Source organism: Paroedura picta, chromosome 2, assembly GCF_049243985.1.
Source record: "Paroedura picta isolate Pp20150507F chromosome 2, Ppicta_v3.0, whole genome shotgun sequence".
Lineage (NCBI taxonomy): Eukaryota > Metazoa > Chordata > Lepidosauria > Squamata > Gekkonidae > Paroedura > Paroedura picta.
The window spans coordinates 10,628,096-10,906,385 of NC_135370.1; the positions used below are offsets into that span (position 1 = coordinate 10,628,096).

Sequence of the window (278,290 nt, forward strand, 5' to 3'; positions counted from 1 at the left end):
GATTCGCATGATGTGATTCGGCCGCCGAAGCGTCCGTTCCCGCCAATCGCAGCCAGCACTGGGCTACAGCAGGGCACTGGCTGCTACAGACGGGAACGGCTGCTTCGGTGGCCGAATCGCACAACCCTGGGTGTCTCCCTAACTGTGAATGGCTGCTTGTGGGCAGATTAACGGTCATGCCTTCAATCTGTTCTTCAGTATGTCATAGGCGCACTGGCCAAACTGATATTCCTTATTAATTATGAGAAATCTGTGCTCAGTACCCACCAATATGTTGAATTATAGGAGTCCATATATACTCCATCAGTGACCTCACAACTCTACCTAATGAATGGGCTACTAACATTGTCTCCCTGGTAAGCAGGTTCTGACATTACAGATTTTAAGTAGTTCCAAAGATTGCTGGAACATGTAGCCTCTGCCACACTTCTAACACCTTCTGCAAGTCTTTTTTTAATGCCATTACAAAATTGTTTGCTCAGGAAATTTGAACCCTTAAGGGATCGCCATTGGGTGACACTGATCATTCCCAAGCCGTTTGAGAGAACTCTGAGCTGGTAAACCATTGCATTTAATCTCTGAAAGGGGACACCTTTAAGGCTGGGAAATGCACTGTGCAAATAATGTTGCACAGGTAACCAGGGCAGAGTCTGCACTTACTTTATTCCGTTGTGGATTCTGCTGAATCCAGATCGATTTGAACTTGGGTCTTCCTCCCCACTGAAACAGAAAAGTGTTCTGCACATGGTTAGGGAAGCTCAGAAGGGGAGGGGGAGCCAAGCGCAGCAGGGGCCTCTTTCTTTTCTTGAACAAGGGGGGAGGAGGATTGGAGACAGCAGAGGAGGGAGAAAAAAACCAAGAGGCAAATCTCTACTGAGAGAAGTTTAGGCTTCTAGAGCTTCTGCTGAAAAAAAATTAGGGCTTTCCCTTTTAATCCTGAAAACCAGGAACTGATGCCCTGGCCAATCAGGGCTTCTCTACCACAGATGGATCTGCAGCCTCCAAGCTTCAAAGGGAAGTGGAAGGAGGAGGGAGTGGTCAGGGGTTGGGGGATGAAAGATGATTGGCTGGCTGCTGGACAGACAGGCAAGCCAGTTGGCAGAGAAGGCCCTCAGGGGCAGGACAGCCGCCCTAAGTGGGTGTTAAGCACTGAGTGGCACTTAAGCCATGAGACACACTCCAAGGCTTTACCAGAAATACTAAGTGGAACAGATTTGTGTGTGTGTGATTACATTTTAAAAATGTAATTAACTTGGGGATGAATCAGGAGCGCAGGGTGGCTTTCTGTCTGGTCTGCGACGGCCTTGTTGAATTCACTGCTGCCCTCTCCTCACTGGATCCTCCCATTTCCCTCCTCAGAATTTCTTCTCAGCTCCACTGGCAGAAAATGGCTGGAGGAGGGCTGCTGCAAGGGATTCAGATCTCCAAGGGGGAATGCCACAGAGGCTGCCCTCTAAAGCAGCCCTCTTATCCAGGGAGACTGATCTCGGGTTTCTGCAATGGGCTGTAGTTGCAGGGATCGCCAGGTTCCCTGGAGGCTGGTATCCCTAGCTGAGAGCGGCCATCCCTGGATCCAGTGCAAGGACTGTGTGCAGCCCGGATTCTTTTCTTCCCAGGTTTACCCTTGGCCTGGAAGTCTTTTTCAACCCTGGAAAATAGATTATCAGGTTTTTCTTGCTAGGGCTGCCTGCCTCTTGGTGGTGTGACAACCAAGAATAGAACCGGTATGCGGCTGTGCAATAAAAGTCAATTTCTTCATAAATTTCAAGGCCACCTGTGGTCTGGGCCCCTCATATCTGCGGGACCCCCTGTCTCCTTACGCCCCCCGCAGGGCTCTTTGCTCTGTGGGTATGAATCTGTTGGGGATTCTTGGCCCCAGGGAGGTTTGCCTGGCCTTGACCAGGGCCAGGGACTTCTCGGTCCTGGCCCCTGCCCAGTGGAATGAGCTCCGGGGAGAGCTGAGGCCCTGTTGGAACTTTCTTTGCTCTGCGGAGCCTGCAAAGTGGAGCTCTTCCGCCAGGTTTCTGGCTGAGGCCAGGGCAAGGAAGATCTGGGCCCCTCATTGATCTGTGAGATCACGGCTCCCCCTGAGACACTTGCAAGAGAAGGGGGGTGGGAGGGAGTGATCACCGCCAGGGGGTGGCTGCAATTGGGTTTTCTTGATGTTATGGGGATTTTATTGTGGGGAGATTTTTCTTTGTAAACCACCACGAGCCATTGGGTGTGGTGGTTTAGAAGTAGCAGTATAAATAAATATCTAAAATAAAGTTTATGAAGAAACGGACTTTTATTCTTCGTTCTATGGTTCTATTCTTTGTTGTCACGTGATCCTTGGGCCGACTGAAATTCATCTGGGAAGCCTCAGGGTGGATGACCCAAAGGTCCAGGTGACCTCCAAAGCACCCCGGTCTTTCCCCTGGTGAGAAGGGCTGCTTGGCAGGGTGGGCTTTCTGACAGCTTGCTGTGATCAGGCAAGGGGCAAGGGGCTGCAGGCCCCAAAATGAAGCGACCTTCTTATTTGGGGGCAGTTTTCTTGGATGAGTGATGGGGGGGGGGCGGCATGGCCGGCAGGGCTCCCTTCGCGGGTCCGGGAGCCCTGGCGCCCATCTCAGGGGTTCCTGCGGGGGGCGCTGGGAAGCTTCCACCCCGGAGCGGCTTCGGCTGGTCTGGAAGGGGCCCGCCCGCCCGCCGCGGAGCAGTGCAGGGGCGCCTCTGTCCGATGCCCGGAGCGGGCGCTGGCCGGGGCATCCCTCTGCCCGGGAGACATGACTGGGGTGGGGGCGGAGTTGCCATCTCCCGGCGGGGAGGGCCTCCGGAGGGCGCCCCCATCCCCCAGGGACCCCCGAAGCAGCGAGCGCCCTCCGCAGCCCCTCCCCCTTCCGGCGCTCCGCAAGAGAGTCAACCCCCTCCCACCCCCGGGCGCAGGGCGGGGCCAAAGGGGCGGGGCGGGGCTCCCTCTCTCTGGACCCCCCCTTCCCCCCCCCGGGCCGGGCTGCTCTGCCCTCCTGCTGTCCTGCGGCGGCGGCGTCCGGGGGCGTGGCGGGGGCCGGAGTGGGCGTGGCGTTGGGGAGGCGCTCCTCCCCCCCTCCCCCTCCCTTCCGCTCGTCTTTCTCCCGCAGAGGCGCCCTCGGGCCGGGCAGGCGGGCAGGCGGGCGGAGGATGGCCGTCCTCAAGCTGGCCGAGCAGGTAGGCGGGCGGAGGGCGCCGCTCTTCGGACTCCCCTCCCTCCCTCCCTCCCTTTGCCTGCAGACAGACGGGGGCGGCGAGGAGCGCGGTCGGGGCGGGGGTCCTGCCCGGGGGTCCTGCAGGCAGGAGGGACGTCGCCCCCTCCCCTCCCCTCCCCTCCCCTCGGGCTCGCCCTCCTTCCGGCCCCCTCCCTGCCAGCCCCTCCCCGACCATTTTTGCGGCCTTCCCCCCCCCAGCGGACCCCCCACTGGCTGCCGCCCACCCGCCGTGGGGACCGGAGGCTGCCCGGGCGGAGAGGCAGCCGCACCGCCCTCCTCCTCCTGGCCAGAGCCGGCTTTGGGGGCGGGGGGTTGGGATGGCTCAGCCTGCGCCCCCCCCGCCTTCCCTCCCTCCCTCCCTTGGGGGGTGGGGGGCGGGCCTTTCGCCTCCGCTTTGTCCCCGAGGCAGCCCCCCCCCCCTGCGCGGGCTCCCCCTTGACAGCTGCACACGGGGCGGGGGCGGCAGGAGGAAGGAGATTCCCGGAGCTGTCGGTCTGGCTCTTCTTCGGGGAGCGGGGCGGGGGGCGCTCCTGGAGCTCTGGCCCGGATGGGGAGGGGGGCTCCTGACGGCCCCTGGTGCTTGGCCACGGTGGGGCAGAGGGTTGGACTGGAGGGGCTTCTCCTAGGCCAGGGGGTAGTCAAACTGCGGCCCTCCAGATGTCCATGGACTACAATCTCATGAGCCCCTGCCAGCATTCGCTGGCAGGGGCTCATGGGAATTGTAGTCCATGGACATCTGGAGGGCCGCAGTTTGACTACCCCCTGACCTAGGTTCTCATGCCTGAGGCAGAGATGCTCAGCATCCTTGGTGCAAGGGGGGGGAGTGTCAGGGGTTCTGGAGCTGTGGCCCAGTGGAGGTTGTCATGGTGGCCTTTGGGTTTTGGCCTTGGGGGACACAGAGTGGTGGACGGGATGGGCCACTGGCCTGATCCAACATGGCTTCTCCTAGGTTCTTATGTCTGGGGCAGGGGGCTCTGTCTTTTATGTGCTTGTGAGGCCAAAGCGGGAGAGCTTCGGGAGCTGTGGCCCCACTGGGGGACCTCCTGAGGGCCCCTGGGTTTGGGCCATTGTGTGGGAAAGAGTGTTGGACTAGATGGGCCACTGGTCTGACCCAGCATGGCTTCTGTTCTTACACAGACCATTTGCAAGAGATTATGGCAGATGCATCGATCTGCCTCTCTGGAGGGGTCCCACTGAGCAGCTGTGGTCTCCGGCTAATCATGAATTCAGCCACAGAGCTGCCTTTTGGACACTTGTGGAACCTTCCCTGCCATTGTTTTGTGTGCTGAATTTAGTTGTGTTTTTCTCAGTATTTTCCTATGGCTTGTGAACTTCGGAGCACGCTGTAGGAGGGCAGAAACTGGGACTGACTTATACTCATCTGGCTAATGTGAGAAGAGGGCCCTCTCCATTTTTAAAGCATGAAGGGTGACCAAGGATGTCATTGGCCTTCCTCAGTGGGCAATTTCTGCCCATCCAGACTGAGGCGAGAAGCTGGTGGTGTGTGTGTGTCACAGAAGGGATGTTGATGTTAACGTCTCGCTTTCTCACCAATGGGGATCTGTATTTTATGTGGGGTTTTTACTGTATAACCTGCCACAAGATGGCTTGCTATGAATGGCAGCAGGGGTAGTCAACCTGTGGTCCTCCAGATGTCCATGGACTACAATTCCCATGAGCCCCTGCCAGCAAATGCTGGCTCATGGGAATTGTAGTTCATGGACATCTGGAGGACCACAGGTTGACTACCCCCTGAGTGGCAGGATATAAATCAAATAAATAAATGTCGCATCTGCTGACATCACATCTACGAGCCCATTTCCCAGTGTCACATCTACCCCTTGCCCAGTCTCTCTACACCCCTGGCACCACCAGCTGCTTCTGGTAAAGAATTGCTCCAGTTTACAGTCAGGTTTTTCAATGGAAAGGATTTGCGCAGAGAGAGGGACAACCCTCTGAATCCATAGATGGAACGGCCAACTACTGTTTTTAGCCAAATACCCAAAATACAGGTCTTGTGTGATGCAGTGAGCCTTTTTCCAACCGTCTTTTCGCTGGCCTTTATAAACCAATAAGGAAGTTTCTTGTTGTCTCCAACACAAGGTCTCATCCAGTCAAGGGGTGAGACTGAGCAGGGTGTGGGTCGAAGGGTGACCTTGTTGAGGAAGTGGCCCCAGGGTCTCAGCTGCCTTGCAGGCCCGTGCAGACAATGCAAACATTGTAGATAAAGTCAGTTTGGGGGCAGATAAAGATCTAGAGGTCTTGTTTGTAGGGGGTGAGCCTGTACATCTGTCGCTTTCCGCACATGCTCAGAAATTTGGCTGTGTCAGAGCGGAGGTGGAAGTGCAGAGCAATCCATTTTTAAAATTAACTAAAATCCAAGAGTACCTGCTTTCGAGTTATCATTCCCCCTCGATTAAAAAGGTAAAGGTATCCCCTGTGCAAGCACTGAGTCATGTCTGACCCTTGGGGTGACGCCCTCCAGCGTTTTCATGGCAGACTCAATACGGGGTGGTTTGCCAGTGCCTTCCCCAGTCCTTACCGTTTACCCCCCAGCAGCAAGCTGGGTACTCATTTTACCGACCTCGGAAGGATGGAAGGCTGAGTCAACCTTGAGCCGGCTGCTGGGATTGAACTCCCAGCCTCATGGGCAAAGCTTTCAGACGGCTGCCTTACCACTCTGCGCCACAAGAGGCTCATTCCCCCTCAATTACTGCCCCCCATTTTCACATTTGACATGTCTAGCTAATGATGAAATTGTTTCACACCGGGAGACTTTCTCGGCGCCCTGCAAAGTGTCTAATAAATCAGGAAATCCAGGTAGGCTTCATGCACTGAACCTCCAGGCTGCCACTAATATCAGCAGTATCTGGGCTCAGCTGATAAAAGTGCCACGTTTCCGCACTGAAGCTCTTAGCTTGAAATCGTGTCTTCAGCACAATCCCTCTGCAAATTACAACGTAAAAGGTTTGAAACCTTTGCTAAACCCCTGCCAGAAGAAATTAATTTTTGCTGCTGACAGGGAAGGGGATAAGGAATGAACTCTGAGAGCTTTGCTGCATTGGCATCTTGTGGGGCCTAACTTGGCAGATATCAAAACCGTGGGCAAGACAGGTGCCAATTCTTGCAAACCCCGAGGGATGTCTGCTTGAAGTGCAGGCTATCTGTTTGGGTGCTTCCGGTTTCCTTTTTATCTTGCCAGAAATAAGAACTTGGAGGCAGCCAGGAACAAGGGTTGGGTGGACTAAGAAGAGACTGGGAGCAGGACCTGCTAATTGAGGGTGAGCACAAGAGGACCAAACAGACATCTGATGTTTAGGGCAAGTTTCAAGAGGTTATCAACAAACAACAACAACAAAATCTGCAGAACTCTCCAACCAGCAGCAATGAGAATGTTTCCAGTCATTCTGACAAACAGTCATAGCCCTAGTAAGCGATTGTAGAATCATACAATAAAAAGAGGCCAAACAGGCCATCTAGTATGACCCCCTGCTCAATGCTGGATTAGCCTAAAGCCACCGTGAGAAGTATCTGTCCAGCTGCTGCTTAAAGACCGCCAGTGAGGGAGAGCTCACCACCTCCTTAGGCAGCCAATTTCACTGCTTGGACTGTGAATTTTTCCCTCCGATATGCAGTCATTACCATTCTTCACATAGTTTAAACCCTTTACTGCAGGTCCTATCCTCTACTGCCAACAGGAACCACTTCCTGCTGTCCTCCAAGTTACAGCCTTTCAGGTATTTAAAGGGAGCAAACATGTCCCCTCTCTACTTCCTCTTCTCCAGGCTGAACCTTCCGAAGTCCCTCAGTCTTTTCTCGTAGGGCTTGGTCCCTAGGCCCCCCAGGTCATCCTTGTCATGCTCTTCTACACTCTCTCCGTTTTGTCCCCATCCTTTTTGGAGTGAGGCCTCCAGAACTGCTCACAGTACTCCCAAGTGGGGTCTGCATTTGCCTTCTTTACTGCTGCATCACATTCTCTGCTCATATTTAGCTTACAGTCTGTTGTGGGGAGAGGAAAGTGAAGGCGACTGTAAGTTGCTTTGAGACTCCTTCAGGTAGAGAAAAGCAGCATATAAGAACCAACTCTTCTTTTTTTTTTTGCCTCTGTGTTTTCTCAGAAGAATATGGACACATCTAGGGAAAGTAGTAGGCAATGTATAGTGTCTGGGTGGCAGGGTGACATTGACAGAGAGGTTGTTGAGAGGCACCTGGCTGCAATGGATGAGTTCAAATCCCCTGGGCTGGGTACTGTGCACTTGAGAGTACTCAAAGAACTTTCTGGAGAACCTGCGGTACCCTTGTCCATCAACTTTGGAGGACTGGAGAGGTGCCAGAAGACTGGAGGAAAGCATATTAATTCAACAAACCTCCCCCTCCAATCTAATTCAAATTTGATTGCCCTCTTTAACCCAAAGTGACTACCCTTAATCAACTCCCACCCACATCGATTCCCCCCAATTAATTCAATTTGTTAATCAAAAATAACTCAGTGACCAAGACAACCTATGCATAAATCAATGCCATCAACTACATCTAATCAATCCAACTGAGATCCCTCTCCCAATGCACAATATGATCTAACACTTAAACAGACTCAACACGCAAGACATGCCTGGACTGGGCAACCCTGAGATGCCACAGCTGGCGATTGGAGCCACCCTCCAGAACCAAAAAACACACAACAGATCATACCCTACATATAACTAACAACCGGAATGGGTAGCTGTGAGATGCCGTAAGTAGAGATTGGGGCTATCCCTCCGGAGACACGCAACCCCACGAAAACAAATCAGAAACCAGTCTTCTCGCCAAACATAGAGGGTCAAGGGAAGCCCTAACAAAAGGTTAAAAAGGTAAAGGTATCCCCTGTGCAAGCACCGGGTCATGCCTGACCCTTGGGGTGACGGCCTCTGGCGTTTTCATGGCAGACTCAATACGGGGTGGTTTGCCAGTGCCTTCCCCAGTCATTACCGTTTACCCCTCAGCAAGCAAGCTGGGTACTCATTTTACCGACCTCGGAAGGATGGAAGGCTGAGTCAACCTTGAGCCGGCTGCTGGGATCGAACTCCCAGCCCCACGGGCAGAGCTTCAGACTGCATGTCTGCTGCCTTACCACTCTGCGCCACAAAAGGCTCTTCCTGGGTGAGCAGCAGGGGAAGTACGGGTGAGCCCCTTGGCACCCGCGGGCACCCCTTTCCCACATTGTCATGAATGGCCAATGAGTCTGAACCTTCTGAACCAGGGGTAGTCAAACTGCGGCCCTCCAGATGTCCATGGACTACAATTCCCAGGAGCCCCTGCCAGTGAATGCTGGCAGGGGCTCCTGGGAATTGTAGTCCATGGATATCTGGAGGGCCGCAGTTTGACTACCCCTGTTCTGAACCAACGGAATGTTTCTGACAGCTTTCCCAGGAAGAGGAAAGGCAGATGAAAGGGATTATTATCATGTGCCTCAGGATTTGAATGTCCAGCTATTGGCTGGATCTGTCCTGACCCCAGCTGTGATCCTGGTCCTATGGCAGTCAATTCAAAAACAGGGTGACTCTACTCCTTGGCTTGCTACATTAGGAATTAACAGCACTCCAGTTGACTGAATTGACCAGACTGTATGGTTCATGTCCATATATATCTTTGTCATAATTGTCTTGCCCACCTACCCGTTCTTGTTGCTGGATTTCTCTCAGTGGGCCTGTTGGGGATGGGCTGGCCTCTTTGAAATATGCTCTCTTAGGGCAATGTGCTTTAGGTTTCTATCAACCAGTATCTTAGGTAAGCTTGTTAGTTCCTAGAAGAAGTGGGGGATCATCTCCCCGCAGGTCTTGTTGCATGGAGAGAATTTAAAAGTAAAGAAAAAACAGCAACATCACATATGTTTTTACATGACTTCTGGGGAAAACCTGGATGTTACATAGAAATCCCCTGAAACTCTAGGAATCATAGGAATCACCTGCAACTCTATGGTTTTTATGGACAGAGGGAGGGGGTGTTAGCTCTAGGATTGGTTTATCCATGTTTCTAGTGATTCCTAGAACTAACCCCTTGTCACTTCCAAGTTTTCCCCAGAAGTGACGTAATGATGCACATGATGTCCCTCCTACTCCCTCCCAGCCCCTGACCTTCTGGTTGGTTGCCAAGCTCAGCTTCCTGGGTTCTCCTGGACAGGATCCTACCAACTTTTCCACTGGCACAAAAAGGGGGAAGGGCAAACTGTCTTGCTTCTCTCCCTCATTGCAGCCCATGTACTAAATGCCATGGATATCTTAGGCTAAAGAGAGAGACCTGTTTTCTTGTGTTGTTTTATTCTAAACTAGTAATAAAGCCTGCTGTTAAAAAAAATACAGCGGGTGCTAGCCGTTCCCAACCACCCTGGGCGGGTGGGAAGGGCTGGGCCCCCTGAACTCCCCCCCCCAGGGAAAAAGTCTCCCCAGGGACCAGGGGAAAAGTCTCTCCAGGGCTCGGGGAGGGCCATCCCAGGGGCCTGGGGAGTAATTTTCCTCCCCCACCCAGGGGAAAAGCCTCCCCGAGGCCTGGGGAGCATTTTTGCTTGGGGGGGAGGAAAAACGCTCCCCAGGCCCCGGGGAGGATGATCGGCGGCTCGTTGGGCCCTGGATTGGCCCTGGATTGACATTCGGAGGGCCCAATCAGGAGCTGCTTTGCAGCTCCTGATTGGGCCCTCCAAGTTTTTATCCCGGACAAAGCCCGCCCTTTCTCCTCCCCTTTAGCCCTTACTCTTTTATTTCTACCACTCCGCAGGAGCGGTTTACGGATGATGATGATGATACATTTTCAAACAATTTCAGCAATTGTTTGCAAGTGGATTTTGCCATTTCACACCACAAAATCTAGTTTGCATTGGAAGTGGATTGCGTGTGCTTTATTTAGTGTTTGTGGAAGTGCCCTTTATTTTTAACCCTTTAACCCCAGGAGTGCGGCAGACTGTGGGAAGAATGAGGAGGTGGAAAAGGATCCCTTCCATGAGCAAAGTTTTGTTGACAATGGTGTGCCATTGAATAGACTGACTAAAACCTCCATGATTAATGTATGACGGTTTCTGAAATCGGTTGTTTTCAGAGTTACTGTCACATGGAATAATGAAAGGACTACCTGTGGTAGTTCATCTGTTGTGGCTTGTCCACACACACCAAGGCATCACTTGACAACACATTTGATAAATCACATCCATGCATGTCTCAAATGGCCATCCTTTCTAGTGGCTTTAGTGATAGCTGGCATATTTTTGTGCGGTTGTTGCTCTTGATTTCATCTGGTGCGATGAGCTCGAGGCATCTGGGCTTGGCTTTCATGATGCTAAGGCAAGGCTTCCATCGAAGACACCTTGAGAACATGGAATCCAATGGAGAACCAACGTTAGGGAGAGTTAGTTGTTTGTGCAAGGCTTGCATTGACTAATCCCTGGGCACGGCGATTGAGGCTTCCGTGCAAAATAAGATGTTGCACCCTCTTTGCTCTCCAAATAAGTATCCTTTGTTTTCATTGGCTATATTTGGGTGACTGAGTCCATTCTTGGTGCCCTTTCCACCTGGATGCTGCATGCATATCGCTTCTTAATCTAAGGAAGAGTGTTCACTGTCGACAAACCATTTCCTTTGGCTCTGTGATGAAGCAAGCTTTCAACGGCGGTATGCTGTAATAAGTGACTTAGTTCTTTCCGTTGGCAAAAGAAGCAAACAAAATACTCAGCAAAAGCTGCCTTCCTTCCACATGTTCTGTGTTATACCAGCATAGGGCTGGAAACAAGTGTGACAGCTGGATTTTGAGGGATATGCTAGAGCAAGCCAGCAGCAATGTGCCAGTGCTGGAAATGCCCAGGATAAAGGCATTTAATGTTAATCCTGTCGCTGTATTTATTAGCCGATTTTAGTCCTCTGATTTTAGAATCTGACTTATTTTATCTTGTTTTTGTATACTCGGTCCATGTGACTGTATTGTGATTGCCTATGGCTAAAACAATAAAATCTGATCTCATTGACAAGATTGCTCCCGGTTTCACAGGGGTGTTGTGATGGGCAGACTAAAGGCATGCTGACAGGAGATTCTTAGAAGTAAAGGTGAGATGCAGAGGTAGGATAAGGTCTCATCTGTTTGCCTTTTGGAGCCCAATTGGTCTGTGCATGTTATGTGCCTCCACAGACATTCCTCTCCTCTCCTTCGGGGAGGGCGGTATATAAAATAAATAAATAAAACAATAAAACAGAAGAGCGTTCATTCTGGCTTGATGTTCTACGATGCCTTCGGCAGATACAAAAGAATCCGTCTTACAGAGAGACTCTGTTCCTTTCCTCTAAGGAAGTAGAGGTGACAGAACGTATTTTCTTTCGCTGCCCACTTTACAACCAAGGGCGTTCCTAACTTATCCACCCGCTAATAGGCATGATGCCACATCAAGCCAATGCAGAGCAGATTGGAGGACTCCACGATGAAAAGCCTCAGGTCTCTCTGCAGACGGCGAAATTCTGTGCCCTGGTGATTGGTCAGAAGGACAGGAAATGTTATTAAAGCTCTAGAATTCTGAGCCTTAATCTTTTAATCGGTTAATTTTTTTCTGTTAATTTTTATAATGGTATCTTTTTAGCGTTATCTTAATATATGTACAAACTGACCTTAAAATATTACAGGCGTTTTGTTTTTATCTCTTACGGTTTTGTACTCTGGTCTATGACTATACACTTAAATAGACCAGGGGTAGGCAAACTGCGGCCCTCCAGATGCCCATGGACTACAATTCCCACGAGCCCCTGCCAGCGAATGCTGGGGCTCATGGGAATTGTAGTCCATGGGCATTTGGAGGGCTGCAGTTTGACCACCCCTGCCCTAGGGTTTCCTGATGGCCTTGGAATGGTTTCCCATATAGGTAGGAGTTAATTAACTGTGTGTATATATTTTTTAAATTGTTAAAAATTCATTGGGTGATATGACCATATATGGACATGTCAACCTGCCTTCCCCCCCCCCCAAGTGGCCAATGCTGGGCCTGGAGGGGGTGGGAAGGGGAGGGGCCCCAGATGGGCATGTGCACAGCTATGCTTCCCAACCATATCCTGCATGATTGCACCACTTCTGCAGGTTTTTGCAGCCTGAAGAACATTTCAGGGGTTTCTCAATGGTTAAAAAAATTGAGAAAGGCTACACTGGAGAGTGAGATAAACAACAGAATACTGGGGACTAGTCATCATATAGACATATTTACTTGCCACTGATGCCCAAAATAATGCCACAGAAATGCACAGTGTTGCAAATTTGTGGGAGTGCTGTTTTGTGCATACGAGTGTCATAAACCCAGCCAAGGTAAGAAGGTCACCATGACCTTATTCAAAATTGCTGCACTGGGTTTCATAGGTAGCCCCCAAATGAAAAATGGTACACTGGTGCCTCTTGAACTACCTGGGCTACATGGAAGTCTACTGGTACTTCCAAGGGGTACTCTAGTCTATGACTATACACTTAAATAGACCAGGGGTGGGTAAACTGTGGCCCTCCAGATGCCCATGGACTACAATTCCCATGAGCCCCTGCCAGCATTTGCTGGCAGGGGCTCATGGGAATTGTAGTCCATGGGCATCTGGAGGGCCACAGTTTGCCCACCCCTGATGAGGAACTCCATGGGGGTACAAAGCCATACAGTCTTCTCCCTTCTTCCACTGAGGAACCACTCCCTGAATGACCGCCTAGCCTTGCTGCCGAATGCTCAGCATAGGCTATTCCTCCCATCAGCGCAGCCTGGTCCCTTGTCTCAACAGCTGCCCGAATGGCACACACCATTTATGGATATGCAGAGTTTCTCATATTGTCATTCCAGTCCTGTATTGAAAAACATAACACTAACAATTACAACAATTAGGGCAAGGACAAATGAAAACCACAAATGCTGCATTAGTTTAAAAACCACAGCCATGAAAATGGAATATAGTGACTGCTACTTGCAGAAGTAATGGGGCCGTCCCCTGAATAAAAAGAAATCTCTGGCAGTTAACTGGATGGGCTTCCAGTGTGTTGATGAATGGAGCAATTCAGAAGCAGCGTTTTTTGTTTTGCAGTCAGATCATAGCTGATTGATGGGCAGTCCTGTAGGTTGTCAAGGCAAGAGATGCTCAGAGGTGGTTTACCTCTGCATGGTGACCCTTGTCTTCCTTGGTGGTTTCCTGCCCAAGGACTAACCAGGGCTTGATCCAACTTACCTTCTCAGATCTGATGAGACTGGCCAAGCCTGAGCTATCCGGTTCAGGGCCAATGGCTTACAGAGGTGGTTTGCCATTTCCTACCTCTGCGTAGCGACCCTGGACTTCCTCTGGCTCTCCTAAGGCTGACCCTGCTTAGTTTCTGAAATCCGACAAGATCGAGCTAGCCAGCTTGTATATGCCTAAAAACAGTTGCTATGAAGCAAATTTTACAATTATATGTAGCCTGAAGGGATTTTTTTAATACCCACTTCCTCTTGGTGCAGCAGTGTTAAGAGGAAGCAAAGATTGTGAAACAACGTTCTGTTGAAATATGTTGCTTTGAAAACTAGGAAGAGTCTGCTAGTGCCTCCTGGGCTGGACCAGTTAGTGTGGCGCATGCATCTCTTGGGCTAGTGACTCCTCACTGGGTCATATATCTGTAGGATTTTCACCACAGCTCCTTTGTTCCCAGGGAGTTTATTTTGGATCAGCAAGTTTTAATATACACGGCTTAGATTTGCCTTCCCTTTCCTCTCCTAACAACAGACACCCTGTGAGGTGGGTGAGGCTGAGAGAGCCCTGAGATTACTGAAGAAGAAGAAGAGTTGGTTCTTATATGCCGCTTTTCTCTACCTGAAGGAGTCTCAAAGCAGCTTACATCCGCCTTCCCTTCCTCTCCCCACAGCAGACACCCTGTGAGGGAGGTGAGGCTGAGAGAGCCCTGATATTCCTGCTCAGTCAGAACAGCTTTATCAGTGCTGTGGGGAGCCCAAGGTCACGCAGCTGGCTGCACATGGAGGAGCGGGGAATCAGACCTGGTTTGCTAGATTAGAAGTCCGCACTCCTAACCACTACACCAAACAAAATGGATAATGATGTGTTCACACCACTGCATTAATCCCCTACCCACCAATAAAATATTTATGGCTGCAGTCCTGTCTCCCACCCCAAAAGTACCCAACTGTGCCTTTGAGATCCCCTCTTGTTTAGTCACCTTCAGAGCCCCAGAGTTTAGGCTTTGAGGCACTGTGCTTGGACCACCTGACTCCCACAATGCAATAGGAATCTGCCTGTTGTTCGCTTATGCCATGTATATTAAAACCTGCTGATCCGAAAGAAGCTCCCTGGGAACAAAGGAGCTGTGGTACGTTTTGTTTGAGACTGGCTGTTCCCCCATCTCCGAAGATGCCGGAGGATCGGAGTTGGAGCAATCTGCTTGCTGGATGCCGGCAATAACAATTTGCTAAAATGGGTCAGCCAGAAGGTATTTATTTTTGCCTCTATGCTTTGGCATGGAAACCTTCAACTCATGGCAGGAGCTTGGGCCCTGACATCTGTTTGCAGTTACCTGTACTCTTTGTGGCAGGCAGAGTTTAGATTTTGAGCCACAGATGCAACACAACTAGCAATTGAAAAACCTCACAGTTTTGGCACATGCGTGTTCCGTTGCTTGTCTCAAGACTCCATCGTTCATATTGATTTTTATATTCCCGCTGTTGTGTTGATTGTTTTGCTATTGCCCTTGCTGATCTCTGAATCACTCAGCTGCGAGAGGAGCAGGTAGGGTTGCCAACCTCCAGGTAGGGAGCTGGGGATCTCCTGGCATTACAGCTGATCACTGGACTACAGAAATTGATTATTTATTTATTTGTCTCTTTATTTAAAACATTCGTTCCTCTTTGCTTGGAGAAAATGGCTACTTGGGAAGGTGGATTGCAGGGCGTTATACCCTGCAGAGGTCCATCCTGAAACCACCACTTCTGAGTTCTAACCTCGAATCTGAACCTAGAGTTGGCAGCCCTAGATGTAGCTTCAGTGAAGAGCTGCAGTATGTGCCCATCAGTGGTTCCTCTTCATCTTGGAGGGAGGGACCAGCGGTGTCCTGCAGGGTTCTGTGCTGGGGCTGGTATTTGTTAGCATTTCCATTAATGATTTGGATGAGCTGATAGAGGGTACACTGAGCAAATTTGCAGGTGACACTAAATTGGGTGAGTGGCTAATAGCCCAGAGGAAAGGACTTCTATTCAAGGAGCTCTGGATAGATTGGAAAATTGGGCCATAGCCAACAAAATGAATTTTAATAGAAGTGTAAAATATTTGGGTTATATTAATGTGATGCACAGGTATAAGGTGGGGGATACCTGGCTTGATGGTTGTACATATGAAAGGGATTTAGGAATTCTGTTGGAGCATAAATTGAATATGAGCCAATAGTTGAATATGGCAGCTAAGAAGGCTAATGCTGCATTGCTAGGAGCATAGAATCTAGAGCAAGAGGAATTAGGCTAAACAGACCAGGGTCCCTCGGCCTTTCCTCATACGACATGGTCTCCAAATCCCTCACCCTCTTTGTAGCCCTCCTCTGGATATTCTCCAGTTTTTCTACATCCCTCTTCAGCTGGGGTGCCCTAAACTAAACACAGTACTCTAAATGAGGTCTTACCAGAGCGGAGTAAAGTGGTAACATCACCTTGCATGATCTAGACCAGGGGTAGTCAAACTGCGGCCCTCCAGATGTCCATGGACTACAATTCCCAGGAGCCCCTGCCAGCGAATGCTGGCAGGGGGCTCTTGGGAATTGTAGTCCATGGACATCTGGAGGGCCGCAGTTTGACTACCTCTGATCTAGACACTATACTTGTTTTAATACAGCCCAAAATCCCACGTGCCTTTTTAGCTACTAACTCACACTGTTGACTCATGTTCAATGTATGGTCTACTAAGACTCCTAGATCCTTTTCGCACATGCTACTGCCAAGACAAGTCTCCCCCATCTTATATTGGTGTATTTGGTTTTTCCTACCTAGATGCAGAACTTTACATTTGTCCCTATTGAACTTAATTTTATTCAGTTTAGCCCACTTTTCGATCCTGTCAAGATCATCCTGTATCCTGGTTCTGTCTGTGGTAGGTAGTCTGTGTGAGTGGAGGAAGGGGCACCAGAGTTTCCATATGGTACGAGGGTGGGAGAAGGATGCCAGCTGATTCTAGAAAAGATTGTCAATGCAGTTGAGTCTTGGGAAGCAGAGCAAGTAGTTGATTAAGGCTGTGCTTGTTCATACCTGTTTTGTGCTCATATCACTGGTGAAACTGCTTTTTTTGCTTAAAAAATTGCTTTGTTTGATGTGAGCACCGCAAGGAATCAATAAGCCTTGCTTATGGCTGTCAGGTTAGGACAGGAGGCCAGCTCTACTTACCCTGAGATTATGGATCAGACTTCTTCACACAGCTACTCTCTGTTTACCGATAGCAGGACAATCCATCATACCTTTGGAGAAATCAGTCATTTTTGGCAGAGCACCACTGCCTTTTGACACTAAGGGACGTCATGAATGATTTCAGCCCCGATATGATCATTGCAAGCATTATCTGAGCAAGAAACCTGCTGGAATTGTTGCTTTGGGTTGTGCTGTCTTTGTGCTGCTGTATCTTAGAAACTGGCTGTGCTTTTGACATCTGATCATGCTTGGAAGAGGCAGGCGTGGGGCTGAAGTTGTTGTGGCCTTAGAGGTGGTGTTGGCTGAGGCTTGTGGGACGCCTCCTCTGCGAAGCCAGGTGATTGAGGCTGGCTGGACACTGGAGCCTTTGTCCCCCTAGTTATTTGTTTTCTGCAAAACAAGCTTTTAAACTCATGGTTGGGTGCTGTCTGAGACAGGGTGCTGGGCTAGATGGACCACTGTTCAGATCTAGTAGAGAGCCATTTTGGTGTAGTGGTTAGGAGTGCGGACTTCTAATCTGGTACGCTGAGTTCAATTCTGCACTCCCCCACATGCAGCCAGCTGGGTGACCTTGGGCTTGCCATGGCACTGATAAAGCTGTTCTGACTGAGCAGTAAGATCAGGGCTCTCTCATCCTCACCCACCTCACGGGGTGTCTGTTGGGGGGAGAGGGAAGGGAAGGAGACTGTAAGCTGCTTTGAGACTCCTTCGAGTAGAAAAAAGCGGCATATAAGAACCAACTCTTCTTCTTCTTCAGTAATATCAGGGCTCTCTCAGCCCCACCTACCTCGCAGGGTGTCTGCTGTGGGGAGAGAGAGGCAGGGCAGTTGTGGGCCACTTTGAGACTCCTTTGGGTAGAGAAAAGTACGATATCAGCTCTTCTTCATCTTCAGTAATATCAGGGCTCTCTCAGCCTCACCTCCATCACAGGGTGTCTGTTGTGGGGAGAGGAAAGGGAAGAAGGTGAATGTAAGCTGCTTTGCGCCTCCTTCAGGTAGAGAAAAGGAGAATATAAGAACCAGAACTACTTCCTCTTCCTCTTCCTCTTCCTCTTCTTGTAGGGCTCTTCTGATGTTCTTATCAGTGGAAGGCCTCAGCCTCTCTGCCCTACTGTTGGCCCTCCAGAGGAACTGGTTGGCCACTGTGTGACACAGGATGCTGGACTAAATGGTCTACTGGTCTGATCCAGCTGGGCTTTTCTGAGGTTCTTATATTACCCTGGAAATCTTGTTGGTCTTTAAGGTCCTAGTGGTCTTGCTCTCTGGCTCTTAGAAGAGGACTTTGCCGTGCTTTGTTTACTTGGAACTTATTTATAAATTCACCAGCTGTTCCATTACTTTTGTCTTCCACTGTCTCATTAATAATGGAAGGGATATATAATAGCTGGAGCTAGCGGTCACATGTCAGAGTCCCAGGGACTGGCTCTGGTGTGCGGGGTGAGAGTGAATAAGCGTCATGCCATGCATTCTTTTGCTAAAAGTGTGACCAGGGGACACTAGGGTTGGGTGCTTCGGTGCCCGAAGCGGCCGTTCCAGCTCAAAGCAGCCAGCGCCACAGTGCTGGTTGCTTTGGGCTGGAACGGCCGCGTTGACCACCAAAGCACCCAACCCTAGGTGGCACCTGGAGAGCTCCTAGTATTATTCTGGCTCTCCGGACATCCATGACCAAGTCCCCCGAGGAGAAGGGCTGTGGCGAGCCCAAAGTCACCCAGCTGGCTGCAAGAGTGTCAATGTTTGTCAGATGTCTTAAACTCTTGGATGTTCATTCCCTGGAGGGCTTGTTGATCTTTAAAATGATGGACTGAAATCTTGGTCTTGTGATTTCAGGCCAATGTGACTCCCCTCTGGAACGGTGGAAGGTTAGAGATGGCAGCGAGGAAGATGACCCCTGTGCCATCCCTCCACCCTTCTCTATTTATTGACGGCCGTGGGCTTGGAAAAGTGTCACCCATCTTAGGATGGTCCTGCTAGTCTTTGGGCCAAATGGGATCATTTCATTTTATACCAGAATGGGGGGGGGGGAAAGTGCTGTGAACAAAGCAAGGCATACTTTTTAAATTCCAAAGCAACAATGTGAGGACTTTCCCACACACCGACAGCCTTTCTGCATGTATGCTGATCCTTTTGCTCAAACAGTCACTGGGTAATTTTTTAAAAGTCAGATCCTTTTAGCAAGAGTTTTGTGGGCTGTTTGGAACAGGCAGAGTGCTTGTCAGGCTTCATAAATAAATTGTGGTGACCTCTAAGTTCCTGATGGTTTTTCTGTAAGAAAGGATACTGATCTTTTGTGATCCTCCTGGTTCTCACTATGGTGTCAACGTATGAATCCTACATGGATTTAACAGATGCCCTGCAGCAGGGGTAATCAACTTGCAGTCCTCCAGATGTCCATGGACTACAGTTCCCACGAGCCCCTGCCAGCAAACGCTGGCAGGGGCTCATGGGAACTGTAGTCCATGGACATCTGGAGGACCGCAGGTTGACTACCCCCTGCCCTGCAGTACTTTCCTACAGGACTGGTGATCGTGACGGTGGTTGTCCATGGGATCTCCAAGAGTCGGAATCAACTAAATGGCTGACAACAACTTCCCTGTAAGCGTGTGGGCGTTTTTTGTGAATCTAGTTTTTAGTAAGGACTTTTAACTCGTAAGAAATACCTTCAGGAAAAATAGATGAGGTGCGTGGAAGACATTAAATGCATCTTTCCCAAGACAGCCTCCTGAAGAATATTTTTTCTCTTTTTCCACCCATTCATAATTCCTTTGCGCTCTCTATCTCGCTCTCTCTCCCTCTGGAGAAATCAAGGGGGAGCACACAACAGGAAATGGTACTAAAGAACTATACTCTCTCCGCCCCAGAGTTCACATTCTATTTTAGGATCCGGCCTGGACAAAAACAGAAGAGGCTGTTCTGTTTAGAGAGAACTTCTCTCCAACACAAAACGGACAAACAGACATTGTGAAGGCAAGGGGAAGAAATTGGACATGACAGAGTTCAAAAGAACGGCCGTCTCCTGTCCTGTGGGACCGCAACCCCTTCCTTGTTTTTGTTCAGTTTGAATTGTTTTTAATTGATTTTGATTTTTAATTGGTTTATGTGCATGAATGTTGCTCTTTATGGATTGACGCTGTCTTTTGGTACGAACCTTTGCTGTTCTTAGGACGGCCTTTCCCCAGAAACTGAATGAGGCTGAATGTGTCTCCATGCCCAGATCTAGCGTGCTGGAGATCTGTCCATCACTCTGCCTCTTGGGTCACGGTCTTGTTCTTCTGTAGGAGAGTGGTTGACTTGAATTCTACAGCTTCCCCTCGACGGAGGTTGACTGACTGCGTGGATTCTCTCCTTGGGGAAACCAGATAACAGATGCACAGGACGGGCATGTGGATTCTCCACAGGAGGGGAGGCAGAGGTGAAGACCACACCAGAAAGATTGCCTGGATCACAAAAGCTCCTTTGAACAATGTCCATTCCTCTCGTGGCTGCCACGCCACAGCTGATAGCTCATGTTTTAGGGCAGAGGCGAGAAATGATGCAGCACCTGCTGTCCAGCGTTCCTCTGCAGCCACTTCCCTCACCTGTAGTAACTGAGGTGTAAAATCTAGTTGAGTCACTGCCAGTTAATGGCAACCCTACAATGCATTGAAGGCAAGAGACACACAGAGGTGGTTGGCCATCGGCTGCCTCTGCGTAGCAACCCTGGACGTCCTGGGTGGTCTCCCCTCCAAGGACTAACTGGGGCTGCCCCTGCTTTGCTTGCAAGACCTGCTGGAGCTAGCAGGGCTTTAATTATGTCCCTCAGCGGGTTGGTGGAGAGGGCAGGGCCATCTGCAAGCCACGGGTGATTAAGGCCAGGGGTAGTCCACCTGTGGTCCTCCAGATGCAAATGCTGGCAGGGGCTCATGGGAATTGTAGTCCATGGACATCTGGAGGACCACAGGTTGACTACCCCTGGTTTAGGCGACTACCCAGAGCATCAGATTTCAAGGGGGATTGCTCCTCTCAGAAATGATGAGAAGTCAGATAATCCCATCCCACTGATAATCTCTGTGGTTTTTTGTCCTTCCCTTTGCTACACTCCCTTCTGTGATCTCCACCCCCTTCCGCTGCCCTACAAGCAGCCAGAGGTCATGTCAAAGTGGTCAGTTGAGATGCCTGCTATAGTAGCCAGAGCTGGCGGAACGGGAGTGGGAGGAACCGGCAGGAGGGTCTGTCAGCAGCCCAGTGTTGGAACCAGGGGTCCCCAACCTTTGCAAGCCTGAGGGCATCCTGAGAATTCTGACCCGGGTGCTGGGCACAGCCACAAAATGGCTGCCCTCTACAACAGGGGTAGTCAACCTGTGGTCCTCCAGATGTTCATGGACTATAATTCCCACGAGCCCCTGCCAGCGTTTGCTGGCAGGGGCTCATGGGAATTGTAGTCCATGAACATCTGGAGGACCACAGGTTGACTACCCCTGCTCTACAACATATCGGGGAGTGAGGCTATGCATAGCTCTAAGTAACTGTTCACATTTCAGGCAGAAAGTTGGTTTAACTGGTTGCCTTTTACAACTAACATATTTTTTAAAAATTATCTTGCATATACACTTAGTAACACAATGAAGATCCTTGTCCTATGGTGGAAGCTATGGCTAAAACAACTTTTAAAAACTCAAATCTCCTGTGGCCATGGTGTAGTTAAGAGTGATGGCTTCTAATCTGGAGAATTCTTCACTCCATATACTCAGCTTGGTGCTAGAACTGTTCTCACAGAGCAATTCTGTTTTAGCTTTTTCTGCCCCATTTACCTTACATGCTGCCTATTGTGGGGAGAGGAAGGAAAGGTGATTGTAAGCCACTTTGAGACTCCTTCAGGTAGTGAAAAGCAGAGTATAAAAACAACTCTTCTTCATACGGGCCCCACTCACTTTCTAAAAACACTTGGTGGGCACCAGGGAGGGGTGTCAATAGGTGCGGTGACACCCCTGGGCACCATGTTGGGGACCCCTGGTCAACAGTGCTTTGGAGTCCCAAAAGGACACATGGAACTCATTTGTCCAGAATAAATGTGCACGCGTAGGAAATTACATCCATGTAACTTTCTCTATGCGAGTCTACCCTTGACCTTGATCTGGAAATTACAGCTGGTACAAAATATGGCTGCCCAGGTCCTAACCAGGACCCCATGGAGAGCCCATATTTGACCTGCTCTCCAGCAGCTACAATGACTGCCAGTTGAGTTCTGGATCAGGTTCAAAGTGTTGGTGCTTATCTTCAAGGCCTTATGCCAGCCTTTCTCGTCTTTTTTACCATTGAGAAACCCTGAAATATTCTTCAGGCTTCAAGAAACCCCAGAAGTGGTGTGATCATACAGAATATGGTTGGGAAGCAGAGCTGTGGACATGCCCACCCAGGGTCTTTCCGCTTCCCACCACTTTCAGGCCCATCACTGGCCATTTTGGGAGGAGGTAGGTGGGATAACACTCACAACCAGAATAATAGGATTGAGAGGTCCCTCTTATTTAAAAGGCAGACAAAGAAAGGGGGAGGAGTAGCACTCTGTTAAGAATATAACATAGATATATGAGTTCAGTTGACAGTCTTTGGGTAAAAATAAAAGGACTGGAAATAATAGTGGTATTATGGTGGGGGTCTGCTATAGACCAAAACCAAAAAAGGAACACAACCTTTACAAGTGGGAACTAAGAAGTTGAGCTGTACAAAAATAATATAAAAACGGTAATTATTTATTGCTAACTGCACAGAAGACCAAATGCGTTTCGGCCCTGCTGGGTCTTCCTCAGTGGTCAGAATGATAACAATAATTCTGTGATCATTTGGGAGATCTCTGGGCCCCTCCTGGAAGTTGGCAACCTCAAGGTCCTCACATGGGAGTGGGCCTTGTGCTTTCAATCCTCAGCATTCATCATTTTCTCTCTGCCTTTTTTCCGCTCCATAACCTGTTCTGTGAGCCAGCTTGGTGCAGTGAGTGGCAGCCTCTATTCTGGCGAACTGGTTTGCTTCCCCAAGCAGGATGACCTTGGGCCAGTCACAGTCTGAGAATCATAGAATCATAGAGTTGGAAGAAGCTATTATTATAGAGTTGTTAGAGCTATCCTCACGGCAGTTCTGTCAGAGCTCTCTCAGCCTCACCTCCCTCACACGGTGTCTGTTTTGGAGAGAGGAAGGGAAGGCAATTGTAAGCTGCTTTGAGAATTATTTCGGGTAGTTAAAAGTGGGGTTTTAAAATACTTTACTGTCGCCAGGTTAACTTCAAGCAATGTAGCTTCAGTGGGAAAGGCGCTGGCTACCTTTGCGCATCAGGCGTTGCTCAATATGACAGCCCTTGGAGTCACTGTTCCAAAATGCCATAGAACCTGTTTTTGTACAGGAGTTGGCATTTTGAGAATCTGGTGCGCCCAGTTGGAATGCTGGGTGGCTCCATTTTGTGTCAACACAAGCCTGCTCATTCTTGACATGATCCTTGGGTCCCCAGGTCAGCGATACCATGGCTGGTTTCCCCTCCCCACTCATGGGAATCGTAGTCCATGGACGTCTGGAGGGCCGCAGTTTGACTACCCCTGCCTTAGAGTGTTTCTGAAGTGCCAAGTGAAGTCAGAGATGAGTCTGTTGCATGCATGGAAGTCTCTGGAGTGGAACACTGTGCATGGTGGCACCAGGCGATCGAAGCCTGTCAGCATTGTGAACTCCTTTATTATGGCTAAACAGCTATGCATGCCGTTCTCCATGAATTTGTCTATCTGTCTGTCCATCTCTCTGTCATCTATCTATTGTCACAGTCTTGGGGTGGTTTCCAGCACATAAAACCTGACATAAATGGTTAAAATTTGCTTAAAAATTACTTTCCAATTTAAGGTAAATAAGATTACAATGGTCCGATAAAATGTCAGTAGGGATTTAAACAGAACTTTTCACCACAAACCTGTCCCCAGGTTTAGGTCGGATGGCAGGGAGGCGGAGAGGAGAGCGGGGGAGGGCAGCCCAGATGTTCTTATGTGCTTAAATGGGCCTCAATGGTATGTCTAGTGGAAGAGCGCCATTCTGCAGGCCCTTTGGACCTTCGACAGCTCCAGTAGGGCTGGTAGCTCATCCCACCATGCTGAGCCAGGGCCGAAAAGGCCTTGGCTCTAATCGAGGCCAAACACATCTCTTTTAAAGCCCTCTCTCACCTCACACTGCTGCAGGGTGCAGTCTGTAAAGCAGAAAGAAGTAGAGCGTTGATAAAGTGGAGGGAAATGAGAAAATTTGCTTGAGAGTCATCTTTCAAAAACTTGTCCGTCACCATAACACCATTTTGGTCTGTGCCGCTTTTAACACATTGTAGGGGACTTGAGGGGTAGTCTTGTGGTTTCCAGTACTGGAAGAATGTCATTTCCATACATCCTTTAATCAGAAGGGCTGTTGGCCGAATTACTTTGCCGTATAGGAAACCTCTGTTGCATTCTCTGATCACATTTTTCTGGAGAGACCCTCCTTTCTGAAGGGTACCGTTCTACTGATCCGCTGGTTTTCACTTTACTAAAATGAGCTCTGAGCAGGAAGGTTGTAAGGGTGGTGGAAAGTACTGTCAGGTGACAGCGCATGGGAGGACTCCTGGAGTTCTAGGTCCACTGGTGGACCTCCTGATGCCCCCGGGGGTTTGGCCACTGTGTGACACAGAGCATTGGACTAGATGAGTTACTGGTCTGATACCAACATGGCTCCCCTCCCCCTCCCCTCCCCTCCCCTCCCCTCCCCTCCCCTCCCCTCCCCTCTCCTCTCCTCTCCTCTCCTCTCCTCTCCTCTCCTCTCCTCTCCTCTCCTCTCCTCTCCTCTCCTCTCCTCTCCTCTCCTCTCCTCTCCTCTCCTCTCCTTGTACAGTTTTCAAGGCAAGAAACAAACGGAGATGATCTGCATAGCAATGCTGCACTTTCTGAGTGGCTTCCCAGCCAAATGCTAACAAGGACTGACCCCTCTTAGTGTCCAGGGTCTGGCCAGATTGGGCTACCCTGCGCCATCCAGGTCAGGGTGAGCTGGAGAGTGGCAGCTAAAAAAGAAATTCAAAAAGAAAGTGGTGGTAAAGTTGCTGATGTAACCCACTTGGGCTGGATCAGTGCCAAGTTATGTGCTATGAGGAATGCTGCACTCCTTTTATGCGTGTGGGTATGATTAGATCCATGTACATTTCTTGTACGTGATCCATCAGATGCTCTGAAAGAAGAGCTTTCTTGATATTTATAATACAGTCAGCAGCTATTTCTGCACGGAACAGATTCAGCTGTGCTCATAAAACTTGATAGCTTTCTGGCTATATTACGGAGGAAACTGTATGGGGCTAAGAGTGTTAGGAAGTTCTTTGACACATTCCAGCAGAATTCTCCTCACACAGAACTAACTCAGCACCCCCGGGATGAAAACATCACCCTGCCAACAAAAGTGCGTTTAGTCAAGGCGATGGTATTCCCAGTTGCAATGTATGGCTGTGAAAGTTGGACCATAAGGAAGGCCGAGCGTCAAAGAATTGAGGCTTTTGAACTCTGGTGCTGGAGAAGACTCTTGCGAGTCCCTTGGACTGCAAGGCGAGCAAACCGGTCAGTCCTAGAGGAGATCAGCCCTGACTGCTCCTTAGAAGGCCAGATCCTGGAGATGAAACTCAAATACTTTGGCCACCTCATGAGAAGGAAGGACTCCCTGGAGAAGAGCCTAATGCTGGGAGCGATCGAGGGCAAAAGAAGAAGGAGACGACAGAGAATGAGGTGGCTGGATGGAGTCCCTGAAGCAGTCGGTGCAAACTTAAATGGACTCCGGGGAATGGTAGAGGACAGGAAGGCCTGGAGGATCATTGTCCATGGGGTCGCGATGGGTCAGACACGACTTTGCACCTAACAACAACAACTTCAAAAGAACATAATATGTTGGAGTATGCAGCTCATCATGCCTGGACTTTGGGTGTGTGTGTGTGTGCTACATCCATCTAAAGGTGATATCTCTTTGAATGGGATGCCTCTTTGCCTAAACCTGGGAGCTGCCCTCTGACCCGTCTGCTCTATTTGTTCTCACTAGCTTCACATGGCCTTCTTCCGTGGAGACACATGTCTCTGCAGAGCTCTTCCATAGAAACAATGCCCTCAAAATCCCACACACAAGATGCCAGATCAGCTGGCCATTTGTGAGAGGGAAAGTACTCGTCAGATTGGGCTTCTCTCTTATCTTTCAACTGTGGACTGGATCTGCTTGAATAGATGTAAGTTTGCCTTTTTTTGCAATGTACTTCTGGGGAGATTATTTACTACTAGACTGAAAGCCTGTTGCACCCAGGAATGCGGCGGGCACTAGCAGCGGGCCCCCCCATGACAGTGCCGCTGCCACCTTACCTGTTTCTCCTGTTGGCTGCGGGGCCAACCCTGGCCCTTTAGCAACAAGAATATCTACACTTTCAGACGGCTGTGTGTTTCTGGCATTCTTTTTCAAACAGAGATTATTCTATTCCTGGAACAAAATTAATGCAGCATCCAATAACCACTGATTATTTTAAGCAGCTTTCACAAGACTTTATCAAAGCATTAAACACCAGGGGGGGGGGGTTGAGGAGGTACAATTCTAGCAGAGGTCTTGTTGACACGGTGGATCTAAAACTGAACAGGTTCTCTATCTAAATTCCAATGCAGAGTTTTGTCATAGAGAGGTCAAGGGGCAGAACAATACCACTGTGCAGCCACACAATGAAGGGCCTGTGGCTCAGTGTCAGGGCCCCTGCTTGGAATGCAGAAGGCCCCAGGTTCAATCCCCGGCATCTCCAGTTAGGACTAGGCAGTAGGTGATGTGAAAGACCTCCACCTGAGACCCTGGACAGCCCTTGGCAGCCTGAAGAGCCAAGACTGAGGGCCATTCCGCACCAGGATCTATGTAGCAAATTGCAACGAAAAAACGCCATTTTAAATAGTGGAAGTCGTCATTATGCATACCTGCCTTTGTAGTGGAATCCAGTTGCGTTTCTATCTTTCCCACAGGTTTCCGGTCTCGGCAAAAATCGCTAGCCAGGAAACGATATTGCCGAGCTTTGTCCCGCCCCTGGACGTCAATCAAACAAGCAGCCAATGGGCGGCCGTTATCATGCTCCCAAAAAGCCCCTTTCCCTTTAAGGAAGGTTTAAAAAAAAACACGTTGCAACGAATCTGCGTTGATTCATTGAAACGGAGAGACCCATCTAGGTAGCAGGTGGTGTTTGAGCTGCCGTTTCATCGTTGCCACGCTCCCCCCGAGTGAAAAAAACATAACCCCCCCCCTGCATGGGCACGATTTTCGGCTGAAAATAGAGTGAAAAGTAAAGGGAAAATAAACCAGCAAACGGGGCTGTGTGTTGCTTGGTGCTTGGTGACTTTAAACAGCTCTGGGGAGGGACTGCAGCCGGAGAGGCCTCACTGGGTAAACGAAGGCTCACCGGTGCGTTGATCTCCGCTCGCTCTGAGAAAAAAAATGGCAATCGCTTTGCCGGAAGATCAGAGGAGAGAGCCAGGGGGAGGGACTTTGCAGAAACCGCAACAATGGTAATGCACAGAACTTTCCCGCTAGTGTTGCAGATTGGTTGCAAGAGTGTAGCACTTTCCAGAGGGTGAATCCACTTTTTGGGATTTCCCTGAAAGCGCTACAACGAAGCGCTTTTTGCGGATCGGTTTCAGGAGTGTTGCAGATTGTCAACGATGCTGTGCATAACAGCAAATCAGTAGCGATTTCAATTTGCAACATTGTGCAATTTTGAACGAGTGCGGAATGGCCCCGACTCTCATGGGGCAGTAGTCTCCTTCAGTATAGCGCAAATTCATGTGCCGACGCAGATTCCTGGCCCGTGGCAGGAGGCCCAAACTGTGAGCGTATGGCACTGGTCTTCTTCTGCAGTGTCCAGCACTGTCTTCTACCCGGCCAGGCAACTGGTTCATCCAGCTCTGCATTCTGTTCTCTAACTGGTCATGGCTCTCTGAGATCTCAGGCAGAGGTACAGGTGTTGGACAAAGTGTGCCTGCACACGAAAGCTTATACCTGGAATAAAACTTTGCTGATCTTGAAGGTGCCTGACTGGACTCAGGTGTTATTCTGCCGGTCCCCGATAATTCTCATCATCTTATGAATCCTCATTCTCGTCTTTTCGTTGGCATCAAATAAACAATTTGTTTGGAATATGGAGATTGACTTCAGAGCGGAATTTATTCTCCCTCACCAATGCATGATGGCTGAATCCAGAAATGTTCATTGAAAAGCAGACTATATTTCTTTTCAGAATCTTCCTGACAAGGCACTTCATTCATCATTCATTTTTTCTTCCAAGTAAGGAGAAGGCAAACATTTCTGGAAATAATTTAATTGGATCGCTAACGCACATTTTGGACACCTTGCCAAGAGCAGGAGAAAGCAGCGCAGATTATGTTTGTGCATGGCTTCATAAAAAGAACCTTCTTCAAAACAGGGTGGTGAAAGCAGCCAGGCAGAGCACGAGGCTTCGCCATTTGCTTTTTCCTTATTTGTATCAAAGTGAAAGTTGAAGTAACTTCCTGCCAGATCATTTGGTTCAGTAAAAAGATGCCATCTTTCTGAGCCATGTGGCTCATTTTCCTCCTCTAATCTAGACAGAATGTTCTCAAGGACTGTCTTTGTTTCTTTCCTCTTTTCTGACACAGTCCTGCCCGCCCCCAGGTAATTTCACCCCTCTAAGCTTGAAATTTTGTGTGTCGATAACGATCAGGAGTGAGATGTTTCTACAGTTTCCTGACGGTATTATAATTGTCACCACTCTTCATCATCATCATCATCATCATCATCATCATCTCTTGGAATTCTTCAATAATATGTGTTTGAGATTTAAATTTGTGCAATTTTCATGTCACTATCAACGTACACATATACACATATGTATAAAAAGAGAGCCAGTTTGGTGTCATGGTTAGGAGTGCGGACTTCTAATCTGGCATGCCAGGTTCGATTCTGCACTCCCCCACATGCAGCCAGCTGGGTGACCCTGGGCTTGCCACGGCACTGATAAAACTGTTCTGACACCCCAGGGTGTCTGTTGTGGGGAGAGGAAAGGGAAGGCGACTGTAAACAGCTTTGAGCCTTCTTCGGGTAGGGAAAAGCGGCATCTAAGAACCAACTCTTCTTCTTCTTCTATTCTGTGAGTATCGTTAAATACATTTTGCACTTTGTTACATTGTCTCAATATACGATTAGTGTATTGTACACACGTCTTGTTTTTGTTATTTGTGGTGTACAATTTTTGGCGTCAGCGGTCCCCAGGTGGTGGCTAGAGAACTCCTGGAACCTCAGTTTTCCAGACTGACTACTTCAATCGCGGCTCTCCTTTAAAGACCCCTCCTGTTGAAGTTGTGATCACGGCTACAACTAGGGTTGTGCGTTTCGGCCGCCGAAGCAACCATTCCAGTCCGAAGCAGCCAGCGCTGTGGCCCGGGGGGAGGGGCGGCACCAGTGCCGCCCCTCCCCCCGGGCCACAGCGCTGGCTGCTTCGGACTGGAATGGTTGCTTCGGCGGCCGAAACGCACAATCCTAGCTACTACCTAGGAATATCCTGAGCTTGAGGGCTGCCTTTTTAGAGGGCATGTTCTCTTTTATTTTGGCATTTGTCCTCCTTTGGTTACTTTTTGTAAAACTGACGAGAATGGTCCTCTCTTTGGAGTTGGAAGGTGAGGCAGGATTACCATATTTTCAAAAGTGAAAAAGTAGACATGTTTCCCAATGGACTGCTTCAAACAAGGGATCCCACATTTTAAAGACCCTGACCATTGAAGCTGTGAGAAATGCTATTAACCAGGAATATTCCTCACCGTTCCCCTCCCCATAAAAAGGACATTTTCATCAATTAAAAAAAAAAATCCCCAAAGAAGACGTATACCAAAAAAAGAAATGTCCTCTCAAAAGTAGCCGTTTGGTAATCCTAAATCAGCCTTTTACAACTTTTTTGCTTTTGAGAAATCCCTGAAACATTCTTTAGCTTTCAATATACCCTACAAGTAGCACGCTTGTGTAGAATATGGTTGGTACTTGCCCCCCCTCCCCGACTTGGCCCCCCCTCCAGGCCCATCAGTGGACATTTTGGGAGGGCTGGCAGGCCAACATGACTATATATGATCATATCACCTGATAATGTTAAACACGTTTTAAAAATATATAAAAAATTAATTAAGTCCTATTCAGGAAACCCTTCCAGGCCCATCAAGAAACCCCAGGGCTTCACGTGCTCAGCTGGGCAAAACCATTTCAGGTGATGAGGGGTGGGAGTTGTGGCCTAGGATCATGGTAGTGGTAGTCCATAAACACCTAGTTTTGTTAAATGAAATCAGATCCTCTGGGCCAGATGAATTTCATCCAAGAGTACTAATAAAAGAACTTGCAGATATAATTGTTGAGACTATGTCCATTACTTTTGACCATACTTGACAAACAGGTGATGTGACATAAGACTGGAAATTGGCAAATCTTGTCCCCATTGCAAGAAAGGGGAAAAGGAGGATCTGGGTAACTACTGACCTGTCAGCTTGTCTATAGCTGGCAAAATTTTAGAACAAATCATCAGTCGGTTCTTGAGCAGCTAGAGCGGATCGCTGTAATTACTAAGAGTCAGCATGGCTTTCTCAGAAACAAGTCATGTCAGACTAATCTTATCTCTTTTTTTGAGAAAGTTACTACCTTGCTAGATCAGGGGAATGCTGTGGATAAGGTTCCACATGATATTCTTATTGAAAGTTGGTAAAATGCAGTATGGATCTTATTAGTGTTAGGTGGATCGAATCCAGAATCCAGCCTGGCCTGGAGGAATTTCATCTACCATCCCACAGTGGCAATCAGCAATTCCCTGGGTATGCAAGGAAGGGCCACAAGAGACAAACACTGGGACATGCCTTCCTGCCTCCACCCACTCACAATCTGTCTATGTTTGTAAAATCAGCATTTCTGCCAGATGACTCTCTAGCCTCTGCTTTAAAATTTCCAAAGAAGGAGAACCCACCACCTCCTGAGGAAGCCTGTTTCCCTGAGGAACCGCTCTAACTGTCAGGAACTTCTTCCGGATGTTTAGCCGAACATTCTTTTGAATTAATTTCAACCCATTGGTTTTGGTTTGACCCTCTGGAGCAACAGAAAACAACTCTGCTCCATCTTCTCCTCCTTCTCTTTGTCAGTCCTTCAAGTACTTGAATATGGTTATCATATCACCTCTTAAGTTTCCTCTGGAGGTGGTGAGTTCTCCTTCTTTGGAGCCCCCGCATCAGAATTACATGTGAAGAGAGCCTGAGTACATGCACAGAGTCTACTTCAGGAGCTCTGATCGCCAGCTGCTGTGGTGAATTTCAGTGAGATTGATGCTTAAGATAAAGCTTCCCTCTTGCAAGAAGCGAAGAGGTGCGATTATGCGAGGAAGTGGTTTGAGGAACTTCCGGAGGTTTTTCTCAGAAATTCTGAGAATAGATTCCTGCAGTGGAACATTATTGGTGCTGCTCATTCAGGTGGAGCGGTGAAAGCTCTCACTCGCCGAGTGACAGCCTGGATAGAGTAGAAATGGGACCTTCATCTTTCTTACTGCATGTAATTTTAAAGTTTGGAATCCTGTAGCCACAAGGTCTTCCACGTTCCCTCACCCTACTTGCAAGGGATGCATGGGTGGTTTTTGGAAGCTGGGGATGCCAGCCTCCAGGTGGGACCTGGGGATCCCCTGGAATTACAACTCAAGGCTACATTTAGGACAGCAGGTGGTTTGGCCCTTAAAGACTTTTTTCTCCCAGGATGATTCACAATAACAGCAGGAAGCCAGCAGACCAGAACCTCTGAATTCCAGAACCAGGAGCCAAACTCAGGGAGGCCTTGGCCTCTCTGCCCTGTTGACAGAGAAGTGTTCTGACCCGTAAGGTTACATCTCTCTGCTCTGAAGTAGGATTTAGTAGAGATTCTCTTTTGCATTATCAGCTGGCCACAAAATGTGAGAGGCTAAACTAAAAGGTGAAAAGGTCAAATGGGTAGGGGCCGTGGCTACCCATGGCTACCCAAGGTAGAGCATCTCCTTGACATGTAGAAGGACCCAGGCTCGTTCTCTAGTGAAAAAGGACCAGGGCATCGGTGATGTGAAAGTCTGAGTCCTTAGAGAGCCATGCCTTAGTGCTAGAGCATCTGCTTAGTATGCAGAAGGCCCCAGGTTTGATCCCTGGCATCTCTAGTTAAAAAGAGCCAGTGATTGGTGATGAGAAAGACCTCAGCCTTGTTGCCAGGCTGAGTAGGCAATTCTGAACCTTGGGGGACCGGGGTCTGATTCAGTAGAAGGCAGCTTCATCTGAGTGCAATGTGAGAGGGCTGTAGGCTTTATGGGGAAGTGCTACAGTTCTCTTAGGTGGGGCATATGCATCAGAACGGCCTGTGTTTGAATTCTTAGTTAGCCCCTCTGTTTCATTGGCAAATGTGAGTTCCGCCGAGATAGACCTCATCCCTTCCAGATCCCCCCACTCTGGACCCTGCCGTCCCCAAGAGAGGGCTGAGCTTAGAGATCTGTTTCAATGTTAACACATGGCTTTGTTTCACCAACCTTACGAATTGACTTGTTATTGGTCAGTGACAGCGCACATGTACTGCCCTGTTGGGCTGCACCTACTTGGCTGGGGAGATCCTCTGCTTCTAGAGCACCCCCTGGTGGCGGAACGGAGGGTGTGGGCAGGCAGCACACGAATGCACCAGTGCTGAAAGGGGAAATAATTATATCTTTCCCCCCTCCACTGCGTTCATTCACTCCTCCCAAGGGAAGACATAATTAAGGAGAAATTATACTGGCCTTCCTTTCCTTGAAGGCGTTTTGCTCCCAGGGCTAACAATAATTGCGGCTTGCTAAATAATCTTGGCTTGCTAAAATAGATCCAGCTCAGCCTCTTGGTTCAAAACCTGTACAGCGGCACAATCAATCCAGATGTGTTTAGGTTGCCCTGGCTGGTGTTCACAGACCTTTGCATCCTTTACCTTGAGGTCTTTGCCATCCCATTTTGTAGTTCAGTATTACTTTTGAATGGTGACTGGACAAGCTGTAGGGTTACGTGTCCTGGGAATTATATGCTTGCATTTTTTTTAGAAGGCCCTTCCCCTGAATTCTGGACTAGCCAGGAAACAGGACCTGTTGAACTAGGAGAGTCAGGGCTAGGGATTTCATTCCAGATGAATTTGTCGGACGGATCCACTTAAACCAAGGAGCAAACTGCGTTCTGTGAGAGCCAGCACGGGGTAATGGTAAAGAGTGATGGATGCGTAATCTGGAGAACTGGGTTCGATTCCCCACCCCTCCTCCCCATGCAGCCAGCTGGGCAACCTTGGGCCAGTCACAGTCCTCGCAGAGCAGAGCTCCTTCAGCCCCACCTAGCCCACCTAGCCCACCTAGCCCACAGGGTGTGTTGTGAGTGGAGGAAGGGGAAGGTGGTTTTGTAAGCTGCCTCGGGACTCCTCTGGGTAGTGACAAGTGGGGTATAAAAATGTCAGCTCCTCCTCCTCTTCTACGGCCTGCAGTTCCTGTTTGTTGTGGCATTCATGGCGGCCCAGGTAAACCGCTTGCCTGCCACTGCCTGTTCCCCCTCTGCTTGCAAGGGAGGAAGGCAGCCCTGTTCCCCCTCTGCTTGCAAGGGAGGAAGGACGGAAGCATTTTGTGTAGGACTGTGCATTCCGGACCCCAAAGCGGCCATTCCAGCCCGAAGCAGCCAGCGCTGGAACGGCCGCTTTGGCGGCTGAACTGCAATTTCTGTGGTGGCTGGACTTCTTGGTTTCGTGTTCTGCTGGGTTACAACCCCAGGATGGCGACAGGAAGGGGAAGAAAAAGCAATGATTCATTTGACAATGAGTTGAAAGCTTTAAAAAGGGGGTTCTAATCTGAAGCACGCAAACAGACTTTCACTGCAGGATCGGCATTTATTTATTTTATTTATTGTATTTATATACCGCCTCAGTATTGTATTTATATACCGGCTCAGGGCAGTATTGTATTTATATACCGGCTCAGGGCGGTTTACATGAAACAACAAAATGGTTCAGGTAACATAATTCTGGTAACACTAAAGGGGTAACAACAGCATCCCCCTTTCTTTGCCTCACTGGAAGGGAGGGAGGGAGTTTTTCTCCAGTCAGGGTCCAACCCAAAGTACCCGCTGTGTTTCCGTATGCCTTCACTTCCCCTCAGTCAGATGCTGTGCCTCCTTGCTCTCATTTTTGTAGCTAAGTGTAGATTCCGGCGGGTGGCCACGCTGGTCTGAAGCAACAGGACAACGTTTGAGTCCAGTCAGGCACCTTGAAGACTACCAAGGTTTTATTTAATGTATCAGATAAGAGTGGGAGACCCCCCAAACATTCTCCAGGCATTGTGGAGTCTCAGAAGTGACACAATCATGCAAAATACGATTGGGAAGCATAGCTGGGCATATGCCTTCCTGGGAGCCCTCCCCTTCCCACCCCTTCCAAGAGGGACCTCTTTGAGGTCTGTGTGCTAGCATGCATTGAGCAGCAGGCCAGCTGCAACAGAGTAAATGAACCCAGTGCACAAAATTAGAAAGGCCCATGATTCCTGTCATAGATGCATGAAGTGCTGGAGGACATGGAAAGTGGGGAGGGGAGGGGAAGGCAAGGGACTGCATTGTAATGTCTCTCCTGTCACATCAGTCTTGCACTCAGAGTGTAAATTATTGTTGCTAGCTGAAGTGGATTGCATTACAGCTATTAGCAGAATCTGAGAATCTCTCTGGTTTGTCCCTCTCTTCAAATGCTGGGAGGTAAACATTCTGCTCTCTATTGGTCCACTAAAAGCCATCCAGAATAATTTTTTCCACTGGCTCTGCCAGACATAAGAGAGAGAGAGAGAGAGTCAGCAAAAGACATTCGAGTGCCCCGAATCCTCCTTGGTGAGGCAAGGCACTTATGCTGCGATCTCCCCGTGATCTGTTTTGATTTTGGCCTGCTGAATTAAAAGCATGCAGGCCGAAGAATCTTGAGAAATGCACAGCCCATGGCAGAAGTTTGACTTCCGTCGTCCCAGGGCTTCCTGCTGTGATAAAAATACATTGGTTGAACTCAAGCACATTTTCCTAGCAAACGCATGCAAATGTTGGCAAGGTTAGAGCTTGCTTAGACAATGCCAGGCATTCTTTCAGAGGTTGATTTAGTTCAACTAGTTATACCGAGGGAGGGAATCCCAGACTTTTTCAGCCACATAACCCTCCTACTCACAGTTGTTTGCCCCACGCAGTTGTTTTTTAATCTTTACTTATCATTTAACTCAGATCTTTGCTATACCTTTCACAGACTTTTCCTAGAGGGGTCATCTGTTAGCAACAATTGGCTGCAATAACTAAATGCATCTCCAGGTTCAGAGGAAACATGCCCCTGAATATCACATGCAGGAAGAGGCTCTGCAGCTATGGGAAACCAAATGTGAAACTAAGCAGATCCGTGGTCTGGTGCCTGATTCATGGGGGTGCCAGCCTCCAGACAGGTGAAGCCGAAAAAATAAGAATCACACCACCATCTGAAGATTGGATAGTTCCTTGCTAGAATAACAAAATCTGGGGGTTTTTTTTTTGTTTATTCTAGCACGGAAGTATCCAATCTTCAGGTGTTTACTAATTTACTACTAATTTACTCTCTCCTTATATCTGTACCCTTATGATTCCTGTTGCGTTGTCTGAATTGTGCATGCACACAAAAGCTCATGCTAATAAATAAATAAATAAATAAATAAATAAATAAATAAATAAATAAATAAATAAATAAATCTTTGCTGGTCTTAAAGGTGCTATTGGCCTCAAATTTTATTGTGCTTCTTCAGACCAACATGGCTACCTGCTTGAGTCTAATGAAATCCCGGTAAACAAACATCAGCTGAGTTTCCACGATCTAGTAAGCTTGTCACTTGGTCACAGAAAGAAACCAGGACCTGTTGGAGACAGATCTGTGCTTTCCTTGGATCAACAGATCCCCACCATCTCTGAATTCTTCACCACTGGGGAAATTGTGTCACCATCCGTGCTATTCCCCTCCATTTTTTCTTCCTCCCAAGTGTGAAGGGCAGGGGATTGAGACTAATGGGAGGGGTTTACCTGCCATGGGCGGTCAGGTGGCAAGCCTATTGCCAAAGCCAAGGGAGAGAGGAAAATAAGTAGCTTGGAAGGTCAGGAATGAGAGGGATTTATAACTTTCATTTCCAGGGGCTTAAAGTGTCTCTCAAGTGATGACAAAGCTTCACAACTCACAGGTGAGCCCCAGACTGTCCTTGTGGAAATATAAGACAGTTTAAGAGAACTACTTGTGTAAGAAATTAACCACAGAAATGGGAAATAATTATCCCATCATTATTTCCTTCAGCCACCTGGCATTTTTTGGACTGTGCCAATAATGATGTTTTTTTTTTAAGTCTATTTTAAAATGAAGCCTGAAAGAAATAACAAGGAGGGGATGGAATTCAAAACCCACTCATGGTGAATCGATTCCCCAGTGGACATTCCAGTCAAGTAACGCCGACTGAGGATCCCTGGCCCCAAGGAAATACATTTGACCTTAACCAAACCCAGGTGGAACAAACTCCCAAGAGAGATCAGGACCCTGACACAACTTGCTGAGTTCTGCAGGGCTGTCCACCAAGCTATTGGTTGAGGCCAGGTCCAAATGAGAGAAACAGACCTATCCAATGGCAATACAATAAATATATTCATAAAAGAAATAAAAGTGTCCTTTTTTTGTAGTTTTCCTTATTTCTTTATTCTGTAGGACTTCTGTCAAAACGGAATTCAGGTAATATCCGTTTTCAATGAGATTCTTTCATCAGTGACAAATCCTCTGAGTCTTCAGTATATTTATCAATTTGATAAGTGTTGAGAATTTAAACCTTATATAATAATAATATAATACTGGCCACAGGCTCACATAGGTATGGGGATACTGGTCTGTATTGACACAAATGTAATATAAGTTTAAAGTGTTGTTCACTGCCCAAAGATGGTAAATCTGAGAGGGGCAGTGTATAACCCGCCACAAGCTGGCTTCGGAAGAGGCAGGGAATAAATCAAATAATAATAAAACAACAACAACAACAAAAACAAACAACAAAATAAAATTTAAAGTCTCTTAACTTTTAAATTAAATTTGTTGTATGATGTTTCAATATGATGATGATATGATGATAACAATATGATGATATTGTTTCATTGTTCTAATATTGCGCACTTTCTGATGTTCACCGCCCTGAGACGGCCAGTCTGAGAGGGGCGGTATACAAATCAAATTATAAGTAAGCTCAGTCAGTCAGTCAATAAAGATTTTATGAGAAAGGGTAAAGGGCCTTGTTGGCCATTATTGATGGACCAAAAGGTTTATAAATTCCTTCTGTGTCTCCCCATTTACACTGTTAATAGTGAACTGTCACTTTCTTACAGAAAGTAAAATGTTTTCAAATGCAGCCCTGGACATTTCCTACTTACAGTGCTGGCAATTTGGGTCAGGGATTGATCTCCTTTCTCCTTGTACTCTGTAAATGGCTGTGTATTTAAGAAATTAAACCAGTGTAAGTCCCACTAAAGTCCCTGGGATTAAACTAAGGCCTCCTATTGTGTCTCACCCTTAATTGCCTCTTAGTGGCCATAAATTAACCTGCCATCCTGTGTTATAGCCTTACAAACAAACACTACATCTTGCTCGTGAGTCACAAGGAAAAGCATTTATTTGGGCCCAAAACACAATAAGTACGGTGTCCAATAAATCTTAATAGATGCTAAATGCCTTCCTTGGCACTAAAGGTTTCTAATTTCTCAGTAAGTTAAACAAAACAAGCCAGCTTGGTGTAAGAGCACAGACTTCTAATCTGGCAAGTTGGGTTTGATTCCCCATTTCTCCATGTGCAGCCAGTTGGGTGACTTTGGGCTTGCCACAGCCCTGATAAAGCTGTTCTGACCCAGCAGTAATATCGGGGCTCTCTCAGCCTCACCTCCCTTATAGGGTGTCTGTTGTGGGGAGAGGAAAGGGAAGGTGATTGTAAACCGCTTTGAGACTCCTTTGGGTAGAGAAAAGTGGCATATAAGAACCAACTCTTTTTCTTAAAGCATGCATAGAGGATTTGGTGGTCAAACTGCAGCCCTCCAGCGAATGCTGGCAGGGGCTCATGGGAATTGTAGTCCATGGACATCTGGAGGGTCACAGTTTGACTACCCCTGGTTTAGAACATAGACAATAAGGTAAACCAATACATCTCAAAAAGGATCATTCTCTTTATGCGGACAGCTTCCAGGTGGGATCTGGGGATCTCCTGGAATTACAGTTCATCTCCTGAGCCTAGGCAAGAACAAGCCTGTCAGATCTCAGAAGCTCAGCAGGGTCAGCCCTGGCTAGTTTTTGGACAGGAGGCATCCAAGGAGCGCTAGCACCGTGAAGCAGAGACAGGCAGTGGGAAACCACCTCCAAATGTCTCTTGGGCAGCTGCCAGACAATCCTAGGACCCCTTGGCTACACCACTCACATGCCGTATGAGAAATAAATCCTTCATCTGAAGGTTGCTTGTCACCTAAATGATCACTCTGGCAAGGTCTCTGATTTTGTAATACCAGCGGGTAATAGAGGGCCGCAGCTCTTGGGGAAGTTTTGTTTATGATTATGAATGGTGATAAATTATGTCAGAGGAATTCTGGCACCCTGCTGTTCTTTCTGGCTCGGAGAAGGAAAACCACCGTGTCTGATATTGGGAGGGAAGGGGGGGGGGGAAATTCTGCTTGAAGCACCATCCACTAAGGTTAAGCTGTCTAAAGAGCAGGGGGTTGTAGGTGTAGCAACAGAGTTTTGCCTGCGGAGCACAAAAGGCGTGGATGAGGTAACTCTACAATGTCTGTCTCTATGCTAATCTAATTTTGTATTTTGTGGCAGGTGTGAATTGTAGCCAGGAGATCTTAAGATTCAGTGGGGCTGCCTCCCAGAGTTGGCAATCTAGAAAGACCTATGGCAGCCTTTCTCAACTTTTTTACCCTTGAGAAATTCCTGAAACATTCTTCAGGCTTTGAGAAAGCCCAGAAGTGGCATGATTGTACAGAATATGGTTGGGAAGCATATCTGTTGCCCTAGAGCAGGGGTAGTCAAACTGCGGCCCTCCAGATGTCCATGGACTACAATTCCCAGGAGCCCCCTGCCAGCGAATGCTGGCAGGGGGCTCCTGGGAATTGTAGTCCATGGACATCTGGAGGGCCGCAGTTTGACTACCCCTTCCCTAGAGGGTACATGCTCACCTGGGGTCCTCCACTTCTCACCCCCTCTAGGCCCATCATTGGCCATTTTGGGGGGTCGACATGATGATATATAGTCATATAACCTGATAAATGTTTAACGAAAGAGACAGCTCGGGAGCTACTGGTGAGTGTTGGTTTCTTTCTTACAGTGTGTGAGGGTATGTAGGTTGCAGGAGAGTGGGGGCTGTTTGATTATTGTTTTTTTGTCTGTTCCTTGCCTGGGCGTTGGGGGACTGCACCTAATAGCCCTATTTGATTTGCGTTAAGTTGGCAGTTTCGCCTGGGGCTGACTGCTAACTCTACCCTCTGCTGGGTGGGCCTTTGAGCGATAAATGGCTCTTGCTCGCCTAAAGGTCTCCTGGCTTGTGGATCAATCTGGGGGACTCCGTAAGCGCTCCAGAGTATTCAGAAGGGGTCTGGTTCTTCCTGCAATTGATCAAAGCAGCGTAGCTGCCAAAGGCCCTGAGGCTGTGACATGCGCTGTCTGTGGCATGTTTGTATTTTTACCTCAGGGTAACTATAAATACACATGCACCTAGTGCAAGTCAGTCCTGCTCCTAGAAGCTAGAAGAATGCCTGTCTGCACTTTGTGCGGGTGAAGAGTTCTTAGAAAGAACATATGGAGCATTTTGTGGGGGCCAAGTGGGAGAATTGGGAAAGGCATCTCACCAATTAGAAGAGAACCCAATACAAGATGGAATAAGGTTACCCAGAGGTGTTGAAAAATAAGGCAATGTTTTGCTCCTCGGATTCTCAGAAATCAATTCTGGATCTGACTATAGATAGCGACCCTGGTCATGGGGGTGGCAGGTTACAGCGGGCGAGCGATAAGGCTTTGAGTGTCCTGCATAGTGCGGGGGGGTTGGACTAGATGACCTAGGAGATCCCGTCCAACTCTGATTCTATGGTTCTATGATTCTATTAATGATATGGATGTCTATAGTCATTTTGGTAGGAAGAATCAGGTACATCACTATAGGCTGAATGAGACTTGGCAGTAGTTCGTGTGAAAAGGATCTGGGGATCTTAGTAGACAGACACTGAATACAAGTCAGCAGTGTGACTTGTTTGCTAAAAAGGCAAATGGGATTTTGGGCTGTATTACAAGAAGTATATTATCCAGATCACATAAGGTAATGTTAACACTTTACTCTGGTAGCACCTCACTTGGAGCACTGTTTTGGGCACCACAACTGAAGAAAGGTGTAGAGAAACTGGAGCGTGTCCAGAGGAGGACTATGAAGATGGGGGTTTGGAGACCAAGACATATGAGGAAAGGTTGAGGGAGCTTGGTCTGTTTAGCCTGGATTGAAAACGACTCAGAGGTTTTCTTCAAGTACTTGAAGGGCTGTCATATCGATGGTGGAGCAAAGTTGTTTTCTGTTGCCCTAGAGGGTCGAACCAGAACCAGTGGGCTAAAATTAATTCAAAACAAGTTTTTGTCTAAACATCCGGAAGAAGTTCCTGACAGTTAGAGGGTTCCTCAGTGGAACAGGCTTCCTCAGGAGGTGGTGGGTTTTCCTTCCTTGGAAGTTTTAAAGCAGAGGCTAGATAGATGTGCAAGTGTTTGTCTCTCATGGCCCTTCCTTGCATACCCAGGGAATTGCTGATCGTCACTGTGGGATGGGAGGTGGTTTTCCTTCAGGCCAGTCTGGATTCTGGAGATATCTGGTATCAAGTCAGATTTTATTGCATGTAGCCATAGGCCATTACAATACAAAAGGAAAATATAAAAGGATTTAAAACATTTCAAATCAGTAATAAAAAGAATGTGCAATCTCAGACAACAATCACTTAACATCATAAAAACATTTCCAGACTACATATGTCCACCTATCCTAAAGCTCCTCTAGGTACTTGCTCTCTGCAGCACCACTCTGGCCCTTATTTTCTTTGCTGCAAGGGCAAATAATGACATTTTGTTAGAAACAAATGAATTAGTATCTGCTAACAAAAACACAAGTTTTTCCTCGTCGGATTTATCATTTAGCCCATCTAGTAGGCCAGCTAGAAATTTGGCCCTAGGATCTGTATACAATGGGCAAGTGAGAATGTAATGTGGGAGATCCTTCAGGACTAAAGCTCCACAAATACAGAAGCATTGATCTTTTGGTGTTTTATGGTATCGCCCACTCAGTACAGCTGTTGGCATTGTTTGAAATCACATGGAGGTAAAAGCTACTCTGAGACTATGAGTTGAAAGATAGACTAGATAGGAAGATCTCAAATGGTTTGTTTTGAATAATTTGTACCAGGGTGAACTTTTAGATTGCAGGATTAATGATCTATCAATCAAGGCATCTGAGATAAATACCCAGTCTCTGAGTTGGTTATTATCTCCTGAAGAGTTTAACAGATCATCTGGGATGGAATAACGTGACAAAATGTTATTTAAAAGTCTGGAGCGAGAAGGATCTTTGGCCAACAAAAGCTTAAAAGATTGTTCACTAAGATATCTGGTAGGTGGGATCAGTTGGGCATGAAATTGTGGTCACTTTGTGTAGGCTGGTAGTTGTGAGTCTCTGCATTGTGCAGGGCTTTAGACTAGATGACCCTAGAGGCACCTTCCAACTCTATGAGTCAATGATTCTATGAATTTTAAAAATATATTAACAATTAACTCCCACCAATTTGGGAAACCCTTCTTGGGCTATCAAGAAACTCCAGATCAGGCAGTGGTGGATGCCAAAGGTCCTTTCCTGAGACCCTGGAGAGCCATTGCTACTCTGAGGAGACAAGACTGATTCAATACAAGGCAGTGTCCTGGCATGTCAGTGGATACTTATATCGGCGAGGCTGTGAGTCGGTGGTAGAACCTCTGTTTGGCTTGCAGAAGGTCCCAGATTCAATCCCTGGCAGCATCTCTGGTTAGAAAGGACCAGTCAGTGGGTGATGGGAAAGACCTCTGCCTAAGATAGGAATGTACACTTTGGCACAGCACAACCACCTTGGCGATCACCGAAGCCCGAGGCGGCGCGTAGGAGGCCAGCACCATGGCGCGGAGAGGAGGGGCAGCGCCCCTCCTCTCCACACCATGGTGATGGCCTCCTACGCGCCGCCTCGGGCTTCGGTGATCGCCGAGGCAGCTGAGCCGCGCCAAAGTGTGCATCCCTAGCTTGAGACCTTGGAGAGCTGCAGCCCGCCCAGGATCTGATGCAGTATGAGGCAGCTTCATGTGCCCAGATGTGTGAAACAGTTAAAAAGCAGCTTCTGGGTAGAGGGGGGGGGAAGGGTCAGTGTGAGGATAATGATTACCAAGGCCAACAGACTAGCTGTCCCTGGCGTGAGTCAGGCTTGGTCTTGTTTACTTGCAGAGTTTGGATGAAATCATGTTTGTTGATATTACCCTGCTAGGGAAAACCTTCCCTGCTAGAGAAAGAGGAAATAAAGCTCCCCCTCCACCAGTAGCTTGACCTACAACTGTTCTCGCTTTCCTTATCCAGCGGCCAGAAGAGCCAAACGGTCACGGTCTACTGTGGGCCTGCAAGCTCTCCCCCACTTTGCCGCTGCCGGCAGCTGCAGCAGAGAAGAAAAACTGTCTTTGTGTCCCGATCTGAGAGTGTATGCGACTGTAGACGTCAATTAAAGGGTGCTGTTCCAGTCAGCAAGGGTAACATAGGTTACCCAGGGGACGGGAAATAGACAACAAAATGGCTGAACAGGGTTTGTCACAAGATCCTGAGGTGCTGACAAAACTGCTGGGGCTTGTCTTGCTCCGCGTACATCTGGCTAAGGACAGCCCCCATCTCTCCCTCCCAGGACACTAATCTCTTTGTAGGTTTTTTTACTTTCTGTGCCTGCCAAAATGGTGGTCAGCCCATGAACTGGCCAGTTGATGGCACATGAACTGGTCAGTCACCACTCCAAAACGTTTACGTTCTGCAATATCTATGTAGATTGCCTATATACTAAGGTAAAGGTAAAGGTATCCCCTGAGCAAGCACCGAGTCATGTCTGACCCTTGGGGTGACGCCCTCTAGCGTTTTCATGGCAGACTCAATACGGGGTGGTTTGCCAGTGCCTTCCCCAGTCATGACTGTTTACCCCCAAGCAGCAAGCTGGGTACTCATTTTACCGACCTCGGAAGGATGGAAGGCTGAGTCAACCTTGAGCCAGATGCTGGGATCGAACTCCCAGCCTCATGGGCAAAGCTTTCAGGTGGCTGCCTTACCACTCTGCACCACAAGAGGCTCTATGCCTATATACTAGGAATCTCTTAATTTAAGATAATAATCAAGAATCCAAGTTTTCTTCCTAATGCAGTATGATGCCTCAAATTGTGAGAAGTGGCTTGCCAGATACCCACCCACAAGAGGAAGCTGCCTGCTGTGTCTCTGAGTGATTCCCTGGTCTCGCTTTGCCTCCTTCCAGACAAAAATAGGGTCCAATGGCACCTTTAAGACCAACAAAGATGATTCAAGGTGTGAGCTTTCGAGTGCATGCACTCGAAAGCTCACACCTTGAATCAATCTTTGTTGGTCTTAAAGGTGCTATTGGACCCTATTTTTATTGTGCTACTTCAACACTTGAATAATTCCTTCCAGACATTATCCATAGGTGGTGTACGATTATGTCTGTATGTCTCTTTGTCTGTACGGACTGCTTACTCCATAGTCCCAGACACAGCAGAACTGTGCCTGTAGAGGAGGCTGCATATTGCATCTTTTCTTGAGTCATGGATCTGGGCCCAGCTCCTTCTATTCAGGACGGACATGCAGAACTATGAGTCACACAGGCCCACAGCTGGTTGGGTCTTCTGAGATTCTCTCTTTCTAAAAATAAACCTCTCTGACTGTAAAAGTGGCACATGTCCAATTCTGCGTTGGGAGAGCGCACAGCTGTGTACAGCAAATTCCTGTTTGAGGGATGCTTTTTGTGGTCTGGGAGGCGTTGGGGGTTTTAGCAGAGGGAATCAAGCAGGGAGAAGCTCTGCAGAGAGAATCAAGCATCTTTCTGTTCTTCCTTTCCAAGCCCGGATAAAGGACTTGTGCATACTTGAACTGGTAATAAAACTTCTGTCCCAACTCTCTGGGGTGTGCCTTATATGTTGTTGCCACTGTGGCAGATTTCAGGAATAACGACACTGGCTTCTCTCCTGGGTCTCAACAGTGGTGTGTGTCTGTGTGTATAGAAATCTTTGCTATGTGCAGAGTTGGGAAATATCGAGATTTTGAGGGTGGAGCCCCAGGATGGTAGGGTATGGGGAGGGAAGGGATGTCAGTGGGGCATAATACCATCAAGTCACTCCTCTAAAAGGCAGGTGAACAGATCTCTCTTGTCTGCTGTGAGCCTGGATCAGTGTGGAGCGCTGTGGATGAGACCTTGGTGTCTTGACCATTGTTTCCCAACCAATGGGCCCCCCTTCCAAATTGGGTCATGTAGCCTTTCTGAGTGGGTCCCAAACTTCTGCAGTTTTATTGGTTTGTGCACGCTCTGGTGTGTGTGTTTGCATTATCACCAAATTTGGACTTGTGCGCTACCATACCAAAAACTTTGGGGCCCACAGCTTTATACCACTACCATTCCCCCCACCGCATAGAGAGTGGAGGTTCTTCAGCATTGACATTGCGTGTTGGATGGGAGAATCTCTTGTGCCCAAAGAGAAGTCCAGCTCTCCCATGGGGAGCTTGGCAACATTACTCAGTTAGCGGTGTTTGAGTCTTGAGCAGGGGTACTTCTGAAGACCGACAAAGTTTTATTCAAGGTACCAGAGGCAAAGCTTGTTGCGCCCAGGAATACAGTGGGTGCTAGCGCATATACCTGCACTGTGACCTTCCTGGATTTTGGCCCTCTTCCCTCCCCCCACCCCCGCTCAATCTTCAGCTGGGTTCCCAACATAGATGGGGGCAGGGAGACCTTCAGGAAGATGAAAGCGAGAAAGACAGGATAAAAGAGAGAAAGCAAGAGAGAGGAGGGAAAGAAGGCATCAGTTATCCTGGAGAAAACAGCTGCTTTGGAGGGGCACTGGCTGCCTACCCCCACCTCCATACAATAGTGTCTACACAGGTCCCCACCTGCCCATCAAGCCCTGCATCTTCAAAAGGCCAAGCCAGGCATGTCATGGAAGGGTAGGCTACCATCTTCCCACCCCCCATATTTTCCAAATGTGAGGCCAGGAAGGCACAGGCAGGACAGACTGCCATCTTCCCCCCCACACCACATTCATAGAATCCTAGAGTTAGAAGGGGCCATACAGGCCATCTAGTCCAACCCCCTGCTCTACACCGGATCAGCCCTAAGCATCCTAAAGCATCCAAGAAAAGTATGTATCCAACCTTTGCTTGAAGACTGCCAGTGAGGGGGAGCTCACCACCTCCTTAGGCAGCCCATTCCACTGCTGAACTACTCTGACTCCTGATATCTAGCCTATATCGTTGTACTTGTAGTTTAAACCCATTCCCAAGAGTGGGCCAGGCAGGGGAGGGTACATGGAGCTGCCTCCTTCCCACCCCTTCCTCCACGTGTCCCAAAGGCCAGGCTATGTGGGGATGGCCATGGGGGAGCTGCCTCTTTCCCATCCACTCCCACATCTCCCAAAGGATAAGCCAGGCAGGGAAGGCCATTGGAGGCAACTTACCAGCCGCAAGGCCTTTCAAAGAGGCCAGGACCTCTTTCACCCAACAAGCAAGAGGAAGAGGAAGAAGAGGATAGATAAGCCCCATGATTGGCCCTAATTAGAAGAATACTCTCTCCATATTGGTAGCAGAACCCCAAAGATGTCCAATCAGGCAGGAAGCGAGTTGTCTGCATGCAGTTTGAATTTATTGGTCCTCATTGGAAGAGTTCTGTCTCCGTATTGGTGGCACGTCCCCAGGGAGGACCAATCAGGTAGGAAGTGAGTTGTCCGCACACAACTTCAACTTTGTATTGTTTAGTGATAAGCTTTGGTGTGCATGCACACTTATTCAGATACTATAGGTTTATAGCAAAGAGCCTCTAGTGGCGCAGAGTGGTAAGGCAGCAGACATGCAGTCTGAAAGATCTGCCCATGAGGCTGGGAGTTTGATCCCAGCAGCCAGCTCAAGGTTGACTCAGCCTTCCATCCTTCCGAGGTCGGTAAAATGAGTACCCAGCTTGCTGGGGGGTAAATGGTAATGACTGGGGAAGGCACTGGCAAACCACCCTGTATTGAGTCTGCCATGAGAACGCTGGAGGGCGTCACCCCAAGGGTCAGACATGACTCGGTGCTTGCACAGGGGATACCTTTACAGGTTTATAGCATAGTCCATAGGGTAAGTGGATTGTAGAATCATAGAATCATGGAGTTGGAAGGGATCTCCAGGGTCATCTAGTCCAATCCTCTGCACAATACAGGAAATTGTTCTGCTACTTCAGACCATGGCAATCCATTTGAAAAATTCCCCCAGTGGCCTTTTTGGCTTAATGAACAGCAGAAACTTTTGATTGGTTCTATAACCGGCTGTCAAGAGAGGTCATTTCAGAATTTTGCCTGGCTGTGACATTGGCATTAAAACTTTCTTGTTTTGTGGGAAAGTTAATGAAAAACAGGTTTTGAAACAGCAAGGAATGGCTGAGAATATTGACCCCTGCTTGTTTTCTTTTCAGCCTCCGCTGGTGCAAGCAATTTTCAACGGGGATCCAGATGAGATCCGCATGCTAATCTACAAAACAGAAGATGTTAACGCTCTGGTAAGTGGCTTGTGAAATTCTTTCCCCAGCCTCATCTTCTGAGATGTGATTAATGTGCAGGAGGAGAAGAATTTGGGTTGGGGGAGAAATTCTCTAACAATTACAGTGGTATGGAATACATACAGTTCTGGCTGGGGTTAATAAATGCAGATTACCTTTTCAGTAATTCTGGAGCTTGGTGTAGTGGTTAAGGGCATCACCTTCTAATCTGGCACAGCAAATTTGATTCCCCACTCCTCCATGTGCAGCCAGCTAGGTGACCTTGGGCTCGCCACAGCACTGATAAAGCTGTTCTGACCAAGTTGGAATATCAGGGCTCTCTCAGCCTCACCTACCTCACAGGGTGTCTATTGTGGGGATGGCATATAAGAACCATCTTCTTCTTCTTCTTCTTCTTCTTGCCATTTTTGCTAATTTTGTTTGTTTGTTTATTGTTTCATTTATTACCCACCACTCCAGGAGTACCCTGCTCATGGCAGGTTACAATAAAAGTCCCCACAGTAAAACATAAAAGCCCCAATCCTTAAAATTAACAACAATGGCAGCCATCCAGTCCTGGAACCCCCACCTACCACCAGACTCACCAGGCCTCAGCCAGGGGCAGGGAGCAGGAGGGCCGGATCCACCTCTCTTTCTTGATGTAAGGCCCTTGGAGGTTGGGAAAACAGGACAGAAAGTGTTAATCTGGTGTGTATAGATGGCCATAATTGCCGCTTCTCTCTACAAGCCTGCCAGCTGTTGATGCATATGTTCTAGCTTTGATTAGCAGAGTGTAATTTGCTGACTATCTAGTTAGCTAATTGACATGTAGAAGCATCTTTTTCGGTTGGATTCAAAAAGGTACCCAAAAATCCTCATTTTGAAGATCTTAATTGCTTTGATTGATTGATTGATTGATTGATTTTCGTATTTGTATACCGCCGCACTCCATTCGGACTTGCGCCGGTTTACAATCAAACAATAAAAACCAGTCCAATCCCCTAAAACCCCTTAATATATAACTATTAAAAATTGACATTAACATTAAAAGTATGGAGTACAGTGTTCTAACCCCCCCCCAACCTCTCCCACCGTCCGACTAGGGACAAGAACTCTCTTTTGAACGTTTTATTTAAAATTGGGGTGAGAGGCATAGTGGCTTCGATCGCATATGCCAGGGGTAGTCAAACTGCGGCCCTCCAGATGTCCATGGACTACAATTCCCATGAGCCCCTGCCAGCATTCGCTGGCAGGGGCTCATGGGATTTGTAGTCCATGGACATCTGGAGGGCCGCAGTTTGACTACCCCTGGCACATGCACATATTTCCCCAAGCAAATGAATCCCAAGCAGTTTGCATCTGCTTCTGAAGATATGTCCTGTTGTCACTGGGTTCCTTCCTTGTTTTTGCAAGAAAAATCTCCTACATCAGTTCTTGCCTTCTCTTGTGTATTCTCAGAACAATGCAAAAGATAAATCAGCTGAAGGAAGAGAGACAAATTAATCTTGGCTCTTCCTTCCAAAACCTTATCTTTGGGCCTGAACATGGCTTGTTGGGCAGGACTTTTTTGTCCAGCATCTTCGGGGGGCAGCTGTCCTTCCCCCGTTCTCCCTGGCTGTAGCTGTTTTGGCTTGGGATGTCTATATGAAGTGAGTCCCGCGTCCACGTTTTCTCCCAGCCACTTAATCTGCCTGTAGTTCAGTAGCGATCTTTGCGTCACTCACCATTTCCGCCAACTGGTCTCCGGCTGTGGCTTCCTTGCTGTTGATGCTGCTAAGATGAGGTTAAGCGTCATTTAAAGTTGCACCCAGAGCTGGCATCATAGTCTTTGTCGAGGCACTGTGAAGTCTTTGCGATGGAATAATGTGATGGGTACATTTGGTTTATTTATTTGCATTGCTGAGAGTCTGCCCTTTTCACTTGGGCTCAAGGCGGAGTAGGCCATGGGAAACAATACAGTCAACAGGAGGGGACAGTCAGTGAACCAAGAGGAATGGCAGGAGCGCTGTGCAAAACGAATGCGAACCTTCACCCCGAGAAGAGGCCGATTCTGTGAAGGTTCAAGGGGGTGGCAGGTTAGAGTGGATGAGCGATAGGGTTGTGGGTATCCTGCATAGTGCAGGGGGTTGGACTAGATGACCCAGGAGGTCCCTTCCAACTCCATGATTCTATGATTCTATGTTTTGTACCCTGCTTTTTATGATCCAAAGGAGTCTCAAAACAGTTTACTATCACCTTCCTCTCCTCACAAGGGAACCCTGGGAGGTAGGTGAGGCTGCGAGAGCTCTGAGAGAAAATCCCTCCTCAGGAGAGATACTGTTTACACGGGTGTAGTGTCCCTGACATGTTGTACCACATACTTTTGGTGTGTCCCAAGTTTAATGTATATCGTCGCCCTTTAGCTATCTGAAGAAACTGAAATTCAGCTGTGTTGATGGGAAATATTGGATTAAAATGATACTGAAGGTGAAGAGACTCAGCAACTATTATAAAAGCAGCTAAGTTTTTGCTGGCAATTTTAAATGAAAATCTTTTTACGATGGATTTTTACATCAGGAATTGTTTGAAATTTTCGTTTTATGCTTTGCAATTTTGTGCCAATAAAGGTACTCTGAATCTGAATCAGCTCTTTCTTTTCTGCAGTTGGCCATTTTCTTCCAAATCAAACATGCCCTATTGAAATTCAGCCTAGGCTGAACACAGGTGGAGAATGAGAAGTGGATAACTGCAGAGACAGTTTTGGCAAGCGCTTGAAAATTTTGCATCCCTGCCAAGAGATGAATGCAAAGCAGTCTTTCTTTTGAATGTCATAGTTGAAATGCCATATAAATCACAATGGATAGTTGGATGCTGGGTGGGGCGGGAGTATATGCCTGTGTGAGTAGTATTTCCCATCTCCATGGGGACCCACATACTTGAGGGACCGCCTGAAGCCCTATGCCCCCCACAGGGCCTTACGCTCTGTGGGGACAAACTTGTTGTTGATTCCCGGCCCCCAGGAGGTGCATCTGGCCTCAACTAGGGCCAGGGCCTTTTCGGTCCTGGCCCCTACCTGGTGGACTGAGCTCCCGGAGGAGCTGTGGGCCCTGTGGGATTTATCAGCTTTCCACAGGGCCTGCAAAACGGAGCTCTTCCACCAGGCCTACGGCTGAGGCTGACGCCTTCTGGTAAGATCGGGCCTCTCCTCTCCTCTCCTCTCCTCTCCTCTCCTCTCCTCTCCTCTCCTCTCCTCTCCTCTCCTCTCCTCTCCTCTCCTCTCCTCTCCTCTCCCCTCCCCTCCCCTCCCCTCCCCTCCCCTCCCCTCCCCTCCCCTCCCCTCTCCTCTCCTCTCCTCTCCTCTCCTCTCCTCTCTGGGTTACACATGCAGGATCCCTGGTCTCCTCCTTGGGTAATGTCGCTGTTGTTGGGTTGGATGATATGATTGTTTGTTTTTATGTATTTGGGGTTTTATGGGGTTTTATATGCTGTTACCCGCCACGAGCCTTAGGGGAGTGGTGGGCTATAAATCCAAATAATAACAACAACAACAACAATAATAACAATAATCAGTTGCTTTGGAAAAAAGGTCGCCATGGATTTGTCACCTTGTTGATTTCTGGTATGTTTTGTCCATGTCCTGTTTCACTATCAATAGTGTTATTTCTACCATCCTTATCCATTTTTGTTCCTCTATATATTTATGAAACAGCCTAGGGGCTGGGACATGTCCGGCTGTCCAAGTTGGAATAGGGCCAATCAGGGTGCAGCCAGCTTTGCCCTGATTGGCCCTGCCCCTGCAGCTCCCGCCCTCCGTCCCTGAACTCTAGCCTCTTTGCTCTCAGACATGCCTCAGTGCCTGGACCCAGCAGCAGGTAAGGGGAAAGGCCCTGGGCAAAGGATCATGGTGGAGGGCCTCCTAACGAGGGCCTCTTGGCCTGCTAGGCTGGGCCTGCTGATGAGGGCCTCCCGGCCTGCTGATGGCTCATTAAGGACTGCTAAGGAGCTGACTAGCTGACTGCTAAGGAGCTCTGTTGGCCCTGCTAATGAGCTGCCCAGCCCCCACCCAACCCACTTCATCTGGCTGCAAGCTGCCACCCAAGGCCACCTTGAGCTGCCTGGCCAGGGGCCAGGGGAGGGGATCCTTTCAAGGCCCCTTCTTAGGAATGGGCTTTGAATCTAGTATTATCATAACTGCTTTGAGCCAAGAGGAAAGGTGGGATGTAAAAGTTTTAATAAATAATAAATAGAATTAAAAATATGGATTGTTGGCTTTTTGAGCTTTGTCAAGCCTCCAGGAAGATTAAAAAGTAGTCTTCCAACCCAACTAAAACAGAGACTCTCAGCTGAACTCTCGTGCTCGGACACATGTTTTTACTCACAAGTATATATATATTCTTAACACAGAGTGCTGCTCTCCCCCCTTCTTTATTTGTCTGCCCATTTTAAATAAGTTGTACCCCTCAGTCCTATTATTCGAGTTGTGAGTGTTATCCCACGAGGCTTCTGTAATGCATATTAGATCATAGTCCCCTTTTTTTATGAGGTCTTCTAGTTCCTCCTGCTTGTTTCCCATACTTTGTGCATTAGAGACATCATATTCCTTCATACGAGTACTCCAGGGTTTTAGTTTTTGAACTTCCTTGTGTTAAGAGTTCCTTGCATTTGTGCCATTCCCTTTAAATCTGCAGTGTCCCCATCTACAGTTATCGTCATCTAACTAAGCTTTGAATGTATGTCTCGCTCCCCCATTGGACTCAGTTTAAAGCCCTCCTTACAAGGTCCGCAAGGTTCTTTGCAAATAGATGTTTTCCTTGTTCCTGTGGAATAAGGGTTAGGGTTAGGACAACAAGTCCGGTCAACACACTTTGGCTTCTACTGCTCTCAATAGGGAATCCCTAATTACCAGCACATGTCTCCTAGTCCTAATACTTGGGGAGTGGAAGAACTAGTCCTCTTATCTGCAGAGGCCTTCTTTATATAGTCGTAGCCATGCATCTAGGCATATTTGTAATACTTTTAGTTATAAGGTAGAAGATACTGCATTCCATCAGATGGTTTCCATGGGGATGGCAAGGCCTGCTCTCTTGTCAAGGTCTGTGTTTGAGTTAGACACATTGGGAACCTGATAAGGCCTAGGCTCAGCCTGGGAACCAGAGCGTGGTCTCCACCATGGTAAATCCCCATGAAGCCTGCCCAGGGACCACCTAGTTTGTGATGTGTCACTGACGTTTACACCTGTCATCTGATGTCACCAATGGGCTGGTGTAGTAAATTTATTTAGTATATGATTTGTTTAGAAAAGTTGTCTTTGTCAGTTTTATTTTCTTTTTCAAGCCAGGAATCACTGCTGTAACCATGTTCACTCAATAAACATTCATTTAAGGAGTTCGAGATGGCCTAGTAGTTGTTCCTGACAGAGATCCTCTACCTCCGGAGAACCCCTGGTGCCAGAATGGAGGGTGCGGGCCATGACATGCTCATTGACAGTCATACTGTTGACAGTCATAGCTTCCCTGTGCCTGGATTTGTGCATGCAGTTGATACCACAGATGCAGGCGATAGACAGAAACAGAGGCAGTCCTTGCCATGGGCCATCTAGGACAGTTCCCCCAGATCTGTGTTGCCGGATATGATGGGACCCTTCACCATTCTCCATTGTGGACTGCCTATACTGCCTGAGAATCATGGGGGAGGGTCAGCTACGGATTAGTGACGGTGGGGACTCCTTAGAGGAGGAGGGGCCCTGTGTAGCCAGCCAGAGTCAAAAGAAGCCAACCAGCGGGAAAAGAAGGTGCAGGCATGATGGGACTTAGTGTCAAGTGTTGGTACAGAGTCACCTCCATCTCCAGCTCTAATCCAGCAGATGAAAGTCAGTTGGCCTGAAAGAAGTTGCCAGGAGCAAAAATTACCATGGTGGTAATCTTCGGTCTTTGCTCAGTCTGCAAGAGCTTCTGGGATAATCACATTCTAAACTCCACTCTGTCTTTTTGCAGGATACTGAGAAGCGGACCCCTCTCCACGTTGCCGCTTTCCTGGGGGATGCAGAGATCATTGAGCTTCTCATATTGTCAGGTATGTAGCACCTGTATTGTTGTTGAGCTCATGAGGCAGACAAAAAAGGCTAGAACTTTCACTGATGGACAAATACAGTAATTCGAACTTTGTGATCCTCAGGGACAATCAACTTTTCACCGCATGTTAATCTGACAGCTTTGTGTTGACTTTCAGGAGATGAATCAAAGCTGCCTTGACTTGGATGTTTTCTGCATTCACAGTTTAATTCTGATTCTTATTGAATGACATAGTATCTCTTTAATCCACATCCTCTTCATATCTGTTCCTGCACTCTGCACTTACCTTCTTTCTTGGATTTTCTCCTCCAGATCACAGAGTTTAACTCTGCACGCTAATAAGAAAAGCAGGATTATTGAGATTTATTCCCCCCACCCTTTTTTTGAGCTGTTGATTGGTCTCTGTTGATTGGTTTCCATCAGAAGCAGGGCTTCACTTCCAGGATTCACATTTGAGCTCATTTTAGTGCTGCCTTCATTTTGTCTCAGCTTCTGTGCTATGAAAGCTTTTCTCCTGCGTTACAAGCCCCCTTAAGTAATCTGATAAGCATTAATATCAGAATCGGAAGAAGTAAAGACAAGCCATCCTTGCCTCAAGCTGCTTCCTCCTCTCTTCTCTGAGTCTACATGTGCTATACACAGCAAGTGAGAGGAAGGGATGGAGAAACACTCATCAGGGCTATCTATTTTCTCCTGCCTTTTCGCTCCCATCTTGGTAATTTCCTCTTTTAAAGTGAAGGGGATGCTTTACACTGGGATTCCTTTCTTTTAAAAAATGATTGTAAGGCACTATTTAATTATTTGAATTCTTTTTTTTATCAGTGAACATTGAGACTAGGGTCCACAGGCAATAAACTACAACACAGCTGCGGTGGCTCAGTCAGTAAGGTGCTTGCCTTGATAACCCAACTTTATGAGTTGAAGTCTGGTTGTGAGTCTTGATTTTGTTTCCCCATGGGGGAGTTTTAATTTTTTTTTACTTTTTCAGAATGCTCAAAAGTTTGTTTCCTCTAGTGGGCCAAGCAGTTCCTTTGGAGGGTGAACAACAGGGCAGAGAGGCTGACACCTCCCCCTGAGGTTGCCTCCTGTCTTTGGGATTCAGAGGATTAGTGCCTCTGAATGGGGAGGTTTCCCTACGTCACCAGGGCTAATAGCCACTGATAGTCCTCTCCTCCATTAATCTATCAAATACCCTTTTGTTTAATCCTGTTTAATCACCACATCCTCTGGAAGTGAATTCCACATATTAATCACTGCCTATGTAAGCAATTTCCTTCGTTTATTAAAAAACTCTACAATCTCCATGAATATGCCAGGGAAGTACTGCAGGTCTCTTCCGTTGATGCTCCTATGGCGGCCATCCACTCTCCAGGTGTAGTCTCTGAGGATGGAGAGGGATACATTAGAGATCCAATAAATAAGGAAATGAGATGGCAATCCGCAGAGCACATGAAGCAATAGCGACGACAGTAAGAGCAGTAACAGTAACCTCTATCCTGAACAGGGCAGCTATCGTTAAGGTAAGAAAACTGATATAGCTGTTGCCAGCTGATAATACCAGGGTGCTAGAAGGAGTTAATAGACTCTTAAAGATTGCTTCTTTCACAGCAGATGCGACATTGGACAACATAATATTCCAGTGCCATGGCATCCACAGCAAGGAGGTTTCTCTGTCTAAAAGCCTGGTCTGCAGACATGAAATCCAAAACCATTGTGGCAGCCTATTCTTTTGAAGGAGAGCACCTATTTGCAGATGCCCTGGAATGCATTCTAATCGAAACAAAAGACACGAAAAGAGTGCTGCCTAGATACGTGAGACTCAACACTGATAACAGACCCTTTTCACCTGGCTCCTTTCATATCCACGGTAGCTCACTGGGATAACCGCAGAGGATCATCGTCCCCATTTGTGGGGGCAGAGAAGAGGCAACTTCTACCCCAGGTGCGGGTAACAGAAATGACAATAGGGACAGCAATACCCAGCCAAGAGCATAACTGCAGGCCGGCTGTGGGAGGCCGTTTGACATTGTTCAAAGAAAAATGGAACATTCCACAGATAGACAACTGGGCTATCGATACCATGGATCAAGGTTATAAGATAGGACGCCAAACAGATTTGTGAGGTCAACCTTGCCTCTCAGCCAAAGTCAAAAACAGATGATGTTACAAACAGTCGGTCATCTCCTCTCCAGACAGGCAATAGAAGTAGCCCCTGATTCGGAGTGCTCCGAAGGAGTGTATTCATTCTTCACGGTTCCAAAACCAAACGGGGGTTGGAGAGCAATCCTGGACCTGAAGTTCACAAACAGATCCATTAAGTTAAAAAGTTTCACATGGAAATGCTTCGCTCCATTGCGGACTCCCTCCAAGATGCAGAGTTTCTAACTTCCCTAGACCTCACCAATGCGTAGCTACATGTTCCAATCTACGCACCTCACCGCAGAGTTCTCAGGTTCTGCATAGGGAACAATCACTACCAGTATTGAGTCCTCCCATGCGGTCTAGCAGCTGCACCAAGGGCGTTCTCAAAACAACAGGTAAACTTAATTGTGATCCTCAGAACAGCAGGAATTCACCGGCATCCATATCTCAGTGATGTCCTCGTGAGATCCAGTACACTGGCCACACATCGCAGGTATTCAAGACCTTGCAGGACTTTGGGTTCCTGGTCAACAAGAAAAAGAGCATACTTACCCCATCACAGTTGATTCTTCACTTGGGCATAATTATAGACACACTACAAAATAAGTTTTTTTCTTCCAGGGAGCTGATGAAAAAGAAAAGCATATCACTGCTAGCTTTGGCAAGTGTGCAGGGCCTGCTGGTGGCAAGATGGTGGGGCAAAATGGCATGCAAGAGGAATAAAAAAAATCCTCAGGCCTTTTCAGTCACTCATAACAGCAGGTCAAGACAGGTCAGCCTAGTTGATCCTTCAGCTGAAATAGAGTCTCACCTGGACCCATTATGCACGGGGGGAATAATGCACATTCGGGGTGGAATGGCGGTGACTAAAATCACCCATAACGCACAGAGGCGGCTGCAACCGGCCGCAGCTTCGGTGCATGCCGCCGAAAAAGCTGTGTCAGTGAAATGCGGAAGAAAGCGCAGCTTCCAGGTGACCGGGGCGCAACCAGAAGCGGCGCCCGGATCGCCGCGTGCATCATTGGTTACTCTGGGTTTTGCCGCCGTCGCGCCCCCTCCCATGCATAACCGGTGTGCGTCGCGTCTTCCCCCTCCACGTTTTCCATGTGACCCGAAATCGCCGTTTCGGCGGCCGTGCATAATGGGCCCTGGTGGTGCAAAATAATGAATCTCACACAGGGGAGGTTTTACTCAGTCTCCCAGCAACTTCAAATTTTTACAGATGTGAGCATGACAACCTGGGGGGGCTGTCTGGGACCAAAGAGTCACTCAGGGCATCTGGACCAAGGAAGAAATAACACACTAAAAGTGAGAGCCATCTTCTTGGCAATACAGCACTTCAAACAGTGCATCCTACGCAAACACCTGCTGATAAGAAGAAGAAGAAGAGTTGGTTCTTATATGCCGCTTTTCCCTACCCGAAGGAGGCTCAAAGCGGCTTACAGTCGCCTTCCCATCCCTCTCCCCACAACAGACACCCTGTGGGGTAGGTGAGGCTGAGAGAACCCTGATATCACTGCTCGGTCAGAACAGTTTTATCAGTGCCGTGGCGAGCCCAAGGTCACCCAGCTGGTTGCATGTGGGGGAGCACAGAATCAAACCCGGCTCGGCCGATTAGAAGTCTGCACTGCTAACCACTATACCAAACCACTACACCAAACTAAGGACAGACAACATAGCGGCCAGGGCTTACCTCAACAAACAAGGGGGTTCCAGATCCAGAGGCCTTCTGAAGAAGACCAGGATTCTAGAATGGTCAGAAAGGAACTTATTGTCGATCCAGACAGAGCACATAAAAGGGAATCTGACTATATAGGGCCATTGGTTAAGCTGTAGGACCATTCGAGAAGGTGAGTGGTAACTGAAGACAGAGGCATTCAGTTTGATAACACAAAGATTTGGGATCCCAATCATGGACCTTCTGGCATTGGTGGAAAACAATCAAGTTCCCAGATTTATGTCAAGATTCCATCATCCATAGGCAGAAAGCATAGACCGCCCTGCTGTCAGACTGCCCAACTGGGCTGTTCTATGTGTTCCCGCTGATACCCATAATATCAAAGCTCCTCTGAAAAACTGTACAACAGAAAGCAGTGGTGGTGCCGTACTGGCCTAGGAGACCCTGGTTCTCAACTATCCTGCAGCTGGCAGTGGAGCCAACATTCAAGCTTCCTCAGGTGCCAGATCTGAGACAGGGTCCCATCTGGCGTCCAGATCCAGACTGGATGAGACTGACTGTCTGGAAATTGAATGGCAACATCTGACTGATGCCGGGTACTCGCAGGACATTATAGGAACCATCTTAGCTTCCAGGAGAGATTCAACTACCAGACTTTACAATGTTACCTAGAAGGCCTTTGTGAGATGGGGAAGAAAATGAATTATTTAGAACCTTCCATCATAGTGCTACTAAATTTCCTACAAGATGGGATGGCTCAGGGGTTAAAACTAGCCACCTTTAGAAAAATAGTGGCAAAAGCAACTGTCTGCCCACAAGTAGATGGTTTCCAAATCTCACACCATCCCCATATAGTTAGATTCCTCAAAGAGGCAACTGCAACAGCCCTTCCACAGGTACATAGATTCCCAACCTGGAAACTGAACGTGGTCTTACAAGCCCTGACAACAGTACCGTTGGAACCAGTAGCAACTATCCTGTTAAAATGAATGGGTTGGAAATCAATATTTCTTGTAGCCATCGTGTCAGCAAGATGTGTTTCAGAATTGACCAGACTTATGTGCCTTCCACAAGGACAAGGTGGTGCTAACTCCACATCTGACCTTCAGACCTAAGATAGACACCATATTCCATTCTCTCATTGTTTTGCCTAGATTCTAAACACCCTAAGGAATGGGAATTGCACAATTTAGATGTTCAGAGAACTCTCATTGCTTATCTGATTCACACAGAAAACAAGATCTGACAGCCTATTTATCTCAGTGACCCCTCCTAAGGTGGGTCAGAAGATATCCAAGGCAGCAGTCAGTAGAAACCTGCACAGCTGAAGCATACAAATCACTTAGTTTGCCTGTACCAACAGGGATCACAGCACATTCCATATGCAGTGCTTTAACCATTGTGGCAATAGTAAACAGCGTCAGTTTTAGAAATCTATAAAGCTACAACGTGGTCCTTGATAGCCACATTCACCAGGTGCTACAAGATTGATCGATACAGTTCAACTGAGGCAGCCTTTGGCAGGCGAGTCTTGCAACATGTTCTGGAGCCAGTCTAAAGTATCGACCTGGGTATGTCAGGCTCTAGAACAGCCCATCCTTGCAGATGTCCTCCAGTCTAGGGGGAGAATAGCCATTGGACTTAACAAAGAGGATCCTTCTCCCCTGGAGTAAGGAGGACATTTGGCCCTCTTGCTCTGCTCCAGAACACGAATCACTAGCCAGTTAGACAGACACAGGTGAATTTAACAACTGTAGCAAATTCCCTCTTTCCTTCCTGTTCTTCTTTCTATTAAAATTTCCCCCCAAAAGATTATTAATTTGTTTAAGGTTAATAGGTTCTAGTTTCAGTTATTCTGCTATATGGCTCTCGGAGTGCCCAGACCGGGGATGTAATGCAGCTCACAGGACAGGAAGCAGAAGGAGGACATTTTAAAATTAAACCCTGCCTCTGAGCAGCTGAAGGAAAAACCCATCCTTGCAGATATCCTCCTTACTCCAGGGGAGAAGGACCCTTTTCAGTAACTCCAGTGATTGTTCTCGAGTCCTAATATTTTGGAAGGGGGAGTATTCTCTTTGTCAACTCTCCACCCCATGCACAATTTGTTCCCCCATAATTGTCTCTTTTCCAAAGTCCCAACTTCTTCAGCCTTTCTTCCTGGGAAGCTGCTCCAACAATGATAGAGAGTCAGTGCTCCAGAGCAGGGGTAGTCAACCTGTGGTCCTCCAAATGTCCATGGACTACAATTCCCATGAGACATCTGGAGGACCACAGGTTGACTTCCCCTGCTCCAGAGCATCCATTTTGCCCAGGAGAACAGATCTTTCTAGCCCATTTTTCTTTCAACACAAGTGTTCACTTGGATGAACAGACCAAGGGGCCAGCGTTGGAACTGACAGATTTCTGGCCTAGTGAGGCTGTTCGTTCCACACTAACACCATGACCAAAGCCAGTGCTGTTGAAAACTGTGAGCACTCACACTGCTAGCCTCGTGCTTGGCTAACAGGAAACCACATGTGCTAGTCTTTGTGTGTGTCTTGGACTTCAGCCTCTGTGTTGTCATTACCTAAAATGGGAATGAATTTTTTTCCAGTTGAAAATACCAGCACTTTGTAATACACAGGGTCACGGTTGGTTACAGATTTTGGGAAGCCCCAGGCAGAGAGTTTCGGTGGGGGGAGAGGGCTTCGCACTCACACATATATCAATATAAGAGAAGCCATGTTGGATCAGGCCAGTGGCCCATTCAGTTCAACACTCTGTGTCACACAGTGGCCAAAACCCAGGAGCCATCAGGAGTCCACCAGCAGGGGCCACAAGGCAGAAGCCCCCCTAGTCTTGCCCCGCAAGCACCAAGAATAGAGAGCACCACTGCCCCAGACATAAGAATATAAGAGAAACTACGTTGGATCAGACCAGCAGCCCATCCAGTCCAATACTGTGTTAAACACAGTGGCCAAAACCCAGTGGTTATCAAGAGGTCCACCAATGGGACTGCAGCTCCAGAAGCCCTCCCATGCTTGCCCCCCCCCCAAGCACCAAGATTACATAGCGTCACTGCCCCAGATGCAAGACTACAAGAGAAGTCTTGTTGGATAAGGCCAGGAGGCTCATCAAGTCCAACTTTCTGTCACACAGTGACCAAAATGTAATACATAAATAAATACAACCCAGGTGGCCATCAGGAGGTCTACCAGTGGGGCCAGAACTCCAGAAGCCCTCCCACTGTTCCCCTTCCATTGCCCCATTATACCAGACACACTCGTCCGTCCATACCTTGTGGCTTAGCCAGTGAGAGAACAATACTCCATATGTTCCTCCAGTCCCCTCTTGCAATTGCCTATGCTTGTAGATGCCTTCACTTCCTGTGGCAAGGAATTCCACATGCCTCCTTACATTCCTTCACATCCATCTGTGCTCTCCCTGGGTTTCAAGTGCTCCAGTGGCTCTGCTACCAGCCATATACAGTGGCCCACCCCCATCCTTCTCCAGTGGCACAGAGCAGGGTGTTCAGGTGGGAGGATGAGTCATGAGGCAGGCAAGGAGATGGCCCACAAGAATGGGACCTGGGCAGCTGTCCCAGCTGAGAAACTGACAGATTTCTAGCACAGCAGATACCAGCCTTGCCTGTGACTATTTAAATATGCCTACAGTATGTGGGGAGCATTTTTCTCATGATCATGTGAGACTGCTTTAAGCTGAATCATTCCTTCCCTTGGCACATCAAAGTCTGTCTTGCCTACTCAGACTGTCAGTGGCTCTCCAGGTCCCTGATCCTTTGAACTGGAGATGCAGCCAGGAATTGAACCCTGGACCTTCTGCGTGGCAAGCTAAGGCTCTTCTACTGAGCCACAGCCCCTTCCCAGCTACCTCTACTGAGTCACCCCTTTGGTCCATCAAAGTCAGCATTGTCTATATGGAGACTAGCAGTGATTCTCTGGGGTCTCAGACAGAGTCTTTCACCTTGCCAATCACTTGGACCTTTTAGCGGGAGATGCCAGGGATGTAACCTGGGACCTTCTGCAACACAGGTAGGTGGTCTCCCTCCAAGCCCCAGGCCTTCCCTGAGATACTTCAGTGACACCTTCATGTCTTAAAAATTAGCCGTTTACAAGGGAGTCTGAAAAGGGATCCTGATTGCTTTTAAATGCCATTTCAGAGATCCATCCCTGGTTTCACTTGTACCTGGTGTGTGTTGGCTCACTGAAGACTTCTCTGTGGGTGGAACTGCAAACAGAGTGTTCATCTTAATGCGTCACCTTTGGTGTGGCAGACTTTTATATTTATTAAGGAAGCTACATTCCCAAGCCAGCTGTCAGGTTAGATACACCTGGCTTAGAAATGTGACACCTAAAATTACAACCAACAAAGGTATAAAGCAAGGCTGTGTTTTGGCTTCTTTTGTCTTCAATCTTTTTTTTAATTACCTTGTTCCTACCCTGTCCAGCATTGATGGGCGTTCCCTGCTCTTGTGTACGCTGATGATGCTGTTTTACTCTCTTGCTCGTGCCTTGGCATGAAACACTTGCTTTATGGATGCTTAGATTATTGCAAAGAAAACAAGCTGCTATTGAATTATGAAAAATCTAAGATATTAGTTTTTCCCAAGGCTCGGAAACCCCAAACTTGGATTATAGAGGTTAACATGCTGGAGCAAGTTAAACACTTTAAGTATCTTGGGCTTTATTTCCAGTATAACCTATCCTGGGCTACACATAGGAAATATATTATAAACACTGCAAAAACTAGTGCTCAGGCAGTAGTCCGGTTTTTCTATTCAAAAGGAGATCAATATGTGCCCACAGCATTAAGGGTTTCTAGCGAAGTCCTGTCCTCAGCTGCTATATGGAATTCCAATACGGATCAGTGCACTCAATCAAGATCTTGAAGAGGTGCAATCCAATTTTCTTCAAAAGATTTTAGGTGTTCCAAACTGTGTACCAGATTCAGATTCAGAGTACCTTTACTGGCATAAAATTGCAAAGCATAAAACGAAAATTTCAAACCGTTCCAGATGTAAAATCTATCGTAAAAGATTTTCATTTAAAATTGCCTGTAAAAACTTTGCTACTTTTATAATAATTGCTGAGTCCCTCACATTTAGTATAATTTTAATCCAGTGATTCTCATTAACACAACTGAATTTCAATTTCTTCAGATAATTAGCTAATGGGCGACGATATACATCAAACTTAGGACACACCAGAAGTATATGGTACAGTGTGTCAGGGACACGACATCCATGTAAACAGTATCTCTCCTGAGGAGGGATCTTCAAAAATCTACCTCGGGTGACATTTGAGGGAAAGATGTTTAAGCGAGCTACTAAAAATGCTCTTCTTAACTGGTGTGTCTCCAAAATTTGGAGATACATGGGCATGGATTTGTAAGTTAAAGGAATATCCCAGAAGTGGGGAGAACATACACTGTTGTTAGAGGAGCCCAGAATCTGGGTATCCTGATCTTCTAGTCTCTGTGATATTAGTTTTAGTATCGTCCTTTCGTCTTGCATGCTAAGGTTTGAGATGTCCAGACCCATAATTTTAAGTTTCTTTGACATTTTGCCCAGCCAGCTGAAAGAATAAGGGCCACTCAAAAGGTTAATTAACAAACTACCCTTTGGGGCATGGAAATGAATTTTTAACCAGTATTTAAAGGACTGAAACCAAGCCCGGGCTTCTAGACTCTGTTGGCCAAGTTCTGCGACAAGTGTATGATTGGCCACACAGTTTGGGACTCCTAGCAAATTTCTGAAAAAGAAAGATTGGATGTTCTCTAATTTATTGTTAAATGCATCCATCCATATTGGGATTTCATAAAGAATCTGAGGAATTATTTTGGCATTGTAGATTTTAATGGCTGCTTGAAGGTTTTTGTTGCCTTTTTGATGATAAAACTTGGCTAAAAGGGACAACTGGCCTTTTGTAGATTTGATTGTTTTTTCTCTATGGTTGGCCCAACTGTTATTATAAGAAAAGTTTATGCCTAAATACTTGTAGTGATTGACCTGTTCTATATGTTTACCATTTATTATCCAGGGAAACTTATATTGGGTCTTTGCAAATACCATGATCTTCATTTTTTCAAAGTTTATTTTTAGTTGATTGTCACTACAGTAATCTCTGAATTCTATTAATTAAACTGTGTACCATACGCAATGTTATGCCTGGAACTTAACATTTGGCTACTAAAGCCTGGTTGATAACCATTAAATTTTGGCTTCACTTGCTTTTTAGTTTGGAAACAAGGAGGCTTACACATTTAATGCTCACAGAAAATCGATCTACTTGCATAGAAATGGTTGAACATTGGAATTAGTTAGAACTATTTAAATATCTTTGGACTATATTTGGAAACATCCCGGTCTGCTTATAGGAAAATCAAGTACAGAATTCTGGATATTGAACTACAAGAATCAACTAGTGCAGCTGATAAAGCATGCTCTCCACTTAGTACAGGAATTCGGCCTAGTTTGGAGTGTATAGCCCTGTATTTTTATCAATTAATTAATCCACAATGGAGAAGGGCTAATATGCTAGTGAGGTTAAATGTTTAACCCTCTGCCTTGCTGACTGGGAGATACAATAAAGTTCCCTATGAAAATAGAATCTGTCCATGTGAACTGAACTGTATTGAATCTGTTTTGCATGTTTTGTTGTATTATCCATTTTATGGAGGGGTTGGAGTTAAATTTTTATTCTTTTTAACTAGGTGTGCCAGGTCTTCTGACCAGGCTAAAGTATTGTTTTTAAAGGATAACCAGAACCCTGTATTGATTGAGGGGGTGACGATGTTCTTGTCAGCTGCCATTAGGATATGCATTAGGATATTAGGTTAACATGCAGTTAACCTTCAAAGTTGAGATTTATTTACTTTTTTGATTTTTACATCTTAGCATAATGGTTCTATTAATTTTATTGCCGTCTTATGGCTTTTATATGTTTGCAATGGTTCTACTAATTCCATTGTTCCTTTATTATGCCAAATAAAGGTTGTTTTGTGTGTGTGTGTGCATGTGGGTGTGTGTGTGTCTGTGAGCAAGGAATATGAAAAAGGACCTGTTTCATTAGCTTCTGTTCCAGACAAGGCCATACTCTTTCCCCCCTCTTGTCTGTTTACTGGCTATTCTCTCCTTGAAACCTTTGAAGCATCATTACTGAGGCTGCTGCCCAGATCTATAACTTGGGCATGTTGTGTTCCTGCAGTGACTGAGGAATACAAAGTGAGAACATTGCCCTGAGCCAACCAGGGAACAGTGGGCTATAAAAATAATGTTATATCATCACTATAACTATACATTATAAAGTTGATGTTGCGTGCAGACAGCTCACGCCCTACCTGATTGGCCCTCCCTGGGGGTATACTGCCAATAGGGAGAGAACACTCTTCCTATGAGGGCCAATTGTAGGGCTTGTCCTCTTCTTCCTCTTCCTGCTGCTTTACAGGTGGAAGAGATGCTGGCCTCTCTGAAAGGCCCTGCTGCTCGTAAGTTGCCCCATCTTCAGCCTCTTCCCACCCTCCATCTCCCCCAGGCAAGGGAGAGAAGCCAGCTGTTTCCTTTGCCTCCCGTGTTGGTCTCAGGTTTCAGCTCTCAGAAAGGAAGCATAGACAAGCTGCCAGGAAGGCAGAGAGAATCAATGTTTCAAAAACAGAAGGCCAAGGGACAGACAGAATGCAATGAATGTCTTAACTCAATCCAATGAGTCAAGGGTTCGTTCAGGCAGTCCAAGGGCAGCAGCAGGAGGAGCAGTTCCACAAACCAGGCCTCCAAGCCTCAAATAAATATAGGCTGTCAGCAGCCTCTCAGTTCTCACTTTGCGATGACACACAGTCTTCTGCAATCAGCAACTATCTTGCTAACATGGTGTGGTGCCTTTTGGACTGGAGCTCTCTTCTAGCTCATAGCTTGTTGTTGTTGTTAGGTGCAAAGTCGTGTCCGACCCATTGCAACCCCATGGACAATGATCCTCCAGGCCTTCCTGTCCTCTACCATTCCCCGGAGTCCATTTAAGTTTGCACCAACTGCTTCAGTGACTCTATCCAGCCACCTCATTCTCTGTCGTCCCCTTCTTCTTTTGCCCTCAATCGCTCCCAGCATTAGGCTCTTCTCCAGGGAGACCTTCCGTCTCATGAGGTGGCCAAAGTATTTGAGTTTAACGCTAGCATTGCTTAATTGAATTAATGAGTAGACCTTATTGTTTCCGGCTAAAGAACATTACAATGCCAAGCAATATCATAATATCAGATAAAACAATCGGTATATACAATAAGTGTGTAACAAAATACAGTAAGAATTCAGGTCTCTAATTCTCTGATAGAATAATTTGGCTCGAATTTCCTTGCTGCTAATGCAAATAATGATACACTATAACTGATTAGGGATTGGTATACGATAATAAGAAGACCATTTTGTTTAAATTTGCAGGAACATTCTGGCCGAATAGACATTTCTTGGCTGCTGGGGGGTAAAATGGTAATGACTGGAGAAGGCACTGGCAAACCACCCAGTATTGCGTCTGCCATGAAAACGCTGGAGGGCGTCACCCCAAGGGTCAGACATGACCTGGTGCTTGCACAGGGGATACCTTTACCTTTACCTTTAAAACATAACGAGAAAGACCAAAAGTGATATAAAAGAGCTATGTCAGCTGACAGCAGGATCTGTGAAATTTATTTACAACAGTTTGAAGTTAATAACAGCTAAGTTTGACCATTCAAGCAGTAACTGCACCCATAAGTAGAAACGTAGCTAAAACAGACAAGGAATGTAAACAGATCTGTATGTAAACAGATCTTCACATCAAACCAAGAAACAGGCCAATTCTATCGTTTACTCCAGCCTCACACAGTGCCTGACTTTATGTAAGTACAATAGACATCTGCCTTCCTGGGGAACTAAAACCTTGGTTAAACGACATCTCAAAGCCCTCTTTGGAAACCAAATTGGAATTATGGACTTGAATTCTATAGAACTACTTAACCACTCTCATTTGTCATCTCTAAAATTCTATCTTTACTCCTATCTTAAATTCTAGAGGAATTTTTCCATTGTGTCCTTTTACCAATATGATACAAACTTCTTTGGTTTCAAAATTCCAACAATCCAAAACTCAGCCAGATGATAACCCCACATGCAAGTATACCTCCGTTAATATCTCTCATCCTGATTTGATTGACCTGCGTGAATCCCTTGTAAATTCCCTTCATATCTCCAAGTGTCCTTCACTTGCAAACTCAGTTGAAAAAGACCTGATAACCTCTTTCTCAGCTTTACCAATACAGGATCAAAAGAACATTATAGACAGGCTGGATCTGTTACGATGCTGCCTGTTGGGATCCATAAAAGGACCAGCAGCTTAGAGTCATACTCAAACTCCATCCCTATCTGACAATTCCACATGTGTTTCCATCCAAGATCCTAAGCTTCTCAATTTCTCTCAGTCAGCATTGAAACTCAAGAGCTAGGACCAACAACTTGGCAGTAAGAGCCTGACAAACACGTGGCCAGCAAGATAACTGCAATAAAGGACAATACAATAAGAAAAGACCCTCATAGAATCATAGAATCATAGAGTTGGAAGGGGCCATACAGGCCATCTAGTCCAACCCCCTGCTCAACGCAGGATCAGCCCAAAGCATCCTAAAGCATCCAAGAAAAGTGTGTATCCAACCTTTGCTTGAAGACTGCCAGTGAGGGGAAGCTCACCACCTCCTTAGACAGCCTATTCCACTGCTGAACTGCTCTGACTGTGAAATTTTTTTTCCTGATATCTAGCCTATATCGTTGTACTTGAAGTTTAAACCCATTACTGCGTGTCCTCTCCTCTGCAGCCAACAGAAACAGCATCCTGCCCTCCTCCAAGTAACAACCTTTCAAATACTTAAAGAGGGCTATCATGTCCCCTCTCAACCTCCTTTTCTCCAGGCTGAACATTCCCAAGTCCCTCAACCTATCTTCATAGGGCTTGGTCCCTTGGCCCCAGATCATCTTCGTTGCTCTCCTCTGTACCCTTTCAATTTTATCTACGTCCTTCTTGAAGTGAGGCCTCCAGAACTGCACACAGTACTCCAGGTGTGGTCTGACCAGTGCCGTATACAATGGGACTATGACATCTTGTGATTTTGATGTGATGCCTCTGTTGATACAGCCCAAAATGCTATTTGCCTTTTTTACCGCTGCATCACACTGCCTGCTCATGTTTAGTTTACAATCCACAAGTACTCCAAGGTCTCGTTCACACATAGTGTAACAGTGTTACCTAGAAGCGTATCCCCCATCCAGTAGGCATGCTTTTAATATACTCTAGTTAATATACAAAACTATGAACCCTCAAATTATTTAAAAATGGTTGTATTTTTATGGACTATGGAAAAGATTAAAAAACAGCACAGAGGAAATATGCAATCACTCCTGCAAAAACTAGTTCCCTGGCAATTGCATGTTTCTTCTCCACCAGTGGTAACCAGTACGTGCCAGCAGCCCTCGAAGTATTCAGTGGGAAACTAAGTGCCCAAATGCTCTATGGCATCCCTATTTGGATCAACGCTTTTAACCAAGCAGTCGAAAGTCTCCAATCTGTCTTCCTTCGTAAAATCCTTGGGGCCCTGAACTGTGTCTCTTATGTAGGTATATGTCTAGAAACCAGCCAAAGACTGTTGGAAACCAGAGCATGGTTGTTAACAATCAAGTTCTGGCTTCGCATTCATTTTAGATCTGACCCCAACAGTCTAATTTGCCTTATGCTATGTGAACATGAGTCATCTACTTGGTTAAGACACACTGAGGGGGAAATTAAATCTATAGGAATCTTGTATCTGGTATCTGAAAAGTCTGCATTTGATTCAATTAAACACAGACTGTTAGACATAGAACTGCAGGTACTTAGCAATAAAGCTAGAAATGTTTGTTCCCCATTGAGCTTGGGGATGTCACCAAGCTCTCAGCCCCTAGCTGCAGATTTCTACCATCTAATCATCCCACAACAGCGTAGAGCATTCATGTTAGCTAGAACTAATGCTCTACCTTCTGCTGTTCTATATGGGAGATTTCAACAGATCCCGCAGTCAGCTAGGTTGACCGGGGGTTGGGGACCACTGCTCTAAATCATGATCTCTGCCTTTGTTTTCCCTGTATAGCAGTGGATCCTTTTGCACTTTCCCTCCTTATATTGTACTTTTATATGCTATTAAAGTCCTGTTGTTGTTAAAAAAAACAGATTGACAGTTAAATGTCTTATGTAATTTAGGTGGATGAGGTAACAAACAAAATGACCCAATTTATTATTATTATTGGGTACATTTTAGATTCTTTATTTGCAGAAGACTTGGATGCAAGAGTCTGGTCTCAGTAACCTTCAAGGCTTTCGATTATATACAATTCCAGCTATCAAAGTAAATTTTAAAGGTTAGGTCACGGTGGCTTGGTGATTTGTATTAATGTCAATTTGCAATTCAGTATTCAAGTTTTAGACATTAAACGCTCTCATGAATGCCAGGCCTTACATATTTACTTACTTAAGCCCCTTCTTATTTTTTTAAGTTTATATCCCTCCTAAATTTCTGGCTTCCCTAGATGGTGAAAACAGTTGGGATCTATTAACAGATACTTTGGAAAGTCTAACTTCTCGGTTTCTTGCCAGTTTAGTACTCTGCGGAGATTTTAATGCCAGGATTGGCCCTGGGCTTTCTGACTCTTTGTTAGGGCATAAAAAACAGATTGCAACTACTGCTTGTATCTTAGATCGAGCTTCAAAGAGTTATCGATAGGCCAGGATTAAGACTGCTTGAACTGACTTCTGATTTTAATGTATGTATTTTACATGGAACAAAATATGATGGGTCAGGTGGCTCGTTTATGTTTTTGTCTTCTTGTGGCCCAAGTACTATATAGCTGCTTCATCCTCACTCTTAAATCATGTTGGATTATTTGAAAATGGCCACTTCCCATTGAGACTTCTTTTAAATTTCCAGCCCAGCATTTCTATGAATTTTATCCCTAATATAATAGAAAGTTGTTTCCCCGGAGCTAGAATCAAGTGGTCAGAACAGCTTTATGTGACACTAGGGGCAAAGCCCGTTGTATCCAAGAATACAACAGGCGCTAGAGCTTGGCAGTGGGAAGAGGAAGGGGAGGAGTTGTCCAGTCTGTAAGGGCATGGGGTTGAATGTGTGTGTTGTGTGGGGTTGTGGCCTGTCAGAGGCTCCTTCGCAGCATGCCTGAAGGGGGGGGGGACCTCCTGCCAGCTCTGTCAGGCAATTTACAGTTGGACATGAGAATTAGGACAGCCTTGGGGCAAAAAGGGCTGGCACAGCCTCTGTTCTCATCCCCCTTGACAGCCCTACTGCGGTGGTCAGGAGCAGACTGGCAGCCAGACTGGGCTGGGTGAATGGAAATTTGGTCTGCCCTTGTGAGGGGCCAATAGGAAGGCGCTTTGCGCACCTCCCCGTTGGCTGCTTGGCCCTTGAGTGGCACTTGGAGGGGCCCCTCCGAGTTTTTATCACGGACAGAGCCCGCCCTAACTCCTCCCCAATAGCCCTTTATTTTATAACTGCAGGAGTGGTTAAAGATTATCACGCGCTCTGATGGAGGGGGGTGGGCTAGCTGTTGTGATTTAATCCAGATAGGAACTTTATTCAGCACCTCAGGGTCATAGTTTATTTTCTTAAACCTTTCTTTTCCAATGACAAACCTTTAAATAATTGATCATATCCTCACAAAGGATGATTTGACGCTGAATGTAAGATGGCCAGGAAGGAACTTCTATCATATCCAAAAAAGGTTTGCCGTTCAAAGACCAGTATCTTAGTTTCTTCTCTTAACTCACTCATATGTAATTATAAAAATCTTCTTAAGCAAAAGAAACTGGATTATTCAAAACAATTATGGCAAGAATTAAGTAAGACGGTTACAGAGAAAAACAAGACATGCTTTTGGCATCTCATTTCCTCTGGTTTTGGTGAGCCTCAGCTTCAGCTTGATGCCCAAATTTCTGTTAAGGATTGGTATGTATATTTCAGAAATATTTTTAGTATTTCTCATTCTCATTCCTTGAAAGAAGGGCCTGCAAGAGCAAACCTGTCAAGGGAGCTTGGTCTGTGTAGCCTGGAGAGAAAACTACTAAGCAGTGATAGGATCACCATTTTCAAGTACTACATTTTCAAGTCATGTCGAGAATGGAGCAGAGTTGTTTTCTGTCGCCCCAGAGGGATGAAATCAATCCAATAGAAACAAATAAATAAATACATGCAATGTTTCTTTGTTTCTGTGCATAAGTCATAAGAGTTAATGCCAGGCTCAGTCAGTGTCCTGAACTGATGCGGGGGGGGGGGGGGGGGAGGCTAGTGATTTTGGTGTCCATCTGAAAGGAGCCTGAGGTGAGTCAGTCTAGGAAAGGACACCCAAGCAGGAGAGCTTGGGGGGGTTGGAGAATCTGGATTCAGGGGAGGACAGTCATGTTCTAGGAACAGCTCTGGAGAATAACAAAGGGGCAGGGTGGGAAGGAGTTTGGGGGAAGAAATCCTAACTCTGGTGCCTAGTAGGGGAAGAGTCTTCTGGGGAAAGAAGCCTTCCTAGCCTAGGTTCTAAGAGAGCTGAGTAGCAGCTGAATTCAGGGGCTTGAAGAAAGAGAGAAGTGTCTGGGAGAGGACCATTCTCTACCCTTGAGAGATCTGTATTCACACAAGGGAATCCCTTCAAGGCTGAGAAGCTTCCCAGAGGACAAAAAGGACACCTCTCTGTGGAACTAAGTCTGCTTCATAATAATCTATAGAAACTTCATGCATTTAAGAACATCCACCTATTTAATAAAGTTCATTTGCTTGTTAACAAATACAAAGTTGTGTGTCTTAGTTCCCTGCCCTCTTTCATCACACTTGGGTCCAAGAAAAGGATGTTGTCACACCTCAGTTTAGTGGTATTGAGGAATGTAAAAAAAAAGATCTCCATGGTAAAAGAGGCAATCTGTAACAATGCCGGTGTTTTGTTAGGCCCCAAGTTCTAATGTTACATCTGTTGTGTTTGTGACCCCACTTGAAAGAGAAACAGAGAAAAGGAAGTAACTGATCTTGTACAGAACTGAATTATGTCTTGTGGTTTCTGAAGAACTGCTTTACAAGTCCATGTGCAGCAGATAGAGGTCGTTTTCTCTCTTAGGTAAATATCTTAGTGAAAAAGAGGCAGAGGCTGCGGAAATCAAAATACGATGGAACTGATAACACGGTAGCATTTCGTGGCTGTTTTGGGAACTGGAGTGGATCAGTGAAAAACATAAGCAGACTTCTAGGAGGAGAAATGGTTCAGATTGCTGACTGTTCCCTAGGGCAGGGGTAGTCAACCTGTGGTCCTCCAGATGTTCATGAACTACAATTCCCATGAGCCCCTGCCAGCGTTTGCTGGCAGGGGCTCATGGGAATTGTAGTTCATGAACATCTGGAGGATCACAGGTTGACTACCCCTGCCCTAGGGGGCTTATCTCGATGATCTGACGAAGGAATATTCAGTTCCCAGCAACATTTCAACCTTTTGTGAAAATCCAATAAAATGAAATAGAATGTTATCCAATCAAGAGTGAAAGTAATTTGCATTCTTTCCTAGTATGGTCCCCCTAGGGCAGGGGTAGTCAAACTGCGGCCCTCCAGATGTCCATGGTTGCAGAGGCTGGCAGGGACTCCTGGGAATTGTAGTCCATGGACATCTGGAGGGCCGCAGTTTGACTACCCCTGCCCTAGGGGGTGGTGGGAGACACATGACACTACGTTAAGCCGAAAAAGTAACACTTAGATTGGAGTCTAGTAGTTTCTGGGGGGAGAAGCTTTTGAGAGTTAGAGCTCCCTTGGTCAGTCCATTTTGCTCAATTAGAACATAACACAAAAACAAAATAGAAGCCATGTTGAATCAGGCCAGTGGCCTATCCAGTCTAACACACTGTTTCATGCAGTAGCCAAAACCCAGGTGTCATCAGGAGGTCTACCAGCAGGGCCAGAACTTACAGTCATAGAGTTGGAAGGGACCTCCAAAGTCATCTCATCCAACCCTCTGCACATTGCAGGATCTCACAACTACCTGCCCACCTACAGTGACCCCAATTTCATGCCCAAGTGATCTTCTCTCACCAAAGACCTCCAAAATCTAGCCTGGCATGGGGGAGATTCTCTTCCCATCCCACAGTGATGATCAGCAATTATCTGGATATGCAAGGAAGGGCCACAAGAGACAAACACTGGCACATCCCTTCCTGCCCACCCACTCACAATCTGCCTAAGATCATAAAATCAGAGACGACCCGTCAGCCGAAGATGAGTAGACAAGAAAAAGAAATTTGCAAGCTGGTGATGGCAAAACCTTTATTCAAACAATAGAATGAGTTCCTCGGTATAAAACCTCGTTTTCGTATTTTACTTCATCAGTGAACTTAATTGGTTTTTTCAAGGATACTAACAGTCTTCAACACACTACCTTTCATTTTATACCTTATATTTTAAGCCATATGACTTGGGTCTATTAATATCAAAGGTCCATGAAGGTAACTATCTTGAGGCTAGGAGCTACTGATGGACCTCTGTTTCAGTTGTTGAAGCTGCCACCATATAAGAACATAAGAGAAGCCATGTTGGAACAGGTCAGTGGCCCATCCAGTCTGACACTCTGTGTCATAACCTAGGGGCCATCAGGAGATCCACCAGTGGATCCAGAACTCCAGAAGCCCTCCCACTATTGCTTCCCAAGGACCAGGAATACACAGCCTCACTGCCCCAGACATAAGAACAGAAGAGAAGCCATACTGGATGAGGCCAATGGCCCATCCAGTCCAACACTCTCTTTCACACAGTGGCCAGAATCCAGATGTCCTCAGGAGGTCCACCAATGGAACAGAACTCCAGCAGCCCTTTCTCTGTTGCCCCCAATTGCCAAGAATACAGAGCATCATTGCTCCAGACAGAATGTTCCATTTCTACCTTGCGGCCAATAGCCACTGCTGGACCTCTACTCAATATGTTTCTCCAGTCCCCTCTTGAAAGCTCTCTATGCTTGTAGCCGCCACCACTTCCTGTGGAAGTGAATTCTACCTGTTAATTACTCTTTGGGTGAAAAGGAACTTGTTCAATATTACAAGCTTACTTTCACCCTTCCTATCTACTCTATCAATATTTATTTATTTGATTTCTATACCGCCCTTATATTACAAGCTTACTTTCACCCTTCCTATCTACTCTATCAATATTTATTTATTTGATTTCTATACCGCCCTTATATACCACACATGTATACCACACATATGTATGTGGGGTGGTGGGGAGGAGATTAGCAATTCTTCCTTGTTCTGTTTGATCCTTTTAAAGACTGTATTGGAAAGGGTGAGAAGAATCTTTCATGGTGCGGGGACTGCACAGTATTATGCCTAGAAGCTGACAACCTTGGAGCCACCATTGGCCTAATTTCCAGCATCAAGGGACTGGATCCAAAGCATCCCTTCTGCTGAATGGGAAGCGTTTTGTTTCTTTCACTGTAAGCCATCTTGATTTTGGAGAGGAAAGTATCTTCTTTCCTCTAAAATAAGGCATGGCTCAGTGGTAGAGCATCTGTTTGGCATGCAGAAGGTTCCCAGTCCAATCCCTGCCACTTTAGGGGTGACGAGCAAGACATTTTTCTGCCGGAGCCCCAGGAGAACTGCTGCCATTCTGGGTAGACATTACTGACCTTGATGGATTAAGTATGAGGCACCTTCTTGTTTTCCTGCAGCAGATCATCCAGTGGAGAACTAGATTTCTTTCTAGTATACCAGATGAATCCTTGATAGCCAACTGCAGAAGCGGCCTGCGCTTATTTGAATGCGGCGCTTTCCTTGCTTTTTAAATGCCCTTGAAACTGTGGGAGTTTCTGGTTCCTGTTCCAAATACTTCTTTGTGCCCTTTTACGTATCTGTTTGCATTTAGAAGAAAGTCCTAATCTGGGGAGAAACAATTTAGCTGTCATTCAAGAAACTTTTAACTTTGCTTCCAACCTGGGCCTATTCTGCACACAATAGATAATGCACTTTAAATGCACTTTAGAAGTCGTTTTTCTAAAATCCAGCTGCCAAAGCACATTGAAAGTGCATTATCCTATGTGTGCAGAATGGGCCCTGGTTGACAATTGGGCCGTAAGATGTTTGAGTCTGGAGGGTAATCCGAGATGTTATGTTCCGGTCAAAGTCAAATTTTATTTATGGCCATTCAGACCACAGTTTAAATACACAATTAAAATATCAGATGAATAAAAAAAAGAGAGAGATTTAAATACGAAAAGGGTATTTACGGTCAAGCATATAAAATTTATGATTAAAACCCATTGTTGAAAACAGGCATTCCAGCATTTGGTTAAATCAAGGAGGAAACTTTCTGTCCTACATGTACACAACGCAGTTTAATGGCAGCTGCACAAAATTTAGCAGTACAAAGAGTTGTTTGTTGATTTTCATCATTAAGAAGATTCTTAACTTTATCCTTTGAAGGGAATTTGGATCTCTGTCTGGAATTGGCTGGATTAAAATGCTTATTACAGCATTCCAGATGGAACAGCGTAGCCACCCGTGTTTGCTTGTTTCTAACTGGCCACAGAATCTCTGTGAAAAGGGGATTTTCCTAGACCAGCCTTCCAGGATGGCCATGGGCTGAGCATCTGTTTATTAATGTCTGAAGTAGCGAGATATGGAGCTGGGGCAAGTCTGTATCTGAAAGCAGGAAGTCTGGGATTCTGCCAGCATTCGCTGGCAGAGACTCATGGGAATTGTAGTCCATGGACATCTCGAGGGCCGCAGTTTGACTACCCCTTGTTTAAGTATAGACTTAGCTTGATCATGATGTAAATCGAGTAACAGTGGTTCCGATAACCCAAGTTGTGCTATCTTGAGCCATATAGTTTTAACCAAAGTAATGGAAAATTGTCACTTAATATACGTGATGAAAGGCTCTTGGTATTGCCGTTTAATTTTAATCAGGGGGTAACTGATAAGATACCGGTCTTACCTTTTATTTCTTGCATTCCGGTTTCCAGTTGTATTCCGGTTTCCAAAAATTTGCATTCCGGTTTCCAAAAATTTGGTGCACATTTAGGAAACTGGAGAATCATCCTAAAAAGTTTTTTTTTGGACTCTCTCCCAATGGGTGATGCTTATATTTGAAGCTCCCAGGAAGGTGCCGTATAAAAGTTGGGAAAGAGACTTTGCCTTAAAAAATTCCAAGGCTGCTGGAGATTATGCTCTGGTCAGCTTATGTAGACTCACTTCTTTCTTTCTTTCTTTCTTTCTTTCTTTCTTTCTTTCTTTCTTTCTTTCTTTCTTTCTTTCTTTCTTTCTTTCTTTCTTTCTTCCTTCCTTCCTTCCTTCCTTCCTTCCTTCCTTCCTTCCTTCCTTCCTTTCTTGTCTTCCCAACTGCCCACCTACCTGCCCACCTACCTACCTACCTGTTTGTTTTAAAATTTATTTGCTGCGGCTCCCAGACCAGCTGGCCTGCGATGGCTCACAAGATTGTTATCGATAACATCATCAAACCAGCCTATTTCTGTGTAAAGGAATCTTATTCACCAAATATTTCGGACACCATCTTAAGACGTATGCTTTTGATTCGCAGGAGCTCGAGTCAACGCCAAGGACAACATGTGGCTGACCCCTCTCCACCGAGCGGTTGCTTCAAGGAGCGAAGTGAGTGATATGTCCAAGGCGTCGTGACCTTGTGCCATATGGTGTTGTATAATTCCCTGGACAAGTAAAAAGTCATTTCTGGGCAGCTAAGATTGCAGCCACTTATCCCACATCTGTGTTCTAGCAGCTAGTTGCAATACAGTTTAAATTTCACCAAAGTAATGAAATCATGAACCAAAAGTAAAGACTGCATATTTAATTTGAGACGCACATGTTGCTCAAAGTTGTCACCATCCCACTTGGCAGAAAGAAAAGCCTCATGAATCCTATCTGGCTGCTGTTGAACAGTAGCCAGCTTGTAAATGGTTCTTCATCTTCTTGGAGAGGAGTGAGGAGTGGAGTGCCCCAGGTATCTGTCCTGGGCTCCGTGTTGTTCAACATATTAATAAATGATTTGGATGAAGGAAAAGAGGGGGTACTTATTAAATTTGCAAACGGCACTAAACTGGGAGGTGTAGCAGAAGACAGATTGAGGATACAAGATGATCGACAGGCTAGAACAGGGGTAGTCAACCTGTGGTCCTCCAGATGTTCATGGACTACAGTACCCATGACCCCCCGCCAGCAAATGCTGGCAGGGGCTCATGGGAATTATAGTCCATGAACATCTGGAGGACCACAGGTTGACTACCCATGGGCTAGAAAACTGGGCTAAAATCAGTCCCTTCGACCTCTACCGCTGCCGGCGCGCCAGGAGGCCCAGCCCGCATCCGCACAGCTCCGCGGCCGCCCCGTTAGCCGCCCGGCAGCAGCCAGCAGCAACCGCTCCAACCATGTTCGCCTGTGTCAAGCTCGCGGCCGGCTCGCCTGCATTGATTCATGCGGGGTCAAGAATCCTGTACAGACCAATTTCTGCCTCGGTGCTGTCTAGGCCGGAAAGCAGGACTGGCGAGGTCAACACGACTTTCCTTCCTGGACCTCAGGATACCGGCAGCCAATTAGCACTACGGAAGTTTCAAACCAGTGCAGTCAGCAGGGACATAGATACGGCTGCCAAATTTATTGGTGCTGGTGCTGCCACAGTAGGAGTGGCGGGTTCTGGTGCTGGTATTGGAACAGTCTTTGGGAGTCTAATCATAGGTTATGCCAGAAATCCTTCCCTGAAGCAGCAGTTATTCTCGTACGCGATTTTGGGATTTGCCCTGTCTGAAGCTATGGGTCTCTTCTGTCTGATGGTGGCTTTCCTGATCCTGTTCGCCATGTGAAGAGAACTGCGCCTCTCTGGGATTAGTGAACTACAAATGTGATTCTGTGTACTCGGGCTCGGAAATTGTGTATCATGGAAACGTATGCTACTTCCAAAGCAGTTTAATTAAAGATGGTAACGAGTTTAAACCCGGAAAAAAAAACTGGGCTAAAATGAATTAAATGAATTTCAATAGTGATAAATGAAAAGTTTTTCATCTAGGTGGGAAAACTCATATGCATCACTATAGGATGGGCGAGATTTCTCTTGGCAGTAGCATGTGTGAAAAGGATCTGGGAGTCTTAGATACTAAACATGAGCCAGCAGTGTGACTTGGTAGCTTAAAAGAGAAACAGGATTTTGGGGTGTATTAAAAGAAGTACAGTGTCCAGATCACAGGGTCTTTAAGAGGGAAAGTTGCACGTTCCATACGAAACATCCTCTGTGCAAACATGCAAACAGAAAACTCACTTGCCATCATAGAGAATTCAGAACAGGCCAAAGTCCAACCTTAAGCTCTGTCAGGAGCAGATACATAGAAGGTGTTGTAACTTATTGAGGATCCCTAAACATGGCCCCCTGCTGTAGCCCACAAGTCAATCGTTATCACTTACGCTGTCATGTGTAGTTTACTCATCACACATATCACACCTTCTTATCCTCATTGGATTGATTCACATGGGCAGCCATGTTGGTCTTAAGCAATAGAACAGGGGTAGTCAAACTGCGGCCCTCCAGATGTCCATGGACTACAGTTCCCATGAGCCCCTGCCAGCAAATCTGGAGGGCCACAGTTTGACTACCCCTGCAATAGAACAACGTTTGAGTCCCGTGGCACCTTAGAATCATAGAGTTAAAAGGGATCTTGAGGATCATCTAGTCCAGCTACCTGCCCACTACAGTGACCCCAATTCGTTGCTTGTGTGCCTATACTTGGGTGTGTGTGTTGTTGACTGCATGTTTTGCATCTTTTGCTCTGCATGTCTTTTGATGGTGCCTTCGATATTGCAGCACTGTAAACATGCTGTAAAAGAGCAAGAAAATAAGCCAGAGATCCTGCAATTTAGTAGGAAAGCTGCTAGAGAAAGCAAAGCATGCTGGACAACAAACACCCCCCTCCCTCTCATGCAATATGGGCACACAAGTGACAAAAATGAGATTGCGGAAAAGCCCACCAAGAGATCTCCTGCCCTTGCAGCCACTTCCCTAGAAGCCCCTTGCCAAGAAGGGGAAGTGCAGAATGTCCTGCCCAGAAGTCACATGTTCCCACTGACTTAAACATTGTGGGAAGTCAGGAAGAGGAAGAGGTGGTGGCAATGGGGGGGGGGAGGGTTGTTGCTTGACAGAACATCTGTCCACAACCTTCAAAGAAATCTTTGCAGGGGAGACAGCACAGAGTCATTGGGGAGAGATCAAAGTGATCGAGGTTTAAGAGATGGTTCTTCATGAGGAACTGAGGGAGGATCATGGTGCAAAATGCTTGTATTGTTGGAAGACTAGAAAAACGGGAGTGTACATGGACACAGTATAGCCGCAGGGGTGTTGGTGGATCATTGGGATAATTTTCCCAGACTGGGAATTCAGCCAAATGCCTAGCAGAGCTCTATGCAGAGAGGCAGGAAACTGGAGAGGGAATCCGGTGTCTTGTAGGCAACATAAGTCTGTATTAAGAGCTGTGCGACCAACACTTTTATTTGGAAGCACTATTAAAAGATTGGCTCAGGAGTCATGACTAGGCTGTCAGCCAACCACCCACTGATTGAGCAACCTGCTGTACGCAGATCTGTTTCTCCCAGGTTCTTCTCGAGAGCAGGAGAGACCCAAAAAGCATCAATCCACTCTGGGGTAGGGACTTGCATGAGTCAGCCTGTGGTGAACTCCATAAATGATCAGAGGAATGAACCCAAAGGATGGAGCCAGTGTGGTGGAGTGATTAAGAATGTCAGACTAGTATCTAGGAGACCTGAGTTCAAATCCCTACTCGTGATGTGGAATCTTGTAGGGTGAACTCGGGGGCTAGTCAAAAACTCTCGGTCTGACCTACTTTCCAGGGTTGTTGTGAGGATAAATTGAAGCCAAGGAGAAGGCTTTAGTTTGCTTGGGGTCCCCATTGTGGAGAAGGGCAGGATCCAGATGACGTAAATAGCATGAATTTCCCCAGAAACACCAAGTGTGAAAAAGGGCGGTTGTAGGTTGGATCCCATGGATGCAGAGATGGTTTTTTTTCAGCCAGGGCCAAACCACAGCTTCCTTCTGCTCCCCTGGGAATTCTCCTGTTGAAAGGGAAAGGTTGATTATCTCCTGAGGGGGGGTCTCCCATCTTCTCATTGCTCTTTTTGAGGAGCCATTTAGGGCAGGGATCTGATGGGCATGGGGTTGGTCTCACTGATGCTGGCAGCCCATCCACTCACTAAGCATTATAAAGCAGAAGTTGCCTGCAGATCCACCTCTCTCTGTGGCCTTTCCCACCAAGCTTGGCCTTTGGGTGATGTGGGGGTGAGGGTGGGAAGGAGGCAACCCCTCCCCTCACAGCCTGCCTGGCCCAGCCTGCCCTTTGGGTGATGGGGATGGATGGGAAGGATGCAGCCTTCCCTACCTGGCCCAGCCCTTTGGAAATGGGGTAGAAAGGTGGCAGCCCACCCTTCCATGGCCTGGCCTTGGGAAGTTGTGAGGTTTGATGGGAAGGTGGGGACAGTTGTGATGTATATAGACACCTTTGTATGAAGATGGGGGGTAGGAGGGTCATTTGCCCTCCAAAGCAGCTGTTTTCTCCAAGAGAACTGATGCCTTCTTTCCCTACTCCCTTCCTTCCTTCCTTCCTTCCTTCCTTCCTTCCTTCCTTCCTTCCTTCCTTCCTTCCTTCCTTCCTTCCTTCCTTCCTTCCTTCCTTCCTTCCTTCCTTCCTTCCTTCCTTCCTCTCTCTCTCTCTCTCTCTCTCTCTCTCTCTTTCATCCTGTTTTTCTCTCTTTCATCATCCTGAAGGTTTCCTGGCCCACACCTGGAAGTTGGCAGCTGGCTGCATATGGGGGAGGAGTCAGGAATCAAACCTAGCTCTTACGATTACAGTCTTCTACACTTCAACCCCTTCCCCACACTGGATCTCAAGATTGAGTGGGGAGCGGGCGGGGGAGGAGGGCCAGAAGCCAGGAAGGTTACAGTGCAGGTGTCTGTGCCAGGGCCCATTTCATTCCCGGGTACAACGGGCTTTGCCTCTAACCTTATGTCTTTGTCATCGAGAAACTTTGAAATTTTATTAACAAATGCTTTACCGTTTTCATTCTGTTCTTTTGAATTTATGGCTTCTTGTTCATGGTACCCTTGGGTTTAGAACCTGTTTTAATTGTTGCTCTAGAAGATGGAGGGTTGAGAATTGATTGGTCTATCGCTTTAAAAAAAATGCACATCTCCAAGCTCTTTTAAAGCTAAGCCTGGAAACCTTCTCCCAGAAGTGTGGCAGGAACATTCGCCCAGGCAGTCCTGTTAAATGCAAACTGCTCAGTGTGTTCCATGGCCAAGTGGGGGCTTGTAGCAGTGGGAAGCTGATGGGCAGTAGGTTCAGGATGGACAAAAGGAAATACTACTTTACGTAGAGTGATTAAAATGTGGCATTCGCTGCCAGAGGATGCAGTGATGGCCACGGGAATAAACAGCTCTCAAAGTGGATTAGGTAGATTAGTGGAGAAGAAGTCTGTCAATGGCTACTAGCCATGGTAACTGAGGGGAGGCACATGTTCAGAGGCACGAATCCTCTGAATCCCAGAGCCAGGAGAATGTCAGGGGATGGCCTCTGACTCTGTGCCATGATGTTGACCATCCGGAGGAACTGGTTGGTCTCTGTGAGAGACAGGATGCTAGACTACGCATCTGATCCAGCAGGGATCCTCTGATGTTCATATTTGTTGGATCCAGTGGAGGGATTTCAGCAATTCCCCCCTCTCACATCAGCTCTCTGACTCTTCACCCCCCCCTGGAGCAGCATTTTAGGGTGTATTTGGGGCTATAGAAAGAGGAAGGAGGTAGGGAAGTCCTGTTCTGCAACTGGAAATCCCCTTCGCCTGTGGAAATAACCCTGAGGCCCTTCTGGTGAATGTCTAGCAACTCTAAAAAAAAATGAAACCAAACTGTAATGATGAACTTAGGCAGATGGTCAGTGGGTGGGTGGGCAGGAAGCAATATACCATTGGTTTTCTTGAGGCCCTTCTTTGCATACCCAGGGGATTGCTGATCACCACTCCGGGATGGGAGGTGAATTTCCTCCAGGCCAGGCTGGATTTTGGAGTTTTTTGGTGGGTGGGGAAATAACTGGGGCATGAAATTGGGGTCACAGTGGGTGGGCAGGTAGCTGTGAGTTCCTGCATTGTGCAGGGGCTGGACTAGATGATGCTTTGATTCTATAAGTGTCAATCAATCAGTCTAACTGCACTGGATGGAAACCTTGAAACCTTCCTCCAAATTTCTTGCCCTAGAAGTCTGAACTGGCTGCCAGGCAATGAATGCCATTGTGCATCCTGGCCTTCCAAGCTGGAACGTTCAGCAGGTAACTCAAATCCGCCATGCTGGTTCATGCCAGCAGCAGGGCAGTGTGAAGGCCAGAGTAGCCAGCTTGTCCATAGGTGGGACGGGCGGAATTGATGGCGTGCTATCACTGACGAGTCTTATGTGTGTCCTTAATACCAGGTCTGTTCTACAGAGAACGAACACCAGTGTGCATGTTCAATTCATTTGGGCTATTTATCTGAACTGTCTTTGCAGGAAGCTGTGCAAGTATTGATCAAGCATTCAGCTGATGTCAACGCCCGGGACAAGAACTGGCAGACACCCCTGCATGTCGCCGCTGCAAATAAAGCTGTCAAGTGTGCCGAAGTGATCATTCCACTTCTGAGCAGTGTCAACGTCTCTGACCGAGGGGGCCGGACTGCACTGCACCATGCAGCCCTGAACGGCCATGCTGAAGTGAGTGCCATCATAGCATGGTTGTTGTGGACCTGGAACATTGCTCATTGACAGGAACACCCCCAGACGTTTCCTGGAGAGACAGGCTTGGTATTAGCCCTGATCCGCTGCCAGAATTGTCAGTCCAGTTTTGCAGGAGGCTGTAGAAAGATATGACAGACACCAACTAATCCCATGCCTTCTGAGGGTCACATTTGTTGAATCCCCGTGTCAGGTTAGTTCTTGGATGGGAGGCCTCCAAGGGAATCCAGGGTTGCCATGCAAAGCCAGGTAATGGCCAACCACCTCTGTTTGCTTCTTGCCTTGAAAGCCCTACAAGGCCACTCTGTCAGCTGTGGCTGGATGGCACTTTCTACCACCGGAGGCATGGAATCCCGAAAGACAGGAATTGTCCTCTGTGTGGGAGAAGTGATTTTACAGAATGAGGCACCACATTATTACCATGGAATATTTGAGAATGAAGGTCAAACAAATGTCTCCAGTTGTGAAGCCAACAACACAGATTGCTGTCAGCATGGAGAGTGGCTAGCAGTGGATAAAATACGTTCTTTGAAAAGGGTGGGGGTGAAGTATAGATCCCTGAGAGATGTCTGGCTTACCGTGTTAGCAAGGCACTGCTGACTGCAGAAGATTGTGAGTTGTCACAAAGTGAGAACTGAGAGGCTGCTGACAGCCTATATTAACTTGAGGCTGGGAAGACTGGGTTGTAAAACTGCTCCTTCTGCAGATACCCTTGGACTGCCTGAACGAATCCTTGACTCACTGGACTGAGTTAAGACATGCATTGCGTTCTGTCTGTCCCTTGGCATTCTGTTTTTGAAATATTGATTCTCTCTGCCTTCCTGGCAGCTCATCTGTGTTTTGTTCCAGCAAAGAGCTGAAACCTGAGACTAACACAGGAGGCAAAGGAAACAGCTGGCATCCCTCTGTTGCCTTGGGGAGATGGAGGGTGGGAAGAGGTTGAGAGTGGGGCAACTTATCAGCAGCTGGGCCTTTCAGAGAAGCCAACACCTCTTCCACCCAGCAAGTAGCAGGAAGAGGAAGAAGAGGACAGATAAGCCCCTCATTGGAAAAGTGCTCTCTCTTTATTGGCGGCACCCCCCCCCCCCCAGAGAAGGCCAATCAGGTAGGGAGTGAGTTGTCTGCATGCAGTTTGATTGGATTGGCCCTTATTGGCCGAGTGCTCTCTCCCTACTTGTGGCACAATCAGATAAGGTGTGAGTTTTCTGCACGAAACTTCAACTTTATAATGTTTCATGATGATAGTGATAGTGATATTTCTTGCCTCCGGTGGCTCAGCTTAGGCTGGTCTCATCACATCTCAGGAGCCAAAGAGGGTCAAACTTGGTCAGTCTTTGGATGGGAGACCTGTCTTGGCAGTAGTACATGCAAAAAGGATTCGGGGCTGTATCCAAAGAAGTATAGTGTCCAGATTGTGTAAGGTGATGGTACCGCATTACCTGCCTATGCCCCTCAAAGAGCTCTATGCTCCACCAACAACAACCGGCTAATGATCCCTGGTCCTAAAGAAGCCTGCCTGGCCTCAACTCTGTCCTGCCCCCCACCTGGTGGAATGAGCTCCCTGAGGAGATCAGGGCCCGGACGGAGCTAAAAGAGAGCTCCTCCCCTAGGCATTTGGCTGAGACCAGGTGTAACCAACAACATCTGCAGGGTCCCTGCTCTCTTCCTCCCAGAAATCCATTCATGCATTCTGCTCCTGGACCTGTTTGCACTGTTTGCACTGTTACAATTATCAGTGTTAATAGTATTAATGTTATGGTTATTTATATGTTATGGATTGTTTCTTGTATTGTTTTCTACGTTTTATGTAAACTGCCCTGAGCCTCCAGGGAGGGCAGTATATAAATATAATAAATAAAATAAAAATAAATGCATTATTCTGTTCTGGTTAGACCTCAATTAGAATATTGTGATCAGTTTGAGGCACTGCAATTGAATAAGGCTGTAAACAAACCGGAGCATGTCCATAGGAGGGCAATGAAAATGGTGAGGGGCTTGGGGACCAAGATATACAAGGAAAGGTTGAAAGAACTTGGTCTGTTTTACCTGGGTCAAGTCTGCACTAGGCTTTTTATGCTCTTTCAGCCCGAAGAATCTGCCCCCCCCCTCCGTTCTGCACTTGATTTTGGGCGTTTTACATTTTCCCTCTGCAATGTCCATGATTGAGTCCACAGTGACACTACCTTTTGTCTGCGATATCCAGGAGTGGATATAACTTGCTACACCTGAGAAAAGTGCTCTGAAAGCCCCAGTACTGCAAAGTATAGATGCCGGCAGATTTGTTTTGAGGGGGGGGGGAATCATCTGTTGATGGAATTGGGGCCACTGTGGGTGGGCAAGTAGTTGCGAATTTCCTGCATTCTGCAGGGGGTTGGACTAGATGACTCTTCCAACACTGTTATTCTATGATTTTATGATTAGACTATCCTGAGCAAGACAGACCACTAGTCTGCCTCAGTACAAATCACTTTCCTGTGCTTATGTATTATCAGCAAGTCCTGTGTGTGCCATCGTTCTTTTCTACCCAACTAATGTCACCCCATAAGTACCTATGGGACAGGACAGCTTGGATGACCTCAGGGTTTCTGTTTTTCCTTGTCCTGCTCCAGATGGTGAACTTGCTTTTGGCGAAAGGGGCCAACATCAATGCCTTTGACAAAAAGGATCGAAGAGCTTTGCACTGGGCAGCTTACATGGGTAAGAGCTTCTTCTTTTTAAAAACCACACAGACTGTTTCCGGTTGCTTCCCATTGTGGAGGTGAGGAACTCTTCCATAGGTCTGTTGTACTGTGAACATCTTCTTCTCTGAAGTTCTGCTGGATACAAATTTAGATCTGATCATGACGTTCAGGAAGGTCATGAATGCGTCAGGCGCTGGGGCCGGAGGGGGCTCTGGCACTGGTCTTGCAAGCGTTTAGGAAGGTGGGGCAGGAGGAAGGGGCTGCTGCCCATCTGTGGGCATGAGAGGAGGACACAGGGCTTGGCTACGGGGCAGCTGCAGGCTCCCTCAGAACAGCAGAAGTGAGTGGCCGGCTGGTAACACTGTGGCAGAAACCAAAGCTGTTCCTCCATCGCTCAACAGTGGCTACTTGGGGAAAAGTCCAGGGAGGAAGCCAGAGCACAGTTGGCCACTAGGGGGAGCAGGCCATTCCCAAGACTTTGCAGGAGATGGGAGGCAAAGCGTAGGTTTGGCCTGTCCCACAAACCGGGGGAAGGTGGATGGCCTTGCTGAAACTGTGAGGAGCTATTTGTGGGCAGAGTCTGAATATGCGACAGATCAGAGCACCAAGCTGCTTAAAAGAATACAATACGTTTATTAAGAAAAGGAACAGTGTAGCGAGAGAGAGAGAGAGAGAGAGAGAGAGAGAGAGAGAGAGAGAGAGAGAGAGAGAATTAGTCCTAACCATCTAACTGTTCTGTTATTCATTCAGTCTGCTGTGTCCTTTCTGAAGGCAAGCAGGGAGCTCAAAAGAGCAGGAAGTCTCCCATTGAGCCTGTAAGGACCCTGGAGGAAATCATTTGAAAAATATCACAAAGCTCCTGACCGAAGAATGCTAACGGCACATCTCCGACGTCCCCTGCTTAGTTATGCCTACTGTATATCTTGCATATTCCAACACAATTTAAGTATTTCCAGCCTACAGCCTAGGAGAACCCTCTAGGGGCTACTCTTTCCCCACAGAGAGAAGGGCAAGAGAGTGAAATGAGATAAGGATAAACATGTGCAGCAGAGGTCTGTATGTGGCTATTAGCCACAAGGTCTAGAGGAACAGTGGGACAGTGATGCTCGGTCTTTTTGGTGCTGGGGGGGCAACAGTGGGAGGTCTTCTGCAGTTCTGGTCCTGCAGGTGGACCTCCTGATGGCCCCTGGGTTTTGGCCACCGTGTGAAACAGATTCGTGGACCGGATGGGCGACTGACCTGATCTGGCCTGGCTTCTTTTATGTCTTTATGAGAGTCCTGATGGGAGAAGTTGGGTCAGAGCAAAGATTCAACCCCTTCCCCTCCTGGTCTGAGGCCTCTTCTGGGGTGGAGAGTGAACTCGATATGCCCACTCTGAAGAGATGGATGTTCAGCACCTTCACTCAGCAACCCTCCAACCACATATCATTGGATGGTCTTCCCTTCATGTTCCTATCACCTGCCAATCTCCACGCACCTGCGTACACACTCATAGCCACTTGGTGTCAATAAGAAATCCATGCCAGTTGCTCTGATTTGATGTGTGAACTCCAGCATGCCAGAATATAATCCGAGATTTGCAGGTTTCTTTGGATGCGAATCCAGTGATTTTGTTCAAACCATTGATCCTTTATCAGTGCAGAATATCCTCTCATTGCGAGGGTGGAAAATTGCAGTCTGCCAGGAAATTTGTCTCCTGGGCAGTTTAGGCATTGTTGATAGCACAGATACGGGGGCGGGGGGGGGGGGGACTAAAATCCTAAAATGTCTTTTGTAAAAGTTAAACCATGCAGAGATTCTAGTGAAAATGTAAGACGATCGAGCAGACAGAAGAGTTACCTTGTTTAAAGTGCTTGGGATGAACCCACCTGTCATGTTGCCAGAGATTCTGACCCCAAAGCGAAGCACCACCTGCTTGAAGGGAAATTTGCCCAATCCGATGAGGTCAGGACCACCCTTCTGCTTTCTCTTTCCTAAGGCCACTTGGAAGTGGTTGCCTTGCTGATCAATCACGGCGCTGAGGTGACCTCGAAGGACAAGAAGGGCTACACGCCTCTCCACGCTGCGGCATCCAACGGCCAGATCGGCGTGATCAAGCACCTCCTCAACCTCGGGGTGGAGGTGAGCAGCCGGGGGGGGGGGGGTCTCTTTTAGGATCGCTGCAGTCCTTTTCTCCCTGCCGTGTCCCTTCTCTTTGTGGCTCTGACTTGGCTGTGGAATTAGACTTTCGGTGACTTTAAAATGTATTGTATTGTCAGCAGGGTTTACGGAAGAACCTATTTATGACATCTCCATGGCATATTGCTCACCATCCCAGCCACCTTTGCCATCCTTCAGTTGTCGTTCCGTCTGGCTGTATGGTCTTATGTATTGATTAACTTCACTTTCTTTGCAACCCCCCCTCCCAGTCTCCCTAGTGGGGAGCCAAGATGGCTTGTATCACTTTCCTGTTCCCCATTTTATCTTCACAACAACCCTGGGAGGCTGAGGTTAGGCTGAGGGAGGGTGAGTGCAAGTGGAGATTTGAACCCAGCTTTCTGAGCCCTCCTCCCAACTCTCTTACTGCCTATCCCACGCTAGCTGTCCTGTATATCCCAGGGTTGACAGGTCCCATCCCCCCAGCTACCCGCGGGGGGGGGGTAGGGTTGCCAGATCTTGGAGGGGGAGACAGAGTGGGGTGAAATGCCACATAATATCCATTTTCTCCATGGGAAACTGATCTCTGTCGCCTGGAGATGAGCTGTAATTCCGGGGGATCTCCAGGAGGCTGGCATTCCTCAACTGGGTGTAGTGATTAAGAGCAGCGATATCTAATCTGGTGAACCGGGTTTCATTCCCCACTCCTCCTCCACTTGCAGCCAGCTGGGTGACCTTGGGCCATTCACAGTTCTCTCAGAGCTCTCTCAGTCCCACGAATCGCCCAGATTGTTGTTGTGGGGACAGGAAGAGAAAAGTGTTTGTAAGCCACTTTGAGAATCCTTTGGCCAGTGAAAATAGGGGTATAAAAACCAGTGCAAGAAGGAGAAAGAACCAGCTCAGGAGGTACCGGTGAGTGTTGCTTTCATTCTGACAGAGGGTAGTCTGTGAAGGTATATAGGTTGCAGGAGAGTGGGGGCTGTTCCAGTGTTGGATTTTTTTTGTCTGTTCCTTGCCCGGGTGGTGGAGGATTACAGCTAATTGCATTAGCTGATTTGCATTAGTTGGCAGTTTTGCCTGGGGCTGACTGCTGGCTCCACCTTCTTCTGTGTGGGCCTTTGTGCTATAAAAGGCTCTTGCTAAAGAGCTCTTGGCTTGTGGATCAAGCCTGGGGACTCTGTAAATGTTCCAGAGTTTTCAGAAGGGGTCTGGTTCTTCCTGCAATTGATCAAAGCAGCGTAGCTGGCGATGGACCTGAGGCTGTGACATGCACTGTCTTTGACATGTTTGTATTTTCACCTCAGGGTAACTTTAAATGCATATGCACCAAGTGCAAGTGCTCCTGGAGGAGAAGGTACAGAAGCTAAGAGAAGGCCTGTCCACACTTTATTCTATAAAGGAGGGTGAAGCGTTCTTGGAAACACCACAGTCAAACAGCCCCCACTCTCCTGCATCCTATATTCTCTCACACACTGCCCTCATGCACTGTATGAAAGAAAGCAACACTCATTGATTTGGATAAACAAGAATAGAATTATTGGCCCAGAGCAAATTGGATTTACAACAGGGAAATTGATTCTGGACCATTCCTCTACTCTTGTGTTTCTAGTTGATAAATAATTGATGCAGAAAAACGAAAACTTTATGTGGCATTTATTGATGTCAGGAGTGCATTTGATGCGATTCCCAGGGCACTATTATGGGAGAAACTGAGGAATAGAACCTCATTTACTTTTCCTGCCTGATCATAACATATTGATATTTTTATTGTCTGATATCGATCCGTTTATATCCAATAGAATGGCTCTTTATGCTCTTGCAGCTAGAAATATTAGAACCATAATGGCCACAGGGAAAAAATGCTAACCTAAGGAACACTGTGGAGGGCCCATATCCAGCCGGTACTGAGGCAGTTGAACTGGTTACCAGTTACTGTCCGGATCCCGTTCAGGGTTTTGGTTTTAACTTTCAAGGCCCTGCACGGTCTGGGACCCACATACCTGAGGGATCGTGCAGGGCCTTGAAGGTAAAAATGGGCAACAATTTACTGGTCGTTCATAGCTCCAGGGAAGCACGCCTGGCTCCGACCTGGTGGAATGAGCTCCCGGGTGAGCTATAGGCCCAGCGGGAGGTGTCAGCATTCCACAGGTCTTGCAAAACTGAGCTCTTCTGCCAGGTCTATGGTTGAGGTTGGGGGCAGTAAGGATGATCAATGGGTCCCCCCTGGTGTTAAACAGCATTACTGTGATCTGACCTCTTTCCTTCCCTCCACTGGTAAGAGTGGGGGGAGTGGGGGGAGTTGGAGGTATTTCGCCATGTGTCTGATACTGTGATTTTGTGGTCCGTTTTTAATAGGGTTCTAATGGGATTTTTATTGGACGTTTGTAACCTGCCATGAGCCAGCCTCAGGAGTGGTGGGAAATAAATTAAATATTAATATTAATATTAGTTTAATCATACGTTTTCTTTTTCCTTTTTATTTAATTTCACTGTATAGAGGCCTTTGGCCAATACAATAAAAGCTATTAACTATTAAAATATATTTCATGATTATTTTACACCTTAGCTTGCTAATTTTTATCAAATGTGTTTATTGTGTTTATTAACGGTTGACCGTTTCCTTATGAAAAAGGGCAGAATACAAAAATAAATATTATTATTATTCTCAACCAATATTACAATATAAGTTGGATTGATTGCTTGATGGCATAATTTCAAAGAGAAGATATAAAATAATTTTTATATTATAGCATTAACAATTACAATATTTGACAGCAAATAACTAGATTTTTAGGCCAAAGTGGCCAAAAAACCTAATTTGGCCCCCTCATGAGAAGGAAGGACTCCCTGAAGAAGAGCCTAATGCTGGGAGCGATTGAGGGCAAAAGAAGAAGGGGACAACAGAGAATGAGGTGGCCGGATGGAGTCACTGAAGCAGTTGGTGCAAACTTAAATGGACTCCGGGGAATTGTAGAGGACAGGAAGGCCTGAAGGATCATTGTCCATGGGGTCGCGATGGGTCAGACACGACTTTGCAACTAACAACACAACAACAACTAGAGTTTTTATTTATTTTATTTGTTATATTTATATACCACCCTCCTCTTGCAGCTCAGGGCAGTTTGCAGAAAATAAGAACAGGTACAATATAAATGCAATAACAGTAATAGGGATTATAACAGTAGTGATAATGACAATAACGAATAATAGTAGCAGTAACGGCAGTAATGATTGAACGTTAACATATCAATTGGGATTGGAACTTCATAGATTGGTCAGGGCAGGATTCCCCTAGATGTATTTAATGGGTACACCTTTATGGGAAGAGGGGCTCTGGGGGCTCAGTAGATGTTGCTGGTTTGATTGGCCTCAACCAAATGCCTGGTAGAAGAGCTCTATTTTGCAGGCCCTGTAGAACTGTGCTAGTTCCGACAAGGCCCGGACCATGTTGGGGCCAGGACAGACAAGGCTCTGGCCCTGGTTGAGGCCAAACATGTTTGCTTGGGGCCAGGTGGTTGGTGTAGTGCTCTTTGAGAGGCATAGATAGGGAGGCAGTCCCTGAGCCTAGACTGCATATTGCCCTGATGGTGATTACCAAGACTTTAATCCTGATCCAGGATTCAATTGGTAGCCAGTGCAGTTGTTGGAGTATGGCTGGATGTGGGTCTTCCACTGAGTTCCCATGAGAACCCTGGACCAATTTTAGCTTCTAGATCAGGGATAAGGATAGGCCCGCGTAGAGCGAGTTGGAGAAATCCAGTCTAGAGGTCACCATCACATAGATCACTGTGCCTAGGTGTGTCAGGGCCAAGTAGGGCACTAGTATTTTGGCTTGATCCAGGTGGTAAAACGCCAGCCACTCTACTCCTCTGATCTGTGCCCATAGAGAGGGAAGTGTCCAGGATCATGCCCAGGTTCCTGGAGGAGTGAACCACAGATGGTTGTACATCCAGGATGGGCAGGCGCTTGCTTGGACCCTTCCTACCTAGTCATAGGAGCTCCATCTTTGAAGGATTGAGCTTTGCGGGCAAACAATGGAACTCTGTGGGTGACATAGGTATCATTGTATGATAATAGAAAAATCAGACTTTCCATTTTGGAAATACCTGAGCTAATAGGAAATATTCTTTCAATAAACTTACCTCTTGGTGTATCGTAAAGGGGGCAGTCCTTAACATAGTGCACAAGGTCCTCAACCACTCCCTTATCACATATACAAGTGCCTTCAGATACGGGGAGATGGGAGAACCGGCCACTACGTACTACCAGTGGTAATTTTGCAAGATGAGTAAAGGCCATCCTCAGAGTTAGGGATGGCAAACTCTCCAAAACTGGGGCTCTACAATGAGTTCTCTTAACATGCTTAAATAGAGGGACAGCTCTAGAATGCGCAATTATATCGCCATCTAGTGCTGCATCCTTCTGGATCTTACCTTTTAAAAAAATTCTCCCTCTTCAGTGTTATATCCCAAAACTATTATACTTAACATATTTTACCTCTGGATACTTCCCAGTGTTAATCTTTTCCCCTCTTTCCGCCCAAATTCTCATATAGGGTAAGCTTATCTTTCCAATATTTCAAAAATCAGTATAATCTTTGCCAGTGTTCTCTGTCCAAGTTACATTCTTAAAATATTATATTCATCCTTTACCCAGAAAAATGTCTACACCAAAGGTGAATCTGTTTTTATTTAATCATTTATATTTGGAGGTGTTTTGCTTTCAGTTCAGATGTAGAATTAGTCATCTTCTTTCAGTTAAAAAAAAAATCTCCCAGGACAAGATGCGGGCACTCCAGTCCATGCCTGGGTTATGCCTTTCTAAACAGTCCAGTCCCAGTATCAGGGAGCATTTGGCCCTGGGGACCTCAGTGTCCATGTCCACTGGCTCCATTGCTTGGTCACCTCTCCCCCTGCTAGGTTTCCATCCAACTGTGCAAAGATGATGGGCTGCTCATGTTCCCCTAGTCTCAATTTTAGACCCTCCAGCACCACGTGATTAATCAATGTCTGGTTACAACCAGAGTCCAAAATCAGGTGCAGCATCATATTCATCCCCTGGTAAGGATTCCCTAAAGTCACTGGGATCAGCAAAAGGGATGTATTTGTACTCACTGGAGTAGCAACCACGCCCGGCTTTTGGGCCTGCTGTTGGGCACTTTTTACAATAGGTCTTTCCCATTTCCCCGTGGCTGTTGGGGCTTGGACTCCTCCTCCAAGGAGTCTTCCAGAGTGCTGGTCTCAAATCCCACCACTGGTGCCATCAGGACTGCTGCGAGGCAGCCCCTCAACTTGGGGGCAAGAGACCAAGCCCTATGAAGATAGGTTGAGGGGAATGTTCAGCCGGGAGCAAAGGAGGTTGAGAGGGGACAGATGGCCCTCTTTAAGTATTTGAAAAGTTGTCACTTGGAGGAGGGCAGGATGCTGTTCCCGTTGGCTGCAGAGGAAAAGACACGCAGTAATGGGTTTAAACTACAAGTACAACGATATAGGCTAGATCTCAGGAAAAAAATTTTCACAGTCAGAGTAGTTCAGCAGTGGAATAGGCTGCCTAAGGAGGTGGTGAGCTCCCCCTCACTGGCAGTCTTCAAGCAAAGGTTGGATACACACTTTTCTTGGATGCTTTAGGATGCTTAGGGCTGATCCTGTGTAGAGCAGGGGGTTGGACTAGATGGTCTGTATGGCCCCTTCCAACTCTATGGGGAAAAAAAACTTGCACTTGCTCTTGGGTCCTTCCAAATGGGCATGAGGTAGCCTCTGCAGTAGACCTTCCAGAGGGAGGAGCCTTCTTGGGGCACTCCATGAGGAAAGGTCCCAATGCCCCAAAACCCAGATACAGGCCCTGATGGTATCTCTGTTCCTGCTTTGCTCTCCTGGGCCACCCTGGCCAGGCTCACCTTTCTGGGAACCGCTGGATTGGGCTCCTGATGGCTTGCTGCCCCAGCCCTGGTGCTGCTTAGAGATCTTCACTAGTTGGGCATGGTTCTCACCCTCTCCAGCCATCACGGTTAGGGGTTGTCATGCATCAGGGCCCAATACAGAATCTCAGGGCAAGGTGGTAGAATTCCCCATCTTAGCGCGTCACTAGCCAGGGTCCCTGTTTCAGGCATTGCAACTGTGATTTGTCCCAATTCTCTTGGAAAATCCTCTTGCAAGGCCTGCATAAAGGCACCAGAGTCCTCCAGCTCTGGAGAATCCATGTCAAAAAGGTCAACCAACCAATACACTGTCTCTCCCTACAGCAAGCCCCCACGTAGGTAACCTTGCTGGCATTCATTTCAAAGCCCCCCTATTTGCTCATTAAGCACAGCAAAGTAGGAGAGGTTCTCAGCTGCACCATTGAACATGACTGTCAGGGTTTGGGAGATTGTGGGGGCCCAGCTGGATTGGCTGGCAGGTTTTCTTGTGGGGGCCCAGCTGGAGTGGCTGGCAGTTAGTTCTTCCAGGGCCTCCTCACACACCTGCTGGCCTTGCAGTTGGTTGGTTGGTTGGTTGGGGGGGGATTGACAAGCACTACGGTCTTCAGGCCCTGCATCTAAGTCTCAGGGGTCTTCCATGTCCTTGAGGAGCTGAGCATTCTTGCACTCGAGCTTCATGCCCATTTGTCTGGCCAATGAAATCATCCATGCCTCCAGTGGCCCAGTCATAGATGGATGGGATCTGGTGGCAATGGGTGGTCACTTGCCATGGGGCCACCTCTGAGGTCTGCTGGCCAGGGGCTCCTAACTTCCACAGTTGGGTGCCCAAGGGTATGTCTCCTGAGCCCACCCTGGCAGTGGCATGCTTCTTTGCATCGTTGATGGCAGCGCCATCCTTGGTGTCCGCCTCATTCTTTATAGGCTTTCGATCCTCATAATCATACATGATGCTGTGTATGGCAGGATGTCAGGAATAGTTTTTCATGAGTCTTAGCAATGTGTGAGATTCCCGTTGATATTCCCCAAAAGCAGACGTTTAGTAGATGAAGTCTCTTCATTCAGGAACAAACAAAACTGGACATCTCCAATTTCGTGGACTACTCAAACACCCCTATATCTCCAAACCTTTGCCCCCACCCATTCCAAATTCAGGCACCCAAACCCTCGATGGCCTTCCTCCCATTTTCTTCTCACACCTCCTGAAAATGAAACCATTGCCTGACACAGCATCCCTGCCTGACCTCCAAGGACATGGAGACAACCGAAGCTCAGGCACCAACAGATTTCTACCTGTTCCTCCCAACAGAATGTCAGAGGGGGCAAATACTAATCCCCACCCCACCTTGTGACCCATCCCAACTCATTACAAGCAAGGTAGTTACTAAGAGCAAAGAGATACAAAATGGCGTCACAGTTGTCAAGGCAAGAGCGTGTAGATAAATAATAGGCACGTGATCTTGACACTGGTCTCCAGACGACAGAGGTGAGTTCCCCTGGAGAAAATGCCTGCTTTGGAGGGTGGACTCTATGCCAGGGATAGTCAAACTGCAGCCCTCCAGATGTCCATGGACTAAAATTCCCATTAGCCCCTGCTGGCAAGGGCTAGTAGGAATTATTATTATTATTATTATTATTATTATTATTATTATTATTATTATTATTATTGAATTTATTACCCGCCACTCCCTTGTGGCTCGTGGCGGGTTACAACAGTATAAAACCCCATAAAATACATTAAAAACCAATTAACATATCAATAGTTAATAACTACCTGGCAAGAGCGGCTAATCAACTACCCATTCCCCCCCTAGCAAGTGGAGAGGGGATACTGATGGTACTCGTGTCTAATCCCAATCCTCAGGTCCTGGGGGGGCGTAGATGTTAAGCCTGGTCTCAACCGTAAACCTGGCGGAAGAGCTCCGTCTTGCAGGCCCTGCGGAACGATGGAAGGTCCCGCAGGGCCCGCAGCTCTCCCGGGAGCTCATTCCACCAGGCAGGGGCCAGGACCGAGAAGGCCCTGGCCCTGGTTGAGGCCAGGCGTGCTTCCCTAGGGCCGGGGACGACCAATAGATTTTCTCCCACAGAACGTAAAGCTCTACGGGGGGCATAGGGCGATAAGCGGTCCCTCAGGTATGTGGGTCCCAACTCGCGTAAAGCCTTGAAGGTTAAAACCAAAACCTTGAACCGGATCCGGGCAGCAATTGGCAACCGATGCAGCTGCCTCAGCACTGGCTGGATGTGGGCCCTCCAAGGTGTGCCAGTTAGGACCCTAGCAGCTGCATTCTGCACTAGCTGAAGTTTCCGGATCAAGGACAAGGGAAGGCCCGCGTAGAGCGAGTTACAGAAATCTATTCTGGAGGTGACCGTTGCATGGATCACCGTGGCCAGGTGTTCGGGGGACAGGTAGGGCGCTAGTAGTCGGGCCTGGCGAAGTTGGAAGAATGCCTGGCCTGCTACTCTTTTGATCTGTGCCTCCAAAGTTAGGGAGGCATCAATGATCACGCCCAAATTCCTGGCCTGGGACGCGATGGTGAGATGCGCCCCTCCCAGGGTGGGCAAGCGCGCTTCCTGATCCCGCCCCCTACGTCCCAGCCACAGGACCTCCGTCTTGGAGGGGTTGAGTTTCAGACGACTCTGCTCGAACCATTCTGTCACCGCTTCCAAACATCTAGCAAATGGTTCCGGGGGAGAGTCTGGGCGGCCGTCCATGAGGAGATAGAGCTGGGTGTCATCAGCGTACTGGTGGCAACCCAGTCCAAAACTCCGCATCAGCTGGGCCAGAAGGTGCATAAAGATGTTGAATAATGTGGGGGAGAGGACCGCGCCCTGTGGGACTCCACATGGAAGTCTGTAGGAGCACGAGAGCTCATCCCCCACTGCTACCCTCTGGGTCCGGTCCTGGAGAAAGGAGCGTGTCCAGCGTAAAGCTGTGTCCCGTATCCCCGTTTCGGCGAGGCGATGGACCAACAATTCGTGGTCCACGGTGTCAAAAGGGGCCGACAGGTCCAGAAGAACCAGCACTGCCGACCCGCCCTTATCCAGCTGGCGACGGAGGCCATCCAACAGGGCGACCAGCACCGTCTCCACCCCGTGGCCAGGTCGGAAGCCAGACTGATATGGATCGAGTGCCGAAGTTTCTTCCAAGAATGCCAGGAGCTGGTCTGCCGCAGCCCTTTCAACCACCTTGCCCAGGAACGCTAAGTGCAATACCGGGCGGTAGCTGTCTGGGTCTCGCGGATCCAGCATAGATCTTTTCAGGAGAGGGCGAACCACTGCCTCCCTTAGCTGCTCAGGGAACTCCCCGGAATCTAGGGAGAGATTGACAATATCCCTGAGCTGGCCTCCTATCTTCTGGCCCCCTCCTTTGAGGAGCCATGACAGACAGGGGTCGAGGGGGCACGTGGTCGCTCTGACCGAACCTAGCAACTCGTCCACTTCGGGTAAAGAGAGCCGTCTGAATTGTAGTCCATGGACATCTGGAGGGCCGCAGTTTGACTACCCCTGCTTTATGGCATTGTAGCCCACTGAGGTCTCTCCCCTCCACAAACCTCAGTGTTCCCAGGCTCCAGAAATGTCCCAAATTGCAGTTGGCAGCCCTATGGTGATCGACATGCGGCTGTTCAGCTCTCCAGCTGTGCCAACGAGTGGTCAGATGTGGGTAAGGCAAAATCCAACAAGCTGATGCCTGTAGTCGAATTAAGCGTTCCTGTTTCCTTGCAGATTGATGAAATGAACATCTACGGAAATACAGCACTTCATATTGCTTGCTACAATGGCCAGGATTCTGTGGCCAACGAGCTGATCGATTACGGCGCGAATGTCAACCAGCCCAACAACAGTGGCTTCACGCCTCTGCATTTTGCTGCGGCTTCGACTCACGGAGCGCTTTGCCTGGAACTGCTAGTGAACAATGGGGCAGATGTGAATGTTCAGGTAAAGTTCTCCATTTCTGAGGCCTACAATTAATCTCTACGTTGATTTAAAACTTCTATTAAATTGCAAGGAAACAGATGCTGAGATAAGACGACCAAGGGATACTGTTTTTACATGATGTTTTTGTAGCTGGGTACAGATACTGAAGTGCATGTGTCCAGTTCACCCCGCACCCTTAGTTAGCAAAGTCCAATAAGTGCTCCTGTTACTCCAGAGGCATTTAGGAGAGTTGAGTGAAGACACAGCACGAAGGTCAGGATTAGACCTGGCTTGGGTTGTCAAAGACAATGTACTGTAAACAAACAGACATTAAATAGAAGACACTAACTGTGCCTGTACAAGGCATCATTTGACAGGTGCATACTTGAGAGCTACCCCCCCCCCCCAGGTACATCACTAAATAGGCAGCTCTAAAACATTTATCACGGTTAACAGACGCATCCTGGACCCATCCTGGTGCAGAGAGCTTAACTCTGTTCCCAGTCAGTTCAGACCAAACGAGATCTAACACTGACTGCTTGCTTGCAGAATGAAGATAGGATGTTACAGTCCTCAAGCATAACTCTCTTTGCAGCTGGGCTTAGGCACAAACAGCATTACAGAAGTGCAAGCAGGCACTTCAAGCATTAACAATGGAAAACAAATTCTATGACAGCTTCAGAGACATGGTTACAAAACCCTTAACCAAACACAATCACATTTATTTATGTATTTACTAGCCAGAAAGCCTGTTGCATCCAGGAATGCAACGGGCATCAGTGGGCCCTTGCAGAGATGGCTGCTGCCACCCTACCTTCTGTTCCTGCCTGTAGCTTGGGTGATGGCCCTGCAGGCAAGTGGCGTGGCGCACAGCGGTCGACATGGCCCTTGTGCTGCCAGCCGGGGCAACAGCAACGCAGCCAGTCGTTCTGGCATGTGGCAGCTGAGCTGGTAGCCCTGCCGACGGCAGCCAGTCAAGCCACCACAGCCACTGGTGGCCACGTCGACGTGTAGCTCAGGCAGGGCACCACAGGAGCACCCTCCTCAGCAGCCAGGCAGCGTCTGGCCATGAAGCTTGCTGAGCGCCTTGCAGACACCTTCTGGAGGCGGGTGCTCCAGGGGCCGGCCCAATCCAGGTGCACTCTGAAAATGGCATCACTCCTATTTATCGTGGCACTTTCCTGGCACATATTACTGGGAGGAAGCCATATGCCGCACATGGTGTTGGTGGTGGGGTCAATGTGATGAGGTCAAGCTCTGACCACAGTCAGGGAGCCTGCCCTCCAAAGCAGCTTGTTTTCTCCAGGGGGAACTGACCTCTGTAGCCAGGAGGGAGGTCACGTGTAATTCTTGGAGAACACCGGGCCTTACTGGAGATTGGCAACGCTACCTGAATCCCGTGTTTTCAAAGCTGAAGGCAATGTTGATCTTCAGGTGTATTATTCTGCCCGCCATATGGGCTGAATCCATTAATAACACTTTTTAAAAACCTTTGATTAGAGAAAAGATAATATCCAGATTTATTACTAACTAGAAACCCCTTCTAGACTTTTTGTATGAAAAGGGAAAGAATGAACTGATTAAGAAAAACATTAGAGAATACAAAAAAGGGACCTTTTTGTTATCGTTTTATTTATTTGATTTTTATACCACCCTCCCAGTGGACCAGCTCAGGGCAGATCACAACATGCAGAGTAAGGGATAAGTTTGTGACTTAGATATGTCATAGAGAAAATCAGAAATATTTTCTTTTCTGTGGCCAGAATTCTGAAATTTGGAACGATCCATGGATATGTGGCATTCCTAATGGTTCCAAATGATTTGGGATTTTTTTCTTTTCGTTTATTTGGGATTTTTTCTTTTCTTTTGTACTTGACAGAGTACAGACGGGAAGAGTCCGCTGCATATGACGGCAGTGCACGGGAGATTCACACGGTCACAAACCCTCATTCAGAATGGTAAGAGGGTCTTTTCTTATAACTTTCAGTTCTTTTTACTGCATTCCATTCTTCCCAAAGGTTTGGTTGCTTAAGAAACAATGACCGATTATGCTCAGTGGCAGCCACGCCGGGCTGCCACCGTGCCATTGTGGCAGGGTTGGATGCCCTGCCGTTCCCCCCGCATATGCACGGGGAAGGGGCTCCCCCGGTGTATGCGGCCTGCCCTGCTGTAACGGCCATGCGTACACAACTTGGGGCCGGAAGCGCTGGGTGCGCTTTGTAGCAGCAGCAGGGGGCCCCCACGATGCTGTGGCAGAGGAGCGGCATGCCCTCCACCGCCAAGGTGAGGGCGGGGGAACGCCCCGTCCAGCTTCACGGTTGCTCCTCCTCCTCCTTCTCCTCCTCCTGCTCCTCTTCCTCTTTCTTCTTCTTGGCCCTCTAGAGTTTCTGGCCACTGTGTAAGACAGGAGGCTGGACCGGATGGACCTTCACTGGTCTGACGCAAGTAAGGCTCTTCTTATGTTCTTATAGAATCGTAGATTCATGGAGGATAGGTCTGTCAGTGACTCCTGGCCATGATGGCTGAGGGGAATCTCCCCATTCAGGGCCACTAAACCTCTGAATCCCAGAGCTTGGGGGCTGTACAGCACAACCTTTGCAGAAAGATCTACTTTCGATGATGGATCTGGACAGCAGAGAAAACAAAAATTAAGAGAATGCTGAAGAAAAATCAGGGTGTGGTACAGGTTATTAAAGGAGCTGTGATACTGAGTTCTCCCCATTGCCCCAGAAAATGTGCCCCCTGCCGGTTTTGGCCCTTACTTCCACTGTGCTGTCTTGAGTTTCCAGGGACAAACCAAGGTGCACCACGATTATGTCATGTGGTGCATTTCTCTAGACATTCAGGGTCAAGTGAAGGGGAAGCAGTCACAAGGCTGTTGTGTGTTTGGCAGCATCTTCCGTAATCACTCGGTCCACCTTTCATAAGTCATTTTCTTACAGAAGAGCAGCTGAATCTGTGAAGGGAGTGCCAGACTACATCATTTGCCTAGATCCAAAACATTATAATGTCATCTCCCAGAGCAATTATGTACCAGTTGAATTACTTGAATGCTTATCAAGAGAGCTATGCAAAAACTGCAGTCTCAGATTTTCAGAAATGGCAATGACTGGTTCTGAGCTTTGGAACTAGAAGAAAGGCTGCTTTTGGTTGCAAGAGAGAGTTTCTGGCGGCGAATTTGCTAGCTGCAGCCTGAATAACCTTGGCAATGAGTCAGAAAAGCAAACATTTCTGGGTATCTGGATTAACTAAACTGGGAGCAAGATATCATAGAGGTGGACAGACTTAAGTAACTCCTTTCCGTGGGACAGAGTAAAGCTGCTTTTAAAAAAGCCCTTCTTAGGTTGCATGGAAATAATTATTTATATTTTGGAAGATGTTCAGGAAGAACAGGGCCATGCGTTCTGACTAATGGTTTCTGCTGTAGCAAGATGGATAATTCACCATTTGCAGAGTGAGACCTTAATTTTTGGTATTGTTAAAAGTCTAAAAATAAATAGTTTTGTGGGTTGGGGCTTCTGTGTATGTGAGTGCATGCGTGTGTGTGTGTGTGTGTGTGTGAGAGAGAGAGAGAGAGAGAGAGCTCACAAATACAGTAGCCACTTGCTGTTTGCAGATTCATGACCTGCACTTTCAGCTATTCACAGTTCGTAGTCCAGTCACACAATATGGTCTCCAACCCCTTTTATTCCCACTGCACCACCATCATAATAATCTCATCATTCAATTTTGCAAGAAATGTGGTTATTTTGCTACTGAGAGGCAGCGGATTCCAGTACCGGCAGACTGGCACGGATCCCCTGTGAATCTGCTGTAACGTGAAATCCCAAGTCGCTGAATGGCTCCTGCCCCTGATGCCTTTCTTTCTGCCTTCTAAAATGTCACTTCCAGGAGGCGAAATAGAATGTGTGGATAAGGACGGTAACACCCCTCTCCATGTGGCTGCGAGATATGGGCACGAGCTCTTGATTAATACCCTCATAACCAGTGGAGCGGATAGCGCCAGGTAAGAACGCTGCTCAGAGCTGTCAAATTATTTTGCAATAACGGGATAGTGGCACTGTGAATTTTCTGGCAAAAGGCAACAGGAAACCAGGTAGATTTGGTGGCTGCTCACATTTGGTGTCCGGATTGCCAGATAATTATCAGCTGAAATGACAGGAGGTTGGAATTAGGGTTGCGCACAGTGTCGTCCGAATCGGCCGCTCCGGGCCGCTGCAGCCAGTGTCTCACCGCGAGGGGGGGGAGAGGGAGGGTGCGTGGCCGCGCACCCTCCCTCCCCACCCCCCGCGGTGAGGCACTGGCTGCGGCGGCCCAGAGCGGCCGATTCGGACGACGCTGTGCGCAACCCTAGTTGGAATGGTGAATGTTAACACTTCATCTGAAATCCATGTAACCTTCATACCAGTATTTGGAGACCTGATTTGGTGGTCTGCTTGCATCTTTTGATGGGCTGGATCTAACTCACTGAAAATGGGAGAAGGGAATCCTCTCTGGCCACGCAAAAGTCTGTGCCCACCGTCCTAGAGCTCGCACGGTCAAATGCCCTGTGGAGTAGAGAGGGACGGTACTAAGGAGGGGAGTTAGGCAGGATGGAATGAAAAACCCTGTGAGATCCAACCCCTAGACATTTGGAAGTGCCCCCCTCCCCCCTGGTTGGCCCTGGGAAATGAGAAATTTTATTTTTTCCGATAGGAAAGCTTTAGAGAGGGAGTGTTTTTAACTGCCTTTGAGAATTCTGACTTTTGTAGCCAGCTCCTTTCAAAAGTTTTCACCAAATCCTTTTCTTGGTGCTTCAAGGTAGAAATGCGCATCAGCAAGAGAACTAGGTTCAGCTACCTGGCTTCCCCACTTGAAATTTCTATTACATGCTTCACTGGCCTGTTCGTTGATCAAATAAAACACCTGTGTCAGCGGCCGAGGTGCTCAGCGAAATGAGACGCCTGCTTGAAGATCTTAGGCAGACATCCATGACAAAAGCCAGATGAGTTGCCCTGGACCTAGAATGGAAATCTGAAAATAGGTTAATAACAAAGATTGCATGTTGACCTTCGGAATGGATGCCCAGGTGGCAGATGTGTTTTGAGTGGAATTAGCAGGAAACGCCTTGAAAGGCCATGAAACTGAAACAACCATTTTTTAAAGGGATGAAGAAATAAGCACTAGATCAGGGGTAGTCAAACTGCGGCCCTCCAGATGTCCATGGACTACAATTCCCATGAGCCCCTGCCAGCGAATGCTGGCAGGGGCTCCTGGGAATTGTAGTCCATGGACATCTGGAGGGCCGCAGTTTGACTACCCCTGCACTAGATCAACCATTGTACTGAGCATAGTAGAGAGAAGGAGAGCTCGTATTCGGACTGAACATACACATATAATGACAGGGCTCTGTTGATGCTGCATTCTATGTTTTGAAATAGTATGTGTTTTTTCTGGATATTTGGGGGGGGCAAGTCAGGGTTTGGGGAGGGGAGGGACCTTAGAGGAGTCCACCCTTCAAAACAACCATTTTCTTTTGGGAAACTGATCTGGAGATAAATTATACTTCTGGGACATCTCCAGGCTCTGGAATTCCATTAGTTAGGAGTAGCTGCGGTTAATATGACCTTATACTCTGTCCAAGAGACAAATATTTGCTTATATGAAGTTTGTCTGAAACACTAATAATTTGTCCCTTGACAAAGCCAGCAGGCGAAACGGGTTGGGACTTATACGAAGTAAGAATTAAAAAACATCTGAAACTGAAGAGAGACAACTCTATTTGGATTTATTATTGCCATATTGATGTCCTGGTGCATCTGTACTATTTCATATTTGTTTCTTCACTGGAACCTACCCCTCCCAGTTCATTCATTTTTGCTTTCTCAAGAAAAAGTCATGTCAGACTAACATTATCTCTCTTTTTTTTTGAGAAACTTACTACCTTGGCTAGATCAGGGGAATGTTGTGGACATAGTTTACCTTGATTTCAGTGAAGCTTTCGATAAGATTCCCCAAGATGTTCTTATTGACAAGTTGGAAAAATGCGATATGAATCCTGTTACTGTTAGGTGGACCGAGAACTGGATGACAGGATTCCTTTGGCAGTGTTCCTAAGAAATGTTCTCCTTGTTTCAGGTGCGGCATCCATGACATGTTCCCCTTACACTTGGCAGTGCTTAACGCTCATGCGGACTGCTGCCGGAAGTTGCTGTCATCAGGTAAGCGGATCCCAAGGAGACCGGCGGAGCTGGCTTGCAGCTGTGGACGAGCTGCTTAGGAATCCTCCTTCTTTTGCTCATGGCAGCTGTGGGCTCTGCTCTGCTCTTCCCCATTCTGCTTGATGTGCATGCTTTATGCTTTGCTCCTTTGCCTCTTGACGCATCATGCTTCATCTGCCATCACCTGTATCAATCATGTCATCTGTACTGTTCATGCCTCAAACATGCAGAATGGTTTTTTCCCCAGTCCCTGGTAGCCCATAGATAATGAGTCGTACATTTAAATGTTTTCTCGGAATTATTTATTATCTGTTGCATGGCATGTGCGTGGCATAGCCAGGAGATCCCAGGATTATCCAGCAGCCAGGCAAAGGACGTTTGGAGGTGGTTGGCCATTCCCTGCTTCCATGTCATGACCCCTAGTGTTCCTCGGAGAAACTACCACCCAAATCCTTAGAAGGCTCTCATCCAAATACCAATCAGGAATGGCCCTGCTTAGATTCTGAGATCTGATGGGGTCGGGTTTGCCTGAGCTATCCGTGTCAAGGCAGTTCCCTGATGGCTGCAGAGAATGACTCTTGCATTTAAAGTTTTTCCCCAGAATGAATAGCTTTGATCCAATGGGGAATTGCCACATATTGGAGAGGTTTCCACCAGTGGAGAACAACAGCCGTTCTCCCATGTGCGCACTGCAGGGGTGAGGGAGGAATTGGCATAAATCACCCTGCCTTCCATCCTTGGAATTCCTAAGGGATATAAGCTAAATGTTAAATCTTTGGTTCTTTTTCGAATAGCAAGTAAGGTGTTTCACTTGCTTCTTTCACCTCATTTTAAAATCACGCTACTTTACATGACAATTCCTATGCAGACGTGGGTTTGTTGTTTTTTTTTACTATTATCTTGTATGGACTGAAAAACCTGTTTAAAAATAACCAGATAGATAAGGCTAGATAAAGGCTACAGAGGCACTATGCTGAACCAATTTCTTGAGGCACATTGACCGTTTACGCACTGGAGGTTTCATGCCAGGCTACAGGCTGGAGTTTTAGTCGTGGAAGGTTGCCCCACCTCTTCCTGCACCCACACGAGGGAACATTTGCCCTGGTGCACCTCATCGGCCCCCGATTTGTGCTCCTGCACGGGAGCTGGGGCAGTGAAGTTCCCAGTGTGTAAATGGTCATTGTGAATTTGGGGCTTTGAATTATGGTAGACTGGAGAACCTCCCATGCTAGTTAATCAGAGATATGTGTGTTACTTTGCACCAAGATCTCCACAGTTTCCCCCCCCCCCTTAGGTCAAGCCAAAAGAAGAACCAGTGGTTAGTTCCTGAAAATGCCTCTTAAGAACAAATGAGAACTCAAGTTGGGTCAGGCCAGTGGCCCATCCAATCCAACACTCTGTGTCACACAGTGGCCAAAACCCAGGGGGATCAGGTAGCTCACCAGCAGGGCCAGAACCCCAGAATCCCTCCCACTGCTGCCCCTCGGCAGTACCAAGAACTCAGAGCATCTCACCCCAGACAGTATGTTCCATCCATACCTTGTGTCTAATAGCCACAGGTGGACCTCATTTCCACCTGTTCATCCAATCCCATGGACATATGGAGGGCCGCAGTTTGACTACCCCTGCCCTACAATATCACTTCCATGGAAAACCCAGTACTGAAGAAGGTAGCTTTAGAAGTTGCCTGAAACTCTACGATGAAACTTTATGATAGGCTTAGGGTTAACCTCTATGAAACCATAGAGTTTCTGGCCATTCTTCAAGCTGTTTAGGTTTGTAGCCACCACCTCTTCCTGTGGCGGTGAATTCCCACGTGTTTATGACTCTTTGGGCAAAGAAGTAATGAATCTGCCTTATAACGAATCAGGCTTTTATTCCATCCAAGACTCTCTTGTCTACTCAGAGCAGTGGCGGTTCTCCAGGGTCTCAGGCGGAGTTCCTTCACATTAGGTGATCCTAATGCCACGTTTTTAAACTGGAGAGGCTGCCAGGGACTGAACCTGGGACCTTCTGCATGCCAAGCAGATGCTTTACAGCTAATTTGAGGTTGTAATTGACTAATTTATGCGGGTAATTGGAGTACTATTACAGACTGAAGAGTTTGGTGAGGGGGGACTTGAAAGGGTCTCTTTCGGACTAAGGTTTAGGCCACGGGTGGGCAAACTGTGGCCCTCCGGATGTCCATGGACTACAGTTCCCATGAGCCCCTGACAGCTTTCGCTGTCAGGGGCTCATGGGAACTGTAGTCCATGGACATCCGGAGGGCCACAGTTTGCCCACCCCCGCTTTAGGCCCTGTCAAAATCATTCATATGCTGCAAGCTTTCAATCAGAGAACGGTAGTTGCACACAAATACACCTGCAATCTTCCCATGTTCCTCAACTGGCTTCATTGGTTGTTCCAGATTTTGAATGGCAGCAGTTGCATGGCTGTTGTTCTACTGTCTTGCAGTGTTGAAACAGTTGGTATGTCCCAAAAACTCCCCATTGTCCCCATAGTGCTCCCAGTGGGGTGAAAAACCTTCCTGCATGTTTAACAATATGTTAGGAATATTATGTATACATGTTGTTGTTAATAAATACAAATAGAAAGCAGAGTGCTTGGTTTAATCTAACCTATCCTTATAGGCCACTTTCTTCTGTGTGGGGCTGTGCTCATGGGATACATGATTTTACCTTACACCGAAACAAGCCCATGTTTCCTTTAGGTCAGCAGCTCTGCAGAGTCTCAGGCAGAGAAAGGTCTTTCCCATCACCTCCTACCTGATTCTTTTAACTGGAGATCCCAGGGATTGAACCTGGGACCTAGTGCAATGATAAGCTGATGCTCTACCACTGAACTGTGGCCCCTTTCCAAAATGGGTCCTGAACAGACTGAGTGTTGCTAAAAGTAAACCTAAAAGGCCACACCTTTACTTCAAGGCACCTTAGTGTAGTCCAGGTGCCTGCTGGGCCGTGAGAACTGTAGCCCTCCATGTTGGCAGGGGACAGCTGGTGACCTTGGGACAGCTGTTCTGCTCCAACCTAACCTACCTCCTGGCATTGCAGAATGGGTAAGAAGAAAAGAGAACCATGTACACTGCAACTACGTTCAGTGGGGAGGGGGAGTCTATGATCTTCCAGCTAGTCTCATGATTGGATAGGGATTTGAACTCACATTTCCAGTGCAATGTAGTGGTTAAGAGTGGAGGCCTCTAGTCTGGAGAACTGGGTTCCATTCCCTACTCCTCCTTTGCATGCAGTCAGCTGGGTAACCTTGGACCGGTCGCTGTTCTTATAGAGCTCTCTCCGCCTTACCTCCCTCACAGGGTTTCTGTTGTGGGGAGAGGAAGGGTAGGCGGCGGTAAGCCTCTTTGGGACTGGTATAGATAGTGAAATTTGGTTCCAAAAAGACTCCATTCTGCAACCATTATTGCCTCACACACATATTAACCCAAGAGGTAAAATGCATGCTTAGAGACACGTTGTGCATTTCAAAACACACACTCATTGATTTCCATATCGCAACGCTGTAGCGCTTCCTTCCATCAGGATCTGTACAGATTTGTCTTCAGGACAGCAGCAGCAACATCCTCTGCCAAAGCTTTAGCCTTGGTCTGCAACTTGGGAGCGATTTATGATACAAAAAGCATTTGGGGGGGGGGGAGAAAGGGGTGATGCTCCAGTGGCCTTAACCTTGAGCTGCAAAGAACGCAGTGCCCATGACTAGGAGCCTACGCTATTGCTGGGGTGATGGGTACGCACACACACACATTATTTAAACAAGACTAAAAACTGCTTTTGTCAATAGAAGAGCACCAGTATTGTGGATGGGTACTTAAACTCCCTCCCCCAGTGGGTTTGGATACAGAGGAGGCTTTGCTCAAGTGGAAGACGCATCTGGTGATTTAGCTGCAGGGCCCCAACCTCCACAGGATTAATTTATTTACAGGGGGTCTCCTGACTAGGGTTACCAGGCAGGGATTGGGGGGCGGGGAGCTGTGATATTGTATGTCCTAGACAGGGGTGGTCAAACTGTGGCCCTCCAGATGTCCATGGACTACAATTCGCTGGCAGCATTCGCTGGCAGGGGCTCATGGGAATTGTAGTCCATGGACATCTGGAGGGCCACAGTTTGACTACCCCTGCCCTACAATATCACTTCCATGGAAAACCCAGTACTGAAGAAGGTAGCTTTAGAAGTTGCCTGAAACTCTATGATGAAACTTTATGATAGGCTTAGGGTTAACCTCTATGAAACCATAGATTTTCTACTGAAGTACAAAAGGAGGGGATGTTGCATGGAACAGAAAACAAACAACCTAACTGGAATTAGCCAGGACCTGAAAGGAAGGATGTCTGTGCACATCTGTACACCGCCCGTGGCGCCGCGGCGCCACGGACTAAATAAATGGTTAAGGGGCCTTGAGGAGGGCTCTGTCCGTGATGAGGAAGGGTCCGAATTGGACCCTTCCTCACGACAGACAATCGGAGGGACCAATTGGCAGGCGCAAAGCGCCTGCCGATTGGTCCCTCCGATTCCCAGCCCCAGCAACTGCGAGCCGCGCTCAGCGCGGCTCGCAGTTGCTCCCGGCCTGACGTGGTGAGAGGCGCGAAGCGTCTCTCACCGCGTCAGGCCGGCCCCAAGGAAGCCCCCGCCGCAAACACAACACAAGACTCCAGCCGCCGAGAAGCTGCAGAAAAAAAAGAAACACCCCCGGAGGAGCCTTTCGCCGCTAGCGCGACGAGAGGCAGCAGAAAAAAAAACCCCTGTAGGAGCTCCAAGCCGGCACGCCCACGAGAGGCAGCAGAAAAAAAACAACCCTGCAGGAGCCTTTCACAGCTCCAAGCAGCAGAAAAAAAAACCCCTGTAGGAGCTCCAAGCCGCCGCGCCCACGAGAGCTAGCAGAAAAAAAAAACCCTGCAGGAGCCTTTCACAGCTCCAAGCAGCAGAAAAAAAAAACCTGTAGGAGCCTTTCGCAGATCCAAGCAGCAGAAAAAAAACCCTGTCGGAGCCTTTCGCAGATCCAAGCAGCAGAAAAAAAAACCCCTGTAGGAGCTCCAAGCCGCCGCGCCCACGAGAGGCAGCAGAAAAAAAAAAACCCTGTAGGAGCCTTTCGCAGATCCAAGCAGCAGAAAAAAAAACCCCTGTAGGAGCTCCAAGCCGCCGCGCCCACGAGAGGCAGCAGAAAAAAAAAACCCTGTAGGAGCCTTTCGCAGATCCAAGCAGCAGAAAAAAAAACCCCTGTAGGAGCTCCAAGCCGCCGCGCCCACGAGAGGCAGCAGAAAAAAAAAAACCCTGTAGGAGCCTTTCGCAGATCCAAGCAGCAGAAAAAAAAACCCCTGTAGGAGCTCCAAGCCGCCGCGCCCACGAGAGGCAGCAGAAAAAAAAAAACCCTGTAGGAGCCTTTCGCAGATCCAAGCAGCAGAAAAAAAAACCCTGTAGGAGCCTTTCCCAGCTCCAAGCAGCAGAAAAAAAAACCCTGCAGGAGCCTTTCACAGCTCCAAGCAGCAGAAAAAAAAACCCTGTAGGAGCCTTTCGCAGATCCAAGCAGCAGAAAACAAAACCCTGAAGGAGCCTTTCCCAGCTCCAAGCAGCAGGAAAAAAAACCCCTGTAGGAGCTCCAAGCCGGCACGCCCACGAGAGCTAGCAGGAAAAAAAAACCCTGCAGGAGCCTTTCACAGCTCCAAGCAGCAGAAAAAAAAACCCTGTAGGAGCCTTTCGCAGATCCAAGCAGCAGAAAACAAAACCCTGAAGGAGCCTTTCCCAGCTCCAAGCAGCAGGAAAAAAAACCCCTGTAGGAGCTCCAAGCCCACGAGAGCTAGCAGAAAAAAAAAACCCTGCAGGAGCCTTTCACAGCTCCAAGCAGCAGAAAAAAAAAACCCTGTAGGAGCTCCAAGCCGGCACGCCCACGAGAGCTAGCAGAAAAAAAAAACCCTGCAGGAGCCTTTCACAGCTCCAAGCAGCAGAAAAAAAAACCCTGTAGGAGCCTTTCGCAGATCCAAGCAGCAGAAAACAAAACCCTGTAGGAGCCTTTCCCAGCTCCAAGCAGCAGAAAAAAAAAACCCTGTAGGAGCCTTTCACAGCTCCACGCAGCAGAAAAAAAAAGCACCTCCTGGTTTCCCCTGGGTCCTAGCGCCCATTGCATTCCTGGTTGCAATGGGCTTTCTTGCTAGTTGGACAATAAGGTACAAAATGATAGAAGCACTAGAGGCCAAGCCCGTTGCATTCAGGAATACATCGGGCGCTAGATTAGCTGGCTGCTTCGGTGGCCGAAGCACCCAACCCTAGGTGTGCCTTCACCTGAGCTGACAAGGTGACTGCTGTCATAGGGGAACATATGGGAAAATATGACCCTGCCTGGGACTGAATCCAACCTCTGGTCAGTCCATCACAGTCCGTACGGCTGTCCAGGGTCTCAGGAGGAAAGGGACTCCCATCAGCTTCAGCCAGACCCTGTAGCTGGAGATGCTGGGGACTGAACCCAGGGCCTTCTGCACGCTAAGCAGATGCTCTTCCACTGAGCTGCTCTGAAAACGTGTAATCTGTACTTGTACCCAGGGAAACTGCCGTAGCCATTTTCTTCATTCCTGCCATTTCCCACAAAGCACCCAACCAACCCTCCGGTGTCGATTTTGCCGTGTTCGTGTCACAGTGAACTCGATTCGCTTTGGTCAAAAAACGATTCTCATTTCCCTCAAAATGCCTCCTTTCTTCCTGCGGCACAAAATGTTAGCAATGAATCAAAATCCTACGTGCTGCATGCTGAGATAATCCCACCCACCCATCCACCCACCCTGTTTCTCCTTGCCCGTTTTTTCTGCCTTCATGCCCCATTGCCGCAGTTGTCGCTTGATAGCAGTTTGTGCTTGCAGATGCCTGCTGCATGCTTTGCCTAGCGATGTACCTTGAAGCCGAATGTGAAAATAGATGATTTTTGCCTGTGCCGGTCTTTATGGAGCTGGTAGGCTGGAGCTGCCCTTGTCCGTTTCCATGACAACCCTCTTGTCTGACTACAGTAATGTCTCCCTTCTGTTTCCTGGAGTTTTTTTCCCCCTGACTAACTGATTTTTCTGTCTCTGCAATGTTTCTTGCGCCTTAACTAGGACAAAAGTATAGCGTAGTGTCCTTGTTTAGTAATGAGAACGTGCTGTCTGCAGGCTTTGAAATAGACACCCCAGATAAATTTGGAAGAACCTGCCTCCATGCTGCTGCTGCCGGAGGGTGAGTAATTCAGAGACCGTCAACGGCGGGTTGATGTGGGATTCAGTTCTGTGATCTCTCTGCAGAAGAATTCGTGCCAAATAAGAGCTGGTGAAATGACGGTGGAATTTGTGTTTCCGTGGTGGTAGGGACGCTCAAATTCTGCGCACGGTCAAAAAGAGCCAGAGTCAAGGAGCACCTGGAAGACTAACAACATTTGTGTTCTGTGCTGTGGCAGACATTTCGGGAGGGTAGCCAGGCTGGTCTGCAGCAGACCAGCTAGAGTCCAATGAGCCCCTCCAAGACTGACCAGATTCTGAGGGAATTTCGTCAGATATGAAGTATTATTGCATTGTTTATTCCATTTTTATACCGCTTCTCTTTGGCTAAAAACTCAAAGCAGTTTACAACAATGAACAGTTATATCAATTAAAACAGGACAAAGTTTGAGTCCAGTGGCACTTTAAGACCTACAAAGTTTAATTCTGGGGAGAAGCTTTGATGTGCATGCACAGTAGAAGCATTCTTGGTGCTCTCCCATCCAGGGTCGACCCTGCTTAGCTTCCAAGATGTAACGAGATCAGGCTGCTTGGCTATCCAGATCATAGGATCATAGAGTTGGAAGGGACCTCATGGGTCATCTAGTCCAACCCCCTGCACTATGCAGGACACACACAACACTATCGCTCATCCACTGTAACCTGCCACCCCCTTGAACCTTCACAGAATCAGCCTCTCCGTCAGATGGCTATCCAGCCTCTGCTTAAAAATTTCCAAAGATGGAGAATTCACCACCTCCTGAGGAAACCTGTTCCACTGGGAAACCGCTCTAACTATCAGGAACTTCTTCCTGATGTTTAGATGGAATTTCTTTTGAATTAATTTCATGCCATTGGATCTGGTCCGTCCTTCCGGAGCAAGATCAGGGCATCAAAATAGATTCTTCTGTTATATCAATTATAAAATAAATACAAAAGTAATATAATGAAAATGAACTAATATAGACTCATATAAAATAATAGAAACACATAAACCAAATCTAATCCTTTCCTTAAAACTATTGGATCCCTTGCAGGTAACTTAAAAATTACCCAGAAGCCAGCTATCCTCCACAACAAGGAATATATTTGATGGAGGGCATTTTGACTCTTGAAGAAGAGGAGTTGATTTTTATACCCCACTTTTCACTACCTGAAGGAGTGTCAAAGCGGCTTACAGTCGCTTCTCTTTCTCTCTCCACAACAGACACCCTGTGAGGTAGGCAGGGCTGAGAGAGCTCTGAGAGAAACTACTCTGTGAGAACAGCTCTAACAGGACTGTTAGGTCGCCTATCTGGCTGCATGTGGAGGAAGAGGGAGTCAAACCAGGCTCTCCAGATTAAAAGCCACTCTTAACCACTCCAGCAAGCTGGCTCTCACTCCCTGAAAACCTTGTTGGTTCTAAGGCACCCCTGGATGTAAAGTTCAGGCATATTGCTCTGCTATCCTGGACAATGTTTTTTTTTTAACCTCACTCAACTATTCCTTTTCAGTCATGAAACATGTTGCCATGTGGAAACCCCTCACTGTCAAATCCTGGCTTTTAAACTCTTTGGTTGCATACTCTCTGACTGAATACATGGACTTAAATAACCAGCCCTTAATTAAAATGGGTGAGGCCTTATATGAAAGCGTATCTTGCCTCTTGGCCCACGCTTGCAGGCACCACGCAAAGATGGTACCGATTAAAACATTTCTTAAAAGACTTCTTCGCAAAAAACGAGTTACGCGTCAGCACGATGTCGAGAGGGCAAGTCCTGTCTGCTGCTTCTCAATAAAGTGTGACATTTCCCCTCAGCTGGAAACAGTGAGGGCCATTCTGATGTAACATGAACAACCACCATGTTGTAACTGGAGGGGTTGGATGGAGGGGGCAGAGGGGTGCTTGCCCCCCTAAAATGCTACATTTCCTGATTTTTCTGCTTATGAATTCTGACACTTAGGACACTTCCAACTTGTCATTGGTTCCAAATTAATAGAACCTCCCTTCCCCCAGAATTATTCTATGACCTCTTTTGATGAGATATTTGAAAGAGTCTTTTTGAAAGAGTCCACTGAGTAGGGTCTGGATGCTTGGTCCACACGTTTCAGCTGCTTACTCTAGAGAAGGTGTCTCAGTTGAACTGAGTATGATGTACAATCTCTACATGCAAATTAATGTAGATCAGTTATGAAATAATCCAGGGGTAGTCAAACTGCAGCCCTCCAGATGTCCATGGACTACAATTCCCATGAGCACCTGCCAGCATTTGCTAGCAGGGGCTTATGGGAGTTGTAGTCCATGGACATCTGGAGGGCCGCAGTTTGACTACCCCTGAAATAATCCCAGAAAGTAAGTTGCTGGGTAGAATCAAAGACGTTCCTTCTCCTTAGAGTTCTTCCTGCAGCAACATGGCTTGTTCTCGTTATGCTATGATTTGCCCTTGTGTTCAGATGCAAGCTTTTTACAGATACCTGTTCTAGAATTTATGGAAATTGTTTTTCATTGTGTTAGAGGGGACCAAACAGGGAATTGGTAAAATTCTAACAGCCTGGGCAACTGAATCAATGAAAAGTAGAAACTGAATGCCATCTTTCCCATCCAATTCATAGCAAGATTCCTTAGCAAATTAAGGACACCAGGAAATTCTTCTGCATCAACTTTGTTGCATGTAGAAAAACAGCCATGCAGGACAGCAGATGCAGTTGGGAGGGGAAAAGCAATTAAATCACTCCCTTCGTCCTCTTCCGTACAGAAAAAAAGAGGCAGAAAGGGAAACATGGTCCTCACCCCCCTCCCTCCCCACTGCAGCCTTCTGACTCACATGGGCCATAGCCCCAAGAATCAACATTCCCAGGGTCTCAAAGGACAGCTGATGGGAGGGGTAAGCCGGAGAGGGCCAGCAAGAGATGCCAGTAGCCAACCTGCTGTGTTTTTCAGAGCTCAGGTATCCATGCTTTCAGTGTGTTTGTTGGCTCTATGCATACATTTGAAACTGGAGAATCCCCCAGTTTTTTTATCGTATGGATTATTTTTATGCGACCTGCCGCGAGCTGGTTTCCGAGAGCGGTGGCTATAAACCCAATAAATAAAATAAAATAAACAGTGATGCACATGTATTATACGCAGGAATTAACTGTTCTGATTATGAGCCAAAGATTTCTTAATTTTGTGCCGCCCTTGTGGGAGTTTCTAATCAACGGGCATAGATTAAGTCAGGGGTAGTCAAACTGCGGCCCTCCAGATGTCCATGAACTACAATTCCCAGAAGCCCCTGCCAGCATTCGCTGGCAGGGGCTCCTGGGAATTGTAGTCCATGGACATCTGGAGGGCCGCAGTTTGACTACCCCTGGATTAAGTTGAGTGGCCCTGTGGGTCTGTCTGTAGCAGAAGAAAAGAACCAGAGCCCAGGATAGTTTTTTAAGACTATCAACATTCTTGGTGGGGAGGAGCTTTCCTGAGTCCCGGCTCACTTCTTCAGACAGACTCCTATTCCAGCTATACCTGACTTATGATAACGTTGCCACAGACTTGGTTAGTTTTTAATTAGTCTTGCTGTTTTCTGCTGCTAGTCAATGGAATAAGAATGAACAGAATGGCTTCCTTGGGAATGCCTTGATTACATTATAAGCGCACAAATCAGTCAACTATGAAGTGAATCCATTTCCTCCAAGCGAATGATCTCTGTTGTCTGGAGAAAACTTATAATATTGGGAGATCTCCAACCATACCTGGGGGTTGACAACTCTACGTAGCACCTGTAAAGAAAAGAATATTTGAAGTCCACAGGGGGCCAGCACAAGTCTGGGGGGACTATTCAGGGGGAGAAGGAATTTGCTTCAGTATAGAGTGACATGAGGAGCATCCTGTATATGTGCAGCTCCAAACCTGGCTGTATTACTCTCCACCACCAAGGAAAATGGAGCTTGGTGGGGAAGCAGAATCCGTTCCTTCCCCTATACCATCATGGCAAGCCTTAAAAATTCCGGCCCCTGTAACTGATGTGTGGCCTTTGGGAAATCACATTGGATCTGGGCCCCAGATCCCCAGATTCTGGGGAACACAAACCCGGCTTGCCCAAATGTGTAATGTGTAGTTTAGCCTCTTTTCCAGAAAGAGGCTATCTGCTCTGACAACTTGCTTCTGGAACAGGGGGAATGTCCAAAACAATGTGAGAACCATTTATGTGTGCACCATAAAAGAGGCTGGCAGGATTGCAGCTGTTGATTTCTAGGACATCTGCATGTAGAGCAGAGAGGTTTATAAGCGGTGAGAATAACAGCGAAAGAACTGTGTTTCCATCACTATGGAGAGATAGTTGAATTTGGCTCAGGTGTCCTTTTTTCCCCCTTGTCTTTTCAGTAATGTTGATTGTGTGAAACTGCTGCAGAGCAGTGGAGCTGATTCCAGTAAAAAAGACAAATACGGAAGGTATGTAATTGTGAAATGTAATTGTGAAATGAAAACCCTCCCAAACCCACAGATTCCTGCAGAACTTCCTCTTCAGAATTATTGACCAGTCAGAATGATAGGAGTCCAATAGGATAAACAGGGTCTAGGATTACTGTAAACCAAGCTAAAAGGACAGCTGACTCCTGGAGCCCATAAAGGAAAACTGCTGAGCTCAGATCTGGAGCAGAACAGGGAGACAGTCAGGACAGGAGTTAAGGACTGTCAGTGGATTTCTGCCAAGGGGACTGGACTTTCCTACCTCTTCTTTCCTGCAACATCCTGTTTGACACATGGAACTCACCGCCACAGGAAGTGGTGGCAGCTACAGGCATAAACAGCTTCAAGCCTCTTATCCACAGTGTCTAGATGGGAGACTGTCTGGGGCAGGGATGTTCTGTCTTCTTAGCGTTTGGGGGGTGGCAGTGGGAGGGCATTTGGAGCTCTAGCCCTGCTGCTGGTCCTTTGAGGCATTCTCAGTTCATTTCTGGTTGAGTTTGCTTCTTCCTTCTCCTTTGCTTGGTCTGCCTGTCACTCATACACATCAACAGCTGCCAGTCAGACCCTCAGACCATCAATGGTTCAGATTGGCAGAGGCCGTCCCGGATCTCAGGCGGGGGCGTTTCCCATCAGCTGGGAGTTGCAGGGTTTGGAGCTGGGGTCTTCTGGAAGCCAAACAGAGGCTCTGCCTCTGAGCCATGGGAATTGTAGTCCATGGACATCTGGAGGGCCGCAGTTTGACTACCCCTGATGTATAATTTTCTAGATAGCTAAGAAATAATAGTCCCATATGTGGCTTCCCCAGGGGCATTCTAAAACTGGGGCTGCTCCTCCCCACTTTCTGGGAGAGCTATATTTATTTATTTATTGAAAATATTTTTTACCGCCTCTCTTCCTTATGTAGCTCAAGTCAGCTTACAGGCATAGATAAAGCACATTAACCAATCATAAACCAAAATTTAAAATCACAACTTGGGGTTGCTACCAAATGTAACTAAAATACAATCCTAATTTAAACGGTCTTCAACAGCCTCCTAAAGATCAAAAGTGAGAGGGGGGTCAGGGGGGCCTTCCAGGGGAGCTTGTTCCATAATTGTGGGGCTGCAGCTGAAAAGGTACCTGTCAAATGAATTTCTTTGATTGATGCCACAGTTGGGAGGGCCTCTCTCTCCCTGTGATACTAATTCCTGAGCAGGTAGATACAGGAGAAACCAGTCTCCATTCACATTGGATTTTATGGGTCAAAACCAACACCTTGAAATGGAGCTGCTCTGTAGCCAATGTAACTGTGCTGATATCAGGGCCACGTGGTCCTGCTAGCTGACCCCTCTCAGCAGTCAGTTCACAGTCCAGCTGCAGCTTCCAAACACTCTTCAAGGGGAGGCCTGGAGTGACAGGTGAATACCTTTTATCCCCATGCCTTCTGACCACTGCTAGAGCAGCAACTAACATGGTGGTCCTCATTTCAGTGAATCTTAATGGCCTCGGCATCTTAATGGCTTCTGTGTCTCTGACAATGTGGGCCAAAATTAAGGTGACCAGATTGTCCCACTTTTGGAGGGACATCTGGGGGTACCTGGCAAATTGTATTTATGTTGAAATTAAATATATATATATATTACAATACTATTTTTGTGTTCTATGCGTTCTTTGAAACTTTTTGTTGCTCCACATAGACCACATTTTTAATCAAGAACCCCCCCAGTCAATGGTGTCCCGCTTTACCAATGTTAAAATCTGGCCACCGTAGCCAAAATTCCACATCCCTTCCTCCTTCTCTCTCTCTCTGCTCTGCATTTCCTGTCTGCCTGTCTCTAATCCTCCGCTGAAGAGCTATTTTTGCTACCTCGAATGGGGTCCCCCTATAGTAATGTTGCTCCTCAAGCCATAGCCCTGCTAATGCCTCCCTATTTATTTTCCAGGACCCCTTTGCACTACGCAGCTGCCAATTGTCACTTCCAATGTATGGAGACGCTGGTGACCACGGGGGCCAATATTAATGAAACCGATGACTGGGGACGGACAGCGTTACACTACACTGCTGCCTCAGATGTGGACAGAAAGTAAACAAGCTTATTTGTATCCCTTTGTTCTACTTGGTTGCTTAGGCCATGGTGTTTCTGCTTCCTTTGTGCAACAGCCTCATTTAAGCAGAAGTACTTGCCTGAGGTACCTGGAATGTTTCTTCTTCTCTTCCTTGACTACTGGATTTATTTTGAATCCCCACTCCCTCCCATGTGTTGAGGCAGTAACACAGCTGCGTCATTTACCTGTTAGGCAGCTGGGGCACCTACATCAGCCCTTCTGGATCTTTTGACTGAGAAGGAGCCCCTGAAATATTTTTCAGGTTTTGAGGAACCCTGGAACTGGGCTGGGAGTGTGGCTGAGTCCAGGACATAGGGGCAGGACACAGGGCTGGGGAGCCCCTGTCTTACATTGAGGTCTTGCATTTTCGCTGATACAGAAAACCCTTTTCACAGAAATGTATAGGAAACTATTGGGATATTTGGTTAATATAGCAGAGTTTTGACCAGTCATAGAAGCATGATACAGAGTACAATGGATAAACCTCCCAAGAAGAATATTGCAAAAAAGAAAAAGGGGGGTAAACTTACATTTATTTCAGTAGATCCAGTTTGCAGTCAGGTTGCAGTCAAAGAAGAGAAGGTAGCCTAATCTAAAGAGTACTTTCCCTCTCACAAATGGCTGGCTTGTCCAGCATCATGTGTGCAGGAGTCTGAAGGCCCTGGGGTTTTCCAAATTGCCTTTGTATTCTGTTTTAGTAACCGGTTGCTAATGCATTCATCTGTCATTTCAGAAATATCCATTTTAGTAACCAGCTACTAGCAGAATTTATTTATCTGTTCAGACAAAGCCTGCTTGCATTGGGTTAGCAAACTATGGTTGAACCTCAGTGGATAAAAACTGCTTTCGTCCAGTTTTCACCTCTTCCTTGTGCTTCGGAATCACTGTGATGTGCTGGGTGAAATGTCTGAAGCACTCCTTGCCATGCAGCTTTTTTCCTACCATTTTTTTCTACACGATCTTCCTTGGAGGTTTGTTTGTTTGTTTTTTTAAAGTTCTATGTTGAGCTCTATAGTGCTATAACGCTATAACGGTACCACTGAGATAAATTGATCTCAATGGTCAATGGTTTTGAATGACACCACTATAGAACACTGTAGTTCCAAAAAAAACCCGAAACCCTGCAAGGAAGATTGTGAGGCAAAAAAGGGTAAAGAAAAATGCAGCACTGTTTGAAACAGCAAATTTCTTCAGACATGACTCATCACGGAAGAAAATTCACTGTGTGAAATTCCTGTCCCTTTATTGCTTTACTTGAAATCGGATCAGCAATGAAATACTTCTGGTTTAAAGCAGTAATGTGAAAATCCCCATTGTCTCTACAGGAAAGAGAAAGAGGAGGGGTCAGAGTGCAGCTCCTAGGTTAAGACAAGAGGCATCCCTTCCGGGAGATAACACCTAGACACAGTGTTATGTAACTCGCCCCCTCCTCCCAAATCTCTAGGCATGCTGTGTCGTTCACTCCAACAGAAACAACCATTGTAGGAGTTACTTGGATTTCAGAGACTTGTTGAACAAGTTAGATCCTTGTAATACTAATTCAGGTAGGAACGCTTTTCATGTAGTTAGGGGCATGGTAAATTCCTGTGATTGAGGGGAAACAGTCATAGAATCACAGAATCATAGAATCATAGAGTTGGAAGGGGCCATACAGGCCATCTAGTACAACCCCCTGCTCAATGCAGGATTAGCCCAAAGCATCCTAAAGCAGTCACAGGAAACTGTTTCCTTGACTTTCACCACTGGTTTGCGGTTGCAGTTCTCACAAGCAAAACATGTTTGTGATAGATGGCAACAACAGTTATCCAGTTGTTGGATAATTCAGGTGATCTGTTACAGAGGAGATGGTCCCTGGTAACAAAGCATATTCTTTTTCTAATTTGGGATGGGGTTCTGAAAGTTTTAGAGAACCTGAAGAATGAGCAGTGTCAGGCGAAGCCATGTGTAATAAATGTTACATTTTGTGTATGCAGGCAACTGGATTGCCAAAAGAATACTGCCCTGTGTAGATATTCCTCCTCTACCATTATAAGCATCTTCTTCCTCCTTCCTCTTTTCAGAAGTCCCCCCCCTAATATTTGATTTACAACTGGGTGGATTTTTGTCTTTCTGTCTGAAGAAATGAGCAGTGAATCACAAGAGTTCTTCCCTTGTCACGGATTGTTAGTCTTTAAGGTGCTCCTGGGCTCTTTCCTCCTGCTACAGACAGACTAGCATGGCCACCCATTTCGATCTATCTGAAGAAGTGAACCGTGACTCAGGAAAGCTCCTACCCTGCCACAAATGTGGTTAATTTTAAGGCGCTCCTGGACTCTGGCTCGCTTCTCTTTGTAGTTTGCCATGATGTCTTGTATGTTTTTCACTCGATCTGCAACGCCCAATGAATCATCACCTAATAGAGTCTGTGTAACTTGGTAAAGATTCCAAGGCAACTAAGGCCTTGGAATGTTATGGTTGAAGACTGTGAAAGAAAACCCTCTGAGACTATAAAAGTGAAACTTTTGTGACAATGAAACAGGACAGATTTTCATGAAAGAGAAAGGAAGTGAGATAAGGTTTAGACTCTTTAAGGGTTGCTTCACATGTCACACAGCGGCAAATCTAACTTATTTACGTGAGTATTTTTATAATCTGCTTTTATAAGTCAAAAGTGGAGAAAACTGTTGGAATATGTGCTTGGTACTGCTTGTTCGTGTGATCGGGGCCTGCAAGCAGACTCTGGCACGGGGACCTGTTCGATGTAAGCATCTGAAAAATGAGCATGCTTGCTTGTACACCCATTTGATCGCTACATGTAGCTGTCAGAAAGCAATAATGCAGCATGTGCTTGAAATTGGAGACACTTATTATCTGTTTATGGCCCAAGTGTTTTAAATCCTTTCCAAAATATTGTAAGATATCGTGGCAGAAGTTCGGATCCCAATGATCAATGCGGTCGATGGAAGGCATTTCTGCAAACAGAATGGAATGCCCCTCCCCCCTTTCTCTACCTCCTCCAGAACAGCAAGAGGGGCTGCTGGAGAACCTGCATCAGCCTCTATGCCTTGTTGCTAGCCTTCCAGAGGGACTGGAGGGCCACCGTGATCCATTCTGCACACCAGTGGCTGCGCTGGGCTGCTGCCAGTTCTTTGTAACTAGTCAGTTTCCGCACCGTTTCCTGTGTCCCCACGGGGGACCATTTTGGCGGCACACACCATCCGCCCTGGATTTCTGCTTCCACACGAGGCAACTGGGGTAGAAGGGTTCTGCTGTGCAGGGGCTTCTTTTTTCTGTTTAGGAACATGGTGACAATACCACATTCCCAAACTACAACAAAAAAATGCCCCAGGCAGCTCAGGGGCACAGTGTGGTTCTGCCGAGCTGTCTAGGGCATTTTTTGTGTCCTTTTCAGGATGCCGTAGTCGGCTCAGGGCAGGGAAGAACTGGGACTGGAAGGCCAAGTTGGCTGTCCCTACATAGGCCCCATTGGTGCCCAAGGCAGAAAAGGGAACGTGGATATTTACTGCGGGGAAACGGAGGGCCTGAGTTGGGACAGGCACGGGACAGGCCTGGGCTGGCGCCGACATCATATGGAAGCAGGAATTAGTCTCACTGTCAGACGAGCACCAGCCCAGGCCTTATTCCCCATGCAGAATAGGTCTGTGTGAGGCAGATGCTGAGCTGATGGGCCATTGGTCTGATCCAGCAGAGATCTTCTGATGTTCTTAAGACAGTAAGTATGAGTTGGCTCTCAGGACAGACGGAAACAACATCCTGTGGGTATGCTAGTGTGTGCCTGTATGCATAAGCTATACCAGAGCTTCCAAAAAGTGAGTTTTACCAGAAGGTTCCCAAAAGTGACCTCCAAACTAGGGTTGCATGCTCCGGTGCGGTTCGGCCATTTCGGTAATCATCAAAGCTCAGGCTTTGGTGATCACTGAAGTGGCCGAACCACGCCGGAGTGCGCAACCCTACTCCAAACTATGCGCCTTATCTTGATGTTTTGGTATGGAATGAGGAGCAGATTTCTTGTGACAATGATTTCTAGGAGCCACTCAGGTCTTTTCTTTTAGTGAAGGGGTCGTTGTTGTGCTCCGAAAGGAGTAGGTCATGGCTTATAAGAGAGTCTCCAAAGTGACCGTTTTCAAAATGAGTTACGTTCTTCTGTCCCTTATGTGAAGAAGAAAGAACGTTTTGGGTAACTCCCATGAGAACACGGAAGAACTTGAGAAAGCCCATGACATGAAGGAAAAAGAAGCCACCTTGTAAGTTGACTGTCCATGGAGCAGCCAGATTCCATCCCTGAATGTTTCTGCTTCTGTGGGTTGCAGTTGTTTTGCATTCCTTTGTTTCACCCGGTCCCTGGGCCGCTGCCTACAACCGCAGGGCCTGCTGAGAGCTAACTGCAGTACGCTGGTCTGTCGGTGTCTGTCTTTATTTCATGTTTCATCTCTCTGCTTCATGTTGGCTGCTGCTGCTGCTGCTGCTGCTGCTGAAGCATTGAAAGACAAATTGATGTGCTGCCATGTTTCAGTGAAAAGACTTTGTGTTGTGATGCTGCAAGGAATATTTGTCCTTCACAAATATTAGATTCACACCTGAGGTGTCTTCTTGTTGCAGCTATTAGTTTTGTGTCAGTTGCCAATGAGATAGGATGTGTATGAAGAAATATGTATAAGGAAATCTTTCTTTTTTTAAATCTTTCTTGAGGGTAGCTTTTCCCATGTCACGTCATAAAAAGAAAAGTAACCCTATTAGCTGTTATTACAGTTTCCAGTATCTGGGATCGTTCCCTTCATTTGAATTATGTGGCTGCTTTGTGGAGAAAGGCAAACCACCTCAGCTTCGCTCAGGGGCGGGCAAACTGTGGCCCTCTGGATGTCCGCGGACTACAATTCCCATGAGTCTACCTCAGCCTACCTCAGGGGTGGGCAAACTGTGGCCCTCTAGATGTCCACGGACTACAATTCCCATGAGTCTACCTCAGCTTTGCTCAGGGGCAGGCAAACTGTGGCCCTCCGGATGTCCACAGACTACAATTCCCATGAGCCCCTGCCAGCATTTGCTGGCAGGGGCTCATGGGAATTGTAGTCCGTGGACATCCGGTGGGCCACAGTTTGCCCACCCTTGGCTTAGCTCTTGTAACAGTCCTAGTAGCCCAGGCTAGCCTGATGTCATGAGAGCTTGGAAGCTAAGTAGGTTAGTACTTGGAAGGGAGACCACCATAATAGTCCAGCGTTGTTATGCCAAGGAAGGCAATGGCTAACCACTTCGGTTCATCTTGTACCTTGAGAGCCCTGGGAGGTGGAGCTTTGTGGGGTCTTCAAGAGTCATCCGTGTCTTGATGGCACCCTGTAGGAACTATAGCGCTGTGATAAGAGAAGGGGGCATCCATTTGTGGCGAACGTTTTTTGGAAACCCAAGAGCCTTTTGGGCTGCAGAGCTGGCAATGCAGTCCTCGACACAGTTATTCCAACCCACTGACTTCCATGGACTGAGACCAGAGTAACTCTGGAGCTTGCTGAAGTATCGGCAGGACCTCTGCTGACAGGGCTGTATTCTGCATAGGACTGCACTTATGCAACCCTTTGGAAAGGTAACCTGGCTCAACAGACAAACCAGACAAATATTCTGCTTTTTGTTTTTCTACAGAAACATGTTTTATAATGTAGATCAGGGCCCCCCAGCATGCTCCCTGTGAGTGCCCTGTTGACAACTTTCCTAATAGGCCACTGGAGATTTGATTGGCTATGCACCTTTTAAAAGATGTTGCTATGGTGGCTGCTGCCACGGCAGCACAAGAAAACTCATTGGGTTTGCTGCGGCGGCCATTTTGTGCTTGGCTCTGCCTCCCAGAGCAGCCATTTTGTGCCATCCATTTTGTGGCTGCGCCCGCTGTGCTACGTCAAAATTCCAGAGGTGCCCACGTGCTCAAAAAGGTTGGAGGCCCTTGATCTAGACGTCCAAGTGTGATTCAGATCATTTCAGCCGAATTCAGTAGCAAGCATATACCTCCCAGACTGTCAGTGTTTTCTGTACTGAACGTGAACAAATTTGGGTGGTGGTGCTGAACTCTGTTTAGACGAGAGAAGTTTCAAAGTGGCTTACGATCACCTTCCCTTCTAGGGTCGGGCACTTCAGCCGCTTCAGCAATTGCAGAAGCCCGAGGCGGCCAGCTGGCCACCTCGGGCTTCCGCAATCACCGAAGCAGCTGAAGTGCGGCGAAGTACCCAACCCTGTTTCTCTTCCTCTCTCCCCAACAGGCCTGTTGGAAGGCTGAGAGAGTCCTGAGAGAACGGTGACTGGCCCAAGATCACCCAGTGGGCCTCATGTGGGGAATCAAACCCGGTTCTCTAGATAAGATTCCACCATTCTTCACCACTGCACTGCACTGGCTCGGTCGCGGTGAGGAAGCTAGCATGCTAAGGCCTTGTAAAATGTACCAAAGTATTGCCTTGGCATTGCTCTTTATGAGCGATTAAATTAGATTAGATGGTGTAACTTTTGTCTGTCTTTGTCAACAACCTACAGGTGTCTAGAATTCCTCCTACAGAACGAGGCCAACCCGTCAATACAGGACAAAGAAGGTTACAATTCAGTGCACTATGCAGCTGCTTACGGACACCGGCAGTGTTTAGAATTGGTGAGTAGGCCCTGCTAATGGTAGAGATGTCACATGAAATAAGTATGTTCATTTTCTATTTACTCCACACAACTATTACTGTTCTTATTTTGGAGACTTTGTCAGTGTTAGATCTTTTTCTGTTTGCAGGCCTGGTGGAATAAGAGTTATTTGGGGATCATGGTGGCTTGAAGATTCACACAACACTTAATCAGATTTCTTTGATCCAAGATGGCTGTTGGTTTGGCCTTCTTTTTTGGGCTTCCTAGGGGGACTCAGGTTGGCCAATGTGAAGGGGCAAAAGCAAGGGATACTTTTTTAGCCAGATGGTCTTTATTATGGCCCACAAGCCATAATTGTATCCCGCTTCAGGCTGACGTGCTGCCCCACCCCACGCGGCTGGTGGCAGTGGGCAAAAGTGATGGTTCCTGCAGGTTCTGGCTTCCACCCAGTCATTCTCCCAGCAGACAGGCTGGAGTCCTGAAGACATGAAGTTGCTTTTATGGAGTCAGACCCACATGCAACGTGTTGTCTGCTCAGGCTGGCAGCAACTGTGGCTCAGTTGCATAGCCTCTGCTTGTCATGCAGAAGGTCCCAGGTTCAATCCCTGGCATCTCCTGTTAAAGGAATGGAGGTCCCTGTCTGACGAAGGGAGCTTTGACTCTCAAAAGCTTGTACCTCAAAAGTCTTTTTGATCTCCAAGGTGCTCTTGGATTTCAATCTCAATCTTTTACTGCAGATCAGTATGACTACCTTTTTTATCTCCAGGTTGTTGGCAAGTATACCCCAAGGTCAAGATTGGTAGCTGTTTTAGTCTGTCAGTAGTAGTTGGAAATTATTGGAATGACAACTAATAATAAAGCTCAAGACAATGCATCCTCCTGAACAGAATTGAGACCTAGGTTTCCTGTCTCATGACCAATGCTGATTTATCCATGTCTGCTGCCCCTCTGTGTATCACATCTCATCCAATCACGCCTGCTGTCATCATACACTTGCTGTTTTTATTTGCTTCCTATTGTCATTCAGCATCTGAAATCACTCCACTCTCTTTTTCGCTAGTGTTGCAGATTGTTTTCAAGAGTGTAGCGCTTTTCGGAGGGTGAATCCACTTTTCCCGATTTCCCTTTAAGCGCTACAACGAATCGCTTTTTGCGTGACTGTTTCAGGAGTGTGGCAGATTGTGTGCGACGTTTTGCGGAACTGCAAATTAGTAGCGTTTACAATTTGCAAGCCTTCTGCTACATTAAAGTCATGTGGAATGGCCCATAAACTTACCACTTCCTTTATTTGTTTCAGCTTCTAGAGAAAACCAGCAACATTTTGGAGGAATTGAACTCAGCAGCTACAAAAAGCCCTTTGCACTTAGCTGTAAGTATATGAGGTTTGGAATTGCGGTCTAATTCAAATAACCAAACAGCCTCTCCTAAGATATGTGTCTAAATCTATCCCAGACAGATTTGACACATCACACATACATACTTCTTGGTGGAAAGGGGAAAAAACTTAATTTCTACTGAGGTGGAGGTGGAATCTGTTCAATAGAATGGAGATCTGTATGATTTCCTTGTCTTTTGCACAACTGTTCCCTGAGATAAGAAAAAGAAGAGTTGTTTTTTATACTCTGCTTTTCACTGCCCAAAAGAGTCTCAAAGCAGTTTCCAGTCATCGTCCCTTCCTTTCCCCACAACAGACACCCTGTGAGGAAGATTAATGAAAAGCATGCCTAATGGATGGGGGATATGCTTCTAGGTAGCACTGTGTGTGAACGAGACCTTGGGGTACTTGTGGATTGTAAACTAAACATGAGCAGGCAGTGTGATGCAGCAGTAAAAAAGGCAAATAGCATTTTGGGCTGTATCAACAGGGGCATCACATCAAAATCACAAGATGTCATAGTCCCATTGTATACGGCACTGGTCAGACCACACCTGGAGTACTGTGTGCAGATCTGCGTCGAAGACGCGGCGTACCTGCTCCTTTCCCACCACCGCCATTTTCCGGCTTCTGCCGGCCCTGGGCGCTCCTTCGCTAATCAATTTTTTTCACAAACCTCTAGGCCTATCATGGTCATCATCATGCGTTGGAGGTGCTTCTCCAGTCTCTGGTAGATCTGGACATTACAGACGAAAAGGGCCGCACTCCTTTGGATCTGGCTGCGTTTAAAGGACACGCAGACTGTGTTGAAGCTCTCGTGAACCAGGGTGCCTCCGTCTTAGTAAAAGATAAGGTCACCCAACGAACCCCTCTTCATGCCTCAGGTAAGTAACTGAGTCTGTTGTTTCGATAGCTTTGCTTTGGCCCGCAGACAGCACCTGCACAGAGGAGAAAGCCAGGGGCTCAAACTGTTGAGAAAACAAGCAGATTTTTAAACAGAGACTCCCCTTAGTTTATTTGGCAGTGTTAAAGAGATGTAGGAAAGACTACAAGTAGGGATGCCAACTACGGTTGAGCGCTTTGGCCTCTCCTGGCACAGCGAACGCTGCGGGGGAGGGGGAGCGGAGGCACGGGCATCAGTGTGCCGGCGGGCACACACACGCAGGCCCACCGGTGCGCTGGCGCCCGCGCCTCCCCCCCCCCCCGCAGTGTGGCGCTGGCTGCGCTGGAAGAGACCAGCCGCTTTGGGCGCCAAACCACCCAACCCTAACCTCCAAGTGGGAGGAGGAAAAAAGCTGAAGATTCAACTACAAATAAATCAAGTCTTGTTTAATTCCAAGTATACACCAGAACAAGTTCCGGTATAACACTCATTTTCCAGGGGGAAAAATCTTCCTCAGTGGCTTAATATTCTTAATTCTCAAAAGTGTTGTATCGGAACTCATTCTGGCGTATATTTTGAATTAAAAGACTTGATTTATTTGCAGCCATCTCATCAGCTTTTGTTCTGTGGCTGATTGATCTTTGTGGCTGATTGATCTTTGCTGTTGAGCTCCCAGGTGCTCTGAGCAAGTTGCCCAGATGCTTTTTGCACCAGTGACATCCCTTCAGGCTTCCTCAGTAGCATTATTGCGTTCCTAAACAAATAAACAAAATGCCCCAAGTGGTCTGTGCAGTGCCGTAGAGCTGCCTAGGGCATTTTGTGTCCCTTCCAGGACACCATAGTCAGTCCAGGGCATGGGAGGAGCTAGGAAGGCTCGGCTCCTCCCTGCCACACGGGCTTGGCCCGGCATGGTGCCCGGGGCCAAAATGAGAACATTCTCTTGCTGCAGATTAACTGAGGGCCTTAATAGGGCCAGTCCCAGGACAGGCCTGGGCCAAGCAGGGATTAGGCCTGCAGCTAGACAAGCACCAGCCTGGACCGAATTCCCCATGCAGAAAAGGTCCCAGCGAGGCCAGAACATCAGAAGGCATCTCATTGTTGTCCCCCAAGCACCAAGAAGACAGAGCACCACTGGCCCAGACAGAGTGTTCCATCTGCAGGCTAACAGCCACTGATGGATTTCTTCTCTGTATGTTTCTCCAGTTTCCTTCTGTCTAAGCTGGCGGGAGAGACCGGCCGCTTCGGACACCAAAGCGCCCAACCCTAGTTATGATACTGGCTGATTTGATTTCACTGGCTGATCTGAGAACCAGTTTTGTGTAGTGACTTTAATCTGGCGAGCCGGGTTTGATTCCCCACTCCTGGACATGTGCAGCCAGCTGGGTGAACTTGGGCTCGTCACAGAGCTGTTGTCACAGAGCAGTTCCGTCAGGGCTCTCCCAGCCTAGAGGCTGTCTGTTGTGAGGAGACGAAGGGAAGGAGGTAGTGAAAAGCAGGGTATAAAATGCAAATCTTCTTAATCCACTTCCTAATAATCGCTGCATTTTAAAGGAGAAATGGACACCCGGGTTTGCAGACTGAATCCTTTTATTGAGGAAGGGGGAATGTGACTGTAGCTATTCCACAACAGCAGCTGTTCCACCACCAGCAGAAAGTGTCAACCCCCTGTAGTTGAGGATGCGGAGATTAGACGAGTAAGATTATGCCATCATTGTTGCTACGGTGACCAATTGGTTACTAACCACTGCAATTTTATTGTTATCGATGGGGTTCTGTAAGCCACCTCGAGCCTTCGGGGGGGAGGTGGGATATAAATACAACAACAACAAGAAGAAGTGAAAGTAATCCAGGAAGTGAAAGTACTCTGGGAAACTCATTCTGGTTTCCTTCTGCCTGACCACAGACTAGACCAGGGGCGGGCGAACTGTGGCCCTCCCGATGTCCATGGACTACAGTTCCCATGAGCTCCTGGCAGCATTTGGGAGGGGGTACAAGAATTTGGGGTGGAGCAGAAAATACTTCTTGGGGAGGTAGGAAAGCCTTGTGGTTGGGACTGGGGGGTTTGCTCATGCAATCCCCCCCCCTTGCCAAGCAGACTTGGGCGTAAAATGGAAACACGATGCTGCTTGCTGCTGCTGTGGTTGGGCTTGAGAGCAGCTGCTTGGGAGAGGCCAACAGGAGCTTGGAGTTTTGTCACTCCCTTTCCCCACCTGCCTGCATCTCCCCTTGCAGCTCGCTTTAGTTTTGCTTTCTTACCCGTTCCCAACTTCCTCCTCCTCCTCCTCCTCCTCCCCTGGCCAGGCAGGAATATTGTGGGAGAAGCAGCAAGAGAAAGCAAGCAGCCCTTTCAAGTTTGCTGCCAACTATCACTTCCGTAATGGATTTCCATTGCACATCTTAAAGATTTTCCCTGTGGTTGCCACTCGAGTTGGGCGCTTTGGCATCAAAAAATTTCACATCAAAAAATCACAAGTATTAATAAGCTCCTGTTACCTGAAGGAGTACACAGATCCTTTCAAAAAAGGAAATTGCCCATTTCCCCCATGGGGTCTTTCATTTAATCACAGCTGTCTAAAGATCTGTGCTTTGTTGGAGCAATTATGTGGATATATTCCATTATACTAATATTGCATTTTTTTGCTTCATGTTTTATTGATTTTTGTGGGATCCTGATTGATTGCATTTTGGAAATATTATTAATTCTTTGCTGTTTAACTACTGTGGTCACGACCATAACAATTACCACAATAATTACTGCTGCTAAATACTACTGCTGCTCTGTAGAAGTCTGTATTGAAGTGCCCCCTCCGCAAATTACTAACATTCCAGAAGAGTCATTTTCCTGGATATGATAGCCAGTGTCCCCCTCAGCCACCATAGCTGGCCATCAAAGGACGGCTACCGATAGTGTCAGACTAATATCAGGGAGATCTGGGTTTGAATCCCCACTGGCCCCATGGAAGCTTGCTGGGAGACCTTGGGCAAGTCACACTTCCTCAGCCTAACCCACCTGATAGGGTTGTTGTGAGGATAAATTAGACAAAAGGAGACTGATGTCATCTGCTTTGGGTTCCCTTGGGGAGAATGGCAGGGTATAAATAAACAAACAGCAAGCCCTGCTTGCCTTAAGAGGTGTCCCATGGTGTTCATGTTAATTAAACTGTCATTTCATTGGGTGTTGCAGGGACAACTTCCAGGGCTCCTCAAAGCCTGAAAATTTTTTTTAAAGGCTCCTCCACGGTCAAAAGGTTGAAAAAGGCTGCCTTAAACAGAGAGAGTCCTAGACATGCTCAGGACTGATCCTGATGCTTAGGGTTGATCCTGCGTTGAGCGGGAGGTTGGACTAGATGGCCTGTATGGCCCCTTCCAACTCTATGATTCTATGATTCTAGGAGAGAACATCTGTGATCTGGGACAGCAAAATATTAAAATGTATGCCTGTTGCTTTTGAACATGAATGCATGATTCTGCCTTCTATGGAATCAGACCATGGGTCCACTGAAGTGATTATTCTCCACTCCGACTGGCAGCGGCTCTCCAGGGTCCCAGGCAGGGGTCTTTCACATCCCCTTCCACCTGGCCCTTTTCAACTGGTGCTGCTGGGGATTGAACCTGGGACCTTCTGCCTGCCAAGCAGAGGCTCTTCCACTGAGCCACACCTGTTCCCCAAATGCTAAATAAAGTGTTTTTTGTCCTTTGCAGTCATCAACGGACACACCCCATGTTTACGGCTTTTATTAGATGTTACAGATACCCCCGATGTGACAGATGGCAAAGGACAGTAAGTTTGCTTTGCTTTGATGTTGTGTTTTTGTGACATGAATTGGCCCTTGCATCAGTTTAAACGTTTTTTACGAGCACTGCGACTTGAAGACAGCATCTCTGTGGTCCTGATCCATAGAGATTCAGTTGTACATCTGTGGACGACACATCCTGTGATGCACACAAGGTTTTTCCTCCTTCCCTTGGTCCTGTCATCTGTGTCCTGTCAGCCGAGAGGGGGGAGGGTCAGGGAGAGGCTGAGGAAAACAAAGAACTGCTGCTGCTAAAGTTCACCTGAGACTCAGGTGTAAGCTGCACGGAGCTTTTATTGCAATTCCAGGTCGATTCAGTCCCTGCCGTCTACACGGAATGCGATTTCCGTTTTGAATTGGGGCGATTTAAATATTCCCTCTGCAACAGACATGATTGATCTGGAGCGACCCTACCTTTTCTTCGTGATTTCCTGGAGTGCTTTTAACCCTGGATAAATTAAAAATCGCATTCCTAAAATGTGCAGCTGTTTGCGTTTCCCCGAACTAAAAGCTGCCGAGCCTTCAATTGGTAAGGGAGTCTGTTCAAATGCTTCCGGTTACGAAACTTTCCTCCCAAGATGCATTGTTTCTCTTTGTTTCCCTCTGGGATTTGTTTCCCTCTGGGATTTGCCTCTTCTCTGAGAAGCTGATGGCTAGCTGGCTTTCTTTTTTCTTTTTTAATGAACATTATTGCAAACCCAGAGCCTCTTGTGGTGCAGAGTGGTAAGGCAGCCGTCTGAAAGCTTTGCCCATGAGGCTGGGAGTTCAATCCCAGCAGCCGGCTCAAGGTCGACTCAGCCTTCCATCCTTCCGAGGTCGGTAAAATGAGTACCCAGCTTGCCGGGGGGTAAACGGTAATGACTGGGAAAGGCACTGGCAAACCACCCCGTATTGAGTCTGCCATGAAAACGCTAGAGGGTGTCACCCCAAGGGTCAGACATGACTTGGTGCTTGCACAGGGGATACCTTTACCTTTACCTTTTATTGCAAACCCGGGGAGGGGAGGGGAGGGGAGGGAAGGGGAGGGGGTGGCGTTTACCTTCCAGTGCCTATTTCAAAAGGACGGCTGCAAGCTTTCCCTGTGTAATGGATCAGATTCCCTGTAAGTCACAGGGTGGGAGGCTGGTACTGGCATAATGGGGAAGAAAAGACAAGGAGCCGGCTCCTGGCTCTCCCCCCCTCCCCCTGCGGAGCCTTGTCACAGAGCCTCCAGCTGATTCTCCACCGGCAGTCAAACGGAGGAGAAATCTTCTGCCCTCCCCGAATCAAGTGCAGAGCACTTTATGTTTCAAATCGGGGGGAAATAATCAGAAAGACCCGAGCTCAAATCGATCTGAATTCAACTGGAATAAATAAAGTAAGTGCAGATTCAGTCTCAGAATCCTCCCATGGAATTGTTTCTGCTGTCTTATCAAAGACTACTTCAGTTTGAAAGCACATTTAGATCCATTTCTCTGATGTGGGAACACGTGGGCTAACCATAGAAATAAGAATTTGTTTGTTCCGAGGCTCCTCTAGTCAGGGGTGCTGGATAGGTGGGGAAATATCTCTCAGACCTCTTTTCTGTGCTATGAAGAAAACGCTTGCTGTCACGATAGGCAGGAAGGGGTGGGAGGAATGCCAGACTCTTGGAGGACTCTGGTGGGTGAAGTCTCACCTTGGACAGAGACTTCTCAGGGGAAATGAATCTGCTTGTTGTCAGGCCTGGGATTTTGGTTTCCCCTCCACTGCAACAGTCAGCTTTTTCACATTCTCACTTCCTTCACTGTAAGTTCCTGTTTCTCTTGGGGGGGGGGGCTGGGGGGGTGTCTGTCCTGCACGTATTTTGATCTTTCTAGTGGACCATTTAATAGGACATTGGTTAATGTTCAGCGTGTCTCCTGGCAGATTTAAACTGTTGTTTTTTATATCTGCAGTTTTGTAATATTGAATCCACCAGCTTTGTAATATGGTAATATTTTGTAATGTTGAATCGACCATCAGCAGGAGTGAGAGCAAAATATGTGCAGAACAAGAAAGAATCCTGAAGCAACAGTAACACACAAACAAGGAAAATACAAATAGGAAAAGTCATAGCTGTTGGGGGCTAGAGTTTTGTCACCAGCAGTAAGAACGGAGTTCCGAAGAGCGCTCATTGGACAGGAAATTTAATCTTTTCTTGAATTGTCATTTCAGGGTGGGGAGGGGGGAGGGGATTTCATGTGTGAATGCTTTCCAAAGGACGAGAGGTTGTTTCAAAATAGTTTACTAAAGGGGAAGGCTTTGCCAGTTGATTCTGCTGATTGTTAGCATAGCTATTCACCGGTTCTGACAGAGAGGCATAAATACATTTAATAATGGATCACATCATGAAATAATGCTATGGTGGTATAGAGTCTCTGGCAAGAGTCTCTGGCATGAAAAGTGGCCAAGTCCCAATTTGGGGGGGGAGTTCTGTAAAATACATTTTTGAGCTCATTATGCATATTTGTTCTTTCTCCCCCTCCCCCAGTCTTTAAGAATACAATCAAAACTAATGCTAAAATTGCTCATTTAAGCCAGTATTTTTCAACCTTTTAACCATGGAGGACCCCCTGAAGTATTCATCAGGCTTTGAGGACCCCCAGAAGTGATGCCAGCTGGCCACACCCCTGGAAGTCATGTCCCACCAGAAGTGACATTACCCAGCCACTCCCACTGGATGTGCCATTAACAGACCACTCCCACATTGTAGGAAGTGGTGTTACCAGGCTATTTCCTTTGTCACCAGAATTGGCATATCTATTAGACCCACCCCCTGCTCACCTTCATTTGACTTACACACATTGCTAAAGATGCCAGCCGGGGGGGGGGGGGGGGACTGGCCAAAACCCAAGGGCCATCAGGAGGCCCTCCCAGGAGGGCCGGAACTCCAGAAGCACTTTCTCATTGGTTGGTTTCTGGCACAGGGACTGTGGGGGGTCTGGGGATCCCCTGGAATTGTTCAGATAACAGAGATCAGTTCCCCTGGAGGAAATGGCTGCTTTGGAGGGTGGCATTGTGCCCCACACAGGGTCAGGCATGTCAGACTCCAGGTGGGATTCCCTACTTTCTTCCTTGCTATTGGGGCATGCAGCAGGAGAGGGAGAGATGTAGGACTATGGGCTATGAAGAGCCAGCTTCCTCTTCCCCTCCCCCCCAGCCACCCTCCCCACACAAGTCCTGGCTCCCTTTCCTTTGTAAGCTCACAGTTTTAGGCAGAGAAACAGAAACTTCCAATAGTGCTGCAGGAAAGGAACATTCTCCATGGAGTACAAATATTAACAAGCAGTCTTGACGAGGACTGTGGGCAGGGAAGAGCCAGTAGGCAGGCTCCACCTTTTCCCAGCTAGGAAAACCGTCAATGGACTAAACTAGCGATCCCCAACCTGTGGGCTGCGGACCACCAGTGGTCCTTCGACTAATTGGAGGTGGGCCCCGAAGGACGCCTTCCCCCCCCCAGGCCCTTTACTTCATCCCCCCCCCCGGCCCTTTCCAACACACTTCGGGTGTCATTGTCTCCCATCACTCCCAGATGGGACTATCTCGTTGTAGAGAAACAAGCTCAGGGTTCCCATTGATTTGTCACTGTCATGAGTTAAAATTTCCATGAAAATAAAATGTTCCTTCTGTTCATTGTTGTGGCGTGTCTGTATCTTATTTTGAAGGGATGTTTAAACATTACCATAGCGATCAGAGAGCGTTAGGGCAGTGGTTGAGAGTAGAGGAGTAAACTACATCCCCCACCGGGCCTCAGTAAAAACCGTTGAGTGGTCCCCGGTGAGTGGTCCCTGGCGTTGAGTGGTCCCCGGTGATAAAAAGGTTGGAGACCACTGGACTAAAACCACTCATGCTTGAGGGGAAGGGGGAATGAGGAAAATGGCCAGTTCTCAAGCTTAACTAAGGCAGCAGGGGAAATGCCAGGGACCACTTCCAACCCCCCATTGCAGACCCCTGGGGGTCCATGTATCCCCGCTTTGGTTTAAGCATTAGCCATTTAAAGATCAGAAGAATGGAAGTTTGGCAAAGACTATTTTCAGAAAGTGAGACTAGTTTTCTCCCCACTACATAAAATAATATTAAACTTTCTTACTGAATGTGCAATGCATTGAGTAAAAAACAACAAATCCACAAATTTGGTTTCTCTTTTCTCAGGACCCCCCTGATGCTCGCTGTGGCTTATGGGCACATAGATGCTGTTTCCTTGTTACTTGAAAAAGAAGCTTCTGTGGATGCAGCCGATATCCTGGGATGTACCGCTCTGCATCGAGGGGTAACTCTGTCTTACAGCACTTGGTCCTGTGTTGTTTATGTATCTATGGTTATCAATTGATTTTTGATATTTCTGTTCTGAAATACACTGGATAACATTAGTCTGTAGCAGTAGAACAAAAATCCAAGTTTTGTAGCACTCTGAAGACATTTCATGAGTCAAAGCTTGCTTTGTTAAAAAAGATGGGATAAGTTGAGATATTATTTTAAGTACAATCATAAAAAAAATTAAACTGAGAAGCATCAACTTAAGAACATCAGAAGAACCATGCTGGATCAGACCAGGGGTCCATCTTGTCCAGCCTCTTGTCTCACAAAGTGGCCAACCCATTCCTCTGGAGGGCCAACAACAGGTAGAGAGGCCAAGGCCTTCCCCTGATGTTGCCTCCTGGCTCTCGGATTCAGAGGATTAGTGCCCCTGAATGGGGAGGTTTCCCTCAGTCACCATGGCTGGTGGCCACTGACAGACTTGTCCTCCAAGAATCTTATCTATAAGAATGCCAAAGAGCCCTGCTGGATCAGACCTGGAAGAAACCATGTCTCTCACAGTTACCAACCAGGGCCAACAACAGGGCAGAGAGGCTGAGGCCTTCCCCTGAGTTTGGCTCCTGCCTCTGGGATTCAAAATCAGCCTTACTCTTTAAGCTTCTGAATAGCAGGTCCTGAGAAAGTCAGCATGGGAGGGCCATGTTCTCCAGAGCCAGCTGTAGTTAGCTGAATGCTGTACCCTCCGGTGTACCCACTCATTCCACCTGTAATTTAACCTTATAAATGATTTGGATGAGGGATTAGAAATTTGCAGATGATACTAAACTGGGAGGGGTAGCAAACACAACTGAAGACAGCAACAGAATACAGGATGATCTTGATAGGATCGAGAAGTGGGCTAAACTGAATAAAATGGAGTTCAATAGGGACAAATAGAAAGTTCTGCATTTAGGTAGGAAAAACCAAATACACCAATATAAGATGGGGGAGACTTGTCTTGGCAGTAGCATGTGCGAAAAGGATCTAGGAGTCTTAGTAGACCATACATTGAACATGAGTCAGCAGTGTGACTCAGTGGTTAAAAAGGCAAGTGGGATTTGGGGTTGTATCAAACGGTGTATGGTGTCCAGATAACGAGAGGTGATAGTACTGCTTTACTCTGCTCTGGTTCGGCCTCACTTGGAGTACTGTGTTCAGTTTTGGCCACCCCAATTGAAGAGGGACATTGACAAACTGGAGCGTGTCCAGAGGAGGGCAACAAAGATGGTGAGGGGTTTGGAGACCAAGACGTATGAAGAAAGGGTGGGGGGAGCTTGGTCTGTTTAGCCTAGAGAGGAGACAACTGAGAGGGGATCTGATAACCATCTTCAAGTATTTAAAAGGGTGCCATATGGAGGATGGAGCAGAATTGTTCTCTCTTACTTTGGAGGGACAGACCAGAATGAATGGGATGAAATTAATTCAAAAGAAATTCCATCTAAACAACCGGAAGAAGTTCCTGACAGAGCGGTTTCTCAGTGGAACAGGCTTCCTCGGGAGGTGGTGGGTTCTCCATCTTTGGAAATTTTTAAACAGAGGCTGGATAGCCATCTGATGGAGAGGCTGATTCTGTGAAGGCAAAGGGGTGGCAGGTTACAGTAGATGAGTAATTGGGATGTGAGTGTCCTGCATAGTGCAGGAGGTTGGACTAGATGATCCAAGAGTTCCCTTCCAACTCTATGATTCTATCTGATGATTTCTCCACTTCAGCCTGACTTTTAGCCATTTTTAACAACCTTAACTAGATGCTCTACAGAAGAATCGCTGCTGTTTAAAAGTAATTTAACCTTATATTTTATTGTTTTAACTCCTATATTTTATACCACTTTGTACACTGCCCTGAACCAGCCTGCTGGGAAGGCAGTCTAAAAATCTGTCTAATCTAAGAATGAAAGAAAACTCATGGAAAACTTACAGTATAGATTAAGTCAATAGACCACCCCTGAGGCTGTTCTTGCTGGAGGTCAAAGGCTCCTTCTTTCCTAATTTGCCAGAGTTCACTTTCGGCTATGAAACAGACTCACAAGATCTGGCTCCTTCCAATAGCAGCTTTTGGTTTTGGGGTGGCAGATCAGTATAGTGCAGGGCAAATGTACCTGCTAGAATTGTTCAGCTCAATGACTGTGATATGTTGTCCGGAATCGTTGCCTCTGTCCTCCACCTCTCATTGTGGAATGTTTGTCTGAGATGCTCACAAGCGGTGCTTTGCGGGGCTTTGGCACCCATTGAAATGGTTGGGACGTGGGCTCAGGACAGGCACAGGGAATAACTTTATACAATGAGTAATAACACTGTGGGATTCACTGCCAGTAGTGAAGGTCATGAAGGCCACAAACAGAGAGCGTCTTAAAAAGAGGCTGGAGAGATTCATCCAGAAGAGGCCTATCAATAGCTATTTTCCAGGGTCGCTGAAGCGAGCTTCCCTCTGCAGAGGAACTGGGAAGGCAGCAGTAGGGGAGGGCCCTGAGCCGTTAAATCCCAAAACCCCAGGCCAACACAGGCCTAGCTACCCCAGGGAAAGTTACAGACTTTAGTAATCCCACCAATTCAGGAAGCTCTGTGCTTCCTTCTCTCTCTGTTGGTTACTACTGGACAAACTGGAGTTTCTACCTGTTACGACAAACCACAGTTAATACATATCTCTGTCAATAAGCTACCTACAAATCATAGTTTATAATTCTTGTTTAGCACCCTCCAACTATGGCAGTTTGTTGGGCAGTCCGAATGTGGCCACTATGGATTTACTAATGATGATTACTAATCATACTGTTTTCAGAACAAACGTAGAGTCCATTGGCACCTTTAAGACCAACAAAGTTTTATTCAAGTTCTATGAGCTTTTGTGCACATGCACACTTCCACATGAAAGCTCATACCTTGAATACAACTTTGTTGGTCTTAAAGGAGCCCCTGGATGCTAAATTTGTTCTTCTGCTTCAGACCAACCCACTTCATACTGATTTCATTCATTAGAGTTTTTCCATCCACAGCTAAATAACTAGAGCAGGGGTAGTCAAACTGCGGTCCTCCAGATGTCCATGGACTACAATTCCCAAGAGCCCCTGCCAGCGAATGCTGGCAGGGGCTCATGGGAATTGAAGTCCATGGACATCTGGAGGGCCGCAGTTTGACTACCCCTGAACTAGAGCATCAGTCTAAACTGGTAACCAAGGAGATTTGCTTTCAGCTCTATTACTGTAATGCAAAGGTGGCCACACTGTGGCTCTCTGGATGTCCATGGACCACAATTAAAAGCCTGGGCCTTTGTTTCCATGCATGCCAAACAAAAAGGCATTTGGGAATTCCTATTGTGAGGCCACAGCGTTCGCTGGCAGGGGCTCGTGGGAATTGTAGTCCATGGATATCTGGAGGGCCGCAGTTTGACTACCCCTGATGTAAAGGTTTAGATTACTTTGTCATAATTACTCGTGCCTTCGTAATGATTTCTTTTTGTGTGTGTTTGATCAGATTATGACGGGACATGAGGAATGTGTCCAAATGCTGTTGGAACAGGATGCTCTGATTCTGTGTAAAGACGCCAGAGGCAGGACACCCCTACATTATGCAGCAGCTCGTGGCCATGCCACATGGCTGAGCGAATTAGTGCAGTTGGCGCTTTCAGAAGAGGACTATAATTTTAAAGATAATCAGAATTATACTCCGTTGCACTGGGCTTCTTATAATGGTAAGCTTTTCTGTCAAACTCAAATTTAGCATAAGGCATGTAAGGCGGGATAGCTCAAGCCAATGTCATCAGATCTCAAAAGCAGGGTTGGCTCTGGTGATTACTTGAATGGGAGACTACCAAGGAAGTAGAACGCCCCAGAAGATAGAGATAGAGTTCAATGAGTTCTGAACATGCTAGAAAAGTAGGCAAATGCGAACAAGATGCAATTTGATAAGGAGAAGTGCAGAGTTCTACATCTGGGCCACAAAACTGAGAAGCATGACACTGGGGGCCATTTCGCACAAAGGGAAAAGTAACATGGTCGGCGCTGCAGGGGTCAGCGCAACATTTTGTAGCGTCCCACCTTCATTTTACACTAGAGAGCCCTGACTGCTTTTTTCTCTGCGATCGATCGTAGCGTTTGCAGCATTCCTCACCTCCTTCCGAAGAGTGAGGAACTTTTTATGAGTTTCCAGCGCCTCCCCCAGCTTGTGCCTGTCAGTCACTCCCGACAACCAATCAACTTGCAGCATGGCACTTTAGACACCCGCGGCTCACTGCAAATTCTTTTTTTTAAAATATGAATTATGTGATGAAATGAGAATCCGTTTATTCACATATGCATTGGTTGGGACACGTTTTTAAACCATCTTGCAGCCTCACAAATGCCTATTTGTTGCTCCCGTGGCTTTGCCATTTTTTAAAAAAACGACGAAACTTCGCTCCCAGAAACGAAGGGGCGGAAGTGGGGGCGGAAGATCTCCTCGCGTGACGACTACTGCCCTCGCCTCCTGACTCTCCTTTGGCTGGCTGCTTGCAGCAGCTGGTGGGATCTCCCCAGGGGAATCCACTTTTTGGAATTACACTGATCTCGCTACATCTTCCGATTTGTAGCGAGATCAGCACTGGGAGGAGGCGGGAGGCTGATGGTGTTTGTGCGGAATGGCCCTCAGTGTGTATACAGTTACAGTTCTCTTAGAGCTGTTCTTGCCACGGGGCAAACTGAGGCTACACGCGTGACTCTGCAGTTTTCATCTTATAGGCCCATTATGCACAGCCATAAGGCCCGCACTCCCGGCAGCAGCGCTTCGGTTAAAATCACCAAGAACACATGCTGCCACCGTGAGTGCGGGCGCCTCCCGGCCCTGGGCTCTGGAAGACCCGCATTAAGCGAATGCGGGATCTTCCGGAGCTTCCCGGGTAAGCCGGGGCTACGGCAGCCCGGCGCTGTGCATAATCGGCAGCGCCGGGCTTGTCGAGCTGCTCAGCCTCGACCTGTGGTTTCCCTTAAGGGACACCGCTCACCACTGCGGGCTCCATGGCAGCATGGAGCTGGCAGGGGCGACCCCCTGCCACCCCCCACACCCCCCAGCCCCTCCCCACTTCCCCCGCCCGCGCCGCCGCACTTACGTCAGCCGGGCTTCCTAGCCCTGGCGTAAAGCGCTCGTGTGCGCGCTACGCCGGGGCAACCCAGCATGCCCTGCGCCCGTGCGTTCATGGGAAATGACGGGGCATTGTGTGCGGAATCTGGCACCGTGCATAAAGGGCCAAAGACTGAAGGCTTTTTAAGCTCTAAGGAAACAGCCCTACAGGGGCTTGCTTACCTTCTGGGGGACTTGTAAGGTCTCCCAGTGCCCAAATTTAGAGCTTCTAATTGTCACAGCGGAAGAAAGAGGATGCATGATGCATTCCAGCTGTGAACAATAAAATTTCTCCATATTGCAAAGGTCTTTTCAACCATCTGAAGCACTTTGTGGCTGTTATCTGATCTCTTACAGGCAATGAAAGCTGCGTTGAGGTACTGCTGGAACAGAAGCCTTTCCAGAACTTTAATGGGAACCCATTCTCTCCTTTGCACTGTGCTGTGTAAGTAGCAAGAGAGGCATCCTATTTGATGGACCGGCACAGGGAAAACTCACAGTGTATGAGAAGATTCAGATGGGCAGCCGTGTTGGTCTGAAGTAGCACAATAAAGTCAGAGTCCAGCAGCACCTTTAAGACCAACAAAGATTGAGTCAGGGCATGAGCTTTTGAGTGCTTGAATAAATCTTTGTTGGTTTTACAGGTGCTACTGCACTCTGATTTTATAGTGTACTAGAAAATAAGCCCGCTGTCGAAGAAATATAGCGGGCCCTAGCAGAGGGGGGGAGAACAGACTGTGGGGAAGGAAGGAAGGAAGGAAGGAAGGAAGGAAGGAAGGAAGGAAGGAAGGAAGAAGAGGAAAGGAAGAAGGGGAGGGAGAAAAAAGGGCAAGGGGTGGTTGAAGGGATGGGTAGAAGGGAGAAAGAAAGGAAGTAAAGGAGAGAGACAGGAAGAAAGTAAGACGGAAAGACAGAGAGACAGGAAGGAGATGGAGAAATGGAGGAAGTCAGGAAGTAAGAAGGAAGGAAGGAAGGAAGGAAGGAAGGAAGGAAGGAAGGAAGGAAGGAAGGCAGAGAGGTGGGTGAAAGGGGAGGGGACAGGGGGGCGTAGGTTGGGGGAGAATGGGGGGCGAATCGGGAGGGGGAGGTGGGGAGAAAAGAGGGGGTAGAGAGAAGTGTGTGCTTGGATGTGTGGAGTGGGGGAGAGGAAGTCAGGAAGTAAGAAGGAAGAAAGGAAGGCAGACAGAGAGGTAGGTGAAAGGGCAGGGGCCAGTGTGTGTGTGAAGGTTGGGGAGGAATCGCGGGGGGCGAATGGGGAGGGGGAGGTGGCGAGGGAAGAAGGGGTAGAGAGGAGTGTGTGCGTGGATGTGTTTGGTGGGGGAAGGTGTGGCAGAGCGCGGTCGGTGGGTGGCTGTGTGTGTGTGTGTGTCTGTGTTCGCTGGGAAGTGGCGGCGGGGCAAGGGGGCGGCTATGGGGGTTTGGGTGGTGAGGCTGTGTGTGTGTGTGTTTGTGTGTGGGTGCAGGGAAGCGGCGGTGGGGAATGGCCATCGGGAAGGGACCCCAGGTGGGAAAGGAGTAGGGATGGGGTGTCTCCCCCAGGCGGCAGTCATTTGGTGGGCAGGGAGTCCCCGGCAGCCGCGCTCTGCCCCGCGACTGCCGGGGGCTCCCTCGGGCGGCGGCATGCATGCATGGGGCTGAGGGAGGCCCGTGGGCTGGGCGTCCGCCTGCCCGTGCGCCGTGAGGGAGGCCGTGGCGGCGGGCGCGGGCTGGGATGGCGGCGGCGGTGCCGGAGGCGGGCGGGGCGGCGGCGGCGCGGGCGCGTCGGGTGGCGCTGTGGGGCCGGGCGCGGGGCCTGTGGTGGCGTCTGCGGGCGCTGCAGGCGCAGCAGGTGGGTCTGGCGCGCGACGGGCGGCGTGGGGCGGCCCCCACTGGGCTCGGCGGTGCTGTGCTCGGAGCTCCGCCGCTTGGCCGCCAGCGCCTCCGCCCGCCTTCGCGCCACCCGGCGCGCCTGCGACTTCAACGCCACCGACAGCGCCTCCCCGCCTGCCTCTGCGCGGCTGCCGGGGGGTACCTTGCGGCCGGGCTGACGCCTCGGAGGCGCTTCGCGGCTCCGACGCGTCAGCCCGGTGGGAAAAGGAGCAACTGCGAGCTGCGCTGCGCGCGGCTCGCAGTTGCTGGGGCTGGGAATCGGAGGGACCCATCGGCAGGCGCTGCGCGCCTGCCGATGGGTCCCTCCGAATGTCTGTCCCGGGGAAGGGTCCAATCCGGACCCTTCCTCATCACGGACAAATCCCACCTTAGAACCCCTTAACCATTTATTTTGTCTGTGGCGCCTGCGGCACCACGGGCGGTTTAAAGATGAGAAGTAAAGCCATGTAGACAGTTGTATTCTCGGGTCCTTTGGGATCCAGTAGCTTACTTTCTGTTAAAAATGCCCCCTTAGCAGATTATGGCAGTAGGAATTTAAAGTGATAATTTTCCACATTCCTCATGCATAAATGCATGCAAAATGGTAACTATCACTGGGAAAATGCAGACACAGCAGACCGCTCAATCACTGTTAAGACCCAATGGGAAATAGATGCAGTCCTGTCACTGTGCTTCCAAATTCCCCCAGGGGTAAAAGTGTGTCCTGAACATGCTGTTCTGTCATCTCAATCCCAGAAGTAATTGTAAAGTTCTCACGTATGCAAGAAAACCCCACTGCAATTTAACTGTTTTGCCACCACCTTACATGCACTGTTCTGTAATGTCATATTTTACCTGACAGTAACATTAGGAGCAATAAAAGCCCTCTTCAAAGCCAATAATCTCAGTTTTGCTTGATACCTGTCAGATGATACTATGGGCTCCTCATTGGCCCCCTGGTGAATTATAAGAGCCAGATGCATATAGAGCCCAACAGCACTTTTAAGACCAACAAAGATTTATTCAAGGCATGCACTCGAAAGTTGTAGAGGAGGAACAAAGTTTGAGTCCAGTGGCTCCTTTAAGACCAACCAAGTTTAATAAGAGGTATAAGCACTTGTGTGTCTGCATACTTCTTCAGATACACATGCACACAAAACCATCCCAATAGCCAAGATCAGCCCTGCTTAGCTTCCATGATCTGACCGGATTGGGCTTGCTTAGGTATCCGGGTCAAGGCTGAGATGGAAAGCTATAGAGGGTAAAAAAAAACCTAAACGTGTGTTGGAAGGAATGGAACAGTGACTCAGTAAGGCAAGAAAGAGGATTCCAATCTGTACTTCTTCCTCCTTTACAGAATCAATGATCATGAAAACTGCGCATTGCTACTCATTGGGACCATTGGCGCTGGCATAATCAATTGTACAGATGACAAAGGAAGGTAAGGGTGGTTTGGATGGAGCTCTTTGGCTGCTCCCAAAGGGGTGGGTTTCCCTGAGGAGGTGGGGGTCCTTGTGAACTGGAAAGGCGCTTCTGAACTCTTATATCTCAGTCAAACCTTTCATTCGCATAGAATATACTATCTTCTAAAATACAGAGTTTTGTTAAGATTGGGTTGAATTAACTAAGTCTTTACTATTTTTGTTCCGTTCGCATACCCAGGACTGAAGACTATTATCATTAATTCTAGCTAATGGACAATATAATAATATAGTTCATTTGTTATGGCTGTTGACACCATGTAGTTGAAATCCTGTGCTCCTTCAAGTATAAAGCCAAAAGCCACAATTATAGTACTGGAACAAAGATCTGCTACAGTTTTCCTAGTAGCTGCTGATCTCTGCATAATTCAAGGTTAGACTAGAGCAGCCCCTTTTCTGGTGCCTGACAGGTGCTTTTAGCAAGTGGGCGGGGTTAGGTGGGGCTTGATTGAAAGGAATCCTGTTAAACGGAGCTTCCCCCTCAAATGCTGAATTTACTATTACGGTTGTATACAACCTCGATCCTTGACATTTTATGGTTGGCTCCATCTCCTGCAGCAAACATTTTGTAAGTGGCTTTTCGCCCTAGGGCAAGCATTTTACGATTGTACCCACCCTCTTTTGTCAGAGTTCCAGATGTGCCCACAGGCATATGTTGCGGACCCCTGAACTAGACAGTGTGTGACTCAGGTTGGTTTGGGGGACTCATGTTGCGTGTAGCATCAAGGGAACTAACATCCACCAGTTCAACAAGGTTGGATTTAGTTCCCAATCACAGCCTAGGGAGAGGAGGGGTTTCAGCCTCCCTTCTGCCCCATTTCCCACAAGCTGAAATGGCTGTGAGGACAGGGCTACTTGCCCCTTTTGGTGCATGATATAGTTGAGTCCTCACTGGCAGTTCCCCTGTACAGGTGTTGCACAGAGGGTACTAGTCAACATAGGAAACAAGATTTTCTTTTGGCTCATTCTGTGTTACTTGTTACTTGTTACTTTGTATATAACAAGTTATACTGGCCTTGAAGAGTGTGTGTGTGTGTGTGTGTGTGGGGGGATTTCCCCGTTGTTTCTACACTTAAAATTCCTTGCAACAAATATTAACATGTAGCAGCTTGTTTTTTTGGATGTCTTTGCTCCTAGAACACCACTCCACGCAGCTGCCTTTTCCGATCATGTGGAATGCTTGCAGCTTCTTTTAAGCCACAATGCACAAGTAAATGTTGCCGATAATTCAGGGAAAACCCCACTTATGATGGCAGCTGAAAATGGGCACGTGGGCGCTGTAGGTAAGTATTTGATGGCCGATGAGGGCTTTTAGTAACTTTTGCATAGGTCTGTACGATCTTCTTTCCGTTTGGTAAGAGGAAGCGATAGCTGAACATGTGAAAATGGTCCTTGAATGAGATACCTACAGTTCTGAGCCCTTGTTTGCCTAGAAATAACTATACCGGGGTAGTCAAACTGTGGCCCTCCAGATATCCATGGGCTACAATTCCCAAGAGCCCCTGCCAGCATTTGCTGATAGGGGCTCATGAGAATTGTAATCCATGGACATCTGGAGGGCTGCAGTTTGACCACCCCTGATCTATACAGTTGAATGACATGCAGAAATTGTTGTTTTTAGAGAACCCAAGATTCAAAAACTATAAGGCAATGGCTCAAAATACTGATTTCTAAATTTGTTGCATTACCCTTCTGTAGACCAAGCAGGGTTGGCCCTGATCAGTCCTTGGGTGGGAGACCACCAAGGAAGCCCAGGGTTGCTACGCAGAGGCAGGCAAGGGCAAACCAGCTCTGCCCTGGATGGCCCAGGCTAGCCCGATCTAGTTAAATCTCAGAAGCTAAGCAGGGTCAGCCATAGTTAGTACTTGAATGGGAAAACAGCAAGGAAGTAAAAGGTTGCGACAAAGAAGAAGGCAATGAGAAACCACCTCTGAACACTTCTCACCTTGACCTGATGGCCAAGGCCAACCCAATCTTGCTACATCTCAAAAGCTAAGCACAGCCAGCCCATATTAATCCAGGGTTGTTCTTCAGAGGCAAGCAATGGCAAAACACCTCTGTTAGTCTTTTGAAACTCTTACAGGGCTGCCCGAAGTCCATGGTGAGTTGACCCAGGGCTGATGCCAGGCTTTTTTACACACAGACACCCTCATTTCTTACCAATTTTCAAAAATAGATGTCTTGTAAGAAAAAAATGAAAAGCACAAAATTTGAAATTGCTAAAGAAATTGTGAGAATATAATACGTTAGTTTATTTCCCCTGTTCAAAACATTTTTAGCACACAAATCATGGAATCATAGAGTTGGAATGGACCTCCAGGGTCATCTAGACCAGGGGTAGTCAACCTGTGGTCCTCCAGATGTTCATGGACTACAATTTTCATGAGCCCCTGCCAGTGTTTGCTGGCAGGGGCTCATGGGAATTGTAGTCCATGAACATCTGGAGGACCACAGGTTGACTACCCCTGATCTAGACCAACCCACTGCACTATGCATGAACTCACCCACAGTGACCCCAATTTCATGCCCAAATAATTCCGTCCCACTACCAAAAATCTCCAGAATTCAGCCTGGCCTGGAGGGAATTCACCTACTATCCTACATTGACAATCAGCAATCCCTAGGGTATGGAAGGAAGGGCCAAAAGAGACAAATACTGGCACATCCCTTCCTGCCCACCTACTCACAATCTGCCTAAGTTCAAAAAATCATGATTATCTAGCCTCTGCTTAAAAACCTCCAAAGAAGGAGAACCCACCACCTCCCAAGGAAGCCCATTCCACTGAGGAACCACTCTGTCAGGAACTTCTTCCAGATGCCACTGACACTGGAAATGTGAGAAGGATCCTTAGTGCAACAGAAACATTAGGCCCATTGTGCAGCAATGATTTTTCCAAATTCTTGCAGGCCTCAAGTGCATCTTCCATGGATTTTTTGTTGATACTGTATGTGTCATACAGCAGTGGTCCCCAACCTTTATTAGGCTGGGGACCGGCAGGGCATTAGGCCGCGCCCGCAGGGACCGCGCCCGCGTGGGCCACGCCCACGCTTTGGGCCGCGCCCGCGCTTCGGGCCACAGCCGCGAGCCGCACCCGCTGATCGGGCCGCGCCCGCGGATCAGGCCGCGCCCGCGGATCAGGCAGCACCCGCGGGCCGTGCCCGCTGATCGGGCCGCGCGGGCGCGGCCTGCACGGGCACGGCCGGCCCTGATTCCCTCTCCCCGCCCTCCCGCAGTAAGAAGCTTCCCGGGCCGCAAGCTTGCGGCCTGGGAAGTTTTTTACTGCGCGGGGGGGGGGCGGGGAGAGGGAGCCGCGGCCCGGCACCATGGCCTTTGCGGCCCGACGCCGGGCCGCGGCCCGCAGGTTGGGGACCACTGTCATACAGGAACTCAAATAGGGAATTATGTTGTTGTAGCTGTTGGAATCTCTCTTCAGCAGATTGTATCGCCATGTCTAAGACAGCGTAATAGAAACCTGCTTTGAATTTCTGCTTGGATCTTGAGGTGCTACTTCTCGGTCCTCAAACTCAAACTGCTGTTTCTTTCTCCATTTTCTAACTTGTTCTTTCTCAGAGCTTGGCAGCATTTCTAGCTCCTTTGCAATCTTGGTAGCATCTTTCAAAACTTGTTGAAAACCCTCATCACACCTGCAGTCCTTTAGGTACTTCTTGGTCACTTGTGGTTGGTTTGTAGCTAAATTTAAATCTGCTTCCTTATTTTGTGGTAGCTTGCTTGCAAGATTAATTTCAAAAAAGGAAGTTGTACCATGTAACAAGGGAGACCACAAACTCAAACTTACAAATTGCATCAGTGAGGTCCTGACTAGCTTCAATCTGACTTGCGCTATCACAGATCTCTATTAAAGCTTCCAATATACTACCAAGTTGATAACTCAGTGGTTTCAAAGCACTGATCCAACTCTCCCACCTTGTTTGACTCAATGGCTTAATTGTTATGCATGATACATTGCTAGTTAGAATTTGCCAACGTTGATGCAGAGTAATATTTATAGATCTGTTGAACAAACTGAAGAAACTAGTTACTTCCAGACAACACTTAGCAGTCTACCAAGTTTAAAGAGTGTGCATTTCAGGGCATGAAAAAGGCATGTGGATTTATATCCAGGACTCTCCTTTGTACGTTATTTTCTGTATCTATCCTGTTACTCCCATTACCTTTACCTGAACCGTGCAGATTCTCAAACAGGTATCCCATTTGCTCAAGCTGTCTAAAAAAGTTTCTGCAATAAATGCTCCTTTAATAGAACAATTCCCAAGAAATTTTTCTTTTATTATAACCTCAGGCTCAATCATTTCATGATCTGATGGTTTGATGACATCGCTATAAGATACAATCACTGTAATTTGCTCAGTATGACTCACATCAGATGTACAGTCCAGAATAACTGAGTAGCATTGAGCTGAGTTTGCACATGATAAAATGTTCTGCTTTATAGCACCTCCTACAAGCTGTATAAGCTCATTTTGGATATATTTTCTGCATTTGCAAAACTGAGCTCCATATAGCTGTTTTTGTTATTTTATCAGCCACTGCTCCCTAGAAAAATTGCTATATTTTCAAAATCAGTTCAAGATCAGTCTAGGGGGAAATCTAGAACTGTAGTTAGCACAAACCTCCAGTCCAGGCTAAGCAAGACCAGGAGAGAGTTAGGTTTAGGGTGTAGCATGTTGCCTGGGGATGAAGGGTGAGCAACAGAGAGGTTATAGTGTCTCAGCCCATGTTATGTGACCCTTCACTCGAGGCTTTGCTGCTGGTGAAACACATCAGCAGATCCACTAGGGCTCTGCACATTGCTACAGCAGAATTTGCCACCTTTCTTCCCTTCTCTTGCAGCTATTAAAGTCTCTTTCTGCCCATTTCTTTGCAGACATACAAGAATAGCTGTGGAGATTTTAGTGTTTTCCACTCTCGCTGTCCTCTGGGGTACAGATTACTGTAAGAAGTTATTTCATTCCTTAGCTCTGGAGGCTGTTCTCACCCCCCCCCACCTTTGTTTTTTCTTCACCCTTGCTTTGCTTCCTCGGGTTGCTGAAAAGGTCTTTTGCAACATTGGAAGCTTTGTCCTAGCCTTTTTTCCTGGCTGGAGCAATAGAGGGGCTTCTTTGGAAAGCCAGTTTGGTGTCGTGGTCAGGAAAGCGGACTTCTAATCTGGCATGCCGGAGTCAATTCTGCACTCCCCCACATGCAGCCAGCTGGGTGACCTTGGGCTCATCACAGCACTGATAAAACTGCTCAAGCAGTGATATCAGGGCTCTCTCAGCCTCACCCACCCCATAGGGTGTCTGTTGTGGGGAGAGGAGAGGGAAGGCGACTCTAAGCCACTTTGAGACTCCTTCAGGTAGAGAAAAGCAGCATATAAGAACCAACGCTTCTTCTTCTTCTTCTACTCCCTGCCCCATTGCCTGTTGTGAGAAAATGGGAGGGAGAATTATGTTGGATTTGACAAGGAGTTTGTTAGAAGCCAGGAAACAGCTCTTTTTCTGTAAGCTCAGCATGAGTATAAGCTACTAGTAAAACCAACAACTAGACTGTGACCCCCCCCCCGCTCCCAAAGAAAACTCCACATTTAGACACAAGCAGACCAAAGGACCTTCTTGCCAGTGCGCACAATTGGTAGATCGAGGTTTAAAGTGACTGCATCTGGCATACGGGATCTTATAATGGTAAGCTCGCAGGATCTTCGCAGCACATTGGTCAATTTCATGTCTGACTGGATCCTGCCTCAGCAGATCCACAAACACAACGGAGATATTTTGTTTGCTTGCTTCTTTTAGCTTAGCGATCCCCAACCTGTGGGCCGTGGACCACACGTGGTCCTTCGACTAATTGGAGGTGGGCCCCAAAGGATGCCTTCTCCCCCCCCCCAGCCCCTTACAACACACTTCATTGTTGTGGCGTGTCTGTATCTTATTTTGAAGGGATGTTTAAACATTACCATAGCGATCAGAGAGTGTTAGGGCAGTGGTTGAGAGTAGAGGAGTAAACTACCCCCCCACCGGGCCTCAGTAAAAGGCGCTGAGTGGTCCCCGGTGAGTGGTCCCCGGCGTTGAGTGGTCCCCGGTGATAAAAAGGTTGGGGACCACTGTAATTTAGCCAATATTTGGAGAGCTAAAAAAGTGGTTTCAGTTCCTCTTGAGTCTTCTGGGATAAATGTGAGCCTCCTAGGCAATTTTGAGATGCAGCATGACTGGCAACATTATCCCAAAGCAGGATTCATGTTTGCCTTCTTTTGAGAGGCCTACCTAAAGTATTGCCTATCTAAAGCCATACCCATACTGCTGTTACTCAAAGATCGACATTTACAGATTGCTAACACCTTTTCCACCTTAATAATTACTCGAACTAGCCCATTTTTGCTACAGTTTTCTGGTATTTGCTTTCCCTACTGGGAAATGTCTTATTTAAAAAGTTAGAGTGAAGTTTTGAGCTGCTTGATTGTCCCTTGAGAGGACCATTTCCCTACCCTGTGGGTGTGGGTGTGGGGGGGTCTCAGGAAGTTTTTTCCACTGCTGCTGCCTATTGGCCCTGGTTGCTCATTTATAACCCCAGCAGGGAGACCACGGTGACTAATGCCTTTGGGACTCTTGCAAGTGGGAGGGGGCAGTGGGCACAGTAAATGGAAAACTTTTATGTAAGACTTTACCATTAATTAATGGTATCTTCCATAGAATTATTGTGGTATTTATCTTAAACAATTTTTTTAAGTCAGTTGCATTTTTTTCAAGAAAATGTGCCAACCTCAGGTCAGCTCTGAGGCCTGCACCCTGGCGACTGCCGAGATGGCCTTAAGGGTAGCCTCAACCCAGCTTGACCACATTGTTCACTGGTCAGAGCTAGAATTAAACTACACCAACGGGATTGCGTTAAGCAGGGTCTAATCCAGTTACGCAGAGTGTTTCTCAAATGACCACTGCTTACAGTTCTCAGAGGCTACTTAATGAGAGCAGTAGCAAGGGATAAATAACCTACCTGTCTTATTTATTTGCATGATCCACTCCCTGCCTTTCCTGCTGACACTCAAGGTGGGCTGCAGAGTGCTCTTAGGACATATGATGTGGATGTAGGGTGGGAAGTCATGACGACTGTCGATGGTGATGTTAGCCGTTCAGTCAAGTCCGACTCTTGACGATCCGATGGCTCAGCTGTCGCCATGGTTGAACAGCTTTTACCGCAGGACTAATCCGGTGGTGTCCTTTGTTTCTCTCTCAGGTTTTTTGGTGAACACTGCCAAGGCTGACCTAACTCTGAAAGATAAGGACTTGAATACCTCCTTGCACTTGGCTAGCAGTAAAGTACGTTTGTGAGCTTATGTGTCTCTGTGTGCAAATATACGTTTGGCTATCAAAAATATAAAAACAAAATATTAGTAGTTCATCAGTGTGAGTCACAAGCCCATCGCCTGCACTGACCTCCAGAAGTAAAAGTCCAAGTTGCCCCACTGTTACAGGGTACCTGGCAGAACGGGAGGGAATCCTAGAGTGGGAAGGGCCCCTACAGGCCATCGAGTCCCACTTCTTGCTCAATGCAGGATCAGCCTCAAGCAGGCTTTCTCAACCAGGGTTTTGTGAAACCCTGAGCTTTCTTGACAGCCCTGGAAAGGTTTCCTGAATGAGTGGAAATTTATTTTTATATATAAATATATTCCAAATTTGTTAACATTTAAGTGATATGACCATATGTTGACCCATCCCCACCACTCAAAATGGTCAGTTATGGGCCTGGAGGGGGTGTGAGGTTTCTCATGTCACATGGTGCTCAAAATCTAGGTGGCATTAGGAGGTCCACTAGTAGGGCCAAATCTCCAGACTCCCTTCCACTGTTGCCCCCAAGCCCCAAAAAACTTATTTAACTCTGATAATTTTTTCTTGTTCTTCTGCAAATTCTAATAGCTTCTGTTATTGAGTTAAAAGTAAGTAAACAAATGAGCCTTTTGTAAACATTGTTATGTATTCCAGGGTCATGAAAAATGTGCCTTGTTGATACTTGACAAGATCCAAGAACTGAGCCTTATTAATGCGAAAAATAATGCATTACAGACGTAAGTATAGGCAAACGAAATGTGCTTCACAAAATTTTTGCATCCTGCAAACGTGGCTTCCCTCTGTGTTCTTTTTTTGTTTTGAAGCCTATTGAAATTTTGCAGAAATATTTTTATAGTATCCTGTACTATAGAACCAGTTTGGTGTAGTGGTTAGGAGTGCGGACTTCTAATCTGGCAAGCCAGGTTCGATTCTGCACTCCCCCACATGGAGCCAGCTGGCTGACCTTGGGCTCGCATGGCACTGAGAAAGCTGTTCTGACTGAGCAGTGATATCAGGGCTCTCTCAGCCTCACCCACCGCACAGGGTGTCTGTTGGGGGGAGAGGAAAGGGAAGGAGAATGTAAGCCGCTTTGAGAATCCTCCGGGTAGAGAAAAGCGGCATAGAAGAACCAACTCTTCTTCTTCTTCTTCTTCTTCTTCTTCTGGATGGATACTCCTAAATACATCAAATCAAATTAGCTTAATGGCGATATTTTGTTTCCTAGGCCTCTTCATATTGCTGCGCAGAATGGCTTGAAGATGGTGGTTGAGGAGTTACTGGTGAAAGGTGCTTGTGTACGAGCCTTGGATGGAAATGGTAAGTGAACAGAACTGTACTTTCTTTCATTCACAATAATCGTGCGGCACAAATAATCGTATTTGTAAAATGAACAAACAAATTGGTTGCACAATGCCAATTATTGAACTAAGTAACTTGTGCCATTTCCTAACCAAGAAAAGTTGTGTTCTGTATTTTAACTCATTTTATTTGACATGCTAATTGATATAATTTTTTCAATGCATTTTTGGGGCTTGTGGTCATGTATTGAGGCTTCGAATTTTTTAGCTGTCCAAAAGATTTTGTCCTTTTACATTTGAGAGTCCTGCGTTAAATGCATCATTAAAACATGCTTAGAAAAGCAATCAGTGTGCACCCTGAGCCATTCTGAGATCATACTATTTCCCATTCTGACCACACTGTACGTATAGGAAGTTGCTGACCCTCTGTGAACTTTTGGGTGGTAGAGCACCATCAAGTTGCAGCTGGCTTCTGGTTTTCAAGGCAAGAGACTAGCAGAGGTGGTTTGCTGTTGCCTTTCTCTGCATAGCAGGCTCTGGGCTATCTTGCAGGTCTCTCATCCAAATAGTAACCAGGCCTGATCCTATTTAGCTTTCAAGATCAGGCTAGCCTGGCCCATCCAGATCAGGGCCATGTGGACTTAGGTGCATGAAATGCTGCTTAGATGCATGAAATAACACCTTCTCTGGAAAACTTTAAATTTTAATTCTGTGTCACCAACTACTTTCCCCTCTGGAAGCTCTTAAATGGCAACCTGATAGGGAATTAATAGCCACCCATCACTTTGGCCAGGATCCAGAGTTAGAATCAGAGAATTATAGAGTTGGAAAGGGACCTCCAGGGTCATCTAGTCCAACTCCCTTCATAATGCAAGAACTCACAACTACCTGCCTACCCACAGTGACCCCAGTTTCATGCCCAAGTCATCCCCCCACCAAAAATATCCAGTTTGGCTTGACACAGTTCCTGTGTTACTAATTCTGCACAGACCTTCGGGCTCTGGATTTAAATGTCTCAAATACCAATTATGAGGGAACTTCCAGCAGTCATTTTGGATGTGACATCTGACATCTGCTATTCAGAGAAAAAAATCAAAAAGCCCATTATATACCCACAATTCTTCAAGCATTCCTCAAAGCAGTTGTTTAGTTCCTGGACTTTGAGAGCTGAAGATTAGTGACCAAACAGAATATTGGCCAAGGAACAGAGAGCAAAATGGAAGTTTAATCACCTTTCTTCATGTTTCATTTGCTTGGAATCACCAAAATGACGCAACAGATTGTGTGTGCGGAAACTGGAGGGGGAGGGTCAGGAGGAATAATGTTTTAATATAAGTAATTTCTATCCTACACAGCAAGTTGCTTTTCAGACCAAGGGAACTTCCAGAATTTGTTTGTGATTTGGCATAGCTTTGGGGGAAATCTTTCCTAGGTGGCGTGGTATTTAAAACCCATTGGATAGCTCTTTGGATCCCAGACATCCAATTACAAAGAAATTTGTAAGAATGATTTCCCCCTAAACTGAGATCCATGTCCAGGACCAATTGATCATCTATAGAAGGTTAGATTTTGCTGTCGGTGAGCACAAGGATCGCAGGAGCTGCTATTGCCCCCCCCCCCCCCCAGCAGTGGTTTTCCGGCCTCAGAAAAATTGATTCCAGGTCATAGGGTTCTGCATGGATCAATGGGGCAAGACACCTACAGTGAGGCAAAGGTAGGGGGTAGTTTCCTTCTACTATTTTGTCCTCTTCTCCTTCCTTGATGCAGCTTCCTGTCCCCTGTAGCTATCAATCCACAAGGGCTCCATGGCCCCAGGGTCAGACAGGACTTCTGGGGAGGGGGAGAGGAGCAACAGCAATGACATGCATTTCTGAGCACGTTTGGCTGAGACAGATCCAGCTGGACTGGTCGAGAACCAATCTGATGTGGTAGTGAAGAGTGGCAGCCTATAATCTGGACTTTCTCTCTCGTGTATACTATACTGGACTATAATCTTGACTTTCTCTCAAGTGTATACCCAGGTAGTGTCCAGGGCAGTTGCCTTTAGCTAGCCATGGAACCATTTCATGACCTCAGCTCATCTGTTCTTAGCTAAAGATAAGGGATAAATTGTCCATTAACTGCCCAACTGTAAACTAACCAATCATTTTTGACGTGTCTAGATTTCTCCATCCTGTATAACAGTGGTCCACAACCTTTTTATCACCGGGGACCGGTCAACGCTTGACAATTTTACTGAGGCCCGGGGGGGGGGGTAGTCTTTTACCGAGGGATGTCGCTGCTGCCTGAGCCCCTGGTCCACTTGCTTTCCCACTGGCGTCACTGACTTCCCACTGCCTACTGGGAGGCGCTGCCAGCAGCAGCTGCACAGTGCCACGCCGAGGGGGAACCCTAGCCATGGCGGCCGCTGGAGAGCAACAAAGGTGAGCCGGCGGCAGAGTGGCAGGGCAGCTCCCAAGGCAGCGGCCGGGGAGGAGGACGAGGAGGAGCCGTGGCCCGCTACCCACTGATCTACGGACTGGTCCCGGTCCCCTGGACTGGGGATTGGGGACCACTGCTGTATAAACAAGGGGTCAATACTCTTGTTGTTGTTAGGTGCGAAGTCATGTCCGACCCATCACGACCCGATGGACAATGATCCTCCAGGCCTTCCTGTCCTCTACCATTCCCTGGAGTCCATTTAAGTTCGCACCGACTGCTTCAGTGACTTCATCCAGCCACCTCATTCTCTGTCGTCCCCTTCTTCTTTTGCCCTCAATCGCTCCCAGCATTAGGCTCTTCTCCAGGGAGTCCTTCCTTCTCATGAGGTGGCCAAAGTATTTGAGTTTCATCTTCAGGATCTGGCCTTCTAAGGAGCAGTCAGGGCTGATCTCCTCTAGGACTGACCGGTTTGTTCGCCTTGCAGTCCAAGGGACTCACAAGAGTCTTCTCCAGTACCAGAGTTCAAAAGCCTCAATTCTTTGACGCTCGGCCTTCCTTATGGTCCAACTTTCGCAGCCATACATTGCAACTGGGAATACCATAGCCTTGACTAAACACACTTTTGTTGGCAGGGTGATGTCTCTGCTTTTTAGGATGCTGTCTAGATTTGCCATAGCTTTCCTCCCCAGGAGCAAGCGTCTTTTAATTTATTTGCTGCAGTCCCCATCTGCAGTGATCTTGGATCCCAAGAAAATAAAATCTGTCACTATCTCTATTTCTTCCCCATCTATTTGCCAGGAATTGAGAGGGCCAGATGCCATGATCTTCGTTTTCTTGATGTTGAGTTTCAAGCCAACTTTTGCACTCTCCTCCTTCACCCGCATCAAGAGGCTCTTTAGTTCCTCTTCGCTTTAGTTCCTCTTCGCTTTTCCTCTGCCATTAGAGTGGTATCATCTGCATATCTGAGGTTGTTGATATTTCTCCCTGTAATCTTGATCCCAATTTGTGACTCATCTAATCCCGCCTTTCTCATTATGTGCTCCGCATACAAGTTAAATAGGCAAGGCGACAGTATACAGCCTTGCCGAACTCCTTTCTCAATTTTGAACCAATCAGTGATTCCATGCCCGGTTCTCACAATTGCTACTTGACCTGCATATAAGTTTCTCAAGAGACAAATAAGATGCTCTGGTATTCCCATCTCTTTAAGAACTTGCCACAATTTGTTGTGCTCCACACAATCAAAGGCTTTAGCATAGTCAATGAAGCATATGTTTTTCTGGAACTCCCTAGCTTTCTCCATGATCCAGCGTATGTTGGCAATTTGGCAATACTCTAAGACCTCTCAGAGCATCAGCCTCTTGGTCATAGTTCTATGGCTGGGTAGAAAAGAGCCAGGAGAGGAAATATGGCTGCCCTGCCTAGATGGTGTGCAACTGAAGGCTGCACAATCTGCAAGGAATCTGGGTGTGATATTTGATTCCTCGTTGTCAATGGAGGCTCAAATCACCCGGGTAGTTTAGCTGGCCTTTTACCATCTTCACCAAGCCAAAAAACTAGTGCCCTATCTGCCCCCAGAACACTTGGCTACAATGATCCACATAGCGGTCACTGCCAGGTTAGATTACTGTAACTCTCTCTCTATGCGGGCTTGCCCTCATCCTTAACCCAGAAATTGCAGCTAGTCCAGAATGCTGAAGCATGGGTCCTCACTAGAACACCTTGGAATGCTTCTTCATCTGTTCTCAGGTAACTGCACTGACTTCCAGTTGAATTCCAGATCATGTTCATGGTTTGGTTTTGACCTTCAAGCCCATTCATTCGCAGTCTGAGCCCGACATACCCGAGGGTCCACCTAACTGACGATATCCCCCAACCCTAACAGGCTGGTGACCCCTGGGCCAAAAGATGAATGGTTGACCCCTACCTGATAAAACAAGCTCCCAGAATATCTGTGGGCCCTACAAGAACTTTCGCGGTTCCAAAGGGCCTGCAAGACAGAGTTCTTTTGCCAGGCGTTTGGTTGAGTAACAGAACACCCAGGGCTCTCCTTGCAGAATGCCCACCTGCAACTGTAACAGGTGCAGAGATTTCTAACAGTAGTACCGACATTTATAGTGAATAGGAGTTTTACCGTTTTATATGCTAGTAAATGTTTAAATGTTAAATATTATTAGTTTTTAATCCTATTGTTTTAAAAGCGTTGCAAACTGCTCTGTGCGTTTACCCCAGGAGGGGTGGTTAAAAATCCAATAAATAAACTTGTCGATCAATGCTAGAAGTAAAATGATCAAACTTTTACCTCATAACTTAGCTCATTTTTACATTAGCCTTTTCATACAAAGAGCCAGAGTCCTGGAGCACCTTAAAGACTAACAAAATCTGTGGCAAAGAGGGAGCTTTCCTGAGTCACTTCTTCAGATAACAGTAACTTGTGAAAGCTTCTCCCCTTCCATAAGTGTTGTTAATATTTGAAATGCTCCTGGTTCTCTCTGCATATTCAAACTCTGCCGACACCTTGGTGGTCTCCCATCCAAGTACTAACCAGGGCTGACCCTGCTTAGCAAGATTTGACCAGATCGTCTTTCTGGAGAATATTTCCCATCACAGCGACAGGCACTTGGCTAAGTAACAATCAGATTACTCTCCACTCTCTGAGATAATATTAGCATTTGGTTCCCATAGTTTGAAATCTAATTCAAAGTGTAACACAATGAAATCATTTCAGAGGATAGCCATGATAGTCTGCAGTAGAACAGCAAGATTCAAGTCTGTAGTACCAACAAGATTTTTGAGGTGTAAGATTTCAAGAGTCAAAGTTCTCTTTGTATCTGATGAAGGGGGCTTGGACTCTTGAAAGCTTATACCCCCAACATCTTGGTAGTCTTTAAGGTGCTGCTGAAATCCAGTTTAGCTGTTCAACATGACCAGAACCTAAATTGACTCCATATAGAACAATAACCTGACTGTATCCAGAGAAAGATCTCACAAAAATCTCCCATTTTGTTGTGATCCAGGTTTTCTGCAGCAGCTTCCAAGCCTTTCGCCCATACCCTTGTAGCATGTGCTGTGTGTTTTGACCAGTGTTGCAACTTTCCTAAATTCAATCAGTGTTCACTTAACAGCAAGGCAAATACTGTACCAACTATGCATTGTTCTTTATCTAGTTATTTAATTAGCAAAACAACACAACTCTTCAGTGGCTATGCTTCTGCATTACAACCCAACTGGGTAGGTAATTTTCTTGAGAGCCAGCTTGGGGGAGTGGTTAAGAGCAGCAGACTCTAATCTGGAATACTACTACTCCACTTGCAGCCAGTCTCTACATGGGTGACTTGGGCCAGTGTCAGTTCTCTCAGAGCTCTCTCAGCCTCACTAACCTCACAGGATGTCTGTTGTGGACAGAAGAATGGTAGGTGATAGTAAGCTGCTTTGAGACCCCTTCGGGTAGTGAAAAGCTGGCTATGAAGAACCGACTTCTTCTCTTCTTAAGTATCAAACATTCATTTTCAAAGGTTATTTGTTCTTAGACAGAGGTACTCATACGATATGAACTGATGCTAACGATAACTTGGTTCATGAATTTCTGTGGAATATGTTTTCCTTATGTGTTTATTTCATGTTTGTGGAGGCTGTGAGCTGCCCATGGCTTTTTCTTGTTTTTAAATATTGCTTGTTATGATTACATTAGCTTAAACCCCTCTGTGGTCCTTTCCTAGCATGTCTGACTTGAGAAGTAACCCTTGCCTTGCCTGCTGTGATTGTGACTAAACAGGCCTCCCTGAGGGGATGTCTCCCTGAGGAATGCTCCGGTCCCCTTCCCAGAACCCCCGGGACTAACCATGGCTTTGTCTGCATTTGTGCCCAGGTCATACACCAGCCCTGGCTTGCGCTCCTAACAAAGACGTAGCTGACTGCCTGGCGCTCATTTTGGCTACCATGATGTCTTTTTCTCCTTCCAGCACAATGACGGCTCTCAACTTCGCTTGTTTTAAAAAAGACAGTGTGAGCAGGACTCAGCTCTGCAATAGCTCCAATATGAGCAGCACCATTAACTCCTACAGTAAAGCGTTAAGAAATGACGTAGGGGCAGAAAACGGATACAATGAAAACGATTCTGATTCCGAAACGTTTTGACTTTTTAGCATTTGACACCTTTTCCTTGGTTTTGTTGGGATTTAAAATTTATATTTTTGCTCTTTGAAAGGTCCCAAGTCCCAGAATTACGGGTGACCTTCACTTATGGCTGGAATGACAACCAAACCCAAGGCTTACAGTTGCACGTCTCATACCACTTTTCAGAGAAATCCAGGTTTTCCCCTTGGAATGCCTCCTCACGCTGTGTCAGCCTTTCCACGGCCCCAAGCGCTCCTGTGGGAGCTTCTACCTCCTTTGTTATGCAGAAAGACAAAGCTGCCTTTTCGTTTTGGACAGCACAACTGTGTATAGATGCCTGTGTTAGCGATAGAATACTGTTAATATGAAGGCATATTTCCGGTATGTTGTTCACCAACTCATAGGAACACATATTTGTCTTCACTTTTCTCATCTGTTTTATAGCTCTGTAATCTCACTTTCTTAGGTAACTTAGTTATGATACAAACCAAAGGTACAATCACATTGTGGGGGGAGCTGCTGGAAATGCCACTTTTCAATGGAAATTTAAACATCTTTCTTTTCCATGTATTAAGCACTTAAATACACAAAAGGCACTTTTGAAAAACATTTAATCACACTTTCCATTGTATAGTTTGCAAATGTTTAGGACCAAATACTGCTTGCTTCCGTCACCACACATCCCCTTGCTTCAAGGTGCCGCTTGGTCAGATGGGCATGCTTTGCCTTATCATTTAGTCTCTGGCACAAGCCTGCATGGTTTATTTGCACTGCACAGTTGGGGGTCCCTGAGTGCTTGGATTTGCCTGTGCTGTCAGCCAATGAACTATTCCAAGGAAGGGGGTGGGGGATCTGCTAGAAAACTGATGCCATGCACCTACGGGTTTGAGATTAGCCAATTCAAACTAACTCTCTTTTTTAACTCTAGGATTTCTAAACTGAAACATGTTTGTTTGTTTTAGCCTGGAACTTTGCCCAGTTTTAAACCTCTATAATATCTACGTGAAATTAGTATTCTCTGTAATTACTGTTGTTGTCCTAAGGTGTTCACAGCAGATGAACCCAAAACATGCAGAGTGGAGAAAAGCCAAGCAATTGCGAGGAAGCATGTAAAGGGGATTGTGATGTACTTAGGAAGGCCTGCTGGGCATCTTCTCCTTTATTGAACGTCTCCATGATGACTATGTCTGCTCCTTCTGCCAAAGCTTCTAGGTCAAACGGACCCTGTCCCTCACCCAAGAAAGATGGACGGAAAGAAGAATAAGACTCTAAAATACAAAGAACTAACCAGCTACTATATCAGGAGGACCAAAAGACTTCATTATCTTACATGGGAAGACTTTTATTCTTATTTTTAACAGTGCAAGTGGGGAAAAAATCAGTTCACTTTTCTAAACACACACGCACACCAAGTGTTTCATGTAATGAAGAGTCTTGGCTGTATTGTACACTTTGAGACACACGTTTCTAGTAGACCTTTTGACATTTGTATCTGATGACGATGTGTTGATCACAGTTTATTTTTCCAGACTAGAAAATATTCCTATACTTTTAATGTTAAATGTGTTTATATTTATTTAAAATGATGAAGCAAGTGCCCAGAAAAAAAAGATGATAATGGCTTGTTCTTCTCCTTCTTAGTTTTTTTGATGGGATCTGTCTGCTTATCTCTGTGCCTAGTCCAGCTTGAGTTGGACCGGTGAAAGGGCGCATGACGGAGCCGCTGGTTCCTGTTCTGACACAGAGAGCAGGGTGGAGACATGAAAGTAGAACTGGCACCTGCCCGCCTAGGATGGGGACTTGTAGGTGTTTGTAATTCAGTGGTGCTCTTGCCAGAACAGAGGGAACAACATAGGAGGCTTGTGATGGATTTAACCCTTTGGTAAGGTAATGATGTTCGGCATTTGACAGTAAAAGAGGACTGTGAAGCCAGGAGGGAAACACTTCTCTGCCCTGCTAGAAACTAGAATCTGTTTTAGATACATCTTCCAATAAGACTGAAAAAGGGGGGGGGGGGAAACCATTTCAGATTGTTTTGGCATTTTGACAATGCTACTCAGTCTGGCACAAATTGCTCTCCTAGCCAATCTCTTAGGGGTGGTTTCTCAAGCTACATTTCATAGTTGGGTACAGAACTCACACAATACACAGGGGTGGGGTGGGGGGGGGGGGCTGTGTCATTTATGGTACATGCATGTATAAACTGCTACTGTTCCCTTTTGAATATGCAAAAGCAAGAAGTATTCTGTCCAGATCACGCAAAGTGATGTTACCACTTTACTCCGCTCCGGTTAGACCCCACTTGGAGTATTATATTCAGTTTGGGGCACCACAACTGAAGAAAGATGTAGACAAACTGGAGCATGTCCAGAGGAGAGCTACAAAGATGGTGAGGGGTTTGGAAACCAAGTCGTATGAGGAAAAGTTGAGGGAGCTTGCTCTATTTAGCCTGGAGAGAAGACAACTAACAGGTGATACAATAACCATCTTCAAATACTTGAAGGGCTGTCATTTAGAAGACGGAGAAGAATTGGGGTCACCGTAGGTGGGCAGGTAGATGTTAGTTCATGCATTGTGGACTAGATGACCCTGGAGCTCCCTTTGAACTCTGATTCTATGAATGACCTCTTCCCATTTGTCTTATCTTTGGTTTATAAAGAAATAAGCAATATATATGCAGAGCTGTATGCCTTGCATAGCTGACACCAGGAAAAAAATGTGTTTTGTAGGAAATGTGTAGTGTGAGGGGTTTCCCTGAGTTATGGATCTGGTTCACCTCAAGACTCTGGCCCAGGAAAAGCAGAGGATGGGAGAGAGTTAGTGAGAGCAGGATGGAAGCCCCACCGAAGGACAGTGACACTGCCCACGTGACTCGGAAGTGATGATGTCACTCCTGGATCATATGGGTGATTACACTGGGTCTCCCCCCTTTTCTAGGTGAGTTCCCTCTCACCGGCCAGCTGACTGGTGGGAGAGGGGTGGGAGCTGGGAGTGGAAGACTGCCGCCTTCCCCAGAGGATCTAGGACCCATCGCACAACGTGACAGCACTTAACACACAAAGAGTAGGAGTGTGTGTATCTCTTTTAGGAAAGTTGATAACAACTTCTAATCTGATGATGCAAACTGAAGGATTGGAAGCTACAGTATCAAATTCTTCAGACGGCATAACATGTGTTACTATGGGTGCACTGATCCATAAATACAATATTATGTAAATCAGATCCATGTGACAGATTTTAATTTTCATCAGAAAAAAAACAATCATAGATGTGTCACACTTGTGAACACCTACGTGTAGCTAATACTATGTATTAACAGTAAGAACCAGGTGACATGAAAGGAAAATCGAATTGATGGCCATCTAATTCACAATCATGGTCATCCTATCTACTGTATTTTACTTATCTATTGGGGATTAAATGGGTGGGGATTGTGAAATTGGACATTTCCAGAGCTTCAAGCCAAAATGGAAAACCTCTTGGACTACTGATTAAATTTTCTTCTTTTTCTGTTGCCTACATTTGGGGAAAGGAGCATAAAAATTGTGCCGTTTTTCTCTTTGTAGTGTACCTTATTTTTAATTAGCTGAAGCATACATTTTTAGAACATTGCTAAACAGCAATAACTAATAGAGCACTTGAAATGGGGGAGAACCGATGTCTGTATGCAGAAGTGAGTAGAAATCCCTCACATTTCTATACTGAATCCTTTTTATAAAAACAGAAGAAAAGCAGGGAATGCTGTTTCTTCATGGCAGACTGAATTTACTCGTCTTAAGAGAAAATACTTAAGTAGTCATTGTTTACTGACTACAATCTTCCTGCGCTAGTTATTTTACACTGCTGTCTCTGATCTGCATACTCTACATTGGCTGGAAATATTTATTGGTTTCCTGTTTTCTCAAAGACTGCAGTTAGTCCTATGCATTTCTAAAAGCACACACCTTTCTTCCTGTGGAAAAATGTAAAAATGCTGTTAAAGTTGCCCTCACAATAGAGTGTATCTCTTGAATGTTGTGCAAAAGCCACAGTGATTAAATGGCATATTTGCAATCAACTTCAGTGTCGTGAACTCTGCCCTCCAAGTGTTCTCATACTCCCCAACCATTTTGAACCTGCGGCCACCTTTCAAATTTCAACATAGGGCAGTAGGCGCATCCACAAAATGGCCAGGTGCCGCCAGCCACACACACACACACAGAGGAAGCCCAAGTTCAGGGTACAAAAGGAGCAAATTTTTAAAAATATCCTGGGAAAGAAGAATCAGAGAGAATGGAGGCAGCTGTCGCTGAACCGTTATTTTAATCTGCACAGCCAATCAGATCTCACATGGGCAATTGAAAGCCCTACTGGGCAGGACCCCCACTTGGCCCCACCCACTTTCTCAGAAGGCTTACCAGGTGCCAGGAAAGATATTGGTGGCCATTGCAGCACCCCCAGGCACCATCTCGGGGACCATCTTAATCCAACTGGTAATACTGTTTTATAGCAGATGAGGTACTATTTCTAAATAATAGTATTCACCAGGTTCGGCTGGTCTGTTTGGGAAAACTTTTTATAAGCCAGTAGGATTTGCTTTCATCGAACTGGTCTTTAGGACTGAGAAGCATGACTCTGATAGTGAGTTGCAACTAGGGTTGTGCGTGGCGGTGTCCAAATCAGCCTCGCACAACCGTGGGTGCAATGCATGTGTTCCCTTTCACGCTCATTCCTGCCTTGCCAATTGATTCTTCATGCAGTGGCGGGGTTGTAATGCACAGCACTTAACTGCTTGATGGTTTCTACTGTTCTGACTGCAAAATGAAATAGCTCAGGGGATTTCTGTTTATCACTACTAAAAAGGGCACCCTGTTATGCTTGCAGCAAACTTCTGCTGTATCGAACTATGAATTATAATAACCAATACACAAACATTTGGTTGTTTTTTCCCTGGTCTGTTCTTGTTTAGCAACTTAATAACATATCTAGGTTCCATTGTGTAAAAAACTGTTAGAGTGCCTTTTTATATTTGCAAATGCTGGGTTGTATTCTATGTCTATCCTTTCATTTGAGTGATACTGAAGCAATAGAATACCTGTACATTTTCATTTCAAACCTTTATTTGAATGAGTTTTTTTAAAGCATTCTACTTGTGTTAACGTGAAAATTAATATGTTAAGTTTGTATAGGAATTGTGCATAAATTTTTGGAAACACTTCCCTATTACTGAAAGCAAACCTTAGGTCATTCATATTGGGAAGGGTGTTTTAAATGGTGACAATCTTGAGTGTGTATAAAATACAATTATGTGGGTTTGTTATGCAGTGGATATCCCTATTAAAAAGCCAATATCTAATTTTTAAAATAGTTTTGTCTTCATATTTTATGGTTTTAGCATGTGCAATATATCTTTACAAACCATGGTGATATGAATCTGGTGCCAGTGTTACATTTTGTATGAAATGTTTGTAATAAAACATATGAAATATTGTTGGAATGGTTTCAGTGGGTTTGTTGCTGTCTTTTTAAATGTAAGCTAAAGTTTAACAACCTAACATTGAAGTTAAATGACATGGTTGATCAAAATGAGAATGAGGGATTAATGTGGACCTCTGCCTGAATTTGTTCGAGCACAAGGATCTCTTTCAACTACTGAATGCTGTGTTAATTGTATTGGATCATCCCAACTGCAAATGAATATGGAAATACATTCAGATGGTTATTTTTACAAATAAATGGTACAAGAATTTGTGGGAAAACTGGAGTCTGTTGTTTCAGTACTTCTGAATATATTCAGATTTCTGTATAACCCAAAACACATTAAAACAAAAAACAAAACTGCTACATATAGAATCATAGAGTTGGAAGGGGCCATTCAGGCCTTCTAATCCAATTTCCAGTTCACTGCAGGATCAGCCTAAAGCAGTCAGGATAAGTCTTTGTCCAGCTGCTGCTGAAACACCCTCAGTGAGGGGGAGCTCCCCACCTCATTAGGCAGCCAATTCCACTGCTGAACTGCTCTGACTGAAATACCCCCTTATCCATTACCATTTTACTTGCCATTACTGTGGGTCCTTGCTGCCAACTAGAATTGCTCCTCCAAGTGACAACCTCTCTAGGGCTCATTCTGCAGGGCAGCGGCCACACTGAGGTGTTGCCAGAGTGTTGCTGTGGAGCTACATGCTCCACAGTAGTCTGCCTACATGGGGGACACATTTCAGTGGGACACCTGATATGCCGTTGAAATGTGTCCCCCTGGGAAATGAAGCAGCTGTGGATTAGATCCGCTGCGGTGTGTGGCCATGGTGTGTGTGGGGGTATTTTGCATGGGATGCAATCCCACCTTCCTGCAAAATAAAAATAAATGCCCTGGTCTGCCCCACAGCGTGGCAAAGTGCCATGAAGCCAACTGTAGCATTTTTTGCCCCCTCTGGACCACTGTAGGACAGGGAGGAGCCAGGCTCTTCTCTGTCCACACAGGCCTACTTCATAGATACTCCAGATCAATCATCGGCCAGGATACAAAACACTGAATTAGCAGCTAACCAAATACTAGTTATGGAAATACATTTATTGCAGAAATTGTCCATTACAATTTTAAGGTTCTAACCTCTTCAGGGTATATATACACTTCCACTATAATGCTTAGCCATATCCTTATCCATGGTTCTTCTATATATCTGTGAAATGCCCCTGTGAGAGGAGCATGTCCAGGGTATCCAAGTTGAATACGGGCCAATCAGGGTGCGGCCAGGTGTGGGGAGGGGAAGGGAAGTTGATTTTAAACTGTTTAGAGACACCTGAGGCCTACTGGGTGACTGTGGGCCATCCCAGTTCTCACAGACCTCTCAGCCCCACTTCTCTCATAGGGTATCTGTTATGGAGAGAGGGAGAAAGGGTGATTTTAAACTGCTTAGAGACGCTTGAGGCCTGCTGGGTGACTGTAGACCATTCCCAGTTCTCTCAGAGCTCTCAGCCCCATTTCCCTCATAGGGTGACTGTTATGGGGAGAGGAAGGGAAGGCACTTTTAAACTGTTTAGAGACACCTAAGGCCTGCTGGGTGACTGTGGACCAGGGGTAGTCAAACTGCGGCCCTCCAGATGTCCATGAACTCCAATTCCCAGGAGCCCCTGCCAGCAAATGCTGGCAGGGGCTCCTGGGAATTGGAGTCCATGGACATCTGGAGGGCCGCAGTTTGACTACCCCTGCTGTGGACCATTCCCAGTTCTCTCAGACCTCTCACAGCTCCACATCCCTCACAGGTTGTCTATTGTGGGGAGATGAAGGGAAACGGTGTTTGTAAACCGCTTTGTGACTCCTTTTGGTAGTAAACAGCAGGGTACAAAAATCCATCTCTTCTAAGGGGCAACAATGAAAGAAGCATGTGGGCACATAAAATTATATGAACAGTAAAAAGATGGAGACAGAAGGAGTGGGGCCACAGATCTGGGAAGAATTGGTTGCCATGTAATCTCCCCCTAAGAAGAATCTCCAGTCTGACTTTCCCTTCACCTATCTGAAGACAATGCTCTGGAAAGCTCATCTGTAACCACTATGCCACAATTCCCAAAGGTCAGTCCTCTCCCACACTCAACTAACATTCCAAACCACAGGTTCTTGACACCCATCTCTCCACACCCATGCCCTCATTTGTCACCACACCACCACAATCCCCCACAAAACATATATATTCAACCTCATGCCCTTGCAGACTGGACAACCCCTCCTCTTACTCTTCTCAATGCCAAACTCTCACTATCTTAATCACTGTCTTCCTTTCTACCTCCCTCTCTCTTTGTTATTTTCCTCCTTCCCCCTGCTAGCGCCCATTGAATCAGCTACAACTGGCTTTAATTCTAGTCTAGTCTAGTTATATTTCTAAAGAAAGGAAAATCATATACCAGGAATCTGCTGAAATGTATTATGGCACTGCGGGTGTGGGGATCAGGGATCTTCGAAGGAAAGGAATTTAAGATTATAGAAAAGAACAGTTTTCAAGGTAGAATTTTCACTACTTTAGGGCAGTGTGGCAGTCTTCAGGCAGCAAGGCTATTCTCTGCCACCCCCTCCATTGCATCTAAGGATGCTAGGTCTCCTCTGGCAGGGAATGGGGGGGGGGTAGGGTTGACAGATCCAGGTCGGGAAACTCCTGGAGATTTCGGGATAGAGTCTGGGGAGGACACGAACCTCAGTGGAGTCAGAGTTCATCCTCCAAAGCAACTGCTGTATCCAGGAGAACTGATCTCTATAGGATGAAGGCTTGCATCCTTTACTGTATCAGAGGTATTTGACCTATGGATTTTGACCCTTTGATTAATTATGGACACGTCAGCCTCTATTTATGTATGTAATGTCAAGTTGCAGCTGATTTATGACAAACCTGTGCAGGTTGTGCAAGGCAAGAGATGTTCAGAGGTGGCTTGCCGTTGTCTGTCTCTGCATCACAGCCCTGGGTTCCTTGGTGGTCTCCCATACAAGTACCAGGGTTGATCCTGCTTAGCCTCTAAGATGTGAGATTGGGCTTGCCTAGGCCATCGGCCCCTATAGAATGCAATTTTATGCTGCTTTCTGGAAATACTTGCATGTGAGTAGATGAAGGATGCTCCTCTTTGCATATATGCTGAGAAGAGCAGTAGGACAATAAGGCACGGGCTTTCAATGTTGCAAAGGATTGCTTTTTTTTTAACACAGGCGTTTTCAGAGTCCTGCCTCCCAGCAAAACCAGTTGTCCTTACTGTTCTTTTTCTTCTCCAGCTCTGCCAGCTCCACCCATCTCCCCCAGAAATATCATTCATGATGATTCCACACCAGCAGCCCCACTCTGGGGTGCCACTAGTGCACTGCAGTGAAGCAGCATTTTCCGTTGATTCTTTTGTCCACACAGGGGACACATTTCGGTGGTAGACCTGGTCCGCCGCTTTCTGTGTCCCTGGGGAGGGGGCAGGGGAGGTAGCCATGACAGAAAGGTTTCGCCATGGGTGTTTTACAGGAAGGTGGGATTGCGTTCTGCAAAAAAAAAAAAAAAAGGCCCATTTGGCCTGGGCCGCCACAAAGCACTGCAGAGCTGAATGGGGCACATTTTGTACTCTCTGGGACTCTGTAGGATGGGGAGGTTCCTGTCCACGCAGGTTTCTGCTGCGCTAAGCTCCATTGGCTCCTGGAGCGCTTAAGGGTATGCAGAAAACATCCACCACACACAAGCCTAGACAGTGTACGTCTATGTAGTATAGATATAGAGAATAACTACCAGCGCTGAAAATTATTAAGTGTTTATTTAAGAGAAAATGTTCATAAGCACACTTTTAGCACAGCACCAGGTTGAGCAAGTGATTCAAAATAAATGGGTAAAACACAATTCCATTGTTCCTCTCTATATACATGCCCTACCAAATGTTAAAATACAGAACAGGCTCCTTAGCTTAGGATGTTATATAACTCTAAAGAGTAGCTTCCTTAAAATTGACCTTTATTGTAATTTTAGTATTGTAACTGATTTAATTGAACATTTTATTGTGAACTGCTCCAAGTCCATATGGGGAGGGGGGGTATAGAAATAGTAGTTGTGGTAGTAGTACTATTTAGCAGTCCAAGCCAATACATGGTGAATGGCCTCTTTCTTCAAACCTCAGTTAAAAGTTCTATCTGTCTTCAGCACCAAAAGAGACCCTCCTCTTTCCTTCCAGGAGTTTTATCACCTCTTTTTCCCCCACCCACTGACCAGGTCAAGCCAGACTTTTCCTGAAATCTCCAGAAATGTCCTTGTTGAAGTCTCTCTAGTAAATTCCTCTAGATCTCTGTTCCCTGCTTGGGGCGGGGGGAGGGGGGGCTTGACCACCTCATTGTCTAGACCAGGGGTGGCCAAACTATGGATCTCCAAATGTCTGTGGACTACAATTCCCACAAACCCCTGCTAGCTGGCAGGGGCTTATGGGAATCATAGTTCATGAACATCTAGAGAGCCACAGTTTGGCCACCCCTGGTCTACATCCATTAGCATTTGAAGGTGGGCTGTGGTAGGTCTGGAAAACAACTGAATTGTTTCCTGCCTTCCCTCTGCCCAGGGGTGGGGGATGTTTAAAACTCAAAGTGAAGGACTGCTCATTTCGAACTTCCAAAGAAAAACACATGCCAGCTGTTCACCAAAGGCGGAAATGTGACTATAAGGAGAGGTGGTAGGCAAATGACTACTTGAGGAACTGCTACATTTCCCACACACACACACACACAATTGGCTTTGCCCTACCTATTTTTCCTTTGCATGTCTTTCTTTTACCTGAGGCTTCTGCCCCCAACTATATTCCTACATCAAAGGCTTCCTCCCCATTTTGTACAACTTGCCCACCCGCCATAACCATTGCAGGTGGCCATCCCAGAGAGAGGCTGGGGATGCATACAGGGCAGAGGCCTAAGTTGGGCAGGGCCACCAGCCATTCCCAGAATTTTGTTTCTCTTTAAAACAAAAACAAAAAAAATGTTAAAAGATAACTACATCTTTGTTAAAAGATAACAATGCCAGATATCATAATATAGCATAAAGTTAGGAAGTTGAGCAGGTCAGTCAAGCCTACCAAGAACTGACTAACATAGAGTTGTCAACTTCCAGGAGGGGCTTGGAGATCGCGAAGGACTAGAGTGTAAAAATGTCCCTTTTGTCTCTCGCACACACATACAAATCACCACACTTTTCCTTGGGAGGGGGCTGCTGTTTCAGTGATACTTTCCTCCCCAAAAGTTATCCCCAATCCCCACCCCACATAAATTTACAACATGTAGGGAAATCCACAGGAATTGAGCGCTCCTCATCACCACTAGAGCTGTCAGAAGCAGTTTGCCCAAAACGGTGGAACTGGAGAGCCCAGCATAATATTTCTATATATCTTCTACTACCCATAAGATACACACCATCAAGCGCACACACACAATACAGTTCCTTGCGCGGCTGCCGCCACGAGTCTCTGATTTTTATATCATACAGAAAAAACATTCCAATATGAAATTACAAACCTTGGGTTACCTTCAGTGAGGATTTTTGCTGGTCTGGGCCATCCAGGTCAGAGCACGCCCACACACCTGCCCCCACAGAATTATGTTATATGGATCTCAGACTTTCAGGGCATCCATCATATCTAGAAAATCTATTTTTCTGCAGTTATATGAGGAGCACTGTGCATTATTTGTGGATTATAATTTCTCATATCAAGATGAGTGGAGGAGGTGTGCATATAAGCAATGGCTTTTGTCCAGAATTACCACCCAAGTGCATGTAAAATATAATACAGTATATCAGAAAAGGCACTTACATAAAATCAATAAAACCTCGTACATACTAGCAGATGTGCTTGACTACCCAGAATCTATACATCTACGTTTTAACCATTCCTTCTAGCATTTTATTATCAAACTACTTTACTTAGCCACTTTGAATGTAAGCTCTTCATTCTTATTTTCTAAAAATCTGCAGATAAAAACTTGTCTTTCCTAGGGATTTCTGTGCATAAGGGAATCTATGAGGGATTCTTGGATGTGTTCATATAGTTTACCCTCAAATTTAACAAGTTCCATCCCCATAAGCATTCTTGGAATGGAATCCTTCTAAATTTGCCATCTAGTACAGCAGTGGGTAAAGCATCCTATCTTAAGAAAGTAAAAGCTCTCTGAAGTATGTATTGCCTAAGTCTTTTAAATAGGGCATTGGGGTAAGACTGTTAATATTATTCTGGCCTCTTAACCCAATTTAGAATGTGCTGCCTTTCGATATTCAAAATTCGTTGTTTAATGAAGACCTTGGCTTGATTATATTCCATACTGAACATAAATTGATGGATAGATTCAAATGAGTAGCCGTGTTGGTCTGTAGTAGTACAATAAAGTCAGAGTCCAGTAGCACCTTTAAGACCAACAAAGATTGATTCAAGGCGTGAGCTTTCAAGTGCAAGCACCCTTCGTCAGACAGAAATTGATGGAACAAGCCATAATATCCCAATTTGTTTCAATAATTGATCCCATCACAAGCTTGCAGAGGCAAAAGAGGCTCATAGCAGCCTTCACTGCCATCTCATCTAAGATGTTCTTGAGGTCTCATCATGAGTCTTCCACCAAACCTGTCCTTGGCATCTCAAGTCCTGTTCCAGTTTCCAACCAATTTGCTCTTTCCCATTCTCTCCTAGGAAGGGACATAGGTATCCTTCAAGATTAGGGAGAGCAGACCCTTGGGACAGATGCTCTGTTTCAGCTAACAAGATATAGCAGCAATCTGAAGACAGTCCAGTCACTATTCCTGCCCTCAAGCGAATAGCCACATTAGAGGCATTCTCAGAACCACACAGGATAAGCGTCCAGATATGTGTGCCCATTCCTGAATTGTAGGGAGAAGAGCTAGAAGGATTGTGTTAGAAGAACTGTGGGGAATTCTTCTAGGAGGGCTATCAAGAGTGATGGCATCAGTGGCTAAAAAGGCAAATGGGATTTTGGGCTGCATCAAACGGAGTAGCATGTCCAGATCATGGGAGGTGATGGTACCGCTGTACTCTGCTCTGGTTCGGCCTCACTTGGAGTACTTTGTTCAGTTTTGGTCACCCCAATTGAAGAGGGATGTTGACAAACTAGAACATGTCCAGAGAAGGGCAACGAAGATGGTGAGGGGTTTAGAGGACGTATGAAGAAAAGCTGGGGAGCTTGGTCTGTTTAGTCTAGAGAGGAGATGACTGAGAGGGGATCTGATAGCCATCTTCAAGTATTTAAAAGGTGCCATATAGAGGATGGACCAGAATTGTTCTCTCTTGCCCCAAAGGGACAAACCAGAACGAATGGGATGAAATTAATTCAAAAGAAATTCCATCTAAACATCCGGAAGAAGTTCTTGACAGTTACAGCGGTTTCTCAGTGGAAAAGGCTTCCTCCGGAGGCGGTGGGTTCTCCATCCCAAATTATCTTCACACCGCTCCGAGAGCGGTCAAAATTAAACAGTAAGGGGTGTGGTGGTGGGTGCTGTCTGGGATGGGGGGCAACGATTGGCCTCTTGCCCCCGGACTGACAAGCGGAGGGCCCAATGGACTGACAAGCAGGGGCCCCAACTGGCCCCTTGGCCTAGGACTGACCAGGAAAGGCCCCGGCAAGGGGCGTGGCAGGCGCGGCTCGGTCCGGCCTTCCCCAAGATGGCAGCCGGGGGCCAGCCGGGCCCGCCTCTCTCCCTCGCGCCCCGCCCCCTCCCCCCCCCCGCGTCCTGTCAGGGCCCGCTGCCTGCCTGCCTACCTCGCCCGCCCGCTTGCTCGCTCGCTCGCTGCCGTCCCTCAGGCGCGGTCGGTCGGTCGGCGGGTCGGCGGGCGATGGGTCCGGCGCGGTGGGGGTGGGCGGCGTTGTACGGGGCGCTGTCGGCGCTGGTGTGGCTGGGCGCCCGCGACGTCCTGCTCCGGCACGAGGAGGACCGCTGCAGCATGACCTACATGTTCGAGCACCCCCAGTACCTGGTGAGCAGGAGGAAGAGGGAAGAGGAGGAGGAGGGCGGGAAAGGGACTCGGAACCCCTCCCCCCCCCCGTTGGCACCTCACGGCCGGGGGGAGGGGGAGGCTGACTGACTGACTGACTGCCTGAGAATGGAGGGGGTAGGGGCAGCCGCCCTCCTTCCCGAAGCACCTGCCCAGCCCCAAGCACCTCTCCTTCCCCTTCCAGGCTTCCATTTCTTTCCCGCCACCCCCCCCCCTCTCCCCGGACTCAGGGCGGACTGCAGCAGGGTGCCCTTACCCGACTAAAAATAAAAAAAAACAGAACTGGGAATTGAATAATAGATTCCAATGGGTCGCCGTGTTGGTCTGAAGTAGCCCAATAAAGTCAGAGTTCGGTAGCACCTTTAAGGCCAACAAGGATTTCTTCAGGGCGTGAGCTTTCCCGTGCAAGCACCCTTCCTCAGACTAGGAACTCCCTGACAGTGGGAATATACAGCAAAAGTTAATTCTTTTACATGAGTAAACTGTGTTTTGGCAAAGAATTATTATATGGCTGCATTTGGATGTGTGACACAGTTTACTCATGTAACAGGGTTAACTTTTGCTTATATATTCCTACTGTTATGATGGTCAGTTGTTAGTCTGAGGAAGAGACTAAGAGATTAATAATAATTTAGTCTGAGGAAGAGTTCTTGCACTCGAAAGCTCACACCAGGAATAAATCTTTGTTGGTTCTAAAGGTGCCACCGGACTCTGATTTTATTGGGAATTTAATAAGCGAGACGTCAACTAGGAGATGTGTCCATTATTCTCTCCTTGGGTGGGTGGGCTTAGCCTTGAAACCCTTTCGCTGGAGTTCAGGCAGGGAGGCCGACGGTTTCAGAGGTTTAAGTGTTGCTGGGAGGGATGCCATCTTCCAGATGGGACCTGGGGATGCCCTGGGGTTACTGCTCACCACTAGGCTAAAGGGGGCCTGGGAGCCCTCTTTCATGTTTCATGGTTTGGCGCGGTAGGAAATGCTCTCCAGCTACCACCGTCCATGTCATGACCCGGGGTCTCCCATCCAAACACTAGCCCTGCTTAGCTGAAGAGATCAAGGTAGCCTGGGCTGCCCAGGCCGTGGTCTTTAGGAGTCCAGAAATAATAATAAGAGCTGGGTTTTTGTACCCCACTTTTTACAATTGCCCTTCTTTTCGTATCCCCACTTCAGGCACCCCGTAAGGCAGGGGCGGAGAGACTTCTAAGAGAATGGTGACTGGCCCAGGGTTCATTCAGCTGGCTGCCTGTGTGGGAGGAGTGGGAATCAAACCCAGATTATAACCCCCCCCTTGACCAGGACGCCCTGCTTGGCTTTCTTTTCCAGATTTCTCTCCTTTCTCACAAGTGCCTGCATATGGCTCATCCCTTGTTATTATCTTGTTTTAATATCTTTTTTTTCGGGTCCCATGCAACATGGAGCTCCTGAAGCCTACTTGTTTGGGAGTGAAAACCCACACGGGTATCTTTTAGCATCTTAGGCTAATAAGGCTAAATGGTGGAATTGGAGTTGCCAGGTTCTACCCCAGTGAAGCATGGGTCATACGGTTGCCAGATGCAAGCTGGGAAACTGGAGATTTAGGCTGGAGCCTTGGGAGGATGGGACTTCAGTGGCATATGCTGTAGAGCCCCCCTACTTCAAAGTAGCCATTTTCACCAGGGGAGCTGATCTCTTTAATCAGCTGAAAGCCTGGGGGATCCCCAGCTGGAGGCTGGCATCCCATTGTTACTCTGCTGGCCCATTCATGCTGACTGGACTAGGATTCCATCCCTATTGCAATTCATGACTTGAAAGTAGATCCCATTGAAATCAAAGGGTCTTCATCCAGAGGCTGCACAAACCCAAGTCTGCCTCTTAATCCAGAACATAGTTTGGGATAGGGATTCTAGCCGTGTGCTTGGGATCTCTTATGGCTCATCCTAAAAGGCACAATATAAAACTGAAGCAGGAACACTTTTGTTTTTTTCACTCCTGTAAGAGAACAGACAGCATTCCTCTACCTGCCACGAATGCTCAGCAGACGTTTTTCCAGTCTGTCATCTTTTCTTTCCAGAAACGAAATGCTACTGTTGTTGATTTGTATCGTTCTCATTTTAATTTAAATTATGCTAAGCAGTCTTTTATGTGGTAAGCACTGAAGACATCTCTTTGCCTACATAATTGCATGAGTTTCCCTGTTTTCTAAAAGAAAGCAACTCGCTAACCCCTTTTATTTTTGTCACAAGTGAGTTTTTAAATAGTCTGTTCTTGACACACAGATTTTTTTCTAGGAGGACACAGCAAAGATGGTTAGATACAACTGAGCACAGCCTTCTATCTTTCCATACCTAGGGCTATTCTTTAATTCCCAGTTGTTCTAGGGAACTCCCTTTTTAATATACATTTGTGCTGTCTTAACACTTTTAACCTTTGCTATAGCTGTCTGTTTATTTAGAAAATGTACAAGCTTTCTCACTCACCTGTTTGAAGTGGCTCGCAAAATGTTATAGTAAAAGCAATAATGTAAGAGTTACTGATATTTTAAAAACTGAGAAAAATAAGGTATTTGAATCAAAAGATGTTCATCAGCCTAAAATGATATTAACAAAATGCCTGCCTTGCTTGAAGTATCCCTCAAAGGCATCAGAGATGGAACCCCTCAAACTGGTTGCCAGTTTCTTCTGGATCAAGTTCAGGGTTTTGTTTTTGACCTTTAAGGCTATACGAAACTGCCGAGCATGCGCATTTGCGCTCCCGGTGGGGGCGCAGACACACATGCATGGTGGCTCTGCGCACGCGCGCACGCGCAAAACTGCCTTGCATGCACATTTGCAGCCCCGTTGGGCGCAAATGCACATGTGCGGGCCTGTCATGCATGCACGTTTGCTTCAGTGGCCAATTTGCTTGCAGTCTGGCGAGCTTCTCGCTGCAGGGGGGTAGCGGGGAGAGGGAGCCGCGGCCTGCTGCCGAGGCTCTTGCGGCCCGGTGGTTGCGGAACATGGTTGGAAGATCAGCCCAATTTCCTGGCTAGCAGCCAGGGCAGGAGAACTCTCCCCGCCCCTTTCCCCTCTCCCTCCAAACTCCATTGTTAGACTTTAGCTGTTCAAAGCAGATGGAATCTGCACTCTTTTCCACCAGATAAGGCTGCACTGAATCGCCATCTGATAAAATGAACTCAGCAACTATGTAAGTCCGTTGTTATGAGACGCCTAATTAATATGATGGAAAAACTATTTTAGTCTGTGTTGGACAGTATCTGTGAATGAGCCATCCTGCACAGGCTCTGGGACAGAACAGTGTTGGAATATGCAAAATCTGGAGTGTGCATTATTGAGCAAATATAAGGGTGTCCTGCAGGGGGCATCGGAGGAGATGTATGTTTAGCACAGATAGGCTAGGAACTTCCTGATGATTTTCAAATTATCTCCTCCAGTGTCCTCATTGCTTCAAGAGACTTTCTGTTTTTTTGAGCACACATCCTCCCAGATTGCCTACAGAACAGCAATGGAACAAAGAATGAATGGTGACAACAGCTAGCTAGATAGTTAATTCTCTTTTTCTTTTCTACACACGGTTGTTTCTCTTCATAATAAAACTGTTTTGTTATTTTAGGCAGCCTGGTGATCTGTTCCTTTGCGTATTCTGTGAAGGAGAGAATGAGCTAAACTGCTTTCAGTCCCCACTTGGAAGAAAGGCAGGATAGAACTACATAATCTCAGGAGATTGGGCTAACTGGGGCCAACCAGTGCAGGGCAGGGCAGGAACACTTTATAGGGCTGTATCTTGGTGACAGAAGTGTATGTTGGTTTAGAGGGGGCAATTGCATTCTCTCATTCAGGCTACTTATGCACTGTAGTGCTGGTGTAAAAGGAGTGTGAGAAAAGACACCCACACAATTTTCCATGCCTGACTTGGATTGTAATTTGGGTGATGAAATCTGCTTTCATCATTAACTCTTCAGTGCCTTAATAGTGAGGTTTCACGCACAACCTGTGTGGGTGTATGAACTATAGATATGGTTGTCTTTGCTGCACATTAAAGGGAGAAAAGGGGCAGCTAGTTATTTGATAATTAAAGTGAATTGATTTGTTTGTTCTAAAAAAAACCCACCATTCACTGTGCTTCTAAAATAATCAAAAACAAAGAGCAGGTTCTCTGAGATAAAAGATGCCAAGGTGTTTTAACAGATAAATAGTGTTTGATTTGCTGGAGTTCTTTTCAGGATACAGAAATGCTGATTTTATTAATTTTGGCAGATTGTGAGTGAGTGGGCAGGAAGGGTTGGGCCAGTGTTTGTCTCTTGTGGCCCTTCCGTGCATACCCAGGGAATTGCTGATCACCACTGTGGGATGGGAGGAGAATTTCCTACAGGCCAGACTGGATTCTAGAAATTTTTGGTGGGGCGGGGGATCACTTGGTCATGAAATTGGGGTCACTGTGGGTGACGAGGTAGTTGAGAGTTTCTACATTGTGCAGGGGTTGGACTTGGTGGCCCTGAAGGTCCCTTCCTACTCTATGATTCTGTGTGCAAAGGTCTGGGTTACCTAAATTTGCTTGGAGGGAAATTATGAAATGCAATTTGTTTGTGTGGCTCAACCCTTTCCTATGGAACTTTCCTGTCAGTAGCATACTTAACTGGTTATTTCTAAAGTTTGTTGCGCAGTTATGGCATATTGCATTCTGGTGCTCAAGCACTGGTTCATGGGGCTGCTGCCAGCTGCACAGAAGTATATACAGGTATTAATCCAACAGGTGGCTTGGCTCTACACCAGGAGTTTCTTGATGGCCATGGAAGTGTTTTCTGAATGGTTGGTAGTTAATTAATTTTAATATATTTAAAAATTAACATTTATTGAGTAACTACTAGAAAGGCCCATTGCATCCAGGAATGCAATGGGCTCTAGTGGAGGCAGCAGGCTGGGGTACGAGGTGGGCAGGGAGCACGGTGGTGGCTTGGCAGCCACGGCGCAACAGAGGGAGGTCGTAGGGGGCGTGTGAGGGTGCGAGGCTTGAGTGGTGGGGCAGACGGCTGCAGGCAGCGAGGGCATGGCTGAGAGTCACCGCCGATGCATAGGGGCGATCGGGCGGTTGTGGCCAGGCAACCGGGTGGAAGGGGAGAGCCACGCGGCCAAGACCCATGTGAGTGGATGGTGGGGAGCAGGGAGCACGTAGCGGGGGGCGACAGTGGGGTGGGAGGCTGGTTGGGGGAGGTGCGGCAGCCGTGGCAGCGACGTTCCAAGGGGGGCGGCGGTAAGTGGCAGCTGGTCTCACCTGCGGGCCCCTCGTCACCGTGGTGTCCGGGTGGTACGGTGGCCTCTGGGGAAGGGCCTGGGGCAGCAGGAGCAGGAGCAGCAGGCGGTGGCTCCAGGGGCTGGCCCAATCGGTCTGGATTGGCCCGCTCGGTCAGCTCCTGGAGGCAGACGCTCCAGGGGCAGGCCCACTCCACATGTGCCCAGCAAAGCTGGATTGGCCCACTGACCAGATTGGCCCACTGACCCGGACACCACCCGGACAAGGTGGCCCTCTAGGACTGGGCTGCCTACATGGCTCTTTCCCAAATATAAGAGCCACTAATGGTAAGGATATGACTATATATGTTAATGTTCACCCACTGCCTCCCAAAATGGCCAGTAATAAGCCTGGAGGAGATGGGAAGGGGAGGGACCTTGTTGGGCATGTATGCTATGCTTCCCAACCATATTCTGCATGATAGCGCCACTTCTGAGGTTTCTTGAGGTTTGTCACAAGTAAAAAAGTAAATATGGGACTTTGACAAAACTGCATACAAGTTTATTGTGTTGACTATAACGAATATAACAGACATGGATCCCTTTAAAAGCACAAAAATGTCACAATAATATATTAACTATTCTAAATTGTGTGGATTAATTAAGAAAAAGAAAATAAAAGAATTTAAAGAAGAATGATTAATAATAATACATACAATAAAATACAGCAAATGAGATACATCTCCAGATAACGCAGTTTCACTCCAGGTCTATAGATCTAATCCTTTTGGCTGCCAGTGCAAACAATGCGACCCTGCTAGAGACATATGGATCTTTATCTGACAATTTAAAGGTCACTTTCTCAAATTCTGGGGCACCAGAGGCTATCAGGGGTAACCTACTAAGAAATGTATTTCTGGATTCCACATAAAAATAACATTTCAACTTATAGTAGGTCAGATCTTCTATTTTCCCCATAGCACACCCACAAACATTGTGCAACTGTTAACCTATGTGACCTGCCATTGCATACTTTGGAGGACATTGCGTGAAATCTCAAAGTGGTAAAAGCTGTTCTCAAAGTCAGAGACATCAAATTCACCAGATAAAGGGATCTATCATGGCCTTATAAAAATTGATTCAAAAGGGGGCTACTTTAGATGTCACTATAATGCTCCTATCTATTAATGCATGCATTTGGTATACCTGACCCCTCAGCTTCTGTCCTGTCTTTGTAGATTAGAACAGTGGTCCGCAACCTTTCTAGGGCTGCGGACCAGCGGCGGTGGGGAGGGCAATCGCGCAGGGTGCATGCTGTGCATGCATGGCCGTACATGCACGTTTGCGCCATGCGCGGCTGCACACGCGTTTGCGCCATGCGAGGCCGCAAACACACATGTGCGGGCGCAAACGTGCATGCACACATGCGTGGAAGTGCCACGCATGCGTACTTGCAGCTGTGCATGGCGCAAACATACATGTGCATGCGCGCCCTGCTTCCCTCTCCCCCCTCCCACAAAACTAAGCTTGCCGGGGCACAAGCTAATCGGCCGCTTTTGCGGCCAATTTCCTTGCGGCCTGGGCAGTTTCTTACTGCGGGGAGGGGGCAGGGAGAGGGAGGCGCAGCCCGGTGTTTGGGGACCACTGGATTAGAAGATCATCCAGGATGGTGTATTTGGACTGAACTAAATGTTAACCTGTACGCTCAATTTATGCACTCTTAAGATGGCAATAGTTTTATCAAGACTTGCTAGCTTGCCTATCATATTGGCCGAGTTAAGGTGGATGTTGGCCTCTTCCGTCAGGCAGTGCAAATGCTGGAAGCCTAAGGTGTGCTAGAAAGGGGTGATGATGGGAAGCTCTTTCTGAGTCCAGAGTCCCCTTGCAGAACAGATGAAGTTGGAAAAGGGGCCATGACAGTCCCAGGTTCAATCCTTGACATCTCTAGCTGAAAAGATTGGTTACTGCTGTCAGTCCAATAAGGCCATGGTGGCCTTGATAGACCAAGGATTTGACACAATAATACAACTTTATATGTGAAGTGAAAGGAGGCTAAAGTCCTTCCATCCTCTGCAAAGTGATTACGAGGAGGAGGAAAGACAAATTAGGTAGTTTGGGCATAAGAACAATGCTGCAAGGGGTCATGCCAGGGTTTTTTTTAAAGATATATATGTCATGTGCTGCTTCATTCTCTACACTTATGAGAGACGACTGCTACCAGTGACTGTTACCTAAGAGTCTCCCCCCTTTCCTGTACTTTAAAAGATAAAGGTAAAGGTATCCCCCGTGCAAGCACCGAGTCATGTCTGACCCTTGGGGTGACGCCCTCCAGCGTTTTCTTGGCAGCCTCAATATGGGGTGGTTTGCCAGTGCCTTCCCCAGTCATTACCATTTACCCCCCAGCAAGCTGGGTACTCATTTTACTGACCTCGAAAGGATGGAAGGCTGAGAACCTTGAGCCGGCTGCTGGGATTGAACTCCCAGCCTCATGGGCAGACAGCTTCAGACAGCATGACTGCTGCCTTAACACGCTGCGCCACAAGAGTACTTGTACTTTAGTGGGCTTAAATTTACTCCATGTTGTTGTCTGGGTTTCTCTATCTGTAGCTCAGGGGTCTCCAAGCTTTTTGAGCTGGCAGACACCTTTAGAATTCTGTCCCAAGAGAGCCATCAATTCCTTGTATATCAAATATGAATCAAAATGGAATTCCACAGGCATGTAAAGTCAAATCAAATATTTATTTATTCTTCTAGTAGTCAATTCTCATTTGAACACAATCAGAATGGGTTTCCAGGTTACTCAATTCCCTGTTCCCTGTCTTCTTCAGAGATTGTGAGACTACAAGATACAAGTACAGTATTTGCTGGTGTATAAGACTACTTTCCCCCCCTGAAAAACATGCCTCCAAGTGGGGGGGGGGTCGTCTTATACGCCGGGTGCACTTCAGTTGGGATAGACATAGCTGCCCATAGTACTGTATTTTGAGTGGAAATGTTGGGGGGTCGTCTTATACGCCCAGTCGTCTTATACGCCGGCAAATACGGGTACGTAAATTAATGTTCATCTCTAAGGTGCTTAACATATATTTAATCCAATATATAAAATAGCATTTACCATCTCAACGTACCTTCCAATATTTTCAAGTTATAGTGTATCGGTTATCACCTTGGCTCTCACTCATCAAATTCTGGACTCCTTACTATGATGAACCTTCCCACTCAAAGTAATCCCCAAAGTTACAGGAGATTTAATTATTCCAGGGGTAACCAATCAGTTCATAGGAAGCAACTCAAGTCCCATTCTAAATTGCAGAAGGTGGAACCAGCTACAAAAATGGCTGCTGCATCTTACCTTCAGTATGACAGTGAAAATCCTTCTGCTGCCATGGTGCCTGCTGCTAAAACAATGTTTTAACAATTCTCCATGGCTGATCAAATCTCCAATGGGCAATCAGAAGTCTTGGTGGGCAGCAGAAAAGTTGTTGTGTGGGCCATGGCTCCAACGGGCACCAATGTTGTGGCTGTTGTCCTTTTTCCAGAGTACACATTAATTTCATAAATCTGAAATTGTGTTACAGAAAATAAAACTGCCTAAGAAAATACTCAGACGTTATCCAGCTTATGAGCTCTATCTCTATGGGGAAGGAACTTATGCAGAAGAAAATAGAAATCTGGCATTAACTGGGATTCCAGTTCTCTTCCTTCCTGGTAATGCTGGCAGTTACAAACAAGGTAAGTTGCATGAAGGGATGCTATTTTTTTTTTAAGGTCAGCTCTTCTAGAGTGTTACAGAAAAGCTCTGACCTGGCTAGCCCAGGCTAGCTGCTCCTAATCAGATCTCAGAAGCTAAGCAGGTTTTGCCGTTTTTAGTCCTTGGATGGGAAACCACCAAGGAAGTCCAGGGTCACTACACAGGAGAAGGTAATGGCAAGTCACCTCCATTCCACTCTTGCCTTGAAAACCCTACCAGCTGGCTGCAATTTGGAGGACTTTCCCACCACCAAAAAAGGTTTGAATAACTGTTGCCTAAAAAATGAAGAGAATAATCTTATTTTTGCATAAGTTTTGGTTTTGCTGCACATTTAGTTCCCATTTATTATTGCTGTTAGTGGGTTTTCCGTGTTGGATGAAACCATACTACAAACTGGAGAATATGATCCCAAATGTACTTCTCTTGCACATCAACTATCCTTTTGAGACACTCAGCTTTCTTTTAAAATAATAATAAAAACCCTTCAATCAAGTAGTGAAAGCCAGAAGGAATGTCCTGGTCAAGACTCAACCATGAAGAGATGCAGGATTTCTTACAAAAGAAATTTATTTGGGTCATACTTCAGGAGACGGGTGGTTTGAGATTAATTGTAGGAGGTGCTGCCAAACACTAAATTGAGGACAATAACTAGGAATGTTGATACATTCCTTGATTATAGCATTAATTTAGAGCTGTCTTTCTCATATTCAAATATTATGGATATGGAGGAAAACCAGTTGCTGTTTTGCTGGATAAATATATATTTGGCTCAAGACTGAGGGCATTCGTTTTCTTTCTGAGCAAATTATGTTGTCTGCTAAGACTAAGAGTTTTTTTCCTGTATCCTGGGGCTGTTTCTTTTTCAACCGTTAAGCAAGGAAATACGGATGCTATTGACATTTAGGTTTATAAATTTTGAATGTTTATAAAAATAAGAACAATCCTGAAATCTAATCTCCAGGAGGACTGAAATGATTGATGGCAACCCAGACCCAAACTCCAGACCAATTGGGTGAGGGGGCACACATAGATGTTAAATTACACTGGGGAGAGAATAGCTACCTGCGAAACCCCACAAATCAGGGCATGCCACTGGGAAGTCCTCTCTCCTAGCCCCACCCTCTGTCTCCGATCCTGAAGAGAGGATTGAAAACATTTAAGGGCTGGACCTCTGATCCCCATGTTGGCTAGGCCTTGGGCAAGCAGCCCATGGTCAGCTGGGTCAAATGCTGCTGTTGGATATAATAAAAACAGTTACAACAGTGGTCCCCAACCTTTATGAGGCTGGGGACCGGCAGGGCATGGCGGCCGCGCCCGCAGGACCCACCCGCGGATCGGGCCGCGCCCGCGAGCCGCGCCCGCGGATCGGGCCGCACCCGCGGGCCACGCCCGTGGATCGGGCCACACCCGCGGGCCGCGCCCGTGGATCGGGCCGCACCCGCGGGCGCGGCCTGCACGGGCGCGGCCCGGCCCTGATTCCCTCTCCCCGCCCTCTCGCAGTAAGAAGCTTCCCGGGCCGCAAGCTTGCGGCCTGGGAAGTTTTTTACTGCGGGGGGGGGGCGGGGAGAGGGAGCCGCGGCCCGGCGCCATGGCCTTTGCGGCCCGGCACCGGGCCGCGGCCCGCAGGTTGGGGACCACTGAGTTACAACACGAAATAAGGACAGTTCAATATTTATTTATTATATTTACATACCGCCCTCCCCAGATACTAACAGACAAACAAAACTCTCCAAGGCTATATTGTAAAACCAGTGTTCCAAGATTTATTTTATACAAAAAGACCAATCAACTGAGACTATAAAATAAATCTTAGAATACAGGTTTTACAATATAGCCTTGGATAGGTCTGGATATAACAAAAACAACAGTGCTGACCTGTCTAGATCCAGCTGTTTCTGTAGATTGTCCATGAGGGTGACCAGTGCTGTCTCCACCCAATGGCCAGTTCAGAAGCCGGACTGGAAAGGATCAAGAACTGATGATGATGATGATGATGATGATGTAATGTATAGCTCGCTACTCCCAGACTAGATGCCTCATGGCAGGTTACAGAGTAAAATACCCCACCCAAGCTAGCAATAGATGGGGCTAGCAACAGTCTCCTTTAATTACTTCTTTTCACAACTGGGAAATTGTCTGCCAGTGATCACTAACCCAGAAATTTTTATTCCTCCAATGTTTTTGTGATTGACTATTGAATTCGAAGGACGGATTAGCTTTTCTAGCAGGGTATTATCATACTGCATTTCTTGGATGTTGTGATGCTGCTTACTAATTTGCTACTAATTTACTTTCTCCTTATATCTGTACTCTTATGATTTTTGTTCCATTGTCTGAGGAAGTATGCATGCCCACAAAAGCTCACTCCTTGAATAAATCTCTGCTGGTCTTAAAGGTGCCGTTGGGCTCAAATTTTGTTGTGCTACTTTAGTTACTCACTTGAATCTGTCTCCCCAAAACAGGCACCCCGTGAGGCAGAAAAGGCTGAGAGAACTGGGACTGGCCCAAGGTCACCCAGCTGGCTGCATGTGAAGGAGAAGGGGTGGGGAATCAAACCTGGATCTCCAGATTAGAGCCTGCCACTCATAAGGACCACCCCACGTTGACTCTCAAGCTGGAAGCCAATGGAGGGAAGGCAGAAGGGCCAAGTCCTCCCCTCAGGAGGGGGGTCCTCTTCCAGGATGGCTCATTTCCCCACTATCGTGAGCAAAGCTCTGTGCATCAGGCCTTGGCCCAGCTCCATCAGGACAGCCCATTCCCCATCCATCAGGCCTTGCTCCTTTTCGTAGAATCATGGATTTGGAAGAGACCTCCAGGGTCATCTAACACCTTGCACAGTGCAGAAAACTCACAACTACCTGCCCACCCACAATGACCCCAATTTTATGCCCAGATGATCCTTCCCCCCCTCCCCCCCCAAAAAATCAAACAACAGAATCCCTGGCCAGTCTGGCTTGGAAAAAATTCACCACCCCAAAGTGGTGATCAGCATTTCTCTGGGCATGCAAGAATGGGCTACAGGAACCAAGCACCAAAACAACCCTTCCTACCCACTTACTCGCAGTCTGCCTAAGTTCATAGAATCAGCACTTTTAAGTTCTTGTGCGTTTTTCTTCCTAGAATGGCAGGGGGGTGGGCTTAAAGCAATGTTTGGGGATTTCTAGGAAGCTCTTAATAATAGCTAACTAGTATTTTTTTTCTGTCAGTGCGTTCCCTTGCGTCAGTAGCACTCAGAAAGGCAGAAGACCTTGATTTCAAACACCATTTTGATGTCTTCAGTGTTAACTTCAACGAGGAACTTGTGGCTCTGTATGGGGGGAGTCTGCAGAGGCAGACCAGATTTGTACACGAGTGTATCAAAGTAATTCTTAAATTGTATAAGGTAAGAGTTAAAGCAATATAGATTTATGTATGCATGTGTGTGAAGTGCCATCCAGTCGCTTTGTGAATTAATGACTTCCCAACTGCCCTCTCGGTAATAGTCTTGCTCAGGTTTTGCAAGCAGAGGGCCCTCGTGGCCTCCTTGGTGGAGCCCATCCCTCTCATCTTTTCCTGCTGCCTTCCACTTTCCCTAGCAATATTGTCTTTTCCAGTGTGTTCTCATAACATGACCAAAGGCAACAGAGATCGGTCTTAAAAAAATGCGTTCAGATTTTCTAATTATTATTTTTCATAAGATTGAAGTGCACAGCAAAGAATGCTATGATTTCTGGTACTTTTAATTTAACAGTGGAACAATTAACATTTTTTTAACGGGAAGGAAATGAATCATAGGGTTGAAATGGCTGCCAGTTGTGAGATAGACCATGCGACAATGTCCTTTTTTGGACCCAAGTATGATGGAAGGGGGGCAGGGAACTAAGACACACAACTTTGTCCTTTTTAAGCAGTATTGAGGTTCCCTAGTTTTCTTTCTCTTGTTCTTGCTGAGCAGCCTGGGAGCATGTTGTATTTTAATTAGTTCACAACTTGTTCCATCCTAGTCCCTCATAATGGAAAAAGATTTCTGAACCAACTGATAGAAATAAAGTGCCCCCTTGCTGCCTTAGGCATAGTTTTTCTTTCCTCCCCTCAGAGGTTAGATCATGGACACTTTAGAGCGGTGGTCCCCAACCTTTTTATCACCGGGGACCACTCAACGCTGGGGACCACTCACCAGGGACCACTCAACGCCTTTTACTGAGGCCCGGGGGGGGGGGGGGTAGTTTACTCCTCTACTCTCAACCACTGCCCTAACGCTCTCTGATCGCTATGGTAATGTTTAAACATCCCTTCAAAATAAGATACAGACACGCCACAACAATGAAGTGTGTTGTAAAGGGCCGGGGGGGGATGAAGTAAAGGGCCGGGGAGGTGGAGAAGGCGTCCTTTGGGGCCCACCTCCAATTAGTCGAAGGACCACATGTGGTCCGCAGCCCACAGGTTGGGGATCGCTACTTTAGAGAATAACAATAAGACACTGGACTTTATTAAATAGACTAATCGTATAACCTGTTGTGTGTTGTAATGCAATGGGTGCTAGCTCATGGTTTGGTGTGGATTTAGTGCCTCTCTTGGAAGCTGGCAACCCTAAGAGGAGCTCTCTCTCTGCACAACAGTCCTGACCCATGTCAGGTTCAAGCATACCTAGGGAGTGTGGAATTCCAGAACATGAATTTATACCTATCTGGCAACCTTACCCCCTCTCTGCAATGTTTTCTTGACCTGAAATAGGCCAGGGGCACTATGTGGCTGGTTAGGTGGCTATAGAGGCATTACACACTTTTGAGGCCCCACTTCCAAACCTCAAGGAATATTTCCAACCCAGAGGTAGCCAACCTCCAGGTGGTGCCTGGAGATCTCCTGGAATTACAGCTGATCTCCAGACTTATAAAGATTAGTTCTCCAGGCAGAAATGGCTATTTTGGAGGATAGATGAGGCTGTTGTGCAAGATTAACATTTGAGGCCTTCCACACAGGTTGTTGTGGAGATGAAACAGAAGGCAAAAGAACCCCCACAACAGCATCCAATTTATCTGAACAACAACCTTGTATGGTAGGCCTCAAATGTTCAGAGAGTGGTGGAGAAGAGACACGCATGGCTTAGCTGCGTCTTCCCTCCAACATCAAGGCCGGCCACAGCAGAATTTTAAGTGAGAAGGGGCTTTCCTGTGGCCTCCTTGTCAGCCAGTGGTTGGCCAGAAGAGAAAAGCACACCCATGGCCACAGATTCCCCTGTGTTGCTCTCGGAAGGAAACATATCCCTCCCCTCAGTCAGGGGCTGTTAAGAGGCTTCCTTCACAGCAGGCCTGCCAGGAAAGGAAGGATGCGGAATCCTGAGGGGAGATTCCACCAACAGGAGGCTTCAAAACCTTCAGCAGTTTGTCGGGGTGTAAAGTCACGATTTTATGTATATAGAAGAGAGAAGAAGATGGGTGTTCTTAAATTAATGAAGTTTCTATAGATTATTATGAAGCAGACTATGTTCCAAAGAGAGGTGTCCTTTTTGTCCTCTGGGAAGCTTCTCAGCCTTGAAGGGATTCCCTTGTGTGAATACAGATCTCTCAAGGGTAGAGAATAGTCCTTTTCCAGACACTTCTCTCTTTCTTCAAGCCCCTGAATTCAGCTGCTACTCAGCTCTCTTAGAACCTGGGCTAGGAAGGCTTCTTTCCCCAGAAGACTCTTCCCCTACTAGGCACCAGAGTTGGGATTTCTTCCCCCAAACTCCTTCCCACCCTGCACCTTTGTTATTCTCCAGAGCTGTTCCTAGAACATGACTGTCCTCCCCTGAATCCAGATTCTCCACCCCCCCCCAAGCTCTCCTGCTTGGGTGTCCTTTCCTAGACTGACTCACCTCAGGCTCCTTTCAGATGGACATCAAAATCACTAGCCTTCCCCCCCCCCACTCTCCCCCCCCCCCCACTTCCCTCCCAACCATTTATGGGCCAGGATTTGCACAGAAACAAATAAACCTTGCATTTATATTTTCTTTTACTCCTGTTTCTGGATTCAGTCACATCCATCCAGTAGTTGAGCAGTCTGTTTTGCTTCCCAAGGATTTGTTTACCCCCTTTATCCTAAAGGATATCTAACTTGGAATTCACTCTGGTTGATTTCTGTACAACTTTTAAAGTGATTCTGCTGAAAGAGATAGCCTTAGCCTTTCTGGTAACAAGAATTAGATTAGAAAATAGCCTGCATCAAGGGATGTGGAACTGCCACGTAGGGGAGAAAGTGCATGATTCCATACTTTTCCTCTGCTTAATGTCACGTCTCTTTTCCTTTCAGGGCCAAGGCTCCATGCCCTCCAGTGTAGCTATTGTGGGCCATTCCATGGGCGGCCTGGTTGCCCGAGGGCTTCTGACTCTTAAAAATTTTAAGACAAAGCTCATCAGTATCCTTGTGACTCAAGCCACACCTCATATTGCACCTGTGATGCCTTTAGACCCATATCTGACCGGTAAGTGTGCTCTCAGGACTAGCTCTTTCATTTTGAACAAAGTTATTTTAAGAAATATTCACTTTTGAGTTTGGCTAAGCCTTTGTATCATTTATTGGGCTTAAAAATGCATCGCTGTGGAAATGGGAGCTCAAATTTCTGTCCCTATCCTAAGAACTCATAAAGAGCTGTCAAAAAAAGGATATTGGGTAATGAAAATAATTTCTGACTTGACTCTTTAAATACTTTCTAGTGGCAATTCGAATAGTACCTTCTGACGCTTCCCCTGGAAAATGTTCAGTCTTGAACTTTGACAAAGGCAGTAGTTTCTTTATTGTTGGTTTTTAAAGCATTGATTGGATACCGTGTTGTCAGGGATATTGTTGGACTCCCTGTGTTGGGCACAGGTTGGGCTAAATCAGTGGTCCTCAACCCCTGGTCCGGGAACTGGGACCGGTCCGTGGATCAGTTGGTACCGGGCCGCGGCTACTACTCGTCCTCCTCCCTGGCTGCTGCCTCGGGGGCTGCCTTGGCACTCTGCCGCTGGCTCACTTTTGGTGCTTTCCAGCAGCCACCATGGCTGGGGCTCTCCCTCGGCATAGCACTGCACAGATGCTGCTGGCAGTGCCCTCCAGCGGGCGGCGGGAAGTCAGGGGCGCTGGCAGGAAAGCAAGTAGAGCAGGGGCTCAGGCAGCAATGGCGACGTCCCTTGGCAAAAGACTACCCCCCCTCTGGGCCTCAGTAAAATTGTCAAGCGTTGATCGGTCCCCGGTGATAAAAAGGTTGGGGACCACTGGGCTAGATGACCCTGGTGGTACCTTCCAACTGTCCCTTTAGGGTTGCCATGCTCTAGATGTTGACTATTACAATGGATCTCTAGATCAGCTCGCCTGGAGAAAATTGCTGTTTTGGAGGGCATTTACATGGCATTTACACCCGACTGAAGTTCCTCTCCTTCTCATTGGGCCCTCCACAGGCTTTACCCCAAAAGCCTCCAGATATTTCTCTAACTCAGAGCGGGCAACCCTGTGATGCCCAAAAGCTCTCTACATCTCTTTGTTTTTTTAACATGGAGCAGACATGGTTTTGTTCAGAGGACTGTCATAATTGATCTTAAACTTTTGCTTTCAGGGCTGAGAAGAAGGCAAAGGCCTTTCTTTAAGCTATATAGGGCTCAATTTTTTCAGTGCTTTGTAAGATAAAATTTACCTTCTTCTGGTCGGGGACCACTTCCGGGGGTGGGGGAGAGCCAGCGACCCGGCTGCCGCACTTGCTCATAAACGCGCATGCCCAATTGCTGCGCATGCACGTTTTGCCCACCAGGTGGCGCTAACACGCATGCGCAGAGTTGCCGCGCATGCGCGTTTTGGCCACCAGGCGTGTGCGTTTGCGTAGCTGCTGCGCCGGCTGCCGTGCCTGCCGCACCGGCTGCCGTGCCGGCCTCTTTCCCTCCCTCTCGCTGCAGAGGGGGGAGGCAGGTGCGGCTGCTGGCAGCCCGGTATGATGGCCTTTGCGGCCCGGTACTGGGCCGGGGACCGGGGGTTGGGGATCCCTACTTTATATAACAATTTGCCCATTTAAGGGGCAAACCACTGTTTTCTATTGGCAGAGGTGCCATTCTGCTGGCAGTTGGCTGATGCTGGCCAGTGCTGTGTGGAACCTGGGGAGGGGGGGGTCCCCTGGAATTATAGTTCAGACTACAGAGATCAGTTCTTCTGGAGAAAATGGATGTTTTGGAGGAGCAACTCTATGGCATTGTACCACACTGAGGTCCCTGTTCTCCACAGGCACCACCACCAAATCTTCAGGAGTTTCCCAATCTGAAGCTGGCAACCTTACCCATCTACCCCGGCCCATGGGAAACATGAGGGGGGGGGGTACAATTTTTGCCAATTTCTGGCCACAGATGTTTACAATGTGCCCAGTGCTGTTCTTGGGGAGCTTCAAGGGGGACAATTGAGAAGGCCAAAAGATTTTATCCTATGACCAAAGCTCATCTCATTGCTTGCTGGATACATCCATCTCCTGTAATTGTTATATCAGCTCTGCTATGTAGGCCACAATTATTATGCATAATAGGATCTGGGAGGACCTCTCCCAGTCTCACCTGTCTCCCAGGGTGGTTAGGCAGAACTGACAGAACAATGTTATATGCTGCCTTGGGTCCTCCTCACTGGGGACAAAAAGCAAGATACAAATAAAACAAATCCTCAAAATGCCAGTAAAGAGTGAACAAGTGACTTAGAATCCTAGAATCATAGAGTTGGAAGGGACCTCCTGGGTCATCTAATCCAACCCCCTGCACTATGCAGGACACTCACAACCCTATCACTCATCCACTGTAACCTGCCACCCCCTTGAACCTTCACAGAATCAGCCTCTCTCTTGTCTAAATATGCCTATAATTTTGTGGTATAGTGAGATTTCAGCTAGGCACTCCCGAGGTGACAGCTCACGTCCCTGGCCCCTGTACTTTGTTAGTTTACCAGAGCACAGAAATAAAAATGGCAGATGTTTCTGCCCCTGTCTTCAGAAGTGTGGTAAACTAACCTCTGAAACAAAATTATTTTAAGAATTTTACACAGCTGTGAACCATCACTGGAATCTCAAGGCTCCGGACAGAGCAAATCTAACTACTCTCTCTGTGGTTGGAGGATTTCGAGACTATCAAGTTCGTTCAGGATTGGCTTTCTTGCCGGGATCAAGCCAAACAAACAATGCCTTGTCTGTTGTGGTAAATAACTATTTTCACAAATTATTTCTGGAATTATGCTCAAGTTATGGGATGGGTAACTTCATGCCATGCGCGCCCCAACTTGGCATGCTGATATTTAATGCGAATAACAAACTTATCATTAACCATCAGCCATCAGTGGTGAAATCTCACTCCCACTGGCATCTCTGTTGATTATGTTCATAATGTGTATTCCTGTGTGCCTATTAATATTTTTTCTCAAAGATCTCAGCCTCACCTACCTCATAGTTGTTGTGAGGAAGGAGGGAAGAACAATGTGAGCCTTTTTGGGTCCCCACGGTGGGGAAAGTAAACAAAATAAATCTCAGCTACTGAAATTTAAGCAGCCTGAGCTTTGGATTTTAACATTACATTTTCCTCCAGCTTGACTTTCTAGTAGCAATTAATTATTTTTTAATGAAAAGACATAATTATTCTTTCTTAAACAGAGCTCAGAAGTTCCTCGAGTGTGGGCTTCAACAGACCACCTTTCCATTGTTTGGTAAGTATGCCCATCCAGTTATCAGGACTACAATGACTGGGCTTCTGTTATTCTACTTTCCATCCAGTATTTTGAGTTTCAATGGATTTGTTATATTTCACTAAATAGTATTTTTCTCTTGCACTTCTCAAATAGGTGTAAAGAATTAATCTTGGCTACCGTCAGAGCCTTTTTTGATCTGATTGATGAAAATACTAAACAGGTTTGTGAGTTCTTTTCATTCTCAGAAATGTTTTCCAGGGGAAAAACTGCTAAAATGTAGGGCCATTCTGCACGGGTTCAAAGTAGCAGAAGGCTTACAAATGGTAAACGCTACTTTGCCATTCCGCATGACGTTGCACACAATCTGCAACAGTCCTGCAACACTAGTGCTAAAATCACTTCGTTGTAGCGATTTCCGGTGAATTCAGAAAAGTGGATTCACCCTCAGAAAATCGCTACACTCCTGCCAACAACCTGCAACACTTGTGAAAAAGACCTGTGCGTTCTCAATGTAGCGGCTGCAACAAAGTCCCTCCCCCTGGCTCTCTCCTCCGAACTTCTGGCGAAGCGATCGCCATTTTTTTTCCTCGGAGCGAGCGGGGAAAGCAACGAACCAGCGAGGCTTCATTCACCCAGCGAGGCTTCTCCGGCTACAGTCCCTCCACAGAAGTGCTTTAAAACTCCCCTAAGTCTCCAAGCACAACACAGCCCCTTGTTTGCAAGTTCCCTTTATTTTCGGCTGAAAATCGCAAACGTGCGGGGGGGGGATTTTTTTTTTCACTCGGGGGAGCGTGGTAACGATGACTCGCCAGCTCACATGCCAGCTAGATGGGTCTGTACGTTAGGAAGAATCAAGGCATATTCGTTGCAATGTGTGTTGTTGTTTTTTTTAAACCTGTGCTTAAAGGGAAAGGGGCTTTTTCGGAGCATGATAACAACCGCCCATTGGCTGTTCGTTTGATTGACGGCCAGGGGCGGGAACAAGCACAGAAAAAATCGCTTCCTTTCTAGCGATTTATGCGAGACCGGTAACCTGTGGGGAACGAATGAAACGCTACTGGATTCTACTACAAATGCAGGTATGCGGAACACCGAGATTCCACTATTTAAAATAGCATTTCAGCTTTGTGAAACCAATTGGCAACATTGGTCCTTATGTGGAAAGGCCCATAGAATTGGAAGGGACCTCCAGGATGCAAGAAATCACAACTACCTACCCACCCAAAGTGATACCAATTTCATACCTAAGTGATTCCCCACCACTACCAAAAATCTCCAGAATCCAGCCTGGCCTGGAGGAAATTTACCTACCATCCCACAGTGGTGATCAGCAATTCCCTGGGTATGCAAGGAAGGAAGGGTCACAAAATTAGAGAGGCATGATTCTTTTTAATTACCACGAATCATGCCCCTAACCCTAACAACCATACCCCAATTAATAAACCCCTAATAACCTGAAATGAAGTTCATCCTTAAAAAGTGCCCCTTCCCCCCTTCATCCCACCTGAATGGGACCCAATAGAATGTACTCAACACCCTAATAACAAATTAATTCCAGATTGGCTAGCCCTGAGGCGTCATAATAGACAATCGGGGTCATCCCTCTGGAACCCAACCCACCTGAAATGACCAAAACTAATCAACCATCTGAAACAGAAAAAGCTAAAGCAACCAAAGCCAAAGCAACCAAACAACAAACAAGAACCAGGGCACAACCCTAGAAATTAAGCAGTTGACAACCCAAGGAAGAAGCACAACATCAGACATCGACAGCTCTCAATCATCCAGCCCACATAAGGGCGCAGTAACAACATGGGGGACCCAAGGGGGTCAGAGATCCCAATAGTAAGGGGAAGTGTCAGGGACAGTGGTGGGAGGAGGCTGGACAATAGAAGGGGCTTGAGAAATGACCACGCTCAAACTCCTTCTAACCTCCGCCCCATCTCTTGGGCCACTAGGGTGGAGGCAAAGGTGAACAACCCACCTCCGACACTGATGCTGTGCAATGACAGGTCCATCAACAACAAAGTCTCCACTCAGCAAGCGTATTTTGCAGAGCAGGGGATAGACCTGGCATGCGTGAAGGAAACCTGGTCTAGGGACGGCGAAACAGTCACCCTTAAAGAGCTAGCCCCTGCTGGGTTCTCCGTCCACCATCAGTCACATGCCGTAGGGTGGGGAGGGGGGTGGCAATCCTGATCCATGATAACATCTCCTTCAGGGCTCTCTCTGCGCCGACAATCCCAGGAATTGAATGTGATGGCCTCGGGTGGCACCCAATGCACCTCCAGATGCCCTGATAGAGGCAATGGCCACCTGGAGATTACAGTTTCCTAGACTATTGATTCTGGGGGACTTTAATGTCCATGTGGAATTGCCGTCCTCTGGCAATGTGCTGGACCTGGTGTCAGCCATGGCGACACTAGGGCTCTCGCAATTTGTTGTTGGCCCTATCCACCAGGCAGGCCACACCCTGGATCTGATTTTTGGTGCGGGGCTGAGCGTGGATCCAGTCACAGCGACTGCCGTGTCATGGTCGGACCACTATACCCTGAAGACCTGGCTTAGGTTGCGACCTCCCCCTCAGTTGGGTGCTGAACATTTCAGCTTGCCCGCAAAGACTTATGGATCCAGTTGGATTCCTGAATGCTCTGCGGGACCCAATGCCTCCCGGCACTTCTCTAGTTGGATTGGTCAGCAACTGGCACAATAGGTTGCTGGCCGCTATTGATTAGAGAGCTCCCAGATGTACTCTCTGCCCCCGTCTCAAGCGGGCCCCATAGGACACCGAGGAGCTCCGCGGGAAGAAACAGGAACTGAGACGACTAGAGCGAGTTTGAAGGAAGACTTGTGTCGAAGAATCAAGAACATCTTATAGCACGCAGTTACAAGCCTATGAGATGGTGGTGAAGTCAGTGAAATGCAACTTTTACTCGACTAGCATCTTATCTGCACATTCACGCCCAGCACAATTATTTAGGGTAGTCCGATCTCTTACCGCCCTCAGTGAAAGGCGCCAAAACAATAGCCAATTGGATATTAGCTGTGAGGCATTTGCAAGTCACTTCATGGACAAAATCCTGACTCTCTGCCATGACCTTTCTCCAACTTTGAACACAGAAAGTGAACTGGAGCCCCTTGGCCATCTTTGGAGAGAACAACGAGTTACTTCAGATGACTCTCATTACATTTTATTTATTTATTTTATTTATTTAGATTTATATACCGCCCTCCCCGAAGGCTCAGGGCGGTTTACATTAAAACTAGTCAACGATACATGAAGTAGATTGGATGCTAGCAACAACAGGGCCAACCACCTGCCCACTAGACCTGTGTCCATCGTGGCTCCTAAAAACAACAGACATAAGAATAGGAGCCCCCTCCGGGAAGTAATCAACCTCTCCCTTTCAATGGGAGAATTCCCGGAGTGATTAAAAGAGGCAGTGGTACGCCCGTTGCTCAAAAAAACATCCTTGGCTCCACCTACCGAGGGAGTATCAAAGTTATTGTTCTAGTTCTAGTTGGTATGTTATTGTTATATTGATATTGTTCCATGTAGATGTTCTAAAATGTTTTATATAAACCACCCAGAGCCATAGGGAAGGGTGGTATAAAAATATAAATAAATAAATACAAAAATAAAATAAAATACAAAAACTGCCAATCCACTCACAATCTGCCTGTGTTCATAAAATCAGCATTTCTGTCAGATGACTATCTAGCCTCTGCTTAAAAACTTCCAAAGAAGGAGAACTCACCACCTTCCGAGGAATCCTGTTCCACTGGAGAACTTTGACTCTCAGGAACTTCTTCCGGATGTTTAGCCGAAAATTCTTTTGAGTTAATTTCAACCCATTAATTTTGTGGACCTCTACTTAAGACAGAATATGGTTTTAAAAGATTGCCTTTTTGCAGGCATTCTTCTTAGTTGCTTTGTCCTTACGATCATCTGAAGTTTGCTGAAATTCTTTTTAAAACCATGTGATACTTCTTAGATAACTGAAGATCCTCAAAAGAGAATGCTAGTCCTGCAGCATCACTTCCTGAAGCACCCAGCAAAATTCTTTGAGGAAAAGCCCAAAACCTTCGCTGAACTGTCAGGTTAGTCTTTCTCCCTGTGTTACAAATGCCAGCGAGCCCAAGGTAGGAGGGGTGGCATAAACTTGGCTGCAAGTGGAGCACTGAGAACAAAACAGAAATCAGTCAAAGATAATGCCAAATGTGATGGGGAAATAATAACTAGACTCTGAAGAGTTGTCAAACCTCATGGTAGCTTCCACCCACCTTCTGCCATCACTGACCAGCTGAGAGGGCTTCTGGACAGGCCTCAGAATATGGAGGGGAGGGAGTTTGTTTGTTTTTGATTAGTAAAAAAGCCCGCTGCAATCAGGAATGCAGCGGGTGCTAGTGGGGTAGTGGAGGGGGGAGACAGACAGAAAGAATGACAGGAGAACAGACAGAAAGAATGACAGAAAGACACCCATTATGCACAGCAGCAGTCACGCTGGGCTGCTGCCGGGCATTACACTGGGGCAGTATACCCCGGAGCTTCCTGTGTATTCACGGGGGAAGGAATCCCCTAGAGCCTTGGTGTAGCGCGCGCCCAAAATGGGCTGGAAAACCTACCATGCTGCCTGGGGCCAGCAACAGCTAGGGGGAGAGCGAAGGGGAGCGGGGGCCCCACCGCACAATGGCGGGGAGCGGCATGCTGTTCTCCCAACAAGTGGGCGGGGGGACTCCTTGGTCGGATCCGCTCCTCCGCAGAGCTGACAGGAGTGTGCAGTGTCCCTCCAGGGACACCCTAGCCTGAGGGAAGGGCCGGGCCTTTTGGCCCGGCTCTTCCGCTTATGCATGGGACTGGCCCGACCCAGCCTCCACTGGCACCCGCAGCACCTCTATGGAAGGCCTACCAGACCCTAGACCCCCATGTATGACTGCACAGAAGACCACTCAATGAACAGCAGTTACAGGTAAGTGCAACCCTGTTTTCTAACTGTTGTCTGTAGTAATTCTTTTCAACTTCTCTTCTGGAAGTAAGCAGGAAGGAAGTATGTGCAAAAGACCAGGAAGTCTCCTGTTGAGCCAATCAGGGCACAAGAGGTGATAATTTGAAAAAATATCAGGAAGCTCCTGATCTCCCTATGCTAAATACACATCTCCTGTGATGCTCCCTGCAGGACACTATATTCTGCTAAGGCATGCACACTGCAGATCTTGCATATTCCAACAAAAGCAGCAGAGCAGTCAAGGAGGATGAGTTTGGTAGTGTGATGCCCCCCCCTTTTTTTTAAGTACCAAACAAAAATGTTAAGAAGGATGAAGCCCATTTATTTCTTTGATGCCTGAGGAATTCTTCTGTTTTCTTTCAGAAGCATTACAATGGATCCTGATAAAAACGTCAAAATGGTCTTATACAACACACAATGTAAGAAACATTGATTGATTTTCATTTTTTAAAACAGCTAGTTCTCTGATTTCCTTGATGTTTCTGATAAGCATGTTTTGTCTCATTCTGAACAGGAATCGGATGGAAAATATTTTACCTTTCCCCTCTTGAACCACAGAAAGTCATACAGTCATGTTCATTGTCAAAACAATTTGTTGGTGAGAAAAATATACTATTTCCTGGCAAAACTTAGACTGCTTGACTTTTTAACATTGATGCACTTTTCTACTGAGAGAATAATGATTTAAAATGATTCATAATTTGATATTCCCCACCAGGTCATATTTTCTGTCACCCAAGTTTCTCAGTTGTTATCTTGGCAAGCTTTGGAATATAACACAAAATAACAGTCACTGTTCTTTTGTATAGAAGAAAAGAGCAAGAGTTCAGGAGCACCTCAATGACTTTGCAGCTCTTTATGCTTCCCACAAGTATCTCTCTCCAATAGTAGTCAACCAGATACTTGTGGGAAGCATACATGGAGAAGGAGCTGGTGAGTTAGATCCAGCAAAATGAGGAATCATTTGCATGCATCAAGTTTTCCTCCTCTTCTCCATCAATACCTTGAGACCTCTGGAAAATTGATGCTGGGGACATCACATGACTCATATGGCTAAAGAGTAATGAGGAGGGGAACTTGAAGGAAATAATCTTTGGCCCGTGCTGTTTCTGTAGCTGGATCCAGCCCAATGAAAATTACTAGCCAGAGCTGCTTCTGAGATGTGTCAGGAAACCAGCCATACCTCTTCTGGTGGTGGAGATCTAATTTTTGTTGACGGTCATTGAATTCCACATGGAGATTTCTAATATTTTAATGAAGTCAGGCACCCAAAGGTTGGGTGAGAGAAAAACTTTTTTTTTGAGAAACAGATTAAACCAAATTATATGTATTTATTTATTACGAAATGTACTAAAGCTATACCTTAAAAACATTGGCACAATCTACCCTTGAATGAAGAAGTCCTGAATCTATATTACCTGATACATTTTGATAATTAAAAAAATATAATGCTGAACCATGTTACAACCAAATGCATTTTGACCTCCAAGGCCCTCAACATATAAACCTGTGTTAGTACCAAGGCAGGTTGATTATAAGGCCAGAAAAGGAATTAAAATATAATTATTCAACCATTTATATATAAAAATAAACCATTTTAACTGCCCCCAATTTTTTTTTCATTAGTTCCTGTGTGGAAAAATAAAGGGGTTGAATGAGAGCTCACTTAAATTTTTAAGCACACACATCCAAGGAATGCAGGTTTAATAGTTCTTCCTGGAAAAAGAGAGTATACAACATTGCTACTCAAATTAAGTTCAATTAAATAAGAAAGGGGAAGGGGGGAAATGTGGGAGAAAGAGGGGGAGAGAAAGGGAGGCCTAGTAGACCTTAAACAAAAAGAGAAAGTTACAGCATTCCACAGATACATAAGTCCTGCCCAGAGGAAAGAAATATAAATACATATAGAATCATAGAATTGGATGGGGCCATACAGCCTATCTAGTCCAACCCCCTGCTCAATGCAGAATCAGCTTAAAGCATCCACAAGAAGTATCCGTCCAGCTACTACTTGAAAACCACCAGTGAGAGGGAGCTCGCCACCTCTATAGGCAGTTGATTCCACTGCAGAACTACTCTAAATTTTTTATCCTGATATCTAGCTGGTACCATAGTACATATAGTTTAAAGCCATTACTGCAGCACAAGGTGGGGAGGGTGCTGATTCTCCAGGGTGAAAAGGTGCAGGTTCCTTAAGACATCCTTGTACAGAGTACCAACCACTTGCATTGGAATGCCCTTCCTCCCTGAATTCTGTCACAGTCATCCTGCTAGAGGTGCATTTTGGACTAGCTCATCTGTCCCTGATGTCTTCATTGCCAGAAGTTCATATTTTTAGGACTGGGTTGTGTCCTGGATATTAAATTTGGTTTGTAAATGCAGTAATCAAACAGAAATTAGGACAAATATTATTGCCCTGCTTCTGAGCAACCTCTTTGGGAGCTATTAAATGAATTGTGAGTTCTTTTTAAACGGACTGGTAATCTCTGTCTCACTTATATGTAACCCCCTCAATTTTTCTGTTACAGGACACAAATAGCTGGGTGTATGGCTGTATAAACAGTTCCTCATCTCTGTGGTGAGCAAGTGTTAATATTATTTTCTGTTAAACAATGTGAGCCTTGTCTCAGTGGTTTGTGGAGGACGAGTCAGTGTTTAACTGTTAGGCCTTTCAGCCCCTTCAAGCCATTGTGATAAGGGGTGACTTAAAATGAACCCCTGAAGATATTTTAATGCAGGGGTCTCCAAGGTGGAGCCCATGAACACGGTGGCACCTACCGATACCTTTTCTGGCACCTGCCAGGAGTTCGTAGGAAGTGGATAGTGCCAAATAGTAAGGCTACTGTTGGATTAGTGGAGATCTGATCGGCTGTGCAGATTTTAAAAAAAACTTCTGGCAGCACCTGCCACCGCAGCACAAGAATCTGCACTGCGTTACTAAATTTAAGCTACAGTGCTCATTTTGTGGCTGGCTCCATCTCTTGTGGCAACCATTTTGTTGCTGTATTTTGGTGTGTCAAAATTCCAAATCTATCCATAAACCCAAAAAAGTTGGGGAGCCTTGCCTTAATGTATTTCTTGTAATTCCTGTAATCCCATATGGTATCACGTTGCTAGTGTTAGTTTGCATGTTGGTTTTCCCTGCTTTGGGATACAATGAATCATAGAATCATAGAGTTGGAAGGACCCTCCAAGGTCATCTAGTCCAACTCCCTGCATGATGTAGGAACTCACAACTGCCTGCTCAACCACAGTGACCCCAATTCCATGCCCAAGTAATCCCTCCACCAAAAATCTCCAGAATCCAGCCAAGCCAGGCTGGAGGAAATTCACCAACCATCCCACAGCGGCGATTAGGAAATTCCCTAGGTATGCAGGGAAGGACCACAAAAGACAAACACTGGCATATCTCTTCCTGCCCACCCACTCACAATCTGCCTAAGTTCATAAAATTAAAATAAATGTTCTTCAAGCTGGCGATGGCAAATAACAGTTCATTCCAATGTAAAACAAGTTCTCAAACTTTCCAAATCATCAAAACGAACTTCTAGGTATATGCCTAAAGAGTGCACCAATAACATTACCTTGTGATATATTAGACATATTCTGAGTTTCCAGCTGGCAGTTTTTCTGGAGAACATCTTAGTGGCACTTGAAGCTATCCTATTACCTGAAAGAAAATTTATTTTTGACAATTCTTGGAGAACAGGTGAAGTGCCAGAAGATTGGAGGCGAGCAAATGTTGTCTCCATCTTCAAGAATTGGAAAAAGGAGGAATTGGGTAACTACCAACCCGTCAGCTTGACGTCTATAGCAGGCAAAATTTTAGAACAAATCATCAAACTGTCAGTCTTTGAGAAGCTAGAGCAGATGGCTGTAATTACTAAGAGTCCGCATGGCTTTCTCAAGAACAAGTCATGTCAGAGTAACCTTATCTCTTTTTTTTTTTTTGAGAAAGTTACTACCTTGCTAGATCAGGGGAATGCTGTGGCCACAGTTTACCTTGATTTTAGTAAGGCTTTTGATAAGGTCATGATATCCTTATTGACAAGTTGGTAAAATGTGGTATGAATCCTATTACTGTTAGGTGGATCGAGAACTGGTTGACAGGTCCCACCCAAAGGGTGCTTGTAAATGGTTCATCATCTTTGAGAGGAGTGATGAGTGGAATTCCTCAGGGATGTATCCTGGGTCCTGTGTTATTCAACATGTTCACAAATGATTTGGATGAAGGAATAGAGGGGTTACTTATTAAGTTTGCAGATGATACTAAACTGGGAAGGGTAGCAAACACACCAGAAGACAGAATCAGGATACAGGATGATCTTGACGGGCTTGCAAAACTGGGCTCAATTGAATGAAATTAATTTTAATAGTGAAAAATGTAAAGTTCTGCATTTAGGTAGAAAAAAATAAAATGCATCACTATAATATGGGTGAGAATTGTCCTGACAGAAAAGGTTCTGGGGGTCTTAGTAGACAATACATTGAACATGAGTCAGCAGTGTGACTTGGTAGCTAAAAAGGCAAACAGGATTTTGGGTTCTATTAAAAGAATTATGGAGTCCAGATCACGCAAGGTGATGTTACCACTTTACTCCACTCTGGTTAGACCTCACTTGAAGTACTGTGTTCATTTGGGGGCACCACAACTGAAGATGTAGAGAAACTGGAGCGTGTCCAAAAGAGGGCTGCAAAGATGGTGAGGGGGTTAGAGACCAAGTTGTATGAGGAAAGGTTGAGGGAGCTTGGTCTGTTTAGCCTGGAGAGAAGATGCCTAAGAGGTGATCTGATTGCCATCTTCAAATATTTGAAGGGCTTTCATATAGAAGATGGAGCACAGTTGCCTCAGAGGGTTGGACCAGAACCAATGGGTTAAATTTAATTCAAAAGAATGTTGGGCTTAACATCCAAGTTCTAAGTGCCCTGCATAGTGCGGGGGGTTGGACTAGATGACCCAGGAGGTCCCGTCCAACTCTATGATTCTATGATTCTATCCGGAAGAAGTTCCTGACAATTAAAGCTGTTCCTCAGTGGAACAGGCTTCCTTGGGAGGTGTGTTCTCCTTCTTTGGAAGTTTTTAAGCAGAGGCTTCTTGCAGAAATGCTGATTTTATGAACTTAGGCAGATTATGAGTGGGTGGGCAGCTAGTTGTGAGTTCCTGCACTGTGCAGGGGGTTGGACTAGATGGCGCTGGAGGTCCCTTCCAACTCTGTGATTCTATTATTCTAGCCTAGGCCCTCCAGGTCAGGACATAGTTCCTTCTAAATGAGTTCCCTTGACTACTAACTAACTAATCCTGAGGTCATGATCTGCTTGAATCAACAGGAGCAGGAAGACCATGAACACTACAAGGGACGGTCTTATATGACCTTTTAGCTGCTCTTTCCCCCCTCACTCAGTTCTTTGGGGTCAGCCTCTTATCGAGCCTGCTTCTGTTAAAATTATCTTAATATCTGTCATAAAATATTTTAATCTTCACAGCCTGCAAGGTGTTGACTTATCTTGGAAGGCTGAATTACTACCAACAGTTAAGGTAAATTTTCACTATTTGATAAGCCACAATACTAAACGCATATCTAGCCATTTAGAATATTTGAGTTCTTTAAAACCTGTCAAGAATATAAACATCCTCTTTTGCTGTGATGAATATAATCTCTTTGGATAATGGAAAGACTCCAGTTTAATCTGTATTTCACGTAAGATTTTTATTACTTTTTTAAAGGTTCAAAAATATTTTTCAGTTCATGGAAATGTTTCTAACCATTCCATATTGTGTTTTGTAGGCTGTGACTCTGAAGCTTCAAGACTATCCTTCTTTGACTCATCTTGTACTTCATGTACCAGCTGTCAATAGTAATAAGGTAATAAAAACGAGACACTCTGCCTCCTCTTTGTTTGTTCAAACCAGAAAGAAAACATGTGCTCCTCTATAAATTTTCTAATTGGTATTAAATTAAAGGGGCCCAGGCCGTTGCATTCAGGAATACAACAGGCACTAGACTGGGTGGGGGGGGGGGGGGTGGCGGCGGAAGAACTCTGCGGAAGGCCTCCCCCACCTCCCAGGACCTGGAAAGGCTGCAGGCAGCTGTTAGGGAACTCACCGTCAGGGCAGCTCTCACGCAGCAGGGATCTGCAGCCTCTGAGCCTCGGAGGGAAGGGGAAGGGGGTGGTCAAGAGTGGGAGACGGAAGGTGATTGGCTGTCTGCTGGACAGACAGGCAATCCGGTTGGAGGAGGAGGCACTCAGGAGTAGGACAGCCACCCTGAGTGGGCGTTAAGCGTTGAGTGGCACTTAAGCCATGAGACCAGCTCCTCCTCCAAGCCCTTGCCAGAAAGATATTATGTGGAACAGATGTATGTATATACCACCTCCTGATAACCAGCAGGTTCTTGATGTGTGAGGTGCTCTGCAAAAATAAGATAAAACATGAAGAGTAAATCTGTGAAACCAGCAGTTGTAAAAAGGTTTAAAACTAGAGAACAACAGTGGTTAAAATTAGATTTATTTTTTGGCCATCAGGTCACAGCTGACTTATGGTTTTCAAGACAAGAGATGTTTGGGGGTGGTTTGCCACTGCCTGTCTTTGTGTCATAAACCTGGTATTCCGTGGTTCCATCCAAATACTAACCAGGGTCAGCCCTGCTTAGTTTATGAGATCTGACAAGATTGGGCTAGCCTGGGCCATCCAGGGCAAGAAAAAATTAGAAACTAGCTGCCAGCACGGTAAAAAAATTAAAATAAAATTTTATGGTTCGTATGTGACAGTGATGGTCTATTACAGTATGTGCTAAGGGCCAAATGAATGCAAAGAGCTGCTTTGCCTTTTCTGTGAGTCAGCATTCACTGGCAGGGGCTCCTGGGAATTGTAATCCATGGACATCTGGAGGGCCGCAGTTTGACTACCCCTAGTTTAAGTATATTGTGTGGGATTTCTGGGATCTGGAGTAAAGCTCTACTGCTGAAGGACCCAGATTCTTCAGGCTCCGCAAAGGGGAGATTAGGGATTCTACATATTATTTGTCAAGTAGCATCCAGCAATTCTCAACCCCCCAGTATGCAAAGTGTCCACTTCTGTAACTTGTTTAATCAGGGAATGTGTGGCCAAGCTGGTTCTTGAACTCAGTTCTCCTTGTGCTGAGTCCAATTTAACTAAATTTTGGGGTCACATAGTTATTTTAATATCTCTTTGTTGCAGTTTACTTTGGACTGTGAATTCTTTAATGAGATCTCTAGAACGGTGGAACTTCCTGTGACCCATCTCTTTTCTTTTGGTAGGTTTAATTTGTTGGTTTTTCCAGTGCAGGCTGCCTTTGTATCTTTATTTTGAAGAGTTATCTTCCATGGAGATAACTTCACAGGGTTGCCATGTTTGATCTTGAGTAAACAAATTAAATCCATGCCCAGTAGCACTTTAGAGACCATAAGAGTGTCATGGTGTACGCTTTTAAGAGTTCAGGCTGCCTTCATTAGAGAGAGTAGAGTAGAAATGGAGAGCAGACTTCTTATTTATCATCAGAAGATGGGAGGGTGCTTGGCAAAGGATCTGAAGATACAATGCACTCTGCTCTAAGGAATGCACTTCTGAATAGCAGTGTGTGTGAACAAGATCGTGGGATATTTGTGGACTGCAAGCTAAGTATGGACAGTGCGATGTGGAGGTAAAGACGGCAAGTGCGGTCTTGGGCTGTATCAACAGAGGCATCACATCGAAATTGCAAGATGTCAGAGTCCCACTGTATACAGCATTGGTCAGACCACTGCTGGAATCCTGTGTGCAGTTCTGGAGGCCTCACTTCTAAAAAGATGTGGACAATATTGAGAGGGTGCAGAGGAGAGCCATGAGGATGATCCAGGGCCTGGGGAACAAGCCCTATGAGAAAAGTCTGAGGCGCTTGGGAATGTTCAGCCTGGAGAAGAGGAGGCTGAGAGGGAACATGATTGCTGTCTTTATTTGAAAGGTTGGCACTTGGAGGAGGTCAGGGAGCATTTCCTGTTGGCAGCAGAGACTAGGACCTGCAGTAATGGCTTTAAACTACATGTAGAATGGAACCAGTTAGATATCAGGGGGAAAATTCTCAGTCATAGTAGTTCAGCAGTTGAATAGGCTGCCTAAGGAAGTGGTGAGCTCCCCCTCACTGGCAGTCTTCAAGCAGAGGCTGGACAGATATTTCTCATGAATACTTTAGACTGATCCTGTATTGAGCAAGGCCTGAATGGCCTCCTCCAAATCTATGGTTCTATGGTTCTACAATATACATTGTATACCTTTTACAAATATATCTTAGAAATATTCTTTACAACGTCACCAACACACTTTGTGATGAGGACAAAAGGGGTCATATCTCTGTTTCTGCTCTGCTACTATCTGATGAAAGGTGCTTTGCCTCTGGAAAACGCACCCTGAAACTCTTTTTAGTCTCTGAGTTGCTACTGGACTCTCATCTAATTGAAGAAATATTCTGTCACAGAAGCTAATTGCCTATGAACTAAAATTAGCTTTGGATTTATGGATGGATTTCTCCTGCCAGCGAGCGAAGACTTCTGTTCTGTTTTGCTTGGCATGCCCCCAGTAACTGTTCCTGGCCCTCCTTCCTTGTTCTTGTTTATTTATGTGCTTTTATTGAATTATGTTGAAATTCTAAATGTTTTTATGTGTGCTGCCTTAGGGGCCCTGATCAGCTAGAGAGGCAGCAGAAAGGTTTTAAATATAAAAAGCCTCAGTCTTCTAACAAATGGATATAGTCTTTTGCACTAGACGTTCCTAGCGATTATTCTAACACAAGGCAATAATTTCTGCAGGGCTTTCTTCAAGCAAAATTGTATTAAATTCAACTGGCCTTATTCACAATGTTCAACTCCAACACTTTGGTCAGGTATAAATACTGCTTTCTGAAATACATACTTTTAATGCATTGGCAATGCCTAACGTGGCCTTGTTCTTCCGGGAATACCAAGGAACTGATTCCATGTTTTCTGTTCTGTTTAGATATACCAAGCTTTTAACCTCTATGTAGAGAGCCACTGCCAGTTGCTCAAAGGTAAATATATTTACGGAAATCTCTTCTTAGACACTGCAGCAAATATTCTTGCCTGTCCTGTTTTTGTTACCACCATTCTTTTTGCTTTGTCCATTTCAAAACTTTGGTTGTAGTTATTGGGCTATTTGGTTAATTTAGCAGGGTTTGCCCAGTCATAGAAATGTGACCCTGAGGGCAGTAAATGATTCTCCCAAGAAGTCTATTGCACAAAGTAATACTTGCATTTATTCAGGTAGAGTCAGTTCATATTTAGGCTGCAGTTGAAAGCCTGATCTAAAAAGTACTTTCCCTGTCACAAGTGGCCAGCAAATGCAGCATCATGTGTATGGAAGTATGAGGGCATTGTTCCTGCAGGAAGGACGTGGCTAAACACATTACATAGGTTAGCTAGTAAACTTGACAAAGCTAAGTTTAATTTTAGCTGGATTCAAGTGGGTCGCTGTATTGGTCTGAAGCAGCAGCACAAAGTATGAGTCTGGAGCCACCTTTCAGACCTACTTTTATTCAAGGTGTAAGTTTTTGCATGCACAGAACACTTTGTCAAACAAGTGTGACTTCACTAGGGCACAGGAAGTTCCTAATTGTTTGAACAAATTTACTTTTGTTGGATAAAGTGGCCTTTAATTGACATTTGTAAGGGGCAGTTGTGCCGTTTACTCTTATGGTACACAAACATATCTCAACCAAATCAGAGAATTCAGGTATCTGGTGAAATAACTTGTTCATTGTACCACAGACAATGAGATGTTTAAAGTAAACCATGATAATTTTAATTATTTTGAGATTTTTCAGATATTTACATAGATTAGAAGCAACAGTTTTATTTAATTATTTAATTATGTTTTCAATTTCTATACCACCACTCCCCAAAGGGCTTGTGGTAGCTAACAGCTCTCACAATAAAAATCCTATAAAAGAATTGTTAATACCTCCAGTTACAATCCCCCTCCTTTTCTGGGAAAAAAACTTCCTCCTCCCTCTGGCTCAACAGACCTTCTGATACCAAGCCTCAGGGGGATCTTCCCAGGAGGAGCTGAATGACCTCAGTGAGGTGCCCCAATTTTCCTTACCGTGGCCTCAACCAAAAACCTGGCAGAAGAGCTCCATTTTGCAGACCCCGTGGAACTGTGAAAGCTCCGACAGGGCCCTCAACTCTCCTGGAAGCTCATTCTACCAGGAAGGGGCCAGGACTGAAAAGGCACTGGCCCTGCTCGAGGCCAGCCAAACCTCCCATGGGCTAGGGACTTCCAATAGATTCATACCCACCAAGCACATAGACCTGCAAGGGAATAAGGAAATCGGCGATCCCACCAATATGTGAGGCCCAGACTGTGGATGGCCTTAAAGGTTAACACCAAAACCTTGAACTTGCTCCAGGCTGCAACGGGCAACCAGTGCCCAGACTGCCTTAGCCCAGACTGGATATGGGTCATCCAAGATGTTCCTGTGAGGACCCTAGCAGCCGCATTTTGCACCAGCTGCAATTTCCAGGTCAAGAGAAGGATAGGCCCGTGTACAGCGAGTTACAGAAATCTAATCTGTATCAAATCAATCAGTCCAAGTGACCTGGGATCTGAACCACCTTGTCTTTTGTATAAATGTTTTATTATTATTATGATTGTGCCAATAAAAATATTTGACAGGTAGGGTTGCTAGTAACTTCTCTGTCTTTTGGGGTGTTCAGTATTCCTCCCAATTTGGTATCATCTGTACATTTAATGAGTAGTCCCTGAACCCCATCATCCAGGTCATTAAAAAAATGTTGAAAAGTACTGGACCCTGTAGCACTCACTGCTCACCTCCTCCTAATATGATGAAGCACCATTGACAACTACTCTTTGGGTGCAGTTCTCTAACCAGTTCCCTATTCACCTAACATCATCTGATTATTGCAATCTACACCTGGAAACTCCATTTCATGTGTATTTGAAGTTGATAGTCTTATCTTTGTATAGAAAGACTTTGATAGTCTTATCTTTGTATAGAATTTATTGGCTCACATAATCTTATGGCTTTGAAATTAAAAACTTGAACTCTGTATATGACTCTATCAATACAATACAATACAGAACCTTTAATGGCATTCACGATATAAAATATACAAATCGGTTCTGTAATACAAGTCTAAAAAGGAAAGTTACAGCAGGCAAGGGAGCAGCAAATACAAAAAGATGAAGCCAGTGATGTTTACTTCTTTCCCCTGTGGGTCAGTTCTATAGATAAAAACTTGGCTACCCGTTTAGTGGTCTCCGAGCAATTATCGATAAGCAGCAATTCAAGAGCCCTGCCATCTGAGACATTAGGGAAGGGTAGAAGTGGGGAGATCAAGTCATACAACTCACATCGCAGAATGATATGGCAAACTGAGTCTGGTTCTGTATGGCAATACCTTCAAATGCGGGGAATTCTATACCTGCCATCAACCATTGCAGAAGGAAATACGTTTAGTCTGGCTAACATAAATGCTCTGCAGTTTGAAGGTATTATAAGGTTGGAAAAATAGTGTTCCATAGTGTTTGGGGTATAGGATAGACCAAAAGCTTGTGGGGAGCACGGTCCCCCTGCAACAGCATAAATTATCTGGAAATCAATATCCTGGATTCTTCTTTGGATAGTTTGAAAAATATGATCCTCTCCAGAGTTATATGACTCTTTCATGAGACTCTATCATGAGAAGAACACATCTGTTATTCTGCATTTTGGGAGTAATCTATTTTCTCTCACTCTCTCAGCAAATGCTGAGTATGTGAACCCTACGTCCCCAGTATTAATATTATGCCATGCTGTCTTAATCCACCATGTTACATGGATTATGAGACATGTAGCATGGGATTAAAACTGGGCTGAAACATCTGTCCATGGTACTATTCAAACAAGAGCAGTGTTGGGACCTAGAGAAGCATACAAAGTGCCCAGAACTCGTGGTTCATCTGTGCAGCCCCACATGGGGTCTTTGTATTTATTTATTTGCAGGTTTATATACTGCCCCTCTCAGTAAAACAGTCTCAAGGCAGTTTGCACATTTAGATTCCATAGAATGATATCAAATAATTCAAAACTTTTAAAACCGTTTTAAAAATGCAGTTATCATTGTTGCATCAGCGATAGTAATAATGTACAGCCAATTAGATGTTAAAAGTTGGAGAAGCCAGAGGAGAAAGGAGGGCAGGACTTCTGCAGTCTATTAGAAAATTTGGAAATCATTTCTGCAGCAGGCCTGTGATAGCGCAGTGGTCCATAGAAGACCTTTACTACAGTTACGGGTAAGCACAGCCTTGTTTATTGCAGCACAAACCTGATAGCATCAGCTGGACTGTCAAGGAGGTTTTGCCCACAAGTGTGACATAAAGTCGGCAATCTGCCAACTTGACAAAAGTGGTTTTGCAGTCAGTTCCTGTATTGCATACGTGAAACATATCAGACAACGAAAATGAATGAAACCATGATAAGAGGATTTGTTTTCCTCCAGGAATGTATTTTGATGACTAGCTTCGTCTCAGTCGTTGCAGTAGAAAAGTTTGTTTTTTTTGTCATAGCCAGCCTAGAGCAACTCTGTTCCACTGTGTCATTTATTTGTCTTTTTCAGAAAGGAAACCTAGTGTATACCGACTTCATATACCATGGTCACATGAGGACACCTTAACTTTGTCGCAGTAAGGATTTCTTACTGTCCCTTAAGTACTAAAAAGTGTAATATTTTAAAGTTGGATGTAATATTGGGTAAATTAGCAACTGGATCCTGAATCCATTTTTTTTTAAAGGAAGCTGGTATATTAACATTCAGGAGTCAGGGAGTCAGCTGATTCCTTCCACCTCAAAGAATTATCCAGAATTGCTAATAAGCTAGGGGAAAGTGACAAATTCAACTGGCATCTCCAGAAATTAGGAGTTATGCTGAGAAAGAAAGTGGTATGGGAAGGTTTAGCTCTCATTACCTCACTATTTCTTGATGCAAATTACCCCTACAAATTATCATCAATCAACCTCTGGAGAGCCATGTGCAGGTCTAGTTTGGCTTTCAGGCACTTTTGTCTATAAATATGCATTTTGTAGAACAGTGGTCCCCAACTTTTTTATCACCGGGGACCGGCCAACACTTTTACTGAGACAATTTTACTGAGGCCCAGAGGGGGGCGGTAGTCTTTTGCCAAGGGATGTCGCCGCTGCCTGAGCCCCTGCTCCACTTGCTTTCCTGCCAGCGCCCCTGACTTCCCGCCACCCGCTGGGAGGCGCTGCCAGCAGCATCTGTGCAGTGCCACACCGAGGGGGAGCCCCATCCATGGCGGCCGCTGGAGTGTACCAAAGGTGAGCCAGCGGCAGAGTGGCAGGGCAGCCCCTGAAGCAGCAACCGGGGAGGAGGACGAAGAGGAGCTGTGGCCCGGTGCCAACTGATCCATGGACCAGGACTGGTCCCCAGACTGGGGGTTGGGGACTACTGTGAAATGAATTGCATTAAACAACCCAGCTTGAGAACCAGTTTGGTGTAGTGGTTAGGAGTGGGGACTTCTAATCTGGCATGCCAGGTTCAATTCTGCGCTCCCCCACATACAGCCAGCTGGGTGACCCTGGGCTTGCCACGGCACTGATAAAACTGTTCTGACCGAGCAGTGATATCAACGCTCTCTTAGCCTCACCGACCCCACAGGTGTCTGTTGTGGGGAGAGGAATGGGAAGGCGACTGTAAACCGCTTTGAGCCTCCTTCGGGTAGGGAAAAGCGGCATATAAGAACCAGCTCTTCTTCTTCTTCTTTATACACCTTTGAAATATATTTTGAGAAGCACTGTGTAATAGCTGGATGGGATCATGATAGAATACCTTTCTCCCAGATCCTGTTTGCTGTCTCTTTGTATGCACTCTCGTAAGAATATTCTTTGCTCCAATGAATGTGGAAGTAAACATAGATATGGAACAAGTTTAACGCTGTTCAAGAGAACATAAACGTTTTGGCAGCTTGACTTGTACAGTTGCTTCATGCACTCATTTACAACTAGTAAACCAGTTTTGGTGTTAAATATCTTCTCGGTAGTGTTAGATCTCTTTCAGATATTGATATATTATGGGTTTTGAGTCTTAATTGTTTAGATGTGCAATGTTGACAGATGAGGGAGGTCACTCCCAGGTTATGGAGCAACTTATTTTCTAAACAATGTCAGAATGAATATGTATTTGATATTTTCAGAGCCACTTGAGAATGTTCTGGATTTCTACTTGTTTTCTGTTTAATTTGTGCATAGTAACATGTTTTTTTTTAACCTATGGAACCACCGCAGGGTTCCATCTACAACAGAGATTTCTGCAAAACTGCACATTGCCCAACCTGAAAACGACACAAGTGTTCCAGTGCTGAATATTTATTCATCCCCAGATTGTCAATATGAAGTAAGTCAAAGTCATGGAAAAATTAGGCTTCTCCCTCCCCCACGCACAAATCTTTGCAATATATGTATCTTACTGACAAATTAGTGAACAACTTTGAAAATCATTTTTTTTCATTTTTTATAAGATTCTTTGCAAAAAATATATTCTTTTTTATGTGTGTGTTGAATTAGGTAGCCATACAGACCTCTTTTCAGCAAATTCTTGGCCAGGTAAGAATATTTTAACTTACTGTTTTTATTCATAATCACAATCACACTAAAAGGATACAAAACCTGGCTATTGCAATAAGCCAAACTAGGTTCAAAATATTTTATTTTTATCCTAAAACGTTGAGGGTCCCAAGAATGTTCTGGTCTAAGCTGTATTTAGGAAGTACAACAGTTCCTGACCACTATGAAAATCAGTTGTGCATATAATTTTATTGTGTTGTTTCCAGAATAGCCTTTTCTGGGGTTTATTCATGAGTGTGTAAATAAATGGGTTGTATTGCCACTGCCTCTTATTTACCTGCTCCTGAGAAAAAGAAGGGGTGGAATTAAAATGACCTCCACACAGTGGCACTCTAGGAATTTTCACTAGTCTCTGTGGTAGATCAGAGAAACTAGGAAAAGGTGCCTAGAGCATCACCTGGAAATTACACCTCATTCTCCCCTAACTTCACCCCTTCCTCAGCACCCTCTCATTGGGGTTTTTTAATGTTTTCTGTGGGCATACACAACTTCAGGGTTGAGTAACACATCTGCGTGTGCTTTACGGATATCACATCTCCCAGCTCCAACATGTCAACTCAAAGACGAAAATTGGTTGCTTCTAACAAAAAAACCCCATGGCAGCCTTTTATGGATGGGTCATGGGGCTGAGCTATGGGTTGAAAATCTCAATCACAGCCCATCCATGAATTCACTCTCAGGGGTAGTCAAAACTGCGCCCCTCCATGGACGACAAGCCCTTGCCAGCAAACGCAGTTTGACTACCCCTGCTCTAGACGCTACCAAGCCATGACATCTTCGCCTAGAATCAGAGAGCAGAAAGAGTCCATCCAGTCCAACCCCCTGCTCAGTGCAGGATCTGCCTATGGACTGTTAAGACAACCTGGTGAGAGTTTTGAGAATTAGTGCTATGTATGAAGCACTTCACATATGCAAGTCCTGAATTGTTGCTGCTGTTGTAAGTTTGCATGCCCATAAAAGATCCTTGTTTTATAGGTAATAAGGTTCCATGGTGGCACCCTTCCTGTATATATTCTTTCTAATATTCTTCTTGCCTATGGAAGACAATTAAAGTCCCTAATCTCAACAGGTAACATGTGAACAGATTTTTAAGCACAGGTTTACTGATGATATAGTTGGGTGGTGGGGGGAGGCAGTGTGCAGTTCTTTGTAATTGCTCTTAAAATAATAATTTGGAGATCTGCTGTAAAGGGGACTATAACTTAACAGGACTCTTCTAGGAATCCAGTGGAACAAAATTGTTAAATAGCTAGAACACAGAGCGGGCAAGCTTTCCTTATTAAGGTAATATTTTTAAAAAATCATTGACCTAGCATGAGAGAGCCTTTAAAAAAAATTGAGATCGCTGTGCACCTCAGATTGAATAGATTTCATTGTCTGATTTTCATGGGGCTTTTTTGTCTGACTTGCCAAGTTGAAAGCTTGTTGAAATGTGTACATGGAACTGGGAATGCTCGGTCACCAAGATACTCATAATCTAAATTTGAATACAGAGTGTCTTAAAATTTTCTCCCAGGAACACCTCACAGCAGTTGCATTTGTTCTGAACTCTGCCAATATATCTTTAAATGTACCCAGACTCTGTGAATATTTGTTTTTAAACATTTCTAAGAACGAAACTTTGAATTTGTGTTGGAGGCATTCAATTTTAAATGGTTTATCTTGTTCTTGCTGTTCTAGGCCACTGTTCAGATTTTGTTCATGCCCTTACGAAGGCATCCCAGCCTTATAAAGTTGAACCTCTTTTGAATATTGTTAAGTTCTTGTTGGGGTAAGTTGCTCTGTACTATTTATCCCACTGCTGCACATCGTCTTTCAGAGACTGAAAGGGTGGTGGCATCTTTATGCTATGCTTGTTAACTCTTGTATTTGTATGCTTATTTCTGGCAATTCACGGATTTTGATTACTGCCTTAATCCATTTTCAGCCAGTTTGGTGTAGTGATTAGGCTAATCTGGTGAGCCAGGTTCGATTCTCCACTCCCCCACATGCAGCCAGCTGGGTGACCTTGGGCTCGCCACAGCACTGATAAAGCTGTTCTGACCGAGCAGGAATATCAGGGCTCTCTCAGCCCCACCTCCCTCACAGGGTGTCTGTTGTGGGGAGAGGAAAGGGAAGGTGACTGTAAGCCACTTTGAGACGCCTTCGGGTAGAGAAAAGCAGCATATAAGAACCAACTCTTCTTCTTCTTCAGTAATATCAGGGCTCTCTCAGCCTCACCTCCCTCACAGGGTGTCTGTTATGGGGAGAGGAAAGGGAAGGCGACTGTAAGCCACTTTGAGACGCCTTCGGGTAGAGAAAAGCGGTGTATAAGAACCAACTCTTCTTCTTCTTCTTCTTCTTCTTCTTCTTCTTCTTCTTCTTCTTCTTCTTTCACACAATCTCAGCTATTATGTCTTCTGCATCTTCCATCTAGCCAGCCCTTCTTGGCAATTAATGCTCTCCCCCCCCCCCCCCCAAAAAAAAAAAAACGTATACCTTGAATAAGACTTTGTTGGTCTTAAAGGTGCCAGTGGACTCAGATTTTGTTATGAATTCAGATTAAGACCAACCTGAATCAGCGACCCACCTGAATCAATATTTGTACTGTGTTGTATAACATACATGTCAAAACATTTAAATTTCTGTTGTTAAGCTTCCATAATTAAAGTAGCAGGCAGATATTCTCATACCTTCAGGACCACCTCCCCTCCGGTCTTTATCACAGGACTTGTTTGCCTTCCATTAGGGCAAGGGCCTTCCCTATGGTGGCCTCTGTCCTCTGGAACCAGCTGCCCTCGGAGGTCTGTGCCCCATGGGATCTGCCAAGGTTCTGTAGGGCCTGCCTCGTTTTGTGCAGCATTTCAATAACTAAGTGAAGGTGGGGGGAGCTGATTTCTGCCAGATTTGTTTCCGAGCTGATGACCTCTGGAATTTTCATTAGAGTCTAGTCTATTGGATTTGTTTGTAATTTTATTATTTATTTTAAGTTTGATGCCATGTTGTTTGGGATGCCAGCCTCCAGGTGGGACTTGGGGATCTCCTGGAATTACAGCTCATCTCCAGGCAACAGAGATCAATTCTCCTGGAGAAAATGGCAGCTTAGAAAGTAGACTGTATGGCATTCTACCCCACTGAAGTCTCTCCCCAAATCCCGCCCTCTGCAGGCTCCATCCCTAACGTCTCCAGGTTCTTACCATCCGGGACCTAGCAACCCTATATGTTGTGTCTTTTGAACCGCTTCCATTGAAAAGAGGATGCAGGTCATAAATCGAATAAATAAATATTATACTTTTCCCTTCTCCCAGGCTTAACTGGTTTAAAGGCCTCTGGGATGCGCTGTTCTTGCCAGAGTTGGACATCGTTACCCTGAACAAGCAGAACACGTGGTTTCCTTTTGTCTCCCTGACTCTCTTCGTGTTTGGAACTGGCCTTGCCTATTGGGGTGGCGTTCTGTCTGATTCATCTATAAAGCTCTCGTCCTCCTTGTGGGTAGCTCTGGCCAGGTAAAAAGCAGCCTTGTTTTAATGAAATGCATGCCGATAAAATGATCCGGAGGAGGCAATGATGATGGGAGGTGCCATCGGGTCTGGAGAAGGGGAGGGTGAGGGGGGTCCTGTGTGCTCTCTTGAGAGGGCAGGGAGCTGTTCTGTGGGCAGCTGAGGAGAGGAGGACTGCAAGAATGGGTTTACATGACAGGCAGCAGGATATTAAAAAAATGTTAACAATTAAAGTAGTTCAGCAGTAGAATTGGCTGCTGGGGGGGGGGGTGATCTCCTACTGGCAGCTCTCAAGCAGTGGCTGGATTAATAATTGTCAGGGATGCTTTGGGCTGATCCTAAACGGAGCAGGGGTTGGACTAGATGTCCTCTGATCCCTTACAACTCTAGGATTCTATTCTAAGTTGCAGCCAATTTATAGTAGGGTTGTGCGTGGCTGCGTTTGATTCGCATCGGCGCCCGTACCTCCCTTCCCCACCCCCTCTGCGGCGCTGGCTGCATCAGCCTAGAATGGCCAATTTGGATGCTGCAACGCACAAGCCTAATTTATAGTTACCATGTAGGGTTTTCAAGGTGAGAGAAGAACAGAGGCAGTTTGCTGTTTCCTGCCCCTGCATAGTGACCCTGGACTTCCTCTGCAAGTCCTAACTATAGCTGACTGGGATTAGCTTTCCAGATCTATGAGATCAGGGTAGTCTGGGCAAACAGGGCAGGCAAAATCAATTGGAGATGAATCACTAACAGGTTTTAATTTGAGGATAGTCCTTGCCAATTTGACAGAAGACCAACATTTCAGGGGATTTGGAGAAGTGGAGCTTGTTTAATTTAATAGCATCTCTGAGTTAAATTTGGAACAAGTCTAAATAATTAGTGGAATTGGCCAGACAGCCCTTAAAGCCGGAGTAATTTATTGATAATTTTTCTGTAACTGAAAACTGAAAACTGGAAGCTTGCGTTGACCCTATCAGACTCTAGAGAAGCAAGGTAAGTTAAGATATATTTTAAGTACGGTAGTTTCTCTCCTCCTTAACAATAAACTGTTTGGAGAATTATTAGTGCATACTTTTCCAACATAAGCAATGATCTCCTGTTTAGTTAGTTTGCCTAATATTCTGTGAAAGTGAAATGTTCCCTTAACATAAAACCACAAAGCATGTAATGTTCTAATGATCTCAGTGGCTTTAAGTGAAGACTTGTTTTATGGCTTCCTTGGGCTTTAGTTCAGGAGTACCGAGCATGGTGCCCATGGGTGCTGTGGTGCTCACCAACACCGTTTCTGACACCCGCCAAGTGTTCTCAGGAAGTAGGTGGGGCCACGTGGGACTTTGGCCCAGTAAGGCTTCTCACTGGATGTTGGAGATTTGTTTGGCTGAGCGGATTGTTTTTAATGTTGCTTCGGCCGTAGCTGCCATGCCTGTACACGGATCTTCATGCTGGCAAGCATGTTGTGATTGGTTCTGCCTCCTGTGGTGGCCATTTGAGGCAAACATTTGATTTTATTTATTAGGTTTCTATACTGCCCCTCTCCTAAATTGCTCAGGGCAGTTCACAACATAAGATGGAAACAGTCAATAAAACATCAATAAGAACAATAAAAAGAGTCTCTTGTGGCGCAGGGTGGTAAGGCAGCCGACATGCTGTCTGAAGCTCTGACCGTGAGGCTGGGAGTTTGATCACAGCAGCCACCTCAAATTTGACTCAGCCTTCCATCCTTCCGAGGTCGGTAAAATGAGTACCCAGCTTGCTGGGGGGTAAAATGGTAATGACTGGGGAGGTAAAAGTAAAGGTATCCCCTGTGCAAGCACTGGGTCATGTCTGACCCTCGGGGTGATGCCCTCTAGCATTTTCATGGCAGACTCAATACAGGTTGGTTTGCCAGTGCTTTCCCCAGAATGCGTCACCCCAAGGCTCAGACATGACTCGCTGCTTGCACAGGAGTGAACAATAAAACTGCCCAAGCCATATACCCCTGCTTTTGCCATTTGTTGTTTCCTCTCTGCTTTTCATTCTATGTAATTGATTGCCTTAGGTGAGAATGTAGCTGGTGATGGTAGTGTAGTTTGCTCCAGGAATTCCAACCGTTAAGTTTTGTTGTGTGGGAATGTGTTATTTCTCTCCTCAACCTTGGGGCAGGAGGACCAGTTGTGTCTTGCTGGCCTGGCTATGGGGAGGGGGGTGACATCTAGAGAGTTTTGTACCCAAACGGGCAGGTGGGGAGGTCCAGGGGGTTGGAGGTTAAAACAGAGCAATGGTTTCTAGGTGTTTTCTCTTAGCAAGTATTTAGAGGTGTTAGCATTGTTGCATCTTCGATAAAGATTGATCTATGGAGCCTTGGTGGATGATCTCTGGAGCCAGTTGGATAGGGGCGGTTCAGCCATTCTTGTTATATTAGATCTGTTGGCCACATTTGATGTGGTCCGCCATGAGCTCTTGACCCACCGCCTTACTGGGAACGAGATTCGTGAGACAGCCCTTCAGGAGCTTCTCTCCTTTCTACGGAACCAGACACAGAGGGTGGCAGTGGGGGAGTGAGTTGTCATTTCTCTTTCAACTGCCTTGTGGGGTTCCTTGGGGTGGTCCTCTCCCCCACACTTTTCAACATCTTTATGCGCCCTAACTCATCTGGAATTTTGGGCTGGGGTGTCATCAGTATGCAGATAACACTCAGCTCTATCTCCTCATGGATTCCCCCCAAATATAGTTGCCAGTTGTTTGGAAACTATAGCTGATTGGCTCAGGCACAGTTGCCTGAAACTCAACGCCTCCAAGACGGAGGTCCTGTGGCTAGGAAGGAAAGGGGCAGAACAAGAAGCACGTCTACCCGATCTGGCTGGGGTGCAACTAATCATCTCGCTCTGTGCCAGGCATCTGGGAGTGATCGTGGATGCCTCCCTTTCTAAGGAGGCACAGGTCACACGAGTAGTGAGTCTGGCATTTTTCCATTTCTGCCAGGTGAGGCTACTGGTGCCCTACCTGTACCTGGAACACCTACCTGTCCCTGGATCCATGCAACGGTTACTTCCAGGACTGACTTCTGTAACTCGCTCTACATGGGCCTTCCTTTGTCCTTGATGTGGAAATTGCAGCTGGTGCAAAACGCAGCTGCTAGGGTCCTCACAGGAACATTGTGGAGGACTCATATCTAGCTGGTGCTGAGGCAGCTGCATCGGTTGCCCCTTGCAGCCCAATTCTGATGTTAACCTTCAAGGCCCTTCATGGTCTTGGGACCCACATATCTAAGGGACTGCCTGTTGCCTTATGCTCCCCGCAAGGCTTTGCACTCTGCAGGTACAAATCTGTTGGTGGTTCCTGGCCCCCGAGAGGTTTGCCTGGCTTTGACCAAGGCCAGGGTCTTTTCAGTCCTGGCCCTGAACATGTAGAATGAGCTCCCAGTAGAGTTGAGGGCTTTCACGGTTTTGCAGGGCCTGCAAGATGGAGCTCTTCTGCCAGGTCTTTGAGGCCAGAGCATGGGTGAACTGGGGGGCCCTCCATACGTACATTCAATATGTATATATACATCAATAACACCTGTTCCATCTGATAAGACAGGCACTCCAAGTATTCTCCCTTGAGGTGCTGCATGAGGAATGGCTGAGCGGGAAGGGTTTATTCTGCCGCTGGGTAAATTTTAGTAATGGTGGACTTTTAAAAATGGTTTTAAATTTTATCTTTGGGATTTTATGATTTGATTGTAACCCGTGGCAAGATGGTTTTGATACTAGCAGGATATAAATTGAACAGACAAATTAATAAAGAGATTTTCTTCAACAAAGACTGTGTATTGGGTGCAGTCAGGAAGATCCTCACAAAAACACAATAAAAGCAAGTTGGGGTGGCCATACTGACGCGGGAGGCTTTCTCTTACAGTCCTGTGGTTGAGGCCCGCAGAACACCAATGCAGCTGGCCTCCCTACCAACATATGGACATTGAGCCATTATAGGAATAATTCACCTTAGCACTTTATTTCCCCTCCTTCACAGTCTGAGAAAGGGCAGACTGCTCCTTAGCTTTTAAATACGTTCTTTAATATTTTAATACCTTGTTTAATATTTTTATTATTTAACATACTATTATGCATTAATTGAATGTATTTTGAAGGTTGCAAACTGGCCAGAGCCCTCAGGGAAGGGTAGTATAGAAATGTAATTAAAAAATAAATACAGGGTACTCTCTGTGCCAACGATCCCAGGACTGGAGTGTGTTGATCTCGGGTGGGATAGAGTCGAGAACTTAGCTATTGGGCTGGTGTGCCATCTGCCTAACGCTCTGGCAGATACCCTGTCAGATTTACTTGAGGTGGTGGTGACTTGAGCAATACATCCCAGGAGGACTTACCCTGGGGACTTCAATGTCCATGTGGACAAACTCACTTCCAGTCAAAACCCAGATCTGGTGTCATCCATGGTGATGCTAGAGTTCTCACAGTTTGTTACTGGTCTCACCCATCAAGCAGGCCACGCCCTGCATTTCATTGTTGTCATGGGACTAGAGGTGGATCTGATAGCAGTGAATCCTGTTCCATGGTTGGATCACTTTGCCCTGAAGACTCATGCCCACCCAGTATAGGCAGTGGGTGGATTTCTGCCCACTCACGGAGACTTATGGATTCAGTTCAGTTCCTGAATGCATTTCAGGACCTGATGCCTCCCAGCAACACGGTGGATAAGTTAGTTAACAACTGGCAAAACCTGGCTGTTGGCCACAATCAAACCCTGTCCCATTACAAGTTAACTTTCTGCTAGACTGGGGAGCTACAACAGATGAAACAGGAGCTGAAATGTCCAGAACGAGCTTGGAGGAAAACTTGCCTATACGATGCTAATGAGAGCCTATGCGATGGCAGTGAAAACTGTGAAGAACAAAATCTATACAGTTTCCATTGTGTCTTTGAGCTCACACCCAGCCCAATTATTTAGGGTAGTTCAGTGTCTTATTGCCCTTGAAGAAGGGCAACCAAATAATACCCATTTGCATATAAGCTGTGAGGCCTTTGTGTGCTACTTTGTGGATAAAATCCTGTTGCTCCACCATGATCTTCCCCCAACTGTTAATTCAGTAAGAGAATGGTGACCTGGTCATCTTCGGGAAAGGTTTTTGAGAACTTCAGGGGACTCACACAAACTAGATAGTTTGCCAGCCTCGATGAGACCAACCACATGTCTCCTAGATACCTGTCCTCATGGCTCATAAAAATGGGTGATAAGAGGATTGGGAAGCCCTTCCGGGAAATAATAAATCTCTCTGATTTCAGGGGCATTCCCGGAGAGCCCAAAGGAGGCAGTGGTTCGGACTTTATTGAAGAAACCATCGTTGGATCCTTGAGACCCAGCCAACTACTTCCCTGTATCGTTTCTAGCATTTCTGGGGAAGATGGTTGAGCAGGCGGTCATGAATCAACTAAAAGCACCCCTAGATGAAGCTTTGGTATTGGACCCATTCCCGTCTGGCTTCCACCCTGACCATGGGGTGGAGATGGCCCTGGTTGCTCTTACAGGTGATCTCCAGAGGCAGCTGGTCCAAGGCGGGTCAGCACTGTTCATACTGTTATTTCATTCATTCATTCATTCATTCATTCATTCATTGTATTTCTATACTGCCCTTCTCAGGAGCTCAGGGTAGTTTACATCATGGAAATACATTAACATGTTATCAGTTCAAATGTTTTATGTCCCTCAGGGCCCTGATCTCATTTCGGAGGTTGTTCCAATGGGCCAGACTGCAAAGGATCTCATGGCAATATTCAATATGTGTAGGGGGTTGGAGTAGATGACCCTAGAGGTCCCTTCCAACTCTATGATTCTATGATATGGTAGATCATGAGCTTTTAGCTCGCTGCCTCATTGACATAGGGATATAGGGATCAGCTTACACTGGCTGGTCTCCTTCTCCAAGGTCGAGGACAGAGGGTTGCAGTTGGGGAGGAACAATTGTGCCACTGCCAACTGCAATATCATTCAACATATACATCAATAATATACTTAAAACAATTTGTTAAAAATTAAAATTACGATATCAACATTTTTAAATAGTATCATCATCAACAATCCCTGTTTTTGAATGTCTTCAGTTCTCCCAGAACTAGTGTTCAGTCAGGTGGGTGTCTTTAATGGGGGGGGGGCATAGATGTTATCCACTTCACCGTCCCCAATCAAAAGCCTGGCAGAAGAGCTCTGTCTTGCAGGCCCTGTGGAACTGTGGCAGCTCTGTCAGGGCCCGGATGTGCTCTGGGTGCTCATTCCATCAGGTGGGGGCCAGGACTGAGAATGCCTTGGCTGAGGTCAGACGTACTCCCTTAGGGCCAGGCTCCACCAACTGGTTGCTGTTTGCAGAGCAAAGAAATAAATAACACACAACAAATTACTCACAACTGATAACTGGACTGGGCAGCCATGATTTGCCATAATTGGCAATCCCTCCAGAAATACAGAAATCCATCAGAAAGTTAACCAAAAACCAAGTCAATCACCCAACCCAAGCAGAAAACTAGGAAACCCTAACCCTAGGAAACAAGAGAAAGAAAGATAAAAGAGGGAAGGGGGAAAAGGAACCAAAAGCCAAGCTGGGGGACTCCGTAAGGGTTGCAGAGTTTTCAGAATCTATCAAAGTGGCGTAGCTAGCAATGGCCCTGAGGCTGTGACATGCACTGTCTGTGGCATGTTTGTATTTTTACCTCAGGGTAACTATAAATACACATGCACCAAGTGCAAGTCAGTCCTGCTTCTGGAGAAGGTACAAAAGCTAGAAGAATGCCTGTCCACACTTTATTCTAAAAAGGAGGGTGAAACCTTATTAGAAAGAACTCATGGAGCACTTTGTGGAGGGCAATGGGGAGAGGTGGGAAAGATGTCTAACCACGTAGAGGAGAACCCAATACAAGAGGGAAACGGATGGAATAATGTCCTGCTCCTCTGATTCTCAGAAATCACTTCCAGGATCTGCCTGTAGATAGCGACTCTGGATCACAGGAACAAGGGCTATTCCCCCAACTCCCCTGAAGATCAGAAGATGTTTTACAGGACCCTGAAGATGAGAGGACTTGCTCTTCTGCTCCCCAGTATATTAGGACTAGGAGATGTATGCTGGTATTTGGGGATTCTGCATTGAGAGCAGTAGAAGTCAAAGTGTATCAACCAGACTTCTTGTCTCAGGAGGCATGCTGTCTACCGGGCGCTAGAATCTAGGATGTCACAGAAAGGGTGGAAATACTTGTAAAGCCCACGGACAGAAATCCCTTCCTGCTCGTTCATGTGGGAACAAATAATAGGTGGCCTTGGGGGGGGGGGGGAGTGAAGGACTTGGGAGTGCAGGTTGTGTTTTCATCAGTTCTTCCTCTTAATGGCTGAGGCTCATTTGTGTCATCAGGAAAGGTTTGGGTTTTTGGACCATGGACTGCACTACCATAATGAGGGCAGATGGTTTCCACCTCACAATGGTGGGAAAAAATGTCTTCGCAAAGAGTCTTGTGGATCTGTTGAGGAAGGCTTTAAACTAAGTCCAGTGGGGGAGCGAGACGTACATTCAAAGCCTGGCTCCATGATTCTCACTGTAGGTGGGAACACTGCAGATTTAAAGGGAATGGCAAATATGAAGGGAACAGGTAACTTATAGGAAAGTTCAAAAAGTAAAACCCTGGGATACTCATATGAAGTATTGCAATATCGCTACACTAATGCGCAGAGTACGGGAAACAAGCAGGATAAACTAGAAGTCCTAATAAAGAAAGGGTACTGTGATCTAGAGCCTCTTCTGGTGCAGAGTGGTAAGGCAGCAGACATGCAGTCTGAAGCTCTGCCCATGAGTTTGGGAGTTCGATCCCAGCAGCCGGCTCAAGGTTGACTCAGCCTTCCATCCTTCCGAGGTCGCTAAAATGAGTACCCAGCTTGCTGGGGGGTAAACGGTAATGACTGGGGAAGGCACTGGCAAACTACCCCGTACTGAGTCTGCCATGAAAACGCTGGAGGGCGTCACCCCAAGGGTCAGACATGACTCGGTGCTTGCACAGGGGATACCTTTACCTTTACTGTGATCTAATGGGCATTACAGAAACCTGGTGGGATAATTTTCACAACTGGAATAAAATAGGATTTAGAGGTACAACATTTAAAAGGGACAAATAAAGAAGGGGCAGGAGTAGCACTCTTATGTGTCCGAGCATGAGTTGGGTAAAAACAAAAGGAGCAGGAAAATAGTGGTATTATGGTGGGGTTCTGCTATAGAATGCCAGGGCAGATAGAGGACTTGGATGAGATGCTCCTAGAACAGATTACAAAGTTCTTAGAGAGACGGGACCTAGTGGTCATGGGAGATTTCAGTTACCCAGATATCTGTTGGAAGACCAGTTCTGCTAAAAATGAACAGTCCAATAAATTCTTGACTTGTCTCCCTGACAACTTTATCCCCCAGAAAGTGGAAGGGTCTGCTGTTTTAGACTTTATTCTCACTAATAAGGTTGATGAGGTAAAAGTTGTGGGTGTGCTTGGTAGTAGTGACCATGTGATTTATGATCCTGGGAAAGAGAAAAGCTGTACATAATCACACATACAGGCTGGCCCTTAGGAGAGCAAATTTTTACAAACTTAGAGGTATGTTGGGTAGAATCCCGTGGTCAGAAAAACTTAAGGAGATCAAAGTCCAAGAAGGTCGGGAGTTTCTCGAAAGTGAAATACTGAAGGCACAATCACAGACAATTCCCCCGAGAAGGAAAACTGGATGAAACCTAAAGAAACCGGGATGGCTTCATAAACAACTTTTAAAATAATTGAGTAATAAAAAAGATGCATTTATTTATTTATTCTTTGATTTATTCCCCGCCACTTCTGACAAGTGGCTACTGGCGGGTTACAGCATCAATCCTCAAATACAATAAAAGACCCAACAAAAATCCAATTAAACAACAATATATAATACATGATGGTAAAAATTCAATCCTCCCCCCACAACAGCCTGACTACCAGCAGGGCATCAGGGGGACTACATCCACTGGGCACACCACTGTTATTTAATATGGTTGTGGATCTTCCTTATTGTCCAGGTGATCTTCTCACTGTACTGACCTCAACCATAGACCATAGAAAGTGGTTTAGGAAATGGAAGGAGGACCTTATAACCAAGGAGGAATATAAACAAATATGCAACGCATGTAGGGAATGTGTTAGAAAAGCTAAAGCTCATTATGCACTTAGGCTAGCAAGAAATGCTAAAAAGAGCAAAAAAGGGTTCTTCGGTTATATTCAGAGTTAGAAATAGAAGAGGGACATGGTTGGACCACTGCGTGGACAAGAAAGTGACATTGTAACAGGTAATAAAGAGAGGGCTGAACTGCTCAATTCCTATTTCTCCTCAGTGTTCTCTTGCGTGGGCAATCATGCTCAATGTGGGAAAATGTGGGAAATCATACTCAATGTGGCAAAATCATTTCATGTGATGAGGGATGGATATTGTGGCCTAGGATCACTGTGGGGGTAGTCCATAAAAACCTAGTTTCTTTAAATAAAACCAAATATTCTAGGCCAGATTAATTGCACCCGAAGTTCTAAAAGAACTTGCAGATGTAATTTCTGAGGCTCTGTCAATTATTTTTGACAATTCTTGGAGAACAAGTGAAGTGCCAGAAGAGGTGGGCAAATGTCCCAATCTTCAAGAAGGCGGAAAAGGAGAATCCGGGTAACTACCGACCCGTCAACTTGACATCTATAGCTGGCAAAAATTTAGAACAAATAATCAAACATTAGGTCCTTGAACAGGTAGAGCGAAGGGCTTTCTCAAGAACAAGTCATGTCATTACTAACCTTAGCTCCTTTTTTGAGGAAGTTACTGCCTTGCTAGATCAGGGAATGCTGTGGACATAGTTTACCTTGATTTCAGTAAGGCTTTTGATAAGGTTCCAAATGATCTTATTGACAAGTTGGTAAAACGCAGTATGGATCCTATTACTGTTAGGTGGATTGAGAACTGGTTGACAGATCATACCCAAATGGTTCGTCATCTTCTTGGAGAGGAGTGACGAGTAGAGTGCCTCAGAGATCTGTCTTGGGGCCTGTATTGTTCAACATATTTATAAATGATTTGGATTTGGATTAAGGAATAGATGTGGTGCTTATTAAATTTGCATATTAAACTAAAGTGGTAGGGGTTGAAAACACACCGTTCCCGGCCCCAAGGAAGCCCGCCTGGCCTTGACCAGGGCCAGGGCCTTTTCGGTCCTGGCCCCAACCTGGTGGAATGAGCTCCCGGAAGAGCTGAGGGCCCTGCGGGAATTACCAGCATTCCGCAGGGCCTGTAAGACGGAGCTCTTCCGCCAGGCTTATAACTGAGGCCGGGCGGAAAGATCAGCCCCCCCCCTCACAAACTGGCGGTAGAAAGTGTCACCCCCCTCCTGTAGTTGAGGATGCGGAGACCAAATGAGTAGATTAAGCCATCGTTGTTGCCACTATTGTAAATTTATCGGATCTTATTTTTATTTTATGGTTTTAGGGATGGGGCTATGTAAGCTGCCTCGAGCCTTCGGGGGGAGGCGGGGTATAAATACAATAATAATAATAATAATAATAATAATAATAATAATAATAATAATAAGACAGAATCAGGATACAGGATGATCTTGTCAGTCTGAAAAACTGGGCTAAAATGAATAAAATTAATTCTAATACTTAAAAATGTAAAGTTCTGCATTTAGGTAGGAAAAATCAAATGCATCACTATAGGATGGGTGAGACTTGTTTTGGCAGTAGTACATGTGAAAAGGATCTGGGGGTCTTAGTAGACCATACACTGAACACGAATCAGCAGTGTGACTCGGTGCCTAAAAAAGCAAATGGGATTTTGGGCTGTATTAAAAGATGCATAGTGTTCAGATCACACAAGGTGATGTTACCACTTTGCTCTGGTAAGACCTCACTTGGAGTACTGTGTTCAGTTTTGGGCACCCCAACTGAAGAAAGATGTAGAGAAACTGGAGCGTGTCCAGAGGAGAGGGTGAGGGGTTTGGAAACCAAGTAATATAAGGAAAGGTTGAGGGAGCTTTGTCTGTTTAACCTGGAGAGAAGACGACTAACAGGTGATACGATAACTATCTTCAAATACTTGAAGGGTTGTCATATGGAAGATAGAGCAGAGTTGTTATCTATTGCCCCAGAGGAGCAGACCAGAACTCTGAACATCAAGAAGAAAAGCACCCAGAACATCTAAGCCATAGTTTAATAGTTCCTCAAAATATGGGATATGATTCTACACTCTGCAGATAAACCAAAACATGATTGATTACAATGTCTAGATTGATCTGTTATGCCTGGCAGTATAATCAATATTTTATTTTTCAGTAACATTAACATTTGTGTGTGTGTTGTGATTTCATGCCTTCCAGACCATCTGGATCTCCTGCAGACAACAAGCTGATTACGCGTAGAAGGTTGTATGTAGGTGCTCTCCTGATTTTCCTTGGCTGGACCACATGTGGGGCGTTAGCCATAGTAATTACGTACTTTCATTATATCTCCAAGGTAATTATACAGTTGATTGCCTAAAGTGAATGAATGTTATAATTTTTTTTTAATTTTATATTTTTTTAATTAAAATTGTATATATTTTGTGAAATCCTGGGGTTTCTTGATGGTCCTGGAAGGGCTTCCTGAACGGAGTAGACTCCTTTGAATATCTGTCTGTTGGGTACTAGTTCTATGGCTCCAATCTGTAGAAGATTATGGATAGCCTCCTGGAGGAGAATTGCTTTTGTTTGATCGTTGGGTATTGGTGACTGGATCAATCTTCAGGGAGGTAGGGTTGTAAACTGTATCTTGTAACCATATTCCATGACAGTATCCATTGGTCTGTGGTCTTCTTCCAAGTCTGGAAATATCTCTGGAGCCGGCCCACTATCCTGGTGTCATGCTGTGGGTTTTTTTGGCACGGTTCCTCTGTGTCTATGATTTGTGGAAGAGAACTGCCTTCTCTGAAACCCCCCTTGATAGGAATAAGTTCTTTGCCCTGTTGTCTCTGTTGTCTCTGAACGCTGAGATCTGGAAGATCGAAAGGAATGAAAAGATTTGCCTTTGTATTCCTTGTCCTGTTGTTTCGAGGTAGATGGCATGGCCTTTTTTTCATGAGTTTCCACAAGAGCCTTTTCTAAGGCGCCCTCTCCAAAGAGCATTGTGCCAGCAAATTTTTCTGTGGCTAAGTTGGATTTTAACAGTGTTTTAGCCATAGATTGTGCCCCACTACAATACTGGCAGCTTGGGATCTACCTGAAAACTGCATGGCAGCTTGGGAAGCATCTGCAGCAAATTGACAAGCTCTTTTAATGTTTAGTAAGGTTCTTCTTAGCACTAAGGGATCTGTTTCTGTATCCTTTAGCAAGTCATCTGCTCAAACCACAGCAGACCTTGCAAAATTTGACAAAACTGCATCTGCCTTTATGGCAAGGGAGTTGACCTTGTGCACTTTCTTTAGAACTGTCTCATTCTTTTTGTCTGCTGAGTCCTTTAAAACAGAGGTAGTCAACCTGTGATCCTCCAGATGTTCATGGATTACAATTCCCATGAGCCCCTGCTAGCGTTGGCTCATGGGAATTGTAGTCCATGAACATCTGGAGGACCACAGGTTGACTACCGCTGCTTTAAAACATTGGAAAGTACTGCCCCAGAATGCATTGCTGCTCATGGGAGTATCGACTAATAGGATTTTAAATCCTCCATAATGTTGTCAGAGTGCACGTTGAATCTCTTTGCTACTGCATGGAAGGAGATACTGCTACCTGGTATTGGTCATTCTTTCCTGAGTACTTCATAAAAATCTTCAGGAAAAGGGCAGACTGTCAGATTCTTGTCTGACTTCTTGAAGCCTCTGGAATCTTGATTTCCTGACCTTTTTGGTCTGTCAGGAACAGGGCTGGTGGTAGTCTCAATTTCATAGATGAGGCTGGTGGTGACTTTCTTCAATAATCTCTGAAAATGTTCAGCTTGGAGAAGGAGAAGGAGAAGAAAAAGGAGAAGGAGGAGGAGGAGGAGGAGGGGAAGGAGAAGGAGAAGGAGAAGAGTTGGCGCTTTTCTCTGCCTGAAGGAGTCTCCAAGCGGCTTACAATCACCTTCCCTTTCCTCTCCCTACAACAGACACCCTGTGAGGGAGGCAAGGCTGAGAGAGCCTTGATATTACTGGAAAAAAGGTTGGTTCTTTTTATGCCACTTTTCTCTACCCGAAGGAGTCTCAAAGTGGCTTACAGTCGCCTTCCCTTTCCTCTCCCCACAACAGACACCCTGAGAGGTGGGTGAGGCTGAGAGAGCTCTGATATTCCTGCTCGGTCAGAACAGCTTTATCAGTGCTGTGGTGAGCCCAAGGTCACCCAGTTGGCTGCATGTGGAGGAGTGCAGAGTCAAGTCTGGTGGATGTCTCTTTTGTTACCAGGTTCCTCCCCAGATCATTCTCCTTGTTACTTTTCAGACTGCACAGTTACAGCAGTAATAGTTGATTGGGTTTCCTCCTCCTGTGCGTTATATGAGTCATTCGTTTCAGCATCGTCTACAGGGGCCATTCCGCACCGGGATCCATGTAGCAAATTGTTTGCTGAACGAAAAATTGCCATTTTAAATAGTGGAATTAGGCGTTACGCATACCTGCCTTTGTAGGGGAATCCAGTTGCGTTTCTATCGTTTCCCACAGGGTTCCGGTCTCTGCAAAAATCGCTAGCCAGGAAGCACTATTGCTAAGCTCGTCCCGCCCCTGGCCGTCAAGCAGCCAATGGGCGGCCGTTATCATGCTCCCAAACAGCCCCTTTCCCTTTAAGGAAAGTTTTTAAAAAAAAACACCCGTTGCAACGAATATGCATTGATTCGTTGCAACGGAGAGACCCATCCAGCTAGCAGGTGGTGTTTGAGCTGCCGTTTCATCGTTGCCACGCTCCCCCCGAGTGAAAAAAAAATCCCCCCCCCTCACAGGTGCGATTTTCGGCCGAAAACAGTGTGAAAAATAAAGTGAAAATAAACCAGCAAACGGGCCTCTGCGATGCTTGTGCTTGGTGACTTTAAACAGAGGGGCTGCAGCCAGGGAAGCCTCGCTGGGTAAACGAAGGCTCGCTGGTGCGTTGATCTCCGCTCACTCAGAGAAAAAAAAATGGCGATCGCTTCGCCGGAAGATCAGAGGAGAGAGCTAGGGGGAGGGACTTTGTAGAAACCACAACAATGGTAACGCACAGAACTTTCCAGCTAGTGTTGCAGATTGGTTGCAGGAGTGTAGCGCTTTCCGGAGGGTGAATCCACTTTTTGAGATTTCCCTGAAAGCACTACAACGAAGCGCTTTTTGCAGATCGGTTTCAGGAGTGTTGCAGATTGTCAACGACGTTGTGCATAATGGCAAAACTATAGCGATTTCTATAATAAACATTGTGCTATTTTGGACGAATGTGGAATGGCTCTAGGTCTGCACTGTTTTTTGGGAGGTGCCCTGAATAGGGAGTTTCTATGCTTTGCTTGCCTTTTGCGAGGAAGCTTTGCACTGGAAGAAGTGGAAGAGTCAAGCTCTTCCTTGCTGGATGAAGAAGAGGAAGAAGAAGAACTTGTTTCTTTTCTCCTCCTGTCTCTGGCCCCTCTTTTTATCCTTTGTGACTTTTCACCCCTCTTTGCGGCTGACTGTGGCTCTTTTTTAGGGCATGGGCATCGGCATCTGTGCTATATTTAAAGCAGTTTAGGCACTTACAAGCCCTTCTGGGTTTTCAGATGCATTTTCCCAAGGTCGTTGTCTCATAACATAGATTCCCTGTTGACTTTCAGCAGCAGCAGTTTGTCAGGTGGCAAATCTCAAGGAAGTAGTACTTGACAATCCCCAGTTTCCTGTTTAGCCCTTTGGAGCTCTGTTAAAAGCACATGTCCCTGGCGAGTTGCATAAACCAGTAATCTAGTATCTAATGTTTCTATGAAGCAAGACCGATACAATCTCTAGGTCAGGGAAGTCAAACTGGCCCATCCAGGGCTCTTTAGATAAGGATGTTATGGCCAGTGTGATGTAGTGATTAAATAGTGATGGCATCTAATCTGGAGAACTTTGTTTGTTTCCCCACTCCTCTGCATGCAACCATCTGGGTGACCTTAGGCTAGTCACGGTCCTATTAGAGCTGTTCTCACAGAGCAGTTGTCTCAGAGCTCTCTCAGCCCCACCTACCTCACAGGGTGTCTGTTGTGGGAAGAAGGGAAAGGTGTACATTACATTTCATGGCACGCATGGCCCAGCCCTACAAAGTGACATTTATGCCAGTTCTGGCCCTTGTAACAAATGCGTTTGACATCTCCGCTGTAGATTATTTGAGACAACCTCTGGAAAGGGCTAAACCCTTTAATTAAAGTCGGTTTTAGGACCAACTTTAATAGGTTTTTATAATAATCTACCTCTGCTGTAGATTATTTGAGAGGACCTCTGGAAAGGGCTAAATCCTTTTATTAAAGTCAGTTTTGGGCCCGACTTTAATAGGTTTTTCTTTTCAGGATTGTCGATACTAAGTGCCACGTCGAGTGGTATTGTGTCATGGCAATGTTCGCTTCCTGGTGTAGCTTTATTTTTGGCTGCCATTGCTTTTTTGTTGCTTTTGTTTTTGTTATTGCTAACATTGTTCAATTATTTTACCTTTACCATATGAAATATTAATTAATTAAAAAGCTTAATCTTTATATTGAAAAGGTTAATCTTTATAGATGAGTATCACATGGGATTAATTGCTGGTGACCATAAGAACAATGGACAAAATTAATTCAACATGTGTTGATTTGCTTGATTTTTATATCATGTTTTGTCCCAGTTAATAATGGCCTTGGAAAAAATGGCTGAATTCAAGTGTGTTTGTTTGATTAGAATATGCATCTTAAGGGTCCAGAGCTTCTCATGCTATGTTTGTGCAAATTGAAGCTGCACATGGTTTGTGTAAACTGATGCTCACTCCTAGATTTAAGTTTGTTTCTTTATACCAGACTAAAATATTTTCAGAAAATATTGTACTTATCCTAAAACAGTGGTCCCCAACCTTTTTGAGCTGGGGACCGGCAGGGCAACTGCCCACCCGCGTATGCCGTGCATGCGTGCCTGCGCAGCGCGCCTGCGCTGCACATGCGCATGTGCGCCATGCGAAATCGCACATGCCTGTGCGAAATCGCACATGCCCTGATTCCCTCTCCCCCCCCCCTCCCGCAGTAAGAAGCTTCCCGGGCTGCAAGCTTTCAGCCTGGGAAGTTTTTTACTGCGGGGGGTGGGGAGAGGGAGCCGCGGCCCGGCACCAAGGCCTTCGTGGCCCGGCACCGGGCCGCAGCCCGAAGCCCGCAGGTTGGGGACCACTGTCCTAAAAGATAAGCTACTTGATCAGTTTCCCGCTCCCCACCCCATGTATTTCTTCCTCAAATTTCAGACTTTCCCATTCCTTCCTGTCCATTCCGTCTCCCTTACATTTTTGGCAATATTTTCCCTTTAAAGGTCTTCACATCTCTAACACACATGGTTAAGTGAAACAAGCAATTGTATCACTGGTTGTTGTTGTTGTTGTTATTGTTATTCAATTTATAGCCTTCCACTCCCGGAACCGGCTCGTGGTGGGTTACAAGTGTCCAGTAAAACCCCATTAAAACAAACAGCAAAAATTACAATAAAAACAGAACAACATGGCAGTAAAACTTACCCAATCCTCCCTCCCCCCTAAAACTCTAGGGGGAAATAAAGACGGTCACGATGACAATTGACTGCTGAGTACACCAGGGGGATCCCGTAGATCTTCCTCGCTACCCCAAGCCTCCCAATTTCCTGCCAGTGGATGGGGGAACCTGGAAACCCTAGAGATTTTTCTGTAGTCTTTCCCGCACAGTCTGAAATAATACTTTTTATTGTGTTTCTGGAGAGAAGTGAGAGGTGATGCAAAGGTACATGTGTCTCTTTTCACAGGTTATTAAGCTACATTGCAGTGTAAGAACAGAACTAAGTGTCCTTAACATGGTAAGTTCTTTTTATTTGTTTTGTTTTGTCCCCCCCCCCCATCCCGAATTTATTAGTTTTATAAGATGGTAAGTTGTTGAGGTACCTGCTTTAACAAGAGAATTTATCTTGCCCATGCTGATTTTGGAATGTCTGGAGTTAGCAAGATATCTGTTTTAAATTTAGAGAGAGAGTTGTTTTGGTCACTGGGCATTAGAAGATCATCGCCACAACCATGTGAGCTAGCTGGAATCACATTCCCTGATGCTGAAACCCTTTCAGAGATATCACTGTTTCTGGAAGGGAAAAAAATCTGGGGGGAATTTCCCACTTTCCCTTGAATTTGATCAAGACAGGTAGTTTGTTTGCAGCAGTAGAAAAGAGCAGGAGTCCAGGAGCACCTGGAAGACCAACATAACTTGTGGCAGGAGAGGAACTTTCATGAATCCCTGCTCACTTCTTTAGATACCTTACACAAATTTCTTCACAAGGCTGATGGATTCCATTTTGTATGATTAATATGGTGCTTTCCATGGAGATAGATCAAGATGGGTAGCCACAATAGTCTGTCTGCAGCAGTAGAAAAGATCAAGAATCCAGGAGAACATGAGCCTTCATGAATTTGTGAATGAGATCTTGGTGTACTTGAGGACTGTAAGCTAAATATGAGCTGTGATGCAGTGGTAAAGAAGATGAATGCTGTCTTGGGCTGTATCAACAAAGGCATCACATCAAAATAATAAGATATTATAGTCCTTCTGCATACCACATTGTTCATGGATCCCCGGAAAGAGCAGGCAAGCAGCCCAACATGCTTCAAGGAGGGCAACTATATGACACCACCTTCCTAAAAAGCTGAGGAACCAATCTGAGCTTTATGTCACAGGGATCTCTTTAGTGAATCCCCTCTTACACTCTTCATGGCAGGACCCCTCCTATCTTTCTCTAAAAGGTTAGTTGGCCTCTTCCTTTATATGTGCGTTTATTGAATTACTTGATTTTAATTGATATTTTTAGATCTGGTGTGCTGCTTTGGGGACTCTGACTGGGTGGAGAGGCAGCATCAAAATGTTTTAAATCAAACTAAGGTCTCCATTGGGGATGGGTTTACTAGCAATCCGCATGGGTTATTTGCTCCAGGTCTGACACTCTTAGGATGTGGTTGGTTTGTTCCCCTGCTTCCCCACAGCATTGTGGTACATTTGTATACCTCTGCGATGTTGTCCTGCCTTTCAGTTTTCCCCCAAAGTCTTGTGGATGGGAAAGCTCAGATTTCCTCTACCTCAATGGACATTTCCTCCTTCTGCCATAGTCAACTGGATACCATTATTGTGTTGATCTCAAAACAGTTTGGTATAGTGGTTAAGAGGGATGGCCTCTAATCTGGAGAGCCAGGTTTGATTCTCTGTTCCTCCATATTCAGCCAGCTGGAAGACAGTGTGCTAGTCACAGCCCTGTTAGAGCTGTTCTCTCTGAGCTCTCTCAGCCCAACCTACCTCACAGGTTGTCTGTTGTAGAGAGGTGATCGTAAGCAACTTTGAGACTCCTTTGGATAGTGGACAGTGGGGTATAAAAAAACAATTCTTCTCTTGTAGAGCGATGCCTTTCCTATTATATCTCCATATTGAAAGGAGCGAGAGACATTTAAAATGTGACAAAGGCTGGTAGAATGTTTCAAATGATATTTCACTGACATTTAAAAAACACAACTGAAAAGACCCTGGCAGCATGTGTGCAGAATTGCTGCTGCCAGAGGACTGGGCCATTGAAACCATATTGCCTGTGTGTTGTATTAGCAACAGTAGGGGAACACACATGCCTATTTCTGTGTGGAAAACACCCTGTGCGGCTTCATAAGGACCTGAAGTTGTGGCTGAATTAGCATCAAGTTGTCAGTAATGGGGGAGGGTGGAGTGGTGGACAGAGGATATTCTGCCCACGGCATGACTAAAAGTAACATTTTGTGGGGCCAAAAATATTCTCATTCTTTCTTGAGAAGGACATTGGTTAATGTATGCTAATTTACATCTTTGCGCCCCTCAAGCACTCAGAGCAGACATCTGATAATTCTCATAAAGAAACGGGTAACAGCTGTGGATTGACGGATGGTGTTTCAGAAGCTGCAAAGCCCCCTCTCAGCAATGCTGACGTGGATAGAATTGCAGACAGTCTCCGGCTGCACCTCACAGTCCTCAACATGCTCACGTGGATCGTCCTGCTGAGTTGTCCATCGTTAATTTATTGGTTAAAAAATCTCAGGTAACCGTTCCCCATTTTTTAGCTGTTTGTTTGAAAAGAACTGCCACTAAACTGTCTGATTCGTAGTTTTGTTCATTTACCTTATGCCCTTATTTTCTCCCCAGTGGGGTTGCACTCTGACAGAGGTCCCCAATGTTGTGCCCACTGATAGCTTTTTGCAGATATATTTGCTGTTCTCAAGAGAGAGGTACAAACTGTAGCACTTTGGATGTTACTTTGGATGCTGTTTTTTGCCGTCTCAAAGGTAGAGGAAAAAATGAAGTCAGAATCGGAAAAGAAACTTTAGGGAAGCAGCCAGAGCATATTATTTGGATAGATTGGTTCAGATTGTAGCTGTGCTGGCCTGCAGTCGAAGAGACAGAATCGAGTCCAGTAGAAACACTCCCATGTATTCGAAACTGGGTAGGCCGAGCGGCACCTTTGGTGGCCACGTTCAGCCTTGTCATACTGAAAACCCTGAACCCTTTCATAAATAATCATGCCCATTATGGCATACTGAATCAGTCCCATTTCACCAATAAAGGTATTCTTTAAAATAATTTGATATCTGTCTGCACAGAGTATACACAGAACAAAGTTTGAGTCCAATGGCACCTTTAAGACCATTATGCAAGAAATAAGCTTTTGTGAGCTTGCACACTTTCTTTAGATACAGTGAAACAGAATTTCCTCAGCCATTAGTTTAGGTACAGGATTTGCAGTAAATAACATACATGGACATTTGGAGGGCTGTATTGACTACCCCTGTAATGAAGATGATTAACAAATCAAGGACCAAATATAAATTAAACATAAATAACAAGCAATGTTTATGAGGCCATCACTTGTTTGGGTTTAATTTTTGGGGGGGGGGCATAGCGATGGAAATAAATATGTCAAGATAGGAGAGTAATGAGCAGATGTATTCTAAACTGTGGAATGCTGAGAGTACATAGGAATTATTAACAACTAGTAATCAAGCCCGCCGTACCTGAAATACAGCGGGCGCTAGGCATGGGAGCCCCCGGCAGCCGCGCTCTGAGCGACTGCCGGGGGCTCCCTTGGGCAGCGGCCTGACGTGGCGAGAGGCACTTTGCGCCTCTCACCGTGTCAGGCCTCCGGCAAAGGAGCAACTGCGAGCCACGCTGTGCGCGGCTTGCAGTTGCTCCAGCAGGGACTTGGAGGAACCAATTGGCAGGCGCTTTGCGCCTGCCGATTGGTCCCTCCAATAGTCTGTCCAGAGGAAGGGGCCAATCAGCACCCTTCCTCATCCCGGACACATCCCGCCTCCCAAGCCCTTATCGTTTTATTTAGTCCGCGGCGCCCACGGCTGTGTTAAGATAGTTAATACCTGTGCTTCTGTCCCATGTTCGATTTGGCATGCTATACATCTTGAGTCTAAACCTTGTCTTAGAAACGGTGCCACTGATTCCAAAATAGAGAAGAAAAAAATCCATTGATTTTTCAGCAATCCCCCAAATGTCCCCATTTTTTTCTTCGAAGAATGAAAACTAAACCAGGGAAGGGGTGGGAGGATTGTGCTTTCCCTCAAATGTTCTTCTTTTCTCTAGTGGAAAAACCAAGGCTAATTCTGCACTTACTTTGTTTTTTCCATTGTAGACCCTGCTGAATTCAGATTGATTTGAACTTGGGTCTTCCTCTATCCCCCCCCCCCCTCAATTGAAACAGAAAGTGTTCTGCATTTGATTGGGGAAGCTCAGAGTTGGGAGGGGAGCCAAGCGTAGCAGGATTCTCTTGCTTTCTTTTCTTGAACGAGGGGGGAGAAGAGGATTGGAGAACAGCAGAGGAGGTGGAAATAAATCCAAGAGGCAAATCTCTGCTGAGAGAAGTTGGCTATGCTTGTAGCCACCATCACTTTGTGCCTCAGTGAATTCTTCATGTTATTTACTTTTGGGGTGATGGATTTCCTTTGGTCTGTTCTAAGCCTACTGCTCATTTATTTTGTCGAGTGCCCATGAGAAGGGTCAAAAAGTACTTCTTTGTCTGCCCATACATAACATATAGCATATCTGCACAATCAGTGTTATGCTCTTGACATCAGTCAATTGATTCAGAAAGGATGTGACTCTGTTGAACAGAGTTGCTTCTACATCCCCCATTCTTTTGGACAGCCTTCAACCAGTGCAACCTTGTAATCCCATCTTTTGTTTATTTTTTTTAAAAGCCTACCTGGGTGTAGTCTGCACAGGACTTTTTATGCGCTCCCAGCTCGAATAAGTCCTTCCTGTCTGCACTGAATTTGATTTCCATTTTGACTTTGGGCGCTTTAAATTTTCCCTCTGCAACATGCATAACTGATCCGGAGTGACCCTGCCTTTCCCCCACGATATCCAAAAGTAGATACAACCCTTGATATTTGAAAAATAGCCATCAGGAAGTGTGCAGATTTCTTTTGCAAATTAACTTCCTTCTGGGGGAGCTTGGTCTGTTTGGCCTAGAGAGGAGACGACTGAGAGGGGATCTGATAACCAACAAGTATTTAAAACGGTGCCATATGGAGGATGGAGCAGAATTGTTCTCTCTTGCCCCAGAGGGACAGACCAGAATGAATGAGATGAAATTAATTCAAAAGAAATTCCATCTAAACATCCGGAAGAAGTTCCTGACAGTTAGTGTGGTTTCTCAGTGGAACAGACTTCCTTGGGAAGTGGAGGGTTCTCCATCTTTGAAAATTTTTAAACAGAGGCTAGATATCCATCTGACAGAGAGGTTGATTCTGTGAAGGCAAAGGGGTGGCAGGTTACAGTAGATGAGCGATAGGGTTGGGAGTGTCCTGCATAGTGCAGGGTGTTGGACTAGATGACCCATGAGGTCCCTTCCAACTCTATTATGCTATGATTCTATGATTCTATGATTCTCTGTGCTTCATAGTAAAGCAATCTTCCCTGATTAGCCAGGGAATCAGTTCAAAGACTTCCTAGCTTGTCTGTAGCCATTTTGATTGTCTGCACTTCACCCTTGAACTGTCTGCCATGTAGTAGTTTGTAATTAGTGCTATCAAGAAGAAGCACCCTGGCCTCTCCAAGGCCAGAGCCAAATGTGTTATCATGTTGGAATGCGGCCCAGAGGGCACCTACTGGTACTTCTGGTTTTGGGCAAGACTGTGGGAATGGATTTTGCGTGGGATGAGCGAGTTTAAAAGAACTGTCCTTTTGAACCTGTCTTTAGTTTTGAGATTTGTTTCGTCTTGGATTGATCTGCTAGCAATAAAACTCTTTCTTGAAACAATGAAGGGTTTTGAGTCTGGTCTGTCATCCTGACACAAGGTCTAGATCAGGTTTTCTCAACCAGGGTTTTGTGAAACCCAGAGGCTTCTTGATGGCCCTGGAAGGGTTTCCCAAATGAGTGCAAGTAAATTAACTTTTATATATTAATATATATGGTCATGTTGACTCCCCTCCCCTCTCCAGACAGCCATGGGCCTAGAGGGGATGGGAAAGGGAGGGCCCCAGAGGGGCATGCTTGGAGGGCAACAGTGGGAGGGCGTCTGGAGTTCTGGACCTGCTGGTGGACCTACTGATGACACCTTGGTTTTCATCAGTATGTGACACACTGTTGAATTTGGTGGGTCACTGACCTCATTCAACATGGCTTCTCTTTTGTTTTTATGTTTGGAGCAGTGATGCTCTGACTTCTTGGTGCTTGGGGGGCTTCTGGAGTTCTGCCCTGCTGGTGGACCTCCTGATGGCCCCTGGGTTTGGGTTGCTGCATAACACAGGGTATTTAACTGGATGGGCCATTAGCCTGACCTAACATTGCTTTTCTTATATCCTCTTATATTTCTGCAGCATCTCCTGGGTCCTTACTTCCAACCAGATAAGCTTGCTCATTAATTAAAATATTGTGTCCTGCTTCTCTGGGGTTCTGAGTGGTTCCCAACAATGAACTAGGCTCAGGTTGTCATTTAAAAATTGGCTAAGTGGCATTGTTGGCAGAAAAACACTTCAAAGTGGGCTTAGGGCTTAGATTGTCTGTCCTTTTTTCCACTTCATTGTTCTCCTTGTTCTCTCCCCATAGCCACAAAAATTCTTTTCTTTGTGTGAGCAGATGAGGGTCTCTTCTTGGCACTCTTTTAATTAACAATTGTAGCTTCTGATTGCTATTCAGTGTGATGCATTTTGTAAACAAGCCCTGTTTACTACAGAAACCTGTTTCCTTTTTTGTCCACAGGTACCACATTAAACTTGATCCCGATCCTTGTAGAGCTGTTTCTATTATCCTCGTGACCGTCGTGGGGATAATCATGAATGCAAATATTACAAAGATAAAATCAAGGTAATTAAGTGAATGACTTAAATATTCACTTGTTCTATTCAGAGACCCGCTTTATGTGTGATGTGACAATTCAGTCAAATGTGATTTGTGATACAACTGCAGCCTCAGGCAGCCCAGTGGCTAGTGCTAGATTTGGATTAGGATCAAAGCTATGATATTTCCAGTATCTGCAGTTAGAAGAGTGCATTAAATATCTGGTTGAAGAGTTTGGAGTGTGTTATGAATGCTCACAAAGTTAGGAAATAATGCTGTTAGAAAAATATTTTGGGGTTTTTGCAGACAGTTAAGAGTATGTTCTTTGACCAGGATGGTGCAGATTAGTCATCTCATCAGACCTCAGAAGCTAAGGAAGGTCAGCCCTGGGTGTAAACTGCACGGAGCTTTTATTCCAACCCCAGATCGATTCAGTCCCTGCCCTCTACACAGAATGCGATTTCCGTTTGGATTTGGGGCGATTTAAAATGTCCTTTATTGTGTGATATCTTAGAGTGCTTTTACCCTTTTAATCTGGGCTCTCCTCCATGGTAGAGGACCCGTGATTGGCCACAGGTGGTCATGTGACAAACTTGCCATAAAGGAGAAGCCCCTAATTTCTCTCAACTCCTGTCGGTCCTGGATTTTTTCTCCATTCTCTGCCTTTTTCGATCATCTCCCCTCCACCTCCAAGAAAAGAAAGAGGCTCTCTGCTTGGCTCCTCTCCCCCCACCCTTCAAGAAAAGAAAGAAAGAGGCTTGGCTCCCCCCCCCCACCTTCTGAGCCTCCCTAACCACATGCAGAACACTTTCCTGTTTCAATGGGGAAGGGGGGGGGGAGAGGAAGATCCGAGTTCAAAGCGATCTGAATTCAACAGGATTGACAATGGAATAAACAAAGTAAGGGCAGACTCTGCTCTGGTTAGTACTTGAATAGGAGACTACCAAGGAAGTCCAGGGTTGCCATGCAGAGGTAAATCATGGCAAACCATTTCTGTATGTCATTGGCTTGACCTGGACAGCTCAGGCTGGCTTGTTCTCATTAGCTCTCAGAAGCTAAGCTGGGCTATTCCTGGTTTATACTTGGATGGGAGACCTCCAAGGAATATCAGGGTTGTGATGCAGAGTCAGGGAATGGCAAACCTCCTCTGAATGTCTCTTGTCTTGAGAACCTGATGGGAACACTGTAAGTCAGCTGTCACATGACAGCAAAAAAAGAAGTATGCACATGATATGTGGCCAGTGAACAGCACCATATAAATTACAAGCAGTAGAAGTAACTTACCTTATTATTGGAATGCTTCTAATTGTTTGATGCATGAGCATCAAACCATTTCTCACAATACACAGACCAGCTTTACTGGCATCCTTGTTGCACTGCAGCACACACCATAGTTTGTGTTCAAAAACTAGTCAATATTCCCTCTAATTCTTTTTCTCTACTTAGCGGTACAGTTCATACACTCACCACTGCTGTGGTCTTAAAATGGACAATGGGCATTGCAAGATCTTGCACAGCTCCAAGGCCGGAATGCTGCAGAGCAAGACTTCTTGTGTTACTCTGACTGGTTGCTCACTCGCACAGCTTAGATGAGACAGTTGAGAACCCCCTGAAACATTCTTCAGGCTTCAAGAAACCCCAGAAATAGTGCAATTATGCAGAATATGGTGGGGAAGCATAGCTGTGCACATGCTCACTCAGCTAGTCTCTCCGCTTCCCACCCCCTCCCACCTCCCACCCCCTCCAGGGCCATCAAAGATCACTTTTGGAAGCGGAGAGTTTATTGACATAATCGTATATGGTCACATCCCTCAATAAATGTTTAACAAATTTTAAAAATTAATTAACTCCCACCCATTCAGGAAGCCCAGACTTGTCAAGAAACCCCAGGGTTACATGAAACCCCGGATGAGAAAGCTTGGCTTGGATGGAACACTCGTTGCTGAGATCAAGAATATGAGGGAAATGGAATTTTTTAGATCTCTTAATAATGTTAGAAGAGAGTTCATCACGCTGAGCTACCTTGTTGGACCAATGGTCTGGTTCAGTGGTCCCCAACCCCCGGTCCAGGGTCCGGTACCAGTCTGTGGATCAGTCAGTCCTGGGCTGCGGCTCCCCCTCATCCTCCTCCCCGGCTTCTGCCTCGGGGGCTGCCCTGCCACTCTGCCGCTGGCTCACCTTTGGTGCTCTACAGTGGCCGCCATGCCTGGGGCTCCCCCTCGGCATGGCACTGCGTAACTGCTGCTGGCAGCACCCACCAGTGGGCAGCAGGAAATCAGGGGCGCCGGTGGGAAAGCAAGTGGAGCAGGGGCTCAGGCGGTGGCGACATCCCTTGGCAAAAGACTACCACCCCCCCGGGCCTCAGTAAAATTGTCAAGCATTGACCGGTCCTGGGTGATAAAAAGGTTGGGGACCACTGTACTGGTTCATGGAAGAAGAAGAGCTGGTTTTGTATATCTATTTTTTCACTATGCAAAGATGTTCCCACTCAGCTTACAAAAACCCCTTTCCCTTCCTCTCCCCACAACAGAAACTCTGTGAAGTAGTTGGGGCTGAGAGAGCTTTAAGAGAACTGCTCTGCAAGAACGGATCTAAGAAAAATGTGACTAGCCCTAAGTCACCCAGCTGGCTGTATGTGGGGGAGGAGATGGGCAGCAAACCTGGTTCTCCAGATTACAGCCCACTGCTTTTTAACCACAATACCACACTGACTGTCATATGACCCCGTCATAAATATATATGTACTCACCCTAATTATGAAAAGAAACTGTAGTTTAGTTCCAGTGTTTCCATAGATACCTTCATTCCAGTGTTGCTCCCATTTCCAGAATTGATGGAAAACCCGTTGAAGGGTAGAGTGGTACACTTCCAATCATCTGTCTTTTGTGCACTAGAGATTGCCTGCATAGAACCCTATTGATTTGGTTTCTAAAACAGAAAAACAGGTTTGATGCTTCACACTGTTTCTTGGCAGCTCTAATAACTGGATTGTGTTATCTCTTTCTTTCTTCCATTTTCTTGCCCACAGTAAACTGCTGAAGATCGCCATGTATCTTCCCTATCCCGCATCTGTTGCTGTCGTGGCCTTTGCACCAATGCATTTATACAGAATATCATACTTTGTAATCATTCCTCTCTCTCTTCATGCGTTATGCTGCATCGTATGAAACTTCGGCTAGCCAAAGCACCCAGCCCCTCTGATGAAAAGCAGACGGGTTGGAAGGAAAGTGTGGTCCTAAGATCAGTATGAAGATGACAAGAAACGCATCTGCAATCAGCGGCAAAAGCAAGAACAACTTCGGGGTTTTGCAGGATGGAAAATTACTTCTGGTGGTAATCCTTTGGTTTGGTAAATGTAGTGTTTTTCAATGGTTCTGTAGAACTCCAGATTTCGGTTAACGCAGTGTTCTTATCTGATGCTGGTGACACAGACCTTGATAATGGATTTTGTTGGTGTTGAGAGACTTGCTGAGTGTGTGGGTTTTTTAGTGTTTTTTTTTTTAATGATTGTGAACTTGTATCTCAAAGGTTCGTGTATCCTGAAACAAAGCAGGTGCAGTAGGCAGCAGACTGGAAGCAAACGGTGTCCCAAAGTAACTAGCCAATGAGACAATCAAAATGTTCTTATCTCACAACAGGCAGCTGTTATTCTTTGTTCTTTCCCAAGAGGCATGCTAAGAAGAAGAGAAGGAGCTGTTTTTTTATACCCCGCTTTTCACTACCTGAAGGAGTCCCAAAGGGACTTACAAAAACACCTCCCCCTTCCTCTTCCCAGTACAGATACCCTGTAGGTAGGTGGGTTGAGAGAGTCACCCAGCTGGCTGTGTGTGGAGGAGTGAGAAATCCAGCCCAGTTCTGGAAGATTAGTCTTCCACTCTTAACTATTACACCACGCTGGCTCTCATAATGCTGCTTCTGATGGCTGCTGGTGACAAATCAAGAGCTTATATCAGTGCCAGCACATTTGTCAGCTCATAAAAAATGGTGGCAATCTGGGGTCATTCTTTCCATCCACTGGTACATTGATATGACCAATTATATCACTGAATCAATGTACCAGTGGATGAAAAGAGTCTTCCCGCTGTTAGTCTGAAAAATGTTGAATTCTGACACCCAGGGCAGATTCTCAGGTTTCTGTACAGAAAGATTTACTTTGGTTTGCACAGAGACATTTAAAAATGAACATACATAATTAGTAGCATTGGGAATCCATGGTCCTCACAAATTTACTAATATCTTCATTAGTATATGCCCAAAATACATATCTGTGCAGTTTATGTGAATTTCAACATTTGAGTAAATGGTACAAAACCCTTCTGGTTACAATCAATAACAATGTCCAGGACAGTCATAGAAACATAGAGTTGGAAGGGACCATACAGGCCACCTAGTCCAACTCCCTGCTCAATACAGGATCAGCCCAAACCATCCATGATAAGTAACTGTCCAGCCACTGTTTAAGGATGTCCAGTGAGGGGGAGCTCACCACTTCCTTAGGCAGCCCATTCCACTACTGAACTAATTTGAGGGTGAAAGCTTTTTTCCTGATATTTAGCTGGTACTATGATACATGTAGTTTAAACCCATTACTGCGGGTCATGTCCACTGCTGCCAAAAGAAATTGTTCCCTGCCCTCCTCCAAGTGACAGCCTTTCAAATATTTAAAGACAGCACTCATGTCCCCTCTCAACCTTCTCTTCTCCAGGCTGAACATTTCCAAGTCCCTCAGGCTTTCCTCATAGGGCTTGGTCCCCAGGCCCTGGGTTATGCTTATCGCTCTCCTCTGCACCCTCTCAATTTTGTCCACACCCTTTTTAATATGAGGCCTCCCAAACTGCACACAGTACTCCAGGTGGGGTCTGACCAATGCAGTATACAGTCGGACTCTGTCATCCCAAGACTGCATTTGCCTTCTTTACCACTGCATCACACTGTCTGCTCATAATTAGTTTACAGTCTACAAGTACCCCAAGATCACATTCACACTCACACCCAGATGTAGAACTCAGCACATCTCCTTATTGAATTGCATCTTGTTCTTATTTGCCCACTTCTCCAGCATATTCAGAACTTGTTGAACTCTATATCTTCTGGGGTGTTCACAATGCCTCCCAATTTGGTGTCATCCAGTGCTGCCAGGTGCCTCAAGACAATCTCTCTGTCCATGCTGACCCAGATACTAAGCCTTGCTCTCTACCATCCTTAAATGTGTGCATATTCTTCTGTAGGAAAACAGAGATAAATAGGTACTGAACTTTTTTCCTTTCTCTCTGTACCCTGTCAGAGTTTCTCCATCTTCACCCAAAAGTGGGCCTACTGCCTCATTTACCTTATGTTTGCTTTTCACATATCTGAAGAAACTTTTCTTGTTACTGTGGGCTTCCCTGGCCAGTCTCAGCTCACTCCCAGCTTTGGCCTCTGGTGGCTGACCTACAGTGCCTAGTAACCTTTCCTCTGTTTCTTGAACGTTTTTCCCCCCTGGCTCTGTTTATCCAAATAGGCTTCTTGGATCCCTTACCATGTTTCTGTCTTGCTGCAATAGTCAAGGCTTGAACATACAATAGCTCATGTTTAAGGAGAGTCCACCTGCCACTTGCTCCTTTTTCTTCCAGCATTGTTGTCCACTAGATCAGTGGTCCCCAACCCCCGGTCTGTGGATCAGTTTGTACTGGGCCGTGGCTCCTCCTCATCCTTCTCCCCTGCTGCTGCCTCGGGGGCTGCCCTGCCACTCTGCCGCCGGCTCACCTTTGGTGCTCTCCAGCAACCGCCATGGCTGGGGCTCCCCCTCGGTGTGGCACTGCACAGATGCTGCTGGCAGCGCCCCTCAGCGGGCGGTGGGAAGTCAGGGGCGCAGGCAGGAAAGCAAGCGGAGCAAGGGGGCAACACCCCTCAGCAAAAGACTACCCCCTCCCCCCCCCGGCCTCAGTAAAATTGTCAAGCATTGACCGGTCCCCGGTGATAAAAAGGTTGGGGACCATTGCACTAGATGACTCTCATGATGTCTCTGAGTTTATTAAAGTCAGCCCTATGAAAGTCTAACATACATGTCTATTTATGAACTTCTTTGGGTCCCCATCTCAAAAGGAATTCTAGGAGGACATGGTCACTGCCCCCTATGGTCCCCATCTCCTTCACTCCCCCCTAACTTTCACAGCCTGTTGGTCAGTATTAAGTCAGTATGAAGTCTAGTATAGCTGAACTTTTTGTAGGTTTTTCCACGATCTGATAAATGAAATTGTTGACCAGGCAGATCAGAAAGTTGCATGACCTTGGATGCTTGGCAGAGTTTGTTTCCCAGCACATTTCCTCTTATCCACACGCCCTCTTCACTCAGTCTTTCATTTCATTTTCATGCCTCCTCTGCCCTTGTAGCTGCTCCCATCTCACCTGCACAGACCTGGAATGTATTCCTGAGCTCCAATGGCCTCATGCTTATGTTGTAGCAGTAAGGGATGTCATACATAGGGATGTCACCTCCCCCCTCCATTCTGCTTTGGAGTGGTTTCTTCACCCCTAGCCATGTTTGCACAGCTCTTTTCAGTTAAATCCTCTTCTTCCTTGATTTCATGCAGGGTTTTTAAATTCTCCTCTAGGCCCCTAATCTTCTCTTCCTTCTACAAGCCCTATCAATTTACACTTATGAAAAGTGTAGCCCATCCTGTATTCAGAGAGGAAAACAAACATGGCACACTGCTTGCAGGGGCCTTGAATATCCACTGTTGTCTTCCAAATCTAGAATCCTACCATTCCGATAAAGGTATTAGGCTGATTCCCAGGCAAAGAGCTCTTTTGCCCTTTGGCTAGCACCTCTAATGTGGAGGAGCCTTTATGCTCACAGAATCACAGCTCAGCGCAGAGCAGGGCTTGCAGTCCTTCTGCTGCACACAACCCCCAGCATACCATTCCTCAGTCAGCCACAAACAAAACAACAAGAACTACTCTGTAGCAATCTACAAAACACCCACTCACCCACAAGTACTGTCCTCACACACAGCAGCTTTCAGAAGAAGCAAAAAAGAAAGAAACCCCTTTACTCTGCCAGCAATTCTCCAAGTGCTCATCACCTTCTCCCCAGCTGACTCAGCTCTGCCTCGTTATCCAGTCTAGAAACTTTTATCTTCAAGGGTAGTGAAATCTTGTACCAAGCAAGTAATCTCACCTATCTGTAGCTTTCATCCCAGTTGAGACATACACCAGAGAGACTAGTGTAATCTCCTTTTCCTCCTCCTCCTCCTCCTCAGTGGTCTCATTTTGCAGAAGCAGGGGCAAACCATGAGATAGATTAATTGCTAAACCCCACTGTGCCCCATCAGAAAAAATGTAACACCTTGGACTGGCCACACCCCCCCTCAGCCTCACCCACCTTGCAGGTTGCTGCTGGGAGGCTAAAAATGAGGAGGGTTGAGTGATGTAAGCCACGTGAGGGTGTATATTGGGAAGAAATGCAGGATACAAATAAAATAAAAACACAATCCCCATTAGGTCTCTGGAGTGCATAGAGTGATAACAAGCACATTGAAGAATGCAAATAGTCATCTCTGTGTATAAAGAAGTTTCCAAAGAATCTGCCTTTGGGACAGAAATCCCAGTGGCAACTAACCATGGATCGTCTACTAAGGAGCAACATTCTCTGAGACCTTGTAATTAAATGTGCGAGGCATTATATCCAGTGTGCAAAGATTGTCCCTCTTGCACATCACTGTCAATCGTTTTGTAATCCCAGCAAAGATGGGTTATATCTACCTATATACAGCTGTAAGTACCACTGATTTGTAGTTTGTCTGTTGCCTGAATACTGAGGCATGGCTCTTCTTCCCGATTGGCACTTTCCTGCCTCAGTCTAGGACAATGGATATGTCGTCCTGCCTTTGCCCTGTTTTATTATTCTCACCTCAAGTGCCTCGGCTAATTCCGACTTGCTTTTAGCAGAAATGGATTGAAAATGGATTTTAATGGATTTCCTTGGATTAAAAATGGATTTAAAAAAAAAGAGCAACCCTTAGTGCAGAATTCAACTGTGCGCTTGCTGAAGAACTTGTTTATAGATTCATATGAACCATTAAGCTGGAATCTGTGTCTTAAGTGGAGTGTTATAGACTAAGTTTTATAGGTCTCTGAATCTTTAGCCTTCAAAGCTTATGCCCATGTTGCTCTTGGACAATCCCTTAAGGCAAACGCTGAGACCTAATTTCCAGCCAAGAACGTGGCACAATCTTTGTATATGAGGACAAATGTGAGCCATGTTGCTAACTGGGTTAGCTGCAGCTTCTGCAAGGGTTCTCTTCTGAACCTTGCACTGGGCTTTTTGCCAATCTCTAGCAGGAGAAAGCTGCAAAGCCTCCAGGTCTCCTAAATAGAAGGAAAATGTTGGTCAAGATCATTACTGCTGTCAAGATGCTTTCCCAAATGCTTCTGGTGCTGAGCAGCTTCCAAAGGATAGAAGAGGCTATTCAGGATCGTGCACGGCCCACTTCCTCAGAAGTGGGATGGTTCTGGCAAGAATGTGTGGTCGTACTGAGGGAACCGCAAGACCCGCCTCCAGTCCCTCCTAGTCTGATCAGAAACTGCTCTGTTTGCTCCGGAATCACCTTCACGACCTTTCTCACTCACCCTGCTGCCAACTGACTGAAAAAAGGCTGTGCCCCCCCCCCAACCAGACAAGAACTGCTTCTTGCTTCCCTACTCATGTTCGTGCTTCATCTCATTTGTTGAGGACTCAAGAGAAGGATTGGAAGTTTGGACTCATTTGGAAGAACATTCTACTGCGCTACAGTTAAGATAGACACCTCCAAAAAGATATCTGTGTATAATTACTTGCAGATTACTAAATGGTTGACGCCCTCTTTTTATTCATTGTAAGGTAACGGTAAAGGTATCCCCTGTGCAAGCACCAAGTCATGTCTGACCCTTGGGGTGACGCCCTCTAGCGTTTTCATGGCAGACTCAATACGGGGTGGTTTGCCAGTGCCTTCCCCAGTCATTACCATTTTACCCCCCAGCAAGCTGGGTACTCATTTTACCGACCTGGGAAGGATGGAAGGCTGAGTCGACCTTGAGCCAGCTGCTGGGATTGAACTCCCAGCCTCATGGGCAAAGCTTTCAGATAACAGTGCTGCCTTACCACTCTGTGCCACAAAAGGCTCTTTTTATTCATTGTACGTATGATCAATCACGTGTGCTATCTTGTACACACTAGTTCTTGGTGACTTAACATTGGTCTTCTGTGTTCTGTGAGTTACACTCAGAGCCCTCTTGGATGAGGCACCAGGAGATGTGTGACTGGCTGCTCGATGGCTCTTTTACAAATTCAAAACAAATACAGGGTAAATTGAGTTGGGAAAGTTCCGGTGGGAAAATGTGGTACCCACTCCCCCCCCCATATAAATTGACCTCCAAAGATGTGCTTACCCTCCTTCTGCCAGAGAAAATAAGAAAATGGAGGGAAACAGCTTAAACAGCCCTGTTCCCCAATCTGATTCAGCCTATAATGGTTCTGAATGTTGTTTTTAGAGATATGACAGATAGTATCTCTGATCTCTCACTGTTTTGTCTAATCTGGCTCTTGCTGTAAATCTGATCACATACACGGGTATGCTGCTTGGTACTTATTCCTGTTGTTTTCTAGATAACTTTTCTACTTTTGTATCTGGAGATCTTGGTTGTGAATCGGTGTGTTTACAGTCCTAAATTATGCCTGTCTTTTAAAGTCTTGGAATTTTCTTTCTAAACTCAGTCTGTGACCCCCACCCCATGCGTATAATTTTTATTTTAGAATCATTGTAAATAGACTTGGCCAGTGAAGTGTTTCACTAAAGCGGGATGTTGAAAGGGTTTTGAAATATCTCAAAAGGGAATTCAGTAAGAGAGCTTGAACAGTTTTACTTTAAATATAAATGCAAAGATCATGCTTTAGACATAATACATTCACGATTTCTCATGGCAAGATGTAAAAACTTTGCTACTGGTTCAACTATATCAAGGTTCTGGGATGTCAAAAGAAACTGAGTTTTTCGTTCATCCGAATGCAGTTCTCTTTTACACAGCAGTGAGTTAAGAAATTTGGCTCGGATCGAAGAATAAAATGGACAATGGAAGGAAACGTGTGTAATTGATTCTATACAGCATTGTCCACAGGGGCACAACCTAGCTGAATACGGGATCTGTTGAAATCTCCCATATAGAACAGCAGAAGGTAGAGCATTAGTTCTAGCTAACATGAATGCTCTATGCTGTTGTGGGATAATTAGATGGTAGAAGTATGCAGCTAGGGGCTGAGAGCTTGGTGAGATCCCCAAGCTCAATGGCGAGCAAACGTTTCTAGCTTTACTGCTAAGTTCCTGCAGTTCTATGTCTAACAGTCTGTGTTTAATTAAATTAAATGCAGACTTTTCAGATATCAGATACAAGGAGTCTAAAGATATTCCTATAGATTTAATTTTTCCCTCAATGTGTCCTAACCAAGTAGATGACTTGTGTTCAGATAGCATGAGGGAAATTAGACTATTGGGGTCAGATCTAAAATGAATGCGAAGCCAGAACTTGATTGTTAACAACCATGCTCTGGTTTCCAACAGTCTTTGGCTGGTTTCTGGACATAGGACTGCGTAAGAGACACAGTTCGGGGTCCCAAGGATTTTACGAAGGAAGACAGATTGGAGATTTTCGACTGCTTGGTTAAAAGTGTTGATCCAAATAGGGATGCCATAGAACAGTTGGGCACTTAGTTTCCCATTGAATATTTTGAAGGCTTACTTTAGCAGAAATATGTCGATGGACTATATCAAAGATGATTACTTTAAGTCACCTACCTATTTTGTTGTTGATTACTTAAATAATTCTGGGTCTGGGATCCAGTGCAGGATACCTAATTTTCCTTTTCTAATCCTTCAGACTGTAGTCCCCCCTGAACTCCTAGGGTTGCCAACTCCAAGCTGATAAATCCCTGGAGATCTGTAGGTGGAGCTTGAGGGGAGGGACCTCAGTGGGGTATAATGCCTTACAACAGCCTTTTTCAACCTTATGACTGTGGAGAAAACCCAGACGTGGTACCATGCCCCTTCGGAGAAGTGGGTGTGGAAGTAAGATGTGGGAGCCTGGCAATCAATTGATTAATCATTTTCCATTTCTATTGTGGAAAAAGAGTCTGTGGAACAACAGGAAGTGGGCTCCAGTGATGTCAGCGGCCATCCAAACTTCTGGAAAAGGCCGTGTAACCCCTGGGGAGCGCCCACAACCGCAGGGTTCCCCAGAAGCTTCGTTGGGAATCCTTGCCATAGATAGTCTACCCTCCAAAGGTGTCATTTTCTCCAAGAGAGCTGATTTCAGTTGTATGGAGATCAGCTGTATTTTCTGGAGCTCTCCAGGCCCCACTTGGAAGGTGGCAGCCCCGTTACCCCCATCTCCCCTCCCCAAATATCCCTAAGACCTAAAAGTGGCTGAAGCTTTAGGAACAAGCAATGCTTAAGTGCTAGCATGCAATTTGTATGCAAATTTGCAGTTAGTATACAAGTTTGTTTCCTTTTGTCCCTTTTAAATATTGTGGAGCATTGGAAGGAGTAGAAGATGGTAAAGGCTACGAAGGTGGTGAGAGGTTGGGAGACCGAGTCATATGAGGAAAGGTTGAGGGAGCTTGGTCTGTTTAGCCTGGAGAGAAGATGACTAAGAGGTGATATGATAGCCATCTTCAAATACTTGAAGGGGGCTCATATAGAAGATGGAGAAGAGCTGTTTTCTGTTGCCCCAGAGGGTCAGGCCAATGGGTTGACATTGATTCAAAAGAATTTTTGGCTAAACATCTGGAAGAAGTTCCTGACAGAGCGGTTCCTCAGTAGAACAAGCTTCCTCGGGAGGTGGTGGGTTCTCCTTCTTTGGAAGTTTTTAAGCAGAGGCTGGATAGCCATCTGATGGAGAGGCTGATTTTATGAACTTGGACAGACTTTATTGCACAGCCAATTATTGACTCTTTATCTTGGCCTCCCTGGAAGTTGGCAACCCAGCTGACTGCACATGGAGGAGGAATCAAACCCAGTCCTTGAGATTACAGTCGGCCACTCTTTAATCACTATACCACACTGGACCTTAAGATTGAGTGGGAAGCGGGGTGGGTGATTTATGCTTTTGAGGTAGCCAGCACTCACGAGGGCCACAAGCCAAGCATGTGTCATAGCGCCCAGTGTATTCCTGGGCGCACTGGGCTTTGCCCCTAGTTGCCTAATAAAACTGGAAAACCTAGTCCCGTCCTATTAAAGTCTCATTGTCTATTTTTCTGTAAACGGTTTGTATGCGAACTCCCAAGCTAACTTCAGGTGAAATTCTGGGCCACTTATGCTTCTAATTTCATAAGACCTTCATGGCAAATACTGATTTTTATTTATCAGGACAGGCTTAAACAAGGAAGGTCACTTCTGTCCCCAGCCAGTTGCTTGTTCACCAATTACAGGTACAGGGTCTAAATATTCCTTATTTAGATCTTTCTGTATTTTCCAGACTCCCTGGATCCTGTATGCATCAAAAAATACAAACTATTACTGGTGAATGAATGAATGAATGAATGAATGAATGAATGAATGAATGAATGAATGAATGAATGAATGAATGAATGAGCTTTATTACGTTGCTAGACCAGTAATCAAATTACAATGTACATAGAGTATTCATTGGTAATTAAAATAGTATAAAATTTAAAACATTCCAGCTAAAAGAATCAACAAAATTACATTTTAAAATTCACAAACATTATCTCAAGCAATTGAGACTATGTCTATCTCTATCTACATTGTTCCAAATTCACCCAGCTCTTCCTTGTAGTATTACTGGTAAGGGCCTGCTAGAGCACACAGCCTAGCTGGGACACACCTGTGCCACTCTGCCCCAACCTCCGCCTGCAAGCCTCTACCATAGTCTCTATTATCAGTGCTCATCTCTAGACTATAAAGATCAGCTCTGCAGGCTACTCAGATTAGGAATACCCAAATTTTGAGAATAAATGTTCTTTTTCACATGTTGATTTCCTTGATTTCTTTGGTTTTGGTACATATTGGCTTGATGTTCTTTGCACTGATAGATATGAGGGCTGGGAAGGCTTCAGCCTTGATGTATAAGATAGTTTCTGAAACAAGTCCAAAAAGCTTTTCCCATTGATTTTGCACTACTGGTTTTCTTTCAGTTTTCTATTGCTGCAATATACACTCCACATTTAGCATCTGCATTCAGTGCTTTAGCTGCTGAATTATGGACAGTGGCTGAACAGTGATAGTACTTAAATATAAATTATGGAGGTGGCAACCAGAATGGCTATTGTGAGTTTGGATGATTTGGGTGCTGAAGCCACCTGGAAAGCACTAGAGCAGGGTAGTCAATCTGTGGTCCTCCAGATGTCCATGGACTACAATTCCCATGAGCCCCTGCCAGCTAACGCTGGCAGGGGCTCATGGGAATTGTAGTCCATGGACATCTGGTGGACCACAGGTTGACTACCCCTGCACCAGAGGAAATCCTCACAGCTACTCCTGAGACTTCTTTTGTTCCTGTCAAATCCATTGTTAGGGCTGACCCCAGATGGAACGGGGTGCGAATTTGTGGTGTCTATTTGTACATGCTCAGCAAAAGTTTTTTTTAACTAAACAGAAGAAATTCATTCAGATACTTTGTACCTCCAGTGTTCTCTTACACCTCCACATGTACTTTTGTACTATGTAATTTTCAAATAAAAAATGGAGGTCATCTGTTAAAAGTGCCATTTAACTGATCATACATACGGTCATCTTCGAACGCTGATAAACCTGTATTGCCACTTACGAATGTCTTTGCCTTCTGTCTTCACTCAGGTGTTTAATGTTGGAGCTATTTTTATGCTCCCCCCTCCACTGTTACATGTATTTTTGTGTACTCGAGAAATAAAACAATAGACAGTAACTGAGTATCTCACCAGCATTGTGGCACATGGGGGCAGGGGCTGGCTTGCACCCCTAAATGTTTGTGGTGTCTTTGACTGGGGCCCTTTCTGCACTCATTGTTTACTCTTGATTTTCACAGCGTTGGATATGGCTTGGGTTATAGTTGTGTGATCAACTCTGCACAATGTTTTCTTGTTTTTTTTCTTGTGTTTCTAGAGTATGATCTCTGCACCCTCCAAAAAAAAAAGAAAAGAAAGAAAAAGAAATGGGTTTTGTGCAGGGGGGAGGTAGAACAAGTATTTTCAATACACTTCTTGATTGGTCCAATTTATTTATGTTATTTATGTTAACACAGAGGTTTTCCTCAAATCCTTGTGATTACTCTTCGGGTCAGTTCTCCCCGATCACGCCCCCATCCTGTACAAAGTTGCAATGCATTTAAAGCAGGGGTAGTAAAACTGTGGCCCTCCAGATGTCCATGGACTCCAATTCCCAGAAGCCCCTACCAGCAAATGCTGGCAGGGGCTTCTGGGAATTGTAGTCCATGGACATCTGGAGGGCCGCAGTTTGACTACCCCTGATTTAAAGTCTTGTTTTCCCCTCCCCCACCCCCTCATAGTATGCAGCCCATCACAGGCTATCCTATCCTTCCCCCTTTCCTTTCCCCTCCCCTCCTGTCAGTCTATAAGGCAACAAAGGCCTCAGCTCCCTGGTTTAAATAAAAGCAGGGAAAGCTTTACATGGTGTTTTTCCTGAGTTGACTCTCAGCTTGTTCAGTGGCTTAGATTGGACGGAAGTAGCCTAGAGAGAGAAAGTGTACTGGGGGGTGGGTCTGCCGCGCAGGGCTGGTTTAGGGAAAAGATCTAGCTGGGCAACAGCTGAGTCCAAGGGAGGAAGAGGAACCTGAGTCCCTGCAGGCAAGACTGCACAGAGTCAGAGATGCCAGGTAATCACAGTTGAGCAGAAGTAAACTGGAGGGAGCATCCAAGTTAGCATTGTGAAGTCAGTCCAGGAGTTGGCAGGTGATACAGGGTAGGCGGATGAATCCAGGAGGCATAGTCACAAGGTCCAGGGCAAGGTCAAAAGTCCAGGAGTCTAGAAAGCAAGGTTTCGGACAGGAACAAACAAGGAGGGTGACAGTTTTCTAGTGTAAGGATCATCTTTAGGCAAAAAAAAACGCACAAACTTTACTTAAACAAAGGTTACATTTATTATGCCAGCAAGTACACTTATTCAAGGCATGAATGAATCTGGGGTTCAAGGCACAGGTTTTTGCACATATGTTCCTCTGGTCCCCCCCCCCCCAGGGAATCCCATACAACTGGAGACCTTTACATAGTCAAAACATTCTGATAAGAGTCCCGGCTCCAAGAGGGGGGGGGGGATGGGGGCAGGAAAGAATGTAGGGAGGGAATGAGATCGCTATAAACCATACATCAGAGCCAGACTGCTCTAATTTACACAAGGCCAAATTCTAAGCACCTAACTACATTTGATGTATATTTCATGGCATAGGGGTTTCTGACATTCTGCCCCCTTAAGATCAGCCTCCAGCTGTGGGAGATGTTGCAGAAGAGTTCAGGGGGCAGGCTGAATAGAAGTCCCGGACCAGCCTGGGGGCTCAAACATGAGCAGCATCCACCCACTCCTTATCTACTGTGGGAAATTTCTTCCAATCCACAGGATACAGGAGTTTGCCACGGTGCAATCTACAGTCCAGAATTTGTTTGACTTCATAATGGGAGTGTTCATCCACACACACCGGAATAGGAGCCCCTGGACTTGAGTGCTACTGGTCCAGCTCTGGGACAAGACGCAGCATGCAGGAATGAAGCACAGGAGGAACATTCTTTAGACAAAGCAAGTTCCACAGCTACATTGTTTACAATCCTGGAAAACTTAAACGGCCCTACATAACGCAGACTTAGCTTGTAGGATGGTTGTTGGCAACGCAGATTTTTAGTCTAAGGGTGTACCTGGCCCCCCATCTTCCAAGGGGGTTCAAGACTGCGCTTCTTATCTGCCTGCCATTTGTAATTCCCCTTAGCTCCATTTAGGGAAGTCACAATGTTCAGTCAGACTGCCTGGTTACATGCAGTCCAAACCTTCAAATCTAGGGGGCTATCAGGATCGGGAATCCACATAGGAGTGGCCAAGAAGCCAGTTCCGTAAACCCCCTCGAATGGGGACATCCCTGTACTTGCACGGACCCCATTATTATAAGCAAATTCAGTGAGTGGGAGCAGGTTGACCCAGTCAGTCTTCTGATAGCTTATAAAGCATCATAGATATTGCTCCAATATCTGATTCACCCTTTCAGTTTGTCCACTGGTTTTAGGGTGATAGCCTGAGGTCAGGGCTTGCTCTACCCCTAGCAACTTCAGGAACTCCCACCAGAATCTGGCAATGAACTGGGGCCCCTGAACCATAAGACACCTCTTAGGAAGACCATACAATTTATATATGTGCTTCATAAATAAAGATGCCAACTTCTGGGCAGTGCAACAGGTGAAGACCCGTCAGCCGTAATTAAGCAGAAGAAAAAAGTCTCAAGCTGGCGAGGGAGAAATGATTTATTCCAATGTTCAAAACAATTTCAAAATGGATTCCCAGGTATAGTCCGTTTTCTATATCTTCATCAGTGATATTATAAATATAAATATATGAATATATAGTACATCTTTATCTATTGTTGTTACTCTATATATTTATGAAACAGCCTAGGGGGTGGGACGTGTCCAGCTGTCCAAGTTAGAATAGGGCCAATCAGAGTGCAGCCAGCTTTGTCCTGATCGGCCCTGCCCCTGCAGCTCCCGCCTTTCGTCCCTGGACTTTAGCCTCTTTGCTCTCAGATGCCTCAGTGCCTGGAGCCAGCAGCAGGTAAGGGGAGAGGGCCCTGGGCAAAGGGTCATGGTGGAGGGCTTGCTAATGAGGGCCTCTTGGCCTGCTAGGCTGGCCTTGCTAACGAGGGGCTCTTGGCCTGCTAGGCTGGGCCTGCTGACGAGGGCCACCCAGCCTGCTGACTGCTCGTTAAGAACTGCTAAGGAGCTCTGTCCCAGCCCTGCTAATGAGCTGCCCAGCCCCCATCTGCCCCACTTGATCTGGCTGCAAGCTGCCACCCAAGGCCACCTTAAGCTGCCTGGCCAGGGACCAGGGGAGGGGGCCCTTTCAAGGCCAGTTCTTAGGAATGGGCTTTGAAGCTAGTAATATATAACACGTAAACATATCCCCATTCTACATTAATTCAATATAAGGATTAAAATTGCAAAAATAAACATGGAAATAACTCAATAGTCTAAGTAAATTTTTTTTAAATGTCATCTCCCTATGCCTCGCCGTTGCCACCGCAGCGCTCCATGGAGCTATCACACCTCGCTGGGACGGAGTGGCAAATGCCCCCCCCCCCATGAATGCCTGCAGCTTTCTCCACCGCGCTCTGCGAGTCTCTTGCCCATCGCACCAATGCAGGGGGGAATGGAGGACGCATCCCCCCTCCCAACACTCTCCAGGGGGCCGGATGTGGAGCATAGGATGGCCAACCCACCCAGCGGTCTGCCCCCACTTCCGAGCTGTTTGCGCTGGTGCGGCTGCTGCTGGGGAAGCGCTGCTAGAGCCTGTTGTATTTGTCATACAATGGGCTTATCTGCTAGTGAGACTATAAAACTTGAACTTAATTTTCATCCATTTAAGATTTCATGTTTGGACATGTATGAAAATAACAACAACAACAATAATGTAAAATCTGTTTGTATTTATCAAAAATCCACAGACTGTAATACTTTATTAGAATTTAATTCTTATCACCTAGACTGGTGGTCCCCAACCTTTTCCAGGCTGATGACCCGGGGGGGGGGAGGGAGAGGACCGGGGACCGAGGGGGGGGAGAGGGAGAGCGGTGCTCACCGGTGGGTGCAAACACGCAGGTGTGGAACTGCCACACCTACGCATTTGCACCCACGCCTCCCCCCCCCCCCCCGCAGCCTGGCTATGCTTGAGCGATTCGGCTGCCAAAGCAACCGATCACTCCCGGCACAGCGAGCGCCTAGCTGCTGGGGGGGGGGGAGACATGCCCACTGGTGCACTAGCACCCGCGCCTCCCTCTCCCCTGCTGCAGCCCGCTACTGGACTGCAGCCCGGGGGTTGGGGAACACTGACCTAGACAACTTAAAGACAATCTTGCTACAGGACAGTTCTCAAAGTACCATAGCATTAATACCTCTGACAGGGACTATAACTTAGCTGCTGAGAAACTTAGCATCTCCTTAAGAGAGCAAAACTATCCCCAGGCAGTAATTACTAGAGCAAAAGAGAAATTGAGATTGGCCAACAGACATGCCCTGTTAACTTAAAAGAACATGTTTCTCTTAATAAGATGGTTGTGTATTTCCCCCCCCCCCCCCCAGGATCTGAACATCATCGGGACCTCCTTCTCCACACCACTAGTAGTGGGGGGTGGGAACAGTTTTTATTGATCTTTCCGCCATGTTGAGAATGTTTTATGTCTTTTAATGGGGTTTTATTGTGACCCGCCATGAGCCACAAGGGAGTGGCGGGAAATAAATTGAATAATAATAACAACAATAACAATAATAACGATAATAACGATGATGACGATGACGATGACGATAACAACAACAACAACAACAACAACAACAACAACAACAACAACAACAACAACAACAATAATAATAATAATAATACTTGCTGAAAGATCATCCTTAACTATTTTTGGTACTTGCCAAGACAATGTTTGCTAGCTAACTACAAGATCTTTCAAACTTGAAAAAAGACACATATTTAGGCTTTGTATAAGGCTAATTCTGGCTTATTCATTGTATGTACATTTCCATATGGCTCTGTATCATAAGAAATTGCTCCTTAAACATGCCAAATACTTCATGCAAAAAAGGAAAGAACAATGGAGGTAAACAGTGCAAAAGTCATCATTCACAAAAGCAGAAAACAACACTTGCTGGGCAGATATATTAGGAGATATCATGCCACATAGTTTGTAGAGTTGTGTAACATTCCCCAAACATTTACCATAAATGGAATATTACTATTGTCTCCTCAGAGTCCATCTGACAAAAGTTGTTGCAAATGCAGATAAGGAATGGTACTGATGCAATCAAAGTAAAAAGAAGGGAACTGTAGTCCATGGACCTCTGGAGGGACCCCGTTTGCCCACCCCTGATGCTGGCAGGGGCTCATGGGAACTGTAGTCCATGGACCTCTGGAGGGCCCCCGTTTGTCCACCCCTGTATTAGATGCTTTCAGTTTGGAGGTCAGGAGTGGTCAGAGTAGATTATTGCTCCTTAAGAACACGCTCAACATCCTCTGATGTTGGGGTCGGAGGGGGGGGAGGGTGAGGATGGAAGACCCAAAACAGATCTTTGGCGACTTTCAGATGAAAGATGCTCCCAAACTTCATCTCCACAGACGCTCCCCCCCCCCCACTGGGAAACGCATTTTTCAAAGCACAACCTGTCACTCAGGCCGAGGGCCGTCTCTATGGGAACCGAATTCTTCAGGGAGCAGAGGGCCGTCTCTATGGCAACCAACCGCTCGCACCAGCCCTTCGACGCCTCCCTTGAAAGTTCTTCCCTCTTCCGGTTCTTCCGGTTCTCCTAGTCCTTCCGCCCTCCCTCCCCCTCCCCGCGCTCGTCTCTCTTCGCGTGGCCCCGCCCTCTTTCGCTGCCGGCGAGCGGAGGGGGGGCCGGGCGCGGGCGGGCGGGCTGGCGTCATCGTCTCCATGGCGACCGGCATCTCCGAGCACGAGGCTGGCAGGGACGGTTGGCCTTTGAACGTGGGGGCGGTTGGCGGCGGGCGAGGGCGGCGGTTGGGGAATGGCGGCCGTGTGGAGGGGGCGCCCGGTCGCCTCCCCGAAGCTGAGCTGGCGGCAGGACCAGGCGCTGGGCAGCACCATGCGCATCGTGCGGGAATTGGGGCCCACCGCTTTCGTCCTGCGGGAGGAGGAGGACGAGGAAGAGCCGCTCAAGGTAAGGGGGAAGGAGAAGAGCCGGACGTCACACCCCGCCATCCGCGGCCCGAAGGAGTCGCCGGGCGGCCCGCAGTGGCCTTCCCTTCCTCTCCCCACGACAGACGCTCTGTGAAATGGGGGGTGGGGGGTGGGGGGACCTACCAAAACTAGGGACAGCGGCTGCCCGTAGGGAATACATACCTGCCCATAGGGAATAATGGCAAGATGGCCTGCCCTTGGGGAATAATGGAAAGCATTCCTGCCAATAGGGAATACAGGAAACCACACCTGCTCCATAGGGAATAATGAAAAGAGCGCCTGCCCATAGGGAAAAAGGTAAAGCACGCCTGCCCATAGGGAATAATGGAAAGCATGCCTGCCCATAGGAAAAATGCAAACCACCCCTACCCATAGGGAATAAAGGAAACCACCCCTGCCCCTAGGGAATAATGGAAAGCATTCCTGCCAATAGGGAATACTGGAAAGCACACCTGCTCCATAGGGAATAATAGAAAGATCTCCTGTCCATAGGGCAGTGGTCCCCAACCTTTTTATCCCTGGGGACCGGTCAATGCTTGACAATTTTACTGAGGCCCGGGGGGGGTAGTCTTTTGCTGAGGGACATCACCGCCGCCTAAGCCCCTTCTCCACTTGCTTTCCTGCCGTCGCAGATGTAGCTGTGACTATTAAATTTAAATACAAAGAACCACTTGCCTAGAAGGAGCTGCTGGTCGCATATAGAATTGCATGCTTAATTTGCACACACCTTGCTTCCTAACAGATGTGCTGGTGTGGCCCTTGTGGCCCTTCTTTGCATACCCAGGGAATTGCTGATCACCACTGTGGGATGGGAGGTGAATTTCCTCCAGGTCAGGCTGAATTCTGGAGATTTTTGCTGGGGGGGTTACTTGGGCATGAAACTGGGGGCAGGAAGTTGTGAGTTCCTGCATTGTGCAAGGGGTTGGAGTAGATGACCCTGGAGGTACCTTCCAACTCTGAATCGGTGTTTCTATATGGCTCTGTGATGCACTCCAGCCAACATCCTGACTGCAGCATTCTGCACCAATTGAAGTTTCTATATACTCTTCCAGGGCAACTCCATGTACAACCGATAATAGTAATCTAGATGTAAACAGGACATGCATCACAGTGACCAGATCTTTTTCCACCCAGGAAAAGATGCAGCTGACTAACCAATCAAATCTGGGTCTATCCTCAGACTATGGACCTGTTCCTTCAAGGAAAGTGCAACCCCATCCAGAATGACAGATAGCTTAAATCCTGGATCAGACCTTTCCTACTCACCAGTATCATTTACATTTTGTCAGGATTATGCTTCTGTTTATTGTCTTGCATCTATGCCTAAACTGCCTCCAGGCATTTGTTCAGACATTTCTGCAGCCTTCCTGGGATTGGCCAGAAGTGCAAGATTGATCTGAGTGTCATCTGCATATTAGTGACTACTCAAATTTGTGGATGACCTCAGACAGCTTTTTTTTTGTTGGTACTAAAAAGCACAGGAGCCAAGATTTATTTATTTATTATATTTATATACCACCCTCCCCAAGGGCTCAGGATGGAGCCCCAGCACCACCTTCTGAAACCTAACCTGGAAGAACTAGAACCACAGCAAAACGATGCCTACCATTCCCAATCTGTAAAGACAGTCCAGAAAGATACCATGGCTGATAATATTGAAAGCTGCTGAAAAGTCCCAAAGAATCAACGGAGTCACAATCCGCCATCCCTCTCCTGACTCAGGGCAACAGCTATGGCGACCAAGGCTGTTTCAGTTCCATGACTAGGTTTGAATCCAGATTGTAAAAGATCCATAGCATCCACTCCGTCTGGGAATGCTTGAAGTTGTTCAGATCAGCAGCTGTAGGGAAACTTGAGCTGGAGAACCTGGGCCTGACTTGCCCAGGATTGTATCATGTGCATCTTTTCAAGATGTTGAGTATACAAAACTACAGGAACAACAGAGAGATTTTAGCACATACGAGTCTGCATACCGAGAGTGGCGGGTAATACATAGATAATAATAATAATAATAATAATAATAATAATAATAATAATAATAATAATAATAATAATAATAATAATAAATACTTCAGCTATGTCTTTCATCCCATTCTGCCTTCATTCTTCCCTTCTTTGTCTTTTATGATTTGGATTGGTTTGGTATAAAAGGTATCCCTGGGGAACCCTCACTCATGCAGCTGCTCAACGTTTGGGAAAGAGAAGGACCTCTGCAAACACATCTGCTGGTAAATAGATTTTTCTGTGAAATCATATACTATTGCAGTACATTTGATGTGCATTGTGTTTGGGGGGTTGGTGTTTTTGTTTGTTTTTTGAAGTCTCCAGAAGTGTAGCTATCTAGCTTCTAAAATGTCACGCAGTTATACTGATCTCGCAGGGAGGCTGGCAAAGCAGAATATCCTACGGAAGGAGGAAGAGAGGGAGCAGAGCAAGACAGAGAGGATGGGGATGGAAAGCCATAAGACTGATCCTGAGCAGCCTTAAATTGATGTGTTCCATCAAAACGAAAAACAATTTCCATGCAATCATATACCATTTGTGTTGAAGATTCTGAGTATGGAGGTTAAGAGGTAGAAAATGAAGAGTAATGCAAGTTATGACAAAAGACTACAAATTATTCAAATTGAAAGCCACATGTAGAATTGTAAGGAGTTCTGTTTTGATAACCAGTATGATATTTAGTGTAAGAGCCTCTTGTGGCACAGAGTGGTAAGGCATCAGAAATGCTGTCTGGAGCTGTCTGCCCATGAGGCTGGGAGTTCGATCCCAGCAGCCGGCTCAGGGTTGACTCAGTCTTCCATCCTCCCAAGGTCGGTAAAATGAGTACCCAGCTTGCTGGGGGGTAAACGGTAATGACTGGGGAAGGCACTGGCAAACCACCCCGTATTGAGTCTGCCATGACAACGCTAGAGGGTGTCACCCCAATGGTCAGACATGACCCAGTGCTTGCACAGGGGATACCTTTACCTTTACATTTATGATATTTAGTACAGCAAAAATGTATACTTTCCCACAAAGGTAAGAAGACACCTTTAGCTAGGTTATACAGATAACTGATACCTTTTGGTGTGTGTTTACTAGGTTATTACTGAAAAAATTCAAACTTCCAAGAAACCATGAATGTAAGTACTACTTATGCTAACTTTATGCGTGGGCGTGGCCCGCGCGGGCGCGGTCCCCGTGGGCGCGGCCCGATGCCCTGCCGGTCCCCAGCCTAATAAAGGTTGGGGACCACTGTCATATAGAATCAGGGATTAGCCCCGCTTCCATATTACTGCCCTCAGCCTTTTCCATCCATGCAGAATCGGCCTATGCTAGAGAAGCATAAGTGTTAATGAGACCACCTCCTTCAGATAAAATTGACTTTAAGGAAGCCAAGCATGAGGAAGAAGCTTGTCTTCTGCCATTTCTCTCTCAATTAGCTGCAGTTCTAATTTTTAACACCCAGCTGAGGGGAACGACACACAGTCTTCTAAAACAATCTACAGAATAAGACAAAGGTTTCAGTTGGTGGCAGCAAGCCTCTGGATTGTTTAAGGAAGGAGGCAGAATTACTGGGCCCTTGGACACTACCCTAAGGAAGGGAAAAGCTTTTGGGAGGAGAGGAGACGCGACTAGGAAAGGTTTCATGTCAGAAATGAAGTGTGGGAGAGACAAAGATGAGTTTTTCAAGTATAATTCATTAAAATACAGGTTGAAACTGAAATGTTATGGCAGGAGGGTTACAGTTTAGAAAGTTACTTAGTGGTACCTATTTTGGTTGCAGAACAAATATTAATGACATTTTATCAGAGATATTCAAATTTGGCCCTTTTTTTGCAGACGCTCTAAAGTTGGGTCTTGCAGAAAGAGAAATTAACTATGTGCTTCAGGGTCCTCATGTCGCTCCCCAACCCAAAGTAGCCATTACTTGCACAAAGGAGTTGCAGATGGCTGATGATGGGTCCATTAAACAGAAAGAAATCCAGAACGAGGATGTATGTCCAATTTGCCAGGATGTGCTATTTAGGAAGATGCTTCCTGTCACCTATTGCAGGTGAGTCCTCTCTGATGGTGGGAAGGATAAATTTGCACAAGAGAGTAACATCTTTGTAACCAAAGCATTGACTTAATAGTCCTGAACAGGCTTTCGGGTTTTGTGAAACCCTGGGGTTTCTTGACAAGAATTCCCAAATGGGTGAGAGTTAATTAATATATATATATATATTAATATATATATTTGTTAAACATTAATTGGGTGATATAACCACATATTCTCATGTCAACCCCCCTCTCCGCCCAGTAGCCAGTGATGGGCCTGGAGGGGGCGGGAAGGGAAAGGACCCCGGGTGGATGTGTCCACAGCTATGCTTCTCAACCATATTCTGCACTATCACGCCGCTTCTGGGGTTTCTCGAAGCCGGAAGAATGTTTTGGGGTTTTTGAATGGTAAAAAAGTTGAGAAAGTCTGTATTAAGCTGTGATCAACTGAATTATATTTGCCGGACTGATATATAAACTATCTTGTATATGAATGTTCTGCAGAACAAATGATAACCGATCATACATTTTCTATAGGTTTGGTTGTGGCAACAACATTCACATTGTATGTATGAAGATCTGGGCTGATCATCAGGAAGGACTAGAGAGAGACTCCTTAGTCAAGTGCCCCCTGTGTAGGGAACAGTTTGCTCCACTGAAGCTCATTTTGGAAGAATTCCGAAACTGCAAAAGACTCGTGACTGCAGCAGAAAAGCAACGTCTTGACAGGCATCTTGGAGTCCCTTGCAATAATTGCAGAGTATGCCCCATTGAGGGTAATTGCTATAAGTAAGTATTTTTTAAAATGAATAATTTTATTAACAAACATGGCTTAAAAGCCCCCCAAATTAAAGATTGTTATGACACCAGCTGTGAAAGCTTCAAGCTAAAAAATGAGTAATTTCACTTTAATGTTTTTGTGGCATTCTTAAACATTCCTCCCATTAGAAATTAAATTAGAAATTAGCATATCTTTGACCTTGTAGTCTAATGCAGAAAACCTGTAATCTTTTTTTTTTTTTTTTTTTGGTATGCCAGATACCCTTGTTTAAGATTGGAGCTGCAGTTTTTTTAGACCTGCTGGTAAAAAAAAAAAAAAAAATCAGTGTTCTTGTTTAAAACCTTGCTAATAACAATTTTTAACACAAGAAGTTTAAGGTAATCACTTTTCTCCACCATATCAAGAGTAGCAATTGCATTAAAAATAAAAGCAAAATGTGCGCCACCTAGTGTTCATCTGAGGAGAAATATTTTGCCCAGTTTTCTTTCCACAAGCAAAGGCAAGTTGTACTTTTCCTCTGCATTTCTAAGGCAAGGCTAGATCCTTCAATGGGATGCTGTATTTTTATTTGTGAGCCTCCCATATTTAATTCTGATCGCTTCAAGTATTGTGGTGTAGGCTGGTATTGACATCCCGTCAGTTCAACTCTACTGCAGAGTGGGCTTGTACCAAATATGAATACTCTTGATTTTGGCAAGACTGAGATGAAGCTGTGACAAGAATGTCATGTCTGATGCTTTATTGTTCTAAAGCAATATATATATATATATATATATATATATATATATATATATATATATATATATATATATATATATATATATATATATATATATATATATATATATATATATATATATATATATATATATATATATATATATATATATATATATATATATATATTATGAGCCTCTTGTGGCGCAGAGTGGTAAGGCAGCCGTCTGAAAGCTTTGCCCATAAGGCTGGGAGTTCAATCCCAGCAGCCGGCTCAAGGTTGACTCAGCCTTCCATCCTTCCGAGGTCGGTAAAATGAGTACCCAGCTTGCTGGGGGGTAAATGGTAATGACTGGGGAAGGCACTGGCAAACCACCCCGTATTGAGTCTGCCATGAAAACGCTGGAGGGCGTCACCCCAAGGGTCAGATATGACTCGTTGCTTGCATAGGGGATACCTTTATATATATATATATATATATATATATATATATATATATATATATATATATATATATATATATATATATATATATATATATATTCCTATATATATATAGGATTATATATATATATATAGAATCCTATATATATAATATATATATATATAATCCTAAGTGGAATGCTTTATTGTTCTAAAGCAATGAAACGTCTTATCCAATATATATATAATCCTAAGTGGAATGTTCCATAGTCAGTCAGTTTCCATTTAAGATAAGAAACATGTTTTTTGGAGAAATGTAAGGAAGTCTGCTAACTCTGCTATTTTCATTTCAAGGTGCGCAGAATGTTCTGAATATCACCTCTGCTATGGTTGCTTTAGCAGCAGTTGCCATCCCTCGCATACTTTTGTGTTCCGAGAGGTACAGTCCAAAAGCCTCATCTTACTTGATATGAATCCAAGATTCAAGTGGCTAGCTGTGTTGGTCTGAAGCAGCACAACAAAACAAAATCAGAGTCCAGTAGCACCTTTAAGACCAACAAAGATTTATTCAAGGCGTGAGCTTTCGAGTGCTTACACTCGAAAGCTCACGCCTTGAATAAATCTTTGTTGGTCTTAAAGGGTCTGAGGAAGAGAACTTACACTCGAAAGCTTACGCCTTGAATAAATCTTTGTTGGTCTTAAAGGTGCCACTGGACTCTGATTTTGTTTTGTTATGAATCCAAAAGTTAAATAGACACATATTTATTTAAGGAATGGGTAAATTTCACTTTGCAAACCAGTCTATTTTGGAAAATCATCCACATGGAAGAAAAACCTGCAGGACTGTTTACTTCCATCTTGTTTGGAAGTTGTTAAAGGATTGTCCACAAGTGCAGGAGAGAATAAAGTTGGCAAGGGTGACAAATTTCTTTTTACTTCTTTGCCTCTCTGGATTATACAATATGATTTTTCCGCCCTCCATGGCACTGTGCTATTAACTTTGACAATGGGTGTGGCAGTGCAATAGCAAATGACACTTTCTGCGTCAAGCTTTCTCAATCAGGATTTCATGAAGTCCTGGGGTTCATGGATGGCCCTGGAAGGATTTCCTTGAAGGGGTGGGGAGGGGAAGGGCCCCAGGTGGGCGTGTCCACAGCTCTGCTTCCCAACCCTATTCTGCACGATTGCACCATGTCTGGGGTTTCTTGAAGCCTGAAGGATGTTTCCGTGGTTTCTCAGTGGTAAAAAAGTTGAGAAAGGCTGGACTAGGTAGAGGAGGGGTATCTGGAAACAGTTACTAACCAGGGAAATGTGACAGAGTCCCTGAATCCTCAAAAGATGCTTTCTAAGGTTTCAATTTGATCTTGCTCAAGGATCAAATCTTGTCTGTCCTTTCCCACTCTGAAATCAAAGTTTCAGCTTCACAAAACGGGATACAATTTCCTTGTCATTTGCTTTCCCACTGTTCCAGGTGGAGAATGATGAACTTGTTACTGACTTTAGAACGACAATTCAATTCATTTAATATGGTTATAGACCAGCAAATTTCCAGGGTACAAATATAAAAAACACATTGAGTTTTATAGAAGTGAGCAAAAGACCTGTTAAATCATACACAAATTATATAATCTAATTAGTCAAGCAATAATTTTACAAACCACCTGCTAAGGCAATTGAGACTCACATGGAACCACATTCTTTTAGCCCAGCTTATCCTCTGCCATTAGGACTACTTGTACAAATTGGGCAGTGTTTTGTGGCTGATAGCGCTCTCTGTGTTGCATGCTCTGTGAGGGACAGTGTTACATGGAAGCATCACAGTCTGACCTGTTTGTGTCAGAATTCCAGACTTGTAGACACAGACTTGTGGCACAGAGTGGTAAGGCAGCCATCTGAAAGCTTTGCCCATGAGGCTGGGAGTTCAATCCCAGCAGCCGGCTCAAGGTTGACTCAGCCTTCCATCCTTCCAAGGTCGGTGAAATGAGTACCCAGCTTGCTGGGGGGTAAATGGTAATGACTGGGGAAGGCACTGGCAAACCACCCCGTATTGAGTCTGCCAAGAAAACGCTAGAGGGTGTCACCCCAAGGGTCAGACATGACCCGGTGCTTGCACAGGGGATACCTTTAGACAAGAAAACTTCCTTCTGGAAAGTTTCTTTATTCTCAAAGCTGCATCTTCTAACGTGGCATAGACAGAACTGGAATTTACAGGCAAAGCATTACATTATAAAACTCAATCACCCCTCCCTTGGGCAGCTGGCAACTCGGGTGTCAGGGTGAGACATGTCAGGTGCGGCTTTGGGAATTATGCCAACCTGGGATGTTTTGAGAAGCAGAGGCACTAACTAGAGACATGACCTCGAAACTGTGAGCAGTACCTAAAAGCAAGAAGCAGGCTAAGCAGGGAAAATGGATGACTGATGCAGGTTAGGCCAAAGTGAACAAACATAATCCATGGCTGAAGACACAGGATTCTGACAGTTTGGTTCCTGAAAAAATGTTGCAGACATTGGAGCTAAACAAGAATGGTGTCTTCCTCTCTGCTAGAAGTATGTGCCACTGCATGCCACAGCCTTTCTTGTCAATGACTCTGAAATATCACAGGCTGGAACAGCTCTCTGTGTAATTGCTGCTGTTGCTTAGTTTTCATTAGCTCTTTTCCATTCTCCCAGAAAAGAAATCAGAAATGGAGGTCAGTCGAACAGATATTGCAGCTGTCAACTCCAGAAGAAAATAAGGAACACATTAATCCAGGAGAGAATAGTCATGGAGAGAAAGACCGAGAGAAGTAAGAGGAGATATATAATGCATTGTTTCAAGTGGCCAGCTGTGTAAATAAATTGAGAGTCCAGGGGCACCTTTAAAGCCAACAAAGTTGTATTCAAGGTCTCAGTTTTCATGTGCACGGACACGTCTGGTACAATGTCATGGAATGAAAGTAGCCAGTTCAAACTTATAGGTAGAATGTGAGAGTAAATTAACACGCAGCATAATGGAAATGGTTAACAGGTTCTCACACTCCACTCTTAAATAAAACTTTGTTGGTCTTAAAGGTGCCCCGGATTCTAAATTGGTTATGTGCATTGCATAAAGGGATAGTACACAATGTTTGTCTGATCAGTCTGTTAGATAAGCTTGTGCCCATTTGGAGACTTTCTCTGTGGTTGCTTCATTATTGTGGAATAGAAAATGCTAGTAAAGGGTTACCAACATGCCTGGACAAAGCTGCCCCATTCCTTTAATAGAAACTTAACGGGTGGAAATGGGCAACTGAAGCTTTTCATGGCATAGAGACAAGTAACATAATTTGGTAGATGACATTCTATTACTCTACTCTTAAAGGGACAGAGCTTTTTTTTAGGGTTGTGTGCGGCAGCGTCCGAATCAGCTGGTCCAGGCTGACACAGCCAGGGCCCCACCGCGGGGGAGGGGAGCAGAGGTGCGGGCGCCAGTGCGTAACTCAGCGCACACACACAGGCATGGAGCTCCTCACCTCCCCTCCCCCCCATGGCGCAGCCCTGGCTGCATCGGCCTGGAACGGCCGATTTGGATGCTGCCATGCACAACCCTACAATTTTTTCTCCGGGCCATACTAGTTATGAAGGCTTCTACTTCATAGCAAATCCCAATATTATGCAAAGCCAGATTCTTTTTCTACAAATGGTTAATGCTTAATGGGTTTTATCTGTGTATTGCTTCTGTCAATTTGTTTGATAATTTCTTTGGTTTTAATTTAATTAAACTACCAATGTAGAAATGTGCGCTAACAGTTGCATCCTGTTCTTTGCTTTTTAGGTTCAGCTGTGTACCACAGCATGTAGTAAACTCCTTACCTACTGCGCTGGTTAGAAAATGTAGCAGTTTGCTTGATCCGGGTGTGCAGTGTAGACTCTGTCTGAAGCTCTTTTCCCTTGGTCAAGTTGCAAAATTCCTGCCATGTAATCATAAGGTAAATAAAAGATAAGTCAGACTAGAATATAAGGATTCGGAGATCTCCATTTCTGCCTGTATCCGATAAGGGGAACTTTGATTATCAAAAGTTTACCCTCTGAAAATCTTGTTGGTCTGTAAGGTGCCAAGAGACTTGAATCTAACCCCCCCTGTCAGATAGCAAAAATTTATTGTGAGATCCAAGCCGATATATGGATATCAGTAGTGGATTTCAGAGAATACCAGCTCAATCATGGGAGCTTATCCAAGTTAAGAACTTTATGCCTATTTAAGTGTATTGATTCACAGCAGTCCATTCCATTTGAGGTAATGCATTTTAGATGGTAAATTGGTGGGCTTAGGCCCAGTATTCCAGAGATAAGTAGAGTTGGATCTATGGGACTGTTTAAATTACTCCTGATTTGCACTATTTAAAGTAGAATTGCAGAGACTTAGTGGAGCCGCTGCCTGTCTGTTGAGGCTTGTCTCAGATTGGAAATGAATAATAATCAGCATACAGTCTTTTATGCTTTTTATCTCTTAGTTTCACAGGAAATGCATCGACCATTGGTTACATAAAGAAAATGGATGCCCGATAGATGGACATGTTGTGTATAATCCCTTAACCTGGAAGGATGTCCCAAGCAAAGGCAAAGAAAATCCATTAGGATCTCAAGCTCAAAACAAACTTGCAGGAAAAGGAGAACAGGAACTTTTCATACCTGGGACCGGGTTGTTCATCCAGGGAACAAAACCTGGTCATGGCTCTGAGAAATGTCAAACAGCTTGTAAAGGTCCTTCAGAATTCAAACAGGATTTAATTCTGAATAGCTACAGGTATGATCGCATGCGAAGTTCTGGCACTGGCCCGTCTAGCATTCGGAAGACTGGGAATTTGAAGTTTTCTAGATACGTTAGGGGCTTGGCCCTTGTACCAAGGTCTCATTCTGATACAATATCGGGAACGCAAACACAAAATAGATCAATGAATACTTTTCTGTATTTTAAAAGCCTCAGCAGCTAGTGTCTGGAAAATATCACATTTGGGGTTTTCAAATTGTAGATTATGTCCACATGATGCTTGTGGAATACTGATATATATATTTTCCATTAATATATAAACATTGAAATAAAAAGTCTGTGGATTATCTTTCATACTAAAATCATATTCCCTAAACTTTCTTGCTGATGTATAATGTATAAATGCATGAGGAAATCACTTGTAAAGCAGCTGACTAGTCCCACAGTTCCTGCAGGAGCACAGGGTATACCTCTGTAGTTTAAAAAAAGGATTAAATCTCAGCATATGACTATTAGTCTATAGTCTAAGACTATTGCTAAACAGCTGTTTGGCAAGATTTCAGCTTTTAAAAAAGGTTTGTATATATACTATACTGAATTAGAACTATTAACATAGCATTTCCCAGTATGATTTAGAACCTGAACATTACTGCTTGATGAAAGAGTTTCTCTCAGCTTCCCTTCCCACCACATCCCCAAATGTCCACCATAGTGTTGTTCCTCGGGGGAAAGGGGCATCCCAAGAGCAGCACAAAGGGGGAGTGAGCAGTCTTGTAGCAGGGTGAGGGGAATTTGAAATTTCTCTTTTGCCATTCACAGAAATCCTTCCTTGATATAACCATATCTCCAGACCATATAGTGGACTAGAGGCAAATCCCATTGTAATCAGGAATAAAACAGGTGCTAAGATACACTCCTGCACTGTGGCCTGGGGGCTGGCTACAAGGCAAAAGCTCCTGCCCACCCTTGGACTCTTGAGGCCCCACCTCCAACCTCAAGGAACATTTCTGACCCAGGGGTCACCAACCTCCAGCTGTGCCCTGGAAATCTGGAATTGGAGTATTGAGACCAGTTCCCCAGGGGAAAATGGCTGCTATGGAGGGGGCACTCTGCAATGACAACTCATCTTCAGGATCCTGGAGATGAAAGGGCTTGCTTGTGAGGGGGAACTCTGTGGCAGAGAGGTTGCAGGATGGGAGAGGTTGGGAACTGGGGATTTGCTGGAATTGCACATCATTTCCAGGCTACAGAAATCAGTCCCCCTGGAGAAAAGCCCTGGCTTTGGATCCCATGGAGGTGCAGGGATGCCAGGTGGGAAACAAAGAGAATTGCTGGGTGGTACTAATTGCTAATAACAATACACATCAAAGAATTTATAAACTTGTCACAGTTTCTTCCTTCAATTAAAATGTTTAATTGATACCAAAATTTGTTTAGAGAACTGAAAACCGTTGAGTCAATACATTCTTCAAATAAATATCAGAGTAAATCAAAATCATTTGTATGTCTGGGGTCCCAGAGGCCTGGCAGGGGGGTATCTCAGCCAGAAAAACCTAATAAGGGGTCTGCTCTCCACTGTCAGAAGTTTGCTGGGTAGGAGCTGCCCTGCTGTCAATAAGATGCCTATTCCTGGCCTCTTTCATCTTGGAGGAAATGGGAGGGGGAGGGAAGTGAGACGCCTTTTGATGCAGCCTCTTGTGTGCCATCTGGATGGGGAGCTGTGGGAGGTCCAGAAATGCCCCCACTACCAGCCCTCTGATACCCAGGACAGCCAGGAAAAGCCTCTGCCCTGGGAATGTGGTGGTGGTGGTGGTGGTTATTTAGATTTATTACCTGCCACTCCTGCAACTGGCTCGTAGGGGGGAACAATTGTCCACAATAAAACCCTACTAAAACACACTTGGAAATAGAACCATATAGCAACAATCAAAATCCCAAGAACATGGCGGTAAATTCAACCCCCTGCCCCCCGCCTATAACATCGGAAAGAGGAAGTGGGAAGAGAGAACACAGATGATACAAAGCTTGACAACACTTGGTTCTGGGGGACCCACTGCACCGGCCTCAACCATAAACCTGGTGGAAGAGCTCTGTTCTGTAGGCCCTGCGGACTTTCCCTTTCCATGTGGATACCACCTTGGTATTGCTGCAGTTTTTCTAAGGCCATCACAACAAAGCAAATTTAAGACCAATGGCATGGAAGATGGAGAAAGTGTAGACAGGGCACAGAAGCACCATGGGGACATGTGAAGGGGGGGGGGGAGACACCTTTTCCCAGCATCACCTTCCCAGTAGAATAAGAGTTAGTTTTTATACCCTGCTTTTCACTGCCCAAAGGAGTCTCAGAGTGTCTTATAATAGTCTTTCCCTTCCTCTCCCCACCAAAGGCACTCTTGTAAGGTAGGTGAGGCTGAGAGAGCTCTGAGAGAAACTGCTCTGTGAGAACAAACAGGACTGTGACTAGCCCAAGGTCACCCAGCATGTGGAGGAGCAGGGAATCTAATCCAGCTCACACATTAGAAGCTGCTGCTCTTAACCATTACACCAAACTACAAATTGCCATTGCCTTAAAGAGATGTCGCTGGAGCACAGACAGAAGAAGCTGTTGCAGGGGGATGGTGTAAGTCTTTTTTGACTTGCTCATTGACTGTTATGGGATTCTTTTCCTTTAAATTGGGACCTTCTGGCCAATGACTTCTCAGAGCAATCCAAGGAGGGAGACACTCAGCTTTTTTTCTACATGGAGAGGTGATTGTGTAGTTAATAAGGTTTGCAGTTTCAGAAGAGAGGAATGCTTTTGTCTTCTATGTCTTCTCTCTCTCTCTCTCAGCAGCCCTTTCCTCCAGGGCAGGGGTAGTCAAACTGCGGCCCTCCAGATGTCCATGGACTACAGTTCCCAGGAGCCCCTGCCAGCATTCGCTGGCAGGGGCTCCTGGGAATTGTAGTCCATGGACATCTGGAGGGCCGCAGTTTGACTACCCCTGCTCCAGGGGAACTGATCTTTGCAGTCTGGAGAGAAGCTTTCATTCTGAAGGTTCTCCAGGTCCCACCTGGAAGCTGGCACCTGTAACCAGTGGGCAGGGATGCTAGCCTCCAGCTGAGACCTGGAGATCCCATTTCTGGAGTTTCTCAGACCCTGGAGAATATTTCAGGGGTTTCTCAGTGGTAAAAAAAAGTTGAGAAAAGCTGACAGAGGCAGTAATTGAGTTCTTTGCCAACCAATGTTTTCATGTTTGATTGTAACATACAACAGTTTTTTATTTACTCTGATATTGAACTCAAGAACATACTGAAATGTTTTCAGTTCTTCAAGCAAATTTCGCTAACAATTACATATTTTCATTCGAGGAAGTAACTGACAGGTTTAATTAATTATTTGATGTTTATTGTTATTAGCAATTACTGCCACCCAGCATTTCTCTTTGTTTCCCACTTGGAAGTTGGTGACCCCTGGGTCAGGAATGTTCCTTGTGGTTTGGAGGTGGGACTTCAAGAGTCCAAGGGTGGGCAGGAGCCAGCTCCCAAAAATGTCACTGTGCAGGTGTGCAGCCTAGTGCCCATTGTATTCCTCTAGTACTTTGCCTCTAGTACTGTAGATGGATGAGAGAAGAAAAGAAGCGTGTGACTATGAACTCCTTAAGCTGGGTTGCAGCAGGTGAGATTTCCTGCACAGACTCATGAAGTTGCTGCAAGGGAAAGGGGGCTGGGCAACATTCTTAGGAACAGAAGTTGAGAGTATATTTTTGATCGTGCTTATCTGTTTTATTGATATTGATGATGGAGCTCTTTTATGGAGCAGTGTTTATTTAGAGCGAGTTTACAACACACTTTATTTTCATGTGCTTTTTGAAATTCAGTAACTCTGAGGCAGTGTGAAGTCGTCTTATAAAAGCACAAACCCTCTTTAATTGGAAGTAAAAATATACGCACAGCGAGAAAGTAGCTGTTGTGTAGCTTCCGTGCACTGAGATTTCAGTAACAAAAAGGAAGGCATTTCATTGAGTTGTGCATGCCATTCTACCAACTAGTTCAGTACCAGTGAGTAATACTGTGCATGAATGGTCATAGGAAACCTTCCCGTGTCTCATGATCAGCGTAACAGCAGTGAGCAAAGGCTTGGACCCCAGCTACACACCTCATGCTACTGGGGAGGGGGCTTGTTTCTCAGGAGCAGCCTTCCTGGAGCAGAGGAGTTGGGGCTGCAGCTGAAGGAGATGGGAGAGTTGTGGTCTGCAGGCAGATATGCATTCAGTCCATCGTAAGCTACTTTTGTGTTCAGCTAATTGAATAGAGGATTCTGTGCAGGCCAGTCAATATTGATGTACTGGGCTTGAGGGATTCCAGACAAAAACTGGGGATGAGGGTCAAGGGAAACCACGAGACCCGACAGACAACCAGACATGCTGCAGTATTCAACACACAAGAGTCCGATGCAGAAGGACTAACAGGAACCTGGAAGACTGCCAAAGCACCCTTGGGTTTTCATGTCAGGAAACTGCATACAGCCGGGGATTTGAAGGGTTTCCCAAATAGATGGAAGTTAATTTTTCATATATTTTAAAAAATTGTTAAACATTTATTAGGTGATATGGCCATATATCCCAATGCCCCCCCCCAATGGCCAGTGATGGTCCCAGAGCTGTGAGAAGGGCAGGGGCCATGGTTGGGTACATATACAAGGATGTTCCCCAACTACATTCTGCACGATGGCTCCACTTCTGGGGTTTCTCAAAGCCTGAAGAATGTTGGCGAATGTTGCAGGGGGTTTCTCAATGGTGAAGATTTCGATCTCACATGTGCGCATGTGTGCATGCGCGGCGCGGCCCTGATTCCCTCTCCCCCCCCCCCCACAGTAAGAAGCTTCCCGGCCGCAAGCTTGCAGCCCGGGGAAGTTTTTTACTGCGGGAGGGGCGGGGAGAGGGAATTGTGGCCCGGCGCCCTGGCCTTCGCGGCCCAGCGGCGGGTCACGGACCGCAGGTTGGGGACCACTGATCTAGTCCAACCCCCTGCTCAATGCAGGATCAGTCCAAAGCATCCTAAAGCATCCAAGAAAAGTCTGTATCCAACCTTTGCTTGAAGACTGCCAGTGAGGGGGAGCTCACCACCTCCTGAGGCAGCCTATTCCACCAGGTTTCCCCTGTGGTTCCTCAGTGGAGTATGTCACTTTTTCTATCTGCACTCATAAACCCTTTGAACCATTTGCTATAGCAGATTTTTCTTTTTTTATCGTACAAAGTTGCCTTCCTCATTACTATAACGTCAGCACGTCGGGTGGGAGAGTTGGCCACCCTCTCCTCAGAACCTCCTTTTCTTCAGCTCTTCAGAGACAAGATCATTCTGCACCCCAGTGTGGAATTTCTGCCTAAAATTATTTTAAGGTTTCACTTGGGACAGTGTCTTGCGTTAGCTGTGTTTTTTACTAACCCAGCTTCGCATGTTGAAAGACAAATGCACACCCAAGATGTTTTTGAGGGGAGGGGCGAGCACTCTTGGGAGCTTCTAAAGCTTTTAAGCTGGCTAGTTAATTCTCTGTGGCAGGGCTGCAATTCTGGAGAACCCACGTGGGACTGCACAGAAGACCATTCGATGGAGAAGTGTTACAGATAAGGGCAACCCTGTTTTTATGGCCATGGCTTCCTGTATTTGCAACGCAGTTCATTTTATATTGTACATGTATCTATGGAGGTGATCAGGTCCACATGGATTGGAGAGACCATCCTGACATCAAATTTATATTTATATTATATTATACATCTCTTCCTGGGCTCCAAGATCACTGCAGATGGGGACTGCAGCAAAGAAATTAAAAGACGCTTGCTCCTGGGGAGGAAAGCTATGGCAAATCTAGACAGCATCCTAAAAAGCAGAGACATCACCCTGCCAACAAAAGTGCGTTTAGTCAAGGCTATGGTATTCCCAGTTGCAATGTATGGCTGCGAAAGTTGGACCATAAGGAAGGCCGAGCGTCAAAGAATTGCAGCTTTTGAACTCTGGTGCTGGAGAAGACTCTTGCAAGTCCCTTGGACTGCAAGGCGAACAAACCGGTCAGTCCTAGAGGAGATCAGCCCTGACTGCTCCTTAGAAGGCCAGATCCTGAAGATGAAACTCAAATACTTTGGCCACCTCATGAGAAGGAAGGACTCCCTGGAGAAGAGCCTAATGCTGGGAGCGATCGAGGGCAAAAGAAGAAGGGGGCGACAGAGAATGAGGTAGATGGATGGAGTCACTGAAGCAGTAGGTGCAAACTTAAATGGACTCCGGGGAATGGTAGAGGACAGGAAGGCCTGGAGGATCATTGTTCATGGGGTCGCGATGGGTCGGACACGACTTCGCACATAACAACAACAATACATCTCTAGCAGCTAAGGGTGGCTTACAAAATATTAAAATATACAACAGTTGACTGAATAACTGAAGATCCAAGTCTGGCTAGTTTCTGACATTCAAATTTTGATTGTGCTCAGAGCCCCATGTCTGGGGAAAGAAAGTATGTCTTTCAGTTTGCATGAAGTAGGCTCCAAGGAACACTTTGGGATTTCTATGTAGGATGCTGAGATTCGTTTCACTGCTATTGAACCTTGCTTCTATTCCACAACAACAGAATTGCCCATCTGCCGGTGAAATAGCAACGAAGCATATTCACACCAGTTCAGGAATTCATTTACAAAAGGGACAAATCACAACAGCTGTCAGTCAATTTTAAAAACTGCTTTATTATATTGCATGACTGGTTTGACATGTAAATTTTAAAATCTGCTGTACCAATTGATTCATTAGTACCATGGTAATTACACAGACAGAAAACACCCTTTTCAGGATAGAAAATTTAGAAACATCTCCCCCCCCCCCCAAGGACAGGGGGATGGATGGCAGAATATTGTAAAATTAGAATGGAACGTGTCACAGAAGTAATGACGTGGCAGTGGAATGCTTCTTCCCAATATTTACAGCTTCAGCGAATGAGTTATGTCCAGTAATATCCTGGAGACACAGGCTGGAAAGAGACATTTAAGGAGTGGCGGTACCAGGCCAAGAAGTTGCCCAGTGCCTCTCCCCCTTGTAACATCTGCTCTTACCACAAAAATTGTCAGCTGACACAAGCTGAACAACAGAAAATAGTATTTGGTTGCTGCTGCAGAGCTGGACCCCCACGGGCTTCTTGACAGAATCCCACAAGGAGGAAGTGAAGAATGTGGCTGCCCCACAGAGGCACGGCTGTCAAGCCATGAGTCCCTCTGTTCTCAGCCCCGTCGTACTGGCTATTACTGACCAGAGACGGCCATTGCTTTTGGCAGCAGCAATGCAGTTCTCATAGGGGCTAGATCCTACAAACTGCAAGTGGGAGGTGCTCATGGATGTGGATTGTTCTTGACCTCTCCCTGCCACAGGGGTGACTAAACTGCGGCTCTCCAGATGTTCATGGACTACAATTACCTTGGACATCTGGAAAGCCAGAGTTTGGAAACTCCTGCCCTAGTGGCAATGCCCATGGACGCAATGCTTGGAATCATGCCTAAAATGCCACGGGGCCCATAGGCTGCAGTGAACTAGGCCAGGTTTGCCTCATCTCTTGTCTATGAAAAAAAAAACACATGTTGTGACAGCAGAAGTTCTGTTGGGGGAAGAGGAAGGGATGATCTTTCCTAGTTTCCCTTATTCGCTGTGGCAGTTTGCATCTTGCCCAGCCCCTAGCATCAGCTTCTGGGGGGAACCCAAGGGGGTGCTCGGGGACAGCAGGCCATTGCTGTTGGTACGACCCAACCCAAGTGGACCTGTTCTGGCCCAAGTTCTTAGCTGCCGTATCTCACAGAACCGGGCTTTTGATTTGCACAGAATAAGCAGATTTTTCAGCCTAGTTTTTAACATGTAGGAAAGTAAGTTTTAGAATAAACTATTTGAAGAAATGCAATAAATTGTTGTGCTTTAAAGTTAAGACTATCAATTGAGAAACAGTATATTAGCAAGGGGAAAATCTACAGATATTTGACAAACCTTTTCAATTTCAATTTCATCGTTATAAAATTTCAAAATGTTAAGAAATCTGGAGAGGAAATGTGAAATATGAATTACAAATTTATTTTGCATTAAGGGTGGGATCGATTCAGATGCTTCTCAGAATTTAAGCCTTTATGCGTATAAAACAGCAAAGTTTAAATAAAAAGTGTTTTGCTTGGAAGTACAGATGGGCATGACCTAACCCACGGGTCTCCATGAACCCATGGAATTGGGTGCTTTGTGCCTCATGAACTGGCCTCGTATGGCCATGTCTCCGACTACTGCTCACGACCACATACAGGTCTTACTCCTCTGTGTGCATTCACAGGCTTCTTCGGGGGCGGAACTTCCTCCCTTGGCGCACATGAGTACATGAAGTGCGCAAAAATCTCTCTTCCGGCATAGACAGGGCTTGGGAGGGTTGTCTTTTGGTTTCTGTGGTAACTCCAGTGATTACCCATTTTGCTTGATTGGCACCCTCGTTAGCCAAGAGTTTCAATGGGAATGTCATGGTATATATAGTCTCGGAGTCCACATGAGAGAGCATTGCGTATTGAGGCACGTAGTTATTTGGAGATAATTTTATGGGATAGAGTCGTTCTAGAGAGGAGAGAAGGAGCTTTCCTTTTGATTTGTTGGCTGCTCATTTCTGGTTAGCATTCAAAGCCCCGCCCCCCTCGCATTTGGAGCCTGATTGGCACTGGCTAGACTTCCACGCTACAAATAGACGTCTTTTATTTTCTGTCTTTGAAGTATTCTGTCTGGGAGCAGGGGGAAACAATTTCCCCTCCGCATGGTGTTCTTTAAGGGTTTTCCTTTTCAACCTCTTTTGGCTTAACTCTCCTAATTTTCTCTCTTAAAGTGGTGCAAAGGATCCCCCCACAAATCCAGATTTCTACTTTACTTTTATTTTGGGAAAACTTTATTTTGGGGTTCCCCTTCACCTGGAGGGTGTTTGTGTGTGCAGGGGGTGTCCCACCCTGGCTGAGGTTTCGCCCATTGCATTGCATCTAGTCTGGGTGCTGCACAGCCAAATCAGCTTATTGACTTTCAGCATTTAAGCAGATAGAATAATCTCAAACACAATCAGTTCCATTTCTGGGACACACCTCATGTTTACGTGGGGTTTTCGTGGGTGTCAATTTGATACCCTATTCTACTTTGACTTTCCTTTCTGGGAGTGAGGTTAAAGACCACCACAATCTGGTCCCCCCCCAAAAAAAATTCTGAATCTGAGGCACAGTTTGGTCTCAATAGTTTCCTTTATTCGGTGGGTGGCCTTGGTTGCGGCTCCAGCGCTCTCATCTGGTCAGGGTATTTTGGGTGGCTGTCACTGAATAGCCAAATCAGCTTAAAAATCTGGCTTTCAGATTTCTTTTCTTCTCTCCCACCCCATGCCCCCATCACGTGGGTCTACCATAAAGTGTCACACCTCAATGCCCTGAGATGGTCAGGCATCCCTGCCTTTGCTTGGCTACCTGGCTAGCTGGCTGCCAGTCACGCCTTGGAGGTCATCACGATGACTCCTGGGGAGAGAGGGAGCTGCTGCGTCCAGAGGGCCTGCCTGTGGAGCGGGGGGTGATCAGGAGGGTCCACAAGCTTGGAGGGGCCAGGATGTACTGTAGCTGTCACCGTACTCCCTGGGCCCTGGGCTCATAGGTAGCTGTGCTCAGCAGGTGTTAGACAGGTGGATAGATGGTGGTGTAGGTGAGCAGGTATATAGTTGGTTAGGTAGGTAAATGGTTAGATAGGCAGGCAGAAAATTGGTTAAGTAGGGAAGTCAGAGCACCTGACCCAGAGAGCATGTTGGGAGCTACACCCCATCCAGGCCCCTCATGGTCATACGTGTGGGCACCACTTGACCCCCATGGGGACTCCCGATGCCCATTTCAGTCATCATCCATTACTCAGTGGGAAACCTTGCTCCTCTCTAAAACTATGACATGCTGGATGCTGAATTTCAGCCAAAAAATAATGTTAACGGAATGGGAACAACTTTGGAAAAAAACATTAAACTAACAAAATAAAACTATGACGTGGGAAGGAAGGTGGGTAGATGACCACTTCACTGGTCCAAAGGGGAGAAGGGTGGATACTGGACAAGACCCAGAAGCCATGTCCACAATAAAGCAATACAGTCAGGGGCTCCACAGTGAATTTGACATGTGTAGCACTTCAGGAAACAGCTAAACAGTTAACTAATTCAAGCGAACCCAAAGCGAACATGGGGGTGGTGGTGGTCTCTGTGCCAGTTTAGGGTTTGTGACTTCCCCCCAACCCACGACCACCCACAAATCCAACAAACTTTCATTTTCCAGGTTTGTGCCCACCTCTACTTGGAAGCAATGCATCCTAAATGTTTAAATGTTTGTTACAACTAACCCAACCATTCCAATTTTTGTTCGACTGTAGGGAAGCATTCCCTAAACTATTTGGATAGAAATTCTATTAAAATTGCTTAGAATTGGTTCCAAGAAAGAAAGAGTTGGCTTTTATACTCCGCTTTTCACTACCACCCAAAGGAATCTCAAAGTGGCTTACAATTGCCTTCCCTTCCTCTCCTCACAACAGGCACCCTGAGAAGTAGGTGGGGCTGAGAAAGCACTGGTAGAACTGCTGTGAGAAAGGCTCTCTCAGGACTGGAATCAAACCAGCTCTCCAGATTAGAAGCTGCCACTCTTAACAACTACACCAAGCTGGCTCTCTTGAAAAACTGATTCCAAATTTTGTGAATGATCCAAAAGGAAGACACAGAAATTATGTATTTGGTTTGTTGATCTTTTCCTGGCCTCCACAACTTCAGGTAGCAAGTGATGGGTGGGATCATATATTTCAATGAGAAACCACAACAAAGCCTCAAACATACATAGAAATAAAATCAAATGGGTCACTGTGTTGGTCTGAAGTAGCACAACTCAAATAGAGTCCAATAGCACCTTTAAGACCAACAAAGATTTATTCAAGGCATGAGCTTTTGAAAGCTCCCACCTTGAATAAATCTTTGTTGCTTAAAGGTGCTATTGGACTCTATTTTTATAAAAAATAAAATGTCAGAGAGAAAGTGCTCTGCACCAATGTACTCTTTTCCCATCCAAAGACAGGTTTTAATACATGCGATAAAAAAAAATGATTCTCCCACTCACAGCCCAAAGTAGTATGATCCAAGAACAGCATTTCCATTTTATTCTACTGAACATACGCACTAGCCCTAAGTCACGAGAGGCCGCCATTCGGTATGTTAGCACTGTGGCATCAAACTCAAGAATGAATAAATGTCAGCTCCCAGTCTACTCAGCCAACGTGTGCTGGCTCAGCTACACCCAGACCCCCAAAAGAGAATCCCCATCTAGACTAAGTTATGTTTCACAAATACATGCATAGTTCCTTGAGACAGCAAACATAATGTTCCAGATTTTGACCGTAAACCATTATCCTTGGCTTCTTAAGAGTAAACAGAAAAATAATTCTCTTTAGGTGAATTCTCAGCAGCATACAGATAGAAGTCGACAAAAGTTTCTGTAGGAATGTCTGAAGATAGTCCTGTGGGCAAGCCCACTGAATTTTTGACTTCCCCCCCTTTTTGATGGCATGTTCTCCCAATTCCAAAAACAACTTTTGACGCTCTTCTCTCCTTTACCATGTGGCACAAACAGTTTCAGAAATGCAAGCAACAACACACTTGGAATGAAGCATGCAGTTCTTTGGATCCGGGCTTAAATATTTTAGATTTTTTTAAAAAGTCTGTCTTTTGGCAAATCTTCCTTCATGGTGAAAAAGCTTTTAAAAAGAAACTTTACATACGTACAATGTTCCAAAAGTGAAAATAACAATTTTTAGCAAAACTGTATTAAAAATCCTTTTTGGCTAACAGAAAATGTGCATTCCATTTTTAGGTGTAAATACTTTGTGCTCCAAAATGCATGCATAAAAATTATGAAGATGATTTCAAACGTTTATCAGATTTTAATATACGTAATCAATGTCTCTGTTTTATCTAAAAAGAACCAGAAAGTATTCTGTTCACGTGTCAAAAAATATTTCCAATTGTGTTTCAGAATGGGAAAGAAAAAACTTGGATTCTGGACATTTTTGACAAATTGTAATTTTAAAAACCAACAAACTCTGGTCTTTGATTTAAATATACTATCTGCTTAACATTTTTATAAGACTATTTGTTTGCTATAGATCCAGGCACACTTTAAAACCTGAATACTTTTTGATATCAAACTTGAATATATAAAACATAGTTTCAGAGTCCCCACAAATTCAAGTAAAACTAAAAGGAATATTAAATTGAATTGACTTTTGGTGCTTTCACAACAAATAATGCACTTTCAATGCACTTTAGCAATCATCTGCCAGTGGATTTTGCTGTTTCACAGTGAAATTGTCGTAAAGTGCATTGAAATAGCGTTATTTAGTGCGTGTAAAAGTGCCCCTTGGGTCAACTAAAAGGCAGAGTCCAATCCTCACAGAGGCTGACTGGTGAAGAAGACTTCTGTGAAAAAACTTAACAGTATAGATAAGCATGGTTTTAATTCTTTGACCTTTTCAGAAACCAAAAGCACAATCGATCCTGTTGCTTTCCAATTAAACTGCTGCAAACACTGCATAATATTCCAGCAGATAATCTTTTTAAAGGTTTCAATAAGATCACTGAGTTACAAATATCTACTTTTCTGTTAGCCAAGGCTGGATCCATTACACAAGACGACCATCTGAAAAGTGAAAAATGCACCTTTATGGACTTTTTTGTTTATATA

The 278,290-nt window shown here is 46.2% G+C and overlaps 4 protein-coding genes and 1 long non-coding RNA gene across 16 annotated transcripts; 4 read left to right on the forward strand and 1 right to left on the reverse strand.

Annotated features, from left to right (window-relative positions):
• The first annotated feature begins 3,057 nt into the window (after positions 1-3,057).
• Positions 3,058-161,783, forward strand: ANKRD44 (ankyrin repeat domain 44). 9 transcript variants are annotated; one of them, XM_077319352.1, is made up of 28 exons: positions 3,058-3,186; positions 46,439-46,522; positions 52,474-52,552; positions 74,978-75,048; positions 80,987-81,187; positions 83,818-83,905; positions 85,868-86,010; positions 95,663-95,875; positions 97,734-97,812; positions 99,746-99,860; positions 101,972-102,054; positions 109,143-109,260; positions 113,620-113,688; positions 115,629-115,769; positions 119,952-120,035; positions 122,302-122,413; positions 123,692-123,763; positions 124,452-124,653; positions 128,355-128,433; positions 132,599-132,716; positions 136,211-136,427; positions 138,188-138,275; positions 141,036-141,119; positions 142,297-142,442; positions 148,388-148,470; positions 149,134-149,216; positions 149,705-149,796; positions 156,067-161,783. In XM_077319352.1, the coding sequence occupies exons 1-28, from the start codon at positions 3,160-3,162 to the stop codon at positions 156,333-156,335; spliced, it is 3,240 nt and encodes a 1,079-aa protein (XP_077175467.1). In that variant the 5' UTR covers positions 3,058-3,159; the 3' UTR covers positions 156,336-161,783. The 9 variants fall into 9 exon arrangements, 8 of the variants coding, with proteins under 8 accessions (XP_077175467.1, XP_077175473.1, XP_077175471.1 ...); XM_077319358.1 differs by having other exon boundaries at positions 157,358-161,783; XM_077319356.1 differs by having other exon boundaries at positions 157,520-161,783.
• Positions 53,817-55,502, reverse strand: LOC143829065 (uncharacterized). 2 transcript variants are annotated; one of them, XR_013227994.1, is made up of 3 exons: positions 55,128-55,502; positions 54,686-54,843; positions 53,817-53,932 (listed from the first exon to the last, which is right to left on the reverse strand). It is a non-coding gene; the product is annotated as an uncharacterized LOC143829065 (long non-coding RNA). The 2 variants fall into 2 exon arrangements; XR_013227995.1 differs by having other exon boundaries at positions 54,985-55,502.
• Positions 75,712-76,383, forward strand: LOC143829062 (ATP synthase F(0) complex subunit C3, mitochondrial-like). Its single transcript, XM_077319351.1, has one exon. The coding sequence runs from the start codon at positions 75,822-75,824 to the stop codon at positions 76,251-76,253; it is 432 nt and encodes a 143-aa protein (XP_077175466.1). The 5' UTR covers positions 75,712-75,821; the 3' UTR covers positions 76,254-76,383.
• Positions 161,784-169,554: 7,771 nt separating the features above from the next.
• PGAP1 (post-GPI attachment to proteins inositol deacylase 1) lies at positions 169,555-248,857 on the forward strand. 3 transcript variants are annotated; one of them, XM_077319361.1, is made up of 27 exons: positions 169,556-169,760; positions 178,559-178,712; positions 181,938-182,113; positions 184,999-185,170; positions 187,723-187,883; positions 188,333-188,385; positions 188,521-188,587; positions 192,363-192,468; positions 193,737-193,792; positions 193,888-193,971; positions 195,902-195,951; positions 198,858-198,909; positions 199,160-199,237; positions 200,572-200,647; positions 202,176-202,249; positions 202,363-202,414; positions 206,001-206,067; positions 207,686-207,794; positions 207,965-208,003; positions 209,000-209,093; positions 209,705-209,795; positions 211,312-211,509; positions 222,867-223,002; positions 228,407-228,457; positions 230,481-230,695; positions 234,866-234,970; positions 237,972-248,857. In XM_077319361.1, the coding sequence occupies exons 1-27, from the start codon at positions 169,620-169,622 to the stop codon at positions 238,108-238,110; spliced, it is 2,796 nt and encodes a 931-aa protein (XP_077175476.1). In that variant the 5' UTR covers positions 169,556-169,619; the 3' UTR covers positions 238,111-248,857. The 3 variants fall into 3 exon arrangements, 2 of the variants coding, with proteins under 2 accessions (XP_077175476.1, XP_077175477.1); XM_077319362.1 differs by having other exon boundaries at positions 193,740-193,792; XR_013227996.1 differs by lacking the exons at positions 228,407-228,457; positions 230,481-230,695; positions 234,866-234,970; positions 237,972-248,857 and adding an exon at positions 216,756-216,998 and having other exon boundaries at positions 169,555-169,760.
• Positions 248,858-254,553: 5,696 nt separating this feature from the next.
• ZSWIM2 (zinc finger SWIM-type containing 2) lies at positions 254,554-266,950 on the forward strand. Its single transcript, XM_077319363.1, has 9 exons — positions 254,554-254,837; positions 257,009-257,085; positions 257,942-257,982; positions 258,683-258,896; positions 259,418-259,669; positions 261,156-261,240; positions 263,474-263,589; positions 264,597-264,750; positions 265,276-266,950. Exons 1-9 carry the CDS (start codon positions 254,685-254,687, stop codon positions 265,753-265,755), a joined length of 1,572 nt encoding a protein of 523 aa, XP_077175478.1. The 5' UTR covers positions 254,554-254,684; the 3' UTR covers positions 265,756-266,950.
• Positions 266,951-278,290: the final 11,340 nt, after the last annotated feature.

Coding starts and splice junctions, on each gene's coding strand:
- PGAP1 (XM_077319361.1), top strand. CDS start 169,620: ATGGGTCCGGCGCGGTGGGGGTGGGCGGCGTTGTACGGGGCGCTGTCG. Junction 202,250..202,362: donor AACTCCAACACTTTGGTCAG/GTATAAATACTG, acceptor TGTTCTGTTTAG/ATATACCAAGCTTTTAACCT. Junction 223,003..228,406: donor ACTTTCATTATATCTCCAAG/GTAATTATACAG, acceptor CTCTTTTCACAG/GTTATTAAGCTACATTGCAG.
- ZSWIM2 (XM_077319363.1), top strand. CDS start 254,685: ATGGCGGCCGTGTGGAGGGGGCGCCCGGTCGCCTCCCCGAAGCTGAGC. Junction 258,897..259,417: donor CTTCCTGTCACCTATTGCAG/GTGAGTCCTCTC, acceptor CATTTTCTATAG/GTTTGGTTGTGGCAACAACA. Junction 263,590..264,596: donor GGAGAGAAAGACCGAGAGAA/GTAAGAGGAGAT, acceptor TTTGCTTTTTAG/GTTCAGCTGTGTACCACAGC.
- LOC143829062 (XM_077319351.1), top strand. CDS start 75,822: ATGTTCGCCTGTGTCAAGCTCGCGGCCGGCTCGCCTGCATTGATTCAT.
- ANKRD44 (XM_077319352.1), top strand. CDS start 3,160: ATGGCCGTCCTCAAGCTGGCCGAGCAG. Junction 97,813..99,745: donor ACAAACCCTCATTCAGAATG/GTAAGAGGGTCT, acceptor TGTCACTTCCAG/GAGGCGAAATAGAATGTGTG. Junction 120,036..122,301: donor AAGGAAAAAGAAGCCACCTT/GTAAGTTGACTG, acceptor AACAACCTACAG/GTGTCTAGAATTCCTCCTAC.